The sequence below is a fragment of the Calonectris borealis genome, chromosome Z (assembly GCF_964195595.1).
Source record: "Calonectris borealis chromosome Z, bCalBor7.hap1.2, whole genome shotgun sequence".
Classification (NCBI taxonomy): Eukaryota; Metazoa; Chordata; class Aves; order Procellariiformes; family Procellariidae; genus Calonectris; species Calonectris borealis.
The window spans coordinates 60,950,049-61,204,268 of NC_134352.1; the positions used below are offsets into that span (position 1 = coordinate 60,950,049).

Here is a 254,220-nt window from a genome sequence, read left to right on the forward strand (position 1 = left end):
GATAAATAACTCAAAACTAATTGTGTGTCCACATTTTAGATACATTTTTATTTACTTTAATACATTAAACAATGAAAATAGCCCCTGGCACTTAACTCCTCATTTAAGATCTGTACGAATCTTTGATGCTAATGAGCGAGTGGCTTTTGCACAATATTATACTGTCCCTTCTTGGCCCTTCAACAGCTTAAGATATCTTCTAAAGGAAAGATAAGTAAGAAAGAAATAAAAAGGAATAAAGCAGCAATAGAGATGGTACATCGTTTTTTGAGGGGTTATTCCCATAGAAAATTCAAGACGTGAATGTAAAAAAAATCGCTTCCTATACACAGAACCCTAAATAATACAGACCACATTCTGCATCCAAGGGTTCTCGTGAATTTTCTTTTTCTACTGCTGATTTTTGTTTGTTGCAGTTAAGCTTGCTGCTCTGTTTATGTTAATGAGAAGTCTCTGTGTATAGAAAAATGATCAGGCCTGGTCTTGAGCAATTTAGCTGGAGGCCGAAGAGAAGACGCTTAGGAGAGCAAACATTTTCAAGGTCAACCGGTGAACTGTAACAAGCCAGTGAGATTCATGGCGAGAATTGTATATTTTGACACAACAGCGATTTGATTAAAAGAGAAAGTAATGGGTTTAAACAGTCGCTATGAGGATGTAGCCAGACTTTGTTAGCTTTTCGCAAATTACTTAACAGAGCAGTGATGGAACTGGAAATAGGGCTGTTTTGTGTAAGGTAAAGAAAAGAGGGTTACATTTGAAAAAGGAATAATAAAGGATGCTAATGCTTGGTGTTAAGTGTATTTCCCTTCATTCACCTTGCAATGATTTCTAGGAAGTTTAGAACATTATAAATGTTATAGACAACTATAATAAAGTTGACGGGTTTTAAGTTTTCTGATATTCAAAACACAGTTCCTGTTACTGCATTTATGAAATCCCAGCCCTCTATGAATAAATAATACTCTGCGTGTATAGGACCCTTCTCACAGAGTTATCAACTCACTGCAAAGGCAGGCGATGGGAGCTACTGCTCACTTCATATGCTGCACAGAGAAACTGAGGCAGGGAGGCTTTGACTTGTGCAAAATAAGTGAGTCAGAGAGAAACTGGGAAACAGGGCCTCATTTCCCAGTCTTTAGATTTATGGCCTAATTGCACATGATATTGAAGCATGAGCTTGTAGTCTAGTATCTAGTTACCCCAAAATAAAGTTAGGCACATCTTTCAAAACTTTGCTGTAGCTGTGTCCCAGTTAAAGAGAGACTGGTAACCCAAAAAAGATATATTTATTATATCAACATTGTGCCTCTCTTGCCATCCTGTTTTAAAAGGAGGTTTAGCAGAATTTTGAAACCATTGTCCAAATTTAACACTTATCTCACAACAAAGTGAACTCCAGTTTGCACGTGCCCCAGAAGAGAAGTCTCTTCCGCAGGCAGATTCCACCCCACCTCAAAGCAGAGACTTCCCAGAGTCTGACCCTTTCTCAGAACAGTAAAATTTTATGTGCAAACAGCATTATGAGCATTTCATCAGGCTGGATGTTTTGAAATTGGAGCTGCAGTGTCAGCTGGAGACTCATACTCCAATGAAAAATTTTCCCTTTCCTTTACCTGTTAGGTCTGCATCTACTGTTGCTGACTTTGCTTCTTTGCACACACATGGGTAATGTGATTGCTTGAGTGCAAGTCTGTTTAAAAACAACTCAGTTGCTTTAGAAAAAACAACCAGTAAACAGAAAAATTCCTGTTAATGATGCGAGATTGCTGCCTTACAACAGCAGAGTAGGAGTAGGTGCTGGAATCTTCCCAGGCATACAGGCTGGAAGACAGGACCACAGAAACAGGGAATCAGAACTGATTGAACATGTCCATAAACACCAGAATCATCATCTCTGTGGCCACAGGTTGTATTTCATAAATAATTTGTTTAAAAAAAAATGTTATGTTTTCTTGATTGGTATTGCTTAAGCTCCCAGTATTCAGAGTATATTATCAAGCTGTGAGGTAGAGCTTCATTGTTGGATTAAGCCCATCTCAGGCCACACTGTCATCAAAAAGGGGTAGTCCTGCCTTATTGAGTACCTTGTGCCAGTGCTATCTAGAGTGGGACCACATAGAGAGTCAAACCAGTTCTCTAACCTGGTTGAAATTCAATGTTCTTGATGGTCAGCTGGGTCACCGAGGTGATCCAATTCACCATGTGACATGATCACTAACAGTTACCCTCAGGAAGTGGTGGGAACATGTTGCTGAGGCTTAGACAGGGGGCAGGACTGAAAAGCAGCAGGCTGACCACTGGCGAACATTTCTAAAGTTACCTTTGAGTTTGGTCTGACACTCCAACACAGTTTCAAGATTTAGAATCATAGATTCATAGAATAGTTTGGATTGGAAGGGACATTTAAAGGTCATCTAGTCCAACACTCCTGCTGTGAGCAGGGACATCTTCAACTAGATCAGGTTTCTCAGAGCCCCGTCCAACCTGACCTTGAATGTTTCCAGGGATGGGGCCTCTACCACCTCTCTGGGCATCCTGTTCCAGTGTTTCACCACCCTCATTGTAAAAAATTTCTTCCTTATATCTAGCCTGAATCTATCCTTTTTTAGTTTAAAACCATTCCCCCTTGTCCTGTCACAATAGGCCCTGCTAAAAATTTGTCCTCATCTTTCTTATAAACCCTCTTTAAGTAATGAAAGGCCACAATAAGGTCTCCCTGGAGCCTTCTCCAGGCTGAATAACCCCAACTGTCTCAGTCTTTCCTCATAGGAGAGGCGTTCCATCCCTCTGATCATTTTTGTGGCCCTCCTCTGGACCTGTTCCAACAGGTCCATGTCTTTCCTGTGCTGAGGGTTCCAGCGCTGGACGCAGTCCTCCAGGTGGGGTCTCACCAGAGCAGAGTAGAGGGGCAGAATTACCTCCCTTGACCTGCTGGCCACGCTTCTTTTGATGCAGCCCAGGACACGGTTGGCTTTCTGGGCTGTGAGCGCACATTGTCTGCTTATGTCCAGCTTTTCCTCCACCAGTACCCCCAAGTCCTTCTTGGCAGGGCTGCTCTCAATCCCTTCATCCCCCAGCCTGTATTGATACTGGGAGTTGCCCTAACCCAGGTGCAGGACCCTGCACTTGGCCTTGTTGAACCTCATGAGGTTCACACAGGCCCACTTCTCGAGCTTGTCCAGGTCACTCTGGATGGCATCCCATCCCTCAGGCATGTCAACCGCACCACTCAGCTTGGTGTCATCTGCAAACTTGCTGAGGGTGCACTCAATGCCGATGTCTATGTCATTGATGAAGATATTAAACAGTACCGGTCCCAATACGGACCACTATGGGACACCACTTGTCACCAATTGTTCTCCTTTGTCTTAATGCACAAGAAGAAGATGAGGAAAACCTGCTAAAGATTAAGGCTTGGATGGGAATTAACAAATAATATGGCTTCGGTTTGCTTTAAAACTGTCGGTTTAGAATTAGTGTGATGTTGTAACTGCCCTCAGCAGATAGAATTTGCTAATAAATCCCCTCTGTACTAAGGCTGAATGAGGTTGAACTCATACTCCTTGCAAGGATACTGTAGAGGGAGAAGATGGTTTTTATTTCAAGGAAAATATAAACATTAAATTCCCAATTCTGTGGCATTTATTCAGCCAAAAATTCCACTAAATTGCTCCCAATAAGTAAGAACTTAAGGATATAGCCCTAATTCAGATTTCCTGGGAATATTATAGAATGTAATTCACAAATTAATGCAAAACTGATTTTTAGTCTAAGGAGCGATAATTCTGATTGGAGACTTGGAGGAAAAGGCTGATGGGAAACCATGTTTAAAAATATATAAATATTAAATCACAGCTTATCTCTGGGGGAAAAAATCCAATATGGCAATGAATATCTTTCAAATAACTAGTTAGTTTAACTGGAAAAATATTAACAAGAATAAAACTGAATACCAATAAGAAGTATCCAACGAAGATTCCAGACTATTCCTCTGTGCAAGAGCAAACTATATCTAGCTTCACTTGATCTGCAGAGTCAACCTTTTGCAATTTAATGCCAGCTGAAACATCTTCCAGCTAATAAGTCCTACATCCCAGAATATTCTACCCCTTAGTATATACAGTGGATTCCTTCAGCTGTCACCAGTCTTGAAAAATATTTTCCAGGGGAAGATGTTGGGTTGAGCAGGGTATTTATCAGGAGTCACAATTCCCGATTTCTCAGCTCTTCCACAGACTCCTTGTATGACCTTGAATAAGTCACCACACTTCCGTTTCCATCTCTGAACAAAAGGTATCCTACTTACTTACCTCTCAGGGGCCATGTGTGTCTTAATTAATCAATATTTTTCATGACATTTTGAGATCCACAGATAATTAGAGATTCTATGACAATAAAACATCAGTATTATACACAGCTTATGGGCTGTTTTTTTCCCCCCAGTATCTTGTGATTCCAGTGGGACTGATGAATATCTGTACATGTTTTTAGCACATGTTGAAAGAAAATAACTTACTAAAAAAAAAACCAAACAAGAGTCCCAATCATTTCTCCTGTTTGATTATCCAAGATGTCCTATGAAGGAAGATAGAAATTCTGATGACCTCTAACTCCACCTGTAGAATTACAATAGCAAAAAGTATGTCACTTATCATTTTGAAAAGGGAGCACAGAAATTTTGATCATGCTGTAAGTCTAATGATAAAGTTGATTGAACAGGTTCTCAGGAAAACTGTCAATTATGTTCTCCCAGACAGTAGTATCATACAACATTTCTTTGGGGGGAATACACAGGGAGGGTCCCACTCTGTTTATGTAGTCAGACACTAGGTGTTTCAGTGAGATTTGTAATTAAACAATAAATTATATTGTGGTCTGCTATGTTTCCACTTGCTGTAGTAATAAATCATTGGGACATTGAAATGTCCTAGGTTTTGCTACTACCATGTCTGCTTCTCCTTTTATATATGTGGCAGAACTTTGAACTATGAATTTTCTCATCCGCATCAAATACTTTACATTTCATATGCAAGAAAGAAGGGCAAAGTTTCATATGTGAAATTACCCAAGCACTATTTATTCTGTAGAATTGTGGTTACACACTTTGTACTGTAGGGTCAGCATGGGACAGAGGTCCTGGTCAATTCACAGAGAAAACAAGCAAAATATTTCTGATGAGTCACATATTGCATCATATCATAGTCCCACACTTAATTAGAATTGAAAATATGCATCAGAAAGACAAATCATTATCAGAGTTTTCTCCTTTCTGGAGTCCTACCCATCTACAGACTGCAACAATAATCTTTGTTTCCAAAATAAAAAAGAGTTTGGATCCCAGCTGAGCTGAGATGATAAAAGTCAAATTTTTGTTCTAGCCCTAAGCAAAACTATGTTCTTCATCGTTAACTGGGCAATTTCTCTATTTGGAATAACTGAATTTAATAACAATAACAATGATGATAATAAAGTCATACCTATTATTCCAGACTGAAGACAAAGAAATGACTGCAGATAATGAAAAGTAAGATGCATATTTTTTCTCTATTGGTTTGAAAATTATAGTAATAATGAGCTGTTTAAATTATCAAAGGAAGCTCATCACTTTCTGGATATGCTTCTAGTCACATTTGCAAGCTTCTAAATGTTTAGTAACTAATTGGTCTTTCACATTTCCTAGTAGCACAAGCACTTTAAATTTTTATTTTAAGCTGTTCCTGCTGATATAGACATGGCAGCACTAAGATGAGGCAGTTCACAAATATGCATATCATCCATTCCAAAATGCAAGTGGATAAAATGCACTCCTCTCAGAAAAGTCAATCAGGATAATCAGATGTCAATGGTTAATCGATTTATTCGTTTAAAAATACCAAACATAACCAAACTTGAATGGTTTATAATTTAATTTATTATTTAATGCTCTGATTGTATATCTACAAGTGTGGTCATTTTGCTAGTCCCTTATTTTTTAAAGTAGGGCCTTCGTTCCACTAAACAACTGCTGACAACAGGCACAGACTACAACTATCTCTGCAGCAGATGAGTTGTCTGTTTTCAAATCATGCATACAGCAGAATGCATTTGGCCTGACGGATGCAAATCTTTCAAGATTTCTGTTGAAATCGGACTAAATTTGACTGCTTTGAGAATTTTGTCATAAGTCCAAAACCCAGGCCAAATTTATGGATGTCATAAGTATTAAACTTGAGCCAAAAAAGTGATTTTGAATAGAAAATTCACACCATTAAGTTTTAATCAAAATCACGCTAAACCTTCCAAGGCTGGAAGGTGATTTTGCCAGTCTAAAATCTGGCGAAATCTGTTGGGTTATGGTTGAATTTTATTTTGACATTGTTATTACTCTCTAGAACAGAGATTCAAACCATCCCTAGAACAGAGATTCGAACTATCTAAGGAAATTGAAGTCCTTGCAAACAGAAATGGATAATAAATTAAAAATGTAATGTTTCATGCACCTCTGGTTTTACCTGACAGAGCATAACAATTTCAAAGGAGCATTTATAGTTATTCAACTAAAGATTACAGAGGAAACACTGTTCTTCCCCCTCATGTCTCTTACCACAGCTGGAACTAGTGAGACCCCTAATTATTTCCTCTACACACTGCACAAAACCAACCTTCGTTTCTAAGCTTTCTGAGAGAGGAGTATGTTTTCTTTCAGGGTTAGGCAGCTCTATAGTAAGTTGGAAATGGAGAAGTCAATGAGGAGTACAGATTAGTCTACAGAGTGAAAGTAGCACCTATAGCTCTTCCTTATTCTTGGAGATTTTGTTAATCAAAACCAGAATTTCTATGTGGCACAAATGTAAACATACAGTCCCCACACATCTACTTCATCATGTTAGACTCATCTATTTGTGCGTAGTATATGGAGCTTATCAAAGGACCATGGTTTGCTTCTGTCTTTATTCTTGTTATTTTGATTTCTACAATTCCACTTCAAGTGCATGTTTTGAAGAACCTCAAGTACTGATGAGGGCAAAGGGGGTGGTCACAGGCATGGAATAGCTTCCAAACAAAGACGTTTCAGCTTGGAAAAGAGACAATGAGGGAGGAGATGATGGAGAGAGGTAAAATCAGGAGCTGATGAACTGATGAATACAAAATGACAGCCAGGGCCAGGCAGCTAGAAGATCAGGCAGCAGGTTTAAAACAAAGTGCCTTTTCACGGAGCATGAACATAACTTGCAAACAAGCTCTTGGGGAAGCCCCAAGTATATACGTATTTAAAAGGGCATTAGACACATTGATGACAGGTAGAGCTACCAAAGATGAATAAATACACAGCAGCTTCATCCTTCTATTCTTAAGCCTGGAAATACCAGCAGCGGTTCTGCAGAAACACAGTGATTTCATTCCTGCTTGCAAGTGAAAATGCAAATGTGGTTCCAACACAGCTCAAAGTCCCTAAAGGGCTGATTGCCAAAAAGAAGAGGGATCACAATACTTGCCTTTAAACTTTCCATAAACAGGTGCATCTGGCCACTGTTGGAGAGTAAACTACACCAGACAGATCCTTCATAGAGTTGTTCTCATGTATTTTACATTGGCAAATGCAGTTTGGTATATAAACTGAAAACATCCCTGATCTGAAAAGTTTACCATCCTTGACCAAACCAATTATAAGAGCTCAGAACAAGCCTTTGCAAAATGACAAGTCCTACAAAGTTGCCTTTACAGGGCTATGATCTAATATTCTCCACCAGACTACAGAAGTAAATGGGAGCTGAGACCCCATTCCCATATGGGAGTGCTCTGCTCCCGCTCTTCAGGCAAACATGCTACAGGTGATCACTGTGCTGCTGCATCTTACACACAAAGTTAATGAACAGTGAAGGTAAAATAACTCTGACCTGCATACCAGGACTTGTTTTAGGGCTCTTCTCCCTGTAGCCCTTCTGGATCTGCTGTAAACCTGATTTGCAGCTCTGTGAATGTTGTCCTCCCATCAACCTCAGGACTAACTCTGAGGTCATCCATACCTGCTGCGCTCTGCTGATGTCACGGGAATGGTGAGGATTTCCATGGCATGAAAGTCTGGCCCTGGGTGCTTTTTCAACTCGGTGACCAACCTTGCACTATCAACCTGCGTTTCCCCCTTCTTCACAGGAAGAAACAAAGCGTTGGTCAGAAGGACATCTGTAGAAGTCTGGTTGGAGAATAAAGAGGCCTGAAAGTTACCCTCCCTGAGGGAAATGCTTGTTTCTATGTGCAGTCCTTTTCTTGGCAAAATACTCTTCTACTGCTTAATGCTCTCCTTCTCCTTTTATTGTTATTAATTATCACCCTTAGAGCCGGGTACCCCCAGAAAGGGGGAATGAACTTGACGCAATCATGTGCCCCCTCCCCAAACTGGACCCTGTACCCCTTTCTGGTGGTGCCAGGAAGGCTGAAGGGAAGGGTAACATGGGCATGGTCCCTGCAAGTCAGGGGCATTGTAATGGGGCATGGGCCACAGAGCCCACGGCTCAGTGCTGCTGCTTTCTCCTTATTTATGTTTTTTATCATTACTCAGTTCAGCCACACAAGGCAAATTGTGTTTAATAAATTAGCCTAATGGATTCCGCAAGTGGTTTGTGAGCGGGGTGCTTCCTCCGGTTAAGGAAAACATTTATATTCCCTCTCCCTTTGCTTTTCACAAGCATGAGGGTAAGCAGAGGGCAGGGGACAGTGGGGAGGGGGAGCGAGCCCGCCTGTCATCCCCAGAGGAGGCGCGGGGAGCCCGGGGCGCCGGTGCCCTTTGTCTCCCTGCCGGCGGCCGGGCAGCTCGGGGCTGCGGTACCTACCACAGCTTCCTCGGCAGGCAGCTCCCTCCCCTTCCCCGCGCTGCACATTACACTCTTCCAAAGGGGCCTCTTTAACAGCTCCCCATGAAATAATAATTCATTATGTCACCAGGAGGGAAGAAAGGGAGTGTAAGTGTCTTGATGGGATTAGCGGAAACCCCCGCAGAGATGATTTAGGAGCCGTGATAATTCATTTAATAGGGGCCTGGGGTAAATTGCTAGACAGGGAAATGTAACTGAACCGGCTTAGAAAGGGCGCATTACAGGTCTGTATATGATAACTGGCTTCATTAGCAATATTTAAGAGATTTCATTTAAGAATGAGTCATAAAATGCAGAACTATTTCATCCACCTGGTTTGGTGGCCTTTAGCTTTACTCTGTCTGAATATTAAATTGGAAATGGCACTACAGCAACACATTTTGGAAACTGTTCTTTTGGCTGTTATTTGTATGGTTGGTTTAGCTTCTCGTTTGTTAACCTTTTAAAATGAGTATCATCGAAGCGGCTAACGGTACATCCAGAACTCAGAGAGATGAGGAAGGCTTCAATGGCTGAGAAGAGACTGCTGCAAAACTTAGCAAAAACTCCAGGTTCCCGTTGCTGTACACACACAGGTCCAGAAAGAGTCAGCAAACGGCAAATGATTTCCGCGAAGCTCAGTAAGCTAGCCCCTTTCCCATGGAATAAGTCTGATTATGCAACAGCTTGGATGGGTGGAAAAACAAGCACACATACAGAAATAATCAGCTGGACGTTGAGAAGCCTACCATCCTGTACGGTGGAGCTGAAGTTTGCCTCAGATGTTATTATTAGCAAATGCTGCGTTTGCTTTTGGAACAGGAAAGATATATATGATAGTTTTCTCCAACTTAGCAACATTTTAAAATTGATAATCCTGGAAAAATTCTGCTTTTTCTAAAGAAATGGTCCAAATGATTTTTTTTAAGCATGGCCCAAATAACTGACTAGAGATTCCTACTCAGTATATACGGGTAAATATTTGAATTTATTAGGTGAGGTTAGAGACATAAAGAACCAAGTTCTGTACAGCCTTGCAAAATTTCATTAAGTCCTTCAGGGCTATGAGACGTAAACAATGGGAGAACTTGGCCTGGCACTTGAATGGTTTGGATGTGTGTGTGGTGATGTTCATTATTCATGGAAAAGGAGTTGTTCAGGATAAAAGCTATTACGAAGTCATTTATTCATCCTTAATATTGTGCTTTTATGCTTGTCAGGTAACATTTCAGTAATATTTGTCACCAGTATTTGTGAGTTATGAACTTTGGCTTTTTAAAATCATTATTTAGAACATGATTTTAATCCTTTGTCTCCTTGGATCCATTTTAGGAGACAAGAGGCACTTCAATATTTGGGCAAATGTTTAACAAATACCAAAAAGTGGGTCATAAGCCTATGAGCTTTTTCAACGCCTCCTTCTTATTTATCACTGGTTCCTTTTTTTAATCACTGAAAACAAAAGAAATGCACTCATAAGGAAATGCTGTCAAATAAATTATTAAAGCAATTCTGTCATAAACATGTATGCTGCTTATTCTTCTCCAGAAATATCGAAAAGAAACAGTGATATTTTAACACCACTGTATAGGATTAGAGTAAGATTTGCTGATCATATTTTATCTGGGGATGTTGCCAGCTGAATGGTATTGTAATTCACTGTGCAAGCTACTATCATTGAAAAACAAATAACTGAATTCTTTTCAGCCCTCACATGAAGTGTGGATGCATTAATAAACTCTTCTAATCAAAAAAGAGAAGTAATTATACATAAAATGATGCTATTACACATATAGGGTTGTACAACTAAAGGATGAACCAGATTCTCTTTAAATTATTAAAATTTAGCAAAACCTCCTGTTCTGTTTGTGTACCACATAAAGCCCGGTGATATTACCATCCTTTTTTTTCCAACTTTGAAATCCCACAATAAAGAGGTTGTACTTGATACAATATTGTAAACCATTTTGAAATATGGCAAGCAGTGTCTTTATCAAAGGTAGCTAAAGATATTAATAACCACGACCGTCAATTGTAGGAATAAGACAAGTGTTTTAATAAATCTTCACTAATACTTCATACAAATATAAAAGAATGACTAGCTTTCTCTCTGGCCCTTTCCCTGGTGACCACTGCCCGTTATGACTTTGAATGATTCCCTCTAATGGAAGACAGCCAATACTGTCCATTATTCCAGATGGTCAGCTCGACTGCAAAGTTCTGCTAACGCTTCTCAGCATTCAGACGTATCTCGCCAGCATTTTTTTTTTTTTTTGCTTTCCGTGATAATCCTGTCCAAGATCAGCCATCTAATAGTTGGCAGACAAAATCTGGGCTATCTTGCCGACTAGTTACAAAATCCATTTTGGTATTCGTGTTAGAAAGTGCACAGTGGATTCCTGCTCAGCTCGTATTAAAAGGAAGTCAAAACAGACCAACAGCTCTATAATAGCCAGTAAGTAATACATTAATCACTTGCTGCTGCACAGCTAAGAGGTGACAGGAAAAAATATAAGTAGACTTTGTGGGCACATTCTGAACTGGGGTGTACCTGCACCATAATCCTGCCCGTCACCACAGTTTGCACTAAACACAAACAGGATTTGATCCAGCATCTTCCATGTAGCAGGCATTGCTTTTTCACGTACTGTGGATATTTGACATGCTCTGTCCTGATTTCTGTAAAAGCAATTCAAATCATGCAAATATTTTATGCTCTAATCAGCAGAAAGTAGATAAGTACTGCCCTGTGCATGCAATTTACCAAAGTTCAACTAATTTTTCAGTTAGTAGATAATGGTTGGGTATTATAAAGTAAAGCTCATCCCTTCACACGAGCAGCATTTGCTTATTGCTGTTCTCTGTTAATACAAAGAGGCATTAGCAGACACTTGTAAATTTTCCCATGTACAGCTTACATAAAAACTAATGACAACAACAACAAATGACAACAACCGCTCCCATTTAAAGGCACTGCACCTAGAATAAATATTGTAGGTGTCCTTGGGGACAAATATTTCAAGTGTTTAGATATCTTTCTGATATGCATTCTAGCATCTTGTCATCCGCAAAAGCGTGCTACAAAAAGTGGGCTTACACAATACTTGCATGATTTTCTGTGATGGGAAGCTTACAATGCTGCTTTTCTGTCCTGAAAATTAAAATTATTCGATTAATTTTGCAAACCCAGAATAGTTCTAGTAAAAACAGACGGGTGCTTTTGACACTGAATTACATGGAATTGCTCCAGGTTTTTACCCTTGCACGGGCATGCAAATTGGGCTGATAATTGTGCATTTCACTGCAATAATATCCATTGTTTAATTGATATCTTTTATTTCAGGCAATAAGATATTTCAAAATATTCAAGGAACATTCAGATAGAAGGCACCAGTATTTGATTTTTTAAAATAAAATCATTTTCAAGAGAAAACTAACCCTACATTTGACCTCCCGACTTTTTCAGAAATGATTACCTCTATAGCACTATCAGTACTTTCAATAAAATCAAGTTTAACTTGTGTTTGAAACACACATTACAAATAGATGTATAGATGGACGAGATATTGAGAAAAGGAATAGTACAGATTATGAATATTAAGATTTATATTAATCTATAAGCCTATTAAAGTACAGTAAAACCTGTCCTTCAGACCACCTTTTTAAAGATATCACCTCCCTGATGGGACCACTAAATTTCGGGCCAAATTATTTTCCCATAAAGAACAATGAAAAGAAAATGATTATATTAAGACTACTTCTACTATGGTTTCTTTTCATTGTTCCGCCAAAAATGATTCCAAACAGTAAAATAACATTGATTTTGACCTTGTTAATGAACCTGAAGAACTTCAAGACATACTTGACCATAGATATCCCTTTAAAGAGGAAAAAACTGACATGTAGCCATAATAATTTCATCAATCTTGGCAGAAGATATGTAATTTCACTGATATTTTGGATAGGCAGCTTGTCTTGATATTGTTAACATTCTACAGGGACAGAAGCATGGGCTTTTTCCTCATACCAACACTCTTAAATAATTCTGTAATTTGTATAACATTGATTAAGTCTTCTGAGAGTTAGGAATATTTTAAAAGGCTGTGTTGTACAGATTTATATATTATTATGGGATTAATTTAATTTTTCCAAGATGTCTATCTTCCCTATGATAGGAACTTTCCAGAGGTGTCTCACTGGGACTTCCTCGCCCCCTTTAGGAGGGCTATACCTAGCCAGCGTAAAACGTAGATGATTATAGTTTCTCTCCTGTTAATATGAAGGGTCCCAGAGACTACAAGTCCCAGAGTGCTATGTCCCACCTTGATTTGAGCAGCCTTCCCTAGGCTGGAACCTCGAAACAAAACCCCTCCCTTTAGGAGAGTTCAAAATACAGGTTGACAAAGCATGTTGGCCCACAGCACATTATCACAGATAGCCGCTGTCTTTTTTACTTTTATCTTGCTGTGTCTATGCATAAACAAAATCTCATGGGTTTCCCACACATCTTTACTATATATTTTTGTATATGTTCCTATCATCAGTCAGTGATTTACATCCTTACATTGTTACTTTATGTGGAGGATCAACATCCTAACCACTGCTATCACTGGGAAGATTGTGTTTTGGCCTTTACAGATATTATACTAATAGCTTATTACGTTCTAGTGAAAAAACACAATTAGAAAAGAGACAAGCAACCTATTCCAAACTCAGAGCACCCTAGAATAGTCATTTTTCTTCTGCATATAACCTCAGTTTTCCTGGAACGAAAATAAGCAGTTCTAATGCTAAAAAGCAAACCCAAATTCAGATCATTAGGACTATTATGCTAGCAGTTAGAACACTGGATGTTTTTGTAACTGTTTGGAGTCCCTGTCTTGCTGTAAAGATTCCCAGGGACTTGGTGATGCTCATAGATATAAGCAGACAGGAGAGACCTCACACACATTTAGAGAAGAGCTAGAGTTTGCCTTCATCAGAATTTCTTTGGCCTCTCAGTAGTGGGACATGCTCTTCCCAGGTAGCTACTGCTCTCCTACCCAGAAGGGAACACATGAGTGAATTGTTTGAGACCTGACATGGGATAGTTTAAGATGAAAGGCTCTGTATAGCTCAGCTGTTTCAATGGAATAACCCATTCATCTGAATATAGAGTTCTCAGAGGACCCTATGCTGGTGCCCCCGTTCAGTCAACACTGCCCCACCATGGTTGGCAATACCAAAGAGCAGTGTGGTTTCTACACCTTGACGTATTTTCACTTGTCAACATGAGATTCAATTAAATTATTATTCTGCTAGATGAGGCACAGTCTACCAAGTTGCCACTTATCTTTAATCCAATGCTTTTACTGGACTTCTTGTGCCCTATTGCCTCCAATTCAGAAACTACTCATTGTGAATGCTAATAATATTAGTAGTAACTTTGCATTTGCATTGGTGGTAATGGGGCAGGAACGCTTCAAGTTGGTGTTGTCACCAGACACTTCATACAACAAAATCCAGAGCTGCAGTTGTAGGAGTAGCTGTGCCTATCTCATGGTTTGTTGATTCCCAAAGAGGAAGATCTTGATTCCTCTCCCGCTAGTCCTTTCTTCTCTCCCCCTCCCTTTCTCTCTCATTCTTGGCCACATGGTCCCACCACCTGCCTTGCATCATCTCCTCTGCTCATCAGATCCTCCCTCCTTTTCTTTCAGCTCATTCACCCAGCAGAAAATCACCCCCTTTTAGCTGCATTAGTTTTCTGCCAGGTTGGCAAGCTGAATCAGCTCTCAGAGGAGTCTGGGGAGGGTGGCAAGTGGCAGAATGCCTGGCTGGGAGCAGGGGGGAGAGTGGAAGGGGAAACGGAGTGGGAGCAGGAGCAGGACCTCCCCTTGCTGGTGGCCATGGACTGGGTGATTGATGGGCTCACCCCATTGTGTTGAAGCAGCCCAAAACATCAGGGCACTTTACAGGATGCAGTAATTTAATTGACAGATTTCTCACATTTCTTTAACGGATGTTCAACCTCACAATTCTGCTTCGTAAACTCACATTATTAACCCTTCTAACCACAGCAGCATTGCTTTTGTTATTAAAGAGAATAGTTGCAACTTACAGTTATCAAGCTAGTGCTCAAAAAACAGAGTGGTAAGAAAAACAAAGATTAATAAAAGAGCTGATTCTCTGAAATGAAACTCTGCAATTTAGATCTTCCATGCTGAGACGTTGATTTATGCCATGGAACTTTGTTATGTACAAATGCACAATGCACAACAAGGCCAAGCCTATGTTCTTGCTTCAGCCCACCTTTCCCTACCAGGAGTTTTGGCAGAGTAATTTGGCAGCCCTACAGTACTTGAAAGTCTATTTTTTTCTTGTGCTTTTTACACACCAGTCCCCCTTTTTGTTAAAATGAGATTTTCTTGAAACCTGTCATAATTTAAACCAATCCTCAGCTCATATTCGTCCAAACATATATTTTAATGTGATGTTTAAAATGTTTGTGTAGGCATGTTAACACCCCTCATATATTTGGGCTAAAAGGCAAACCATTATTTTCATTTTGTTTCAGTACTAGTACCTGATGTGTGACACAAATTCATGACTGGTTAATGAGCAAATGTTAGCGTGGCACAACTATGTCTGTTTCAGAGCAATCAGTGTCTCAATAAGGGTTTGTTAAAGCCAGGGTTTTATTGTTTTTCCTTCCTCCACAGTTCAGTGAACTAAATGCAATTTATTGTCTTCTCACTTTTTTCTCATTCCTCCCGAAACTTCCCAGTGTTTTCCTTGCTGCATCTCTATTGGGAGCCATGAGCATCTCTTTATTATTATCATCCCTACAGCACGATAGATGCACTTGGATGATTTATAAGTAAACGAAACAAAAAGTCTTTGCCCAGAGGAGCCTACAATCTAGTGCCTGAATGCTGCAATCACTGTCACGTGGGTGGGATTGCTGTGTCCATGTGTTATCAGCTTGAAAATTATGGCTGAAAGCTTTAATTCTGCAGTCAGAGCTCTGCTAGTGAGGAATAGATTCAGGCCCCAGTCCTGCAGTCGGCTGTGCTGGCCAGGAGCCCGGCGCCTGTGCAGAGCCTGGCAGCAGGCTTCACCAGCAGACAGGACGACGCAGTGAGGTCCTTCACTACTGAATTTAGCTTGTTACCACTGCAAATCAACCTACATTTTTTCTTTTTCTCTTTCCACAGGAAGTGCTCTGAATTCTCACACCTAATGTCCTATTCAGGTTTATGGCGGAGACATGGGCATTTTCTTTTGGGCGACAGTATTCAGAGCTCCTTGATGCAAAACACTCTGACTGGCATGCTTCGCTGCTAATTGTGCAGTCCTTGTTCCGCAAAATTCCTGTTCTCTCCAGTGGGCATTTTGCCCAAGTAAGGAAACAGGCCCCATTTTACAACAGTCTATGTAAACGAGCGTCTTCCAGCTCTTACCTGTTTCAAACAGTCTGTTGGCTACGAATGGACATACATGGATCTATATGGCTGAACAATATTAACTGGATTTTATGCAATTTAAATGTAAAATATCAACATTACATACAGTTAAGAAAAACTATCCCTTGATTTATGAATCTTTGCTGATATATTGAACAGTATGGCCATTTTGTGATATATATCTAAAGTAATTATATATTACAGGGTTGTATAGCTTTTTGAAACAGCAAAATGTAAAATGTATATTTAAAGCCTTTGGTTATCTATTGGGAGCGATGTTAATTATGATTTGTGAATTATTTTCTGCATGAAATCACAATCTTTACAATAACAATATATAGATTATGAACTTCTCAGAAAGCCTAATGCCTGTGGGTGATATTTTGGTTGTTTAAGTACTGTCATTCTGGCAGAGCATTAATTTAGATTTTCATGCTCTAGTCAGCACCTTGGATGTCCTTAGAGTTTTACACTTGGATTAAAAATACATTGAATTCATCAAGCATATTGTTAGTAAAATGAACTTGGGACTTCCCTGTTGCAAACCAAGTTTTATGATTTTCTGACTCTAAATGAACTAAGAGAAAACCAGAAATGTTTGCAATTTTGCAGTATAAACCTTTTCTCCCTACCCTTGCACAGCTTTTAATCTCTGAAATAAACTGTGCGTAAATAGCTATTGGACTGGTTTCAATATTGAAAATTGATCCCATTCCTTCTCCAAATATGCCAATAGCAAGACCACCACTTCCTGGAAATCATTAAGCAGAGTAGATGAGATATGCAGCTGGTTCAATCCCAGAGATGGATATTTGAAACATTTCTAAATGAATCTACAGAAAGTTCAAAACTCACATACCCAAGTACTGTCACACACAAAAAAAATCCTACCTACGAGGCAGGAAAGATCATGATGCAAGAGAAATAAGGAGAATTTGCACCAAAGCACATTATATTGTGGTACAAAAGACATAAATCATATGTGTATGAAAATCATAAGCTTTAAGCTTTGGAGAGAGTTGTGCAATTGACAATCAAATGGAGCTTAAAGGAAATTACGGGTTTTACACTAAAGTCCTGAAATAAAGAAAGTAATATTTTACAGCAAAAAATTGCAAATGTCAAGATTAAATCATAAGACTTTGCACCATTGAGCTACTAGCTAGCTCTATAGCTTCTTCAGTTCTTAACACAGGGAAAGACCAACTTTCATGGTCAATAAAACTTAAGAACTTTAGAAATACATTTAGAGACATAAATCATATATTTGTGACTTTTCCTCCTTCAGTAGCTAATTATGGGGAAAAATGATTGAATATATGAACTCCTTGGCTGCTAACCTATTCTTGCATTTGTTTTTAGGCTCATTTTTAATTGCTTTTGTTTGTTCCAAGGAAATTATGTTAATTTCTCAGCTTAAAAGAAGGTGGCTGATGTAAATGAACAGCACAGTCTGTCTTGCCTCCAAAGAATTTATCAGCCATAGTGAGATCTTGAGTAGAAATACCTTGGAGCAAACAAGCCAAACCAGATTCAGAAGTGGCAAAAAACAGAGCTCAGATGATCAAACTGCTTCCTTTGGTCCAAAGCTGGACAGGTGGTGACCCAGATTGAATCAGTTGTTGTGGGAATGATTTGATTCACAAACAGGGTTATAAAATTTTATATGGAGATGCCAGTGAAAGTCAGAAGATCATAGAATAAAAGACCTTATTCACATAAATTACCTGAATGGCCATGAAGCATAAAGCAAATAAATTGAACAATATTGCCCATACTTAGTTTACAGACATATGGTATGTAGCTTCACATGATACACATGGAAACAACAGGCATATTTGTGAACCCCATGTAATAATAGGGATACACACGTCCTTTAATAATTCAGAGACTGAAACAGTTGCTTGTTCTGAGGCATATGAATTCACACATATGGATTATGTATTTTACTGTATACGGAAGGGTTTCTGAGCTCAGATGCTTGCCCTTCTTTCCTCACGCAGTATCAGCTGGTCTAATAAAATATATTACATTTCCTTACAAGCCTTGCCTCTTTTATTACAGACACAGTCACACACACACACTGGGCATCTTCATAAGGAATTAATTTTCGGGAGTCTGGGGACATTCAAAAGGGGACATGGATTTCTGGAGGGGGACCCTCTGCTGGTACCTGGCAGTACAACACACACTACACACACGGTTCACACCCGGCACGAAACCGAATCTTTTTTTTTGCTTTTTTATAGCTAGCTCTACACCTGTACCGTATGTAAATACATACAACACATACAACGGCTAAATATTTCCAGCCCTGTCTACCAGGCTGATGCATTGATCTCAGCGGATTCTGAGATATAAACTTCAATTTGGCCCCCAGTCACTTAGTGGACACTGCCACCAGCAGCTCTGACACCGGGTTATTTGTTGTTGCTGTTTGCTGTCCCTGTTTGCACATTAATCCAGTGACAATTAGGTGTCAGCGAGCGTTGTTTCTGCTCGCTGATAGCCTTGGGCTCTGCGCTTGAAGCCCTAATCAGGAGTGTAAACTCTGCTATATTTCAATTTGGAGAAGCGCTCTTCCGCTAAGAGGCCCCTGGCACTGCGATAAATAAAACGCCTATTTACTCTATTGCCACACTTAGACATCTAATGCACTTACTACCAGCCCCCTAATCATGGCCCACAGTTAAATCCGCCTATAAATCACTCCATTCTCATCCTGCAGATTAGCGAGGCCATTTTCCCCAAACCCCACAATGAGCACTGTTTCCTTTTCTTGTTAGTCAAAAGCGAGATGATTTTTATTAGGTTAAAGACGAGCTCACAGATGGTAAATCGTGTGGAGGGAAATGAGATGGAGAGTCCTGCGGCCCAGTGGGGGTGGCAGGTGGGACAGGGGGGACAGAGACCCCGGTAGGCCCCCGGCAGTGCATCATCCCATGGCACTGGACCCAGGTGATATCTCCCCGCGCGTTGCACAAAATGGCAGTGGCCCACAGGTGCGATGAATGTGTCTGGCCCCAGCTGCCAGCAGCGCGGGTGGAGGGGAAAAAGGGGTGTGTGGAGAGTATTCCCATTTTGTACCCACTGCTGGGTGGGTTTATCTGCAGAGGCCTCTGGATATGCACAGATGGGGCTGGCACAGAGCGAAGTCTGGAGAAATATCCACGTACCGTCCATACAGTCCCATCAGGAACAGTCCGGCTTTATCCTTGCAGCACTGCTACACTCGGTGGGAGCAAACACACACCGACGTGGAGCGTTTCATACAAGCGCGCTGCAGCTTGGATCTCCTTAAAAATAGGACCCTCTCTCAAACCTTCTTCATATACCTTCAGATAAGTAGCACTACCTTGTATACACCTGTTTTAGCAGAGCCAGGCAAGTAATGTAACTGTAATGAATGATACGACACATTTTGCATTTTTATTCTCAGTGGCTGATAAGGAAGAGATTCTGATTTTTTTTTTAAATCAATTCATTATTCTCAACCATTCACTGAATAATTTCTGTGAACAATTCCCAGTCTTGTTCAGGTGAAGTTTGTTGCAAGTATCCGATATTTTAAATTCTACCTAGGTTAATTGGTTGCGTAGGTCACGCTTTTGTCTGCATATCCTTGATTGAAGGAGCATAGTGCTGAGATATCAGATTTCCTGTGCAATAACTATAATAAATTCAAAATTCATTATCCATAAATATTCTGCAACATTTGCTTAAAATTTTGGCAAAGGTTCCTGCCAGCAGATCCCTGTATTAGGAGGACCATGGAAAGCAAGCATAAAAGAGAAGCAATGCACAGCCTGTTCAAAAGCTTCTAAAGGATTCAAGGAAATCATTGGGGGATCTTTTTATTTTTACAGCATTAGTCTGTTACCGTTGATACGTGGCAGAATTGTGTCCCCTTTCTTGGTAGGGAAGCTTTCACGTTACATATGTAAAAGCCAGTCAGAGGGATGTCAGAGATTTACATCACCCATGGAACATGATTTACATCATATGTGAACATGCACCCATATGGGACATTGAAGGGAAAGCGGCAGCTGTCATCATGGTGTCACGGGAGGCCCACACCACCGTGGCCTCTGCAAATTGACCCTCCGCCATCGAGTCCCTGCTGCATCCTGACAGCCAACGAGGTAAGCTGCAGCCTCTTTTCTCAGCCTCCTCTCCCTTCTCCTTACTTTTCAGCCTCTAAACGGGGTGGATTGCAGTGAACAGCTCCCCGTAATCTCTGTTTAACCATTTCCATATGACAACTGCTTTGAATCCCCGCAGCCCGATGAAAAGGCCAGAAGCCCTGGCTCTGCTGGGGGGGGTCCCTGGGGAAAGATATGTAAACAAAGCCCAGCTCTGTAGCCTTTTGCACCTCACTCTCTTTTCCCATTCTTGCTTGGATCTCAGGTGGAATTAAAGGGATTAAAGCTGAGCGTAAATGAGGCGAGTGTGTAAAATGACTCCTTTCTGAACCAAACGGCATGTTCCGTGCTGAGGAAATGAGATGCCCATTTAAATCTCATCCATCCACCGCCTGTGGCCACCACCACGTACCTGCCTACTTAGCCCAAGGGTTAATTAATTGAGGCTTCAATGCACTATTGCAAGAGCATTATTGCATTTGATACTCTACATCTGTGATTTAAAACTCTTTCAGTCCCTTGTCAGCAAGGGAGGGTTTTAACTAGGAAATTAGCATTCAGATAAGGGTACGCTCTATTTGCTTCTGAAAGGAAGGAAATATTAAGGATGCTAGTGCACAAACCAAGCTGTAATATCCTGTCCCATCCTAGAAAGGGCTCTTGGGCCCCACTTCCCAAGGGGACACTCCGTACAAGCGGAATGGGACATAGAAAAAGGAATTACAGCCTTCAGTGGAAATGCTGTATAGTAGAAACCAGACAACTGAATGTGTTTTATTTTTCAGAAACTTGTTTTTATTCCATGATAATTATAGGTTTCCTGTCTTGACACCTGGCTCATTTTAAATACCTGATCACCCAGCCAGGTTATTTCCATACTGTATTTCAGGCTTCTCATGGAGTTCAAATACTAATATTACTCCCCGTCTAGTTATTGAGATGTTAATAATCACTTTTATTTTCTCTAGATAAGCAGAAAAATAATAATTCCTTACTTTCACATAACGTCCTTGCATTACACTCAATGGCATGTGTGTGTAATCCCCAGTCGCTGAAATGAAACACACATTTTCCAGCAATAAAACACAATAGTTTGGGATATGAAGTGACAAAGGAAGTATCCAACTGAAACGGCAGGAAGAATTAAAGGTAGAAAGAATGTAATTTTTCCAACCTTGAGTCTAGCTACCAAACCTCAAAACTGTGAGAAAAGTGGAAGCCACGCATGAGCTGATCCACATAGTGGGTCACCTTGCTGCAAATCTCTGCTTGTAAAAGGACCACTTAGTTCACATGGAGCTTCACTCCTCTCTGCCTTGGAAAGGGCCACTTGCACAAGAAGAGAATTTCAGAATTATGTCCCAAAGGGCTTTATCTAGAACCATGCCAAAATCGCTGCATGCTCTTGCTCTGCCTCTCCAGTCCAGAGCTAAAAACCTGGGACTGGATTTGGCCAAGTGGGACGTCTGCAGTGGGATGGGCAGCCACAACCACCTACTTCAGGGCATGGTCCCTAAGGCACCGTGCCTTGGACAGGTAGAGTTACTCATGTGGCTCAGCAGGACGTCCCACCAAATAACTGCTACTACCATTTGCTGATGTTGCAACCATTGGTCTATTTTGAAGAATGCATTCCCTCTCCATGTCACATCATTTGATTGGAAACACAGGGTACAACTGTGCCGACTTCCTCCACCCTCCTTGGGGTACCAGTGCGGCTGTACACAGTTTGGTCCCTCTCTACCGGCCGTCACTGGAGCAGGCCCGTCACTGCCCAGGGTGAAGGGCAGCGGCTGTGTGTCCGAGCACAGCAACAGTTGCACGGCTGCCTAAAACAGGAAGTGCAGATTAACTTGTCCAGCTGAAACTACAGAGGGAATTTAGGAAGACAGAATGCAATCAGCCAGGACACTGAGGTTAACACAGTTAATCTTGTGGAAAGTGCAATGGGACCTTTAATAACTGCAACTGGTCAAGGCCTCAGTTTTATGTCTCATCCCAAAGATGGCACTTCCCGGTGAGCGGTGGGGCTGTCGTGGCTGGAGGAGGGTAACAGTGCCACCTACCGCAGCACTGTCACCTCTCCCAACACCTGGGCTCACCTGGAAGGTGTCACCAGCATCCTGGATTGTCTGAAAAATTAGAGTGGTAGGTTTTTTCTCGGTTTTCATGTATAGATGGTTTGTTCTTCCTCAGGACCCTTCCTGTCTATTAGTTATGATGTCTGACCCTGGCACGCAGAGTCATTATTCTGGGGGATGGTCAAGCACTGTCTCTGAGGGCTAATCCGTTATCCCACTGGGTGTGGGGATGGGGGCAACCAGAGCTCTTTTTGACCAAGTCAATGTCACTTGTTTGAGCTTTTTGACAGACAGCTCTTGAGTACTTTGCAGGGCTAATTGTCATTGGCTTAAGAAACTTGTTAGATGTTTGCACAAAGGTTTTTATCCTTTTAAGTATTATTAATCTTTGAACTACAGAGCTTAATAAGGCACTATGAACTCCACCGCAGTATTTTAACAATGCATTCAGATTGCTATATGCAGTTCAGGTTTATGAACAATGACCCAGGACTTTATTTAACAGGAGGCAATCTATCCACTGTAAATCAAATATCTCTAAGCCAGCCTCAGAACAGTGGTGGAGATAAATCAATGTGTTGTCAAGTAGGCCATATCTAGTCTTAAAGACATATGTCTCTTCTGTATCTTTCTTTGGTCCATGGAACATTCATACTGTTTTACTACAAGGAGCACTTCATGAGCCTAAGTCCCTTAGAGTAATCATTGTGTTCCTGGATTAGCTCCTCAAAGTAGGACTACCTTTTAAGCTCTGTAAATACATGCATATTTTCTGATACCCACTGGTCTGATACCCACTGATACCACTGATACCCACTGCAACAGCGCAGAGGGTAGATACACAAAAGCTTTAATGTGAGGAATACTGCAGAAAGCTTAAAACCAACAGGAACATTGTATATTCACTCCCCTCAGATGCCGAGAAGATACCAGCTCCTGTGTGTGCGTCACATATTTATCACAGAGGTTAAAAAGAGGACATCATACTTGAAAAACAGAGGTGTGATTTAAAAAATGAGGAGCTAAGGCCTGGTCCCATATGGGTTTAAATACGCTCTCAATTCCAACTGACAAAGAGAGAAAATTGAGGAAGCTCAGCATGCTATATGATTGGGTCCTTAGTTAGGGTGTAATTAGCAGAGAAGAAAATAATAGAAGTTATCAGATGAAGATCCACATCCTGCGGCTTTATCAAGCATGGGGCACAGTGGAAAGTATCTAATACTCCAGAGATGAAATGGTTTCATGACAGCCACACCCCCAAAGTTGCCTTTTTAGCAAGTGTAATAGGACTTTTTCAGTTTCATAAAATATCTTGATAACTGGAAAGTGCCAGTTAATGGTACAATGTTCCAACTATGAATTTTACAAAGATTAATCTACCCCTTTAGGATCCAAAGGAGCCAATCAAAGGCCGCCCAGTCTTCGATGTTTTACAGTCTCTGTGGGCACAAAGCTCAGCTGAAACTACCATTCAACATCCTAAACTGTCATCTTCATCTTCTTCTAGCATAAAAATACATATTTTTCCCCATAATAAAGATTTTTTATAATAGCAATAAAGTAACTCTAGAGAACATGGTTGTCTTGAGATAGCTTAACTGTGGCTGGTACCTCATAACGCCCTGGGGACCCAGCCACCTCATAATAATCTCTTTCTTTACCATGCCTTGCTTAATTAAGGAGTGAAGCCAAAAGGTCAAGGCAGGATAAAAATGCAAATCTCAAAGTTTTCATCTAGACCCTAACTCCACATCATAAAACATATATAGTGTGCTCATCACAAAGCTTGGTACACTAGCAGATAGGAAGTGGAGTATGCCTTATACGCTCAAAATTTTAGTGTTTTAGTGAGACAACAAATAAAAGCTTTAGCTCCTTATGTACAAAATTATGTCTTTCTCCTCCAAAGGATAATTACTAAGTTATTAATTTATTCTCTATGTAAGGAATCTTCTTTAGCCTTGTTCTTCTTTTTTATAAATATTATATATATGAAAAATATGATAGTTTTTGAATATTTGGGTGGACCTAACATTTCTTTTATTTTGCCTACGTATACTGAATATTGTGCGTGCTACTCTAGAGAGACGGACAATCTGGTATTACAGTCTTCTCATTGTTATTCCAGGTCTCCAATGAAAGCAAACATAATTTTAATTCCAAATCTTATTACTGCATTGGAATATTGATGTCATAATGGGCAACATGTTTTGGCAGCTGTTTATCTTGTTGGTTCCTCAATGATTTGCCCTGCTGCTTTCCAATCACCGTCTGATGTTAAAAATACACCTGCATTCAAACTGTACATATTTCTGACAGAGTTAGATATACATTTAAACTCAAGTCTCAGCTCCTAACCTGTTTTTATCACAAGTGATGGTTGTAGAACCGTAAATATTTATTTAGCTTTGAGTAACGGAGCATTCAGATTTCATTCATGGCTTCAATAATCAATCTAACGGTGTGATTCTGTTAGGGAAGCAATTATGTGTTTTCCCCCTTCTCTGATTCTAGGTAAATAAGTGGACAAGACATATGTTGTCCTGACTGACATTTGATCAGTTGATCTGGATTTAGATCAGATGGACAATATAAGAAATACAATGATTTTTCCCCTCAGTAGAAATGAGGCTCTTAATCTCCCTTCTCCTTTAGAATAGCAACACTATTCTAACAAAGCTTATTTACTCTCGCAACACATGTACATGCTTTTTTGGCTGGATATTCAATTGTGAACCATTCGTTATTTTTATTTTTGTGTGGAATCATTGCTGTCAGTGACACACTTACAAATCTGTACCAAGACCCAGGCATTTCATTAGGCAGTATATTGAAGTATGTATAACTGTAGCTGTTTCATGGATTGGCTCTAAAATAAGAGAATGTACTTTCCCTTTTGGTTCAGTTCCCTTTTAGGGACTAAACAGCTACATTTACAGTTTTTATACAGGTTTTCCTAGCAGCCAGAGTTAAGTGAATGTAGCACTCTGGCTGGATGTCTATATGCTTGTTTCATCTATTATTCAGATACATCACTCATATAATGCTTTCCATAACAAGCTGCGGTGGAGATGTTTGTACACCTCTTTTGTACAATCAGTCAAAGTCAAAGATAATAAGGAGACTAAAGGGACAGAGAACTGTTTTTTATTTACTTATTATTAAATCTTTCTCTCCTGTTTGGCCTGCAGTAGATTACTTCCTGGACACCCCAAGGTTGGAAGGTTTGCCGTCCGCAGTTTTTAGTGTTGATTTCACTGTGAGAATTACTACAAGGTCCATGAAGTCCAGAGCATCTCCCTGCTATGTGAGGTGCTGCTGAGATACCCAGGAAGACTTTATGGGTTATGAGGTTACCAGATGTGCTCAGGTGAGTGCAAACTGATTTCTATTTTAAGGTATATTTAACACTTTCTGGCATTGTCAAATCCATCCTTTTGAGATGCAGACCGTATATTAAGCAATGAAAAATATTCTAGTGAGCATCAGAATGGGCAGTTCAAGAATCTACTCCCTAAATGTTAGCTGCCTTGCCATTACCTGTCTGAAAATTCTTTCAATTCAAAATTTTTAGATCCTTCATGATCAAATTCCTATTTGTATTCACAAGCAGAGCAGACTGCAATCACGTAAGCGCCCTTAATGGACCTCAGCTCTGAACTGAAGGAGGCCACATTCTGTTCAGTCACCCCGTCTCCATATCTATTCAGTATCTTCTCTAAATTGCTATGCAGTGTGATAATTGTTTCTTACAGACTGGACAATTGCTCCACTGGAAATTGAAGCGATAACTTCAAATGGTTTGGAAGGGGCCACTAAGCTGCGGGGTTGGTAGCAACACAGAAGGCTAGCAATACCCTAGAAGGCTGGGAACTCCCCAGACTCTTTGGAGCTCTCCATTCAACCCACAGAGGATTTCAACCCACAGAGGATTTCAGCCCTTGCCTGCAGTTTTATAGTCAAGAAATTTTGAAACTGTAAATTGTGTACACTCTGTTCTGCTGGCTTTGCATTCTGATGTGCAAAAAATTCTAGCAGAAATATTCTAGCAAAGCTAGGAAAAGGTTAAGAAAGATATCAATAATTAAAGCAAGCCCATAGAAGGTGGCTGGAAGGAAGAATTCCTTCTGTTCCCCAAACAGCAAAAAACAATAATGGTGCTGGAAAAATAAAGCATCTAAAAATCTATCACAAAAAAACTCAAGCTACTTCAAACACACATGCACATCCGCATGCATTTCTTGAAAGAATATTTGAAACTGGTGTGAACATCCCCCTGGATTTCAGGTCAGGGCAAACTGTTCCAGAAGTTGACAAGATATTAGCCCACTAAATTATTTTCTTGTCATTTTATACTCATCTCTTCTTCTAGAAAGACCAAAATCAACCAATAAAATTGTAAAGCAAAGCAGAAACAAATGAAAGAAAACCCCACACCAACACCAACATCCCTCCTCCCGACTCTGTTTTCAGGTATTAAAAAAATTTATTTTCATCATGCTTTAACTAAGCAGATAAAAATGTAACAGAGAGATCAAAATGTAACAGAGGTATTCTTAGTGTGTTTTTGCTTACCTATACAAGACTGAGAATTCCTGATGCATTAGGACCCGTTGGTCTGGTACTAGCAGGGTTACGACAGCACTTTTTCTAATGGTGGATTTTACTTTTTTGATACCTGTTGAGGTGATGGTCCATCTATGCCTCAAGTTTGCCATATTGTCCCTGAAGAAAAGCAAAGCCGAGCAAAACTTGAACTCCAAACAATTCCTAATGGTTCAGTGCATCTCCAAAAGAGACAACACACTGTTGCACAGTTTTATTTGTTCCCTCCTTTTTAAGAGACGCACCTTTGAAATGAATCCATTATATTCACAACCCAAAGTATAAAGCCTATCAGATATTTACAGTATGGTGGCAGGTCATGTTCCTCACTCTAGCCAACAGTGGCTTGTTAAACATTGTTTCCCAGAAGTTAATTAATCTTAGGTGTGGTTGAGAAATTAGGATTCCAGTTGCATTTCATGGGCAATGGGAACAGTGTCTCTTGGCTAATTAAAATCCTTTTTTGTAATGCTGAGTACAAGAAGCAAATAGGCCTCTGATTTGATTTGAAGGCCACTGATTTCTTGTGTGAGGACCTGATAGGGAGTTGTTGTATGTTTAGTAGCATATTCATCAGGTACAGCAGATGAATTTGTGTAAAACTTGCTTAAATTAAATGTGTGCGCTCTGGGGCACCTACATGTTTGAGAACAAAGAGCTGAAAGAAAGTGAAAATATCCTATTAAACCCCATTTAAGAACTGCTTTAGCATTTGTAAAGTGTAGGGCCTCATTAAAGCTGCCATTCCTGGAATCCAGGCAAAACACTTTGCACAATTCAATTGTTGTTTCTACAACTAATTATTTTTATTTTCTAATAAATGCCCTGTGCCATGAGCAAAGAGCAGATTTTTTTTTCCCTTCCATTTAGCACAGCTTCAAATGCTTACAATAAACGTGAGTGCATTTTACTGCTCTTTGGCTTCAGCTAATTTTGTTCTATAACAAAATCAATTAGACTGGTGTAGTCCCAATTTTTTCCCCCTCATTTCCAGCTGCTGAACTTGAATCTCTCTCAAAAGTACTTTCTCCCTTAGCCACAATATTTTTTTAATGTCATAATAAATTGATTGTTGTTTGGTTTAAATAGAAGAGATGAGAAAGCAACCAAACAGGCAGCTTCAGAACAAAAATTGGAACATGAAGAGACACTTCAAGCCTTTGCTTTTCTACTGATGAGGCATTCCCTATTTATGAAAAATAAATTAATTCCCTGCTTACGTTTGCTGTTTTCCTAGTTATATGTATTTTCACCATTAATTAATGGAGAGATGAGAGACTGCAGCACAACAAGCCCTAAGCAATATGAATGGATGCTTGGGCTGACTGAATAGCTTTTCTCCTTCAAGCATTGTTTTAGGTGGTGGCTGCATCAAGGAAAAGACTCTTTCTCCCTTTTTGTGATGCATCCTGAGCAGCCGCTAGAGATCTGGCCATGCGTCTGAATAAAGGGTAGCAGGGCAGATAATATAATGTTCTGCATGGAAAAAGATAACAAATCCTCTTTTTGCTTATTTTAATAAAAAAAATTCTCTATGGAGACTGTGGGAAAGAGGCAAGTCCTTTCTAGCTGTCCAGCTCCAATATGCATTTACTGCAAATGGTTATGTTTGAGTACTGGCCTGGATTATGTCTTGAAAGTCCTCCTCTGTCAGGCTTTTGTCTGGTTTAGATGTTCATTTCTTATTAAAAACAGGTGCTGAGACTTCGTCTCATGTTAAAAGTGCAAGAGGTCAGAGAGACAGCAACTAGGCTTTTACCATCCATGTGCACATTGCATGCTAGTTACTTGTTACAGTATTAAACTATATTTTTGGTAGATACCAAGCAAACTTCATCCTTCTGTTTGGTTAGGATCTGGCTAAAAGGAGTAAGAAGCTACAGCATCCTCAGATTTTCTGAGAAAACAGAGAAAGGAGAAAATCCTCCATACTGCTATACCTCATGCTCTCTGTCCTAAAGACTTGTCAGGTTTTGAACAGTGTTCCACATGATGAGGCCTAAAACACAATTGAGAGCTTTAAGAATGACAGCAGTATGTCTAAAAAACTAATATTAATAATGATAAGAATATATTCACGCAGTAGAACAAAGGGAGTTGCAAGCTGCTAGAAAACGTTCCTTAAAAATGTGAGACTGCTTTGATCCACACAAGCTTGTCACGGAGCTATGTAATAAAGCTAAGTCATGTGAATTTGTAGTTAAAAGATGAACCAATTAGAGACTGAATAATTTGTGATATAACTGATAACAGGTCAAAGCAAGGTTATTGCAGGAAATGGACTTGACTTTGCAAAGAACATTGGATATTTGCGGGGCTAGTTAAAACTGCTTCTCAAATTAAAGTGTTAGTAAGCAGTGAAAGAACAGAAGTGCATCTCATTAAAAATAAATAACAGGGCATACAGTCAGAATACTAGACTACAGAAAACAGTCAGTGAAACAAAACCAATACAATGAGGAGTGCAATATTACATATATGATCTGAAAGAAACCGTATGTTTAGTTTGCATTCAAATGTGGACTTTTCTTAAACAAAGGAAGATGTTTTCACATACCTTTAGTAATTAATTAATGCAAAAAACCAGCAGAAATAGGCCAAAATTGTGGCTCACTTATTCACAAAACATTCAGAGCTGTCAATGATATGAGATAAGAAGTAATATTAAATCACCTGCAGCACAACAAGAGCAATCTCCCCTGGTGGGCTTCCAGAAGAATAGTCCTCCCTGTGACAAGACAAAATTAAAATCTGTGGGGTTTTCTTTGTTTGTTTTTTACAAGAATTGAGCAGCAAAGCAGCTCCAAAAATTATATAGACGAAATGGTGGGTGGGTCAAAGCTTTCCCAGTCCCAAAGCAACTCTCTGTATGTGTCTGCCATAAGGAATGTGTGTCCATAAAAAAGGACCTCCACCTTCTTATGGAACTGATCTTCCACACACGTAGGGAAAAACCCCCACCACATTTCCCCCTGCCTGTACATTTTACACACAGTTCAGAACACAAACCCTACTGCCCGTGAGATGACACAAGGAAGGTATAATGTAAAAGGACCCTATGCCACATGCATAAGGCATGATACTTTTTATTTAGAATTCCACAAAAGCACTGTCAAAACCTAATATATACATGTATATTCAAATATGTCAAAGCACACTTAACATCTTGGCTGTAAATACAAATAGAGAAAAACCTTCCTTTCCCACAGGTAGGGCTGTGTAATATGAGAAGCACAGAGGGCTGTAAATACACCACAGAGATCTAAATAACACATTACTATTTTTCCTTTAAAAAATAGAGGCAGTGAAGGCATTTCATTTCTGATTTAGGTTTGTTTAGTGATCACTGATCATTTTTCTCACACTTTTGAGCCATTGATCCTAGAGCTGCCTATTTTCTTTGCCATGTTTGGGTACTGTGCCATCACAATATCACCTTGGTCTGTTTGGCTCTCCCATACCTGCACTAGCATGAATGCAGTCAAAATAACAGTTATTTCACATAGGAGAAAGCAAAGAAAACACACGAATCTACAGGGGGTGTGCAGGAGCATGAGAAAAAGCAACAGCTTGTCAGCCAAACTGTATTGGGTTTGCATGGCAAGGGTTTGGTAGTGGGGGGCTACAGGGGTGGCTTCTGTGAGAAGATGCCAGAAGCTTCCTCCATGTCTGACAGAGCCAATGCCAGCCAGCTCCAAGGTGGACCCGCTGATGGCCAAGGTCAAGTCCATCAGCCATGGTGATAGCACCTCTGGGATAACATATTTAAGAAGGGGAAAAAAACTGCTGCACAACAGCAACTGGGGGAAAGGAGTGAGAATATGTGGGAGAAACAACTCTGCAGACAGCAAGGTCAGTGGAGAAGGAGGGGAGAGCAGGAGCTGGAGCAGAGATTCCCCTGTAGCCGGTGAAGACCATGGTGAAGCAGGTTGTCCCCCGGCAGCCCATGGAGGTCCATGGTGGAGCAGATATCCACCTGCAGCCCAGGTAGGCCAGAGCAGGTGGATGCACCCAAAGGAGGCTGTGACCCCGTGGAGAGCCCACACTGGAGCAAGCTCCTGGCAGGACCTGTGACCCTGCAGGGGACCCATGCTGGAGCAGTCCATTCCTGAAGGACTGCACCTCGTTGAAAGGACTTATGCTGGAGTAGTTTGTGAAGAACTGCAGACCGTGGGAAGGACCCAGGTTGGAGAAGTTCATGGAGGACTCCTATGGGAGGGACCCCACGCTGGAGCAAGGGAAGAGAGTGAGGAGTAAGGGATGGCAAAGATAACATGTGATGGACTGACGGCAACTCCCATTCCTCATCCCCCTGTGCTGCTCAGGGGAAGGAGGCAGAGAAAATCAGGAGTAAAGGAGAGCCCAGGAATAAGGGAGGGGTCGGGGGAAAGTGTTTTAAGATTTGGTTTTATTTCTCATTATCTTACACTGATTTGATTGGTAGTAAATTAATTTTCCCCAAGTTGAGTCTGTTTTGCCCGTGACGGTAATTGATGAGTGATATTGTGACCCATGAGACTCTTGTTATATTTTCTCCCCCCTGTCCAGCTGAGGAGAGGGAGTTGTAGAGCAACTGGGTGGGTACCTGGTGTCCAGCCAAGGTCAACCCACGTCGTAAACCCACTAACTAACTGCAGCTGAAAAAAAGCACCAAATGGGAAGGACCATACAGCAACTTCCACTTCAAAGCACGTGCAGAAAAAGAAGGACATCTTTCAATAACGCAACTGCACCACCCCCTTAGGAGCTGAACCCAGGTACCGCAGCACCCTACCAGCCGCACCAGTGCTTACTATGGTTTTTACGTTCAGATACTGGGAAGCACCACATTTCCAGTCAGAAGGCTGCTGGAAGCATTGCGCTGGCAATAGCTTTTCTCTTTCCCTTGTGCTCTGCAACTCAGTCAGAGGAGTCCCCTTCAGAAGTGGAGCAATGAACTGAGACTTCCTTGAAAACTCTGCTTACAGCTATTAGAACTCCAGAAGGAAAAAATGGTAAGAGAAGATGGATGAATGTGCTCCACACATTATGAAAACTGAAGACAAGCATGAAGTCTTGGAGGAAAATATGCAATAAAAACCCAATAACTTTAAAGGGACACTGGAAATTCAGCCCTAAACTTTCTGCACGGTTGGCTTTGAAAAAGCCAACGTAAATGATAATGTCTGCTTGACTCTTTAAAAAGAACAGGTTTTTACTTATTGTTTACTTCAAGCATACCAAATCTAGTACTTGGAAAACAAACTGTAACTTTTTGAATGGAAAGATGCACAGAAAAACTGAACAATCAAAATGGGTGCCAAGCTATAAAGAACTTCTTTGCCAACAGGGCCCTGGGAAAGGAAGATGGCACAGAGATGTTGTTGAGAAAGATATGGTGGAATGTAGCAACACTGAAATATAGGTGTGTTGGGAAAATTAGTAGTAGAGACTGTGTTATGCTACTGCTTAACTGTTCATTACAAAGCTTTCCCACGTCCTGAGAAGCATATACTGCGGCCAGCAAAACAGGCACATATTATGTCTAGAGATCCACTACAGAATCACTTTGTTCCTCTGAAAAGGCAGGAGCTGACAGCACTTAGTGGTATAAAAATCAGTAGCTGGTGGCTACCACCTAGTAGCAACTATCTGAGGGCAGGAAAGTAGGTAATCTTAATTCAAAATACATGCTATTCCACATCTTCATAATTGTGTGTTTGACAACTTCACAGACCAGAGAAAAAGAAAGGCAGAAACTTGGCCAGAAGGTGGAAGCATGGGAAAGAGCAAAGCAGAAAGCAACCAAGCAAAACAGTTTTTTGTTCCATAGTTACATTGTCCAAGTACATAAACCAAAGCAAGGAGTACGTAGGATGAAAAGTCAACCAGATTTTAATTATTCCTTACACAGAAAAAAAAGGACGGGAAATCATCTCATCTGTGTGCTAAAGCTGGATCAGCCGTACTGTATGTCATTCCTGACAGATTATTTGCTTAACTTGTAACGATTTCTAGTTCTGGAGCCTCCATAACATCTCCAGCCAGCCTGCTCTGTGGCTGCACTCTCTCTACTGTCAGATAGCTTTCCTGAGCCTAAACCGAACCTTGCTACATTACTTCCTATCCATCACAGGCATGAGGAACAAGCTATTCCTTCATCTTCCCAAGGGTCTTTTAGGTATTGCAACAACTGTTTGCATGTAACCTAAAGTCTCTTATATTATCCTCCCTGTAGGAACGATTATAGCCTCTGTATCACAAAGCTGGACTTGCAGGATGGTTGCCACATAAAATGCTCTTACAGTGATATCGAAGACAGTGACATTTTGGATTCTAGAACACAATGTTTCCATATATTGGTTTTGAAAATTTTCCACTTTTTCTAGGTAAGCTACTTGCCCCCTGTTTTGGTTTGGATGTTGCTTGTGGCTGTGACCAAGAAAGAGGGTACTTGACTTGTCATAATACCACAGTCGGCTTTAATTTTAAAGTTATCAGCATATACTTAGATGTATTTCTGGTGAAGGAAGACCAGCCTTTTGTTGCTTGCCTTAAAGCAACTAAACAATGGAAAGGCTTTTTTTTTTTTTTTAATTTGAGCTAAAGGCAGCCTGATAAAATGCAGTTTCTGCAATCTGTTGAATTATTAAAGTATGCAGAAATTATTAATAATTGTAAACATGAGAAATAACTCATGGGTTTCTTCTCTTGGTCTCACTCAAATTCAACTGCCCTCTTTGAATTAATCCCCGAAGACAATTATTATTTATATTACAGCAACACCTAGAGGCTCCTACTGAAATCAGAGCGCCATTGCACAAAGTACTGTACACACCCACGGAAAGGCATGATCCTGCCTTACATTCTGTAGTCCAAATTGGTCAGCAAAAGAACGATGAGCAGAGGAAGCAGAAGGAGCTGAGGAAAGAGGATGCATCCACACTCACACAAGTCATAGCACTGGGACGCACCTTTGGCACCTAAATGTGAACCCAACCATTTCACCATCCTGCTCTCAGAAATCATAGCCAAAACCAGATGGACGTCACGGCTGTCTGATGCCAGGAGCCCAAGCTTTGGGAAACAGTGCTGGGGCAGTCCCCATGGTCACCAGTGGAAGAAAAGCGCCTATTAGGGCAAATGTACCCAAGACCCAACACTATCACATCCCAGGAAGATTTCCGAGTCCAGAGCAGTGGTTGGAAGGAGTGTGAGGAAGGACAGTGGTTTTACTTACCAAAATGTATTGCAACAGCTCTGCTTCTGCTATTTAGTCCTGTGGTATCTGTTTTGGAACTGACCAATGGAAAATCTCTGGGCTCGCTTTCTCCCACACCGCTTGGGGTTAAAGAGGGCTACAAAATGTAACGAAGTTTGGAAATCACCCAGCAGCGTTCATTCGTTTTTGACTCCAGCTCTTATTAGTGGAGAGAGCTTCAGATTTGAGGCTAAATCACTGCTTGGAGAGGACAGAAGCAGACAAAAGGCAAGGGGTACCACATCCGACCTGCAAGTTGGATGTGTAACAAGAACTATTTGGAAATACTGCAAAGAGCAAACTGATCCTGGTGATAGTGTCAATAGCCTCCCTGTGAGCACTAATTATATTATTACGAAAACAGACTAACACAAAACTAAAGCACAAAAACATACGTTTAAGATCTGGCTGGATGCCAGTGTGCTCAAGGCACATCCTTCATACCAGCTGAATTATGATACTGTGTTATTTGTTTTGCTGGAGTGCTCAGGAGCACTAATCATCAACCCGCATCCTGCCGTGGTCCATGCCATAAAAATACAGAAAGCCAACGCACCACCCGCCCCCAAAGAGCTCACACTGCACATGCGAGGTCAGAGGGGTACAGACAGCCTAAGATGGTGTAGCCCAGCAAGATGAGTATTTGTCTCCAGGTATCCATGGTCCAGCTATTGTCAAGGCAGACGATTTTGAAAGAGGGTTTTGAGGGAGAACAGCATGACTTTACTGATGTTTCCAGTGAGATTGTCATTAAGGAGGAATATAGATTTTTTAGTTATTTCCTGTTCTGCCTGCAATCCTCTTACTCCATACCTACCAGGTGAAATGTTCCAAAACAAATATATTGCAATCTATTATAAAGAAACAGGTCACCCAAACAGGCATCAATAGTTGCTTGGGAGCAAATAAGAACATTACAAAAAATACATTAGGCCCTTGCTTGATGCTTCAAGTTTAAATAATAGCACCTTCCATTTCCTGGGTTGCAAATAGCAAGTATTTGCTAATGATACCTTAGCAATTCACAAAACAGGGAGGAAGGGGAGAACCCCCATTTTATTTTTGGCAGATCAGATGATGCTGAAGAACATGTTTGTGCATGTGAAGGGAGTGGGGGGCATGGGGCCAGAGCTACATGGTGAGGATTTGCGTGCAATGGGAATAAATCTGTGAAAATGTGTAAGTGGAGCTGCAGAAGGAAATCTGCAGCCGCCTGAGCCAAGCGGTTGAATGGCAGAAAGGATGGAGGCTATTTGAATACTGATGTGGCCCTCACTTTCTTCCATTTCCATTAATGACATGCTCATCAAGGGCAAACAATGGGACCGGCTGCCTGCGCCTGTCACACTGTGTGGGTGCTGGGAATGCCAGGCTGTCATCCTGGGGCTGCATTTAGAGACCCGCACGCTAATAAGAAGTGCTCTGTGCCGTCAATGCAGACAGGTGCTTCCGAGGCTGGGACATGCTCCATTCCCTTCCCCTGAAACCCTCCTCTCCCGGCCCCCTGACAGACACCATGAAATGCACAAATTAACAGCCCCATCATGTTGGGCTGCTGCTGCCTGCGGTGAAAGCAGAAAATCAAGTTGTCACCCAGGGTGCAGTGATAAAGCCACAGCCTCATTTCTCTGTTGGTGCCCTATAATAGCAAATGCCAGACAGCTGGATGGATTGGGAGGTTTTAGATTAGGGTCCTGATGCACTTTGGCCACTGAATTAGCAGTTGCTGTTTTCATGCAGATTATTTGTGTACAAAGCAAACATCTGGAGAAAGCAAAGGCTCCAGGGTCAGATATTCGATGCTTCTTTCATCTAATGAAGCAGAAATAACAGAAATTTTACAGTGCCTTTGACAAAAATTCCCCCCCATCAATGAAAAAGCAAAACCCTTCCTGGATTTGCCCTTAGAGACCTTCCCAGCAAATGCACAAGACTCCATTTGCAAGCATTTCCCCACGACCAAACTGAACAAGACTGTCAAACCAAGACAAGCTCGTGATTTTACAATAAAGATGGCTGGAGAAAGGTCACAGCAAGTCTTTCGGGGAAGGCAAAAGGGAGAGTGAACTCTCCAAAGGCATTTTATATCCATAGTGCAGCATTCCTCTTTGGCAGCGGGCTCTTCCCACAGCTATGCAAGATCCACTGCAATAAGAGGGTTTAGCTGTTTTCACGCATGCGTACCTCAGCCACAGGCGAGAACTGATGTCCAGAGCTCAGAATCCAAAGCGGGGCCAAAATCACCCTAAAACTCCCATTGCCTCCTCACAAAGGCAGGTACCTGGGCTTCTGAATGAAAAACAAAGACAAAATGGAATTGAAGAGAGTCATCGACAAGGAAGGTGATGGTGACAGAGACTGACCACACAGACATTTGCCCCGCAGCAGACGCCGCACCAGCAATAAGGAACGGAGGGGCCTGAGCCCTTCAGACTCCAAGGAGTTTAATGACATAACGGCCTGAGAACTTCAATATAAAACAGGAAGAGCAACTAACGAAACTTACAACATAAAACCCCCCTCCTGTCATTTTTATAGTAATAGTAAAACACTTTATTGAATTTATGAGCTACATAATGACTATGAAGAATGTAACTTGAATTAGAACCAACTCAGAAGTATAATATCAACTATAAACCCTTTTCTATTACCCCATCCCTTTATCATCATCCTATCCGGCTCTTTTTAAACCAAGGAATATTGCGTTCTTCAAAATTTAGTCTGAAATCCATCTCCTAACTTCCCAATAAATCAAGTAAACCCCAAGCGTCCGTAATAGACACGGGGCCAAAAAATCAAGGCATGGCCAGGAACAGATTTTATAGCTAGAGTTAAGAAATCATTGAAAAACCAAAAAAACAAACAACATTTCTGTGAAGGTTGCGCCTGGGAAGGCGTGGTGGAATATCCTGAGGGTTTTGTTGTGAAGCCGCATAGCAAGATGCAGCATGGCGTTATTAGGCAGTTCAGAGCCCAAAATGAAAGTGATCAGCGCAGACCTTCAAAACTAAAGCACAACCCCATGACGCACCCCTGTGCAGGTGGGAAGTCCATTTAGGAGCAGATGCATTAGCAGGACTTTGAAGCACCCTCTCTGGAGCCCTTTCAGTCCCAGGGTTTTGACATGAGCGATAAAATCTGCGCAAAGCCAGAGAATGCATTGAGGGGCTGTTTATAACCAGATCCATTATTTTTGCGGAGGAGTTTGTAAATGAATGATTGCAGGGGAGGGAAATGTACATAACACAGCTAAAGCAGCATGTTTTACTGTGTTTTCTGATTCCATTTTACTCCTTTAGTCTCCCTGGTCCCCAAGGATTTTTCTGAAGGGGCGATAAAATAAAATGGGTGAAACAAAGCCATAAGCCAGTTAAGTCTGAAAGACATGTCATCTCATCTAAAAAGAAGAAACGGACCATTTCCATGCCTAGGGCTGACAGCAACGCCTGAGCTAGCAATAGTGCTATTCCATTTGATTTATAGAATAATGGGGTGACAAATGATGACAAAAATAAACTTTTACTGCACTGAACTGCTCCTTTATTTATGAAATTTGGCCAAGTAGTGAAATCTTTTATCTGCAAGTTGTAACATGGAGTGGAAACGAGCAATTATGGTGTGGTAATAGTAATCCAGTGATGGAGGCCGAGTCAGTTGGAAATGGATTGAGGTAAAATAACTACCGCACCATGATAAATGTGAACAGCGCTTTGCTGACAGATGATCTAACAGGTGTTCATAACAACTATATAAGAGGATTTATTTATGACTAGCCACAGCCGCAGCACTGTAAATCAACTCCAGCAGCTGCACACCGCTGAAACCAAGTCCCTGATGGAGAAACAGTGCAAGAACCCAAAAGAACACAATTCACTCCAGAATCTTAATCATCAGATAACGTGGTTTTTTAAGCAATTACACCACAGTGCAGAAATCAGAATGACTTTCAATTATGTGAAGCTGAACCACCAACTAACTTTGCCCAAACCCAGGCACTGGTAGAGGCCCGCAGATCCAGCTGGAGCAGAACAGTTACCTTTGGACCCGGTGTCAAAGAGGGCCCCCCTTTTTTTTTTCCTGATAAAAGAAGCCACTTTGGTGCTGTTCTGGTGTGATGCAAAGACAGTAAGGGCAAGAGGAACAGAAGGAGTTCTTCTCTCTGCCTCACCAGATGTGCTGAATCCAAATGTCTGGAGGGCTGCGCTCCAAGCTCTGTCAGTGAAACGATCGGATCACCAAAACCAACCTCAAATTCCACCAAAACACTGCAGCCTCATAGAAAAGGTTACGAGGTCTTTAAAGCCAACTCATCCTGCTGGTTTGCTTTACAGCATGGATCTGCAAACATTTGAAGAAAGACAGCTGAGGGAGGAATCAATGGTACTAAGTGGGTTGAATACCTGTTTTTGCCAGAATTGGAAAAAACAGCCTAAAAAAATAACTGAATTGGTAATTCTTTCATCCCTTCTACCTCCCTCACAACTGACGTTTTAGAGTTGTACGGAATACCATTTACTTTCCAAACACAATTCAGCAAGTCCTGGTAAGCAGTGCATTGCTGGTGCAGACACAGAGTGCAGCTAAATGCCTAAACATCCTCACACAAACATACAAAATCAGGGGAAATCAAAATTAAAATGATAGGAAATAATAAATACTGCGGGATCAAATTATTCTGTGTGTGAAACTATCCGCAAAGAGAGGGAAGCAGTAAGGTACGTTATAGACAAGCCTCCAGGAGAGGATGAGGGGGCCTGCAGTGCCCCAGGGCAGAGCCAGCCACCCCTTGCGAAGCTGCAGCCCCGGTGCACTCACACAGGTCTGCTCAGGGTCACCAGGAGTGGAGCCTGCCACGACAGTGAGGCCTCACACCCAGGCAAAGCCTCCTGGGGGTGGCAGTAGGCCACTCAGCCCACACCTCCCCTCTGCTTGGGATTTAATTACAAACCTCCATTAAAGTTGCAGCCTTTTCTGGAGGCCAGTACCCCACGTGACTCCCGCCTTCGTGGTTCGGGAGAGGGGGCTTGCTGCCTCTCCTCTGGCCCGCCTGCCTTCCTCCTTCACCCAGGCAGGCTGCCGGCACCTGGGGGCCTCTCTGGCATCCCAGCCAGGCCGGGTGTGCATGGGCGGCTGCAGGGTGGGCAGAGGCTGCTCCGCCTGCCCTGTGAAGCCACAGCTACCAGGCCTCAGCTCGAGAGGTGCCTGTAGCTTCCGCTGCCTGCCAGCCTTCCTGGCAGCCTCGGCCTCAAAGCCCTGTGAACACGGTCGGCCTGTGGCTGCTGGTGGTGCTTGGAAGTGATGAGGGGCAGCTGTTTTGGTCAGATGAGATGTGATGTTTGCAGAAGGAGAAGAGCCGATGCTACCGCTCCCAAGGCTCCTGCCCTCCCTGCGCCTCCCTCGCCCGCTCTGCTCCAGCTGCCGGACTTGGGTGCTGCTGTGAGCCCCTCAGGGTACTGCTGTAAGCCCAAGCTGGTGGGTATCCCACAGCCCAAAACAAGTCTGAAGCTGTGCAGGGCGGCTGGAAGCACCATGGTGCTCCCTCACTTTTACCGGCCATCTCCCTCAAGCACCTGCCATGGCTAGTAGCTGAATGGCTGCCAGTCATGGCTGGTACAAAATGAGGCCTTTCACCACCTTTCCACCGCCCGTCCAGAGCCCACCAGCATTTTTACAGGGCGGGAGGGGGAGAAGGACCCGAGCACACCAACAACTCTTGCTCTTTCTTGAAGGAGCAGGGCGACTTGTCAGCTGTTTTTGCAAGGCTTAGTCTAATTCCTTCCCATCAAGGAGTAAAACCAGGTCTGGGTTGAGCCAGAGGGGGGCATGGAGGTGTGGATGGTGACTCACAACATATACGCTCCATTAGATGGTGCTAAGGGCAGAGTTGCTGTCCCCTTCCCTCTCCCCGAAAGCCCTACCTGGGAAGGAGGGCAAAGGAGGAGGCAAGTCGCCAGGAGTGGGATGAGAGCAGGCTAGGGTCTGGGGAGGACTGGAAAACCATCCGTGGAAGCCAGCAAAACTCATTTTTGCCCTCTCTCTTATACGTGCACAATGGGAAAAAGTTTAGAATAACGCTACTTGTAAAGATATGTGTATACGCACTAGAATGTACACAGGGATTTAAGTGGATCAGGATTTGGGGCAGCACGGTCATACCATGGGCTCAGTTACCAGCCACTGAAGAGTAGTTCACCTTGTACCTTCTGAAGCAAAACCAATTAGTTGTGGGACTGGAAACGCAGTGGTGTTCACCATCTTTTTCCCTTCCAAACAGGTTCACTGTACTGTGCTACATAAAGCACAAGTATACCAGGTAAGAGAAAATAACCTGAACAGAAGCATTGTTTTTATCAGGGTTGTGCACAAAGGCTCCTATCAGCAATGAAACCACACTATGCAAGCACAGCAAAGCCTGGTGCCTGCACCACAAAACATTTAATATAACATGTTAAGTGTTATAAAAACACACACTTTACGATAAAACAAACAAAAATATGGGGAAGGGGAGGAAAATAACTGACAGAAAATGAAGAGAACAGAGTCCAATTCTCATATGCTTGTTTCAGGCACACACTGAAAGTCAGATGAAGGCTTGGGAGGATTAAACTTACCTGTACATTGCTTACCAGAATCCTTGTTAGGGCATTTAAGTGCCACGTTAAAATTAATTCAAGCACGTAAGATATTGTATGCAAAACTAGAGGGTTCAGTAATTGAATACTTTTAAAAAAAGAATTAATTCTAATTACAGTAATGGACCATTGCAAAACAAAGTGTGCAAAAGGATTTAATCCTATCACCAAATATCAGTAATTAGCCTAAGCCTCAGATCAAGAGGATTTAGAGCCCTCATGGTTTTTTGTATCCTATCCAATACATATCTGTATATTCCTTTGCTAATGAATGTACATTTCCAGTTTTGTTCCACTTTTAGTAAACATATTATCTTGTGACAGCGGATGACCAGAGCTTAAGTACATGTTGTGTTTAAAAACAGGGGGAAAAAAGTTAGTTCCTTCCTCCAATTTACATACATTGCTTTAGAAATGTTACAGAATGCCAACTTGTTCCTGAGTTAGTAGAAAAGATCATCAGGAAAGCCCAATTTCTCTTTTCTATGCCATTCGTTATTTCATATACTGAATCATGTCCCTGTTCTAAAAACACTTCCATTATTTCCACTATCCTTTCACACGGTGTTCTATTTATATCTTCCATTATTTTGTTCCTAGCTCTAGACCCATTTCTATTTCTGCTATTTTTCTTTAGAAATTAGTTACTAGAATTAAAGCAGGGTATGCAGGGAAAAAAAAAATTATCCTTTTATACAACATCATAAAATGTGAAAGGAAAATAAGAGGAAAAAAATTGTTCTTTTGACTGTCCTGCATCAAACCTATGTTTATATTCTGCCATCCACAGTAATAGAACAACTTTTCCCCATACACTATTCTTTCCAAATGGTTTGAGTTATTTTGGAATAACTGAATTTGAAAATTCAGTTATTTAAAAAAAAAAAAAGAAGAAAAAAACCCCTTCCTTTTCACAAGAAAGAATATGTGCGTATGCAGAAAAAAACAGGAAGCAAAGAGGTAAACTGTTGGTCTCTCACTACGCAGAAACTTTCTCATCTGTTTATCCCTTGCTCTTGTTGCATGATTCTTCAATCCATAATCACTAGCATCAGTTTTAAAGCTTGGACTAGATCACAATAATCTTGGAGTGTCTTTGAGTTTTACTTACTTTGGGAATGAGTGAATTAAGCAGTTAATAAAATTATACCCTATTTATTTCCTATTTATGATAATATATATTCACTGGTTTTCCTATGTTTCTGCAGGTTCTGTTGCACCTGAACCCTTCATAATTTAATTAACCCTCACCTCCCGCTCCCTAAACTAGACCTCGATACAATTCCCTAACCATTTTAGCAAAATCCACCTCACCAGTCCTGCAATACTATGCTTTAGCCTTGCTTCTGCATCCGAAGTCGCACATGCAGGTGTGTTATAAAGCTGCCCAGGTCTAGATTCTTGCTGAAACCGGGTGGTTCTCAGTGCAGCTCCTGACTGAAAAGCCTGCCTACAGAGGTAGGAGCTGCTGCTACCTGGTACAATTCTAGATTGCAATTTAGACTAGTCATCTACTTCACATCCTAATAACCTCTATAAATGATGAAAAGTATGGAAGAAAGTGAATAAAAATGATATATAGCAAAACCAAGAAACTATTGTTAACTACTGCTAACTGGCTGAATTATGACTGAGTGCAACTTCCACTATTAATGTAAGACATGTACGTGTGCTCATGCTTAGGTTCCTGAAGAGCTGAGCGTTACTGCATGCAGAGATATTTTACTATTTAAATATCTGTCTTTAAAGAAAGTTTCTCCCCAAATTACTATTTGGGGAAGTCAACATAAATTTTCAAATCACACCATCAGTCCAGATACCTGTATCAAGAGTTATTGAACCACTGGACCAAGTCACAAAGTGTTGAAAAATGTAAATTAATAACAGAAACTCCGCAAATATCCTTATTATACACGTTTCTGGGCTTTGCTATTAAAGTACTCTAGGGAAGCAGAAATTACTCAGCAACGTCTGAGACTTACACAGCATTAATATGCTTTCCTTTGATTTATACTGTGGTACAGGAAACAACTCTTTTGTTTTCTCCTTGACAAACATGTCTGAAGGTTTTGCAGTTCAGTCTTTTCTCAGGAAGCATGGTTCTGCACCTTTCCCTCACCACCTTCTCACTGAGTCTTAATATCAAATACCATCTAGACCAATCTGCACTTTCTCTGAGATGATGGTATTTTTCATCTGTTTGAATAACTTTTATATCACACTTGAAACCTGTAATTAAAAAAACCTTATTGCAGGATTAGGACTTCAGAAAATAATGTATATGTTGATTAAAAACATGTACATTTGTGTTGAGGGCATAAGATTCTTCTTTGTCTGAGAAGTACCAGTATATTTTGGGTGCTAGTGAAACCTAGAACCACATTTGTTACCGAAGTGCAACTTAAATACCTAAAAATCCCAACCCCTCTTTAGAATTTGCCAATAAACTCTGCTACACGTTGGAGCTACCTTTTAGTTCTACCAAATTTTAGTTGAAAATTTTAGAATAATTTTCCAGTGTGCAGTAATGCAACATTTCTGATGAAGCAGTATTTCCTATCATCCAGAAAGCAAAGCTAAGCACCACTTAGTCAGCATCAAAGGACCATGCAAGGGTCCTGGTGACAGAGCAAGGGTACAGTTATTCAAATATCTTTTCCGCGTCATGAAAACATCTGTAGCAGAGCCATGAGCTACTAGGAAAAGCCATGTTGGAAGTGAGGAGAGCTGATATGAAATGACAAAACTCAGCATCTTCAGTCCTACCATGTAACCAGAATGTGAAGGGAAGGTCAAAATCTGTGACACCCAGGCTACGGGCAGAAAACTGGGTGCAACAAAGGTTGCACGGCTGTTGGTCTTCTCAGCCCTAGTTCAGAAGACACGGTTATGAATTTCTCTTTGCCTCGAGCCCTGGTTTATGCACAGGTGGGAGACATTTTAATCTCAGTTCACAACAGAAATTTGAAGCAAAGATCTGAATAATTTATTAAGCTAGATTACAGTATTTGCCACAATAGTCTAATAATCAGTATTTCATACAATACTGATTTCTAATAATTCAATCAGTATTTTATGAATGGGCCAAATTGAAAATAGGCAGTTACTAGCTTTGTTTATTAACAAAAATGTAACCGCATAGCAGAAAATTACAATAGGAGCACAAACACTGGCTGCTTTCACAAGAATGGTTTGCTGATGCATATGTAGTGTCCAACCTTGTTAGTATTTACTTTAATTAACTAGTTATACACAATACTGGCGATCATCATTACCAGTTCTCTACCAAAATAAGAAAGAGGGTGCCTCTGCTCATAGCACTACTTTATTGGCATCTTAACAGAAATATTTGAGAAAATGGCAGTAGGTGGGAACAATGTTCTTAATAGACGAGTTCAGGTTTACAAGCATTTCCAGAAAGCAAACACCATTTTGCTGTACCTATTGTATTTTTACATTTATGCAACAAAACGTCTCTGAACCACGTAGTTGTTGTATATGTTGCTGGAACCTACCCGCCATTTTAACTCACTTTTCAAGCAATGTGATTTCCCTTGAACTTTATTATCTACTATTTGTCCACTACAGTGGGGAAAACCGATGGAGAAGAAAGGTAGCGGGGGAAGGGAGCAGAGAGGGAAGGACCAGGGTAGAACAAATGGGAAATACATTTCAAAGCGCAGATAACTGACAGTAAAATATATGTTCTTTGGTTAGCAAGCAGAAAAAAAGGAAAGGACTTGCATACATGATAGATACGCACTAGCATTCTAAAGCAGAAGACAAGAATGTCAAGAGTGTATTCTTCCCCCACTGCCAGATGGAAGGGCTATTATTATAAATGAAAGGCAGCAGTAGTGGATGCCAGGCACTTTTGTTGTGTGCCAGATTCTGAAGTCCAGATGTAAGCAGGTTACCCCTGGGACAGGACAGGCTTCAGCTCCCGCAGCAGAACAGAACCAATCACGGTTTTCTCGGTGTTTATGATGAGCTGTGCTGTAGAGCTCTCCTTCAGCTCCACTGTGACTAGCATCAGTGACCCACTGTGCACAGTCTTAGCTGCAAACCTGAAGGAGGAAGGAAAAATAAAAAATAAAAAAGAAAAATCACTGAGGATCTTAAGGTCAAAGACTGCTAATATTTCTTTGTGCAAAAGTTAAACGAGCTCAAATATAATAAAATGCCTCCAATATCATTAACGCATTTCAGGGGATAAATCATAAAAACCTCCATAAATTCTTCAGAAAGAATTTGTTCAGCATTGTGTAAATATTTTTGCATTTAAGAAGGACAAAAAGTATCACGCAAAATTGTGTATTTAATAGTGCAGACAACAAAATCCATTTAAATAAAGTCTTATGTAAATTCTGATTCTTCAGTTCATCTACAATACTCAAGAAATATTTTAGTGCACACTGGCAACTAATTCAGCTGTATGGAGTATTCCATGGATAACTATCATTATTTGGTGCCCCAAAGAAAAAGCAACTATGCTAAACGTAGTAGAACACTTCCAAAAAGCCAAATTGTTGTACTTTCAAAAAAGTGCATCCTCCTGCCATCTTGGGAATCAATTCAAATAAAAATATTCAAAGTTGTAAACATCCAACATGATCATTTGAAATGATGTTAACAGCAAGACACCAAATCATTCCATCTGTGAATTTATCTTCAGAATATTTAATCATAAAAATGTGGCCAATATTTCTAAATATTTTATAATTATTAAAAACCCTACAAAGCAAATATTTCTAAATATAATTATTAAAAACCCTACAAAACACATAATGCCCCCCCCCCCACCCCAGATAAACAAAAGTTAGGACTAATGCACCATTACTAAATTCCAAGACATGAAGAACCCACTAATTACATGGAATTAAAAGCAAAACTAGCCTTTTAAGCACCACAATTGACTGAAAAGCCATTTTGGGCACAGTGAACTTCTGTCAATCCTGTTAATTCATTCTGCATGCACAGCCAGGCCCAAGAGACGGGATGGAAGTGGATGGCAACAGAAGAGGATGGCAACAGCCTCCGTCTTCCATCTTCCACAAGGAGCACACCATGATTTTTTTTTGCCTTCCCCTCCTTCCCCCACCTTGGTCACTTGACAACAACAAAGTTGCTGCACATGAGCTTTTGAAAACACTAACAATTGTAGAGCGGGTCTGTGACCCAGTCTGACCCCACTTTGCAGGGCCAATCTCCTCTCCTCTTTCTGAATGACACGTGTCTGAATCACAGCCATCTGCCTCAATTTGTGCAACATCTTCAGCCACAATAGGACCCAGTTAGCCCTGACAACAGCTCACAATACAGAAAAATCAAACTGCTGGGCTGACAGCACGCTGTCGGCTATTCAAGAGCAAACCAACTGGTCAGTGTCTCATGTCTGACAATTAGCAAAGCGCCTACCCAAGCCCTTGGGGATCTGTTTAATTACCATCAACATAAAGGAGGGAGTTTATCAGTAGATACTCAAAAAACTTCACTCCAGACTTAATTAAAATATTAGCCACTTAAGCAGGAAGCAGGTTCTCTTTAAACGAGAAGTAATTTCTGTCTTTTTTCTTTTTAAACTAAGCATATCAAAATCTCATAACACATTATACTAATTAAGGAAACATGGGGCACTTCTCTAATGCCACCCATCACAGGTCAATCTATTTCTTTTGTCCAGATTATATATTCAAAGACCTCTCCCTTTAATAGAGAGGTTCTAAAACAAGGTTACCACTATAAAAATTAGCTACTTAACTAGTTATATCAATGATTTCATCTATTTGCACTGCGATGTAGCAGATCACTATTTCTCTTGTTGATTTTGACAGGGGGCTAATTATAGAAACAATGGTCTTATTAGTCACTTTATTTACTTAACAGTTGTGTCTTGGGACAACACAGAAGCAGATTATGTCTCAGTATGCACATAAATAGTTGGTAGTTGGCACTCCTGCTGTGCTTCATAGCCCCAAGGCTTGATTTTACCCTGTTTTATTAAAACCTGAAAGTGATACAAAGCCAGTTCTGCGAAAACCAAGGTGGCCCAAAGCATCAGCGATGAGGTTTGTGCTGTTATTTTTACACGTGGATTTGCAAAATCACATAGGGGATCAATAGTACTTTTCCGTATCTCTGAACAAAATATGTAAAATCAATAAAATGTGAGTTTGTATGTGGTTTACAAGACGCAAAGGGTCTGATACTCGGATAATTTTACACAAAGTGTTAGTATGCATAACTAGCAGTGGTTAATCGGTTTGTATCAATGGTCACTGATATGGAATCGGTTAGTGAAAAAAGAACTGGAACAGAACAGGATGACTTATTTCACCATTAAAAAAGGTGTATAGAAGAACAACCACACTATGGGTTTACCACTGCCTTTGAACTGCGGAAATCGAAATCTGATCCTTAAAGTAGGGAAGATAATTTTGTTTCTAAAGAGAGTTATAACATAAATATGCTGGTATGATCTTTGAAACTGAATACAGTTACAGAAGGATAAAGCAGTTGACTTTTGGTTAGAAGACACTATCAGTAAAACTGATTTGCTAATTATTTAGATGTTTTAAATATACTGTCATTGAAGGATTTGGGTAATAGCTGTTTTTTCAACTAAGCACATATTATTCCATTTATATGTTTCCCCTTATCATAAGCACACATGGATTTTCAAAAACGTGTGTAGTGCTCAACTAAATACTTAGACCAGAAAGCCATTAAAAAAATATTTCAGCAGAAAAAATTAATCACTCTCTAAAGTATGTATTTATTTTTTGCGAGAAACTTTTATTTTCCCCACAAGGTCAGTAATTATTTTTTACTTTTTCTGAAAGTTGATACTGCCTTAAAGGTTAAAATTTGAATACAAAAAAATTGAAAAAAAGATATTAAAACCAATCAGAATTCATAGACTGAAATAAGTCTTGGCAACTGCACTATAGTACATTAAAACTTAGCTTGTAAATTGGTTGTCTGTAGGTCCAAAATAAAGAATTTGTCCTATGGACAACTCTTAACATAAGACATTATATTATTAGCATGGCTGTGTTGCAACAAAGGATGCATCAGAGAATATGAAAATAAAGAAAGTAAACGAGAATACCATTCAGAAAACAGAACCAAATCTTTACTAATAGTTTCAAGATGGCTGTTTCTGCTATATTGCAGTTATTTTCTAGTTTTCTTCCTGTGATAATATTAATTCTAAAGCTGGTTTCACATCATTAAAAATATTCAGGAAGATTTGCAGTTGTTAGTACTTTTCCCATTTAAAAAAATCAAGACAGATTAGAAACATAACAATGTGAGATATATTTGCATATTCTGAGTTTTTCCAAATTTTTTTTTTCTTTAAGAAGAATGTTAAATATTCTGAGGCTATGTGACATAGGAAAAAAGAGAAGGAGTTTATAGATTATTTTTAGATAAATATAGTACCTGTCAGTAGGTAAGGAAATACATATTAAGAATCAAATTCTAAATCAACATCAATAAAGTACTGTAGTTTTTTAGAAAGTCATTCAGTCTTTCAAGAGTTAAAAATCAAGTACATATTCTTGGTTACTTTCCATGAAAATAAGATTTTTTAATGATTATCACACAAAAATATTTGATTTATTGTCAACATAAAGGGAAAACACAGAGTATCCAACACTACAATGTGACAGCATTTGCCAAACACTGGCTTTGTAATGATGATCAGCCTAACTACAGACTAGCAGTTATTTTTCCTTTATTTGTAGAGAGAAGATAGCTACAATATACAGGAGAGGCATTTTATGGGGAAAGGTGGTGAAAATTCCATGCCAGTGAATAGACAGCAACAGAGTAACTCACTCAAAATCTGCTCTTTAAAATTCAACATTTGAGAAAATAAATTTACACTTGAACACTTACTATCAGGACATTTGTTTACAGCACAGCAGGGTTTGTTACGCATAATTCAACAGCACTAAAACATACGTTCTCTCCTGTCGGGCGCTCTTCTTCCTCTTTGATTTTTCTGTTCAAGCTAGATTTTCTTTTTTTTCTGTTCTACTGTTTACCAGAAACAGTGACAATAGCCCATGACGGCTAAAACTTTTTTTTCCTCCGCCCTTTCTTTAAACCTTGTACATGAAGCCTTCAATTACTGCCTGCTGAAGCAGACAGAATCCTATTAGTAAGAAAGACGATCAGAAGATGCAATGCCCTGCCCTAGCTGTAGAAAAATAATTAGTCCAAAGTTGACAAATGTGTAATCAAGTTATGCAATGAATATATTCAAAGGGGAAAAAAAACACTGCTGTGAATTAGTCTTCAATTTATAAATATAAGAATGAACAACTATCAAGTACCTTTCAGTGTATCACTTGGACAACAAAAATATTTATCGTTTCAGTACTCTCAATCTTCACCTTACTCTGATAAATTCTATGTATGTACAGGTTTGACTTTACAATTAACATTTCATCTAAAAATTGGCTAAATTACTAATTACTTGTGTTCGTTCTGACCTGGGAATAGACTAAGCTTAATACTAAAACATAAGCAGAAATATACTTACAAAAAGAAGGATCTTCTTCTTAACTTGGTGATTTTAACCTCTCAAAAAAAACCCTTGTTTAACATTGGTTATTAATCATAAAATGTGATTAATATTTACCTTAAAAATCATATTATGATAATTTGATGTTTTCTTTTTTCCAGTACATTTCATGCTATTTTAACACTGTCTTAGAATAAATTGTGCAAAATACCTAATTCATTACTATAATGTAATTATTTCCAATATTAACTATTTTGCGTTTTAATAAAATAATAAAACTGTAAAATAAATTGCAATCAAATCTGTACTATATTTTTACTATTTTTAGTTCTATTGCCAAAATAGATTTTGAGTTTGTCCTCAGTTGCCAGTGAGCAGTTGCACTGTACCTCTAACAAAAACGCAGGAATGCAAGTGAGTCTTCTGAACTTATTGTCCAATACATAGCACTACTCCACACGTTCAAAAAGATGCTGCATGAACTTTTTATCATCCTCCAAATTTACCTTTAGTTCAAAAATGTCAGCATTTTCATATGTAGGTATTTATACCTCCTCCCCAAAACTTCAATAAGCTAAAAGCTTAAATCAAAATACTTGGTCCTCACACCTAGAAAATTATAATTGTAATATTCGATCTATTTTGTTTTCTCATCTAATCTATTATTTTTATTTTTCTTAAAGAATCAGGCATTTAATATGGTAAGTATTTGAGAATTACATACAGTCCATTTTTAAAACAGGCTATAAATTTTAATTTGCAGAAAAATTATTTAATTCCAAGAAAGTAAATTACCTTACAGAAATATATTAAAACATCAAACTTGCTCAGAGATCTTTCAAATCAAAGATATTCTTCTGTTCGGTTAGTTTTTTAAGTGTTAAATGTTTTCTGTTTAAACAACTGGCTCAGAAGATTCCTGTTTGTTTTTCAAAGAAAATGCTGCACATATTTTTCACTTCACAGCATTCAGATACAAAAGCAGTGCTGTCCTCTAGTGGACAGCAAATAAGCTAGGCTAGAACAATCTGTTTTGATTAACCTCCTATCTAAAATGACTCACTCATATACTTTTAATGTTAAGCTCAAATTTAATTTCTTCAAGTTATTTTTAAATTTTGCAAACCACATGCAAGCTGCTTAAATACAATAATATCTTTAAAATGTTAAGGGCCTTAAAACGATGTTGTAGAAAGCCATTCTCTTGATAAGTATTTTGTACCAGTTAATCAAAATCTTCATATGCTGATAATACATGAAAACTGTATTAATACATACAGGGCCCTTTTCTTAGCAGGGAGAAAATGTCAAGGTTTTGGAACATTACGATTTGATTAAGAAATTAAGAAATATCCCGTAGAAACTACTAAATGAGTACTTTCATATTTTAAAATTTCAGTTTTCATTTTCTCTAGGAATAAAAATATTACCTAAGAATAGTAACTAACCAGAAAGACTTTTAGTCCTGGCTCACAAAAGAAATATAAATGGTTAGCCTAGCTGGGTTTTTTTTTTTTAAATGCTATAATTTCTTCTATCATACATCAAGAAAACATTAAGAGTTTACAACTTCTGGCTAATACGAAGGCTGAAATACTGTGGACATGGATATACTGTTCCATTTAAAATTCTGTCTCCTACAGGTAAAGGCTACCAGGGAAACTGCTTTGCCTAGGATATTTAGCTCTCTAATTCCTACTTGAGAAATTAGGAAGCAAAATCAAGGCTGCATGTCTATTACAAGTTTATTTACTCAGCTATCCATTGCAGCTCCCTAGAAGAGTAGAAAAAGATGACTGAGCCCCACAGCTAAGGAACCACAGAAGCAGAACAGGCCACATAACTGTGTCAAAGGAACTACTGCCAGAGGTAGATTTCACTTCATTTAAGCTCTCCGACAGGCCAATTGCTTAGTAAAAAATCTTAGGAAAGATTTCTGTGTGCACACAGAGCAGAAAAGGTGTTTAAAAAAGTCTTCCTGGATTTATAAGACCTGTTTGTCAGCTACTGAGAACATATGTTTGGATTCAAATTGAATAACTATGAACAATTTATATTTCTCAGGAATTTCTACCCTGTGTTTATCCACAGTAGACAGGTGATAGCCCTTACTTTCTGACATGCTGGAAGCAGATGCAGTTGTTAGTTACGGTAAGCTGATGGGGTCTGATCACCAACTTTCTGCCTGAAAATTTTTCCAAATTTAGTACAAATTGGAAGATGACATACACAGAGAAATTTTCCATGTGGACCCCTTTAAATGGGGTTTTGTTCAATACAAATAATCGCACCCCTTTTCTCCCCACATTAAGTTTTGCTGGATTAAAAAGATGTGGGGAGGATAACTGATTACTAAGCACACCATTCTCTGATAATCAAAATTGTCTGTAAACAAACCCCTCTTTCCTTTGAGAATCAGTCTGCCAATATACTATAAATGGGACATGACAGGTTGCAAAATGATAAAAAGGGGTGAATACAAGCAGACTGTCAGGCTGATGCATGGGGTGGGGAATAAAGGCTAGTGAAAAACAAGTGTTGATCCTTGGATTTCTGTTTTTTAAGCATTTTATGCAAGTTTCTACATTGGATCTAGTTGCTTTCATGTTCTTCAGGATTTCAATCCTCTTCCATTGCAGTGTGCTTACTGTCATATTGTCATATGTGCTTACTGTCATATGATTTACACAGTATGGTTTTGATTTTGTTAAAGGATAATAATGCAAGCCTGCAAAAGCCAGGTGGAAGATACTTTGCATCTTGTTCAATACTTGCTTGTTCACAAAATCACAGAGGTCATGGATACGCTAAACAATGATGTACTACATGCAGCAAGGTCCGAACAAACTGGCATATTCATATGGTGCAGTCAAGTGTCCTTAAAAATACAGGTCCCAGAAGCAGCATAGTCAATGCATGCAATGCTGTGCTTAAGCTAGTTAGACCTGCCCCAGCAATAAGCAGAAGTGCTGTTTTGTGCTTCTTGTTTAAAGGCTAGCTTGTTTGCTGCTAATTCAGGTGTCTACTATGACAACACGCTAAGAGATGAGAATCCTCCCTCTGCAAGTTCTGGTGATCTCTTTCTCATCTCTTAGAAAGAAGAGATGGCTATTAGAATGAGCACTTTCATGACTGTAACAGAGAAGGATATTAAACACATTATTTCAACATGTGAAATGGCTGTTCTGAAGCAGATTAAGGCTTCAGTGTTGAAAGAAGCTGAGGTTTGATTTTCTCCAAAACCTCAGATTGTCCCATATTGGGTTGTTGAAATTACAGACTTGACCATCTCAAATTAAAGGATTGAAATGAATGCTGTCATGTGTCTCAGAATGCTGGTCGATGATTAAGGCCATCCTGATGAACTGCAGAATAGAGATATGTAGATGACGCCCTGCTCACTTTCTAACCCAACTATTTCCTGTTGCTCATTGTGGATTCCTTCCAAAATACAACAGCAGCAACAGACTAGTTCAATGGACTATTAAATGAGTTGAGGTTGACTAAAATTTGTTCTTCATATCCACGCTGATGGGTTTAGACTTTTATCTCACTGACTGATGGGGCAACATGCAAGTAAAGTCTTCAAGAATGAAAAACGTGGAAAAGGTGCTCTACCTTGCATCATTTTGTAGAGCCACAGTCATTGAGGGAAATAATCTACTAGACTACAATGCATCCCGTTTAAGAAATGCTTCAGGAAGTGGAAGGCAAAGAGGTAGGCAGTTCAAGACGGCCTCATTCTCCATCCCATTACACATTATATTCTGATGTCAACGGAATCACACAAGCATAAAACAAAGTGAAAGAGTGAAGAAGCAAATCCAGTTTGTGACCCCAGCTCTGAATGGACTTTTCTGCTGTATGCTACTGCCAACACATTAAAAGCTTTTGCACCATATTTTGTAGGTAGTGGAAAAAAATGCTTTCTATGTGTACTTCCATTATTTTCTTTCTAAGCCAGTTTACCCTGAAACACCTCTCCTTCACGCAGCGGGCCTTATGTAATAGTAGTCAATATTTTGACACGTTCAAAAGGGTCACAAGAGCATTCACATCTTTCTAAGATTAACGTGAAGTCTGCAACTAGTCTTTTCATTCTATCACCATCTGTTGTCTTTTGCTATATTCAAAGTGAAGAAAATGAAGATTACCTATCCTGGTAGGAGGTTATGGAGCTGAAAATGAATTAAGGAGGAAAAGACCTGAGGAACTTTTAAAATATTCGGTTGAGAGGAATAAGCAACACATCTTGAAAGTAACACTAGCATGAAGGGCACTTCTGGGTAAATAAGGCTTATGTTGGTTAAAAAGAAAATGACTGAAAATCTTGAGTTGAATAATGTCTTCATCTCATCACATTTGGAAATAGAAGAGAACAGCCTAGAATTTATTTTTGATATATAAAGCAATGAATGTTATTGTCCAAGTAGAGACAGGGAGCTGAAATGACAGTCCATAGAAGAATCAACTTTGAGGGAATAAATGTCCTCAATTCTGTATCCTCTTATCTTGAAGTTGGAAAAATTCCTGGTAGGCTTTCCCCACTGACAACAAACAGCAGACTTTCTTCAACTGAAAAGTACTTGATCCCTAAATGTAGTTATTCAGACTGATTTAATTCCCTGCAGGAACAAATACTTTTCTTTTAATGTCTTTGTCTTTAGATATTCAAATGGTGCCCACAGATGTGGTCTGAATCACAAGACAGAAGCTTGGTGGCTTAGCTGATTCTTTTTGAAATCACTTTGTCAACATCTATGCACTCCTCAACCCACTTCCAATCCTTCATTTCTTAAAATATTTTTAATAAACAACAGTTCTCAGAACATTGAAAGAGCTATGTACATTGCAACAGTTACCCTAATCAACTCTTGTGAAATAGTATTTTAAGAAAAATATTACACATTTTTTCTGAAGTTTTCACGTTTAAGGAGACAGTGTTTTTCCTGCTCAAAAAAATACCCTTTTGAAATACATTTCACAATCTTTTTTTAGTAGAAGCCTTTAAAATTGAAATAATATTTCCCCTTGATAACAAAAGCAAGAGAGATCAATACACAAAATAGCTAAATCCTATTAAGAACATGAGAATGCACAGTATGCAACCTTACAAGGCCCAGTAATCTAATAGCTTGTATAAACTCATTTGAAGAGCAGGTAACTACACTTAAGGAAGTAAAATAGTAAGCAAATTTATTTTGCAAATATATGAATATAAATCTGCACCTTTGTGTTCTGATATACATATTGGCTATTGAGTTCAAAATTTTTGTAGCTATCACTTCAAATAAAACAGGTCAGAAAAGAGAGTTTAAAATAGAATCAGCTGTATTATCTGGCATTTTGTTCTACACTTAGTTAACAGTTAAATTATTACATTTCAATAAATATAAAAATTCAGTAGCCATATGGTAAAGAGAGAAAAAAAAATGCATGTAAGAAAGTGTTGCTATACTGTGATACGGACTGATATATAGCTGATGTATTTGACAGGTTTACGTTTATTTCATTTTTCATTGGTGACTGCATGCTATTCTGTTGATATTTGTTTCAAGTATTTATTTTCAAATCTTCATTTGAAAGTGTTTTTACTTGGTGCAAAAATACAATCCTAAATAGGGTTATCAATTTAAGGAGCAGTAACTGGGTCCCACCAGCAAGACAACATCTTCATAACGAGTGCAAATATGTTTAGACTGAAAAAAAACAAGAAACACACATCTGTTCATGTCCATTAGATACACTTGTATTAAACTATACAATTTCATTTTGAATGAGTATATTGCATTACCAGGCAATAAAAATTTCTTGGCATTAGTCGTCATTAAGTAGTAATACTCAAGTTGGGGATGACCAACTAAAAGGTTAATATAATTCATGCTGCACAGTGCAGAACGTCAGTTTAAAAACAGTACTTCTTTTCCTGTGTAAAAGGGTATGTACTAAGCAATTCCAAGAAATGAACTCAAGTAGTCCTCACAGAATAGCATGACAACTGAAACAAGTTCTTGTATATAATTTTTTTCCCCAACTACCACTTGCAATAAAACAAACACGACAAATGACAATACTATATAAAAAGAAAAAAAATCACTTTTAACATATTTTTATTGAATCCATAACTGCTTTGTCAAGGTAAAAGATGGCTGTTTATTTTATCATCCTGAAAAGGTGTACATGTCACATAAATAAAACATGGCACACTTCTTGCATCCATGAGATTTTGCAAGAGGAGACTCCATTTTTGTTTACTCTCAAGGCAGAGTTGATTTAATCCAAATATATGTATATATTTTTTATAGATATATAAAAAAAAAATTTAGTCTTTGGTTTCAGAGTTTTGAAAGTATTCATTCTCTAATCTCTATCTCAAATATTCATTCATCTAATCTAGGATTTACTTTAATGATAATGTAGTGCTATTTAAAAGATGAGCAGGTTCATCACAGTATCAATTAGTTAATGTTCCCATTCCTATTCTCAGTAAAAACTAGGTGCAATTATGACTACCTAGTATCTGTGAACTCCAGTTACTTATGGTGAAGCTATCTTCACCAGAAGAAATGAAGGGCTATCTTCTAAATGCTTATCATTGCTGGGCACTTCTGGTAGGCCATTTAAGTTGTTATAAACAATTTTTTTTTGCCTGATGGACGTTATAAATGCAAACTATTCTGTAACTACTGTGGCAGACTGAATACATTCTATTTTGAATCAAAAAAAGGAAAGGAAGATTTCAGGATGCTCTAAAGGGCTCTGAATACTTCAGCCCGACCAGAACATGCCTTCAACCATTGTCTCTGAAGGGGTGTACCAACAGGAAGTACATCTTCAATTTATTTACTATTGGTCATAGACACTGTTTTGTGGAAAGCCTCCTTTAGAAAAAGAAAAAAAAAGAGCAAGAGAAAGCAAATTAGAAACTTATCTACAATCAGGAAACCTGTGGCTGAGCTAGGAACTAAGTTGTTATTTTAGGGAGCCTTTTTGAGACTCAAGTCACAAAACAATCCATCCTTATGTGACAAGTCTCATGTGATTGGATAAGGTAAAGATGGAGAACACCTGTATGCTGCAGACACTTCAGTCTCTCTTGATTGACACTCTCACCTAGTCTTTGAATTGATGTTGAGAATACAGGCTGTATAGATCCCTCAGGGATTCAACAAATGAGGACTCCTTCATGGAGGAGCAGGTGTCAATAGTGACAATCATTTCAGTGCAATCGCACTAGCTGTACCATGTTTTTATGGTGAAACAGAATTTTATCATTGACCGTATCAAATACATAGGAAAATCCAGCTGGGTTAATGTTAATGCAATGCAGTGCAAATGCCCAGCGATGCAAAAAACACTAAATCCAACAAAGAGAAATATTAGTCCTGTGTAGGCTACAGGATTCTCACCATTCCCAACAGCCATCTCGGTCAGCAAAATTGCGAAGAAAAACATTGTTATTTGCTTTAGAAGAAGATAGTTTGCTCTTATTGAAATAGCAAAATTCAAGGGGCTGAGATAATTCACACTCTGGAACAGTTTTAGTAGAAGCTAGAAGAGATGTATGCATTTTCTTATTCCAACACCAGGTTAAAAGCTTCCAATTACGCCTTGCTGTTGTTATTTGTGTCCACTCAGTTTTCCACACGGGAATTTTTCTGTTTTGTTCCTGTCACAAGCGAGAAGCCATACAGATTCACGGGACTAAGTATTTTGAGTCAATCACATTAAAAGCTGTCATTAACCAACAATCATATCAATTCCACTGACATTCTGTATCACAGCTTTCGGGTGAAATGGATTGATCTACAAATAACATCTGGAATTTAGACAGGGCCAATGGCTTCCTTGACGGATCATTGTTTTTCCTTGCATATATATAGGAAGGACAAGGAAATGTTCCATTTAATGTTCAACTGCATTTAAAAGATCTTCATCCAACTGAAAAAAAAAATTGGGTTCTAAGTTTAGCTAGCTGGATATCATAGGTCAAAAATTAATGTGGGAAAAACAAGCTGCTTCTCACAGATTACAAACCTGAATAAGGCCACTTACTTTTGGAAACAGAAACAAAAGTCAAAAAAACCATATAGAGGCTCTTAAAAGTATTGGGCTTTAAAAGACGACCTTTTTCCTTTGAAACAAAACCAGGAAAGGACCACTCCCCCTAACTGTGTACAGTAAAGTCTAGATATTTGATTGTTCTATAGACATTCAAATACAGAACTGAGGACTACTTAGGATCAAGTTAATATCTGCTTAGGATTCTATGTTACAGTATAATTGGGTACCTTATCTGTTAAAGGTGTGGATAATAAAATTTTCCCTGATATTATCAAATGTTGACGAATTTTGAACTAACAAATTCATATTAAAAGATGGTTCCACTATTAATGACATGTAATCTTACCTGTGTATGTTATCTTGACCAGAAGGGACGATACCCAGGTTTGCTGCTTTCACTACCCTCTCAATTATTACCAGTCTAGTAGAGTTCTGCGGAGCAACAGCTATTGTAGCAGATGTCTCATTCATTCCTGTCAGCAGCCCTGAAACATTAAGTATTTCATTATGAATATTTTAAGATTTGCTCGGTTATTAAGCATAAAACCAAAATAAGAGACTTCTAAACAAAAATCCACATTTGCATTAAAAGTTAAATCATTCATCAAGAAAACAATTTTATAAGAAATTACATAATTACATTAAAGTATTACTTGCAATGCCCTATTATTAGAAACAAATTACCAATAATTGAACAATGATATGTGTGATACTAATGCAACTGTGAAACCAAGATGGTTCTTTTTCACACAAAGCATAACTTAAAAGAATAATGTATACACAGAAATGAAATATTAATTAAGACTGATTTGGAAAAGTCCAGCTTAAGTAAGCCCATATACAAAGACACCTTCTAATCTTTCAATCATAAACCCACCACATTTAATTATAATTTCATATCTAAATGCTAAAAATAATCTTGAAAGTCAGATAGTAGTCATGAAGATAAAGTCATCACATTAGAAACTCAGTTAGTATTCCATCTCTCTAAAATGTCACGATAAACAATTTGATTAAAATAACTTGAATATCACCACAAAATGGAAATTTCAAGATTATATCCAAACACATGACAAAAAACAATTAGAAGGAAATGTTTTTCAAGGACATTTTAACAAAAACCCCCACTTTTCTCTTCTATCAACATCCATTGTTTAGAAGAATGATTTGCCAGACGCTCGTGTTGATTAAAATCCAACAGTAACTACAACTTAACATTGGTGTGTATTTTTACACTATGTTCAGAAGCTGAAAATGCAAACAATGGAGCACAGAACTTTAGGCAGAAACATGAAGCATCTGAAATCCATGATAACACTAACAATAAAAACAATGCAAAAGTCTCAAAAGGCTAATATTTTAGGGCTCCACATACAGTTCTAACCCAGAGCAAATAGCACTAAGATGCTTAATAGAGCAATTAAAAAAATAAATCAAACATTTTAATGCACTAGAATGTGCATTAGCTGCTGTCACAAAATAAGAAATATCAAAGTAAAAATGGAACAGCTCATAAGTAAATAACGGGATATTTTTGAACATGATCTGCTCTTGAAGAGAACAGAAATAAGCATACAACTTCTATAAAGATCAGCTTTATCTTGGGAACAGAACATTCTGTTTCAAATTGTTTAACTTCACTATTAGGCAAAAGCTTTAAAAACCACATACGCAGACTAAAACTGCTTTTAAGCAGAGCACAGGGACTAACATAACACTGCTGAGAGATGTGTGTACTCATTTAGGATTTAAACCTTCTCCATTAAGCTCTATTGAAGAGCAAATGCTGAATAAATGAATGCAACTATGTTTATGTTAAAAGCCTGTTTCCCGCAGCATGTAATTAAAGGAAATGTTGTACAAAGCCAGTACTTTTGTCAAGCTCCTGTAAATGGAAAGATGGATAGCACTCAGAGAAGTGAATGCATTGCTTCATATTTAACCTTAACACTCTTGTCATTAATGGTTTGTCTAACTTGTTCTATAAAAGACAAGGTACTGCTCCATTGAAGTAAAATTAAAAAAATCAACTAAACCATGCTTTTCAGAACAGAAGATTCATTATCGTCGACTAATGTATTGGCATAAAGCAAAGTAACATCCTATGAAGTAAGGCACACATTCAATCTGCCTTTTCACCCCCCTTTATTTTTAACTCATGCTGTTTTATTGTTATAGGCAATTTGTACCACTCAGCATGACAGTGTAAACTGAATCAAGATTAATTTACATGCAAAAGAACACTTAGGAGAGCAGCATGGTAAGCAAATGTATTGTCTCGATTGCTGAGGTGGAAAAGAACCTGGAAAGAAAAAAGGGTGCTCTAATTAAGGGGCATCAAATATGATTGCTCGTGGTAGTCAAGGGCCAGAAAATAGTAAATGTCCAACCATTTAAAGAATTAGCATCTTGTTTGTTAGGAAGACAAGTTGGATGTATAAATCTTAATAAGATTAGGTAAACAATTTGTTTACTTAATGAAGGTGGTGCTGGTTTTTTTGTTTGGTGGGTTTTTGGTTTTTTTTAATGTGAATCAGGTATACACTTTTTAAAAAAATTTGACAAAATTATTTTAAAACATGTCCGTAGTGGAAAAAAAAAACCAGTCTTTATACTTAAAGTAGTTTTAACTGGCTATTTTAAAAACATCTTCATAAAAATTCTGATTGATATCCAGCTATAACAATTACGTGCCACCTTTAATATTGCTTGAAACATGAGAATCAAACAGCAGACAAGTAAAAATTTGGATACAGAGACCCCAGCAGTACATGTCTCACTCATGCAGAATTCCTGCTACAGATATTGGACTTTTCATGGGGAAGTGATGCAAAACAGGGTATAAAATCCTGAAGCCTGAAGATCAGTAAAAATGTTTAACAAGAAAGGTAAAAGAGTAGTTTGGCAATACCATTTTTATCCACTGCTTCCAAATTGTCAATCACAACATCAACTGCTAACTCAGCTGCTGCTCTGGGGAATTACCTCACTGGAGGATTCCCCAGCTCAGGAGGAAAGGGAAAGGAAGACGGTGTAGCAAGGCTAACCGTATCATGTGCAGCATGTGGATAAATCCCGCTTTTGAGGTTCTGCTGCTACCACTAGATAACCTTCACAGCCATGAATATTCAATAACCTGTGTGTTTTCCTCTCCTTATGCCATCAGGAAGAAAATGGACATATACAAACGTAACAGACAATGCAACACAGCAGAATGTAATTGAGTAAAGATGTGTAACAATGAATTGTCTTCTACGTAGCAGTATAATACTGGCTATTTCCTCTTTAGCATTCTTATTAGGTTACATGTGCAATTTAGATGTAAAAATCCTTAAAACCCATACATATTCTCATTCTCCCCCAATAGAATCTTGCATTTCTAATATTCTCCTCACTCCTTCACTATTTTTTACCTATTTGTTTTGGTTGCAAATAAAATAAGGCATCTCCAGGTACAAGACTTGAAACATCTCATGTCCAAAAATGAAAAAAAAAAAAAGGAAAAAGAAAAAGCATGATAAATGAAAAACAAGTTATATAAATCAAATTCATTTGGAGAATACAGACAAATCGAAGTTAAACACAAAATAGAATAATATATACCAACTTCTAAATTGCCCTGCATTTATTATTGTAATTTGGATTTTTCATTTAGCAAGATCACATAGTAATTCTCCCCAAATGTTAGCTGCTCTTAGATCTTTGTAATAAATACTTATGTAAAATTTAGAACTGAAACCTCTATTACCACGAATATTCTGAAACAGCTGATATCTATAAGAAAAAAGATGCAATAGAAAAGGTTTTTAAACCTGTGGTAAATTTGCCAGCATCAAGTCCTGCATCAACGAATGAATTCAGGAAGACAGAGAGAGCGATACAGAAATGCCAAGAGACCTTCATGGATTTACAAATACTTCATATAAACAAATTTTCAAATAGCTTTATTCAGAGTAGCCTTTCTGCTCTATTAAACATAGCAAACAGCTGCCAGATTTATTCAGACAAATAATCAACAACCATAGAAGTAAAATGGCAGAAGAAAAAGGAATTTTGGCAACAACTCCACAGAGGACCACAGCTATTCTCCAAGTACACTTCTTCTATGTGCTCGTGGTTCTGTATGGGCAGTCAGGAGGAAAAAAAGCCCTCAGTCACAGTAAAACATACAAAAACTCTATCAAAATATCACAAAGCAAGCAAATATAACAACGGGGGAGGGGGTGAGGAAGCACAGTAACCTGCTTTCCTTTCACTACAACCTCAGCTACAATTTTTAGAAGGGAACAGTTTAAAATAAATGTGCCACAGCCTCGTTCAATCACTCACCTTGGTTTGCTGAGCAGGTATAAAGCAGAGAGGCAGGCTTTAGCCAGCAAAGGGTAAGAACAGCAAATAAGTATCAATTGGTTAAGAAAACAAAGCACAATCCTAACTTTTCACTGCAGCCGTAAGCTTAACTGAAAATGATCTAGGCAATATCTAAACTACTTTCTTAATCATTCAAAAATACAAAAGCAATAATTAATAATATGTAGCATTACTCATTGGTGTTCTTGACTGTTTGATGGATATACTGAGTTTCTGAGCCTTCCACAGCAATGAGACAGGATCCCATGGGTATATTGTCATCTCAGTGTGAAGAGATTTACACATGTAAAGCCCCATACATTGAGATACATGAGTAAACACTATTACATTTGAATGCATCCAAAATGTAATCATTTATATTTTAAAATACCCAAGAATCATATCCAAATTAAGGGTAGCAGTATGGACTGTTCCATTTAACACAGGTCAAAGCTAAGTACAATTTTCTCTAATTATTTTGTATAAAATATTCAAGTCACTAAAAGCTCTTGGAGAGGTTTCTGTTCAGACTAGCATCAGAAACTTACATTCTTTGAAGATGCAACATTAGAAGAATGCAGAAGTATATAAAAGATGTCACCTTTCTAAAACAGTATTCCAACAAGAATTTTTTTTTTATATGAAATGTTTGAAAGGAAAAAGATTAAAATCATCTTCAAAGTAGCTGAGGAACAGGTACATTAATAGTACTTAAAAGTAGCCTTGGAATAAAGACAGACAGCATATCAATGTATATTTGGTTTATCTCCTTGAGCTAGGGTTCCAACTTTCTGCTTTACTGCTAGTAGGAAAGACATTCACACTTCAGGATAGGAAGCTAAAACTCTCTGAGCCAAAAGACTGTTTCAGGGTAAAGGGTGGGCTTTGTGATTTTAAAGGCACACTGAAAAGCTGTCAAATACCACTGCACATCCTTTTAAAGATATTTTTAAATTAAATCATTAGTATCAGACTGAATACTAACAGAGACGAACACAAACAGCTACACTGGAAGCACCTGCTGTAGGCTTGGAAATTGAAAGGCACACAGCCCTCTTCTCATCCAAACACATTTATTGAAGCTGCTGAAATATTTCTCACCTTGCTCCTTCTTAAAATCTTTCTCTGACATAGTGACAGGCAAAAGCAGTTCTCCAACAGGGGGCTGAATGTTAACATTGAAATGATCATCCTTTGTGCTGGGAAAAGAAAAATTACAGAGAATCAACCAAGGGCTTCAACATAGATTAATATATACATATCAGCTCCAAATTTACTATGGAATCTATAAACAGTGTAAGAACTACCTGCGTGATTTCTACCTTGCTAATCCAAAAGCCTGCTAATTTCTTACATCAGTAAAGCTGATCCATTTTCTCCAGTACAAATGTAGTATTAATATAGTATGCATGCTCTTGTATTTCTGAAATGTAAAATATTAATGTTTATTTGTAATCTATAAGGCATCATACTCACACTATATGCTTGCAAAGGACAAATTATTATGCATTTTACAATTCCTTTAAAAGAACTGTTATTCACAAATTCTGCCATCAGCAACAGCTATGCCAGAAATAGGGCTAAGCCTAAGAAAGGTGTAATTTCAGACAGAAAGGATTATTATTGTCTGAAAAAACTCCAAACAAACCAAACAATAAATTTGGGAGTAAAAAAGAAATATCTTTGATCACTTCAATTTCGCAACATTTTGCATATTTAAACAAAAACACACAGCATACTGGTTGATGTAAAAGCATACTGGGAAATCGCAGAATTTGAGGCAGTTTTCATAATGGCAGAGTTAAAAAAATTACTCTCAGTAGTAGCATACTATGATCAAATGCTTTAGATTCCTCCTTCAGAAATTAATACCATACAGTGAACTTGCTCTCCCTATCCATTCAATTCTCTGAGTTTCCAACTATCTTGTCTTGGAGTTCTCCAAGAACTCTACAGAAACTCAAGATATGTTCACTCTGCTATGTTTGATTGACTAACTGTACTGTAAGGGATTTGGCTACTAATTCAGGATCAGTACATCCAGTCAGAATCTTTGTTAATACTTTGAGGCATGAGAAATTTTTAGAAAAGAACACTTTTTTTTGCTGATGTACCAAATACTTGATACATATTGATTGCTGATATGCCTCAGATATCTTACTTAATATAATGATACAATCATTACAATGGAAAATATATTTCATCAATTAATATCCATGGTATTTAAATTAACTTCAAACGTGTTACTGATTTTTTATAACTCTGCAACTTCAAAATTCTGAAATAAGATAGACTGATGGAAAAAACAGCACTAGATCAATAATACAGAAAACATATGTGCCTCCCTCCTAAAGATGCAAGATAAGTCACCTGAAAACAGGAAAGCATTTTATGGTCCTATTACTTAAAATTTTAATACTTACCATAATTACGCATTTTCACAAGCACATGCTTAGGAACTAGAACATTCTTACTTTCTGACTTCTGATGTGTTACAATTATGCTTATGGATGCAATCTCAAGTATGGGCTTTTCAAATAAAATTCAGCATTAATGCTAACTTTGGTGAAAATTATTATTTAGTAAACATACAGTGAAACAATCTCTTCAAACCTGGCTAGTATTTCCTTTACAATGAATCATTTAAGAAGTGCTGCTTTTAAAAATTTGATTAGCTAACAATTCTCTCTTTTTTCCCCCTATACTACTTTAAACACCATCCATCTCTAAAGTCATTAGCATACTAAAAGAGCAAGGATTGTTTGACTGGCTGGTCTGACCAAGTGCACTGTAAAATAAAAAAGTAGTATTTTTTCCTTTAATTTTTCCTTTGAAAACTGATCAAGAACTCCATCAGCTTAAGAACTGAAGGAAGGGTCTTTATTCAAATGCCTCATAACTTTTTGCTGTTTATATATACTACTTGGACTATATGACTAAAACTTTTAATAATACCTTCATTGGTATTGTTCAACTGATCATTCAACCAATGTTATCTTTCATGTTTAAGAAAGTTGTGCACTACATAATTCAGCATAAAACAGATAAACAGTTTAGTATACAATGATTCATGTCCTAAATTGACTGGACATGCCATTTGTACATAAACTTGACTTATAACATCAATGATTGGATTGCTTTGACATGCTTATAACAATCTTTTCACAATAAGAAGGAATAAAAGCTTGAGCATAGCTTGGCTTTTATATGGCTGTAACTGCTCGAGAGGACCACTCGACACTTCTACTGTTAACATTCCACTTCTCTTCCCCCTAGTGATTAAAAAGCTAGTAGATATTCTTTGATAAACCATGAACTCTTCGTAGTCTGCAAGCAGAAATTCTGATTGCTAATTGTTCTTCAAAACCACCTTGTTCTTAATTTCACTTTATCCAGCATCTGGTTTACTTTGCATTACTTTAATTTCAGCGTACTTCAGTAAATTTATTTTTCAGCCAGAGAAAATAATCCTCCCTTTTATCATTCTCTTTATCACACACTTTACAGGCTAAATATACAGCTTTTGTTTATTGATCTGCATCTCTTATTACATCTTTATATTAGAGGTCTAGTAATATCTAATTTAACAAAAGTAATTTCATAGTTCCATAGAACAACTCAGGTCAGAAAGTGTGTCTGGAAAGCACCTGGTCCTACCTCCTGCTCAACCCAGGGACACCTTAGTTCACATAGCTCAGGGCCTTGTCCATATGAGCTCTGAGTATCTCCAAAGATGGATATTTCATCAGATACCTGATGGATAGGTTTAATAATAAAATTGAGTCTTGCAGTACAACTGTAATTTCCCCCAATACCTAGTAAACTAAATCCCAATGTATTTAACTTATTTATTTATACTTTGAATACTATAATTAGTATAAATGATGTTTAAACAAAAAACTGCGTAAGCGGTTTGATGCTTGAACATTAACATTTAAGAATCTGGCAGACAGTTCGTTCAAGCTGCACTCAAACGTTTCTCAGGTGGTGTTGCTCTAACTTTCCTGGAAGACGAAGCTGAAGAAGCTTATCAGAAAAAAAGCAAAGTTTCTCAAGCCAACAAAACATAACTGGTTTTAGATTTCAAAAATTAAAGATTGCATTTTGTGGTACTAGGCAAGTGCAACTGACAAGTTACATTCTTAGTGGAACATGTATGCTTAATGAGAAGTCTGCAGAAGGAAACTCTTAAAAGAATCAAACAAATAGGGATGTCCGAGAACAGGACCTCACCACTAGTTCACAGAATCTGTTTTGTATTTAATTGTGAACTTAGGAGCAAATAATGTTAGACATCAGTACTCTTACTGTTGCCTTAATAACTGTTAAACTGTACATACTGTATTTTTAAAAGACTTACACCACTTTCATGACGTAATTCCAAGGATCACATGAATTTATCTTCTGATGTACCCAATTAAGATGAACAAATGAGAGATGATAATGCTCCCACAGGAACACAGGAAGACTTACCATCTCTGTGATAAACGACACTGCAAGACTAACATTCAATCCTTTAGAAGATGCACAGTTTTAACTTTTCTTCAGATGGCTGCAGTGGGAGCAGCTAGCACCTGTCATTTGAAAACAGTGTCCATTTTCCTTATTCCCTCTCTCTTCCCTCTTTTTTTTTTCCCAAGAATTGGCTGCAAAGGGTTGCTGGGAAAGAAGTTCTCTGCCATAACAAAAGACTTGAGGACAATGATGGCAACATGTTCTTTAAAACTAATACAAATAATATTATCACTTATAAGATTCCACAATGGCAGTCTTTAAAGTCTTAATTTTCAAAGCTTTTTAAAAATTATTAGTCTAATAAGAGGCTGAGGAACATTCTTCTTGCTATTTATATTGTTTCACTCCTAGTAGCGGCTTGACCCAGAATACACCTAACCAAAAGCAGCTCACTATTTTTGTCTTGTATTCAAAAAATCTCCACAGATGATAAAAAAAAAAAATCGAAGAGGAAGAGCAACACAACACTAAGTTCCCACAAAACACGGAATGGAGAACTCTAGGTGTTGTGGTTTAACCTGGCCGGCAGCCAAATACCACGCAGCTGCTCGCTCACTCCCCCCTCCCCCTCCCCCAAGTGGGACAGGGAGAGAATCGGAAGGGTAAGAGTAAGTAAAACTCATGGGTTGAGATAAAGACAGTTTAATAGAACAGAAAAGGGAAAATAATAATGATAATGATAGAATATACAAAATGAGTGATGCACAATGCAATTGCTCACCACCTGCACTGACCGATAACCAAGTGGCGATCGCTACTTCCTGGTACACGCCTACCATTCATATACTGAGCATGACGTCACGTGGTATGGAATCCCCGTCGGCCAACTGGGCTAGCTGTCCTGGCTGTGCTCCCTCGCAATGCTTGTTTTGGTTTGGTTTTTTTTTCTTAAGCTGAATGTCCTTGACTAGCAGGGTACTTAGCAACAACTGAAAACATCAGTGTGTTATCAACATTCTTCTCATACTAAATCCAAAACACAGCACTTGGAAGAAATTTAACTCTATCCCAGCTGAAACCAGGACACTAGGAGACTTTGCTCATAGTCTTGCTGAAGAAAGGAAAAGACAGCATCCTGCTTTTACACGAAAAAAGCCTAGGGCGATAGAATAAATTAGATTAGTTTTCATGCCCAGCCTTGCTTTTTCCAGGTCAGTTATCTATCCTGATATAATTGCTTTCTGGAACTGGGCCAACTGACTACTTTAGAGTACTGAAGTACAGAGAAGAGTACCAGATTGCTTGTCTTAATATCCAACATCTGTAAACAACTTAGTGATCTGCTGACAAAGCACTAAGGAAGGAAACAGTGAGAAACAAGTGAAAATGCAAGTGACTGATTTAAAGACAGTCCCGCATGTCTAACATTAGCTTTTAATATATTCCATAACATATTCTACTACATAATTTTAATCAGATGCTTTTGTGCAAGCATCTACGCTTGTATGCATGCTTGCACCCAACAGAAATACTGACTGCTACCCAACTGATCCTCTTCATTTACTCCTCTTTGCCGGCAGAAGTTCTGCTTGGGAAGATTCCTACATCAACACAGAGTAAGGTAAGAGAATTTCATGCTGCAAAAAATCTCCTCCCAGGAAAACAAAATTTAGAGCAAAAGCTTTTATGATAAGGTAGAACCTGCAGACAGCAGATTGAACAAGGTTTTCGAATCTCATTCATGGAATTTACTTCATTTAAGAAAATGTTAGATTCTTCCTGCTTCACTAACCTCTTCTGGAGTAAACAGCAAAATGCTCTCTTTATACAGTCCAGGGCAGATGAGGTGAACAGAGAGCTTTCTTTTCTATTAGCATAACAACAGTAAAAGAGTATGTACACGGTCCCAGCTCTTCTAATTACACTGGGACATAGGAAATGCCAATATAAGGTAACCAGCCCATGCTTGTAAAAACCTGTGTCACATCACACTGTTTTCCCATTATCTCATTATTCTGAGTAAGAACGGAAGGCACAGAAGTTGTTGCTTTCATTCCATTTCTCTTTCTTCTTGGGAGCTCTGATTATACTCTTTGCACTTAAGCCTTGAGAAAACTAGGGGAAGAGATGCATGGCATGGACATGTTACCCATGCCAAGTTGTTTCAAAGACAGCTAAACAACATCCTGCATACTTTTCAAAAGAATGGGGAGAAGAAACCAGGTTCTCTGTAAACTAATTTTATCTTCAAAGCTGTGGTTCCTTCAAAGCTTTGGGAACAGCTAAGAGAATTTGGAAAGGGGGATGAAAAGAATAGGGAAGAAGAGGTAAGGACAAGCTTCCTCCTCCAGCTCTCAATGTTGTAAAAAGGACATCTCCCCTTCACCTTTAGTCAGTCACCAGACACCTATAAGAAGCTGGAGATTTGCCTATTGGGTTTTACAAATGCAGACAGGAATCCGAAATGCTAAATACACGTACACAACATAGGACAAGGGCATGTATATGCTTTAACCCTCTGTCTCTGTAACCTTCCTTGCCTTTCTTCTCTAGGAATTCAAATGTCTTCATTCCAAGGATCCAAGCCAAATTCTGACGTGACAAAGCTCTGAAATCTTTGTTCAGACATCTAAGGAAACTAGTAAGCCGTGAGAAAGACCTGAGAATATCTCAAAAGTAGAGACTTGCAAGATAATAAAGGTAAAACAAGAGGCAGTGGTAGGATTGTTAAGATGGTGATTACTCGGAGCTCAAGGATTCAACAGAAAACACACCGATGTGGAAATATGTAAAATCTGACAAGGAAAAAAAATAAAATTCCATAGTCAGTGGAGTACTGCAGTCAGTCTGTAACATCAATGATCTGTTCCAACCTTTGCTCTGCTCACTGATGCCTACCTGCCTTGCAAAGACTGAGGTCTTTTACTGGGATGGTGAATATACTAACGCTTAACCAGGATTAAACAACCTTCCAGACTACCTTGCATGTGAGTTAACCAATAATAAATTGCTTTATACTTCTAAGTTCTGCGTATCTTGCTTGCAGAATCTGAACAAAGTAACCCAAAAAGAAACAGTAATGCTCACAAAAATCTTTTAAAAGACTAAGTTCCTCCGTTCACTCCTCTTTAACTTTCTGTTTGAGAGGCATTATTGTGCAGAACACCAGTGTGGCTGAACTAGCGTGCCTCTGCAAGGAGATGCACAAGAAAAGTAGCAATGAAGAGATGTTCTCCTTACAAGTATATAGTGTGAGCATAAACGCATTAGGCACAGTTTCAAGTTAAGGCGTTTCATCTCTTTTTAATTAGATGTGTGATCTTGGTAAGCTTTGCTTAATAAAAATAGTATTTACGAGGGAGGTCTTTCAAAGCTCAGCCCTTCGAACCTCTCTCTGTAATGCAGCTTCTCCTTCATTGTCCTTGATTTGTACAAATTCAGAGAGAGATCTAAATATTTTATTACTCGTTAGTTTTTTTCTTTATACAGTTTTTATTTATTGAACCACTAGTACAACAGCACATCCCCAAGCAGAAAGGTATTGTTTGCTATGCAAAACACACAGTCCATGATTGGCATCTAAGACCAATTGATCTACCCATTACCACTATCTCCCCACCCCCACAAGTTTTACTACAAAGGTATTGATTTAAACACTGCCGATCGGTTTCCATTTTCTGATTTTGGGCAGGCCAATTAAGAAAGTGAGTAATTGTGATTACACTGCTTCAGGATCAATTACATTTGATGGAAGACAAAGTGCTCCTCTTAGAACAATGTAAAGAAAATGATTATGATCAGGAACACTTTACTGCTGAACATGCTGCCAACAAAAATGCAAAATAACTGACAATGTCTTTCATAAAGATATGTTATCAGGAAATACAAGAATATCGACACCTTTGTGTGCACAGTATTTCAACTACATTTTGACAAACTTCAAGTCACTCATCCTTTTGGATAAAAGCTTTTTAAGAAGTATGACAAGTTAAAAAGGCTGCAGCTGAGTTCTCTGAGACACCGCCCCCAAAACATCACACTGCACAATTTCTTCAATGATATTGAACATCAGTAGGATTTTGAACAATACGTGTTTTAACAGCAGAATAGCAAATTTAATGCAAAGAACATTTTACCTATTTCTATACTATTTTCTAAGAACTAGTATCAAAGACAAAAGGCCTTATCAATTAGCAAAGGAACAAACTAAGCAATTTCTAGTCTTAATTTAATTTTAAACTTAGCTTGAGCTTTGTCATTGGACTCACATTGTCCAAATCATTAAAATGAATACACCGCTGAGGTCTGAGGCAAATCTATTTACAGTGATGTTACTCATAGTCTGGTCGGTGTTCAGGAATATTGATCTGTCTTGTTTGTCTAATAGGAAAATAATAAACAATTACTAGGCAATGTTGGAGAAAGTAATCAGTTTTTATATATCACTAATACAGCAGACCTCCCAAAATATAAAGGTGGTGATCTGCATAAAATCAATGTGTTATGCTACATTGCTTATCCTCATCACTACTAAGATTCTTAGCAATAAATGATATAAGTTTGGAATCAAATCATTAGTATACTGAAAATATGTACTTGAAAGAAAAATATTTGCTCTATTTAAAAAAGAATGTTCCTGCTTGATAAAGGAGCATATTTTATTTAAAAAACCCCAAAATATATTTAGGTAAAGAGAGCCTATCATTTTGAAGTAATTATGAAATTGCATTGCCTAGAAGGGAACTTCCTTTCCCAAACAAACCTAGCATCAGGCAACAGTCCAAAGCTGTTTCCAAATTCCTGCAAACAGCATACAGACTAGCTACAACAATGTGATGTGCATAAACTACATGCTGCAGACATCTTGCTGGAGGTACAAATATCTTTAAAATGACTATGCATGAGCATCCATTGTACAGGAAAAGGTTTGAGGGGAAAAAAAAAAAATCAATAGTAAAAACTCCTTGCCCCTAGAACAAGAAATTTTATTTTAGCAGGGTTCTTTTGGAGTCACTTGGGTACATCTCTATTATTAAGATTTTTCTGCTATCTTTAATAACCTGTAAGTTGCGCAAGCTGTGGTTAGTAGTAGTACACTAAAATTTCTACAGTGTTCAAGAAAGGGGTACAGAACTTTCTCAAAGGGCTTCCCCTAAACGGGAATGCGGCAATGTGAATGTCTATTCAACATCCTTTTTTGCGCAGAATATAGAAAGTAGCGCATCTTGCAACAAAATATGCCAAAAAACATTATTTCAAAATATGTAAAAAAAAAAGTCATGCAGATTTATTTAGTGCCTTTGCATAGTTTCAAAGACTATGTAAGCTTGAACAGCTCTTAAAAGAAGGTGTCTAGCTTTCCCCCATCTGTTTGTTCACTCCTGATGTTTGGACATTGCTACTATAAATTTTCCCTGGTTTGAACACTAGTTAATAACAGAGTTCTCACTAGGTGAACAGGTTCCCTGCAAGGCTAGAATGCAATAGGAACTCATACAAAGGAGGATCTTGAATGTGCCAATAATTAGCATAAAAAGCATAAATCAAGTATATAAGACAAAATCTAGTTGGCCAGCCAGTTACTTGTTTTCATTATCTCTCCAATCATTTAAAAGAATCTACAGCATAAGGAATAAGCTTCTTTGACCAGCAAATTTTGGGGTTGGTTTCACACAGTCATTTACATAGATCACAAACAGCCATAATAAGCACTTGAGGTAGTACAATTGCTCACACTATGTGCTTTTTTCATTTGCGATTTCGTACAAGGAAGAATACACACAAAACACGCCAGCAGATTAGTCGGACCTGACTGCTCCCTTCAAGGTGGTGTTATTAAGAAGAATCCTGAGAATATGGGGAAAAATAAAAATAAAGCTCAGGAACAGACAAATAATTCTAAATCAGAAGAGGAGTTCATGCTTCTACTTGGTATCATTTACACCAAAGGAAAAACAGGACCTCCCAAACACAACCTGTCAAAGACTTTTTGAACTTAGACATGTGATGTCAAACCTAGATTTGAGCTTACCATCAAATCTGTGTTTTTAGAAGCAAGTGCTAAAAAAATTTAGAAGACTGATAATCCTGGTAAAACCGAACACTAATTAGGTCTTATTTCTCTAAAAACATGTTGGGTATACATCATGTTGTGAACTGTTGGTCGATTCTTTAAATACTTAATAAACAGCACGTCTACTACTGCCAAGTAAACTTCTAATATACGCTACTTTTCCTTCCCTCCCTCCCCAAGAACTCACCATAACTGGAAACTGGCCGTCTGAGTAGAATCACAGAAGTCAATACCCATTGAAACTGTAATGGATCCTGCAGGTTCAAGGCACTCTACATGAAAACATTTTGAACAAGTGAAGTACACATGCAAAGCAACAGAAGACCCCAGATGCAAACCCCCAAACTTCACATAATTAGAAAGCCTACACAAAAAAAAAAAGAGTCCATAAAAAAAAGCCAATACTTGCAGTTTTATTTCAAATAAGCATCACCCAAATGTCACACTTGCATGTTTAAGTGTCTTGGATCCCACCTCCCCACAATTAGTGCACATGAAACATTGCCATTTCAATCTAACAGCCCTGCCATCAACAGAGTAATGATTTGCATTAGAAAAGCTAGGAAAATTATTTACAGAAAAAAATATACTGCAGTTACATCTTTTTCCTTGTGTACAGATCCAGCACCGAGATTCCATTTTCAGTAACACCAATTTGCAAATTTAGTTAATATATAGTAAACCACAACAAATATTAATAAAATTTGCATTACTACACATAGTAATGGAAAAAGAGCAGAAACTTAAAATATTTCATGATTAGTGTGGTTTACTTACTTCTCAATATTCCGCTTGCATTAGTTATGGAAGGGAGTGGAAAGATTATGAACCCAAAATGGAAGATAATTTTGTGCTTTACAAGCACTGCAGACTGAGGCACTTCTCAAATTAAGGTATCAAGAGACATGTTCATTCTTAGTTTCTTGGCTATATCACTATACAGTTTCCTCAATGTTGTAGAGATAAGGTTTTGTTTCAGTAGGAAGAAAAGCTCCTTCTTTACATAAGTAGGAGGTATTAGAAGCAAGCATTGGAGCAGAGTTTGACTTCTCAAGATTACAAGAAAGAAAACCTAAAAGCACAGTTAAAAGAGAGGAATTCAAATAAAAATGATCGGGCAGGCAGAAAAATGTCTAATTTCCAGTTTGTTCATTAACGTATCTGATGCTTTTCAGGAACTGAAGAGTAGGCAGCTGCTCTGTGACAAAAGGAAACAAAATTTAATTATACCAAGATTAAGTTCTGAAAAATATGGAAAACACGGAGGTGATGCAGTTAGGCAAAGACTAAACTAATGCTAGGGAATGAATAGAAAACAAAGTATTTTAAGAAAAAAAGTCTGTGTAAAGCATCAGAAAATTACAGGCTCCAGCTCAAATTCAGACTAAATTTTACCAAAGTCTTAGACCTTAATGTTTTCAAACGGGGTTTCAAAGGCACCTAGCCAACAAGAAAATACTGTGCACAGGGACTTAGGTGAAATAATTTGGCCCATTTCTACTGGCAAAATCAGGACAATTGTCAACAGTAATTGCAGTGATGGAGGCAAAACTAGACTTATACTCCAGTAGGAATGGAGTCTTGTCTACACTGACACTTCTTCTGTTGGTTCTGCTGGGGAAATTATAGGGTCTGTTTTCCAAATGCTGGAAACACAAAACGTAGTAAGAAGAACAAGGCATATAAACTGAGTTCTAGATAGTGTGAGAAAGAATACAGAAAATTTGCATTCAAACAAGAAAAGCAACATTTTTGGAAGGAACTACAGATGATACACAGCTTATTTTCTGAAGAAGAAGCCAAAAGCTTCACAGGACAGGAAGACAATAATGTCTTTCTTGAGGAAATAAATACTTTAAAGGATAGGATTGTGTTGCGGAACTCAAGAAACCTGAACTGGGTAACTTATTAACTTTCATGTTTTTTAAGTGGAAGAAGCGAATACTACTGTTCACTCACTGTATTGTGAGTACAGTATCTCCGGATCTGATTTATAGTTTATAGATCTGATTACTATTTTTGTACTTGTAAGCCTTTGTGACTTTTATTCTTTGAATGTTTAAAGGGAAGGATATAAAATTAGGCTGATGGTTGAAAATAACTTGAAATCAGAACTCTGCACTGGACTTCTTATCTTGAGGAATAAACACTAAACAGTTCACTTAACACAAAAATTAGTATCTTTCCTAAAAGTAACTGTCTTGATCAAGTATCTATCATTATCAAAATGCAAATGCTTCCAAAATTTTAACTCTGAAATAAACTGTAGCATTGTATAATTGCTTTTGTAGCTATTTGGTGTAAATCTGCATAGCCTTTCAAATGTTAAAAAAAAAAAAGTATTTCAATAGCATACAGCAATTTAATAACAAACATCTTTTTAATTACTGAAATCTTTACTTCACTGTTGTCCTTTAAGAACTTGTTTCTGTATTCTTCTAACGTGATATGGATTCACATAGTAATGTAGCTCATTACAAGAGAAGAAACACATCTAAAGTACAGGAGCTTGTGTCAAAAAGAAGCATGTCTGTCCTTTCCATTTCATATTATGAAACAGAGACACTTTTTTCCTTCTGACTATACCACAATGTCCTAAAACAAAGAACTGCTGAGAAAAGAAAGCAGGTTGTGTGTACAAGTACTACCTTTGAATAAAAGTTGCTATGATCTGTGTTCTTCTTTCTCAGGTTTTCTACTCTTTTCCACTAACAGAAACTTAGCAAAAAAACATCTCTATCAGAAAGTACAAAGTAAAACAGTTTAGGTTAGGATGGGCTAAGCATTGCTTTCTACCTAGTCTAAGCAGCCACACTTTGTAGAAGTATGGTAGACACAAACTAGACTAAAACACACACTTCCATTCCACTGCCAAAAGCTCACAAGGGAAACAATGAGAAAGCTGAACCACCAAATTAAATAATACATCTACAAATGTTCTTTAAAGCTCGGAAAGAAAATATTTGTGAATATATAAATCAAAACCTCATTCTTAATAGTAGCCTGTTATAGCCATTCTGGACTAAGGCTGTAAGAGAATTAAAGTCTGTGGGGAGACAGAAAAAAATTATTATATCGACTGGAATTGATATAATATAATTGATATTTGAACATTTTAGGCATGGAAGTTCTGTTCTAAGGAGTTATTTTGAAAGTCAAATACAAGTAGAGGAAAGCTGACTTAAATTTTTGTTAAAATCTGATTATCTAAGAAAAGATAGTTGCATGAATGTGTGTGTGTATGTATACGTACATATGAGTATACGTATGACTATGCAAAACCACTTTCCTATATTTGAAACTTTGCAAAAGACTAAGATTCCATATTTTTAAAGATAGGATATGATTACCTATTAGGTTAAACTCATGCATCCTCATGCCTGGAGGTAATTTCTTCTCCCCAATGTGAATATTCTCTATCTTCTGATCAGTTGTATTTGTTACTGTCACTTGCACAGATACCATACGATCACCAAAAATGCATGGCTGTCTTGAAAAGTGATAATGAGCTGCTAATCCTTTTCCACTCATTCGATGAAGCAGTTCATGTGTTTTTGTTGGCACAGAGACTTGGGTAGTGACCTGTTAAGTACAAAACAACAGTTTGTGAATGGAGTAAGCAAAGAACAGATAAAATGACAATTAAATATTGCACTTTTCACTCAGCTAGAGCACCTGCTTTCTAGTCAGAATTTTAGTGAACTAGAAACATACAAGGACATATTCAAATTCATAAACAAATTGCAGTAATAGATACCAGATAACAGAGCCTGAAAATAACATCGCTGGTGCTGAGAAACAGCAGCTTTAACTTTGTTGTATTTGCCTCACTTTTCATTATAAATCTGTTTTCCATATTTTAACTCTACAGCTACCCATCAAATTACTGGAGTTTTTTTTAAGAGTTACAGTTAAAATCATAGAATAGTTTGGATTGGAAGGGACCTTTAAAGGTCCCATCTAGTCCAACACCCCTGCCATGGGCAGGGACATCTTCCACTAGATCAGGTTTCTCAGAGCCCTGACCTTGAATGTTTCCAGGGATGGGGCATCTACCACCTCTCTGGGCAACCTGTTCCAGTGTTTCACCACGCCCATCGTAAAAAATTTCTTCCTTATATCTAGTCTAAATCTACCCTCTTTTAGTTTAAAACCATTCCCCCTTGTCCTGTCGCAACAGGCCCTGCTAAAAAGTCTGTCCCCATCTTTCTTATAAGCCCCCTTTAAGTACTAAAAGGCCGCAATAAGGTCTCCCTGGAGCCTTCTCTTATCCAGGCTGAATAAACCCAACTCTCAGCCTTTCCTCACAGGAGAAGTGTTCCATCCCTCTGATCATTTTTGTGGCCCTCCTCTGGACCTGCTCCAACAGGTCCATGTCTTTCTTGTGCTGAGGGCTCCAGAGCTGGACGCAGTCCTCCAGGTGGGGTCTCACCAGAGCAGGGTAGAGGGGCAGAATCACCTCCCTCGACCTGCTGGCCACGCTTCTTTTGATGCAGCCCAGGATACGGTTGGCTTTCTGGGCTGCGCGCGCACATTGCTGGCTCATGTCCAGCTTTTCATCCGCCAGTACCCCCAAGTCCTTCTCGGCAGGGCTGCTCTCAATCCCTTCATCCCCCAGCCTGTATTGATACTGGGGGTTGCCCAGACCCAGGTGCAGGACCCTTGTTGAACTCATGAGGTTCACATGAGCCCACTTCTCAAGCTTGTCCAGGTCCCTCTGGATGGCCAGATTTAATTCTATCAGGGCTTTAGCTTTCCTAACCTGATCCCTGGCTGCTTGGACAATTTCTCTGCATTCCTCCCAGGCTACCGGTCCTTGCTTCCACTCTCTGTAGGCTTTCTTTTTGTGTTTGAGTTTGTCCAGGAGCTCCTTGTTTATCCATGCAGGCCTCCTGCTGTTTTTACCTGACTTCCCCCTTGTTGGGATGCATTGCTCCTGAACTTGGAGGAGGTGATCCTTGAATACTAACCAGCTTTCTTGAGGCCCTCTTCCCTCCAAGGCTTTATCCCATGGTACTCTACCAAACAGATGCCTGAAAGTCTGCTCCCCTGAAGTCCAGGGTAGGGAGCTTGCTGTGCACCCTCCTCAGTATACTAAGGATCTTCAATTCCACCATTTCATGGTCAAATAATTATGTTGTTTCCAACAAGAAGTCTCTCTCCATTCTATGCATCAGAACTCAATGGTCACCCAAAGCTCACTGTGTACTGTGAAAGTATACTGAGAAATTCTCTTCTCCTTCTCTTGTTAAAACCACAAAAAATGTTGCCTAACAATTACACCAGTCAAGTACTAAAAATACTGTTGTATAAAGCAGAAGGATGTTGTCACTTCTTTAAGTCTTGCTGCCCTAAGCAGTAAGAGAAACCCCAAGGACATTTGGGTCCATTCTATCCTGAAGAAGTAGCATGAATAAAAGACATCCAGTTGCAAACAAATTCCCAGAAGATACTGCTGATAAGGAAATCCATAATCATGAGCTCAAAAGTGCAAAAGTAAGGAATATGCAGAAAACTGCGGAAAAGTGAATTTGAATTCTTTCAACAAGTTTTAAGGAAAGGCTAGGAAATTACATGAAAACTAACACCACACAAACAGAACACGGAGGTTGAAAAAGTCAAATGTTCAGCACGAAAATCCCATTTGTCTGATCAATGTACTATGAGCTACTGAACTTTATAGTATATCTGTTAGATATATCTGCTTATCTGTTTCCACTGATGAGTGTCCATCTTCTCTTGCCCTACCCATAGCCCTGAATGCACAACTAAATGAACGAGACAACTGCAAATAGCAGGATGTTCAAGACTCCAAGCAGCTAAGCAAGGAGAATGGGCTTTTATTTTGCCTTCCCTACAAAACTCTTACCTGCTGCTACATTTTCCTGACCATGACATTCAACATCAAGGGCCTGATCTGAAGACTTAGTGAACACTTGCAGAAATACGAGAAGCTCATAAGAGCTGGGATTTAAACCCATAGCATGTAACAGAAATGGGAGAGTATCTGGAAAACATAAGGCTGTAAAGAATCCTGTTGAAAAACTTCAGAAGTTAACGAGCACATAACAAACTTAATCTTGATCTCTGAGCACCAGTTTCTGAACTGGAAACCCAGGCTAGTAATATCCATCACCTCAAACGAGTATGTGTAAAGATCAACTAATGTTTGGAAGCATGAACTACATTGATGAAAGCTGAAGAAAACTACATGAGGAACTGAGTGAGTTTGTATTCAGAGGTGACTTTGGAAGGTGCATTAAGTTTCACACATACCATACTGAATGAAGAACAAATAATAAAGGAAAAAAGTCAGAAAGACTTCCCATTCCCTCAAAACTCAACCACTATGTGACTAATTAGAACACCACATACAGGATGTGATCGAGCAAACACCTCTGCAAAAACTTCCACAGATTTCACTTTCAACTTTTCACCCAGTATTTCTTTCTCTAATACACAAAAAATCTGGTATCAGTTCTTTTAGAAACAAACTAATGATCTACCAGTAACCTTCAGTGTGAAGACTAAAGGCAGTTTCAGAATACGTCTGAACTGAGGAAACTCCACAACCCCAACTTCGAATCTGTACAATTTGGTGAAGTTCAGACATTTTCTTCTCCTTAAAAAGATAATGTAATGTTCTCAGGGACATTTTTAGTTTTCCTATATGATCAGAAGAAAATACAGCTGTTCACAATAGAAGGCATAGCCAAATATTTAAATTTCTGACCCTCTTCAAGTAATAGTAGTAATATGACTTGAAGAATACAGGCACCATATTTTTAAATGGAGTAATTTTTTTTCAGTCCAATTACTGATCTCTGACAAGCATGAAAATATCTAATACTTTTGTCCAAGAACACAATTCAGTGAAATTTTACAAAATTGTTCCGGTTTTGGCTGGGATAGGGTTAAATTTCTTCCTAGTGCTGTGTTTTGGATTTAGTATGAGGAGAATGTTGATAACACACTGATGTTTTCAGTTGTTGCTAAGAGCCCTCCTAGTCCAAGGACAGCTCCCGTGCCTACTGACTGAGCTAGGTACACAAGATGGGAGGGAACATAATCAGGACAGCCAGCCCAGCTGGCCAACGGGGTGTTCCATACCATGTGACGTCATGCTCAGTAGATGAAGGGTAGGCGTGATCCAGGAAGTACCGATCGCTACTTGGTTATCGGTCAGCGCGGGTGGTGAGCAATCGCATTGTGCTTCACTCATTTTGTATATTCTATCATTATTTATTATTATTATTTTCCCTTCCTTTTCTGTTCTATTAAACTGTCTTTATCTCAACCCACAAGTTTTTCTCACTCTTACCCTTCCGATTCTCTCCCCGTCCCACTGGGGGGCAGGGGGAGTGAGCGAGTGGCTGCGTGGTATTTGGCTGCCTGCCAGGTTAAACCACGACAAAAATCCATAATGACCAGGTATCTTTTTACTCCAATGCCATTTTACGTGCATAAATACATGGTAAGATTAGGGTTACTTTTATGTAGCTTATCTTTAAATTATATTTATAAAATAATGACTCCTGTGGCATCAGATGACCAGATTTCTGGCTAATGTAAAATGAATGGAAAAAGTATGAATTGTATGGACCTTCACAGCTCCTCAAAATTCAAAACACCTGTGAATACTAAAACCAAACTTGCATAGATTAATACTCTGCATAGATTTCTAGAAATAATTGACAAGGCCAAACTCAAAAAAATCCCCCTCAGTTGTCAAGAAATAAGAAAGGAGGTACTTCAAATAATAAATACCTTATTGGTACATAGAAAGAGACAACAGCAGTAAGAGGTTATTAGCTGAGTCACACTAGCACCTGTTACTTAAATCATTACTGAAATAATGAATAAAACTTAAGTTTTAAGATATAACTTAAATCTTACTTCTAAGTTTAAGCTTAGTCTTTAACTTTTAACATTTAATTCAATTTGAGCTGGACATGCACAATAGAAAAGTTATTTCATAAAATGGTTCACCCATTTTTCACTGACAAGCTTAGGAAATACATTTTATTCATGTTAAAACAAGTATTTTCAAGTACGGTAGCTTCTCTGTTTTAACATACAGCTGGTTTTATTAATACTATTTATTAATAGGAATGAAAACATTAGAAGTTAGTAGTCAAAAGTCCAACATATAGATACATATGCATACACATACAGCAAAAATCCCTCACTATACTAAAATTGTAACACTGACTCAAATTTTACTGAAACCTTCCTGTGATTTTTAGAGATTTTAATCTATGTCCCTTTCAGCATTACTTCTCATGTTTCTGTCATAATTTCACTCATGAGTCCATTCACTTTTGTTTTCAATACATTATACAGAGCAACAGACATGCAAAGGACGGCCAGAATAATGGCATTATGTTTTAACAATCTTCCTTCCTGTAGAACACTAATTTTCAGTTGCATTTAACATGGCAGTACTATAAATAAATAAAATGCATATATGCTGAACAAAGGAATTTAGTTCTGGAAAATGAGAATTCTCAGGCCCTCTACTTGCTAGCAAGAGTTTTGAGCTGGCAAAGGTTGGTGTGACTGTAATGCAGTCTATTTAACAGTTGCATCAGTCTGGTAAACAGAGTTTTTTGTTTTAATTCTAAAATTTTTAACGCATACAACTGCAATACTTAAAGAAACTCACACGGCAGATACCTGCAATCACTCTGGAGTTAAAATAATCCTCCAAAGAGTTAATAGAACAAGAAGCATCTAGTAACCAGGAGATAATCCCCTACAAATCTTACACAGCATATGTTTAAATAATAGAAGTCGTTTGTGTACCTTTGGATGGTTTATGAAAATAACCAATCAATTCTGCAGACACAACATTATTTCTAAAGGAAATCTATGTGACTCATGATGCCTGCAGATACACAGAGACAAACCACACATATTTTATCAGTTTATTACAGTAAGCAAATAAGCGTGGAATGAGAGTGCACATAACTGTCTACTTAACACTTACTGAAACATTTATAAGAGCTGTTATCTCCCTAATAACAGACAGACAGTGTGCAATTTTAGAGAGGAGAAAAGCTTCATATTTTTTAACACTTCACTAAAAAGTAACTGAAGAGTGTAAAATGAAAAATACTCTGTGCAGTTAGCTGGTAATGGACCATATTATCAACTCAATTTAGATTTATAGGATACAAACTAGTCACTAATAGTTATTTTATGACAGAGCGTGTCTGCTTTTTTTGGGTGAAGATTATTAAGATTAAACTTGCAAAACTTTTTTTTTATACAGCTATTTAGAATGACAGAAGTAAAAAAAAAAATATACAGACTGTCCTCCCACCCCATTTTGACTGAAAGCCACCACAAATTAAAAGTCAGCGTAGGGACTCCACAGTGATATTGTATGGGAACACTATATTGGTACGAGTCAGACTGCTCCCACGCTAACTGCGTACGTTCAAAGATGATCTATCGCCCTCAAAGAAGCTGCAAATATTTTTAAACTACCTTATATAAGAACAAGAAGGGCAACATTATGATTTGCCTTAGAAGTCCCCCACTCATCTAACCACGTGAAGGGAAAATTGTAAGATCACTGTCAGTAGTTTTGGCTTTCTTTATCACAACAGAGCTGACTAGTTACAAACCACTGAATACTCTGCATGTGAACATGCTCTTTTTGCCAGTTCAATAAGTCCTTAATAACTAAGTTTAACTTAATACAAAAAACTATTTTCCATAATTATTTAAAACAAAAAGCACTACAGGGTTTATCAAACCTACTACAGAAAACAGAGCTGTTCAGACTTTCCTGTATGAAGTATAATTATTATTACTATTATTGTTAAGCACAAAATTATGTCGGTTGTCTTTTTTCTTTTGTATTTGTTCCTTAGCTTAATAATGTTGTAATAATAAACATAGATTAGTTTTTGATCGTGATTCAGAAATGTATGTATTTCTGGATAAAACATGCAATTTTGCAAAAAAAATAGTTGCTTCCAAGAATGATGATAATTATAGTTCTATTCCTCTAAATTACATTCTGTTAAAGCAGTGGACTGAATCATTTAATCTAAGTAGCCCTTCTACTGCCCTCCTATTGGCAATATCCATGACATAATCCAAGAATGACCTACTGAGCTGTGAGAGCTATATCCTCTCTTACACTCACTGTAAAGTTATGCTCCAGTAACTCTGCAACAGCTAAGAGGAGAAGGGCTATCACATAGCCCAGCCACATTTACATGATCTTTCAACTGAAGCTATAAGAACAACTTAACTATAATTTTATAGTATTAGGAGAAAGATAGAAAACCAGGCAAACAAAGGAAAAACAACTACTGGCAGGAAACAGTATATTCATGATCTTTTCCTCCATTACCAGTTACATATTACTCACAGTCACAAGGAAATGTCTTCCTTATACAGCTCTTACGAAAATAAAGAATTAATAATTCATAAAAAGATACAATAAAAAGCAAACAAAGAATTGCAGAAAGAATGTCAACATCCTACTCTGCATTGTTTCAAGAGGCTGTAACAAATCCCAACATTAGAGCATACTCAAGTCACGCTAATATGGATTGCCAAACTAAGGACAGCATCCCTCTGATGAGGGATGGGGAAACAAAACAAACAAGCTCATGTTTTCTGCAGTCTAGAAAAGTAACAGGATACCATGATTCAATTTGGGCTAATTTATCTAGACATACAGACACTTGAGGACATCATGTCAAATACTGGAAAATACTTAAAATAGCATTTCACTGCTCTACATCTACTGAACACCTTCCAAAATCCATGTCTGCTATGAAATCTTTCAATTTCCGATACATCCTAACTCCGTTCTTTTTGCATTGTCACCAACTTTTAGGCTCTACACTTCCCTAAATGATTAATATGTCAATGAGACTAATTGAAAATTAGCATATCAATGCTCATATCTTTAAACCAGTATTGGTTTCAGACAATTTCAGACATTAGAAAGTGAGTTTCAAAAATTCTTACTGAATTCCAACATTAATAGAAAAATACTTTTGTCTCTAAAAACTTGCAAGGAAAATAAAAATTAAAAAAACCCAAATAACTCCTATTGATTTTTAAATCACAAGGAGATGAATCTCAAACAAAAGAGCACTTTTATTATACTGTCCATAGTCTGCCTGTGTAAGGCTGCCAAAATTAATCCTTTTCTCTGCCCTTTTTTTTACTCTAATATTTGTATGATCTCAAATAGGAATAAAATCATGCTTTCAAACAGTAGTGTGTTCAAGGTAATCTGTGAATCTAGAGATGATCAAAATCTTTCAGAATATTAAATTATCCTTTTTCTAATATTTTTATGTCCCTTAGATTTTTCAATGGTTCTCTTAAATATAACCAACAAGACAGATTTCCAGTAACTCTATATCAATAAAAAGTATTGCTCTTAGAGCATAAAAATGACTACATGATACAAAGGAACCAGAATTAGACCTTAATCTGGTCTTCATGACAGTAGAAAACTCTATTAATCCCATACCAGATCAATCGAGCACTTTTAAAACTGAGTGTGCACTTGTTTTGTATTCTATGTAACTGGGGGCCAGTGAGATATATTGCATTTCACATGTATAATAGAACTTAAAGCTTTATATTACAACAACATATAGTTTTGTTTGAGATTTGGCATCTTTGCCTTTTCCTTCTGCTGAGCATAATGAACCACATGAATAATCCAATGAAAATAATAGTGAAATCCTTTAAACAGTTATGCAAGAAAGAATTTCAGTAGCAACAAAATGGGAATATTCTCATGATTAAGTCAGGGTTATTATACAATCATGAAGGAAAGGACTGAACTCAGTGTCATAATTATGGGCCACAATCCTTGGTATAAATTCACAAGTGCACAGTCCTCCCCATAGGGTACTCTGGGATCACCAATGGATTAGAAAAGGGCTTAAACAAATACTAAAGGAGAATTTGCTTTTAACTGCATTTGCAGAAAATTCCTACGCTCAAGCGCTTAAACTGTATCCCAATCCAGGTTTCAATTTCTAAAATAACAGTGACCAAATCAAATGGTGAAATTCATATCTGTGCATGGGAAACCTCAAGATTTACTATCATTTTGTCCTACGTACACTTCTACGAAGCAAAAAACAGATGGTCTGGTGGCTGATGCATGTGTGTGACTTTCATCAAGCAGCATAGTATTTTAAATTTCTTTGCAATAGTCATCAGGTGTTTCAAGGAAAAGGCATTCTCCCAATATACAAACAAGTAATTTGCCTCAGTTTAGTGATTCGACTCTTCCACTGACCACCTAACTGGAAAGTCTGAGGATTATCTGTAGTTTAAGAGTTAGAAAAACAGAATAAGGTGGCAGCCTCACCTTGCGTCCTAACTACGAATTTGCAATAGCGGATGCTGCTGAAAGGGGTTAATATAGGTTTTGGCATTGAGTCTAAATGACTTCAAAGAAGTTCCTACAAATGGTTTCTAATATATTATTTTGATTTTGGCAATCAGCCAGTACTCTAGAGACCTCTAAAGTGAAAACATACTGAACCCTACTGGCTATAACATATAATTTTACAGTTAGGGTTATACTATAACAACTCCTGCATATTGATTTCTTCCAACAGACGCACCTAGTTCAAACTTTCCCCCAGAAAAAGGCCTCTTGTGTCAGGATAAGTGTATAATATGAGTGTATAAGTTGAAACACTTACTACACAGTATTACCTACAATCTAAAGTGAACTCAGCCTATAATACGGTATATTTGAAAGCTAGCACAGCTATTTATGAATGCTAAAATGTAAATTACGTCTTTGCCAGCTTAATACAACTATATTTGAATCTTAGTCACTGTATTTTTGTTGAAGAATTCAACATGTTATTTTGGCTTCTATCAGGATGAACTTAATGCACAGCAACCCACCTGAAAGGACAAAAATCTGAAATCAGCACTGAACCCCCTGCACATACACATCTATATTAGCACTGCCTCAATGTGGGTGTAAAATCTCTGCATGTACTGGAATACATCTCTTACACACAATATTGATGTGCCAATTTTTCCCAAGTTTTATTTCATTTTACAGACAATGTTTTAACCTGAAAAAATCCATATTCCTCAGTTTGCAAAAATTACGGTTGACCTAACTGAGACCATTGCTAAAATACAGCTTTTTGATGTTTTGTTTTCCTTAAGCTTCACTTTTTGGCCTTAAAAAGAAAGAAAAAAAAATCATCTGATACACACCAACCAAAACTAATTCAGGAAGATTCTAGAACTGCTTTTTTTAGTCTTAATGTGTCAAGGCACTGTTCACCAAATCATTAGGAGAAAAGCAGGCTAAAATAAGGTGAAAGTCTGCCACTAAAGTGAGCTTTTTAAAACCCATCTCTCTGATGATACTATATTTAATCACAGCGTCGTTCAACAGCCTTTGAAAGAGTCATGTGTCTCTGCAGTATCCTCTAGAGTGTATGGCATAAGATGACTGAAAACATTTCTAAATGATGCTGGTGTGAGAAAACAGTGGCACATACTTACCAACTTTTTAAAAAACAACCTTAACATGGGTTTGGAGGGGGGCAATGGAGGGTATCCCACCTTCCTGCAACTGTTAGAAAGAACTTTTAAAGTACATTAAAATACGTCTGTATTGACATAATTTAAAAGACTTCAAGTCACCTTACTTTAACAACCACAATGTCCTTGCCTTTCACTTGTTTTGTACTCCTACAAGTCATGTGGCAACATACACTGGTCCATGGCAGGAATGATATGCCCTAACAGCAGCAACACCTCTTAACAGGTTGAGTTAGCCCCATGCATAGCTTTTACTTTCAATGTCAAAATATTTATTTTCCCGACAAGTTTGAAGTTAATCTTAACATTTTGGGACAAAATCTTAATATTATAGTGCGAATATCAGGTGTTTCTTTCCATGTGATGATGACTCTTCAAGTAAAAGCGACAAGACATTGTCTTACATGCATCAACCAAGACTTGGTTATTTACTTTTTCAAACATGCCCAGCTAAAAAACCATCACTAACAAAGGTTCAGAAATCAAGACATTATGTTAGTTATAATGCATTTACACCTATTTTCATCTATATTTAAAAAGCATTTAATTTCAAGGCTTACAGACTCTCAGGATGGTTAGATTTATTTGGAACTGTATTTAAGTAAGTTATAGGCCAAATTTTGATCCTGATCAGCAAAGTATCTTCCTGTAAAATCTTAGGCTTCCCTTTATATTGCTCTGAAGTTCTGCTTTTTGTGCAATCCAAGCTTCAGTTAAGCTCAGACCAACGAAGAAAAAAGGTGAACAAAAGCAACTTATGCCCATTGTAACATCCTTAAATGTGAAATAAATAGCTATATTCACAAGCAGTGATTCATACTCTTAGAAGAGCTTTGAGACCTCATCATCACCGCATATTGAAATCCATAAGCTGTCCCCCTCTGAGAGAGAAGGGGAGCTTCAATAAGGAGTTTTCAGCAGATTCTCTATAAATTCTAAGTTCTGAGTGAAGAAATAAAAAAATCTGTTTCTTCATTTGGGATTAGCAGAATATGTCAATAAACATGCTGATGAAGATATGGAATGACATAATTTAAAATTGTAGAGGACCTCTATGGTTTTTGAATGTCATTCCTCAGTACAAAAATACAAAACCCCAAAACTATAATTACTCATACAAAAAAAACCCATGCACAATCTGTAGATGTAGCTGAAGGAAGGAGGCTTCTAAAAATACATGCTACAATAGCATGAATCTTTGAATGCAGAGAATATTGAAAAGTTGTATTTTTATTAATTTCTAGCTAAGAACTCAAAATTTTTCTTCCTACTCTGAGGTATAGTCCTCAGAATATTCACCATAGTCTCACAATGCTGTGCTGCAGATGACAAATGCAAAAGTCTTAACATTAGGAAACTCAGTTTGCTACTTTATCAGTTTTATATACAATACTGGGCAAATAAATATGAAATATTATAACATGTTAAACTGCTATCTCATAGATAGGTTTTAAAAAAAAAATTCTTGCTGCACCCTAAAAAAAGTAAGGTATTAGATATACAGTTGTAATGAAGTTGAACTGACTTATGTATAGTTAACACGTTACGCAAGAAAATGATATCAACAGCCTTCTCAGTGATGTATAAATTCACATTCTATTTCTATTATAATTCTGCTTTTGCAGTTAAACAAACTTTGTCATAGGATCATCATTTACTGTGACCCTCTGCAAATAAAGTGAACACTGATTAGCACATTTTCTGGCACACATCGTGTCTCTGTCACTAAACAATGTCTTAATTTTACATTCTTGTTCGGAATCACTGCTTTGACAACTACTGTCACTGTTCAAGGTCTGCACGAAGCTTCAAACTGCATATTATCACCCATTGACAAAATAGACATTTTATGAAGAGCCCCTTCTCACACTGACTTATCCTCCTTAGCCTGTGTAAATAAGTAACAATTCATTTTATAACCTTGACTTTAAAGTCCAGCCCTTCCACCCTCTTTTTTCTTCTTCCTAAACAAGTGACAAAGAACAAGGAAGCTGATTGAAGGGGTCCATTATGTATCAACTTAAAGAAAGGTGAAGTGATTGATGAAACTAGCAGTCACCTTCACTGCTAGCTACTGCACCTGTATCCTTTTTGTCAAATGACCTGAAAATCCTGCTGACAGTTTAACATTCACTACAAGGATACACACTCTAGTACTGTGGTTTTGAATATTTTTATTTGCTCAGAAATTCATGGGAACATTTTTTTAACATGGAAACACACATTTAAAATTAATAGCAATTTGTATTTTCTTTCCACGCATCTTGTGCTTCCTAACAGTTTACTTGGCAAAACTATTAAATAATACTTGCCAGTAAGCTGGCAAACCAGAGCTCCTCTGCAGGTGTCACACAGTTAAATCGTTCATATTATGATCACCATTTCAGTAAAATTTGCCAACAGCAATAAGAGAATCTCAGTTGATTTCCTTATCACAGAAGAAAACCAGTTTCCAGGTTTCAGATAATCGTTTAAAAACAAAAAACACACTTTTTTTTTTATTTTCAGGTTTTAAATAATATCCGGCTACTTTAATACAATTCTTGGTTAGCAGATGAAGTAAAACTTCCTTTTAGGCTCAAAAAGATGATTAAAAATGCCAACCCCAACCCGTTCCTATGGTACTGGAGCTGGTCTACTACTCTTTGTATGAAATAAAATTTTCACTGGGAGAGTGACAATTGAGAGGCAGGAAAATCTCAAAAATAATAAAAAAAAAGCTGCTTTACTCTGTGTGGGACACAGCACCATTTCCTTTGGGCATTTATTACCTGTTAAAAACCAATCTTTTGGTGAGTGGCAGTTCAGGGTTTTTGAGAGCAAGCTGCAATATTTCTTCGGGTCTGCAGAGTCATAATTAAAGCTGAACTGAGTGGAATTGGAGAGGGAAGGTCAGTGAGGTGCCGTATGAGAGATGAGGCTGGGCTGATGGGCACCAAATGAACAAATTATGATGGGCCCCACTCAATGTGATGAGGTCAAATGCTTGTTTCTACCCACTGACAGTTCAATTTCCCTGAAATGTCTCTCGGTTCTCTATGAGCTAATTATGAATGAAAAGTTATCAACTGCCCTCACCAAAAAGAGCTTTCTTGGAGCTTTTAATGTAAAAATATTGTTAGAAACGCATGCTGGCCCAGCTTTTTAGCCAAACAATACCCAGAATAATCTAAATACCAGTCTTATACTGTATAGTTTTTACCTGCAGTATAGACGTAAAACATTCCTCAACTGCTATTAGATAAAACATGTAAGGAAGTTTTATAAAGCAAACCCATATTAATATTATCATTTATTATCAAAAGGTACTGTGCTTACAGCTTTGTATAACATAAACCATATAACTTTCAAATATTTCCATATAACTACTAATTTCCAAGAAAATATTGCTAGATTTTTAGTTTTAAGGTACCAAGGCTCAGCTGTATTCCAGCATCCAGATGATATTTCAGCACAACTCTAAAGTGACTGATAAAAATGCATAGTTCTTTCATGGAGTCTCAGTTTTCAGAGTAGTCTCCTGATTGCCTTTGTGAAATACTATCCTTTGAAAATTCAAGCACATATGGTTGCATATACTTCCAAAGTTTTAGGTAAGTAGTAAACATAGAAATTTTTAAATAGACTATTACAGAAGTTGGATCTTTGAAGTTAAAAGAGAACAGAGAAGTGAATGGACTTTAAAACTAGCAATTGAGAACAGGAGTGTCTGAGAAATTCCAGACTACTTATTTGCATAGAGAGATAATTTTGAAGACTTTTTTGGCCAGAATTACTCACGACTTCAAAGATAAGAAGTGACAGTGGTCTAATGCTTCAATTTAGAATGTTACCTGGCTTCCTTTTATTACAAAGCTGTTTCTGTTTGATATGTTTACTTACAAGTCAGAAATTTTAAAGGAAACTCCTAAGAAGAGATAATCAGAACTTAGCTTTGCAATGTATTTTTACGTTTACACATGTACTACCCATGTAGTTGGTGCTGCACAAGACGGGACTGTGTGAAAGCATTAATTATATCAACTTTTAAATTGTATCAAGATAATGCAACTGCAGCACACATATAGTTACAATAGGACATTAAAGTCAGAGTGTATCTAATATATATAGATTTATAAACTAAAACTATTTTTCAGATCTTAAGAATATCACATAAAATGAGTGGGGATAATGTAAAGGGAAACTCTAAAACAGTGTTTTCTAAAAATTCAATGTAATTTTAAGGTTGTTTAAAGAAACTGGCTAAAATAAGCAACTGCAAAAGAGTAAAAAAATAAATCTTTCATCACAAAGTTCGAAGCAGTCATCTGTGTGGCTAGCATATATAACTCTAATATAAAAGTAAACCTGAAGGTTTTCAATACAGCACAGTATTAAATTTATCAATATAACAGTTGCTGTCATTGTAGTTACCATACTATGTTATTAGACACACTGTTGATCAAGTGTTATTACAACAACAACAAAAAAACTATGCTGCACAGAGTCTTCGTGTTTAAGTACTACAATTAAGAACAGAGAAATGCAGTTCATTCATTACAGAACCTTTTCAGGAAGTTGATTTTTTCTAATTCTTATTGTAATTGCATTGTTCTAATCCTGTATTATAAAGGCAGCTGCTTGCCTATCATTTGTACTTTCCTCGTTAATCCTGACTCAGTGAATTAACCTTTAATTACAGCCGTTAAAATTGAAATGAGCCTCTTGTCTGGCTGGGGCTGCCCCCTTCCAGTGCATAAGACTGATGAAAATTTTTAGGGTCAATGAATATGTCCCATGTCATGTCTGATAGATGCTAAAGATGTGAGGAGGTAAATGTTACCTTAGAAAGATGTGGTTGAAATTTTTAAGAGCTAGGTTTTATTGACAAAATAAAACAAAAATATGGCTTAGGTTACCACTCTCTTCTGTCTGAGTTACATAGCATAACACACACACACAGACACACTCTGTTTTACATACATTACCACACGCTATATTTAAAGAATAACTTATGGAATCATCATCATGCATTACACATGCATGTTTATAAACACCTAGCACCAACTCTGTTTACAGCAGTCCTATTTTAAGGAGCATAATATATGTATTTTTCATGTTGGAAACAAAAAGACACATTACTTTAAATCCTCTCATAGATCTAGGCATTTAATTCTCAAAAAAGTTGGATTAGTTTTAAGGACAATACTGACTTTTAACAGAAGGCAAAAAAAGATCAGGGGTCTCCTCACAGTAACTTATCTAAAGGAGTTTCTTTTTTGCAGTAACCCCCCCGAATTTAATTTTTATTTTATAAATAGGATTTTAATATTGTAATTGCACTTTACTCTGCAATTTCAGCACTTTCATTTTTAAATACAATATTTGAATATTGGTTTAATCTTTTTCACTCCAAGATAACAAAACAGCAAAATAGCATTGAATCAGGAGCATTACTGTTAATCAAAGACCTGGTTACTCAGAATACAATCTAATTAATATACAAGTTGCTAACTAATTATACATTATATTTATATAATTTTACATTGTATATAATTTAATATAATTTATATAATGTATACATTATATATAAAAGCATAAATGAAAGACCCAATCTGACAATATCTAGTAATAAACCACACAGCAATCAACTAAATCAATGAGATTATACATATAATATACCTCTCAGACTAGTCATACTATTATTTGGGCCAGTGTCTTGTATCAGAAACCTGTTTCTGACTCAGAAGAAAGATCATGTTTGAACTTCCAAATTAAATTCTCTAATTTATTTAAAAGAAAAGAAGTTGAAGGTTCTTAATTCTCAAGTGTAGAGCTTGTTAAGTATTAGTGCATTTAATAAATATAAGACATGTATTTTTAAGGCTTGAACACTAATAAACATCACAAATATTGATAAATGGATTACTAATTAAAGAATAAAGGTGAAATGACACTTTAAAAAATAGTGTCATAGCAGGTGGTTTTTTTTTTTCAAGCTATCATTTCTAAAAGTAGGTGGAAGCAGTTTCGGAAAGGACATTATAACTTTCAAATATTTGATGTGACACATATACTATGTTACCAATTTAAGAACACCCTCTTATACAGCAAATTTATATAAACACAGAAAAATAAGATTAAGCATGCAAGAGGTCTTTGTTTCATTCCTTCTTCTGCCTTGGCAATGGTTAATATCTTCTGATGAGCAGCTACATTCATTTGTAGATCTCGAAGTGCCTTCCCAAGGTGAGTAAGCATCATTATCCTCATTTTTCAGATGAAAAACTAAAAGATTAAGTTACTCCCTCTAGATCACACAGCAAGCGGTAAGCCAAAAATAGAACTCATTTTCCATATGTAACACCCAGTTCTGTACCTACTGGACCACGCTGCCTTCCCACAAGCATCAGTCACACCTAATCAGCTGCTTAGCTGAATTTTGGGCGGCACTAAGAGAAAGTTGCTTTTTAACTCTTAAATTTAAGACTACACCTTTTCACTTGCTTCATAGGTACAAACTTTCTCAGGCACCCTACTAACATATGATATTTGTAAAAAGTGGTTTCAATTAAGCCTTACACTAGTTACAAATCTTGTAGAGCACAGAGTAGAGGAAAATGGAGACAATGCAGATACTTTAAACTGTTCCACATGAAAAACGCACCACCTTAAGAAACAAAGCTGGAAATAAAACTATGCAGAACTACAAGAACATCTCTGTTCAATGTGCAAATGTGGTCAACAATGCAAACAAGTTATAAGCACGCACAGGGATAGGATACATGTAGACTACCTTGTGGCACACTTCCCCCTTCACTTCCCCAATTTCAATCTTCATATAAAAAGGTGGGCTTCAGAAGAAGTATAATGAAAACATTTAATGCACAGGAAAAAGCTCTCTTGTGTTAAGACACCAAAAGGATAAGACATTTCTTACAGGAAGCTGATAAACAAGAGGGCAAATGGTAAACTATAAAAAATAATAAAATGATATCAAGGATACCATAAGCCTATGTTATCCTAATACAAAACCACAAAAACGTCTGATAAAAGAGAAGATGCAGCTAACATTGAAAAACTGATTTAAAAGAAACATCTTTTGTCTGAGTAAAAAGTTTTAGCGTCCTAGGACGGACTGGATATACTTACAGAAATATAAAACTAGCTACTTAAAAAACAATGGTAGTTGATCAAAATCTCTCTGAGACGGGGCAAAAGAGTAGCAAGATTCTAGTCGAACCACTGCATGCAGTCCGCTGCTATCACAACTGATTGCACTACATCTCTTTCATGACATTAACAAGTTAATGCTTCTTCTGATACAGCCATTCCTGAGGTTAAGAATTTGGACGAGAGCTTATATGAATGATAAATGTATCTCGTTATAGAATAATTACTGCTAACAAAGCTCTGAAAAAATAAAACTCACAAAGTTGAGTCACGCCAATAACTATTTAGAAGAACTACTATTCATTTCTCTACTGCAGGATTTTGCAAATTCTTAAGCACCTCATGCTGACCTTTCCTGCAAGCTGCAAACCAGAGATACAGAGCCATGATATAATCCATTATTGCAATCCCTGCGTTCCCAGTACTTCTAAGAAGAGATACTTCACACAGGAAAAGAATATACTTCAGTGTCAGTCTTAATACTTGCTGTAGTGGAATTAGAAACGGCCTAAACGGACAAAGCAACCTAAATGATAAAGTTTTCCCCTGTAAAGACTACCTCAACAATTAAGAAATTAAAATACCATTTAAGGTGTTCTCCTATTCTGAAAATATCTCTAGTTGAATATTGAGGGAGTTCATGTTTACTATTTCTCAAGGAATTCTGTAAGTGTGCTCAATTTGAAATTAAATGTATTTATCACCTGGTTTGACAGGTCTGCAGCTCGACCTTGACTTTTGCCAAAAGCTATTATTTCTGCTCTACGCATCACCACTCTAAAGAAGTTTTCAAAGTGGATCTCAGTCAAAAGTTCTGTAGAAGACATGAGACAGAAAACAAGATGATTTACTCCTCCCTCCCTAAACAGTTTCTGTGGAACTCCGAGTAGTACAAAACAATAAAAACGTATCCATTGGTAATAACCACTATCAAGAGAATACACTGAACATGCCAAATAAAACCTTAATAAGTAAAGCAGTACCACTTCTACAATTATACCATAATTCCATATGCACAATAATTAATGGCAATACTAAATTTTTGCATCAAATATCTTTATAAGTAACTCCTCACTACAACAAGAGTTTTTGCCTCTTTTGCTACATGCTTTTATCATGAACTTCTTTTATTCGCCCTTGACTTTTTCCCCAAATTTATCTCTATTTGGGGCAGGGGAAACAATCTTCTCCTCTGAAATCCTACTCAACTCAGCCCAAACTTCCACACACTTTTTGACCCATCCAACTACTGCGACCTTCAGAGCTCATATCCAGCTGTCAGTTCTCCTTTGCACTAACACTGTTCTGAATCATAACAGATTTCTTTCTACCAAAGTAGTATTTCCTTCTCACTAATTTTATTTTTAAAAGTATGTGTGATTTTTACCAGTTAATTATCATATACAGCATACTCAGGGCTCTACACATTTAGGAGAGCAGTTGCTTGTATATTTTTACCATCTAAAATCCTAATGAGAAAAGAACAGGTGGTTTAGCTTTTTTTCTCATCAGCTGTGTGATGGGTAGGAACAGATGATCACTCCCTTCTTCAGCTTCTTTCCAATACCGTAGCTCTCCTCTTCTTCCTCTCACCGTTCCTGCTCAAAATATTATTTCCTGCAGCAGGTTATAACCCTCTCTGTCCTTATGTCATTCATCAGTTTTGCCTTCAATTCCCTCTTGTCTCACTTTATAACCCCCTTTTAGGGGACAACACCCATTTCCAGTGTTTTCAGATAACTGCTTTACGTTGACAGCTCGCGGCTTTCTCTCGCCTCCTATTTTTCATTGGCACTGCATCTTCAAGTATCTTTCAAGCCTGCAAATGTATCCATCTAATACTCAATCGACTTCAAATGCAGAGTTTCCCCAAGCACTTAGGTCTGACTTCTCTTGTCCACACACCTGGACTACATGTACCAGGGCAGAAGCATGCACAAGGATTTACTATGTTTTGCATCCAGTTGGAAGAAAGTTATCCGTGAATTACCAGAGAATTTTGTTTTTCCTGGAACAAACTACAATATGCATGCGTTTATATGAGGGGAAAATGTGCTATATGTAAACACAATTCATAAAACCAAATGAGCTGCAGCACAAAGCATCAGGTTGTGCACTGTAGTTTCTATTCAAGGACATTTTGGTTTTGTACGTTTAAAGAGACCCATACCGTTGTTGTAAAACCATTCTTGTATTTATGCTTTCTATAATGTTCAGCAGCTATGAATTTGGAGTTATAAGTTTTCTAAAAGCTGTATCCAATTACAGTGCTGAATGATTTGAATAATAGTCTGCCTGACATATTCCAAGATAAGTGGCTGCTACATTTCTTTGATATTAGGGTCATATACTGTACTTATCTATTTTTACTCCATGCTCTCCATTGCCTAGTAATAAATTAATTTCTTACTGTTAGTTTGGCATGTGCCCTACAGTTAAATTAATTTTCTTTCCCATTGAAGGAAGAAAAAGTTTTCTGAAGTATGACAACTATCCTCCTTATTTTTAGAATTAGTCATCACAGATTAAATTCAAAACACTATTTTAAGAGGGACATTCCCATATAAAGTCTTAAAAACTGTTTTTATATTTTCATTTTTAGAAAATTATCTGATGGTGCTGAACAACATGTGACAATAGTTATTTAACTACTTGCATGCAAGACTTTTTACAATATATGGATATCATTTGAAAGAACAGTTTTTAACCTTAGCGTTTAATTCTTATTGATTCCTGGTGCAAAAAACTTAGCAAAGGACCTCGTGTACACCTGCAATTATCATCAATGGCAATGAGAGTTGAACTTAGATCTGAAAACAGAATACAGCCCAAAACATGTAATCACTATCCAGGCAGCAAGAATTAGTTCTTATGTGATTTGCATTGTCTCCAGAGCAGGGAGTATGAGGAAATGTTCCAGCTTCTTTCCTGGTAACATGCTTTACCAGGAACTCAGCAGTAGCAAGAAAGGCATTTTGCAGAATCAACCCTTTCATTCAGAACTACTACTGCTGTTTAGCCTACACCTTCTAGTTCTTTCTAACACCTCTATTTCATTGCAGCTACTTTCTGAAGAATGGGGAGAAGCAATTTAGCAAACGAATAGTGGCAATCATGAGGAAAGCAAGCATGAATGTGGGAGTGGAATATGTGTTCATGTACTGTAGATGATGAAAGTACTAAAGACATTGGCAAATAGGGGGTGTTTTCAAGCATCTGACATTACCGATTGCCATCTTTAACTTACCCTCAAAGATGATAATTCTGAAGTAAAACAAAGACACCAGAGTCATTCTTAAGCTAACCCAGAGTCAGGAAAACAGATGACTGCCTGTGTTTTGAGCTGTCAAAGCCATAAAGGTTGGCAAAGAAGCAATCGTGGGATTGCAATCACAGGAATAACGACACAGTTGTAGTTAAACTCAGCCTTGCCACCTAATGCTGCATACTGCACTGCAAAATAACACGGAAGAGAATTTCTGGCATTTTCAGACTGTGTGGCAGGTGAATGACGACGCATCAGGTAAAGTGACTGCATGTCCACAGATTGTTACCGCTTTGCTTGAAATTTAAATTGCATGACAATTTTCTTAGATAAGGCTAATATCCAACACATTATCTGAAAGTCTACCTTTTCAACACCAAATTTTAAAGCCTGTAAAAATGAAACTGAATCATCAGCTAAGACCTTTTATTTCTTAAGTCAAATCATTCATGCACCTTCTTTATGTAAGAAGTATTTGATTTTGCAAACGTGTTGCTCCAGCACAACGTACTTTACCAGCAATTATTGAAGTTGTAGTGTAGGTTCTATATACCAGCCTCATTAGAAACATGGCTACGCTAAAAAACACCTGTGCCTCTGGTATTTTTTCTGGTCACTCCCATCCACTTTCACAAGGATAAGTATCCTATGTTGTACTGCTGAAATTCCTTATTAAATTACAAATTTATATTGGACACACAAAATGACTTAAAAAAACCAACCAAAAAAGAAGAACACAATCTACTATCCTTTCCCCCACAAAGGAATGCCCTCTACCTCCATGACTTTGCTAACCTTAATTATATCTATAGTTTTGAGATTCCCTAATGGAAAGTGCTACAAAGCAGAAAGCACTAACAGAATAAATCATGACACATACTGATACACCACTGATTGTAAATCTATACCCTTTTCATTTGCACCCAGGGGTTATGCTTCGTATACTCATGAAAAATTACTTCCAAGTAGCCAAATATCATAATTGGAGGCACATATGGTAAACAAACAGGCTGAGGATTAACAGGTATGTGATTTTCTTGTAGTCTGTTCTTGATAGTATAGCAACTAGGTGATTTGAAAGCTTTGTTTATTTTGGATACTTAATTTGTGAATTAAAGTTTCCCTGAGGCAGAGAAAGACAGATTGAAAGAGAAGGTTAAAAATCCTTGAAGGCATCTTTCTCAGACATGCAATATTCATACTTTTCTCCATGTTTCAGAATGTAGTTATTACAGATCAAAAAAAGCAGCCAGACTTGCATGTGAACCAGAATTTCATACAAGACCTTTATAGGTGAAAGTAACTTAAAAAAAATCACTTTAACGACTGCCTCAAAAACACGCGAGATGCTTAAATTAAGACACACCCCTCCCCTCCCCACCCCACCCACTTTTTAAAGGCTACTTACGTCAATGACTGATGAACTCGACAGACTTAATCCCTCGAGGTCTGCTGTTAAACTTGGGGACAAAACAGCTGCTGTAGGAACTGCCACAGGAGTTGTCACAGAACAGACTAGAAGTAAAAAAGCAATTGATACTTTACTTCAAAATAATATAAAATACTGGGAAGGACAATGAGCTATTTTCATTAACTGTAAAAATGTTTTTCATCTTGATCTAATTATTTTATCCTTGTATATATGTTTCTTAATAGCAGAAGATTATTTTTTTCCAGACATACAGCCCCAACACTCAAATGAAAATATAAAAAAACCTGATATATGTATAGACCATGTTATTTACATTTAAAATATCTTGTCCTCTTTCCCATTTTTTCCTCTATTTTATCCTTCAGTCTGATCCATACTGTGCAGCACATTTGCATTTACAAGTTATGTGCAAAGTACATATTAACGCAATTCTAACTGTGTTGCACCTATAGAAGTAAACCTGAAGAACGACACTACAAAGCATAGCTAAAAACCAGTGCCAGCTCTACCCTACCCTTCCAAGACTACATTTTAATCTGTTCTTCAAAACTGTGATTTTTAGTGTCTTATTATAGTACCACAATTGGTTCATAGATTGCACAGATGTTGTATTAGTTACATCCATTGGCACATTAGAAAACAAGCCCACCTTAACAGAAAAGAAGTCCAGACATACAAAAATTCCCAAAATAAATTTTTTACATGCCAATACATTCTAAATTTGGAAACTATTTCTCAGTTCTAAAACAAACAAAATCACGTTTTGTAATAATTATGCTTAAAAATAAGTCTAATAGTTTGCTGATAGTCTAAGCAGGTTTTTTTTCTTCAGGAAGCTGGTACGATAAATGAACAGAATCAATGTTTCAGACGCTTAAAATTCATTGAATTAACTGAATTGAATTTATGCCATGGGAAAAATGAGGCTTTAATCAAGATACTTACAATCATCTAGATCTAAGAGAAACACGTCTTGTTTATTTGGAGCTTTTCTATCTTGTACTGGTTTTTCTTCTTTCTGTCAAAATACATGAATATTTCATCTTTTACCATATCAGCAAAAGAAAAGTCTTTAGTACTTTTATAAAGCAAAGTGTATTTTCGCTGTTGTAAAAGAAAAATGCATCCATTTTCAGGGCTCGGCATTCAGAGAATTCACCTAGTGAGAAAGATTTCTTTGTACAGGTAAGCTGAACCTAAACTCCCTATTTGAGTAACATTTACTCCTTTGAAGCCCATGTTTTCGTTTAATATTAATAATAGTTGCTACTCAAAGAAAATTTTTGGTGACAGATCAGGCGCTTCTATTGAGACCACTAAAATAGACATAGAAGCATTTTTTTTGAAGACAAAAGACTTGGGTACTAACATTTCTGTTTCCACACGAAAAACAGGACAAAATCCATTCAATAAAAAAGTAGTGTTATTTGCACTTATCTAGGTGTATGGAATCCTGTCCCATCATCTACCGGGATTTTACTTAAATGCTGGACAAATAACAAAAAGCTGAAACCAAAAATGTTTCAGTTTTAAGCCTTAAGATGAGTTTAACAATAAGGATTGGCAGTACTTTAAGAGTAGAGCAGTAATAAAGTAATCTCTGTGACTTGGCAAACAGAGTATTTCAACAAAATTTGTTTCAGTACAGCTAAATCAAAAGTTCTAAACAAATCTAGTAAGAGTGAGTGTTGGTCATACCTACAGAACATATCTAGACAGTGATGATTCAGGACAGAATTTAGTGTGCCACAGCTCAACATGGACTCCCAATAGGATGGTTTAGTAAAAAGGATTAATCTTTGGACGTAGCCAGAACCTGGACATGTTACCCTCTGGATGCTCATCAGGCTGTTTGTCATCATGCTATTGCTACCCACTCTTAAGCATGTTTCGGCTGGATCAGCTGAAGAACTCCTTCTGCCTTTCCCCTCTCCGGTTCACTCACCAGACAGAAGGCTTTGTCATTCTTTCAGAGAATTTGTCAACTGCCTTTAGACCTTAAGACATTGCTCACTACCCAAGGTATTGCAAGTAATTTAAATGTAGTCTTTCCAGGAGTCATATTTCTGTGAACCTTCTAGCTTACCAGTTTCCTCTTCAACAGCACATGACAGCTAAATGCATGTACACGTATTATTCTTTTACCTTTTCTAATAAATGAACAGGTCTAAATAAATCAGTAAAACCCTGTATGCCCATCTGGGCCTCCATTTCTTGAGCATTACTTGCAAGCTGTCACTGTCTCTTCAGGCACTCACATACAAATTCCTACAGAAGCCTGGAGTCCTCTCAGAAACTCAGCAGCTAGAATCACTTTCTTTGACTATCACCACAGAATAAAATGACGCCTCTTTTCGAAAGGCGCACTCTCTTTCTTCTAGTCTCTCAAGCCTCATGGTCAGTTGCAAACTAACAATAATGCTGAGTCTATTTTTTTCTGATTTTGGGAGAAATTCCACAGTTCCATCCAAAGAACATGGAAGAAACTAGCTAATGTTTTCGCTATTTGAAGCCGTTGATGTTAATGACTATCAGGCTTGACCTGAGCCAAAATGACATTGCTCATCATTTTCTTCCAATAAACCCATGGCTCAAATAGAAGTAGTCACTTATGTGATCATTACAGATCATTTAGATGTTCTGGGAGGAGAAGAGTCTTGTGGACAGGGAAGAATGGAAGCCACCATTTTAAAAATTATTTTAAAATCAACATACTTCAATGGTCCTTATCACTATGGTATTTGAGTGTTCTATTATTGCTGATTTATCTGAAACACAAAACTTCTCTGGACAAAGGAAGTATTACAAAATATCTTTTAAATGGTGCTAATGTTATTCCATTCCTTACACGCCGCATCCAGAATTAGTGAGGGACTCTGCTGCAGAACCCGCTCTCTTGAGTTCCATTCTGGTCACAACTACCAGACTTCATTTTTCTCTTCCAGTGTGATTATTGGCAAGTCACTAAGCTTTTCTTTTGGCTACTTTTTTTAAAATCTGTGAAAAAAGGATAAATAGTATACTTCATAAGCTACAGGTTCTACTTGAATGTCTATGAAGTGTCAGAGAAACAATCCCATGACAATTCTTTTAATGAATTCCAAGTCTTTTTATAGCACCATTTGGTGAATATTTAGCCCTAATCAGGGCTTTAGTTGTTATCTACAGCACTTTTACTACAAACTATGTATCACAACTTTTTTGCTAAACTCCAAACTCTTCAGACATCAGAACATACTAAAAGAGACCATGCTTAAAAAAATGCAAATATATTTAAAAAAAAAATCCTCAATTTCTGAACTCTTTCACTCCCTACACCCACTTATCCACAAGATACAGTTCTATCTTCAACTATGATTAAGGTTCAAAGGTTATTTTTAGCCAGAGTGCTACATTTGCTAATTATTCCAGTAGAGATGGGATTTCTCCATTCCCTTGTATTATGCAGCCAAGTAAAGTCTGTAAGAAGTGGCTCACCCACATTAGAGGCTATAGCACAAGGATGAGTATTTTGAATATGCTTCAGTTCTGCCAATAGCAGCATTGCTAGGTCACACGTTTAAAAAAATTAGGAGTCAGAGTCAAGAAATCCTCTTACTGCTAAACTGTTTACTGAAGACAATTAAGATAGGACATTCTATGTCACAAATGAAACCAATAGTATGCTTTAGTTTGTTTTTTCTGTTAGTTATTTTGCCACTCTAAAGTAGGTACTAAGTACATATCACAAAGCTTGATATATAATTTTATAAGACAAAATGCATTTTGCACTGATATTATTTTGAATCTACTACGTAATTCATCTTTAAAAATGGAGAAAAAAATCCATCAAGAGAATTTATTTCTTATACTTCAAAATAAAATAAAATGGTCCTAACAAGGCACAAGTACAGAATCATTACATCAAGGTAATGCATGGTAAGAAAAACTTCCACTGCACATTTTATCAGAATACTGTACTTAAGTACATCAGTTTACTGTAAAAACAAACAAACAAAACCCACAAACAAAAAAAAACCCAAACAAACAAAAAACAACCCTACCATCTGGGAAATGCAAAATCAGAAGCTAACTAAATCAAGATAAAGCTGATGTTAAAGTATGATCATGTTTTATTTTCCACTTCAGTCAAGTGTGTCAAGCTTAAGTAAATACTCAGCCACTTGTATGTGTGCGTATGCATGCTATATATGCATATACATATTTGCACACAAATATTTTCATATTTAAACATATATTTCCATAAATGGGTATATATACAAATTGTGTGCAATTCTGTACAAAACACCAAGGAAATCTATTTACATTGGTCTTGCCTATTACAAACATGATTATTTTTCAATTTGTTTTTTCCAAGAAAAGAAAATTGATTGGCTTTCTAGGAATAATAAATAGCCAATGACTGCAACAAACACTACCAACAGATATTTCTACTGAATGAAAATCAAGACAATAAAAAGGCTCTGACGTGTCTGGCATTTCTCTGTAATGTAATTTTTCATCTTTTTTTTTTTAAAACTACGTCTACAATATAACCCAAACAGTTTCCTACCAAGAGAGCCCACTATGGGAAAAGCAGAATACTAAACAAAGAAGTTAAGCTATATTCCATCAAACATTTCTCCATTTGCAATTCATCTTGGTAATAGAGATAGAACCTGGTAAATGCATATAGGACTTGAAGCAGGAGATTTCTCTTGCTCAATGCATAATTCATGTGCTCCGCCTGCAAAGTGTGTAAAATGAGAATTTCACACCGCCGCATGAGCCATGGAGCTGCAGAGAAAAGGCAGATGAAATCATATTTTGCTGTGCGAATTTTATTTCTTATCCTCCCAATATTTATACAAAACCATCATTGACAATCCAAATGCATTGACAGATCACCCACTGTTTCCATTGTGTTAGCACTTGAAAAGAGATCAGGCAGAAAGATAGACAATTTGTTTTTGTATATTTTTTAAATAGTGGATCAGGTTTTTAACAGCTGAGTGACTGTATTATACTTGTATAAGGAGGTCAACAGTAGCTGATTTTAAAATCTCACTGTAGAGACACCTACTTATACATGCATCATCCTCAAATATGCATTTTAGCTCTACAGTATTTATGCTTAGAGTATAATATGTATCTGAACACATCAAACTATCCATATTTCGAAATGATATAAAACACTGCAGTACAAGAGAGTGACTTTTCTATTCACTGCAGCTCAATTACAGTGAACACAACAGCTTTTTCAAAATGATTCTTCAAGAGAAAAAATATGAAAGCATTAATAATATATTCAGGAAAAAGAATCTGAAGTTTTTGTAACATATTTTAAATGCCAGTAAATGCCTGGATGTATGCACAAATTAAGCCCCCATGCAAGTGTAACTGAACCTTTTTTATTATGAAAATTCTGCTGAACATGGCAATGGTACCCAACAAAACACATAGAATGGTAAACACCACCCAAAACATCAGCTATGTAACATAGTTCATAATGTGTGGCAAACTGACAAACTATAAAAATAGAGCCTACTAACTACACCTCTTATCACTATATATTTCTGAAAATCTTTTCAGTTTTATTTAGAAGGAAAGGAAATCCTAACGAATCATCTCATCTCATATACACTGACAAAATTAAGAATACCCTATCGCAGAGTAATACAAGCAATGGCTTTTCCAATAAAAATCTATCAGAATAAAAACATGCATTTCTGAGAGGCTGGCTGAAACTGTCTGCTCCTGGGTAGCCTGAAAAGAAGTCAGGTAGGAAGCAAAAAAATTCCAAGATTTTCCTGGAAATAAAATAAACATGGGTGATTCTTGTAAAATGTACCTTGACACAAGGGCTTTATATAAGACTTTCTCTATAATGTTCTTTAAAGTTTGTTAACAATTGCTTTTCTTTCCAGCTTGGAAGGGTTTGGAAGGGCTTATCTAGGTTATCATCAGTTAGCTCCACCTATCAACACAGGGGTCAAGACAGTCTCTCTCCAAAAAACCTATTAAGCTAGTTAGCATAACAATCACCTTTGACACAAAATACTTGCGATTCTCCCCCCCATACCCTAATCCAATTACACTTCTGAATATAACCAAGTTACCAGAAACACCTGAAGTATCAATGTAGGCATCCAACATGGCTTAAATGGAAACTAACTTCATGGTCCTAGAGACTAATATAGTACACTGAAACAGTCCTCTATGTTCAAGAGCATTAAATTAACTTCCCCCCCACCCCCTTCATATATGATCATTGCTGTTTACAGTCCATCAGCCATAGCTTGCTGCCCTTACATTAAACGTACTAATTTCTTAATGAAAAAGAATTTAAGGAACATTTAGCTTTTGCATAGTGAGCTCTATGCAATCTTTTCTTTTCAATAATCTCCTTGCTTCTTTTCTTGCTGCCATGCATATAAACCCATTGCTATTTGTTCTAATATTTTTTGTGATGTTTAAAAGCTTTGCAGTTTTTCAGTTCTACCCTTTGAGTCTGATCAAGTCTTCTGTCAATTACTTATAAATACTTTTTGTTCCTAACACATTTCTTTTCAGGTGCTTCTTAATCAAGTAAGACTTCAAGACTACTGCTACATTCTTTCTCTTCTCTTAAAATCCAAGGGCTTGACAATTTTCCATTGACTTCAGCAAAACAATCCCAAGCTTCTTGGACATTCCGGTTCTCATATTATTCAGTATATTTGACTTCACACATTCTTGACTGCTGTTTTAAAATACAAAAAGTTTCTTTATGCTAGTAGTCCTCGCATATCCTGAGAAAGAACCAGAACAGTTTAGATATCTGTAGTGGAAGAAATATGAACAATGGCATTGATATCCTGAGAAAAATGGACAAATGCAGCAAAAAGAAGACACTTTTGTTTGAATATGGTTTTGCGGTGGCTGCTCAGAACTAAGCAGGTCAGAGTACCTATTACTTTCTGGTGAAAAAATACTATGCTAATATGAGAAGCTGCAAACTGTTAGAATTAATTCATGTCTCATCTAGCATCAAAGGAATTTATTCTGAGAGGATTTAGGTTACATTTGTTGTGCTACCATTTTTTGGCAAGATCCAGTTTGGCTTCTCTACTAGAAAAAACTTTGTCATAGGTGCGCTACCCGGTGTGGTATTTGGGCAGAAAACAATGATCAAACCATGGCAACGCACGTCTGTTTCTCAAATGCTACAGTCTCACCTCATCTTTTGTTCTACTTGGTAGAAAAAGGGAATAGATTAAAAGTTGTTAACTCAGAGTTCCTATGCAGACCTATAAACTTACAAAACAAAACCCTTGTACAAGATTTAGAGGAATAGAGAGCCTTCCCTCCTCAATTAAAGGAAACGCACACTGAAAGAGCTTAATAAAGTTAGAGCCTTCCCTCCTAACTGTTCAAAACACACAGCTTCTACAACTGCATCAAATGCAACAAACGACGTCTGTTTTGACTATTCAGCAATCTATACAGAAGTCCTGATCGAAATGTCTTGGCTTAATTTAAAATGCATCAGAATATCACTTAATTTTCAAAACCATATATCAGTATTAAAATGGAAACTTCAGAGCTACAATTCTACCCTTCAAATTTTTATAAAATATATAAAAAGAAATGCACAGGAAAGTTTCAGAAATTCTTTTACTTTCTACCTTAACAGATTAAGCGTAAGGTTCCTCATTTATTTATTTTTTAAATGAAAGATAGGTAGAGAAACAGAAGCCAATTCATGCTACTAGCTTTAGCTCTATAAAGCTACCTTGAGTATAATGAACTTTTAACCTCTTTGTCTTCACTAAGGTAAGCGATTAAAACTTATCTGACACATGAATGGTTCTGTTGAACACTTTTGCATCTCACACATTTCTGAATCCAATTTAAAAAAGACGTATTTGAAAGTTTGCTACTTCATAAATGTTGTAAGAAAGCTAATACAATTTGAAGTTACAGAACCCTTTATAAGCTTTATTCCTATCAAACACAGCGAGAAATAAGAAGTTGATTACTCATTTAAGAATATTAATTCTGCTAATCTATGTATACACCTCAAGTATAGATGCATTAACTGCGCTATTCTCAATTTTAACAGGAAATTTAAAAACAAAGCTAGTGGTTCTACTAGAATGTGTCAAACTCTTAAGAAACATTGTACTAACATTTGTTTCTTGGTTTTACTTCCTGTTGGACCCACGTCCTATAGTAGTTATACTTTAAGATCCCATTCTAATATAATAATCATCCCAAATCAGGATATTATTTTTGCGAACTACCCATGTACTATGCTTTCATCAGTTCACCAGTAATCTAAAAAAATAATTACGTTCTATTATTCTTCATCTATCTGGAGTAAAAATATAACAGAATTAAAATCCTTTTCGTTATAAAATATTCTTACTTGCTTAAACTATCAAACTAGTTTGGGATTGGTCTTTTTATGAAAGGTCCAAAATTTTTTCCAGAAATTCTAGTTTTTTAGATATCCATAAAACCACTACCCATCTCCATTCCTGTAGAAAGAAACATGTATAGATGGTTAGGTGCATCCTTTCATATTTTATAGGGCTTTTTAAAAAAAAAAATTTTACCTTACTAGAGGTAGCACTTCTAGATTTTCCAGACTCAGAGTCACTTTTAGAGTCTGATTCTGATTTGGAGTCTGAAGAACTTTCTTCTGATGAAGTGGACTCTCTATCAGAGGAACTGGATGTGCTTCTCTTTTTGGAGATCCCCTTTGGTTTCTTTTTAATGTCTTCTGAATCACTACAGTTTGAAAAAAAATTTAAGAGGCATGTAAAACTACCAAAGGAATCTGTTGAGGCAATATCCTACGTTAACATTTCACAGTTTTATTAAATGAGTTTTAAGTCAGCATTTCTTCATGATAAAAAACTCAGCTAAGATGGCAGAAGTAGTAGCTTATTTCAAGGTACACAAAATTGTTCTATCACCTTACACAATAAAACATCACATTATAACCTAAACCAGTGAAACAGCCAAACAAAAATTTGAACATATTAAAATATTATTTGCCTGCACCAAGCTTGTGACATTTCAGAAAGAAGTGCAGACACCCTTTTATATAAAGAAACTTTCAGACTATTCCACCTATGATTAACAGAATCTTGATGGGTTAGAAGATGTTTTTGCAAAGTAATATTGTTTAAAAAAAAAAAAAGGAGCAATGCATTGAATTTATTCCTCCGTTAATTCTTCTAAATCAAACTACCTAGAAATAAGACTTAAAATATCTACAAATATTTCAACCCATTAAAGAGTTTAAACATAAGAGCTATTGCATTCTGACCCCTTTGGTCATACTGAGTACCTTACAGCTAATGGACTTCAGAGACACTATTCTTCACATAGTAAAGTTCTGTTCACGCTGGCAATGTTGGATTATGTTGCTCTATGCTAACAGCTACTGAACATTATTAAAATCTGCGTTGTTCACTTCCAATAGTACTATAACTACCAATTAGGAGATTACCCTTTTGTCTCAGGGGAAGTTACTACCCAGAAATATCGCAGGAAATGAAAATTGTTTTCTAATAGTTATTATGGAGCAGATAAATTAATATTGCATATAGAAAAAACGCTCTGTTCTTGGATCTACAGGAACCATTTTATACTTCCAAATCAGGTGTTTCATACACCACCTGATTCAGCTTCCTTCCCAAGACAATAAATTGGTTACTAAAGTGCTTGAAGGGTAACCAGATCAACAATAATTAAACAAATCCAGACCACTCAACTAGAGTCCCTCTGGATTCAAACTAAGTTGTTGCACATTTTTCCTTAGCTTTAGGAGCAGTACAAAATAATGTACTATACTGCATTACTATTTGAGATAGCAATGTTTTTAGAAGGGAAAAATACAGAGAAGGGGAATTGAAAAAATCTAACGTGACAGAATGGACAATAGTTAGGGCAATGCCTTCCCCCTCCCAAGAACTTCCCAGGACTGAATTGCCTAAATCAAATTTAATCAAAATTATTAAAAATCAATATTAACATTTAAGCCATGCTAATAATGCCTACCCATGTAACTGAAGTTGAAATCAACCCCCAAAATTTTAGTCAAAAGCATTTTTTTCTGAAAGCAGCAAACTTGGAAGCTTGCAAAGCTAAAAATGAAACAAGAGTACACTTCACAAAAACAGTCTAATGTAGCATATCTGATCGTTAAAATCATGGTGAAAAAACAGGTACTATCAAAATTACGTTTCAATATGATAACATCTAAAAACTTGTTTGAGGTCAAAGAGCTAAACATAAAAATTCACTAGTGTATACTGTTTAAAGTTTCTTCGTATAACATAGGTACTGACAAAATTATCTGCACTTCCTTCATTGCCATTGAACAGAAGCTGTAGCTGCATCAATAAGTTATTGTGAACCCATTATATAAATGAAGTAAGTTGTTTTTCAACAATTTATCTTCAGCCTATCTTTAAAACTAGATTTGAAGATTAAAAATGTTACTTTATTGTACATCAGCCAGTTTTGATGGGTAATCATTGTTTACCTTACTGCTTAAAATTTCAGATGTTATTCTAATGAAAAGAATTTACTGGTAACTAGCTTTTTAACTTTGCGATGATGAAAAGCCTGTATTAATTTAACCTACAGATTTCATTTGTTCTGAACAGGAAAAACAATATAAATCACTTTTAAAATCATTAAATCCTGACTTAAATTAATAAAGTCATAATTAGGGCATTATGCTGTGTTTGTTATGGAAGTGGCAAGGCGAGCTGCTTTAATTACTGTCTGTAATAAAAGGAGCAGAGTGCGTACTGTGCCCCAATAAGCGCTGTCAGCCACGACTGAGCTGAGCTGCAAACTCATCAAGTGAGCTGGCAGCAGACTACAGAGTAAAGGGCGATCATGTCTGCAGAGGCCACTTGCTGACAGCAGTGGAAGAAACAGATTCATACAATCCAAGGTATTAGCCCCAATTACTCAAAATTTTAATGATACTTTAATACATGATAATGCTGTTGATAATGGGTAATCTTAAAAAGCGCTAACACTTAAATATCTTATGACCGTTTCCCTTCACAGCCCTTGCCTTTAATATTTGGATCATAATCTTTTTAATATAACATTATTTAGAAAAATCAATTGTCTTAGTTACATAATGGCAAAGTGTTGAAGGACTTAATTTTAGCTCTCAGCAAAATTGCTGCAAAAGGTAATTAAGTGTTTCACACAACTGTTTGATCATTTATTCAGCCTCCCAAGGTTACATCAATTTTCAAAAAGCCATACAAGATTTTACTGAAGTCAGAAATTAATTCCAAACATAAGAGTAGTCTGATTAATGAAAATATGAACCCGGTTCATACACTGAAAGAGGAAACATCACTCCTTGGCCAACACACCCCAAAAAAAGCCTAATTAAATGCTTAGCAGACTGTTTACAGGAAGAGTGCTTTAACAGCTAGTATCACAAAAAATTAAAGCCATACAAATCTATACCTACCTTTCATCAGCAGCTCTAGGTGTTTCCTTTGCAGTACTTTCTTTGCTATCTGATTCACTGTCAGTTGATTCTTCACTGGAAGAGGAACTCCCACTACTCTCATCACTGCTGCCTTCCTCCTTATCTTCCTTCTCAGTTTCATTGCCAGACTCGCTCTCTGAAATAAAAACAACTCTTACAATTTTTCTCGAAATATCTTGTGTAATTAGTATTTCAGGAATCCAAGTTTATTTTAAATAAAACAATGTTTTAGTATTTTAAGATCCAATTGCAAGCTTCAGCATTATTTACCCTGTGTGAAAAGCAGGCAAAAAAATCACTTTCCCCTAATGTTTACAAAATGTTGTTGGTTAAAGACCTGTCCTCTTCAGCATACAGTATTATACTTTACCAAATTAGAAAGCCCAATAATAAATTAATTGCATGTGGATTCTTCAAAATTACATAACCCTATCAGGAGTTGGAGATGACCTCAAATTCTCTAATCTATATATTCACTTAACTGAAAGATTATCTTTTCAACCAACTGCTTAATTAGATAATCTGTTCTTGAACACTGATAGTGACAATGATTGAATCACTGATTCAAAACAAATTATTTATCCTCTAATTAGTCATATAGTTACCAAATATTCCAATATCTGAAGTGAATATATTCTTTTCTTACTTCTTACTTCATTAATTTCAGTGATACAATTCTTAAGCACTTCTTCTGAATATTTCCTCAGTTTAAGAATGAGAGGAAAGAAGCTCCATATTCAGATTTTGAAGTGCCCCCTCTTCCATTCCATTAGATGTTAATAATTCTTTTAAGTCTCTAATGCTAAACATTTTCTGTGTCTGAAGTCTAGACCTGGGAGATATTCTTCCCTACATCCGAACTACATTAACATCTACAGAAACGGCTGTGTTGGGGAACTGCCTATCTGGCATTAAGTGGGAGACTGGTCAAAAGAACTTTTGCTCACTGAACTTGATAGGCAGCTGTCAGTTATCTTCTCCATCATCATCATTCCCATTGTAATAAATAGAAAATGTCATGTTGAACTTGAGAGCAATACTATAACACAATTTACTGAATAAACCCCACGAAAGACTACATAGTTAAATAAGTTCGGCCATTTATCAACACAGCAGCTATCAAAATAGTAGTTCATCAACAATCAATTCCAAAAAACTTTCAGAGTTAATGGTTCCCAACAACCAAGCATATGGGCATTCTTCCCGAAAAAGTTAGGTGCCTTTAGTTTTAGTTGGAGTTACAAACTCTCACTACTCTTACTAGACTCAAAGCAGGATGAAAATAGCATGCCAGCTTTTTTAACTGGGAAACAAAGCAAAGTCTAACTCATTTAATAAACACACAAGCCATACCTGTAAAATTAGCAGTTAATGCTCAGCTACAGTGAACGTAAATTTTTCCCCCTGATTTCCTGATTTTATACCTAGCTCTGGCTTTTTTAGAAATTTTTTCTGATTCTTTTTAAGTAGGGGCCAGTTCTGAAGATACAGTTCTCCAGCAGAGATGCAAGTTGCTTTCCAAACACCTACCTGATGCACTGGTACTGGTAGACTCATCTTCCTCCTCTTCTGACTCGGAGTAGAACTTTTCAGTAGGTTTCTCTTTCTTTGTCTTACCTAGAATTCCAGTCCATTCCTTTGCCTGTAAATAAATTTCAACTTAAGTTTACTTTTACAACCAGCAATACAAAAATATACACACAACACAGCAAAGAAAAGCACTTGCAGTAGTAGTATTAAGTAGTTTCTAAATAAATCCTCTAAGCAAGTCAAGAGAAACTATTAAATTTCTCTTACTTTACACAATTAGGAGAACTAAAAGTTTTGTACATACCTATAAAAGGTGAGATATGTCTATTCGAGAGTCTAGAAAAAGATTTACTAAGGCAGATTAAAAGCATCAGTAACCATAAATAAATTTCTAAGCCAAAAGAACCTGAAGTCTGAGAGTTTTATCTCTAGATCCAGCTGAGTTTAGCCTATGACTAGAATGAAGGGTAAATATGGCTAGTCACCACTTTTATCATCCCAAGTTTTAGGGGGAAAAAGAGATATGGACCCAGTAGGCAGCAGAAGTTCCACAGAGGAATTATATTTCACTTCCTTTGCAATTCTCCAAATAAAAATAATTCTTACCACCATGAGACACCAGAACGTGGCAATATTTTGGCCAGACTTTTTTTCTTTCCATATCCCTCTACTAGAGGAGCAGAATAAACTCAGGCCAGGAAAAAAACGAGTAGGCAGACAACTATATCAACAGAGTGATACAGTCTGCCTCAGTGAACAGTCTGATCTGGAATAAGGCTAACTTTTGAAAGAGTTCTAACAGTGACCTGCAATGGTGTACAGCTCTAGAGACACACTGGCTTCCTCTTAAACACCAAAAGATGCTAAAGCTTTGTAATGCTCCACCCAGCAATTGGTATTTTAAAAAGCCATTTCTTTTGGATATAAATGACAATTTAATTGTGGATTGCAGCTTATCAAGTCAGCCTCACTCACATACATTATGTAGGCACATGCAGTACTAGAGGAACCACAAAATTAATGACAATGAGACACTCTCCAAAGAAAATACTTGCAAAAACACACGGGGAAAGGATTTTCATGTTTGTTTTGAGGTTTAAATGGTTGGAGGGAGATATTTTCTATTATGTTGTAGATAGATGTTACTCCATTTGATCAATTTCCTGCAATACTTTTTGTTTCTATGGACCAAGGCGCCTCCACACATTCTTTCATGCCAACCCTATCATTTATAATCCCCTGCTTCAGCTGATTGCCTTTAGATTCTCCCCATAAAAGCTTTCAGAAGTTTGTATACAAATACCTCTTTTCCTGAAATGCATATAAGAAGGTAGACAAATTAAAGCATTAAGGAGAAATGCTTGTTCTACCACATTGCTGTTCACGGGTTTCTGCCAATCATATCTATTTTTTAGAATTTTCTCTACCCATTGTATGCCTAACATCTTATACGCAAATTAATTCATGTGCAATTTACTGTAAAAGTTGGCTCCTGACAAGGACCAAATGCTTTTCTGGGTGTACCTGTTACAACAGCATACCTCCAGGAGCACCATCAGCACACTATATTCCAATACATTTATATTTCTGTTACTGTTCAATAGCTTTCACTCACATCTAGTAGGACTGTGGTACCTGACACATAAATCACAACTCCAGTACCAGAACATGACTTTGCCTCAGAGTTTACAATCCAGTAACAAAAAGCTATTGGTAGTAGAAGACCAGCCCTGTAATGTCAACAAATTACTAGTGCACTAATAGATGACATTTTCCTATTATAAACTTTCCTAATTCTCTCCAGATGATCTGAAATGTAAACCCTGGTCTCTTCCAACTTGACATGTTATGTAAATAATTTTTCCCTTGCCACTGCATTTTGTTTATGTTACCTATGTTTTTCTGTTTAGACTTGGATTTGTACACGAACAAACCTCTGCTCACCTCCTACTTCGGTAGTCCAGCTACACTCATCGTTAACAGCAATTAACATATGGCAGCACAGCAAAGAGGCATGAAATCAAAAGTGAGACAGAGGGGAAAAAAGCCCATTTAACCCACGAGTGAAGCAGAAGCGGCCTACAGTGACCCACTTCTCTCATTGAAAACAAAAGAGCAAGCATTGTGCTTGCAAGCATTTCCAAACGTTCCACTTCGAAGCTAAAATAAGCAACACGGATGTTTACATGCATCACCGTTTTTCAGTACAGCATACAGATAGTATTTAAATATTTGTATTTTGGGCTAATATTCTGCATTGACGAGTGCCTTCAGCGAAGTTACTTTTAATGATGCTGACGTACCGCCTCCGCTACGTCAACATTTCGGACAGAGGGATCAGGCGCCACCTCTGGCCAGTCGGACAGCTCCAGGTAGCCAGTGGCTCGGCTGTTCAGCGTGTGAGACAAGGTGCCAAGCTGGAAATGATCCCGATCTATTAAAAAAAAGGGGGGAAGGGAGAAATACACAAACACCATGAGCTCTACCACAAAGAGCAATCTTAATCAGGGCTAAAGGTAATTGCCATTATATTACCTCAAATGTCATGGAATAAATATAAACTAGGAAGCTCTTCATAGGTCAAAAAACTGATTTCAGTCCATAGATTACAATAATCTCCCCCATAATGGTCAATAAAAAAGCTAATCAGTCAGTGTGTTTAGAGGTGTTGCTCTGAAATGTAGCTTCTCTAAAAATTACTTTACTGTGAATATTAAGAATGACAGCACAGTTAAACAATCCATATACATGTCTTGGCACAAACACATCCAGAATTTTAATAGTTTTTCTTCAAAATGGAGTTCCTTTTAGAGCTTCAAAACTGGGACTAAGTAAGTACGAAAATTAAAATTGTAAATCATCACAATAACAGAGCCTTTTTAATTAAGATAACCTGATAACCTTTTAATTTGAGAAGACAGACAATGGTTCTTACCTGTAAAAAGACAGGGAAAACGCAAAGGGAAAATTATGACTTTGGAGAAAAATAATAAAAACCTAATCTATTGAGATTCAATTTATTTCAGATTCATCAAACATTTGCAATACTCACACTAACAATCTTCTATTAAAGTCTAGATAAAAGACTAGAGCTATTTTCCTAAACTGAAGAATAGTCTTCCTCAAAAGACACACCTTCTATTATTTAAATCAAATTTTAAATCCACATGAATAGAAATGGATCAGTTTGTCAGGTTTATCATCAGAGAAATGCACTGTGTTTGCATCATGCAAACCTTGCTTGCTGAAAAGCAAGTAAGCAGAGCGAGTACTCTTGCATATTAATCATTTGTATTTGCTAAGTGACACAATTTGTGAGCATATTTGAAATAGAATAGGCTGCCACATTCCTTTACACAATGAACATTTACCAAATGATTTTGGCAGTTATACCTTTAAAAGGAGACTCAAGCAATGGGGCAGGTTTCTGTGCCAGAAATATTTTTTTGGCATATTTGCTTAAAGCTCCACTCTTCTCATTCGGAACAATAAGCTGCCTAATAAATCTTGTACGGTCTCTGATGTCGTAGCTTTGATCATACTTGCCGAGATTTAATACGTACTGGGTAAGCAATTTTGTCTGTGGAAAAAAACAGGACAAGAACAGAATACAAGTTATTTATGATTATTGATAACTCTGGATAAACATATTTAAAGAGGTAATAAAAATGAATGGTTATGTCAAACAAATGTTGTTCCACAGGGAATATGCATTTCTAAAGCTGCAAATGGAATTCTGAAGCCAAAGCACATGTCCTCTTCTGTATTGGGGAGGTGAATGCTGAGTACTGAGAAGCAGCCATGTGCTAGATTATTAAACTGCTGAAGTGGAAAGAAAGGCATCATTAAAAAAATAATCATATATGGCAAACCCGCTGAAGGGTCTACGTGAGGATAATGAATGTGGAAATACAACTAAAAACATGGCACTCAAAACTTAATCGGAAAAATATGCAGGACATCAAAACATCAGAGGGTATTAGGGGGCTGGCAAACTGCTTCTGCTGAGGTGTGTTTTATGAAGAGATACTGTCCCTGGCATAAGCAGTGTCTGCACTCTGACTGCACTCAGTTACTTTATCCTGAATTATGACCCATTAAAGCAGACACATGAATCACTGAACTGGATTACTGCAAATTATTTGCAGTGCATTTAGCTGTTACTTTTTCATAAAAGCAAGCTGCTGATGCCCTCTAAAAACCAGGATAAAAGACTTCTTCCATTTTTTTCTTGAAGCTTAAAGCCTCCAGTAATATCGGTCATTTATTTATTTATGTAAGAGAGCAACTTATATTATCACAGCTTTTTACAGCATAATAGGACTTCCTAATTTGACGTCTGAGAATATTAACATGTATTAAATAATTTTAATAATTCAGTTAAATTTATAAAACTGAAAAAAGAATATAAAAAATCAGGGAGACTTTCCCCGTATCTCAGAAGAAATAACATAGTGTAACCAGAACAATAGTGCTGAACAGACTTGTATCCCTACATTTGAAAGAAGTATGCCACTTTCTTTATATACAAGCAAACAGGAAAAAGAGCAAAAATAATATACCATCATATGGAAGTAAATTTTTAGTATTTCAACTCAGAATGGATGAATAACATAGGGTTAAAAATGTATTGTCAAGGAGGATTTCTTTTCTTTATACAAAGAAACAACCTTGCATATATATCTTGTTTATCATGCTACTGTTATAACAATAACACAGTTTCAATCATGTGAGCAGAAAAATATGTAAAAAAACCCCAAACCCAGTCCATTTTGTTATGTGCAATTTCCTAAGAAAAATTCAGTTTAATAATTTCCACCTTGAGAAGGTGCAAGTTGAAATTTTTTCTAGAGATGTAAAAATACTTTTTCAGAATATTGCTTAACTCCTGTAAGTGAAATACACAGTAAACAAGAAATGGTTTTATTTTAACCACATACAATGCAATGTATGCAAGCATTTCACAAAATACCCTATGGTATCAAAGATTTGAAGAAATCAGTCATATTATATTAAAATAATAGTAAAAGCATAGTTAAAAAAAACCTTTCATTTTTCATTTCTTTTTTCTCTCTGATACCCAAGAATGGTTCTGTGAAAAGATATTTTTTCCCCCAAGGTATTGTCTTAGCTCTGGGAAAGGTAAAACTTTCCCAAATGTATTTCACAGCTTATTGGCAGCTATTTCTGTATCAAGGTATAAAATTTTAAACAACTGCATCAGACAGAACATACGTAATCTGCACTCATGAAGGACTTATGCTGTTCAATCTAAATGGAATTGGAAGGGAGGGTTCCCAGGTAGCATGAATTAAACTAAATGAGGGATACCTCCTGCAGCTTTTGCCATCACTTCTCTGTAAAACAAAACAAGACTCCTCGCTGTCATGGCAGAAAGCTCTGTAGAACGGATCATAAAACACAGTGATCTTTGCTTGTGAATTGCTATAGGGATGGGAAAAGTTGAGGGCCTTGCTATCATGGTGGGCACTTTTTCAGTGAGCTTTGATGGAATTAGATAAAGAGTTGATCCTGAAAGTCTGCATTTTTTTAATGGGATCATTTTCTCCATGATCCTTTCCCTTTTCCTCCTCCCTTTCTTCTCCCCTAAAATATCTGCAAGAAGTCTCCTTGCAAGCTTCATATATAGTAAAAATAGTTTTCATGAAAACAGCGAGAAAACACTATTTTTTCTTCTTGTCTTACAGCAATGCAGCCAAAAAAGTAGCAAAGCTTTTCTACATGGAGGTAGCTAATAGAAACAATTCATTATAATTAAAAACAAAAAATAAACTAATGAATACACATCAGTTTTTCCAACAAAGGAATATCCATAAGAAGCTGAAAATTATTTGAGCAAGCACGTTAATTTGGTGAAATATGACAGAATCTGCACACCATGGCTTCAAATGGTAAGACAAAGTATTCTGATATATGATATAATACGTTTATTATCATATGTCAACATTGCCTGTTATCTGGACATACTCAATACACAGGCATAATATCATTTCTTTTATCCCCACACTGTTAGAATCTATTACTATTTGTTGTACATTTTGGTTTGGCTAATATGAGAAGTATACTTCAAGTCATCCTTCAGCAACATTTCTAGAATTTTCTAGTGGCAATAGTTCTATTTAAGAATTTAATGCCTATCGTATATTAGCAGCAATTAACCTTTTGGCAGATCCGCACTTGAAAAATTTTATAATACAAGTATGACCAACTTGTGATAGATGAGGCTCTACAATGGGAGGGATACAGCTATCCACTCTTTGATATGATTATCTTGCAGTAACTTGATTCTTTAGATACGTAAGATAAGGTTATTGGGCTAAAACACATTTGACAAATCTATTTACACATTAGGACTACTCGGGATTTTTTCTGGTGGGACTCCTACTGTGTTACACAACAGAAACACATCAAAATCTCTTTATTCTTCCTGCTATATGCAAGAAACAGCTATGTCAATTAGATGAGATATCTTCTGCATAACACTTTCTCTTATATGACCTCCATTTAGACAGCTATCTAGCACATTCATAAGGATTTTTATGTCCCTAAGTGATAAAAAAAGGATGCAAGTTTACCAAACAACATAGACAACCAGAGGAAAGTCTGTTCTTATTACATATTTTCCAGATAGGATTGAACCTGAAACTCTTCCTTAAATTATAAACAGCCTTTGAAAATTCATGGGGTGATCACAAGATTTAAAGGATATTGGAAATTATAAAAAATCCTGAATCTTATAAAACATTCCTGAGAACGTGCTGCATTAAGTGTTTGAACATATGCCAAAGGAAATTATCAGCAAATAAAATAATATATTTACAAAAAGGAAAAAAATAAGTGTGTCTTATTTCCTCCAGAATTTTGTACTTTTCTCCTAACAAGACTTAACAGATGAGTTTTACCTGCCTTTCCCTCACCTGGGGAAAGAGCTCTTTTCGTCTGTTTGGTTGGTGTTTAGTCTCTCTTGGCTATCCTACCACTACTTTTCAATAAAGTGACATTGTATCTTTGAGATTTTCACAAATCTGAAACTGACAAAGGATTCAAAAAAGTATTACGTGGTGGGGTAGGATATGGAGGAAGAAAACATGGGGATGAGGAGAGATGGACAGATTGACAACTGAGCAGTCAAGTGTACAAGATTTGCCTTCAAGTATGAAAAATTAGACTGAAAAATGGCTAGACGTTTTAGGAACTGCAATCAGTCCAGAAAGAAATGTTTTAATACTGAGTGAGTAAAGAAGAGTTACTCCTGGAAATAAGGATGGAGGTACAGGAAGAGCATTGCCAGCTCCTAAAGATAAAACCATAATATTCTAGTTTGGAAGGAGCTTTGAATCAAACCAAGTCATCAACCTACTCTGTTAGAATTTTGTATATGAATAGCTTGACCACTTGAGAAATCAACTTGTTTTTCCACAACCGAAAACTAAAAGAGGAAAACACTCTTTGATTAAATTCATCATTTAATAGGCATCTCAGGAGACAGCTTCTTCTGCTTTATCATCATTACCATATTTGAATAAAGGGTTATGCAACAGTTATAATGACAGTTTAAAACGTATTAACATGTGAAATTGGAAAAAAAGCATCACAGAAATCATCACCTCCTTGTAGGCAAAGGATTTTTGGCCAAATATGGTGTGGAAAAATCAGTGTAAAATGAGAAAAATTATACGAAAACTAGTAAATATTATGTAATAGGCCAAAAGGAGACAGTTTAGATAACCAAACCAATCTTTCCTTACCTCAGTCAGCATTTTCATTAAGATGAGCACTGACAGAAAAAAGTCACCTTTTGTTACTGCCCCATTTTAGACTGCATAAGCAAAGGACAAGCATTCATTCTTATCTGAATGCATGGCAAGACAGTTCATCTCCCACATGCCCTACAGAATAAAGTCTGAGACAGATCAAGCCTGGAACTGGATGTAACTATCAAGGAATGAGAAGACACCACAGTTGTAGAGGTACGAGATCCTCTGCTGTCTAAGCTGTTGTAAAACAAAGAGGTCCAGCATCCCAGGAAAGTGTATACATCTCAGACAATATATTTCTTCTACACTTGGAAAAAAAAAAAAATCTTTGATTCTACAACCTTTTACAGCAGTAGTTGGAATTACACTGAAAAATTAGTATCAGGGTGCTATATTCCATAGCCAGAGAGTGACGAAGTCCACAATGCTGTCATTGAGAAGAATGAGGCAACTGGCACCTCTCATAGTTATTGTTTTCAGCTTCCTGGAGATCTAAGTTCACCTTTTTGTACTATCTGACATTTTCTAATTATCGTTATTACTACAGATGATCAAAACCCATCCTCTCCACAAGGTAAAATGAAATAGTAAGAAATACAAAAAAAGAGAAAGCAGTTACTATCGTTAAGATGAGCACTAACGGAAAGACATAACGAGGCCTTTTGCTGGCATCTCCTTTTAGATACCCTGAACAAAAAATGAACAGATTCCTGTTCAAATTGACTCCCTTGAAAATTCCAGGCTTACATCCAGAAAACAGCAAATCACATCTGGAAAATCTCTTATCTGATATTAGTAATACAATTTACAAATCTTTCCTACTTATGTGAATTAAAAAATCCACACTTTCCCCAAGAAAGAAAGAGGAAAAAAAGAGTGATCTCATGATTACATTCATATTTACAATTCAGCACATACTCAAAGACTTATGGTTAGATTTAGTCTGTTAGATTTCTTGAAAACTGATGTTCAGCTTTTCTTCATAGAATAATATGGACTAGTTTTGGTTACTTATATAAAAGAAATCACCACTGATCTATATAGACTGTACAAACTCTACTGTAACTCTAAATACATACGCTTCTGAGTTTAAGCTTACCTGCTTTGAGTTTGTTAAATAGAGTTTTGCACCCAAATTTAAGATCTGCAACTTTACAAGGTCGTCTTCATTAGTGAAGCTCTTGGCTGTCTTTCTCAAAACATCAGGTGCGATCTTCGGAACCCGTTCACAGTACTCGCCGATGAGCCAGAGAATGCTGGCTCTGGCTACCGGAACCTGAGAAAACATTGCGCACTCTAAGTTAATACATCCACAAAGACCACTTGTGTACTCGTATGTGTCTGTGTTCAGTCAGAAGTTAAACAAAATACTGTTTAAAGACAATTGCCATGCAAGAAATACAGACCCAAATTAAATACTGTTCAATACAGCCACTGCGGTAGACTGAATATTCATACAAATGTAAGATACAGATCCTCCCCCAAAAACCATGCGTTATGAGTTGACAAGACAAACAGAGCAGGAATGGAAACAGAGGCACACAGAAGTGACGTGTTCATGTTCACAGTACAAGCTGGTGGCAGTTGGGAAGAGAATCCAGGCCTTCAAGGTGTGGTTGGGAGTTCTTGCCACCAGGTTACGCTAAACACCATGTTGAAACAAAACGGTGCTTTTTTGTGACTATATTCATATAGTTATGGTTTCCAACAATACAGCTTCCTCAAATCCTGCCTATCTACTTTAAAAGTACAAGAATTTCTTTAAGACTATTGCTATCTTTCCTACATTTTTATTTAAAATGTTATGACAGTAAGATTCATATTTTTGAAAATGTCCAAGGCCAGCTGAACACAGAATTTTGGAGAGACAGGAGTTCAAAATTAGGGTTCTCAATTTCTGAATAGGCTCTGACCCCTAAGTGGTTAAGGGGCTCTAACCCCTTAACCCTAACCTTCCCCTAACTGAAAACACTCTGACCAGAAACGTCACTCAGGTTGTATTGTTTTGGAGCTACTTGACCGTTTCACTGAAATAACTCACAGTAGCAGTTTTTAGATGAACTCCCAGCATATGGCACTGACTTCAAAAGCACAGTACTGTCACAGACGGAGGGGAAGCAAAATAGAAAAGCATAGAAGGAAACAGAAGCTCATGGTCCATGCAGAGTTTAGCTAGAAGTACTTAAGAGTTAAATGAAATAATATACACAACTCCTCTCAAAGGTGAGCTAGCCTATATTACCTAGTGGTCAAATTAAAAATTGCATCTGTGTTACATACCTCCCTGAAAACATTGTTCTCCTTCCTTGAGAGGAAGGAAGTAAGTACATGATGAGAAAATTCTTCTAGGCAGAAGCATGTCTTGCATAGTGTCTACAGACTGTGGTGCTCTCGCATTCTGTACAGACTCTTGGTCAACAGACGTTGAAGTATTAGGGAAAAAACCATCACCGTTCTATCCTATCAAATGACTGACCGTAATTTAGAAAAAAGGAAAGCTTCCAACTGTAACTGCAATTTCAGCTAATTTTGTTGCTTTTTCTAAAAAAAGTAAAAAACACTTTCCATTACTCCCTACACTATACAGTGATCTTTTTTAATAAGCTTACACTTAAGCTAGCGAGAGTTCTGCCTTAGGTAAGATTCACAGGAGAAACAAGCTTCAGAAATTCAGCATTGTGGTTCTCAAAGCACTAATTCTTAGCATCTTTTATAGATTTTTAGTTACTTTTCCAGCATATATCAGTTTTTTATATATGAATATCTATTTCTGAGAATTACAATGGGAACCAACTATTAAATATCCTACCCTTTATATACACATAAAGTTTGAAAGTACTGCTTTCCAGTTACATTCATAAAAGGTAAAAAACGCAAGTAAACTACCACGGTTCAGGATAGCAATTCCCAAACTATGGTCCACAGTCCCTAATAAATGGCCCACTAAGCCATACTAAAGAAATACTAATTAAGTTCATAAGAAATTTTACTGCTCCAAAAGGTTTGGGAACAGCTTTGAATAAAGTCAATCTGACAATATCTGCCTCTATACTTCACATTGTTGCAAATACACATGCCAACAAAAATATAAATAGGCATGTTATGGGGAAAACAGAGGACTGCCACTTCTGAAAGAGAAAGCAACCAGATCATAGAAAGACAGAATACAGAAAGCAACAACAACAACAAAAAAATCCCCTCAAGAGATAAATGCCAATTCTAAACATGGAAAATATGTTTAAGGTGGAGGTAACATAATGTATTGAGAGTGGTATAACACAATGATTTAACATACATAAATATAACGTCAATACTGATTGAGATACAGATGAATTTTTTTTAGTGAATTGACAAAAAATTTAAATGGTCTTGGAACTTATAGTGTGAGAGAGGGGAACAAGATACGGAACAACTGCGAAGTATAAAAACTTTAAATGCAGTCCGAATATGTTCACCTGTGAAACGGTAAGACTGATGCCATTATTGTACACTGATTTCAGAAGGCAAAGAGGTTATTTCTAATGTTCCAAAGGTTACACTGCATTAAGACCTCACTCCCAATCTATTATTTTAAATTGGGCTAAAGAATAGTAATTGAGTGGTACATTAAATTTTCCAGTATTGGAGCAGTTCAAGTTGCCTGCTGTACAGATAGATACCTCTAAATAAGAATATATAGGCAACTTCAGGTTTCAGTTATGCTAGATTTATTTTTCTAAAATATTTCATTACAGACTTGTTAAAGTATTAGAATTCTACAAGAGATCACCAAGTACTGTAGTTTGGGCAGCAGCCTATTAGAAACATCCCTTTTCCTATTATTGTCTTTTAATAATGCAAAAATAGCTCACAGAGCAGACCAATTTCAGTAATAGTGTTAATTATGAAAGACAAACATCAATATTGTACTTTCCCTAGTCAAACCCAGGACTACATCTTAAAACCACAACGAAATATATTTAAATATATTTAAACAGTGTGCATTTAAGCACAGTGTTTTACTCTTTAAAGTTTTTTCCCAGTTTGTAAAATGTAATTATTAGAGTAATAAACTGGTTTTAGAATGTAAAAAATATAGGCTAAACAAAGCCTAATTTGAACAATAGCGACAATGGAAGACAGACGAAATTTCTCATGAGACACTGCCTTTTAACCAGGCGGTTAGCTTACTATGTAAATACTGTATATATTAAATACAATTTTGTGCAACAAGAATCAATATCAATTAGACACTTTTTGAATCAAACCCTGAGTGGAAACCATTTTAATGAAAAGTGTATGTCGAACTGATGAACCCAATGTTTCTGTGTCACTGGATTCATTTGGGGTCAAAATCACACAATATTTTCAGATTCTTTTTCCCTGTTCAAGTTTTCCAAGTCCTCAACCATGTAATATCAAGTGCATGATCCTGCAGCCGTTGTTTCCAGGGCATTCAAAACAGCAAATAAGAAACGAAGCCACTTCTAGACCTTCATTGCCTTTTCCAGTATAGCTTAAGTAGGGACCTTGAATTGACAAAAATGCAGGAAATAATACTTTCATTATTCAGCCCTGCTCTGCATTATCCTCAAAGGCAAACAGGATTGTAAATTACTTTGCCTGATGTTTTATTTCATATGCCCTGAGCAAGTGGTTAAGTGCACTTTTTAAGCCTTAATATCAGAAGGCAGTTTCTACCGCCATTTTAACCCATTACGTGTCTAGAAGGAAATAAATAAATGGTTAAAAAATAAAAAATAAAAACCAGCCAGACCCTCTCCCTCAAAGCAAGACTCTGGTTACTTAGAGCAGTTAGAGAAAGACTAGGCTAAAGACAACTTAAAATTGCTAATTCAGGTTATCCTCACTTGTCACAAAATGAGAAGATATTCAAATTGCAAATGAGGTCTAATTCTCTGCATCCAGAAGAAAATTTGCATAGCTAGCAATTTTTAAAATTTTACTTGGAACCAGAAATGGAAAGAGGGATGAAGTTGATCTGAAATGTCAGCCTGGCAGCAAGAAGAAAAGGTACACAGGAAAGAACAGGAGTAAAAGACAAGTGGTGGTTTTTTGTTTTCAAATGGTAGACCTTCAAGGACTCCTCCATTATTTGAATCCCTACACATAAAACTATTTTAAAAAAGGATCTCCACTGTTGACTGCCACCTCTTATATAGTGTACAGGTTTTGTTTAAATTGTGTTTTATTCAAGTGGAATATTTGTTTCAAGTTCAGTGTACAGTGTCCCTGGATGCAATGTCCCAAAAGCCACATATTCCTCTCAAATTCTAAAACATGACATAGATATTAGAGCAAGTAAAAAAATGATCAAATTATGAGAATTGTTTATTAAGGCTACTTACATAAAGGTCTAAAAATACATTACTAAAGTGTATCCTAGGGAAAAGAATATGGCTAGAATCCGAAGCTTGCAGAACTGGAATACATATGAACATATGAATGTCATACCATTCCCAACACTGAGGGAAAGGAGAACTTAATTAAAGCAAGCGAGTCACCTCTGCTGTGAAGCCGTATCAGAAACATAGCAATAAGCAGTATTTACATAGGAATACTGCAGAGAAAGTTTGTTATTGTTGGATGAATAGACAGAGCAGTGTCAAAAACTCCCAGTCACCTACTCTAGTAATACGAATCCCAACCCAAACCAGTAATTAGCAACTCTTAATTGCTTCCTTAAGTGACATGTTTTTCCCCACAGTGTAAGCTCTTCGAAGTTACATACATCTATCTAATTTTTCCTCTAAATTTGCAACTGCTTATCCTGTCTTTATCCTAACAAGAAGTGTTCCTCCTCATCTCTAGATTATAAAACACTTCAGACTTCTCCCATATTCTCACTCATATTCTAGAAGGAACTAGGAATAAGTGTGTAATGAAAACAAAGGATGTCAAAATTCACCAGCTATCAAAAGAAAAAAAACCTGCCTTGGTAGTGCTATAAGAGAAAGTCTGGAGAAGAATCACCAGAACAAGATTCCCATCACTCAGAAAGCAATCTCTACTGAGTAAAATGTACCATCACAAATTATTTTTCTAAAAAGAAAAAGGCAGAAACTAATTTGGAGACTACTGCAGCTTGTTTATATGAGAAAATACACAAATGTAGAACACCATCGAGACATTCTTACTCTGAGGTAATTCTTGCTAGGTTGATTTACATTCATTCATTGCTAAAATGAATTAAGATAAATGAAAAGAGGCATACTTTGGATATAAACAAGAGTGTCTCGTGTTAATCCAGTTTAATCAATGCAGTCTAACCAATCCACTTTAAAACTTAATTCAGATTAAACCTGCAGGTACTTGTACTTAGACAAATTTTGGACCATAGGTGTTCTGAAGGAAAGATTTTCTAAAAGAGTAGACTGTATGACTATATGACACGTTTGACAAGAGAATATTCTAAAAGCTTTTCAGAAAGCCCCTCAACAACATCTTTGAAAATGTCAGCCTTTACAGGGTGGAAAGGCACTCTCATGAATAAAAAAGGACTGGATAATAGAAAAGACATAAATCCAGTTACAATGGAAGGCAATCATCAGATGTCCCACAGGGACATATAGGGAAAAACATGCTGTTCAACAGATTTGCAAGTAACCTAGAAGAGGGCTATCTAGTGAGGAGACAGTCTGCTGACTGGTAATCTAAACTAAAACAGAGCCTGACCAGTTGAAGATGACTTATTAGCGATACTTAAAAATCGGGCAGAAGTAATGCAGCTGGCCTTGAAACATTAATAACAGGACTTAAAAAAAAAAAAATTCTACACATACTGATGGATTCCAAACTATTTCTAGGGACAAAAAATCTTGGAATCATGAATATTTTCAGAGAATTGTAGAATTGTTAAGTCAATGTTCTGCAGAAGTCAAAAGGCAGACAATCCCAGGAAACTGAGATAAAAAATATAAAACAAGTAATATCATTATGTCACTGCATAAAATTTCTCCTTCATACTCTGATTACAGTGCGCACTTCTGGTCACTCCACTTTAAAAACCACACAAGTAACAGGAAAAACAAAAAGAAGAGGGAAAGGCTGATCAGAGATATGGAATATGAGGGCAGATTTGAATTTTTAGATTAGCATGATGATGTGGGGAGCAAACTCAAGCTTCCAGTAAGCGGCTGAGAAAGTACATTGGAGGTGCATCACAATGAACTTGCTCTTACCTTTAAATCCCTGTCCCTAATGGACCAGTTTTTGGTTCTCTGAAGATGAGACTACTCTATTAAGAGCAGTATTGAGTCCAAAATTTGGACTCAACCAGTATCATCCTTCTTTAAATGGCCTTTTCCCACATGCATATTTTTTTAAACTCTTGTCACTCTCAAAACTATACACACAACAAAGTAGTTCACTACCTCAGAGTGAACATCGAGCACAAACTAGCACTGCTTAGATCTCTGGTCCACAGCTTACTAAGTCATTAAATTGTAAAGCATGATGACGTTATTATCACATTAACAGCCAAATGGAAACATTTTTATGATTTTAGAAAATGGAAGTTTAAAGAGATCCAATTATTGTCTGGTTTAATATCTTCAGAACACCATCAGACATGCATTTCTCAGTTACAACTTTTGAAGTGCGTGGAGGAAAGGAGCTGGAATACAGCTAGATCAAGCTGTACCATGCACACGTCTAGGTACTCAACAAATGTCAGTAACAAAATAGACCTCACAGATCTTTGCCTGGGCACACCCGAGATAAAAGTTTAAGGCACAAACGATAACATACAAAAGCAAAGGAAGAAAAACAAGCTCTCTTTTCAGATATGTAAGAAACAATCAATTAAAGAGCAAACTGAAATGGACCTAGTCCTTAGCTTTACTGTAAATGAGGCAGTGGTCTACATGAGCACAGCAGTTTTTAATTGAACTTCCTAATATTTGTTATAGTTGGTCAGATATATTTAGCTTACTATCCACCCTATCACTTTCTAAATGGCTTCTGTAGATGAAGATGATGAAGACACGAAGGAAGACCAAGACACGAAGGAAGACCAAGACACGAAGGAAGACCAAGACACGAAGGAAGACCAAGACACGAAGGAAGACCAAGACACGAAGGAAGACCAAGACACGAAGGAAGACCAAGACACGAAGGAAGACCAAGACACGAGTAAATTTCAGATTGGATGACCTGAAAGAAACATTGCTACGAAAGATTTTTAGGCACCTCATTATTGACACTCACAATCTCAGGCTAACACAAGTGAAATTTTTAACAACATGAATGAAATAAATTCAGGCACCAACCCAAAAATGTATTCCTGATACACTGATTTTATTTATTTTAGTGGCTAAGTGTTCACGATTTATCTAAACTAAATCATGAGAAGTTTATGAACTTGAACAATGAAAAGTTTTTTTACTTATTTTTACATTAAGTGCTTTTCTATTCAATTGTATTTAATTGTGTTCATGCTTCCAGTTGTGTTTTACATAGTATTAAATTAATTTCAACTCTAACAAGCACCAAAGAATTTCTTTGCCCATACTGCCCCACCCTCCAGTTACTGTCAAGTTAATTCAAGACCATATCCTTTGGCTGCTTCTCCTATGTCTAAATACAAGAGTCCTTTAAAGACAGTGGTATGCTCTTGCATGGAGGAATAGGGTAGGTCCCTTAAGTTTCAATCCCAATTTAAAAATAAGCCCAGAAATACTTTCCCCAACAGAAGACATAAAAAAAAAACCCCAAACCCTGTGTAAAATATGTGTGTACAAAAGAGTGTGTGTATGTGTGTATATTGTATGTCAATGTAACAAGGGTCAGGAATCCTTGCTTTGTGTCTCTATGTCTTACAGCAGACAAAAACCAAGGCTACTGTGTTATGTCAACTCACAACCACTCTTGCCATATTAAGATCAATGTTTACAATACACGTGCAGATCTCAGGTATTCTAGTAATGCTTTATTAAATGTCGAAATTTCAAACTCAGATCCTCCGTAATTATATAATCCAAATACCACCTTCCTAAACATGTAAAAACACACCTCCTTTTCAGAAGTGTCTGAAGGGGTTGGGGGATTGGACTACATGACCTTTAAAGGTCCCTTCCAACCCAAACCATTCTGTGATTCTGTGAAGGAATACATCTATTTTCAAACATAACAGGTGCAAGTTATTTCAGGATAATGATATGGCATTCAAATTATAAATATGAACTTCTTCCAAATTTATTCTTTAATCCAAAGTCCTAAACATATTGAGGAAGACAAATTTCTGGAAGTTATTATTAAAAAATTACAGGGAAAAATGTAAAACAAGATATACAACAATCATCCTGGAGAGCCTACAGCATCACTATCACTGCTTCTTTCTTGAATAAGAAGCATGATTCAAATTCAGATTTTGATTTTTAGTTTGTTCCTGTGACTGCTCTGTTCCACAGACTGTTCTACTACTTACCATTTTCTGATATTCTGTACAACCTCATTATTGGAGAACATGAGTAGGTCAAAGTAGTTCAAGTACTGCATGTCTTTTTTTTTCCCCCTTATTCAACTTAAAAAAGGATTTTCTTTTCCAAAAAAAATTCCCTGTATTTAAAACTTGAAATATTCACTCAGAAGTATTAATTGTATAAAATCGCTACAAAAGTCTTCTAAGTGTTAAACAGAATATTTAGAAAACAACTATTTTTTCTTGTACAGTATGTGGAAATAAGATGACAAACTCATTTGGAGAAGTGCCAGAAGATGTGTATAGTAAGATTATACACTTCATGAGATTGTAATTATCAATCAAAATATTGCACAAATTTTCTGAAAACACAGGTGATTATTATAAAATAGGAATACTTATTTGATATGTAATTAGCAGCAGTATCTTATAGCTCCTTGTGATTCTGGATGAGCAACCCAGTAGAATTATATTTTCTTTACATCAGTTACAAAGTTTGATCATCAGTTCTTAGCGGCCAAAGATTTATTTGTTTAATCTGTTCAGTAAGCATGAACCGAGAAGACCACGTTTCCTTTTCCTTAATATTCCAAACTTCGCCAAATTCAACTATGGAAAATAGAAGATTCACTGATTTAGAAACTATTTTTACTGCTCCATCATCAATAAATGTGTAATTATATGAAACTGAACAGTCCTATTTACAGTATCTACAGAAAAAAAGTTATGACAGATCAAAATCTGTCACCTTTGGGGTATGATGCAATAGGCAGCTAATGGTCTTCACCCCTACACTATAATTTAGGGTAGACCACTAAATGTTTTATCAATAACTGGGACTGTGAGGAGAATTTGGGAAGTAAATATTGACATACCTAAACGTCAATTTAATCTAAGGATAGATAATAGGCAATAATGCAAATTTTACTGTTAAATGCCACAGAATCTTAAATACCCAGAAGATAAAAATGCGACTTCAAGAAACATTGCAACACACTCACAGCAGCAAGTCTGGTACCACGGAAAGGTCAGGTGATTTGGGGGTAGGAAAAAAGATTTAGAATAAATTTTTTAAACTCCACCCCAGATCCGTAAGACAATAGGCTGAAAATCCTCAAGTTGAGAGGTGCTTTGCCCTTATTTTCATTTCAACTTATTTCAACTTTATTACTCACTCCACGTTCTAAACCTGCTATTCATCTTGGCCTAATGGTACTAGCAATACTCAACATTTCCACGGATCTCTTTCAAAATAACTTCCCAGATCTAAGGCACAAATTGATGCCATCTGATAGCTTCTATTTCCTCTTCCTTAAGATCATGAAAAATGATACTTTACGTCAAAAATAAAATATTATATTGTATTTCTCTAATATATCTATTTCCACTTATGGCCCAAATGCAAAGGAGATGGTGTGATTTTTATCAGTCAACAAGGAAAATAAGACACCGTGCACAAATACTCACTGTAATGTTATCCAAGAGTTTAGCCATATGCTTAATAATTTCACCATGGTGTGCTGGCTGGGTTTGCAGCAGTTTCTTAATGACAACAACACTTTCAGCAACTACAATTTCTGTTTAAGACAAAACAAATTATTAATTTTAAAAGCACTTATGCAAAAGATAAAGCCATAAATAATTGAATGTAAAAGATGTTAACACCTTTCAAAATATGCTTTGCAGAACTGAATTCTATTTACTTGGTAACAAAGACGTAAACCACTCTACTAAGTAATACAAATTCAGCTTCCAGAATCAAGTTATAAGCAGCAAAAAGAGGACAGAAAAATGTTCTAAATGTAAAAATATCATCCTATTACATACTTTTTTTGAAATTGCCTTTTAGTAAAGCTGTACTTTGTATTTTTCCTTTACAAATTGAGGAACAGCATGAAAAAACATCTGTTTTTCATTGAAATTACACATATTCATAAGTAATTTGCTGTCTGCATTAAAAACACAAACACTTGCTTAATTTTCAAAGAAATACACAACGTTAAAAGTAACAGCTCATTCATAAACAAGAGAAATATCTAAACATTTTCCTTTGCACTTTTTCACCTTCTAAACCACTTCTCTCAGGTCTGCAACCTGATGTCTAGTACATTCAAATGAAGCTTCTAAATAGCAAGCTGGTGTAAGATTTATGCCCAAGTCATGCATTGGAGTGCTTAACTACTGTAACAAGTAACATTCATAGCCTGATCAACTTGTATGAAATGTACAATTTTTGAAGCTGAAAAAAACCCACTGGTGCAGAGGTAAGCTTCTATGCAAGAGTAAACTCATGCTGTAAGGAAAAATGAAGGAGAGTCAAACATGGCCAAAGCTGAAAACAAAATAAATACTATTGTAAGAGTTCAACATAATTCTAATTTTCATTTCTACTACAAAAAGGGAGTAACTATTTCTCCTAAACAATCAATGTTTAAAACAAAGGAAAAGCCTAACTACCATTCGTTAAACATCACAGAGCTATTCCTACATTTCAAGAGTTAACCGGACACATGGACCATTCACTCAGCAATCAAGCAAGCTGAAGTTTCAAAAGGACGGAAGAGATCTCTAAATTTTTTATAATTTTTTTTTTTTCAGAGTGCAAACTTCTTTACGGAGAAAGGCTTTTCAAAAGCTCTGAGTAGACATCATTATGCCATAACCCTCTGAAATGCTTAAATTTTAGCTTGCAGCTTTTTGTGTCATTCTTTATTTGACATGACATCTCCGTCATTTTTCTAGACTAATTTCTTGAAGCAAGGTTAACATGTCTACTTCACATATCTCAAGATCTTGCACAATCCTACAGATCAATTTAATTTAGATTGTGTTTTGCCAGATATTAAAATAAGATGACAATTCTCAAAATTTTAAAATTACAATCTGGAATATTTAGAGTGGGGGATATTGTAATGGCAACCTTCATCAAGTGTTTTGTGATACTACCTAACAAGGAGAATGGTTAAGCAAAATAAAACTGAACCCAAAAAACTGAGTGGACATGAAGTCATTATTAAAAACACTTGTTGACAATGTAGAACTGATCATGATAAAATGAAGTGCACTGGATGAAGTGTCACCATAGGAACTACTTTAATGCAATCTGTGGGAGCAAATTTAAAGAACTGAACCAGGATTGTAAGCAAGTAAACTAGTCTGGTTCCTTTTACAATGAGTCTAGGTACCAAAAAAGAAAAAGAAAGTACAAAAAAAAGCAAAATGAATAAATGAATTTGTATTAGAATAAGGACTGACATAGTCCAGAAAAAAAGAGAGACTCTTTGAGGCTTGCTTTGTGCACATGAAGAATCCCAAAACTGAGCATGAAATAAACAACAAACATTTAGGTTCAAAGACAAAAAAAAAAAAAACAAAACGGAGAGATAAAATTGGCGTTCTGAATGAGCAGTAAGAAAATTTAAAAATATAACTCTGCCAGAATTATCAAAGAAAAAGTCCGTACAAGGCAACGATAAATGAATGCAACAATTTCAAAACAGAGTGTAAATTATATTATATCTAAAGGATCATAAAAAGTAAATCAAATTCTTCAAATAAAGACTAAGTATCACAGAAAATCTGATCAGGAATGCCTTTATCAATAAAGGAGACTACAAGAGATATCAGCAACTTCAATTTTCACTAAGTAAAAATCTTAATATAATGTTCACTGCTGGTTTTCTTCAAACAATTTTGAAGCAATATGGGAATGACTATTCTGAGTAGGATAATCTCTGAAGACCCTGGAGCATGACAACTTCTCAAAAACTTATAACATATTCAGTCACACAATGTTCCATTTTGACAAATAATGATGTGTATAAAAAAATTAACAATGTAGTGGACAGTAACTTGTGGGGACTGAATTACAGACTTTTCCATAATTGAGAATTTGGCCACATTATGACAGAAACTCAGAAAAAGACCTTAGCAAGGAGTGTATTACCAGAGAATATTCAAAAGCTGCATTCTGAAATACTACATTTGATACCACTGATGTTGAGAAAATTTTCTTCCATTTACATTAACTGATACTTGTGGAAACTAAAACACACAACTGAAGACTAATTTATCCAGAGTCTATAATTCGTATAATCACTATTTCTAAAAGCAGCAAACCAGCATCAACTGTTTTTGGAAGGAATATACCAATTGAATCTCATAGCAAGGCTGTACAAGTGCACCCTCAGCAAATCTGCAGATAAGCTGAGTGGTGCAGTTGACATGCCTGAGGGACAGGATGTCATTCAGAGGGACCTGGACAAGCACGAGAAGTGGTCCCATGTGAACCTCATGTGAACCTCATGAGGTTCAACAAGGCCAAGTGTGAGGTCCTGCACCTGGGTCAGAGCAATCCCCAGTATCAATACAGGCTGGGGGATGAAGGGATTGAGAGCAACCTTGCTGAGAAGGACTTGGGGTGGAAGAAAGACTGGATGTGAGCCAGCAATGTGCGTGCGCAGCCCAGAAAGCCAACCGTATCCTGGGCTGCATCAAAAGAAGCATGGCCAGCAGGTCGAGGGAGGTGATTCTGCCCCTCTACTGTGCTCTGGTGAGACCCCACCTGGAGGACTGCGTCCAGCTCTGGAGCCCTCAGCACAAGAAAGACAGCACAAGCAATGAGCAGGTCCAGAGGAGGGTCACAAAAATGATCAGAGGGATGGAACACCTCTCCTATGAAGAAAGGCTGAGAGAGTTGGGGTTTTTCAGCCTGGAGAAGAGAAGGCTCCGAGGAGACCTTATTGCGGCCTTTCAATACTTAAAGGGGGCTTATAAGAAAGATGGGGACAGACTTTTTCCTAGGGACTGCAGCGATAGGACAAAGGGTGAATGGTTTTAAACTAAAGGAAGGTAGATTCAGACTAGATATAAGGAAGAAATTTTTTACGATAAAGATGGTGAAACACTGGAACCAGTTGCCCAGAGGGGTGGTAGATGCCCCATCCCTAGCAACATTCAAGGTCAGGTTGGATGGGGCTCTGAGCAACCTGATCTAGTTGAAGATGTCCCTGCTCATTGCAGGAAGGTTGGACTAGATGACCTTTAAAGGTCCCTTCCAACCCAAACCATTTTATGATTCTATGATTATTTGGGCTATTAGAAGGTTATGCAAATGGTTAAAACTAAAGTTAAAAGGTAATTATTAGAGCTAAGTATCCAGACAAACATCAAGTTTCTGCTTTTCAGAACTGCCTGAAGTCTAAGCATTTACCTGGTTAATTTTTCCACCCTTATAACATAAATAACAGAACTCTGAAACCACATTAAGACATATAAATGGAACGCTACAAGGAGTTGGTTTCCTTTTATGTCATTCTAACAGTAATTCCAACAGATAGGTAGTAGTTACCTGACGTATTAACAGTTTCAGTGATTTTACGACTTGCCTGTTCAAATTTGTACAAATTGGTAGAAAAAAGAAATTGTTTTAGCTATACATCCTACAATTGTGTTTATATTCTCTACTATCCTGCAACTTTCAACAGAAAATGAAAGCCACCCGTCTGCAGGATCTCTAGTACAGACAGAGTACAGACAGACAGAAGAGACTTCCTATAATCCCATCTGTCTCTTACATTTAAAATGACTTTTATGTCATTGTGAGGCCAGCGGTCAGTTGAAATTATCAAGGCAGTTGCTTAAAGGAAATGTAACAGTCAAATGCCAAATGTCACACTGAAGAGCCAAAATAACTTTTCTTTGTGTACTTCCTTCAGCAGATGAGGATGGAAAATAATTCTTAGCCCTCAACATGGCTTCCAGAAATAAGGCTCTGGGGAAGATGAGAACTGCTCTTGAAATTTTCTTTGCTTATTTATGAGTGCTCTGTTTAAAGTCAAATTTCCCCTACTCTGGGAAGCTGGGAGCTATGATAAAAAAATCCATTTGAATCACAGAGGCACATACAGAAACTAGAAAGTTCAATGATGAGGCACTCAAAGAGCTCTGTGAAGAGTTACCCCAGCTGGACCTGACTGACTCTTGAAGAGACTGTTTTATGTAACGACACTCCGCCTCTCAGCACCCAAGTTCCAGAATGATTAATGGCACAGCTCCTGTGCCAGATACAGCCAAGATATGTACTGTATATACAACCCAACAGCCAAAAGGCCTTTCTAGAACAAGAGCATAGAATTAGAAGGCAGTTTCGCCACAAGCTCATTCTTCAGGTTTCTATTTTGATTTGATAGAATTAATTTGGTCACCTCTCTACCACACTCAAGTGAATTCCCCATAATAAGAAAACTGTGCAGAGAAAGCAGAGACGCCTCTGCTTTCAGGGACCTCAGAACCTGCTGGACTTACCAGCCTGGGCTTCATGCTATGCAAAGCCAGCAGAACTGCTTCCAGGCTTCAAACAATCATGGAAGAAGTACCACAGCAAACAGATTGCTTGCACATTTTAAGGGTGAAAGTTGGAGGAAAGCAAGATTAACCAAGACTCTTAAATCTATTCTCCTACACATGCTAAATCTCTTTTTTTCTCCCTCACCATGCCCAAAACTCTTATGTTCAGTGAACTGTGACTATCAGTAATCTCCTGCCACCTGAGGAAAGGTACCATGTAAATTATGCTATTCTATTCATTCTTTGAAAGAAGGAACAAAGACATTGCACCTATGGTAAAGCAATTTGCCAGCTACCGGATTTAAAAGATCCTCAATATGTCCTCTGCAGTCTTTCAGAACAGTAAGCACAAGAAGACAATTTTATTTGCTGGACAGCTACTTAGTTAAGAAAACTAATCTTGTTGAGACAGACCTTTGTATACATGCACATGCATATGTGTATGTGCGTGTATATATATGGAATTACTTTGGAGAAAACATTAAATTGAGAATCTGTGATAAAAGAAAAAAAGCCTTTTCCTGTTATCTTGGTTCCTTCTTAGCAAAAAGAAAAATAAGGCAAGAAAAAGGAAAGAAGGATTATTAAGTAACAAGCTCAGTATTCTGCAGTGATAGTTTTATTATTTTATTTAAGACAGAAAAAAAAATGGGGATTTGTACATGCTGAAAGGAGCCTACTGACCTAGAAGAAGATTGCTGGTAGAATTAAGCAGAATCAAGACCAAGATTTGAAGCTTGTATTTTTAATATGGTCATTGCTGAATGTAATACAAAAAGGTGCACTGTGCAGACACGGCCTTGTAACAGAACATGGGAAGATATTTTAAACACAGTTGATAACCAGCAAAGCATAAAGGGACATAAAGTCTGAAGCACTAGGAAATTAAAGTTACATATATTAAAACTATCAAGCCATACACTGAGGCCTCTCAGGAATTTCTGATGGTGAAGTGGGAGAGAAGGAGGAGAGAAGGAAAGAGAAGTGGGAGAGAAGGAGGACTTGTAGTTCATGAACCAAATAAGAGAAAGCTCTGAGTGTATCAATGGGTCACAGGATGACTATGTGCTGCCAAAGTGATGTCCTAATAAAGGCCTTCTTAGGATCACCATGAAAAAATATATGCAGTAGATATGAAGACAAATTAATGCCACTTTTCAAAGCTTAGAGTAGTTCTCAGCTGTGTTCTCTGAACAACTCTAATTACTCCACGCCACCCCAAAACCACGCTTTTCCTCCTTCCTGACAATAATATTTTTAACTACATCTTTCTTAACTCCAATTTCCAATATTTAACCATATTCATGTAGACTGCACATTATATAATAATCTTCTGATTCTCTTCTGTGCAATATTCATTGGTAACAGGTAAGAATATACAATATTATCGGGTATTGATTTACAGTGCTGCTATATCCTATTTGACTTTATCTGCTCCTTTTCGTGTTCCTTGCAACTCCGTTTCACTGTGTAAAAATAACAGAAGGCTAGATTACAAAATCAAGCCAAGTTTGGGGCTGTTTATCCTAAAACTATTTAATGTTTTTTCAGTTAGGCATTGATGCACTCAAAAAAAAATTCCAAGCTTTCAGCACCCTCTACAGGCTAACTGTTTTGATGCAACTAAACATATAACAGTAAAACTACTGTCTCCTATATGATAATCACAACAGCACACTTTAATAATTATGCCGTTTCGAGAAAAAACAGGTAAACATGTAATTGCAGGCCACAAGAAATTAATTTCACTAACAAAAGAGAAAATAAGTACCCAGAGATTATGAAAGCCTTTTGAAATGCTTCAAACAAGAAGTGCCAGAATCACTATTTTTATCCAGTCATGTCAGCTAAATTCTTACAAAAGTCAACTCCTATATATACTTTTTAACATGATCTGCTCTCTGTGGTTCTCATTAAGAGCAGGTTTCATGCCATCAGCTACTCAGAAAACAAACAGAACATTTAGCTTACCATCCCTGTTGGAGAGCAAACATACAAGGCCGTTAAGGCATGTGTCAGTCACTTCAGTGATGTTAGTTGCGCATCTGCCTATAGCCTGAATTGTAGCTGCAGCAAACTGTTTATCTTGGCTTTTCACGTAAGTCTAAGGAAACAGGATTTTCATTAGTCAATACATAAGTCTTGTTAACCGAAGACTTACCATATTACCCTCATAAGACAGACATAGTGTATAATAAATTCAGTCTAGAAAGCTACATTGCACATTAGAAGTTATACTTTTTTCACCTCATTGTCACTTTTAAAAGACGTTTTGTTGCCAGCTTTCGTCACCCATGGCCATGCAAACCTCTGATTTCAAGAAAGCTTGGGGCAGGGGGCAATTACCCAAAACCAGCAATTAGTTTGTGTGCAAGGTTGGAGGTGTTGACGAGCTCTCTCTTCAGAGAGGTTTTGGTTCATTTAACCAAGAGCATCTGTGAAACTACGAATAGCCTACCTGCCTGAGAACCAGTACCTTTCAGAGAAATCCAGCCAGAGAACTGAAGCAATGAAAATAGATGTCATAAGCAAAGAGGAAAGAAAGAAGGACAGACACTGTTTCACAATATAGGCAGAACATCTTGCTGATACATGTATAGATATTGGAGATAATACTATTTCATCAAATGACTTACAGAAATGAGGTTTGGCAATAAATGCTAATGGCCAAATACTGCTAAAATTAAGACCCTTACAGTGCCAGTCAGGTTGGTAGAATTTGTTTTAAAGACTTTGAAATGATTGAGTTTTTCTCATCAGTTTTTTTTTTTTTGGTAGCTGGAAGGAGAGTGAGAAGCAAAACATTGAAACTCCTTTCCACATATAAAAAGCTCCATTATCCATTATGATACAAGACAGTTTCATTTCCATTCCGAGAACATTTTACCCTGGAAAAGACTTCAACTTGAAAAATTTAAGACTAAGAATCTAGATGAAACATCCAATAATGGCAATTGGCCAACAGAGAGCATTTCGTATAAAAAGAATACACTTTTGCACAAACCTGAAATTCTCGAAGTAGAGTTGATATGTTGGCTTCATTTGCTAAATTTGTCAAGATTTCAAGCTGCGAGAAAAAATAGATATTTTATCAAAAGCTAAAATAAAATATTATAAACAGTACCACATATACACTATACTTTTATTGCATATAAATAAAAGATAATACTACTAAAAATACCATTTAGAATTCAATAGAGTACACCAGATTTCAGTATAAACTGGTAGTAGCATTGCACTCAGGAGGAATATTCTCCTTGCAAGTACACACAAGATTTTCAGAGCAGAACTCTAGGGTTCAGGGATGCATCTTCTACGAGCTCTAGCTTTAGTGCTGCATTGCATACCAAATAGGATTGACATACTTCTGGCAGCATGGTTTTCAAAGTTATACAAAGGCCTTAGCATATATGAACCATGTGACACTGTAAGAAGAAATAATGGAAATCACAACTGCAGCTGGGGAGAAATAAAGTGTCCATTATATTCAGATGAACTACAATAAAAGACCTTTTAAACTCAGGAAAGAGAGAGTTGCATCTAGAAGACCCCTCAGATCTTAACATCAGCAACATCAGACTCTGAAAGGCTTCTTCTTTGTTCCTAGTGAACAAGAGGACGATATACAACACTTGGCATATATTGTTAAGATGCTGTGCTTCCAGGTTGTTTTAACTTTGAAGAAGAAAGAATTCCAATACAATCTGAATGAGGTAAACTGAAGAAAAAGACAACTCTGTCTCTGTAAAGGGAAGTCATGCCTCAGAAATCTGTTGGTATTTTTTGAGTTGGATGCACACAGACAAAGACACTTAATTGATACAGTCCACCTGTACTTCAGAAGCAATTTGATAAGACCTGTCACCAAAGGCTCTTAGATACATATCTAGCACAGCGTACAAAGCAAGTGCACAAATGAAAGAGAGGAATAGGCAGGGGAAAAAAGAGACTATTTTACAGTACAGGAAGGCTATCAATGGAATCCTGCTAATATCTTTGTTGGTTTTTGCTTTTCAACATATTCATATATGAACTATGAAAGTAATGAGAAGACAGGTGATAAAGTTTTCAGCTGATGCTACAGTTTTCAGAGAAATGAAGATAAAGGCTGACTAAAAAAAACTGCATAAAAACTTCTAATATTAGGTGACTGGTTGATAAAATGGCAAAAAAATTTCAACACATTAATGTAAAGTAATGTTCTTAATTGGGAAAAAATCTTAACTTTACAGAAAATGATAGGCACTGAGCTGATTAGTACTAATTAGAACTGAGAATTTGTGGTTAAAATAGAGAACTCCATGAAAATACAAGCTCAATGCTAAGCAGTGATGAAAAAAGCAAACTTGATGTTGGGAAAGAAACAAGAGAACAAAACAGAAATCTAAACAGTGCAGAAGCTGAATTCCAGGGTGCTCCTACATCTTAAATGGTGCCATAGGTCTTGTCCTCCTATCTTAAAGCAGATAGGATGGAACAATGGGGGTAGGGTGTGTAGAAAATCACAAGATTTTCTTATGTATGTAACAGTGTAGGTTGTCCTAAATTTTTCAGCCACCAAGAAAGAACTGAGACAATGAAAGGAAAAATCACAGTTTCTACCTCTCCACCTCTTCACCATCAATTAATATGGGAATTTAAATAAACAACTTTCCATTATTTCAGGAGTGACTTTTCCTGGATAACACTAAGTCTTACTAGTATTCCCAACAGTTTTCAAAATCATTAAATGCAGGGAAGATAGATCTTTTTGCCTCCAACTGCCTCAAATTTACTTAGATTTAGAGTTAGACTAATAAAAATATGATGGGTTGGGCATAGCCATCTTGGACTGCACCACTCTGCACATGTAATGAGGGCACAACATGGATGTAAAATGAAACTAAGGAAAAAATAATGTTTCTTTAAGAAACCTGTACACTCCTAAACACAAGTGCCTATGACAATCTAAAGCGAAACAAGAGAAAAGGCACATAATAGAAGACAATTTTTTAGCTATTGTTTTGTCAAGGATTTCACGTCCATTAAAGACTAAGAATAGAGAAAACAAGAAAACAGCCTAAAACATGCATTGACATGTGGCCTTGAGGAAAGTCTGAAGTACTTCTCATGTTGAATGCTGACTTCAAAGGGAATTTGGGACTCTAAGTGTCCCATTTTGTTCAGGGAAACAGATTTAAACTCTGTTGAAGCTAACAGTATCAAAGACTGTGTGATTTCATTTCTCTTCATTTGAGAAGATTTTTCCTCCCATAAAAACAGCCAAACTCTAAACGTTTGAATGGCTAGTTAGATAAAAATAGTAACGCTCTGTATCACTGAAAAGTACCAAAAGCTGTAGGGGAAAACATAGCCCATCTGCCATCTGCAGCATGGTAACAAGAGAACTTTCAGATAGCCTAACAAGCCTGAAGGACACTTGTGGACTTAAATAAAAGCCACAACTCTACACTTCTTAGTGAAAAAAAGGTACAGCACAGAATCATGTGTGTCATATCAGTGCAAGAAAATTTTACCTTCCTGTTGCAAACAGATTTGTCCAGCAGTATATAGATTAATTTAGTTTTAAACTCACCTTCAGTGTTTTGATCATTGTTGGATCAGTGGATCGAACGTAGAAACTCTTCAGATAAGGTTCAAACATGCCCTGAAAAGCAGAACATGTTTAAGTAGCTCACCTGTGTTTCATATAAAATTGAGAAAATTCAGAAAATTCTAAATAGGGTATACCTTTCTCTGAATTGACATAGTGGCAATATTTTGCAGAACAATATACTGCACCTCCCTAGAATTTGAAAAGAAAAACGAGTTATTCTGCAAAATTACAGCTACATAAAATAATGCAACATGGCAAAGAAAGTCCAATTCTATTTGAATCCAAAGTTAGTTATACATTTGACTTGGCACAAACACAGAAGGAAAAAGCTTATTGCCAACTGCTACAAGTTCATCATCTGCTTCACAGGAAGATGCATGATGAAACTAGGCTCTCGTTTTTAAAAACTTCAATATGCAAAAAGATCAGTGACACCAGTGCAATGATGCAATGCTTCTTGTAGGTCTTGGGTCTTTGTTTAAACCAAAAATTTGTTTAAAACATGCCATTCTGGCATCTCCAGAAATAGGTCACAAAACCTTACATTTTGTCCACCATCTTGAAACTTGAATATTTCAGGATGACAGCTGAGAACAAAAACACATGGGCTTTACCTGTAGTGTGGAAATGACTGCATTAGTTACAAGAACAGCTAATCCTTTGCACAATCTAGCAAGAATTGCTATTACATTTTTGGTCTTAAAAAAATTTCCTAATAATTCTCAAAAAGGGCCAGGGTCTCCTGTGACTTAAGAGTATATACTGGCAGGCATACACATCTATCAAAAAGCAGCACTTTAATATAATAGACTTTGTCAAGATACAGACAACACAAAAACATTAAACATGTTTGGAGGATATTCTCATCATTAATGTATAGTTTAAAAGCCTCAGCAGGAGTGAGCAAAAAGAAATCTAGGTTCTAGTCTAAAGCTTTCAAACTGCAGAGGTTCTGCCACCAATTGCTTAAAAACTAAGTAATAATTTACATGCAATTTTTCTGAACCATGAGCGCTCAAATTCTTTCATGATGCAAATCATATCCTAACAGAGAAATCATCCATCCATTATCTCCTCTTATTCAAAACTGCCTAATAGCCCTGTGGTAATTACAGCTGTTGCTTACAAAGAAAAGTAATAATAGAGAAGTACTTAATATCTTTTAAACCTATTTTTATGTAATTCTTACATAGGTACATGGAAATAGTCAGCTGCACATGATGAACCAACACTGGAAATTGCTATGAAATGCTCTTCCTGGCACTCTCACCCTAACTAGATTATAGCGTATTTGACATTAATTTAAAGGCCATAGGCACATAACTTCAAGGGCAAACAGCAAAAGCTTATTTCAAAGTGGCTCTAATAGCAAAAGTGTTTCACATAGACTGGTAACAGAGAACTGAGAAATCATTCAGTATATGAAAATCAGAAGACTAGCGCCATTTTAGGCACTAGTTGAGGTACAGGAAAGATGTGACTTCTCTTTTGATGAAATTTGAGTATAAATGAGCAATAAACAACATGCAAAAATAATCCTTTCAACCTGTGAGTATGAGTTGAGTTCTGTACATTAACTGTACACATGCCAAACTGCTTTAGCCATTTTACTTATCTTTGTGTAAAGAGAATGGAAAGCATACTATACTATAAAACCAAACACAAAAATAACAGTGATTCATTTTTATCTGAAATAAAAGCATGAATACTCCACCAATCCCAATTTTACTTCTTTACTAACTTTTAAATGATAGAGACATCAGCTATGGGTGAGCTGCAGAAGTTTACAGAGGAAGAGCTCTATGATGACTGGGCTTACAAAAGTTAAAGCCCATCTAAGATGAGTAATCCTGTCAGACAACAAAAGTGATTTTTTTTTTTAAAAGCTTTTTGTCTGTTTGAGTTGACCAACTTTTCACAGCAAAGTTCTAGCCAAAAATACCGTATTTAGTTAGAAAGTTATTCTGACAACATCTTAATATTGTGTTGCCTATTATCCCTTCACAGCTTTTTATACAGATACATGGAAGTTCAAAATCTAAGAAGTGAGGGGGAAAAAAAACCACTTTATGCAGCAAATATTGGCATAGAAAAAAGAAAAGAAAAAAAGAGTATTATCAATCTTATGAAACATGTGGCCAGTGACACCCTTCATAGGAAATCAGACAAGATCACATTGAAGACGATACAGTCAAAATTAGATGTCCTGAAAGAAATATAAACTTGTTCTTTAAAAACAGTTCAAGGATTAAGGAAACACAGGGGATTCAGCAGCCCAGAGACAGTTGTCTCTGTTAACAAGAAGTCTTCAATATAAAGTGCAGGAAAAGAAAATACACATCTGAAGACTTCTTTAGTGCCTAGCAAGACAGGAAGGGACTCCAGTATAATTACATTTCCAATAGCTTCCAATAATTTAAAAAATTAAGAAACTAAGCAAACTAGTTAGTACTGCCTCTATTTGTATGCTGACTAGGTAACCATGATTCTTCTCAGAATGAAAGTCATAATTAAGAATGAAACACTTACAATATTGAACGATCACTGGATGTGATACTGAAAATAATGGAATTGCTTTTAATGAGCCTCATTTGCTGAGTAAAAATTAATATTACAGGACAATTTTAAAATTAAACTCTAATAGTGCAATAATTATATTCTTATAACTACGGCTGAACAAGTATGTATGAAAAACTCTCACAAAAAAGTAGACATAGCAGTGTAAAGTACGGACTTGACCCACCTATTACTACGGAGTAAACGCACCAGTGACTTAGAAACAATACCAGCTTCAGATTTTGGTGCCAAATGCCAGTAAAGCTGTGCAACTGCCATTACCACCTAAAAGAAGAACATTCAGAACAGCGTGTTAACTTCAAATCATCATACACACGTATCACATTTGCTTCAGATCTGCCGAACTACCAACTCGCTCTTCTTCAGAAAGCAAAGTGCATACCCACATTCTTGGAAATCAACAAAGAAGGTCGGGGGGAAAACATCAGAAAAAAAGACACTTTTATTTCTCACATCAAAGCTAATAAAGTACCCCTCATTCCTCCTAATATTTATTGTACGCTATAATATATGGAAAGACAGAGGAAGAGGGACAAAGTGAAAAAATGTAGGTAATTCAAATTGTAAACATACTGATATCCTTAATAAGTCAGTGTTGCTAACATCAGCTGTACAAATTAATGAGGAAATACTGTTTAAAACTTCTGCAAATTTTGTGCTTTTATTATTAAATATAGATTCAATATTACCTATTATTTAGTCTCCACTTAAAGTCTTTCATTCCATTATTCTATTATGCAATTTACAAAATGACAGCTGCCTTTACTGGCAACTTCTAAAGTCTCAAATCCAACAGAAAGTAAAAACTACAGAGTTGTATACCAACATCCTGGCTAGCAAAAAGCAGAAGATTGAGATATAAGCAAGTTAAAACCTGTACTTTTTTTTTCTTTTCAAGTTTTCTCATAAGTAAAACACAAATGATGAAATTTATGCTAATGAATAAGTCACGTGACAACCTTCCCTATAACACTGTCACGGTCAACTTTCTATTCAAAATGAAAAAAATCATAGAAAGGAGACTCCAAGTAAAGCCATCATTACGACACTTGACTTGGTATCTTAAATCTTAGTACCAATGAAACAAAAATTATTATTAAACAATAAAAAGTGATTAAAAACATCCGAAAAGAGGAAATAACTGGAAGATTTTCAGCAATATACTACAGGGATCTTTTATTACTGACAAAAATCTAAGGTCAAAGAGAAAGCAATTAATTTAATTGCTGGTAACTTCTGTGAATGGTACAAAAACTGGTGTAATAGCAATTCAAAGCAGCATGATTTCACTTGACAAACTGCACTTAAACATCTCGGTTAACTTTAATATCAGAAAGTTAAAGATCATAAATGTGAGAATCAATACCATATTTAACAGGTGTAAAGAAAATTATTTATGGAATGTGGAACATAAGCAACTGAATCTGTTTTCAGTGCAGTGTGATGGCAAACATATCTAACATACTTGTTCTTTGCGTAAGATGAGGAAATATCCTATAGACGTTGAATAGTGATGTTAGCAAAAGGTTGTGCTATTACAGAATTATTACTGTAAAACTGTATTCAATTTGTTTCCAAAGTCTGTTGGCAGATTATAAGCGGTTTTGAAAAGAGTTAGACGTTATCAGAATCTAGAAGTAGGTTCCAGGGGAAAAACAAAAACCTGATCTGTTTAGCTTATCAAGAACAGATTGGGAGGTGACTTAGTCATGGTGCAGTAATTGTTTTTGCAATGATATGAATATTCATTATCACTGGAAGTCTTTTCTTGCAGACATCTAGTCTTGATTAATAGGACAAATTGAGATTAGAAATAAAGTTCTGTGATCTGAGTAATGTCACAATGATTCACGATCAGCATGGCTTTTTCCGATTCTAAAAATTTACCTGCACCTTAAAACCTCATGGAAATATTGCAGAGCATACTATACTTATGATGTCCTATCTACCCTGGAACCCTGCCAAGGCACCAACATTAAGAATCTGGCTTGGACTGACAAAGAATTTAGGCATATAATGGTCTACTTTTCAAATGGAAGACTCAAAGGAAAGCATAACTGAACAAGTCAGTAACAACTACGATTTTCTTTGTGAATCTGTACCACCAAAACTGACAGTTTGTGCCATCCTAGTTGCTGAGAACTTGAGCATTAAAAGCTAGCTACGGTATAGGCATCACATGCCATAGAAGCTGGATTCAAATGTTCTCCTATTTCTCTACTATTTTGCTTGTCTTTAATATTTGGAGCATATATCACATTCAGTTCAGGTGTTTTACTTAGAAGCGAAGTTAATTTCAAAAAAGAAAGAACCACCATACTTCTCCTGTAACTTACTAGAAAGTATTATTACCACTTTTAAAGAGGAGTAGATTTTACTTTTTAATCTTTTAAATTTCCTAATAGCATAGATATTTAGTAGTTTAACATTTTAAGCAAAAAGGAATTTATCATACAGCAGCATTTCGGCTTTGAAGCAAGGGCTTTGTATTTCGTAACAGCAGCCTGTGATCTGGGTCCATAGTATACGTGTTTTTCACTTTCCGATCCTTTTCTTTCTGTTCTTCATCAGATTCATAGAAATTATTTTCACTATATTCTTCCACCACCTCATCATCCTACCAAAAGACAAAATGACAAAACCATACACAGAATATTTGAATCAACTGGTTTTATTCATTAAGGAAGTAACATACAACACCACAATTTCATGCAAGATTTACACACTTTAAAAATAGCTATCGGCTCTCCTACCTCACTTTGCTCAAAACAGTAAATGTACCAACATGAAAAAAAGCTTAAAAATATATGCAAAATTTTCTTAGAAATACGATGAACGGCTAAATGAAACATCTTCATTAATATTCTATACACTGGATTAGATATGAATATTGGTCTTTTTTAGACTTAAAGCCTATGATCTGAAATTGACATCTCTGAAAACAGTCAGTTGTTTAAAATTCTCTCTTTTTTGAAAACTTAATGCAAATCATGTGCATTCTTCCTTCTCTAGCATTATATAAATTATCCATAAAACCAGCAAATTTTAAAATAAGGGACAGGTTTTTTTCTTAAGAAATTAGATGGGAAAAAGGTTATGTATCCTGAGCCTGGCGTTCTCTGATGAAGTACAAATCCTTGAGCTGTTTAAATAAAGTTGTGGGTTATCAGCATAATGTCACTTAAAAAACCAACACAACACACTGAAATAATTCATTAAAGTTTGAGATATTAGTAAATTAGGTCTTTCTTATACTCCAGAAAGCTAAATGAAAGAATATAAAGGAATATATCTGATTACGTAAACATGATAAATTAAAACAAATTTTAAGATTTTTGATGCAGATCAAAAATGGATAAAGAATAGATTTAAAGTATTTCATTATGCTTATATTTATTTAGCATTAAAAAGTCCACAAACTTAAAGAAAAATAAGATGGAAACCATCAGGATTATATCAAAACAGAATTCAGATCCCAGAAGCTGTGGTCTGGATTATCAATATTGAGAGTAGTCAACATTACAAAACTTCTTTTAAAGAATAAGCTACTGATTTCTGCAACTTTTATATACAAGTGTGTGTCCTGTCTCCTAAATTCTTCCATCTCACTTTGTCACGAGAACACCCAACTAAGACAAAGAGCATTACTTTGGCTAGCTGGAGCTATTCACATTACAATGGGCTGGCAGGTACCAAACATCAACCGTAGCAATAGCTCTGCTTGTCTTTCTCTCAAGTCTGTCCAACTATTTTAAGTAATATCTAACTCCACACAATGGTTTTAAGACAATTATTTAAATCATATACCCAATTATTGATTTTTTAAAAGACATAATTACTTTTGAGACAAATGTATCTTTTTAATTCTAGCTGGCAGTAGCAAAGCGATCAAAAGTGAATGAAAGAATAGCTAGAAATGAAAATAAAGAATTATTTAAAAGGTCTTCAAAAAACTAGGCAAGGGTAACTTCAAACCTTTGTTGCATGCCTTGGTCAAAACTCATGTGTAGTGAAAGAGCCCATAAAAGTGTCTTCAATAGAGGCAGGGAGGCAAGAAGTGACAATAAATGAAATTTGTCATTTTATTCCGGTTTTTATTACAATTTGAAAGGACACCAAAAATAAAACTTCGCTTCACATTTCTTCTCATTTTTATTACTTGATGCCAACATGGCTCTCAGTATTTTACAGAATCCCTAGCAAGCTCTTAGATTTCTTATGCAACAGCAACCGAAGTGATTTAGTTTGTTTACTTCTCTACATCTTTATGGCAGTCATCCTTCTAAACTAAAAGCTCAGGATGCTAAATCAAGAGTACTGGTAACTGAATTCCTCCCCTTGTCTACAGGGCAGGCAACCTGAAAGCAAAATTCCTGATCCCAGTGCATATCAACCCTGCACTGAAGAAGCTTCCTCTAACAGAGGAAGGAGAATAATTCAAGCTTCATTGATTCAGTCTTCAATATCCCTGCCTTGACTGCTAACAGGCACGCACATCAGTACTATTGAACTCAACAGGAATACAGAGTTGGAAATTGTATTTAACTCATTAATCACTCTTGTAAAGAAACAGCTTGAGTTCTCACATCTGTGACTTTTTTTTTTAAAGAATTGTTGGTTAGAAACACACTTTGAGCAGAGTTCCAAATAATTATAAAGCAACTTATGCCTCTTAGGAAAAGATTTTTAAGTTAAAACCCATTAGATTCTTTGTATTGAATCACATATCATACCCCTCCAGTAGAAGTATTAACGTAGTCTTTTCCCATAGTCATGTACTTTATTGCAACCTTAGAATATTTGTCTTCTCTCAAATCTGTTGAGATCTGGTATAAAATAATTATATTCCAGACAAAGGCTGATGATGAGACACAGGGAAATAAGTTTAATGAACTGAAATTCATTCAAATCAAATTGATGAAGTCCAAATTAGTCAGAATTTGTAGTCACAAGGACCTTACTAAGACAAAGAGAATATGTAATACTGCAAGATTTGCACATTACCATGGAAAGGAAAGCAAAGTATTATGTAAAAGAGTCAGATAAAAACCTGCAGGCTTCTTGGTGTGCAAGAACTGTTGTCTCAAATTCTATTAATCACCCTGAACATGGAGAGCAGTTACCAGGAAATATGAAAACATTCAACCACTTGCAATCCCTCAAGCCTCAACCTGAACTGCTGACTATACTCACTGCCAAAAAGAGACAACAGTACCTTTAGAATCATAGAATCATTTAGATTGGAAAAGACCCTTAAGATCATCAAGTTCAACCGTTTACCTAACACTGCCAAGTCCATGACTAAACCATGTCTTAAGCACCACATCTACACCTCTTTTAAATACCTCCAGGGATGGTGACTCAACTGCTTCCCTGGGCAGTCAGTTCGACTGCTTCACAACCCTTTCATTGAAGAAATTTTTCCTAACAGCCAGTCTAAACTTCCCCTGGCGCAACCTGAGGTTGTTTCTCTCATCCTATCACTTGACACTCGCCTTGCTACAACCTCCTTTCAGGTAATTGTAGAGAGCGATAAAGTCTCCCCTCAGCCTCCTTTTCTCCAGGCTAAACCACCTCAGTTCCCCAACTGCTCCTCATAAGACTTGTGCTCCAGACCCTTCAGCAGTTTCGTTGCCCTTTTTTAGACACACTCCAGCACGTCAACGTCTTTCTTGCAGTGAGGGGCCCAAAAATGAACACAGTATTTGAGGTGTGGCCTCATCAGTGCCAAGTCCAGGGGGACAATCACTTCCCTAGTCCTGCTGGCCACACTAATTCTGACACCAGTCAGGATGTTATTGGCCTTGGCATGCTGCCGGCTCATATTCAGCTACCTGTTGACCAACACTCCCAGGTCCTTTTCCTCTGGGCAGCTTTCCAGCCACTCTTCCCCAAGCCTGTAGCGTTGCATGGGGTTGTTGTGACTCAAGTGCAGGACCCAGCACATGGCCTTGTCGAACATCATGCAGTTGGCCTCAGCCCATTGATCCAGCCTGTCCAGGTCCCTCTGCAGAGCCTTCCTGCCCTCCAGCAGATCAACACTCCCGCCCAGCTTGGTGTCATCTGCAAACTTACTGAGGTGCACTCAATCCCCTCGTCCAGATCATTGATAAAGATGTTAAACAGAACTGGCCTCAATACTGAGCCCTGGGGAACACTGCTTGTGACCGGCCACCAACTGGATTTAACTCCATTCACCACAACTCTTGGGGCCTGGCCATCCTGCCAGTTTTTTACCCAGCCAAGGGTACGCCCATCCAAGCCATGAGCAGCCAGTTTCTCTAGGAGAATGCTGTGGGAAACAGTGTCAAAGGCTTTACTAAAGTCCAAGTAAACAACATTCACAGCCTTTCCCTCATCCACTAAGCAGGTCATCTTGTCATAGAAGGAGATCAGGTTGGTCTACCAGGACCTGCCTTTCATAAACCCATGCTGACTGGGCCAGATCACCTGGTTGTCCTGTACGTGCCGTGTGATGGCACTCCAGATGATCTGCTCCATATCCTTCCCCAGCACCGAGGTCAGACTGACAGACCTGTAGTTCCCTGGATCCTCCTTCTGGCCCTTCTTGGATGGGTTCACATTTACTAATCTCCAGTCAACTGGGACCTCCCCAGTTAGCCAGGACTGCTGATAAATAATTGAAAGTGGCTTGGTAATTGCTTCTGCCAGCTCCCTCAGTTCCCTTGCGTGGATCCCATCCGGCCCTACAGACTTGTGTGTGACTAAGTGGTGTAGCAGGTTGCTAACCATTTCCCCTTAGATTATGGGGGTTTCATTCTGCTCCCTGTCCCTGTCTTCCAGCTCAGGGGGCTGGATGCCCGGAGAACAACTGGTCTTACTATTAAAGACTGAGGCAAAGAAGGCATTAAGTACCTCAGTCTCTTCCTCATCCTTTGTCACTATGTTTCACGCCACGTCCAATGAAGGATGGAGATTCTCCTTAGCTCTTTTGTTGATAATATATTTATAGAAACATTTTTTATTGTCTTTTATGGCAGTAGCCAGATTAAATTCTAGCTGGGCTTTGGCCCTTCTATTTTCCTCCCTGCATAACTTCATGACATCTTTGTAGTCCTCCTGAGTTGTCTGCCCCTTCTTCCAAAGGTCATAAACTCTTTTTCTTTCCCCCCCCCGGAGTTCCAACCAAAGCTCTGTTCAGTCAGGCTGGTCGTCTTCCCCACCGGCTCGTCTTCCGACACATGGGACAGCCTGCTTCTGTACCTGACTTCCTTGTTGAAGAATGTCCAGCTTTCCCGGACTCCTTTGCCCTTCAGGACTACATCCCAAGGGACTCTGTCAACCAAGCTCCTAAACAGGCCAAAGTCTGCCCTCTGGAAGTCCAACGTAGCAGTTCTGCTGACCCTGCTCCTTACTTCTCCAAGAATCAAAAACTCTATCATTTCATGCTTGCTATGCCCAGGACAGCCTCCAACAATCACATCACCTACAAGTCCTTCTCTATTTGCAAACAACAGGTCCAGCCGGGCACCTTCACTAGTTGGCTCACTCACCAGCTGTGTCAGGAAGTTATCTTCCAGGAACCTCCAGTTCTAGGAACCTCCTAGACTGTCTCCTCTCTGCTGTATTGTATTTCCAGCAGACATCGGTTAAGTTGAAGTCCCCCATGAGAACAAGGGCTAGTGATCGTGAGACTTCTCCCAGCTGCTTATAGAATATTTCATCTGATTCTTCAGTATTTCATCTGTTTCTTCAGACTTTTTCGTAAATCTGTATTTACCTGAGTAACCAGGTCTGTTTTGGCATGCACCAAGTTACTTTTATAATTTCTGCTATGAAGTTACTTTTATAATTTCTGCTATCACAGACAAGCCTTATTTCTTGATAGGAGGGAGTACCAATATTCTGTTAAGTAATTTGGGGCCTACACAGAAAACCTGAAACTGAGCCTTTCAAGCTGACTGAGGCACAATAAATTACAATCAAGAATTCAAACCACCAAGCCAAAACCTAATCTGAGAGACCTGGCTGAATTGTTGCTCTGTCACCAGATAAACTTTGTAGTGCAAGTATTGAAGCTTGTACAAAAGGAAGAGATTCTAATTCTCCTCTGAAGTGGCACAGAGCTAGCTTCAAGGTGGCAAGCACAACTGAAGCCTCTTGGTATTGTAACAAAGGGGGAAAGCCTTGTGCAGAGATCTAAGCAAGAGCCTCCATGCTCAGCAACAGTCCTAGTGGTGTCCAGGATAAGAATAGCAACCAGAACAGCATGCCCCTACATCTTGGGCTCCAACCAGGAAAGAAAGTATGAATGGGGTATAACGGAGAAAGCAGCACTACTAACACTCTAATATTATTAATGCCAGCACAGGACTGAAAATAAGACTCTTGCCTTTGGGAGATGAAAGTCTTCCTGTTTTAACTATTAATGTTGAATCAACAACTGCCAGCTTCCACAGATAATTTCCTGCACACTTACTCTCCAATCCTCAGTATCTATATTGCACCTACACAAGCTGTGGGAGATGCTTCTTCACACGTCCTTGAAGAAATGCCAGATATTGGTAGCAGTCAAACTTTACTTTCCCAGATTTCTAATTAGAGCTCAAACTGATGATAACAGTAAATATTAGCCGCTCTATCGGAAAAAAAAACAATATTCTGATCTTTTTTGACAGGTGAGAGATAGCATGAGAGTTCAGGGAGCAGCTTCAAATGTTCCCATGCTTTCCCTTGTCCTTTCAATCACTTTAGATGCAGTTTCACAGCTGATTTAAGACTATTCTTCATACCATTAAAAGTTTGTTGTTATTTTGTTTGTTTGTTTTTTTAAAAGGCTGTTTTATTTTCACCACGATCAGTAAAATGATCTGGCTCACTTTGTGGTTATAGGATCACTAGAACTGCTGAATTTTCAAAAGCAGTAGATGGTAAAGAGAGAATGATAGAACAGAAGCATTCCCTTTCAGTGGCAGTCTTTAGTTAAACTGCTTGAAGTACACTCAACAGTTTGTAGTAGCACATGATTTAATTGTGCAGTTAATAGCTTTTCTAAATGGCAAAATCACTAAAAAGTTCAGAACCCTAGGAGAATGAAGTGATGAAAAACAGAGAGACCACTAGCATTCCAGGCTAGAAATTGCAAATGGACTCTGTGCATTCCCCATCTTCCGTGATGTATTCAATCGAGTAAAGAAGTGAGTATTTTAGTGTGAAAGAACATGTGTAATTCTTTTTTACGTTATTCCAGACATACAGTTTAGGGACATCTTCATAAAGTATTAAAAGCTTAAATGAAGAAACTGCCAGATAACAAGTTCCATTAGTCTGTTTTTAAAGTCACTAAGTAAATGAGCTAACATTTAACGGAGATCTTGCTTGAAATTACATTTAAATATGGCATTAAAGTTGAGAATGTGCTTTCCATTTAGGGTAAAGCACATTATGTGAATGCTACAATTACCTCCAAACAGAGCTTCACACATCCACAAACTCATAAGTAAAACTTCACTGAAATCTGAAGCATGAACACATACTATTTGCCCACTCTATCAGCCTTAACTCCACCTTCTATTCAAAAGTGATTCAAATATTTGTATTCCTAGGTTAGGTATAACTGATTTTAAAGCTATAGACTTCAGTTTATCTCCTCAGATTCATAAGGAAATACACTCACAGCTTCTTTGATTCCTGCAGCAGAACTTTCGGCAGATAAGATTTTAGCTATCTTCCAGAGGCCTTTCTAATATTTCTAAAAACTGCTCTCAAAAGAGTTTTGGATAAACTAAGTTTTGAAGGTAAGAAGAGTTTTGGGGAGTATTCACTAGTCGGTGAATCTGATTGCAATACCAAAACCACCTTAGCCAACCAAGATCAGCAGTCCACTTCCTGTATCATGAACAGTATCCTTGGAAAAGGGAAATGGTAGAAAATGTATAGAATAGTTTCCTACTTAAAGAATTAATGATGTATCCAAGATAGAGCTCAAATTTTGATGTTGTGTGTGAAGGTGCCTACCTAAATCCTTCCACATGCTTCACAGATGGATTTCAGAACACTAGAATAGACCCATCTTTGGTCTATCAGAGGAAACCAAAAACTATCCTCAAGACTGCTCAAAAAGCCAAGGAGATGAGCTGGGACAAGTTTCTGACAAATGAACAGACCTTAACCAATCACACTTGCTAATAACCACATGCTGGCAGAAGTATCCATCCTCTCCACAATAGGAAGTCCTTGAATAAGATACACGTATGTCAGTATAGGTAAAGCTTGACATGAGGAATTGCTAGTGGTCTAAATAAAAGGCACAATCTCACATGGTAAAAATATTTGAGAAATGGAAGTGTAATCGACATAATCTGCAGCCTGGCTGGAAAAAGGCCTTAGAAGGCACAAAGCCAAGTTTGCCACAGAGATCTTCAGGTACTAACTGAATGAGAGCAATTTATAACTTTTGTCTTATTAAGCCAAAGGGAGTTGAAGAGTCAAAAGAATAAAGGGACCAGATCATCCACTCCAGAAATAATGGCTTCCTTTCAAGTACTAACCAGCCATCAAAGTATACTCACTCTTTCTTAGGTAGGCTGCCATGATAACCAGTTGTGTGATAAAGACTTGTGCTACTGTGAACGGACTAACGGGACCTAGTAATGATCTGATGAGATGCTCTGATGGCCATATGAAAGTAGGGGAGTATTTCAAGTGTCTAAGTATAAGTATCTAGTGCCATTTTATACTCCTCCAAGTATGAGAAATATCTGCATGGGTCTGGGAGATCCTGAAGGTATGGAATCTACAGGAGATCCGTAACAACTGAAGACTAGGCAGGGCATCTTGTGGCATTTAGAACAACACTAGACCCTCAGATAAATGAATCATATCCCAGTTTCTCTAAAGGTTAAAAGCTTCAGATACTTCCCCTTCTGTAGGACAAAATTAACAAAGCAAATCATCAAACTCTTTTCCTTTTTAAAAACAGCTATTGAATCTTTTATTGTTACATTGAAGGAAAACAAGTTTCCAGCACCTAACAAACTCCTGCTGATGCTTTTGTGTGCAGTCATTGGAAAGGAACAGGCTGGGGAGTACAAGAGAGGTGAGAAACAAACCGGATCACCGGTACCAGGATGCATGTTACAGTAATGGTTACAAACTGTAACTATTCCTGAATGGACAGAAAACAGGAGGTGACTCTGCTGTCACCAGACCAGAACAGCATGTTCTGTGTGGTCTCAGACACAACGCGTTTACAGCTTTCAGGAACAAAGTTACTTAAAAATGAATGAGAATTTTAGAAACTTAATTTCTCCCTTCTACCACAAATAGAATATAAAAAGATTCTGGTAATGAAGTAGTGGTCTGGGATATAACCTGTATTCTACCAAGAAAGAATTTATAAGGAGGCTTCCTGAAGAAATGTGCAGTGATAGAACCAGAAGGCATATGTCCATTACTGCCTTCTAAATTAAGTCAAAATAGACTGAACACTTTCAGTCCAAAAGTCAGCAAATACAGAATGCAATGATTAGGTAGTGTGATATATAAATAATAACATAGAGCCTGTATTACTTGTATAAAATATTCATACAAAATTATCACGCTACCAAACATCACATTCTATCACTCCACCAGGGACCAGACCTGATGCTCCTACACAAATCAAAAAGTACATACACATTTTTACTTAAGTGAACCACAATGGAATGAAGAACCAATAAAGATCGCAAGATCATCATGATATTACTCTGATATGTTTGAATATTGTAATTTTTACTTCAATTATAATCACAGTCTATTCATTACCATTGGGATAGAGAGCTCAGAAAGAAAACCTGAAGTTTTGGTTGTATTTGTAGAACTATGCAGATCTGAAGCCACTGAAACAGACTTGAACTCCTACAGTGCCCTCTTCTGAGGATCATTTTTTCAGATTAAAACTCTATTCAAATGAGTCTGCTGGAATTATACTGAAAATGTAATAGACTAATACAGTTATATAAAAGATATTCTATAATTCCAATAAATTACAATGGAAACTGGTACTTTAGTTTTAAGTTTTAGATAAAAGCCATCATGTTCTGGTCAAATGAGATTTCATGGTTCCTTGCACACAATTATATTCGTGGGTTTTTAAAGTTTATTTATGTAAAGAGACAAACATGCTTTCAGCTAATAGAAACTGAAGTGAGTATTAATGGAAATGGCAGTTGTGACAAACTGAAGAAATATTTGCGTCACACGGTGAATTATATTTTCTGATTCTAACCCTCACTCTATAACCTTCATATTGGGCTAGCACGTCACATGATGTTGAAAACCAATCTATTTTTCAAATGCAAACATCTGCCAGAAAATGATACAACCTGAAAAAGAGTTTACAATGTGAGTGCCATTGAAATTTCTTACCAGACTTTCTATAATTCAGTGGCCAATACTGTCTCAACCACCTATTAATACAAAAAGCCAAGAGACACAAGAAAGAGGCAGGTTGAGAATCCATGATCTAAAAATGCAGGAAAAGAATGGGATAAAAAGCTTTCAAAGGAGAAAACTCCTCCCTTCTTTTCTGCCTTCACTGTGTTCATGCAAGTAGACACTCTTTCCTGTTTTCAGGATATTGACCAAGAACCGGGCATTTTCACACAAGAAGTATCGCACTCAGGAATAACTGTTTTCCCACAGATTTCATCTCACTGGGACACAGAAGTTCTGAGGTGTTTTTGAGCTCAATTAATCCCTTTGCTAAAAAGGCTTTGAATTTTCTTTTATCACCAGGTTGTTTCAAAGAAGTTCAACAGTTGAGGGAAGGGAGGAGTACAACTTCTAGAGTTGGATTTCATAAGGGCTCAAGATTGTGGCAATGGTCTCATGGTCTAAAGATCAGTTGCACAGTTCTGTGACTTAAATCATTTGGAGTTTAATATCATCCAAACCCAGGTAACATCATGACAATTATGCATTACCAGTAAGAAAGGACTGCATCAGCATGTGACAATAGTTCAAAAGTGCAAGAAGTAAGATGCAAATTAGGTGAGATTATCAACAGTTTCTATTCTTTGGCTTTAAAACACTAACTTTAGTCTCAGTTCAGTTCCAACAAACAAGAAAGCCATTGCACAAAATCCTCCGGTATCTTCTTGGTACTCCCAGCAGTTTACTGACTATGATGTTGTAACATCCCTGTAAACAGTTATCCTAGGGCAACTTTGAGACATTATTCTGTAAAAGGATTGTCTTCCAAGTCAGCTTACCTTGTGGTATCAATAGCTTCTGGAGTTGCATGTTTCATACTCACCAAAACACTTTCACATTTCTTTAGAAAAGCTAAATTTTAATGTGGACAAGGAATCCACAGTAAAATTCTGCTAGTTTGGGGAGATTTTATACACAATTCAAAAAAGCATACTACATAAAAAGCTTCCAATTTGCAAATATAGTGAGCTTGATACCTAAGTTACACAAGGGTACTAAGACACCTACTCAAGATGAGAATCAGACTGTGGGAAGTGAAATTTAACATTAAGGCATTTTCAGTCACAACACCGTCCTTAGCTTAACTTCTGGCATATATAAAAGTTACACAATAAACTGTAAATAAAACAAGCTTCATTTGTAGTTTACTACATCTTTTCCTCTCATATACATATTCTAAAACTACATTCCTGCATATTCTCATTTATACAATACCCTCTATAATCCCAGTGCAGATGTACATGTTTATTTCATTCTTGAATTAAAAAAAAAATTTCCCACATAGTATGAGTATGTAAATCCATTTGTTACACAAAAAATTCTTCAAAAACTCTTCAATCCAGCCTTACAGCAGCTTTTAAACTCACTTAACCAATAACACAGTTTTGAATACAAACACAAAAATTTAATGAATTAAAAGACTTAGTGAAAAACTTAAAAATAAAATCCCAAAATGTCCTTCAGAAAGCCTGTATCATAGAAGTTTTATACTACAGCTCTGAGACAAGAGCATCGCACAAATGGAAGTATGGGTTTGAAGACCACCGAACATTAAATTTTTCCCAATGTATCACAATTACAGGAACATCTGTGCTAAATAACTTCATACCAAACTAACGTGAAAACTCAAGAAGTGTTCAAAAGCTCATTCTCACTTCTATAAGAAGCAGCAACTAAGTATAGGACTGCTGTCTAAAAATAGGGGCTAAGAGTTAAATATGCTGCAGTAATTAACATCTTTCTGCAACAACCCCAAATTCCCAATTATTTTTGTAACAAAGTCTCACAATACTTGCAGCTAGAATTAAACCACTCAATTATGATCTTTGGATCACTTTCATTTATTCAAAACAGTTCCATTCCTCTCAAAATGGAAGTGAGGCATAAAACAGCTTTCTCTTACCACAAGAACACCCTCATTTCAATAGTATGTGGAAAAGGTATGATAATGAGAGTGCAAAGACAGACAGAAGAAATGTTTAGAGCCTAAGAAGAGAGGAAGAACAGAAAATACAAGGAAGAACAAGAAGGGATAAAATAAACGTTGCAAAAATAAAGTGCAGAAGGAGCAAGGTGAAGGGATAAATTAAAGAGAATTTTTTTTCCCCCTCAGGTCCAAAAATTGAAGTGGAATTTGGAACTTGTATTCAGAGGTTTGGTTAAATGCTTGAACAGTTTTTAGGATTTTTACGATAGTTAAGGTTTAATCTCAGTTTAAGTATCTAAAGAGGCAGTATAAGCCATCCCATCAAGATAGCAAGCACTTATGAACCAACTGCCAAGCAAAAGTATTCTTCCACAGGGTTGCACAATAAGTGAACCATGAAGAAAAACAGGTAATTATTAGTTACTTTGGGGCTGCAACCAAAAGAAGGGTACTACATGCTCTAGAAGTAGCAGTCACCACCTGTCATGAATTATAAACAAGGTATGGAGGAACAGGGATCTCACAGATCTTCAGCTTGTACAGAACTGTAACGGTTCACAGTGCCCCTCCTTTTCTAATGTTCCTAATATACCCTCTAGTTACACCAAATCATGCATACTTACTCCTTAAAACAACTTAACTCCTTTCTCTCTGGAAAAAATATAGATTATTTTAAAAGTAAAGTCAAAGAGAACAAAGGGATCTTCCCCATTTCCCACACATGCAAACACACTCATATCTTTATTTTTAATTTTTGTTTATGTAGCTTTAGGATTGTTTACAGTTACTAAAATGTTTATCCAACATTTAAACCATATTTGGACTACAGCCCTAGGTCTAGATGTTAGTTAGGAGCCTCAAATTTTCAAGTCACAAAATGACCTAAAATCTTAGAAGAATGCTAATGGTACCTCTACTTAGATTGGCAGTCTTAAAGATTAAAGTCTGCTATCCTCACCAGAAAGTCTGCCCTACTAATCTAAACATCATCAATGGACATTAAATCCTGTATTACAGGATTTTTTTCCTTCATCCTAATGCGTAGGTAGGCAAAGGAGCTGAAAGCATCTTAAAACATCTGTTGATTCGCTTCAGTGATATTCTCACACCAACAACTGGTGGTATATTTATTCTGATAGTAAAAGCCATGATGGAAAAGCACGTGTTGTCACCATTCAGGCCTAAGTTACTCCCAGCCTTCTTGTCTGACATTTTTCCAACCATAAACTGGAACAAACTTGTGGATAAACTGTCAAAGAGATGGATGATCCAAGATAATTTGTGATTTTTTATATTTACTCTTCCCCATGGTCCTTCAGAGATATGCAATAACCAATCAAGAATTCTACCTGATATTACAAACAGAAGAAGTGTACAGGCTCAGATGCAGGAGACTAAAGCTTCCACTGAGCTGAGGTCTGACCTCACACAGGTCTTCCTCAAACCAAGAAGAAATTAAACAAAGATTTACTTTTGCAAAGAAGGAGCCAAGGAAGCTTATTTTGCAACTCTTCTAATTATCCAGAGAAAATGCTGGTATAACAGTGGAAAGACCACAGAATTTTCTAGACAGAGAATAATATCCCACAGATAGATGCCCAGAACAGAATTTATGAATGTTTTGGCATCTAGGAAGGCCCCGAAGTATTCTAAGACAGTATTCATTTCATATTGCTCACACAATTTTCTATGATTAAAAATCATTGAAATGGCCAAAATTAAAGTTAGAAACTTTGGTGGCTCATGGGCTGATGAGGGTCTGGTACATCTGATATTTAAATTAAAAATGATTAGCAGTTAGACAGTTGATATTTAGATTTCTATAAAAATATTTCAGTGTTTCCCTCCAAGTAATTTTCATCTCTAAGTCAATGAACTAGACAGTGATAAAACCAATTTAAACAACTCATTTGCAACAGATGGCTAAAATGCCTTTTATCCTATATATAAGTAATAAAAAACCCCTCATCCCGAGTCAAAAAGGTAAGACCACAACACTGGATAGAGTACATAGAAACTTTGCCGGTCAAATTTATGGGAAAAGCAGGCGTTGCTTTCTTAATTTGAGTTGATATAGATGTCCTAGAGAACTTGCCTGCCCAGATTCTACCCACTGCTGCTATTCCACTGCAAGTCTGTCATGGGACTAATAGAAACCACTGCAATACACTTTGCTGCAAAGATAAATGGCATTTTTATCTAGAGATTGTACTTCTCTTTTGCCAGCACTAAGCACTTGGCAGCCACAAAGCAAACCAAATCAGGAAATTCATGTGGCTGAAATTTAACCCTCCCTGCCCTTTCAGTTATTCTTCTGCTGGATCAATTCCTTTATCCAGATTGCCTTAGAAACACTACCCCTAACACAAGGGCAGGGAGTGAGAAGATGGAGGGAAGGTAGAAAGACAATAATGCTCCCTTTCAGTGACAGAAGAGACTATTATACAGTGATCGTGAAAATAGTCTCAGATTAGATCCATAAAGACCAGAAAGTTTTGTTTAGAATTTCAAGTAATCAACTTTCCACAACTAACTTGAGCCCATTTTTTATTATAAATCTATGCTCTAAGTTATTATCATCTTATTACGTACCAGTACACCTAGTAGGGAAAAATAAAACTGGTATTCCAGTAAAATAGCTACCCAGTCCATTTTATGCCCCAAATGCTTCACCAAATATCTTCAAATAAGTGAATTTGACATTAAACATTAACCCCTCCTCATGTATATCTAAAAGAACCTGGTCAGAGAGTATTGCACTCTGACAAAAAGGGAAAGAGTAACTAAATCCAGAATCCTCCAATTCAGACTGAGGATTCTGATGGTTATACTAAGAATCGAAGAAGTAAGTAGCATAACACATAACTTCACTGTACACTAGTTTTCCTAAATTTCACCTTTTGATCTTGTCAGCCAAATCAGGCTCAAGTAAATCTACTTATCTATGTGGTTTCACACTTGCATCTGAAGAGGACAGCTTAATAGAAGTTGATAATGAGATGACTGCTTTTGATCTCTGTGGAAGAAAATTCTCTGGCCTCATAATCTTTTAGGGCAGGGGAAAAAATAAAAATAAAAAAAATCAGCAAAACTATCATCTGGTAGAAGAACACAGCACAAATATCTACAATGAAACTTCAGTAAGGTCTACAATGTACTAATACATAACATATCTTGATTAATTTTATCCTAAAAGATTGAATGCTATTCTCAATATTCCTTAAATGTGTCCAACTATCTATGTCTCCTTACTCATCATCTTATTGCAGGAGAGCATAATAAAACTTCTAAATCCTCTACTGAGAGGCTGAGAACAGAAGAAGGGAAAAGTGTATTCAGGCTGATTCACTATTAAATGAATGATTTACATACAGAATATTTTTGAAGTACTTTAGCTTGTTTCATTTTTACCACTTTATCAAGAAATTCACCTAGTTAACAGGAGGCTATCAACCTGAATACACCTTTCCCTTCTTCTGTTCTCAGCCTCTCAGTATAGGCTTTAGAAGTTTTATTACGCTCTCCTGCAATAAACCAGCAGAGCTGATTCAAAACACTCTTTACAGAGTTAACAAGTTCTAGAAAAGTTAAGGATAGACAGAATTCCCTGCATGCTGTGCTTGAAGCTTTACCATTTACAACTACCATTCACTCAAGGCGCACCCCAACACAGGAACAAAAAATAAATATTTAGAGCAGTACTAGATACTGCTGAGCCTTCTTAACTAGCCATTAGACACTTGATTCCATCACACATAACCATGACCTTTATGGAATACGTTAAGAATTCGTAACTATAAGATACTAAGAGAACACTACAAGAGCAGGAACCATTTTAAAGCATTTATCAAAAGACTAGAGATCACAGAACAGTTGAGGTCAGAAGGGATCTCAATATTTTGTCAGAGCTAGCAATCAAAATAAGTATTTTCAATGTGTTTCTTCCTGTAATTCCTTGAGAGCCAGGCTACTTTCCATGATTCATGGTTTTAGGTATATACATTCAAAGACTTGCTATTTTTCTCCTAAAAGTCCTTATTCTTTTAGATAATTTTCTTCAGGCTTAATTTTTGCCCCCCCATCAGTTACATCAAAATCCCAAGCACTTTAATTTGAGCAATACTTCAATAGTTATTCCTAAAAGTGTAAGCTTGAGACATGCTTCTCGTAAGTACTTGTTTACAAATAACTTTGTTATGACTGAACTCCATGATCAATCTGAATTCACCATTTTTTTTTTTATCTTAATTGAACACCAAGGAAGTTTACTTCTGTAACCTGCAATTGTCTGAAACGAAGCTGAGCAGCCCCAAGAGTCGCTGGTTTTTTACAAGACTACAGCTCCCAGCTCCATTTTGCTCTCTACAATGGCCGTCAAAATTTCTGACCAAGTCAGCTATTTTTAGAAGACACCCTCCCAGACGGCACACACATTTGGTGGTGGATCTATATACCAGGACAGTTGAAGCAGTCACTACCTCCTGTGACCCTCATCTCCTTGCAGAAACAGGGATAGCTGAACAGCTTGAAAATCAGTTCCTGAACTGCTAAACTGCAACTGAATGCATTCATGGAAACCAACAACAATTTTATTTTAAACATCTTCATGTATTAGGCTGCAAGCTGTAATGGTTCAGGAGTTGTTCACAAACAACTTGGCAGTCCCGACAACTCCTGCGACAATTGCAGGGCAAAACATTTAAGCTGGGATGCATTACAGTGTTATCTGCCATCAAATATGTCACTTCCCAGAAAACTGTTGAAATTGTTCTTCTCAGTTAGTCCCGAGCAGGTATTTTCACTCCAGAATATGAGTGTCTTGCTCTCATTCCAGTTAACGTTAAAGCTGAATACAGTTCATATGGAAAAAAGGTTATTCCGAAACTGCTATTCACGCGTAACTACTTAAAAAACACCCTGTAAGTATTTCAAGACAAATAGGATAACCCAAGGACATTCTTCCTCACCGCACTCACGGTCAGAATTAAAAATTCTACCCTTCAAAGAAGCTAAAAATAGGAATATAAAACTAAGTATTCTTGGCTAATGGGTAATTGGATTAAAGTTTTGCAACAATTTTAAACATATTGCTCAAAAAAGGGTTTTTCTCTATAACTGGTAAATATTCCAAATTTTTCTTTAGGTTTCTAAATGCACAAGAAATCAGTTCAAAACATTACACCATTACTTGTTGGGAATTAGCTCAATGCACAAGAAATCAGTTCAAAACATTACACCATTACTTGTTGGGAATTAGCTCAACTTGAACAAAAGCAGCATACGTTTGTCAAAAGGTAAGGTAAATTTTAGTGAATAAAAATGCAAATATGCATTTTAGCAGCCTTGAATTTATTAATCTGATAGGTTTAATTTCCATTTTCCTGCATCAGCTTTATTTATAAAGTGTCGTGCCCTATAAATATGCTGTTATTTTCTATAGTCAAGCACCCTCTTAACAAATCTTCTCATTAATATGTAAATTTAAAGTCAATCGGTCTTCTCCCTGACAGCGCCATGAATTCCTAGTGCACTGTATAATCGGCTTTGACTTGGCATCCACTATTTATCATCAAAGATGTCAGTTAGAAAAATTACGGAAAATGCACTGCAATTGATATGACTGCAATCTACTTTGTCAACATTTAATTGTTCCTCAAATCATACATTTACATATAAACAGCCTAAATACTGATCCATAATGATGCAAATAAACTAAATTAAAAATCTTTTCTACTGCACAAGATGCCCTGTTGTATGATGAGTTCATTTAAGAACCTATTGACAAAGGCATGCATTTCAACTAGCCCCAGAAAAAAATTCTGCTAATTTAATTGCTGAGTAGGTAGACAAACTAAATTTTGCACTGAAGCTCATGAAAGCGGAAACAAAGTGTTATTAACACTATACCACTGATGACCAATTTTAGGTTGACACAGGCAGTATTGTTACGCAAACATTTCACATTCCTAGAGCAGAAGCCACAGCAACAACTGCCATCCATCTGGTTTCAGTGAAAAAATATATTAATCTTAAAGAAACCTAATCCCATCAAGACCTCCAACCTCTCAGTCCAAGACAGGAGGTCATCCTCCTCTTCTACTCTTAGCCAGACTAAAACTGGCTTAAACCAATTGTGAAACTGTAGCTTTAGGCAAAGCAAATTATCCATTTTGATTCCTTCTAAAGGCCAGAGAGAAGAATGTAAGTTACTTTCTTCCAATAAGCAACATGTAATAAACACTCTGGAGGAAGACATGAGGAAAACATATTACTTAAATGTCTCATGATCTAAAAATACTTTCCTTATTTTAAGCAATTTTCTGGAAAGATGTGTTCTTAAAAACAATTTAATTTTCATCCGAAATGAAAAAGGGAGTTCCAGAACCCAACTGGTAGTGCAAAAACATGATTCTACTTCAACATTTTTGCTATGTTTCTAGTTTTCTAATCATTATAAACCCTGCTTATTTAAGAAGAAGTGAATATAACTGTAAACTAAATCAGGCTGAAATTAGCTGTTTCTCCAGATACATCTCCTTGTAATTATTTTCATATAATAAATTACACATATAAACATAAAATGCCACTGCATTTCAGCGATTCCCAGGCAAAGGGTATTAAAAGACAGAGTTTGAAACAACTTAGTGATAGCTGGTGTCATTCTGTATTCCAACGCTGAAAAAAAGAAACCTTTAAAAAATTGTTAATATGCTAATTACAAACCACAATCATCTGTGCTGAAATAACAATGCCTGAACAAAAGTGTTAAGGCACATTAGCTGAGCTATAGCAGAACTACTTCAGTCTAAAGAAATACAGAGGCAAGAGGGGGGCGGAAATTAGATGATGAAACTTTCTCAAAGGTTCTGGGATCACCTTACATTCATTACAAGTCGGTACCCCGAACATCCTTTTATGCAACTGTAGAAAGTCCATCTCCAACTACTGCTGTAAACCAGTATATATATCAACAAATACTTATATCTTTAAACATGAATTAGTTTCAAATTAAATGGTAACACTTAACAGTAGTAACACCCCCAAGCCTGTAATAAACGCAAACAAGCGGCGCTGTGGAGCAATTTTATACAGTTGTTTCCAGAAGTAGTCTGTCTTCCAATTTAAATTGTCATTCAGCATTAAATCCCTATTGAAACCAATGTTACTAGCATAATTTCTTGAGCTGTCTACTTTTTTGTTGTTAGAAGTGATAGGATTTGTATTTTGAATATTCCTTTTTATAAATTTTACGTAACAGTATACTCATATTTACATAATATAAATGAAAATACCACAACATTTTTTTACGTTGCACATTTCAAAAACATATATTCAAGTCTCCCTCAGCACATTAACAAAGCCTAGACAAGTAACGTAATGTTCACCATGCCATGATACTGGGTATTCATACCTACAAAGAAAGTAGATTCTACCCAGTTTCAGGACACAATGGCAAGCCTTTCTAGCTCTGACTCATATAAAATGTCCTAGAGCAAAGAGCCACGTTGCTCAAAGAACCACAGAAAAAGGACTCTGCTGCCCATGGGATGTGCCCAGGCTAAATCTAGAACAGGTTATAGCCTAGAAGGAGAATTCTCATGCTCTGAAGAAGGGTGCCTTCTTCAGGCATGAGAGTGAAGCCTTAGAGAGCTAAGACTTATGCATTTGAGTTCTGTTTTTATTAAAGTCTGCATAAAAAAGCATCTTAAAAGACTCAGTATACCCAACAATGGAAATAATTCAGAACACAAGCACACAACAGTAATTTAAAAAGTCACAAACTTACCTTCCATGGGCTTACAAACTGTGTACGTGCATATCGAGTTAACATGTGGATTATAACAACTTGACCCCACTCTTCCACGTCAACCAACAAGTTACAGAGCTTTCGGTAGTTCTTGTGAATCAGATCTATTCTATCTGGACACACTTCCTCAAATGCCATCACAACGCTCCCAGCTACTAGCTAGAAAACAAAATATAAACCAGAAGGTCAGTGTTCCTTCTACAGTTCATCCACAAGTGAGAATCAGAATTAATACTAGCAATTCTCAGCAATTTCAGATTGTTTCTATTCAGTGAAAGGAAACAGCAGCAACAACAAAAAAACCACCTAAGCCCACAGAAACGGTATCTTATTTAAAATAGAATTGGGGTAAGTTTATTAGAAGGGAGAAAACATTTGCTGTTTCTATTACACACATAAATCTTAGCTCCCAGCCCTGAAGACACAGTGCAATGTAAGCATAAATTTTTTTTCTTACAGTTATGGTTTCCAAATAAATTATCAGAGAACTTGCAATTAACTCAGAAATAACAGGAAACAACAAGAAATATAATACAGCAATATGCCCGACAAGGTCTATCAGGATTCTCTTATCAACACTGGTATGATCAAACTAAAGAGGAGCTAGGGTAAGTCTCCCAGCACTACTGGGATCCAAACTTCTCTTTTGATATGGGCAAATTAACTGTCACATGAAATTTTATATTTAGAGTTTCATGAATACACTTTGCAAAAAAAGATGTAAGACTCAGCAATACAATACAGAGAGATATTAATACTTTTCCTCAAAGAACAGAACCAGAATTTCTGCATGTTGTTCAGCACTTCCCTACCGGTTCCAAAATTACAGGAATGAGTCATTTATGCCCTGCTATGTTCTCACACCATTTTTTGCCTCCATAAGAAATAAATCTTTATATATACACAAATATCCTCATATTGACTATGATTATAAGAACAGCTTTGTTTTCATGAGAAAATTAAATATATTCTAATACCTCAAGGCCTATTGATAGGTTATTTTCTTTTAAAAATAAAGAAAGGAAATATATATTGGGGTTCCTATGAAAAATCTAGCAGCAGGTTACTTTAACTGTGGGAAAACCTCAAAAGCTGACGATGCATTATAAGGACACGTCATTGTGTGCCTGGAATTACTGTTCTTTCTCTTTAATTGCTTTAATTAAGATTTGTTTTGTGTCAGAGTACATGTTAAGTCAAATAACTAAAATGATGAGACTTTATATGAAGCAGCTGATATGTATGCCGTTAGCATGCATGCAGTATAGCCTTCCGGCAGCAAATTAATGTCATATTCTATCTGAGCACTGGGGATCTGCATTTCAGCCTCTAAAATTTCCCCAATGACTTAAAGTAAGCAATTAAATAGAAGTGCAGTTTATTGAAATGGTACTTTTTGAGAAATATTAAATACAATGATATTCATATGTTACATTTTTCTCCCTGTATTTGGCTGACATTTGGTTTATTAGTATGCGCCCAACATTACAACTGAAAGAAAACAGCTCAGAATATAGTCTTGCTATTATGCTAAACAAGTTTCAGGCTCTGTGGGGATTTTATGAATTACCGTAAGAATAAACGTGAAGTTGCATTTATTGTCTCCAGCCCCGTCTACATACTGGTACCTGCTGGTCCCAGCAAGTATACAACTCATTCTAGGGAGCAAAATTTGATTATTTGATAGAGCTAAATGAAACACATTTTACATCTAAAATAATTTCCTATTTTTTGCTGTATCACAAAAACAGTAACTCTTTTTTTTTTTTAATGTTGTTGTACTAAACTTTCTTCTTAATAACGTGCTGCAGTAAGCTATTCTGTAATTAAAAACTGCTGCGAGTTGATGCTTAGGTGTGGGTTCAAAGCTCAGCAGAAGACAGTGGTTAACTCCAGGCAAATCACTATCAGTCCTGAGTAGGCATTCCATTAGGCCAGATAAGCTGAGGATGGAAGAGAGAAAGGATGGGAAGAGTTATATGTAAGAACTCGCTTGCAGCAAAGCAATTTTCTCAGGATGCAAAACTCTGAACTACAGTTAAGGCCAACTTGCAGAGGACAGTGTGATGGACCTGAAGTTTTAGAAGAAAGAGATGACACTTTTAGACCACACAGACTTTTTTTTAGGTCACTGTTCCATAGACTTTATTAAGGGTATTCTACTCCTCCACACTGCAAGACAGTATAGGGTCTCTTGACAGGTTTGACATACAAGGGGAGAAAAGGAGGGAGGGAAGGAGAAAGAGAGAGCGACTGACACACAGATCGATTTATGACTGTAAGAATAGTTGCAGCCTGATATTTAAAAATATCCTTTTAGGTTCATAGGTGAAGGATGACACAGATGCTGGTGTCCCAACTAGTTCTGGAGCGGATACCCTTGCCTTTTACTGCTACTAGTAATCCACACACATTTTGGTGTATTCCTCTTTTATTTGGATATGATATAGTTTGAAAGCTGACATAAAATAATACATAAAACACTAGTTTAGATCTTTTAAAACTAAGCACATGTCCTAAGAACAGTGCTGGCTTTTTAAAAGTTTGGTTACTGTGAGTAGAACACAACAATCTGATACAAAGAAACAGTCATACTGAAATACAGGAATTCCAAATAGTTACTTATTTCAATTCACATCAGTCACCTACTCAAGTTTACAATGAGAATGCTGTCACTTGTGAACGCTTAAACATATTAATAAAACTTTAAACATACTAATAAAACTTTAAACATACACTACGAAATGCAAGAGGTGCACTGAATGAACAAGCATTTTACTCCTGTGGCGAATCCCTGGATTTACAAGTTAATACAGGAATTGTCATAGATCATGACACTATTTAAGGTCATGCCCCTCTCCCCATTATTGCATTTTCCAAAATTAGGCTTTTCATTTGAAAGGGGAAATAAAAAAGTGGGAATGTACGATAGATTGAAAATGCAATGGTAACAAGAGGATTTATCTGAGAAAATTTCCTAATGCTTTCTTAATCAGAGATTATTTTCTGGTTGACAGTTTCCCCTATAGTATGATCCTACTATACATCTAAACATCAGAGGAACAGCTAATAATCTTTGTTTATTAAATGTTCAACATTCCATAAAAATATTTAGAATTAAAACAAAATGATCCAATCAGAATATAAAACCAAAAAATATCGGTTTCCAAAAAACAGTCAGTTAATTTCCATCTCACTGTGTCAATAGTAGCTTTTTGTATAAGGAGAAAATATAAATCACTCCAACAAAACTAGCAACGAGCTCATCAAATTCAAATGCTGCTTTCCATTTATGTATTTTTTATATTAAAGCAATAAACATGGTTCATTTGCCTTCCACTGGTTGCCATGTTTTTCTATGCTGTTGCTATGAACTTCAGCCATTAGCTGTGCTCCAAGGTAAACTACATGAACCATCAACAAAAGTGACACCCAATCTATGGAGTTCATATTTTCTCCAGATTATCTATGCTAGTTGACAAGCTGGTAATGAAAAAAATCACACTAAGCAAATGGTTCCTCTAATAACAATAAATTTTCTATAAAATTATGAAGGGTACAAAACGTTTCCTTGCATCTATTTTGTCATGAATTCTAATTAACGCTGCGAAAACCTGAGAGTGCTGGGTCATCACAAGAAGTGCATCGAGGTTTGATTGATAATACAGTGCAAGTTGGCCTATGCTGCCAAGATTCCTCTCTCTTAAATTAATGGCCACCCCACCTGCCCTAATCATACAGCTCAAATGATATTCCCCTTCTTATTTCAATTTTCTGGAGGCAAGGAAACTGGAAAAGATCAGTCATTTATCTTCTAATAGCTGGATAATAGATCTATCACAATAAAATATCTGCACAAACTCAGTAATTTTTTTCCACAAAAGTGAAGCTTTTACCAACATTAAATCATTAAGTTAAGAAAACATTGTCTTATCCACAGATTTGGGTTCTAAACTAAAACATTAACTTATTAGCAGAAACCTACCATTGAAAAGTAGAGAGCCCAGCTTTCTTTCCCCAAATGTTATCCCCAAATACACTGCTTTAGTTTAAAAGATCAAGATCTTCATTGCAAAGCCATCACCAATTCCTACAATCATTTTTTAATCTAAAGGGTCTCACTTCACAAGAACCTGTGCTTCATGTAGTAACCATGCAGTCTGCAGAAGAAATCTCAGTACTCACACATTTATATAAAGTCTCTTCACCCCCAAAATAGAATTCATACTAAGTTGCATCTGTTATATTTAGGAATAAATTATCACACCAGAACAGAAGAATAAATTTAACTATTAGAAGCAGTTGAATGTGATTAAAATATTCTCATTCAAAGAAAAAATATTATTTAAACAGAGGCTAAAGGAAAATTTAGCCTTTAGAAAAGAGTGTAAATCTTAATTACCAATAAACAGATTCCATGCAATAAGCTAATTTAATGTCAGTCTTCACCCAAAATATGCCTCTGTCCCTCCCCATATTATTTCACAACAGAGGTTTCTGGGGACACTTCATCAGGAGTACATACTTGGGAATCAATGAGCATCTGCAAGTCTGGCCAACATGTTTTGAAATTTTTCTCTAGCATTCTTCTGTCTTAGAAGAGTTCAAAAGCAGTGCTGCACTCTATACTATCTGGTCCCAGAACAGGAGCTATAATAGTAACAGCTATGCTATAGCACAAAATATATGTGGCCACATACTAAGCCAGTTCTCTGGATGGGGCTGAAAAAAATTCATTTTATCATGCAGCACATGCATTTATATTTCCACACAAACATCATAAACCTTCCTTATAAAAGACATATCTGCCCAAACAAAATAAAATAAGATCAAAGTTAAATACAGAAACCTGCAATAAATTTGGACATTTTTAGTATGTCCAGCATCCATACAATTACATCCCAGCTACAGGTCTACATTCTGCCTTTTCTTTTTAGATGCAGCTTTAGATACACTTTGGGATACTGTAGTTTGGACTGAAGAATGAAAGTCACAAGTTCTTTTCGCTTTACAGGTTTGGACAACAGACATAATTCCTTTTCAATATCAACATGGATTTTTTTTTTATCTGCTGTAACTCAGGTATCATTAATGAACTTTATTTTTATTGTTGTTTACAAAATCAGAGTTGTAAAATACACAGGCTACAAACACAATGCAGTTCTACAGTCCTTCACAGTACGCCAAAAGCAACTTAGGCTACAAATCCTGCCTTAAACCCTATGCCCCAAAGCTAGATCATCAGCCTTGTTAAGTGAATGGAAAAAATAGAATTAGAGTGAAGTGACAGAATCAACCAAAAAGAAAACGGGAACTAGCTTCCTCTAAAATACCCAATTACACCTTCACACACGACTATGTGAATAGCTGTATTACTTTCTAAGAAAACCGTTTTAGCATAAAATACACACATGCTCTTATCTTAATTTCTACATAAAATCATGTCAGCTGTTCAATTATCTAGAATTACTAGAAAAATAAAAGGAACAGGCATTCATGCTCTTGTACCTGCTTATCAAAGTCTGAGGTACTTTTTTTTGTAAAGCAAGAGTAAAAAAATAACTAGGAGTTTCTTAAGTCTCTATAATAATAGCATGTTCTCTCTGAAAAAAAAAATCTGGTTTACATAAATTTAGAGGCATCTATGTTTAGCAGCTATTCTATCTTACTTTAATGTAAAGATTATGTCAATGTCTCAAAACCCTGCTTGAGGTCAAATGGTTACCGAAAATAAACAAATTATGAGTAAAAATTTACTTTTTATTAAAGCGAAGTCTCAAACATCACTTGAACAACATTCAACACTCTCCCTCCAAACATGTCTAAAACAAATGGAATAAGAACAAAAAAAAACAAACAAAAAAACCCACATGGTAGTTTTTCCCGCATCCAGTTATTATATACAATGCATTATGGCTTGTCTTAGGACTATCAGCCGTTAAGTACACAGCAATGCCAAAAGTAACCTGACATTTCCATTGAAGGAAAAAAAGGTGGAGAAGCACTAATGTTCAACAATTCCCAAAGTCACTAAGATTCTCCCACTCCGGTAAAGATGCTATTTAATGAAAACACCATGACTTTCCCAACAAACTGATCTGCTGACATTAGATTAAAACTAATGATGGAGAGGCTATGACAACTAATGTTGATGTAAGGGAACAGCTTCTGTGCATTTAAATTGAAGGAATCCAAAGATTAGTGTCAAGTAAACACCTGTGGTCTGAGTTCCATATTATCACCCTACATATTTCATGCCATCTGATGTCAAACAGGCAACGGAAGCTGCAAAAACATGAGAAATACCATTAATCAAACACAGGCACTTCATAAGACTATGACGAAATGCTGTTGTTCTACAGCTCAGATCCATTTCTAGAATTCCTGTGACAACATACCCAACTTAACTTTCTTCACAAAGACTGCAAAATATTTTCTAAAAGTTTTTGTCTTTATCTATGTAGACGGAGCTTTTTCTTTTATGCTAAGTGTATGAAATTCAGCTTCCCTTAAACAATACAAAAAGATGGTTCAAATTAATACAAATTTCCCAAGAGGAGCTTAAATAAGACTTAAAAAATAGCCAACCTAAGGCTATATAGGCTACATAAGTACACACTTGTATATAAGGACCACTCCCTCAATAAGTTTGCAGACGACACCAAGCTGGGCAGGAGTGTTGATCTGCTCGAGGGTAGGAAGGCTCTGCAGAAGGACCTGGACAGGCTGGATCGATGGGCTGAGGCCAACTGCATGAGGTTCAACAAGGCCAAGGGCCGGGTCCTGCACTTCGGCCACAACAACCCCAGACAACGCTACAGGCTTGGGGAAGAGTGGCTGGAAAGCTGCCCAGAGGAAAAGGACCTGGGGGTGCTGATTGACAGCTGGCTGAATATGAGCTGGCAGTGTGCCCAGGTGGCCAAGAAGGCCAATGGCAACCTGGCCTGTATCAGAAATAGTATGGCCAGCAGGAGTAGGGAGGTGATCGTGCCCCTGTACTCGGCACTGGTGAGGCCGCACCTTGAATACCGTGTTCAGTTTTGGGCCCCTCACTACAAGGAGGAGCATGTCCAGAGAAGGGCAACGAAGCTGGTGAAGGGCCTGGAGCACAAGTCTTATGAGGAGCGGCTGAGGGAACTGGGGTTGTTTAGTCTGGAGAAGAGGAGACTCAGGGGATACCTCATCACACTCTACAACTACCTGAAGGGAGGTTGTAGCGAGGTGGGTGTTGGTCTCTTCTCCCAAGTAACTAGTGATAGGACGAAAGGAAATGGCCTCAAGTTGCACCAAGGGAGGTTTAGATTGAACATTAGAAAAAATTTCTTTACTGAAAGAGTGATCAGGCCTTGGAACAGGCTGCCCAGGGAAGTGGTGGAGTCACCATCCCTGGAAGTATTTAAAAGATGTGTAGATGAGGCGCTTAGGGACATGGTGTAGTGGGCATGGTGGTGTTGGGTTGATGGTTGGACTCGATGATCTTAGAGGTCTTTTCCAACCTTAATGATTCTGTCATTCTACCCATAAGTAGCTGCATCTCTCCAGTTTTAAAAGCTAAAAGTAGCTACAAGTGGCACTCCATTTCCTCCGCTGTGAGCAAATTGCTATGTTCTCCAACTCGAGGCAAAGAACAAGCCTATTCAGATTGGAGTTACCTGCTGATAAAACATTTGTGCACTACATGCTTTCTGTTAGCAAATGTGGAGGCTTTCTGGGAACATTCAGTGGAATATGACAAAAGATAACTACTTAAGGTGAAGCTTTTCCGTGCTAGACTGGTCTTCCCAAAGCTATCAAGGATTAAAGAGAGACCGATCCACTTCAGATCACAACAAGCTGTGGAGTCTGGGATGAAAGAGCTCATATTAATACTTGGTTTTGATTCAGAGAGTCCTGAAGAGAGATTTGTACGGTTCCTTTTGGAATAATAATTCTTCATATCGCTTCCTGAAAAAGTAAAACTTCTGAAGCTGAGATATCTCAGCCCAGGCTGGAATCAGGTCTTGCTAGGGAACAGACCAACAGTAATCAGAGGGAGGAAAAAGTTGGGGCAGTTTACCATACTACGCCTCCAAAGAGGTCCAGAAGACCCAATTCTAGACCATCATTCTTAGCTTCTTGAATGTGCTGACAAAATAGCATAACTTTGACTATTGCTTCAGCTAGTATCTTCATAAATACAGTGTCCATTATTCAATCTCACAGAGGCACCAGAATTGTGGCACATACTAAGCAATGAGCGTTAATCCCCTTGTAAGTAACTCCAAGCGCCTGGATCAGTGTGCTGGGGAAAAAGAAGATCCAAACCTACTCTATAATTTTTTCCTCTAACATTTTATTAAAATTAAATGTGTAAACGACTAGTTGTTGGATAACTTGCCATTTACCATAAGCAATAGGGACTAGGAAACAGAGTGAAAACTCAGGGATTTTATTTTCCTGCCATCAGCCGTAAAAAGAAACAAAGATGGCTTCTCAGCCCTTTACGCCTCCACAGATATAAAGAATCTAATCTCACATTCACAGATTGCATGCACACCAAGAGCATGAACCACAAAAAGAAAATACACAAAGAACCACTGGGGGGGGAACTCCACAGAAGCACAAAGGCCTCTGACAAATGAATATAGGTCAAGCATAGATGCAGCCAGGAGAACTAACTGATTTACTGTCTGCTGAGCCATTAAGCTCTGACACTCTCCTTCAGTAACCCTCCAGTGGAAGTTGCAAGATGGCTTTTAGAGAACAGCACCATTTATGTCCTGAACACCCGGACTGTGCTAGAACAACAGACGATATATTCCTGTGTGTTACAAAAACACATGGCAAATGGGCGATTAAGCAACACACTCTCTGGCACCTAGTAATGCTTTCATTTACTCAAAAAGGATTACATTCACTAAATTAGTAATCTGAACACGAAGAACAAGAGAGTATTTTAATTTACAACTCTGTTTTCTATTTGAAATCTATCTTTAACTCCTTGCTCAATTACCTTTCTGGCTTAGACTTGGGAAACTTATTTGTAGCGTACAGGAAGAAAAATAAAGTGTGTGTGACCATTGTGAGACATCCAGGAGTTCACACAGAAAACCTGTACCTACACAGGGCAGGCAAAATATAACAAGAGTATTAAATTTACAGAAATTGTCCCAGGACTTCGGTTTTACTTACCAGATTGGAAGTGGGGATATTTGCAAGAACAAAGAAGTGCACAGCAAGTATCATTGTTTAACAGTTGTACACACTACCAGGCTGACTGACGTCAACAGGCATACTGTGCATTGTACAGAAGTAATTTATTTTTACAGTATCACAAACAAATGACCCCGCTAATTTCCCAATGAAAAAGTGTTTATACGCGACACTTGTACACTGATTCATCTCATTATGTAACTTTCATTTTTAAAATTAAGTTTAAAGAAGCATACATAAAAAACATATTAACAAAAACAGATTAAGAATACCATGATGCAAGTAAAATTACCAGTCTTATTAAAGGAGATGGTCACTAATCCAGTCATAGTACAATGCATAAATACACAATGATACTTCTACCTAAAAACATACAAAACCACAACAGCAAGGGTTAGGAAATGTATTATGTGCTGCTGAATGACAGTCTCAGAAGTAAACTTTTTAAAAATATATGCATATGTAATAGCATACTGTTTCTTACCGTACTTCTATCCTTCAAAAGCTTTTCTATCACTTCAATTAACATTTCCTTTTGCTCTGGATCAAGACTAGAAGAAAAAAATAAAAATTCTTTTTACTCATTTCGCCAGACATATCAGAAATTAAAAGAGGTTAGGTTTGTTGACCTTTAGACACAAGCTGGGAACCAAGAGCATTGAAGAAACCACTTCCAGAAAAATCAAGTATTCCAAAGAACAGACTGTAAAAGAACTTGACTGAAAATAAAGTTAATCATGGAATATAGAATTGAATTGAAGGAGTATAAAACAAAATTACAAAGATTACCTTTATGTTATACCATTTAGGTGTGTTTTATAAGAATCTTAATATTTAAACTCATAAAAATTTTAGGATTTAAGAAACATTAAGACAGGCCAACCCATTACAGAGAACTTCACTCAGCCTTAGATGTTAAGTCACAAGGATCTCACTGCTTTTGCAGAAGGCAATTTCAGCATGAATGAGTTCAGCAGTGAATGAGCATCAGGACAAAGCAGAATCATACCTTTATTATCTAATTATCAATATAATGCTTCAAGGAAGACACTTTGTTAACTTCACTAATTTTAGTCAGAAGTATTGGAACTCAAAAATTTGGACATTGTATTCAAGTGTACTTATACAGAGTTGGTGTGCAAGCTGATGAAAAATAAGACTCCTTTAAGTCCTATATAAATAGTACAAACAGAGGAAAAACAAAAGTTGCAAACAACAATCTTCATATTGTCCTTTTCATATTCAAAGACAGAGAAAAATTTGCCAGAAACATCCATTATTGTTAAAGTTGCTTCTTAAGTAGGAAAGGACCCACTTTTCATTCCAGCTGTTTCTTCATCATGGATCTATAGAGCATGGAAGAATTCAAAGCCAAGGCAGAATTAAATACAAAGAGAAAGTAGGTACAAAGAGCCATACAGATGTGTAGTTCTATGCCTTTGAAAAGTCATTTCAATGTGGATACGGTTACAGGTAAGTAAGGAAGTATTTGGTCATTGTTGTACACTTCAGTTTTAACGCCGAGTGATGAACTGCCCTAATGCACAGTATATCCTGTCCAGCTACAGATTCACAAAGTGAGTATCTAGCTGCATACCTACTCTAATACCTAGCAATACTAAAACATGCTAAATGGATAACAAAACTTTGTAAGAAGTCACCATCAGCATAAGCAAAGCAACAGCACATTGTTCCATAAACTCTTTTCCGATCACCTTTTGTTCCAACTTCTATTTTTGTCAAAAAAGATTTACTGGATCTTCTGCCAACGACCAAAATCTTCAGTGGAAAAGCCAGAAGTCTTTCTAATAGGCCTTATTTCAAATTTTCAAATTTGGTATAAAATTTAAAGAGAGAAAGAAGTGAGTACTTATTACTAAGAAACTTTGAAAAATACCAATTTTGTTATGTGATCAAGATAATCTTCAGTAAGGGCTCTGATAACTGAATTCACATTCCTCCCCCTCTACTGAATTCACATTCCTCCCCCTCTTCTTTCCTGATGTTTTAGATACGGAAGGCAGCATTCTTGGAGAGAAAACAAGAGAACAGGCTAAAGAGCTCAGAATGATCTGCTCCCATTATGGTATCTACTAGTAATAGTATGGAATCTATTAATACTAGTGATGGGACTTTTTAATAAAAAGTCCTTTTCCAAATCTCGGTGCAAGTAGGTGCAAGTACATGGTAGAGTTTTCTATTGATAGACAGAAGATACTAATAGCTTTGAAATACACTCTAAGTGAAATAAGCAAGAGGTCTGACATTTTCAATGATAAAAATTACTCCAATGTACCTGGCAACGTTGATTGTATTGGGCACAAATGTTGCTGTTCACGCTATGCCTGAAATCTTTTCTGTTTGATATGTAAGCTTCCTGCTGTTAGGATTGATTGAACACCTAATGAACAAGCTCTTCTAGGTCAGACATCCATCCAAACACCATGACACTAAGTGTAAGGAAGATCGGAATATCGAACCTGCATCCAGAAGTCTGACTGGAGCACTAACTGAACTACAAGACTATCAAATAGGTAGAGAAGTCATGGAAACCAAAAAGTAAATGGAGCAAGCAGGCACTATTAGAATGAACTGCTACTTCTTCTTAACTCAAATGCTCACAGAAGATGGAGTAATTGGATGTAGGAGAGTATATAAACTGTTGACTGATCTTCACATCAAAAATCCATCCTCTCCAGAATTCTGATTTTGACCAACTTCAGAGCGAGTCTTCTGAAATTACTTGCTCATTACAAATAGGCCAAAAGACAGCTTTGCCACCAGTATATATCTGTATTGATGAATTGTGGAGTTACCAGTCGTGATCCTTATTGAAACATCTGCTGAGACTGCCTGTTAAAGACTCTTATTTGCAGGCAAGCCAACTGGGCATGCTGTGGACAGGTTAATTTGATAGCCTCTTCACCAGTTCCCAGTACTGCTGATTCTTCAAGTGACCCAGAAAACTATACTCTCTTCCTTGGTCCTGCGGTAAACCAGTGCTATCAAGTATTGCATTTGTACAAGTAAATTTTGAAAATGTGGCAATAAAAGTTCCTATGCTTTCTATAAGCAGTTCCCAAATCCTACTACCAAGGACACAATTGTTAGTTACAACTCCACTCACAAGTAACCATGAAGCTTATTCTAGTCCAGGTAAGGTGGAATTTGCAGCTACAGCTTGCATTATGATGCCTAGGATGTTTGCATGAAGTGAAAACTTGTGAAGGATGTACAGGCCCTCTAAACCATTAAGGAAACCTTTACAGAACATTAGTTTCATTAGTTTTCCTTTGCTATGTGAGTTAGACCTCAATTTTACTACCAGTCAGGAATTCATGGAGACTAGAAGGGAGTGAGGCCAGTATCTCCAGATTGTGCTGCTGTATTTTTTACCATAAAAAATACCTTTTCATGGTATTTGCAAGAATGACTTCAAAATCTTAGCAGTGACATCATTTAAGCATAGGATACCATATGAACCAGAGATAAGAAAAAATACAAGTTATAGTTGAAGTTGTATATCATATCCGGAGATTGCATGAAAGATGGATAAAAGTAATCAAGTTAGATTTCAACATCTTCCAGTTTTGCACGAATCACCAATAAGCTCTTTAATCTGGACTAGTAAAACAAACTTTGCCTGTCATGAAGAGAAGAAATGGAAGCATCGATTTAAGTTAAAATTACATGGAATAGCCTGCTGTCTGGATACTGCTGTGCCTTGCTGGCACTAACAGACCATTACTGCCAAACTCCTCCAAATAGTTTTGATACTATCAGGAAATCAAAGGACATTCTGTGTATGGAGAATAATTCAGGCCAAGAACTCTTGTGTGCTGGAACCAGATGCTAACAAAAAATAAACTACTCCAATAGCAGGAAGGGACTTAAAATCCATTCCCTCTTGTGATAAAAGGCTTGCCTGCACACAGAGGAGTACAGAGGTGGGGGAAACTCCAGTAACGTCCTGACCCAGCTACTCCCAAAGCCATCACATGGGAGCACTCAGCTCAATTAAAAAAAAAAAAGTCACCAGAAGGAAGGAACCCTGCCGAGGTTCTTCGGAGAGCTGCCACAGAAAAGCCATCAGCCTTATGGCCCTGAAATGAACCTATCATGATTTAGAGTGGCTCTCCAGAGCACCTTTCAGACTTAGGAGTGTTACCAGCTACAGGGCTATGAAACTTACTATGCGATGCCAAAAAAGCATTTTGGGATTGTACAAGACTTACTAGGGGATGTTTATGGGAGAAATGAAAGGCAGGGAAAGAGAGGGATCTAGATTATTTCGGGAAGAACAAGCATAGGAAAACAGAGGGATAGGTGCATAAAAGAAGCCAGTTGTATGTAAACACTTCGCTGTTCAGCAAGCTTGTCTGGCCATGCTCTGCACCACAGTCTGTTCTGTCTTCTCATTAAACTATATTTCTAACTATTTTCCTGGCTGAGGCAGTCTCTATTCTGTATGCATATGTGATACGGATAAGCTCCAGCAACTGGAGTCAGGCCATGGATTATAGGGACCCATATAACTGCATTACCAGCAACCAGAGCAAGTATGCATGTCAGTGTGTGATGGCTAGAGAGTATCAAGCCAGGCTGGGTGGCTTGGGAAGCCAGGTATTAACATGAGGCCAGAGGTCTGGGCTGGACGTGTGTGTGTGTCTCTGAGTAAGACAACTGGAGATTTTGGCTACCAGAGGGACCAGGGCATCCAGGCTAACTATTGGAGAGACTGTAAGGTCTGAGGTTGACCGAGATACCCATTTGCACGTCTCAGTCTCTGTTTCTCTCCCCTCCTTCTCTCCACTCAGTGGGAGACAATTGGAGACGAGGGGATATAAGGGCCAGTTACTGCATAGCCTGAGTGTCTCAATCCAGCTACTGTGGGATTCATAGTGTTTGAGTGAAAGGGTAGGGGCATGCATGTGTCTGACTGAGGGGGTCTGTAACAGCAAGTGCAGTGGGGTTGCAAGCATTGTGCACTTGCATGTGCCAGTGCCAGCGACTGGGGATCCAGTTACTGGAAAGACTGAGCATCTAGGATCATTTCTGGGGGATCCATATTGTACATATGTAAGTCCACTAATGAGCCTGCATCCTGATCAGCCAGCAACTGCAACAGGATAAGGCTGTTGGTGCTGGTTTTGTCTACATGAGTGCTGTTTTCTGTCTGTGCTGATCTGTATAGCTGGCTGTGTGTATGTGTGTTGTATATGTGTGTGTATGTGGCCATTAGGAGTACACGCTCAGCCTCGCTACTGGGTGGTCTGAGGGGGCGTGGAACTGCAGCAGCCTCAGGCTACCTGATTCAGAACCCCTAACACCGCTCACCCTCCTCTTTTTGGTATAGGTGAAATAAAGGGAAATAAGCAGTAGAATAAATGCCTGCCTTCGTTTTGGAAAGGTGTAAGTTCTGTTGCCCCCTCCTGTGTAAACCAGTACCCACCCTCTGTGTAAGACCTCTTCCACAACAAGAATTTCTGAAGAGGGAAAAGGAAGATTTGGATTTGCATAGATAAAATTTCTACGAGTTAGTGTTCATTCATCATCTGGACTGCAAACTACAGCAAATGCCTTCAGGATGAAAGATACAGATGCTAAACACAGAAATCTTCGATTCCGAGAATACCCATCAAAATAGTTGCTACACAGATGACAATAACTGCTATATTAAAAACAAAAGATAGTGTATCAGTTTCTTTTTGCATCTCTTCATAGTTATCCTGTTAGTCCAGCAAGCAAGAGACTTGCCTGAATTCCAAGCAAACCAGTCGAGTGACGGAATGTCTACACACACTTTATACTTTTTAAGAAACAGATCTGATGTATCTGAGACACAGCAACCCCCCCAGTAGTCTTAATAAACATAGCCCACAACTATCTTAAAATTGCTTTCCAGTATTTGTCAGAATCACTTACCTGTACAGTTTTTGGATTGCATGGGCTGCATTCTTCCTCACATAAGGAGATAAATCAGAAGAGGCTTCCTTAATAGCAAGCATCATAATAGGAACAATAATTGGGACACGGATACTGGATAAAACTCTTAGAGCACTTGCACGGATTAACTGATTAGGATCCTAAAGAATGGGAGAGAAAGGGAGAAATAAAATAAGGTAGAGCAGAAATGCATCATTAAATTCTCTGCAATGTTTATACTAATTAGTGACTGCACATTAGAACATGTAAATCTATCAGTCAGGCTTGCAAGCCAAGGCCACACTAAAAAGAAAACAACCAAACAAAGCAAAAGAAAGTAAGAAAGGAAACATTGAAACATTATGAAAATCTGGAAATCTGGCAAAGGAAAACATAAACATAATTCACTTTCCCAAGCAAAATATGGGAATGAGGGTAAAAAAGACTAGTATTTTATTTAATGATCTGAAACATTTTCTGCAATCCAAGTGGAATTCAGATATTCTGAGAAACACACGTAGCTCAGTTTTATTACTTAAATATAAGAACTGTCAAATAAAAATGTGGTTCTCAGTTGTGAACTCCACTCAAGTTCTTGACAACACAACCACTTTATGCTTTACTGCAAGATATAAACTGAAGCCAGTAACAAAATGAATTTTCTTAGGAACATGTCAAAATATTAAACTAAATGTTTTGAGACTTCCCTCTATTCTCTACCCTCCCTTCTTCCATCCAAGTACTTACTCCCCTTTTATAATGGTAGGGTTAGCTTGGAGATCCAACAATAGCACAAAACATCTGTATTTGGAGGAACTGTTATGTAAACCTCATCCATTAATCATGGGCTTGGGACACATGAGAAAAATGTTGCTTAATCAAGTACTAAATCCTCTGAAATCTAGCAAACTGAAATTGCAGCAGCATTAATTCAGTGTACTGTCTGCCAGAAGGGCACTTCCCAAAGAACACTTCCCCAAGAACTGAGAGTTGGCAACATGGGTTTTCAACCTGGTATTACTTAATGATCAGTTCATCTATGCTTTCAAAATTCCTACATCTTAGCAGCTTCTGAGTAATAAATATCTGGATGGTGAAAGCACTTAATCTGACAGTTTTTGGAAAAACAACTTGTTCTTAGAGTTTGCAAAGCTCATCTCCAATCACACAAGTTTAAAATGCCCCCAAAAGTTCTTTACGTGTAGATTTCTCCTCCCTCTTTAGAAAGCCAAATTACAATCTTCATTACAAAACCAGAAACAAAATGTTACAAAAAACGAACAGAGAGAATTAATTACATTTCCCTATCTTCCACAGCAGGCTTAGTAATTTCCTCAGTTGCTGCAAATTTCCGCTAGCTTGGAGTCTACCTCCTTGCCACAAGTTATTCACAGCCACAACATTTGAGTTATCCCCTCTCCTTCTGTTCCAACTATCCACTGCTTTTTAAAAAGTTATGCCATGAGAAGTGTTCACTGTATACATATCTCATTAAAAACATAGGATTCAAAGTAATTTGAATTTTAGCTTTTCATGGCAGTCACAAATAGTAAAGGTAGCACACATGACATTGAGATAAAAGCTGGAAGGAAAGGGGCCAAAAGCTCTCTAGTTAGTTGTGGGATGCTCCTACAGTTGCACACCTGGTGCTCCGATTGCAACATTTTCCAACGAGATGCAAAGTCTGGTCAGTGACACGAAATTAATTATGAACCTAGAGTAGCCTTACAAGAGTACAAGAAAAAAGAAAAAAAATTTTCCTATTATAAAAACTGGCTAAAGTTAAGGACAGAGACTTAATAAATCTTTCTTTTCTCCACGGTCACACTTCAAAGGCAATCCTAATCTTTGTTCTCTAATCCCATTCTCCATTGTGATCTGAATTTGAAACGAAACAGTACAAAATGCTATTTCTTCAGTGTTTTTAATAAAAAAGTAGCATGTACGACACATTGAATATTTTAATTTAGGTACTATCATCTTCCTTATGTTCCAATTCTCTGTTGTACACAAGGATCTTTTACACAAACTAAAAGGAACACAGGTGGTTCAGGGTAATAACAGGGTCTTCTTCCTACATACATAAGCTACCTTGGAAAGAGAAAAGGCATTCCAGAAATTAAATGTTGAGCATGTGAATTTGAGAGCACCATTCTGCTGCTTTTCTTTAGTGAAGTAATTTTACTTCATGCATGCTTAGCTGCTTCACGAGCTTTGAGGTAGCAGAAAAAATTCTGTCAACAACATAACTTGAAACTACTTTATCAGATGCAGATATTTACATGCTTTAGTTTACCAGACTACATTTACACAGTTATTTTTATTTTTGTGATACCAGCTCAGAATTCTCTATGAAATGTTGTTTAGGAGTCACTCACTTTTAAAGCACGCTGGAAAGTACTGATGGACAATAATGCTAGATCTTGCTGCTCCTCTGCGTAACGCATCAGATAAACATATACAAGCTTCTTTATCTGAAAAGAAAAACACAATAAACATCATTATCAGAAAGTTTTAGAATTCTGTAAAACTAAGTCCTAGATTGCGCATTTTCATCAACATTTTCTTCTTTGAGGGAAGAGTTAATATATCACTGGAGTACTCACATGCTTCTCAAATGTCTTATGATTTACTGTAATTCTTTTAATAGAAACTCCCTGAGGTGCTGCAATATTACCTAATTAATGATACCGTCAGATGAAGGCTAATAACACAAAGTACTGCTTTATATTATCAACTAGTAAATAGAGACTTGAATAATCTAAGAAGTTGACATATGGCAACTGACCACCTGAGCACTCATGGTTTTTTCTTATGGAAAATAGGTTAAACTGCAATAGTCAAGGATTTCAACAAGCCCATTTTACTTCACCCTGAAACTCAAAATCAATTACTTTAACACATTTGAAAGAGAATATAACTTCCAGCTGAAGTGTGGTAACTTACACTATTTACATCTGATTAAAAGACCACTTCTATGCTTCAATGCAACTACGTCTTGGACAAAAACAAACGGTATTAGATCCACCTTTGCCTGACTACAAGCACTCAAAAGATGTAGCCAATATAAGCATACTACAAAGGATGCAATGTTCAAAGATTAAGAAAACCTCTGTATGATTTTGGGAGAGGAGGGTATTCAATTTAGTTCATTTTACCCCCTCATGGCCACTGTATGCCCAGGAAGCAGTGAAAACATTTTTTACATTCGAGTCATAAACCAACTATTGGAGTTTATAATGGAAAATTCTGAAAGACCCTCAACTACAGCTGAGCTATAATTACTGTCACTATCAGAAAATGTATCTTTGTGCTAATTCTGGCAAAAAGCATAATACTAAATCACAGAAGGTTACACCATACTAAATTATTTGTTGTTCAGCTTTAGACAAGCAGCAATCAACATTGACCACAAGAGGCCTATGCACTGAATGACTGCAGGTGTGTGAAGAAAGCCTCCCTTCCTTGAAACCACTCTGTGACTAGAAATGGAAGCACTTAGAGCTTCGTGACTACACTATTCTTTTACCATTTACCTTCATTCAATGTTAAAATGCTCCTTTCTATAAAACTAATCATAACAGGGGCACATTAGGCTTGAGGAACACAGGCAGATTTGTTTAATTAGTTTATCAATATAAGCACATCAAACTCCATGAGTTATTGACCAAGACTTATTTTTGTTCTATACCACCAATTGTTTATTAGGTCACTTTTTCTACCCTTACCATCCATGACATGATGCACATAATCAAGTTGAGGTCAGCGTGTACTTATAAAAACAAAAATCACAAGATACTTCTGTAAACAATAAGATGCCCTTTGCTTCTCTTAAAACAAATGAACGTGTTCTACCGCTTCTTCACCTCCATTTCCCTGTACCAGAGCATTCAGCCCTGATAAAAAAAAAACAGCAGCCATTTCTGGGCAGGAAAGTCACTCGGATACAAAGTCACTCCGAAGAACTGATGTATTTCATGCTACCTCATTGTAGCAATTTGTATGGACAGGTCTGTGTAAGAATTCTTAAGGACAGGGAAAAATTTGGCAAAACATTTTCAGAAAACAGTATCACGATCAATGTACTAAGAATCTGACTTAACCCAGTAATTGCTCATCATTTCAAAAGCATCCTAAAAACTGAACCATGATAAAGGTTTCTGAGACCCAGAAGTGCGAACTAGATGTCTGTAAGTATAGCTACATTATGAACTAAACTTGTCATCTAACTAACCTTGATAAAGAACAGAAATTAGTCAGTTGGCTTTATTGAATCCCCTGATCTTTTTTCAGTTTAAACAGCCTCTTCCCACACAAATACGTTAGCACTAAATGGTGGAAAAATAAGTTATGAGGGAACTTTAACCCCAGCATAGAGGAAGACATGTGAATTCACATAACTGTCTGTTTGTTTCAAAATATAAGGAAAGGCCCATAAAATATAAACAGTGAAAGGCTTCTGCTAATTAATGTCAGGTTATGTGATAAAACCTTGTCTGCACACCCACAAAGGGGAACAGAGAGACAAAGGTGGTGGAGGGGTTTTTGCAAGTAATACCCTGCCCTAGCTTCTCCCAAGTCCATGACAGGAACCATCAGACCAGAGGTGCAGAGAGACACAGTAGTAGGAGGGAACCCAAATTTAGGATGCAGAGGAAAGGACACCCTGTCAGGCCCCTCCCAGGATCACCTCAGGAGAGCCTCAGCTCCGCATCCAGGTGTCAAACCCGTCAAGAGTCAACACCAGATCATCTTTCAGGCTGAGGGGCTTTTCTGCATACAGGTATGGGACACAGATGAAGAGTATTCTAGGATTGCACAAGACTTGTCATGGGATGTTTTGGGGAGGAACCAAAGTGAAGGAGAAGCAGGGGAATTCTATGTGATCTGGGGAGGAACAAGTGAGGGAAAACAGAGGGATAAACAGAAAAAAATGGCTGGACACATCTAAACAGTCTGCTGGTTGGTACATCTACCCTTCTGTGCCCTGCATCTGACCAGCACAGTCTGTTGTGTTTTCTCATTAATTCCATTTTTAACTATTTTCCTTGGTGAGGTACTCTCTATTCAGTGTGAAGGTGCATGTATGTGCCAGCAACTACAGTCAGGCCACAGGCTGGAGGACCCATGTGTCCATGGGCACCAGCAACTAGAGACACCAGAGTGAGGGGATTTAAGTGCGACTCCAGCCACTGGAATGGGACCTCAAGTCATAGAGGCCCCTATGTCCATGGTGGCCAGCACCTGGAACAAGTGAAGGTCTGGTTGCCAGCACCTGGGCTGGGACCACAGACCAGAGGGCCCATGAGTATGGGTGCAAGCAACTGAAGAGACTGGAGTATGTGAAACCAAGCACAAACCCATGTGTCTGTGGTGCCAGTGACTGGAATGGGTGCAGGTGTACCGGTGAATCAAGCTGCACTAGCTAGCAAGTGGGTGAAGTGGGAAGGAGGTAGGTAAGGGTGTGGGCATCTAAGGGTGAGACCACAGGAAGAGTTGGCTATGGCATAGACCAGGGGAGTCTCATCCAGCTGCCAGAGAAACCAGATGGTCTGCAGGTCTCTAGGGGCAAGAATCACCTGTTTGTGTGCACCTCTCTAAGGGCATAACCATGGGGGGTTGGCTAGTAAAGGACCAGGGGAGTTCTGGCCAGGCCCAGTTGTGTGTGCGCACGTGTGCACACACCTGTGCGTCTAAGGGCAAGACCATGAGGGGGCAGCTACTGGGGGACCCGGGGAGTCCTGGTTTACATGTGTTCATATGTGTACAGCAGTTTGTACCAGCAACTGAAACACAGCTGCAGCCTCAGGCTCATGCGTCCAGGTGCCAGCAACAGGGGAGACTAGGATCCAAGGGCCAGCTACCATGCAGACCGCATCTGAGCCCAGCGGTTGGATGGATCCACACTATACATATGTATGTATACATACATTTCTGCTAGCATCTTGAATTGCCAAGCTGCTGGTGCTGTTTGTGTTCATGCGAGTACCCTGTGTCAATTTATGTGGCTGCCTCTGTATATATAGGTATTTCTTGTGTGTTTATATACACAAAACATGTGTGTGTGCACCTACCAGTAATACACTCCCAGCCTCACTACTGGAAGCCTGGAGCTGGGGCGATCTTGCCTCTGTTGGGCTAGCAGTTCTAGCCCTAACAGTTAAAAGCACTCAAGATGAATAATACTGTTCAAGGCACTCCTCTTTGGTGTAAGGTATCTCTGTTCAAAACTGGACATTGAGTACTCATAACTTACAAACAGAAGTTAAAGAGGAAGAGAATATTTAACTAGTCTAAGAATGATTCCTTTCCCCATTTCCTTTTATCTCCTATTATTAAAAGTACAGTTACAATTTCTAAATTATTTTAATACAGTAAATTCTGAAAGACTCTGAATTGTCATCTTTGCACACTTACGCCTCCTTGGCTTACCAGAGCTCAGTATTTGGCCTCAGCCAGTTATATGTATTCTTCCAAAGAATGGAAAAAACAAAGTTTTAAAGTAGTAGCTAAATAAGAATAACTTCTTTAAAGCTAAATTAGACTCAAACTTGACTATTACATCCATCCGTGTAAAATAAGGAAGAAAACAGATGTATCTGTGACCTGCTATAACACAGCACATTAGAGAGAGACAGGAGTTTGCTGAAGTCGTTATTGTAGGAAATACAATCTTCACTGCCATAAGCCAGGGAAAAAGCAACTTTTTCTTCCCATTAATAATAGAGGCTGAAGTAGATATTTCCCGGAGAGGAGGGAAGAACTGGAGCACGCATTCAATTGAATTATCTTCTTAAAACCCAGTGCTTCAAACCACTATTTCCTCATTTTTCCAAAATTATGATCCTGTGCAGTAGGAAGTAACTAATATCATTGGATGTTCGCTTCGCTCTCCTCAAACTGGTATTTGTTGGTCACTATGCGGTCTGGAACAGCAAACTTACGATGTTATTTTCATCCAAATCTCATTTGTCAAGTCAACTATAACTCTTGACACCTCTGCACTGGAGCTGACAGTGTATGCATAGCACTGGTAGTGAGCGTCAGAGTAACATTTTCTTTATAAAACCTCTGGTTGTATAACTTTCTAATGCAGATACTGCTTCAGATTTCTTCAAGCCACATAGTAGGCCTGTGCATTTAAACACATCATAGTTGAATGCAATCTCTCTCCATTTTTTAAACTTTCTGGAAATTTGAATTTTCACTAGCCCAAGATGGATTTTTTTTTTCCTTGCTTTCTTATGAGAAAAAAAAAGATACAGAAGCAAGCTACTTTGTGTGTCTAACACCTCATATTGGGGCAAGAACAGACACATATGCTGCTAAAATAAAATGGATGGTAAACAACCTGAAAGAAAAACTTCTATTTCTGATATTGTTTTTATCCTCAGAAATCCTGAAAGCAATTATTAAATACATTTCCTTTTAATTAAAAGTCACACAATTTAGTGCAATAAATTTAGTCAAGCAATTTGTCTTAAGAAATTAACTCCTGTCGCAGATGATTCTGACTCAGGTTTTTCATTAGCTGCTTTTATAGGAAGTTTAAATTGTTCTAGTCTGCCCCTTCATATACTCCTTTCATAGTTCTTCATATAAAATAAATGAGCAAGGGCATATTCTCAAGATGTGTGTATGACTTTGCTTTAAAGTCTTACAAAATATAAAAGTAACCCAAAGATTTGAGATTACACTGCACATTAGCAAAAATTCCTTCTCTGCTCAAGTTGGGACCTATCCCCCACCCCCCCTTCCCAAATAGTCACATCTCTCCAAAAGATTCTGAGATTTGAAAGCTACTTTTCTGTAATCTTCTGGAATCACAGGCATTCCCATTAATAAAGCATTAAACAAATTCTCTAAACTAAATTATCAAAAGAATCAAGATTTAAGTATTATGAAACAAAAAATTATTTTAAAACCCCCACTTCATTAGTAACATCACATTTTGTCTAACCATGAATTCACACAAAGATTTGTTTAACTGAGTTACAGTGATCTCACTCTGCAATCCTAATACTGAGACACTCCTTTTATAAATATACTACATGATTAGAACAGTGAAAACTTTTTTACCCAACCCTTACCTCTCAGCCTTGATCTGCAATAGATGCTTTCAAATACCATGTAGCACAACCCCTACTCAAACTTTGCAAGTAGCACCACACCTCAAATAAACTATAGTACCTTTTCTCAGAATTACCACCACACACTTCAACAAACTTTCTCTAATCAATCAATTTTTTAAATGTAAGTAGTTATTATTCCTCCCTCCAAATCACCCAGTAGGTTTCCTTTATTTACACATAATGCTGTCATTGAAATTAACCCCTGAGAAATTCTATTAAAAAAATACTAGAGATTTTACGGTTTAAGTTGAAGTCAGACACAATTAGATAAAATTTTCATAAACAGATCTTCCATAACAGTATGCTTAATGAGCTATAGGAATACCTCAATATTTTTACTGGCAACATTCTTGACAACAGCAGGAAACAGCTCAGAAGCATTTTTTCCCTTTGCAATCATCTGGGGAAAAAAAAAAAGAGGGACAAATCTTAGTAATGTAATAATATAATTTATGAGACTGTTTTTTTGTTGTTTTTTGTTTGGTGGGTTTTTTTGTTTTGTTGTTGTGGTTTTTTTTTTTAAAGAGACAGATATTTATTCCAGATCTGTATTTCAAACCTGATTTCTATGAAGTTGAGGATAAAGTCTGATTTTTTTGTTAACTATTAGACTTTACAGGATACTATCCATACAACAAAACCCCAGCATGCTGGCTGGCTACAAGTTTGGCGGGGTGGAATCAATGAACTGGACTTTACCATATCAGACTGAAAATAATTTTTAATGCTTTAAAAATTACTTAAAACAAAGATCTTGCTAATCTGAACAGCTTTACAGAATTACCACCTGGGAGCTGCTATCTAAAAAAGCAGAAAAAAAACCCACCACAACCACCACCACCAAAAAAACATCAAGAGAAGTTATACAAGTTTAAGTCCTGTTTCTTTTCCCTGGAACAATCTTGGCATGCAACAGACCCAAGGGGGGGGGGGGGGCGGAAATAGACATCACACTTTAAAAACAAAGCAAGATTGTTTTCCATAGCAAGTTAAGCACAAAAGGCCTTAAAGTTTTTATACAGAACAAAAAAGTAAGGTAAAAGCAAGATCAGTCAACCCACTGTGATTTTTTTTTTTTAAAGGAAGAAAGTTTTCATATTTGATCTCAGACAAATCTGAAACTAGGGCAGTTAGTAAACAATAAAATTGTCTCAAAGAGCAAACAACAAAACCCCATTTAGCTTCAGCCCTTGTATGAACAGCTTAAGGAGGAAGTTATTTATAAGAAACCAAGTACATTAGAAGGAACAAAATACTTCAATATACACTACAGCTGCACAAGTCTGTCATTTCTTAGACCTAATTCCAGCAGAATGTCTGCCCGTACTTCATGTCCAAGCTGCAAACCCTGGGATTTCATGAACGTGTTTTATCAAGTTACAGCACTGCTGAATACAGACTCGGAGCACCCCCAGCTATGGTCAAGGGCAGGATCCAGCCAGCCAAACATCAAGCTAATCAGAAAGGACAAGAGCTCACTAAGACAAGCAAATATGCAGGGATCCAACACAGGAATGTGAGTTTTGCAATTGCAGTTACTACTGTTCATAACCATCTCAGATTCCCACCATTACACAACGTTATACAGCTGATTAAACTTCAGATTCCTAACTCACAGGTCTGTCTGCGTATTTCATTGATAAAACATGTTAAGGGCATAAAGAACTAGGACCTCACGCAAAAAAAGCAAGAAAACACAAAACCAGGCAATACCTTGACAAACTGTATATTCAGAGAAGGTTAGAAGAAAGACACTAGGAGAAGAAAGAAGGTAGTTGTAGTTCAAGCTATTACCGAGTGAGCCTTTCAAAAGGGTTTAGAGCAGCTGTCAGCTGCATTTCAATTTAACCAACTTAACATCTTAAACTATTTCTTGCAGCTGAATTAAAGCACAGGAAGTGACAAACCAAGCAGCAAGCTCACTGTATGAGTTTCAAGGGGTTTTAACTAAGAACCTGAATTAAACCACTGCTGTCAGGACTGGGGGTTCTTGGTAATAAACGCCAGATTCTGAATGACCGGTCAAGTAGAACTTTGTAGCAAGATGCACTGCAGAGAAGTATCACAGAATAAAATATTATCAATCATCTCATCTTGATGCAACAGAATTTATGATATACAAAAATAGGGATGATCCTGAGACTTCCCTGATAGGCCGTTAACAGTATGACTCTATGCATTACTTGCATTATTTAACTGATCAACCATAATGGCTCCAGTGTAGCATGTAAATATGTATTTAGGGTCTTTCAAAAGAGTGTATTTTGACTCATTAAGTCATAACAATTAGTGTAAATCCTCCTTAGCCCATGGATCATTAACCTGAAAGAACTTAATGGTTCTTTCCAAGACTAAGGTCTATCATGTCATTTTTGTTACTGTGCCTAGACATTCTCCAATTGAGAAGTTCAGACAGGTTTCAAGACCTGGTAACAAGAATATCTTGGTTATTGTAATATCAGTGTATGTTTTAAAAGAAATATCAGCTATTGTGTTTACATGCATGTAGTAGAATAAACTTGGTTCTGTATACACTTCAAATTTACTTCTAAACCAGCAGCGTTGCTCATAATCTTCCAAAGATCGCAATTATTTTATGGCATGCATGTAAGGAAGAAAAAAAATAACATACTGACTGAAGGAAAAAAAAAAGATGTCACTGATCATTAAAGTCACACATACATATTTTAGCTGAGGGTAGGCTTAGACACCTTCACACAGAGGGGGAGTGGGAAGATCAAAACTGGACTACTCCTATGCTTGAAATTACATTGTTAAAAGTCACTCTCTGCAAGACAGATTTGTTTTTATTTGTAATGAATCTCCTTCTCCCCAGGAGAGAGTTCACAAACCACATTAAAGGAGGAAAAAGCAGCAAAAGGAGCCACAAGCAGTGTTCTCCTGGTACTTTTCCGTCACACCTATGTGGAGAAATGAAGGTTCAGCATCTTGAAGTCTACTAAAAGAATACAAAAACTATTGGTATGCACAGCTTTTTCCCCTGCCTAAAATTAGTGACAATGAGCATTCCAGTGAGACACGTTAAACAATACTCTGACAATGGAGTTCCTTTTTCCTCTAATAATAAGGCTAGAGGAAGCCTTTCATCTCTGGAAAACACATCTCATCCCTGAGAACTCTCTAAATGTAAGCACACAACTGGTAACACACAAGCACCTTTGTGCCCAGCAAGAACATTATCATCACTGCTACAAGGCCTTATGCTAATTGCGCAAGGTCCCAGTCCTGGCCTGTAAAGCTCATTGTTTCAGTTTGTTACATGAACCACAGGTTGGTACCAGGTATCTGTTATCAAACACAGTTTAAACACAGGATAACAGCAAATACCTTGAAAATACGAAGAGACTGAAAACAGAGGATCCAGTAATTCAAACAACTCGCAGTCAAGTAATGGTCAACGTTACAAGCTAGAAGGCTGTTTCTGCTTTAAGAAAAGAAGCAGCAGCTGAGCAAGGAAAAAATATCCAAGAAACAGAAGGTACCTGCTGCCATCTGAGAAAGTAGTACTCTTCCAGCATTGTGCAGTACTTCCTACAGGGACAGAAACCAAGGACTAGGAACTTACAAAAGGACAAAAATCTGGAATTGGGAAACGGGGGAGCAGAAGAAAGAATGTGCTCAATTCAGTGCCTTCCCTTGCTGAAGGGCTCTTGAGCCTGACCACCTCAGCCTAAGACCATCAGTGCTAACCACATGTCTCCAGCTTCATGGTATCATATACTTCTGGGAAATTAAAGAAACACTTGTTAAGAACTGCTTTGAATATGTAGCAGCAGCAGGTATTTATAATGAGTGCATTTGCTCATTACGCACTCATTTATAATGAGACCATTGTTTGTAGAAAAAAATGAGAAAAAAAAAATCAATCTAGTAAAGCCTTGGTTAAAATTTAAAGCTGACCCAATTTAATAGTTTCTAATTCACCCATATACATACACACACACACACACATTCAGTTGCAACAGTCTCCAAATACAGATAAAGATCTGGCCACCTTTTTGAAAAAGAAAACCAAGGAAATAACAGGCAACTCTCCCCAAACCTCCTGCCCACAGTAATAGCCAGAAGAAAGATCTTTTCTGAGGGAAGCAGAAGAATGTAAGTTACCATAGGTTGAAACCATGGCACTTCTAAAGGCCATGATTTCTTGCAACAGCACCTCTGTATGCCAGAGTCTCACTGGTCAAACCCTGAGGAATCCCTCATCGTGTTGGAGAAGATGAATCAAGAAAGCTTTCACCAAAAAAAAAAAAAAAAAAAAAAGGAAATGTTATGAAACAGCAGTTGACAGGTTACCCAGATCTAATAGATAATTGATGCCTTTGGCAGGACTACGATCAAAGGTAAAAGCTGAAGACAACCAGCTTGAGTAAAATCTTCACTACTAGAGGATAACGAAGGGAGAAATCCCTAGCTCTAGAGTCAGAGGAAAGAACACAATCGCAGTATACAACCTGTACCTACTCACTTCAGTACATGCTTGGATAGGATTCACCCACATGAAAAACAAGCAAACCAAAAAAGCACATCCAGAGGAGTGGGAAGGAAAAATGAGAGAAAGCAAACGCAGATGTCCCAAAAAAAGAAGTCAAGTGGACACTGAACAGCTTTCCATAGCACATTCTTCTAATACTTTTAAGAAGAAATAAAGGGACTTTATCAATTTCACGATGTTTAGTTTATAGGGTTTAAATACACAATGGTGTTAAACATTATTTAATCACCTCTATGGGTACACAGTTCACCTGAAATACTTACTCAAACATATAGGCAACACGCCCAATCAAAAAAAAATCCTTATATAATCTAAAAAAGTAAAAATAATGAACACAATTTCATAGAATCATAGAATCATTAAGGTTGGAAAAGACCTCTAAGATCATAGAGTCCAACCGTCAACCCAACACACCATGTCCACTACACCATGTCCCTAAGGGCCTCATCTACACGTCTTTTAAATACCTCCAGGGATGGTGACTCCACCACTTCCCTGGGCAGCCTGTTCCAAGGCCTGATCACTCTTTCAGTAAAGAAATTTTTTCTAATGTCCAATCTAAACCTCCCCGGCACAACTTGAGGCCATTTCCTCTCGTCCTATCACTGGTTACTTGGGAGAAGAGACCAACACCCACCTCGCTACAACCTCCTTCCAGGTAGTTGTAGAGCGCGATGAGGTCTCCCCTCAGTCTCCTCTTCTCCAGACTAAACAACCCCAGTTCCCTCAGCCGCTCCTCATAAGACTTGTGCTCCAGGCCCTTCACCAGCTTCGTTGCCCTCCTCTGGACACGCTCCAGCACCTCCATGTCCTTCTTGTAGTGAGGGGCCCAAAACTGAACACAGTATTTGAGGTGCGGCCTCACCAGTGCCGAGTACAGGGGCACGATCACCTCCCTACTCCTGCTGGCCACACTATTTCTGATACACGCCAGGATGCCATTGGCCTTCTTGGCCACCTGAGCACACTGCTGGCTCATGTTCAGCCAGCTGTCAATCAGCACCCCCAGGTCCTTTTCCTCCGGGCAGCTTTCCAGCCACTCTTCCCAAGCCTGTAGCATTGCCTGGGGTTGTTGTGACCCAAGTGCAGGAGCCGGCACTTGGCCTTGTTGAACCTCATACAGTTGGCCTCAGCCCATCGATCCAGCCTGTCCAGGTCCCTCTGCAGAGCCTTCCTACCCTTCCTACCTTAAAATTTGTCATTTTAGCCCTGCAAATTTCTGTTGTTTCCTGTCTACTGAATTAAGACAGCAATTGAAGCTTCACTGAAGGAACCATTTCCTATTAAAATCTCACCTCCCTACTGAAAATAGTTATATACAGGCATATTGGCACTGTTACATAAATATTTTAAAAGTATGTGACTGCATATATTTTGATATAGCAATTTCTACACAAAATTTCAAATTAAGGACTTCACAGTAGCTTTTAAACACCATTTAGAGATTCAAATGCTGACTTGGTACAGGATCTGTAACGAGAAAACAGTATTCACATCCAAGACATAAAAATAATAATAAAAAACCAGATATCCTAACAAAAATAATAATTAAAAAAAAATCACATACCCCAACAATCCTTTTCATAGCATCCAGCTTTGCAGAATCTTTACTGCTTTCCAACATTTGTTTTAGGTCTTCATTTCTATGGTAGAAACACAGCAAAGCATCAATTAGAAAAAGTAAAGAATAAAACCAGAATACCATTCACTCCCCCCTTTTCCCCCAGTGAGGGCCAGATGTAATAGCCTAAGGTTGACATGTTTGTGTCAAAATATAATACCAGCTTACGTAAATCACTGAAAAGCCCAATAGCAGACTTCAGCATGGTCTGAATTTCAATGAGAATCAAGCATATAATCTTATATTTTCACTTGCTTTTCTGGATTGCAAATTGGTATCCCCCGTCCTCAGGATTCAAAGCCTCAGATCTGTAGTACATCTATTCTACATGCCATAAGATTAAGATAGCCTGATGATTAGACACGTATAGGGTCCAAGCACTTTTTACAACTGAAATAAAATTATCACACAAAAATATTAAGTCAGTAAGGATTTTCTCTCACAGATACAGCCTCACATTAGCCATCACTAATAAGAAACCTCACCCTGCTTGGCTTTTTAGATGCAAAGAGATCACAGTCTAACTGCATTTATAGACTCTGAAAGTTTACAAAAAAGATTCTTTGAAGAAATAGCCTTTTGTAATGCCTAGATTGGTCGAGTACTAAAAAACAGGAAGCAAACAATGGCGCAAGAAGAGATACCAGCAATATTCCAAAGAACTCTGAAAACCTTCCAAGTTTATAAACCCTGTGAGTTTTCACATAGTGAAGGGCAACATAGAAATCCAGACAGGATTTCAAAAGTGAATGCGAAACCCTAGATATATTCTGATTTATCACTATCCTCAGAATTTCAGATGGGGAGGAAAGAGAGGTTTAAGCCAAAGCCATAATTAGTTACAATCAGACAAAATGATGTCATCTATTCCTTCATAAACCTTTAAATAGCATTTTTGCTACTTGCAAGGGACAGAGTCACTCTAATAGAGAAGATTTGCCTTGTATTTTCAGACTCAGTACTGCATCTGTTCTGTGCCCCTACATGAGAAATCCACATTGCCCACACACTTCAGTATACATCCACAAAATTAAGAATCACAACCAGATGGAGAAAAAAACCCAGCATTTTTTCCTAATAAGCAGAAGAAAAACATGCAAAATACAGGATGCAGATGTCTGCATGCAACTTCCAATTGAAGTCTAACAGCTTTTTCAAAATCAAGTGTTTCATGAAATACTGGAGCAACCTAATACAAGATGGCCTGTTGTAAATATTGGCTTCACTTGACAGCTTAATATTTAAGTATTATCTTTAAAAGAAAAAAGTGGAAGCATTCGATTCCCTCGCCTCCTTCAGCACGATTTCCCAAATATCACTGGGAACTCCTTATTTTGTCTGCATCACACTCAAAGGTTTTTACTGTTCTTAGTTACTCCTGGAAGTGTTCCTGAACTATATGGTCAGTCTTCTATTGCTACGTTTATTTAGTCGTTTGTTTCAGTCCTTTAAATTATACTTCCCATTCAACTTTGTTCTGTAGTTTTGCATACTGTTGAGAGCAGTCTAATACGTCTATAGTTGGCCACCTTCTCTATGGCAAGTGGTAACACACAGTGTACCTTCTTCTTCTACCACCACCCCAAGTTGACAGATCTGTTAAAAATAACTAATGCTGTGATTTCACAGACCTTTTCCTGTTGCCCTCCTCCCAACTCCCTGGGATAAAGGCACACCTCCCTCCGCATTAAGCTCTCTGGTTTTCTGATTTCACTTCAAGCATGCTTGTGTTCACCTTTATATCCTCACACTCTTTTTAGCCACTCCTTATTTTTCCCTCAGCTCTATACCCTTATTTTTGATATCAGAAATCAAATATTTGTTGGTTTAGGGCTGTACCTAAAATACCTTTAATAATTTGCCTTTTTTACCTTTTAATATCTGTGTAGTTTCGTTTGTAATTAACTTTTTAGGAAGGCTAGCTTGATTTAACTTTTGGCAGCTCTCTTTATTCCCATCGTTCTTGGCCATAGAGATAGCTTATTTTGCTGACCATTCTTCATAGGATACTGAGTAAGTCTCAGTTCTTTTAGATCAGCTTGAAGCACCTTGCCTGAGACATTGCTCTAGTCGGATACAGAAATTTCAGAGACTTCTAATTCCTCCTGCTTAAGTCTTAATCCTTACCTTTTAAGCTTAGCTTGTGAAAGAATCTACACAACACAGTTATCAAAGTTACATAGCAGAAGACTGGACTTCATTTAGAAAGTTGCTTCTAATCCTATGCTCCTGCTTCCAGTTTCCTACTGCTATTTCACATAATGATGGTCAAATTGAGATAGAGACATCAGTAAAAGCTAAAGCACAGGATAATATTAATGAATTGTAATCACCTAGTTCTCATAATTGGTAGGAAGATGCTTTGGTTCCTTGGCACAACAAATGAAGCAACTACTTTTCAAAAAAATTATGATCTGACTAAAGAATCAAAAACTATTTCATGAATAAGACATTGTAGCAACTGCTTAAGATTCAAGTCTGGGAATACATTTACCTAATAAAAAAAATTAACAAAAAAGTTAACATGAAAAAGGTCAACAAAATTTGCAAGTGAGAAAATAGAAAATGTGGAAATAATAATTTGAACTTGAGGATCAAGTAGCAAAAATGGAGGAAGTTACACAGCACAAGATTCAAGTACAAGCTGAAGACTACCTCCCAGAAGTTGGGAATGACAAAAGCAGACAGTAATCACAGGATGAGTATGAGTTACCAGTGTAACAAATACAAAGAAAAAATGCAAAAGGTGAATTTAAGACACAAAGACAGAAGAAAGAAGTCTTTAATGATTAAGTGTACTTCTAACTGCTTATAGAAAATATTTTATCATACATTAAAATTAAAACATTTTGAAATGTTAACAGGGAAGATATAAACCAGAGAAATCAAGACATGAAGACCGGCTTACAGCCAGCCTTGCTGTCCTAAGAGAAATGCAGCAGGGGGAAAGAAAAAATAAAAATGGAAAAAACCACAAGTTCTTGATTAATCCATTTGGAAATTAATTGCTACATGAACTGATGTATTTTTTTTCATCTTTTCTAACAAATTATAATCCAGGATCAGCAAGCATTAGATACTTACAGAGTAAAATATTGCTCCATATATCCATATGGATCAGCAGCAGCAAGCCTTTTTTCTTCTACAGTTAGATATGGTTTCAGTGTAACCTCAAAGTTTCGTCCTTTAAGAGCGGATTTAACAGTGCAAGACACCTCGATTATCTTACCCAGCATTGTAGAATTTTGTTCCATTCTTTTAAGGACAATAATTTAAAAAAAAAAAAAAAAGAAGACAACTGCTCTCAACCAAACTTGCCTGCCGAGACTGCGGTCTAATCAAAAAAAGAAAATCTTATTAAGTAACAGGATACCCACTCCCTTGCTGTTTTAACTTCTAGAAACAAATATCCTACGCAGATTTCAAAGGTCATTTCCCTCCAAAAACAACTCTTATCAGCAGCCTCAATGAACAATGGGAAAGGCAAATGCATTTCAGTCTTTCATAATATAGTTTGTTGTACAGTACAAAAGTATTTTCATCTTCTAAGCATTAAGAAGATTTAAGGGAATTTCAATCCTTAAGTAAAATCATAGAATCATAGAATCATACAGGTTGGAAAAGACCTCTAAGATCATTGTGTCCAACCATCAACCCAACACACCATGTCCACTAAACCATGTCCCTAAGGGCCTTATCTACACGTCTTTTAAATACCTCCAGGGATGGTGACTCCACCACTTCCCTGGGCAGCCTGTTCCAAGGCCTGACCACTCTTTCAGTAAAGAAATTTCTCCTAATGTCCAATCTAAACCTCCCTTGGTGCAACTTGAGGCCATTTCCCTCAAAGCAGAGAGCATAAATGCAAGTCTTGCACTGTTGTTCATGTTTCTATACTCAGTAGTTATTCTGAAGTGACAGTTCTTCAGTACACAATGTTAGACAAATAATTTATCACTTATGTCCACCTGCCAGCAGCTCAGGAAAACGCAAGCAACTCTCCAGCTGCATCAACACCTTTGCCTCTCCCTGCTAAAGCTTTGAGAGTAATTCTAGCCTTGCAGAGTTAGGTATATATTACAGATGACTGAAATATAAACTCTATTACTTCAGCAGCAAAACCATGTTTAAAGAAGCCTAATCTTACAGTTTACAAATAATATGGAGCTATATGAAGCAGGACAGTAATGGTCCCAACAACAGTAGGTGCAAAAAAACCTTTGTAAGAGTAAATATATTGTCTCTGAGCCCATTTTCCCTAACAGTAAGAAAAGGTAAAATAACTTTGAGAGGGGAAAAAGAAAAAACAAAAAAACTCCCACCTGCCTGCCCAATGCCATATCTAAGAACGCAATGAGATTTCCCTGAATTCCCGAGCTGTAGTCTAGTGTCTTAATCTCTGTATAATACAGCCCCACTGTCCTAAAAAGTTGCCAGTTGAAAGCACTGGTATGGACTATAAATAGAAATATTATACCCATATACAACACGAACAGGCTACGAAATACAATCTTTATTATTTGCACAGCATCTACCAAAAAAGGCAATGAGCCAATTATTAATATATTAAGGAATCAGTACTCAGCTGCCTTCGCAATCTTTACCACCACAGGCTTGTATTCCTCAATATAAGAATTTGAAAGCTAAGGGAACATAAGTTAGAAATGCAAATTTATTGCCTAACTTTCTCTCATAGCAACCATCCCACATGACAGACCTGCGATGATACAACATGATGGACATCGCAAAAAACATTCAGAATAATACATTCTCTTTAAATCACTGGTCAAATGTTAAGCAGAGGAAAACAATTTCTAACTTTCTTCTATGTTTTCGTATTTTATGATTGTAGCCTTTAAGATAGATACTACTTTTGTCTTTCTACCTCAAAGCACTGCTTTCTTCATATGCCTTTGCACTATTTTGATATGACAGAGGTACGGATATGATAGGAGCTATGGTAGACCTACCAGTTAGGATGAATCCTATAGATGTTACTGTAAGAAAGTAAACAAAAAACACCACTTAGATTTTTCTAGTTCTCATTCTCTTTCATGCTCCCTCTACTCCCCTGCCATTAAAAAGAAAAAACACCAAACCTTACAAAAACTCCATCCCACTGCCCCAAAATAAGAGAAGAAGAAAAAAAAAAGTCTAGACAATCTGAAAATCTGACAATCAAGAGAACATACTACCAAACTATTTTAACAGTCTGGAGTCTTATGCCAGGAAGGACCCTGACCATTACTCCCCATGCTGATTACAGCAAACAGCAACTAAAGAACAACTCTGAATATGCCGTACTCTTGTTGGACACACTTGGTCACTAAAACTGGCATCTTGCTCAGATTAAGACTAGGATTTCAGAGTCCATTGAGCAACATTGCTTACTTTTACAGGAAACAAAAGAGGGTAGGCATAATTGTACGTCACTGAGGCTTAAACCAGCTATGTCAGTGATAAATCTGGGCCCCTCTCTCAGTTCCTACGAGAGGACAAAGTAACTATTACAAACCTTTTATAGCACTAAAATACTAACCCATAATCTGTGGCATGTCATTTGCCACTGCACCTACATATTCTGAACAACTGTCGTTAAGAGAACACTTACTCCACTCAGATAAGATATACATTTATTGTATCTCAGATTCTTTTTAGCAACACCATAAGATGAAACCCATAAATTGTCAGCATTTGCTACAGTTCTAATGTACCCAGTTACTGAAAGAAGTCACCCACTAATCATAAGGCTTTCTTTGTAAAAAGCAGAAGTTTCTTAAGTATCAAAACCACAACTGAAGCCCAGCTGGCAACGCAACAATAATTCTTTAGCTACAAAATCTTACTCCTGGAAGTTTATCAGCCTGCTGTTTTATGAAATAAGAATTTAATTATGATTCCCCATGCCATCCATATGTCACAAAACCTAGGAACAGTTTTAATCATCTTTAAGAAAGGGGAAATAATTTTAAGCAAACAAACTCATGTTGAGACAGAGGCTCTTCATATACAAGGACAGCACTGTGTAACTGCAAGGTAAGATATAGGAAACGGCAAACAAATCCACTGCAGGGAAGGAAGCAGGCTTCACCAGTTCTGATATTATGGAACCACTTGTTATAGAACAGGAACAAAAGTTACAGAAGTCCCATGCAACACAGTTTTAATAATGCATTTCTTGTTTTAAGTTCTCCATTCTTTCATACTTTGCATACTTTGCATACTTTCAGTTACACGATGTCAACTGCATTGTTCTTGCGTTCAAAGTCTTTAGGAGACTTCAGTCAGGATGACATACTTTCAACCAGAGCATACCAACATTTTTTTTTTGCCTGCAGCACAGCAAAATGTTCCAACGTAAAGTTCGAAATACTGTGAATGTTACCAGGTTTGAAGCACAAAATCCACAGTGACAGAGCAGCTTAACATTTGGTCTCGGCACCCAAGTAGTAATGAAGTCCTATGGAGGTCCCATGCTCCCCCCCCAAAATTAAAAAAAAAAAAATTAAAGCAACTTTTTAAAAATTGGTTTTTTACATTTTACTGGCACTGCAAAATCCTTAAAATAAATTGGCCTATTCTAGCTCAGCCTATTGTGCAAACTATAAACAAGTTTGGATTTAACACTTGTAAATTGATTTCAGAGCCATGTAACATTGAAGCTAAAATGGCAGCAAATACATGCTGCAATTTGAGTTTATTTTGCTGTTGATTTAGGGTCTTCCTCTAGCAGGAAATTAAAAAAAAAAAATCTGAGTTTCATCGTGTTTCATTCTAAAGCACAAACTGTTTGAATGACATCTTGTGGTGCTATTCAGTATTGCCATCCTCTTCCCTTATAACACTATATTTATTGCCAATTCACAACACCAATGCAGAATTCAACTATTATTTCAAGGGAGACTCAAATCTATGAGTGTAGCTGTACTGTGGTTTAAAGATAAATTGAGATAAGAAAATAATCTATTTCCTTTTCAGCCACCCCTAATTTTTCAATCTAAAAAACAAACATACTAGTTAAAAAGCAAACTTGATAGTTTTAAAGGATAGACAGCAGAGATGCGAGGAAAACCAGGATAACTATAGTATCTGGGAAGCCTGAGAGCCACAGAGAAGAACAAAACTGGTTATAGTCTGATCAGCAATATAATTTAATTCATTTAATGATTGCTTTGCCACTAGTTTCTCAAAGCATTTGCCATCTGAATGGTTTAGGTACAGTCTCATCCTTCTCAGCGAGGAAACATATAGAAAAGTGTAAAGTTAAAACCAAATAAAGCATCTTCCCAGTTCCCTGTCGTGAAATTATAGTACCTGAACAATGCTTTAGCAACTCAGTGCATGAACACCTGCAAGTTGCTGCTACCACCAACATCAATGCAGATATGAGAACAATCTACATTTCAAAAGCTGTAACCAGATGGCAGTTAGTATGACAAAGCAGTTTGAAACCCTTTCTGGAGAGGACTGTGATTTAATCTAAGATTATCTGTTGTCAGTAGAGACACTACTTCACCCAGCATCAAGAAAGGTGGTCTGAAAGGATGAAAAGTACCAATCTTGCAAGCCCACTGCATACAACCTCTTCTGGTAGGGCCCACACCTCCGATGCTGCAGAGAAGCTTCTGCAAGAGAAAAATCTTCCTTGGTAGCAAAGATCAGTTTCCTGAAGGCTGAAAAAGTGACATCTGAGGTGGTGCTGCCACTTAAGTAGTTGTATCAATTTACAGCCTGTCCTGAGGCCACTGATCAGAATTTGCAGACATCTGCAGATCACTTTGCAGCATCTGATAGTTGTGAAGGGATTATAGGAGAGTGAGAAGCACTCCAGAAGTATTTCCAGATTTCCTGAAAATGGTGGGAAGAGGCTTCTTTTAAAGATGCTACCATAAAGGTGGTGCTGTCACTACCTACAGTGAACGTACAGAACCTACAACAGTGTTAGTATATTTACATATATGCCCACAACATTTCAGAAACACTGTTAAAGAGCATTACAATGCTGTTCATCTTCTAGCAGGATGCCAAAAAAATCTTTATATGCCAAAAGAATTCTGGGTTTCTCAAGTAAGAAAACTACCGCAGGGTGGCATAGACAAGGATAGTCTTCAGAAAAGCAGAACTAAGAAAATCTGGAATTTATTGCAAGTGTCAGCCTTATTTTATAACAGTGTTACAGAAATGTATTTTTAATGCCATTCAGGATGCAGATCATAGCAAGTGTCTAAGGCAAATATATGACAACATAATAACTATGCAGAAACCACAGTGAAGACCTTAAACTATAAAACTTGTCTTTCTGAGGAAATAAAAAAGCCTCAAAAAATTCTTAATGACTACATTACAGAGAATCACAGCAAATCAACAGTTCATTGCTTGCATCCTCATATGTGCCAAGTGCACGGCAATAAGAATATATTCACTGTGTGTCACTTCCCATCAGATCTGACTGATTTCAGCTGGAGAAGTGCTCTGCAATAGTATGCCCATGTTCATATACTGCATTTAGTTCCTACCCTGGTAATGACTACTACTAGGGTTCAAATTTTATCTTGTAGAGTCATCAGTTTACCCAAACCATTCATCTTTGCTGGCTTGTACATCCTACCAAAACTGGCATATCACTATCTTAGTGGGCATAGCGCCATTGTAACAGATGGGGAAAGAAAGTAGTTGTGCCAATGAGCTAGCGGATGCATCAAGTTTGAATACGAGGGCTGGAGTCTCCTCCAAGAATTTCACAAATGGCAGTCTATGTACAAGCTTTCCATGACTGGTTGAACAGGATATGCCAAGGCAAAACTAGATCAATTTAAGACTCCAAGAACATCTCTGGCAGCTGTTGAAAGCAAGTTTTTAGCTCTGATGAATTTGGAAAAGTCTTCTGCACAGAGAATCGGGGAATGAGTATCTTAATGAAATCACCACCTTAGATCAGCTCTCTGCAAAACAGGCTTGCAAATCTCAGCAAAAAAAAAAAAAAAAAAAAGGGTTTGCAGCCCTGCCGAGTTTTCTGATGAATGGCTCAACAGAATGCATAAGCCAGATCTGCAGGAAAGAAGTCTAATAAATTACAAATGTATTTTGCTTGGCAGGAATACAGTTTAAAGATGCAAAACAGTAAAGTTGAAAATGCGTGTTATAAGTTTTGCCATCTGGTTTAATACTATACTTACCAATTGATATCTACTGACGTCACTCATGTGGTTCACCTGTAAATTTTTACATTTGTTCTAGATACAACAATAGCTAGTTTTATTGCTGAAATTGTCTCATTTCCAAGCACCAAACATTATTATAATGTAAGATTATATGCAGGTAAATTTTGTTTAAAATGCAATTAATATAGATGAAAATCCTCTGTCCACCTGTGATTAACTGTAGGTAGTAACAGCTGCACCCTAATATATGCAATTAATATGGATTCTGTGTTACTAATTATCTCTCCAGTTTTCTTAAAAGTTGGAAGGTGGTTAGACATAGAGCCATAGTACATAGTGTAACTATAAAAATACGCTATTAACTTAGATGATGTGCATCAAACAGTATCTCTCTACACTATACAGATGATTTTGACAGTCTCCCAAGTAGGCAGTGCTTATTTCATGGATTCCATCAATCTAGACCACAAAGAAATGGCTTGAGGTCTACAGGCTGGATTCACCTTGTCCATCAGATTTACATGACCCCTTGGCTCTTACCAATTTTATGCTGAAAATACCTGTTATGGGCAAAGACTCATCTGCAGACCATTTCCATTATTCTGGTAGCCCACAACCTCACCCTTTTTTCTTCTTTTTCAAACATGTGGGGCATATGAATGACGTACATGCGGAGCACCTAGAGGGACCTATGTCTGGAATACAACCAGTTCACAGACAAGTGTCAGACTACCTATCTGGACACATGAATAAATTCCTAAAGTGTAACTATACAAGTTGTATAAAGGAATACCATACATGTCAGCTCATGTGACAAGCATGGAAGAGGGGAAGGAGAGGAACAGGCATCTCCAGCCATGCAATGGGGCCCACTACACAGAAGAAGGTTTAGACTGACTCATCTCAGGTACAAAGATCTTTTAATTATTCAGTTATTGAGGTATTTAACAGAATGAACACAAAGTTTCCATCTTCTGAACACGAGATCCACCTCTGATGTATTTGAAGTGATATAACTAAACAAAGGGCTTTTTAAAAGCAATACATACTGAATAGGCAAGTTATATTTGCCTTTTTAGTCAGGATTCAATACTGACAGAAAAAGTTAGCCCAATATCATATATTTGTTGTGAAATCTCGTCTTCAAGAACAGTTCCAGTTTAGTCAAAAATGGTAAGAAAACAGGTTCTTACGCACATGTTGTATTTAATAATATTCATATAATAGTTTAGAAAAACCTCCTCCTTTCCTCACTTCTTTTGTCCTGAACATTTACACAGTTACTTGATAGAAGCAGACCAAAGTTGTATTTTTATAACCTCTATTTTTTTTTCCACTGCATTTGATACATATATTATCTTAACGAATGAGAAACATACTATTTGCACATGGTGCATGCAACCTGTTGCACCTCGTTTATATTAACATAACCATTTATTTCAATTAATATTTCATCTTTATTGATCTTCTAACAGTCAAACTTTCCACTTACTCAGGTTTAAGATATCACCATGACAGAAGTTTCGAGGCACTGAGATACTTCCAATACTGATAGCATGTGTCTCAACCAAACCACAACACTAACATGTCAAGAAAATACTATGTTCCTTAACTGAACTATTTGTAGCTGAAAGTTAATGAATAAATCATAGAATTGCTAAAGGTAAAAAAGGCAGGTTTAGCAGGAAAATAAGACACATGAGCTTTTGACACCAAGGGATGCTCAGAACTTTTAGATAAGTACTTCAGCTGAGTATTTCTACTGAAATGCTAAAATGAAAACAGTTAGGACAAATAGCTTATATTAGGTCAACTTTAGACTTCAGATTTAAGTCTTCTGATACTCATTTGTGCCTCTGTGTGCAACTTGTCATCGGCTGTTCTATATAACAAATGCTGCAAGATCAAAGACAGTCTGTTCTAATAAACAATTTGTTTACTTCAGAAGCATTTTGGCTTACTTCCTCTTCATGACAAACAGGACAACATAAAGAAAAGAGACTAGGATTTTTTAAAGAAAGTGTTTACAGTAATATCTTGATATTTGTACTTTAACCATATGATATTGTTTCAGATTAACTGGCAACAGGCAAGTGCAGGCCTCTAGTCCAACAGTTACTGCAACAACATTCTGGGCTGTATATTATATATCAGCCCTTCTGCTGAGAAGGACTACTGAGAAGTCTTGTATCATCGATAGGTCTAAGGAAGAATCCCGCTTCCTTAGCAACAAAAAAAGTTTGCCAAGCACTGAAACACCACAATGATATGGGACATAAACATATCTAAGATCATATTCAGCAGTGTTGAGTGACAATCAAGAGAGATCAGCAAACTCCGAAAAGCCATAAGAGTAATTTTATTTTCACCAGTAGAATACCCCGCTATCCCCACACTTTCATATGCAAGACGCAGAGACACATCTTGTACTTCTCTGTATGCCCAGTAGGGAGAGATCAGGTCTGCCCGGTTTAAACAACATAAAACCAAACCACCAAAAGATTCGATGTTCTCCATCTGGGCTACAGTCCCTGTTGTCCGAAGATTTCCATTTCAGTTCTAAGGACAGGAAATTTTGTTTGCTTCTCACTGAGGAGTTTTTGGGCTATTACCAGTGTGGACTATATGACATACATGGTATATGCTTGATAAATGACTACTGCATTTTCCAAACAGACTGCATTGCAGTCTGCTTTTCTAACAATTACCCTTACTTGCAGACCAGTGGCTTTTTCACACTACATAAATTTCATAATCTTCCCTGCACAGCGTCTGTTCCTCAACTATCCAATCCATACTCAGAACTTCCCCACACAAGTTTGAATCATGGATAACTTCCTATTTCAACAAGAACTTGTTTGTCAGCTACAAACGACCACAGAGATCAATGCTTGCTTTCCTCTCAAGCCCTTCTTTTAGAGAATGGATCTTCTCTCCCCTCCTGTAAGTGTAAGTGCAAGCCTGGAGGAGCAATTAATTAATAAGGCATGCATACATATCACAAGCTATTCTGGTTCTCCATATTGAAAGACGATCATATAGATACATGTGTACAAAACATCTCCAGAGCTATAATTCCCCCTGACCATTGGGCAGCCTCAGGTAGAATTAGTCACTTCAGCTTCTGCATCAGATAAAACAGAGAGCTGTATTTCACTTGCAAAACAGTCTAAAGTCTAGGATTAAGTGAGTTACATAGAGAATTACGGCCATGATCAGGGTACCCCGCTCTGTGGAAAAGAAGCAGCAAAACAATGGTTAAGAAATAAAGTGCAAAGTTGTTTTTACGGAAGGGGACAGGAAAAGAAGGGTGCAAACAACATAAATCAGCTACAACACACAATTCAGCAGAGGGGAATCTATGCTACAGCAGTGAAAATTTTAACTGGAACAGAATGCAAAAGCAAAGTATTTAGTGGAATAGCAGGGGAAGAGAAATGCGACTTGTCTGGCAAACTGAGGAGGCCTATCACTATTGTCTCACTGAGCTAAGCATCACAGTGACAGCGGCTTCATGTTGTTGTGATTTACTTTGGTGTGGCACAAAAATAAACACATCAGTCGCGGTTTCTAGAGCATGGATGTTCCCTTTGTGCAGAACAATCAAGCTGAAGAAGAAGTGATTGATTTTCTAATGTACATGAGACCTTAGTTTATGCTGCTTTTTATTGGTTGCTCTGGAAATAGATTTCCAATTTGTAGGACACAATTCCAACTTAGCAAACCTCTTGATGCTTCCATTTCAACATATTTTTTTTCCTCTCCAATTCACTTTTCCTTTAAGGAGCTGAAGGCTTTCTGTGCCAGTGCACTTCAGCTTTTTTTTTTTCCTCCTCCATTTCCTCATTTTGACATCTGACCAAGACACAATAGTGTTAACACCCACTCCAAGCCGGCCACCTCGGCATGATCAACTACATTTCCAACTATAACTCCCACAAATATTTCTAAGCACTTTTTGGTTTTTTAAATACATTTGAAGGCAAAATTAAACTAAGACCGGTGTGGTTACCTATCAAAGCAGAGGAAAAACGAAAGCAGTTTTTCAAACAAACCAACAAAATAACTTTACAGACTACCCATTCCACTATGAACACCTTAAGCAAGCGAACTTTTCCATGGAGTCACGACGGGGGTAAAAGCGGGCAACCGAGGCTCCCCGCCTCTGGGCCCCCTGGAGCTGCCCCTGTCTGGGAGAAGCCCTGAGGCCGCACTCCTCCCCCCGCCACCGGGCCCCCGCGCCTGAGGGCAGGGTCCCGTCAGCTCAGCACCGCCCTAAGGCCCACGGAATCTGCCACGGCTCACCCGCCCAACAACGCCGAGCGGGGCCCGGGTGGGACAGACCCCCCCCGCCGCCGCCGCCCCGGCCCGCCCCCCCCTTACTTCTTGGTGTCGCTGCTGAAGAGCCCGAAGGCCGCGGGAGCCGAAGGGGTCGTGGTGGGCGCCGCCTCCTGGGCCAGCTCGGGCGCCGCCTCTCCCCCCTGCTCGCTGTAGCTGAGCCCGTTACCGGACATGCCGCCGCCGCTCCCCGCCCGCTCCGCCAAACTTACCGGCGCGGCACACCCGAGCCCTCCCCCCGGAAGCGGCGGGCACGCGCCACCACGGCGGGGCGGGCAGATCACGTGGCGGGAGGCGGGGCTAACCGGCGGGGGCGGAACTCGCCCTGCCCCGACGTGCTGCAGTTGCTACGGCAACGCAGCCCGGCGGTGACGCGAGACGGGCGCGAGCAGCCGGCAGGGCCCGGCCGTTGCCGCTGCCCTCTCGGCCCTTGGCGGGGCCCGGGCCGGTGTCGCCGTGCAGCGAGCTTTGCGGTCCGGCCCCGGGGCGAGGGGAGCCGCGGCGCCTGCAGGAGGCAGGCGGCTGCCTCCCCGCAGCAGAGGCTCGGGACTGCTGCTGCCGTTTCCAGCCTCGTCTCTTACCGGCCCCGTTCTCCCTCCCCTCCCATCCAGCGGCGCCGCAGACCCCGAGACGGGGCGAGCGGGCCTCGCGGAGCCCAGCCTCGCTCGGCGTCCCTCCGCGGGAGCTCCGGGAGAAGCTGTGTCTCCGTGCCCCCTGTCAGCGCTCGGCTGCAGCGGCCAGGCTGCCTCAGGAGTCCCCTGTCTTGCCTGACTTGCCCTGAGGTAGAGATACCCAGGCTGCTTGGGAGGCAAGATTTGCTTCCCAGCCCTCCGCTGTGCATTGGGCACAGCCGTTTAAAATACAAAGTATGGCCTATAGCATCATCTCGTTTATTGCTTCTAGTAATCCATACTACACATTTACCTGTTTCCCAGCAAATGTCAGTACCTCACGCTGACCTTCGCGCTCACTATTGTAGCAGTAGGGGGGTAGCCTAGACTAACAGCAGCAGTTTACATATGGGAGGCCATAAAATGTAAAAGGATAATTAGAAGTTGTCTGAGGAAAGTTTCTCCTAATTTCTTTTTTGCAATCCTATTTTCCTATGTGCATCTTTGTCCCCTCCCTCCAGTGCCTGAGGAATAATCTGTGTTCATTAAAATGCCCTTCCATTCATCTCCTGACATAACTTATATTAGCGTAGTCCAACCTTTTCATCCTGAGAACTGAACTCATTTCCAAAAGGTTAGAGCTCACAATCAATACTTTTTATCTTGCAGAGAAAAAAAAAAGGGAAAAAAACAGATTAACATTTTTCTGAAGCAGCTTTTTGACTTGCTCGTCTTTCCGCAACTTCTATGTTTCTGATTGAAACTGAGTCATTACCAAGCAAATAAACGTGACAAAAGGAGTTACCACTAGAGGATTTATTAGGAGTGCGGGGCTGCTATATAGGCAGTTGTCCTCAGTAGTTGCCTTCTGTGGATGCCAACATTTCGGTTTTCTTTTATGATCTCTCACAGCTTTTTTCTTTGTAGCACTGTCTCTCAAACGTCATGGCTTCGAGTGTGAAAGTCCCAGTGTGAATATTCTTGACCATCACCATTTTACCTGTTGGTTCTTTAGGCTTCCATTTCTGTCCTACCCTTTGCATTGTTTACGATAGCAGCCATCATAGTTTTCTTTCCCTGTAGATGGAAATATCTTGTTACAACTATCATGAACAGTTGCAGTAACTGTTGATACTATTCCAATAATGTGACTTGAGACAGACACCTCTCAATCATACCAAGTCAGACGGCATCCTACATCCTGAGTTTTAAAGGATCAAAAACCGGAGTCGACTGCTGGAGAATCAGGTCCGAAACAGATAAAAATGGACAGTTACTTCTCTCCTAAAAGTTGCTCCGCTCTACAGAGAGATTTGAGAATTCATATCAGTAGTCTTTAGAAATCGTCTGTGTCTGTCTTTCAAACCATATATTCAAAATGTAACGGTGAGAGCACTTGAACTTTGGTCCCAAACATGGTTATGCTTACATGAAGGGGCCCCTGACTTACATCTTTTATTTGTGTATAAGGCACATATAGTGCAGGAAGGGGTAACCTATACTAGGCGAAGTCCGTAGTTTGACAGGTAGATCTATTGTAGTTTCTTTCAAGACTTCCTGCCCGTTCTCTGAAGCAAGAGGTTTAAACTGCTTCCTTCTTTGTATAAATCTATAAAATAAGTATTTATTGTTAGCAATAAGAAACAGCTTAAGTACAACAAACTAGTTCTTTTATTGTTATGTATATCACTTAAAAAGTAATCTTAGAGGAAGGACTAACAGAAAAAGACAACTAGATTTGTAGAACATTTCAGAGAAATTTGTGGGAGTACAAACATGGGAAAAAGCAGACAAATGGGTTATTGAGGTAGATGATCATGGGACTGTGGTATGAGAAGAGGAGCAGATAATAACAGTGAAGCAGAGTTGGAAGGGCCTTGAAACTGAGAACAGAAAGCAAATATCATATGAAGATATATTAAATATCATTAAACAGTCCTATCAGGGAGGCTGGCTATAAGCTCTTGCTATCAGTTCTTGCTATCTAGTTTTAGCCTGAAATATGCCACAACTGTTCAACGAATAGCCTTTTGCAGGCTATATTAACTCTTCAAAATCACCATGCAGTGACAATGTATTTGCACATTGAATTTATACCTGTACAAAATTATGTCAAAATTACTGAATTATGAAACACAAAATACTACCAAATCTAACTTCTCCACTTACATTCATTGATTACAGTATTCCATATTTCAATTTTTTGTGGAGCATAAGAAAAGTAACAGATAAGGCTTAAAACGGGGAACATGGAAGGCTTTTGCTTCTCAGTTTTTCCACTCAGCATCTTTCTTTCTGAAACCATTTCACCTCCATGATTCATACCATCTTCACAACTACTACTTCTATAGTATCTGGTAAATTGCACAGTTTCTTACTCTTACATTGACAGATATAAACAACTACATAATATGTGATGTATGGACATAGCTTTTAAAAATTAATTGCACTGAGCAATAACTTCCAAGGCTCTGTGGAAGGGAAGATGTATTTATATGGATAAATACATATGCATTTTCATCAAAACTCATATATTATGTATCATAAGCATTTAAGGGGAAAAAAGATTCAGGTTACTCAACAAATTGTAATTTTGTAATTCAAACAAACATTGAATTACAGATGATATTTTGCAATGTTTTTTATAAAGTTATGTCCATTTTGTGCCTTTTTTAAGCTGAGCTGGACTGCCGTATGCTTATTTGGTGCCCTCTTGTGGCTCAGTTTATTAATATGTTAATTATCATGAAAAAGACAGGAGATGCATTGGTAAGTAAACTCATTTTTAATTGAATTCAAGCTCTGTATAATAGAAATGTCAAGATATTAAATGCTTTGCTCATATTTTCTATATTGCTGATAGTTTCTGATATACCTAAAATGTGCTGGTATTGTAGATCCTACACAAATGTGTAAGAGTTTTGACTTACAGGTTTTTTTAGTAAATGTCATTGATGAAGATACGTAATGATACAATACAAACTTCTGAATATTAAAATTTTTCATTCAGTAATGATTTAGAAATCTGATGTATAATCAGTTACTTTAAAATTAAGCATCAAGAACTCATTCCCTGACCTCGAATAATGGGTTTTCAGTCTGAGGCATGAAATCAGCTGCTAGTATTCCTGAGAAGTTCAGGAAAACTCTTACGCAAGTGAGAAAACTAATGGGTCTGAAAAAACTTTGATCTGCCTCGCTTCAGTTGAATCTAGATTTGGGACTGTAATAAAAGCAAACCAGCGTTCTTTCAAAAGTACCTGTTCTTGATTCCATCTTGGCAGAACTGGCTGCCGTATTATCCACGCGAGCTGCTCATATATGTGCTTGTTGAAGCCAGGAGACTCCAGATTCTCTTTTGTTCCTACAGCTCTTCTGTAAACTCTAAAATTACACAGTATGTGTCTTCTGGCTTCATCAATTAATATTCCTTTGAGAGGTTATGAAGATTTTGGTTAAATGATGAATAGGAAAAATAGAAAGCAAAAAGCAAAAAAGTAGAATGCAAAAAAGAAAATGTTTGAAAAATAAAACTATTCTTCAGTTATATGAGTTCTTTGTAATTTCTTCAAGCATAAACCTGCAAAATAGGTATTGCTAGAATTAGAATTATAACTTTCATGGATATATAAAATTAGATTTTACTTTTAGATAGAGAATTTCTTGGAATTAAAAAGATTAAGATTATATTCAAAACTATTACAGAAATACAAAAATTTCCAACTATAAATAAAACCAATGGAATAAGTACTCTTATACTCTTGTACTGATATCATACCTGGTATGTTTAATGATAATTAAAATCCATGTAAGATCCAAGGTGAATTAGTCTTCAAAACTTCCACTATAATTGATAAGATTATTTGTTAATTCTTCATTATTTAATCTTCCCAGATATTTAAATATGATACCATCAAATACCATATCAAAGTAGGAAACCTAAATTAACTTGCAACCAATTCCCAGTCATATGTAATGCTCACAGAACACAACTAATGAGTTTAAAATGTTCAAAACGATGTTCAAATGTTTACTGCACTGTATCCTAATTAAAAAAAATACATACTCCTATACAATGAGAAAAATTCTTGTATCTCAGAGGATTTATCTTAACTAGGAGAATAAATTCAGGGTGTGGTCAATTCTCTCAAATACTCCAGCTAGCCACAACTCCCTTTTTAATGCAGTTGCAAGTTACAGATTTTATCTTGATCTGCCTTGTTCACATCAATTCTAGGTTTCCCCCTAGATCTATTGGCATACCAACTATAGGCAAGGGTTTGCCAATTTATCTTTTGCTTTTCTTAATCTAGACAAGCACAGGGTCCAGCAAGTTAGAACAAAATATTTAACTGTTTTAAGTAATGCAGCTTAAATAGCTTTTTAAAACCTTGTGCCTATGTAAGCAATTTATACTGTAACGTAGCTGGCTGGATAAGGTTACTGGATTGAGGTCAGCTCCAGACTTCTTTGGGGATTTGCCTTAATTGACAGAGTAAAGCAGAGGTTTTTCTGCCTTTATTAGTATCTCACAGTTTGCTAGTTAAAGTTTGTACGCTAGCACATTTATTTAAAGATTTTTTTAAGCTAGTTTGGATTAAAGGCTTTAAGAAGGACGTACATGTACACAGTTCATGTGTTTATTATAACATCTCTCCTTTATCGTGCTGTCTCTGAGCCATTATCTAGAAACTCTACTGACTTAGGCTGTCTTTGAAATACATGCTTTGGGTACTGGGTTCTGAGTTTTAAAAGAAAATCAAGCTGCATCTGCTAAGGACTTAAGCCTTCACGTTTCTTGTGTATCTGCATATCCTCCATGTTCTACCTTCAAACGGTACTAGAACACGTTTGTGTTTGCTTTCTACTGGTACTGCAAGTGAGTTGTTTGGGAGAAATAAAGGGACAAATACTCATAGAAAGAATGGCAGGATAATTACATCTTCTTGGAGTACATCTATATCTTCCAGTCAGTGCACAGAAATTTACATCTGTCCTAAAGAACCTCTATTCAGTTCTTGAGTTTTGAATTCAGTTGACTGCTGAGTAAACAGTAATTACAGTACATAAAACAACAAAAAGAGAAATTAGGCAGTTTTGAGCAACTGGTCCATAAGCAGGGAGGCGGCTAGATGTAAGCACATTGTAACTTCCTTGGCATGGGGTCAACTATGCATCAGTCCTGGTATAGGTTACAGCAGTATGGGAACAGGTTTTACTGATGTTGAGTGAATATAGCATCCAAATACTTTCCACTGTAGCTGGAGCACAATGTCCTTCAAACATACCACTTTCTTACTTCTGCAGCATTCAGCTTGTATCCTGTCCCATCGGGTAAGAAAAGAGTGTGTCAAAAAAGTCCCGGTCCAAGGAGATTTAACCTCTTTTCTAGCATTTTTGTGCAATTAGAGGACATAAACTGATCAGACTGTAACAGAAGCAGACCCATAATGTAAAAAGAAAATACAAAGTGGAGCCTGGAATTAAATAATAGAGAAAAGAAGAAAGTTCTTTTTAGAAACGAGAATGAACAAAAATGAGAAATGAAGGCTCGGAAAAACACAATGGCTCTTTCACGTGGTAGTGATCACAGAAGATAAAATTCTTCATCAGAATGTAATAGGATTTGGGAGAGAAATATTGGAGAGTCTTCTACTGAGGAGTAACAAAATGAGAAAATAAAGGCGTGATGCCAAGAAATGGTTACTCACATTTTCCTAACACTTACATTACTTATCCTACTGGATTTTTTTTAACGTATGATAATTTATAGATGGTTTCTGGAAAGAACATAATGAACTGGCTGAGAATAAGGTCTGTAAGAAATTGCTACACTCAAGTGCACTTGTATATTAAAGAGGTGAAAAGGCCAATAAATGATTTTTCTGGCAGTTGAAAGATTTACCTTGGAAATAACCCTAGATACACAGAAGATAATTTTAGACAAGGTGTCCTGGTTTCGGCTGGGATAGGGTTAGATTTCTTCCTAGTGCTGTGTTTTGGATTTAGTATGAGGAGAATGTTGATAACACACGGATGTTTTCAGTTGTTGCTAAGTGCCCTCCTAGTCCAAGGACAGCTCCCGTGCCTACTGACTGAGCTAGGTACACAAGATGGGAGGGAACATAATCAGGACAGCCAGCCCAGCTGGCCAATGGGGTATTCCATACCATGTGACGTCATGCTCAGTATATGAATGGTAGGCGTGATCCAGGAAGTACTGATCGCTACTTGGTTATCGGTCAGTGCGGGTGGTGAGCAATTGCATTGTGCATCACTTATTTTGTATATTCTATCATTATTATTATTATTATTATTATTATTATTATTATTATTATTATTATTATTATTATTATTATTATTTTCCCTTCCTTTTCTGTTCTATTAAACTGTCTTTATCTCCACCCATGAGTTTTTCTCACTCTTACACTTCTGATTCTCTCCCCATCCCACCGGGGTGGGGGGGTGGGGGAGAGTGAGCAAGCAGCTGCGTGGGGTTTGGCTGCCTGCCAGGTTAAACCACGACACAAGGGAAAAAAAACGCAGCCTTGTTTTGTCAGACACTCCCCTTGCAGTCATGTCTGAAGAGTGACCATTCCTAACATGGAACTCCAAAGGCCATGGAAATGTGTGTTCTTGTTGAACAATATCTCTGGCTTGTCTTGGAATGAAGTAAGGGTTTCTCAGCACCCTACAACTGCAATTTTAAAGCTAGTTCACTTATTTAGTTAATTAAATCTGAAGTTTTTTCCTATAATTAACTGTTATCTCTCAGACAAGATGTATGTCCCGTTTCTTAAAAAAATGTAGGGAATCCAAAGTAAAGAGAATTTATGTGAAAAATCTCCTTTTAAAATAAATTTATTTTTATGAATTTTATAATATAAAATTATATTTACATTTTTATTTCTTTGAATTACATTAATTTAGTATTAGAATGTAATTGTATTTATAGGTATGGTCATATAATTATATTAAATTTAAATTATGCATTTCTAAATTAAAATTTTTTTAAAATAATTTTACATGAAAATTTTTGTGAAAATATCAGACTGTGTTTCTGATATTTATTCTTTTTACTGATTAGGCACCTTATTCCACTTATTCAGTGCTACTGAATCACTGTAAAATACGTCTTTTTTTCATACTTCTAAAAAGGAACTTCCTTAAAAGTTATGTGAAGAAAAGTAGATTTCTCTCATTTATTATTTTAAAGACTAAAATAAAGGAAATATTTATAAACTTATATTGTTGAAACTATTTTGCATGTGAATTCACAACCCTTTTTTATAATGTAGGCTGCATTTAAATACAGAATATTTGTAGTCAGTCCTGGTCAGTACATCTCATGATGTGCTTAACAAAACTTGAAATGATACAGAGAGATCGAGATAAAGAATGACTTACACATGAGAAAAAAAACTAAACTTACTAAACTAGACTTAAACTCTGTGGCCTCAAAAAAAGACATTTGATAGAGACCTGTCTGTTTTATGATAGAGATCTATAAAGTCATGAATTGCACAGAGAACATGACTCATTTTCTCATCTACTAGGAGGCATCAAATGAAACTGGCAGATTGTAGATCCAAAATAAAGGGATCTTTTTTCCTACAGCACAAATGAAATGTGGATTTTAATAGTTGCCATGGGATATTGTTGATGCCAAAAGTGTTCATGAGTTCAAAGAAGAAGACAAATCCATGGAAGAAAAGGTTATTAAATACAAAGATAACATCTCTGGCCTCAGAAAGTTCCTGAACCACAAGTTTATTACAGAGAAGTACCATTACATACTCTCCTTGTTCTGATACTCTTCCATAAGAATCTGGTACTAGTCATACTTAAATATAAGTATTTGGGGCTAGACGGACCTTTGCAGATGCAGCTGTTCTTATGTGATATATCTCAGTTCACTATTCCTATTGCAGCTACGTAAATGTGCAGCTATCCTGCTGTCTTCTAACATAGTTCAGCAACTGAAAAATAAGAAATGTAAGTGATAAGCCAAGATTGTACAAACCACTCAGAAGTGGCTCTGTGGAGCACCAACAGCCCATACACTGTAACTAGGAATTTCAATGCAGTATGAAAGAAATAATAAGAATAATGAAAGAAATTAGCACATATTATCTAATGGCATGGTTCAACTTCTGCCAAAGACTTGTAGTCCAGTAGAATGGGAATTAAAGTCATGTTACCTTTCTGTTTCTGTTTCCTCTTCTAAAAAACAGGAACACACCAGTCTACCCCATCTGTAGTTGAAGAATGCCACGTATAAGGCAAGTCAGTCTACGCGTCCTATTCTGATCACAAAAGCTGAAACTTTAGTGAGGCTTCCTGTTTTATTTGAGAGAAAAACAGAAACATCCTTTGTTTTCAGTCTTATTTATCCCCTCAGGTCTTGTTTGCCATTTCTGCCTTTGAAGTTGTGAAAGAAAATTTGTGTTCACTCCTGCCAAACCACTGTGATCAGTCTTCAAAAATGCTAAATGTTCATAGGGCTATTATGGCTATCTTTAAGATGTACTTGAGATGTTATATCTAGGATGACCCATCTGTTCTGCTCTCAGGGACACCAAGTCTCAGCTTGCTGGTTGTCTAATCCTTCAATTGTAACGCTTTGGTGCTGCACAGTTATTAGATCCAGTGCTCCACAAAGCGGTTCACTCCTTCTAATCGCTTCAGTCAAAACAGCCAATATGACTTACACATAAATTTTTTTTTCTCTGTAGCAGTAAACTACGATCCAGGTTTTTGTTTCTAGATTGCAAGCTACTTTAGTCATTCATTTTCCTATGAAAGAAATATGAAATGAGATGATGATGCTGAAGAGGCAAAATCATATTTTGCCTTTTATACCTCTTTGTTCCATAACTGAACTCAAAAGAGAAAAGTTTACTTACAAAAGTTCATTGGAAATGAAATAGTATCTTTGGAGATAGGAGTATTACTCAAACATCAGACAAGCAACTAGCAACTAAGAAGAGCAGAGGTCCTAGACATAATGTACTTACTTTCAAACCTTGATAAAGTGTTTAAAGATTTGCCAATATGTCATGCAAACCTTCTGACGCCATTCTCATCAGAAAATTCTGCTTCTATGGCCTTTGATGTCTGCATTTCTTCCTTCTTTTTATCATTAGAAGATCATGGAGCGGTTGGTTTTGAGGGTGCTCACGAGCCATGTCCGGGACAACCAGGGGATCAGGCCCACCCAGCATGGGTTCATGGAAGGCAGGTCCTGCTTCACCAACCTGATCTCCTTCTATGACCAGGTGACCCGCCTGGTGGATGAGGGAAAGGCTGTGGATGTGGTCTACCTGGACTTCAGTAAAGCCTTTGACACTGTCTCCCACAGCATTCTCCTAGAGAAGCTGGCGGCTCACGGCCTAGACAGGTGCACTCTTCGCTGGGTAAAAAACTGGCTGGACGGCCGAGCCCAGAGAGTTGTGGTCAACGGAGTTAAATCTGGTTGGCGGCCGGTCACGAGCGGTGTTCCCCAGGGCTCAGTACTGGGGCCGGTCTTGTTCAATATCTTTATCAACAATCTGGACGAGGGGATCGAGTGCTCCCTCAGTAAGTTTGCAGATGACACCAAGTTGGGCGGGAGTGTTGATCTGCTGGAGGGTAGGAAGGCTCTGCAGAGGGACCTGGACAGGCTGGATCGATGGGCCGAGGCCAACTGTATGAGGTTCAACAAGGCCAAGGGCCAGGTCCTGCACTTGGGCCACAACAACCCCGGCAACGCTACAGGCTTGGGGAAGAGTGGCTGGAAAGCTGCCCAGAGGAAAAGGACCTGGGGGTGCTGATTGACAGCCGGCTGAACATGAGCCGGCAGTGTGCTCAGGTGGCCAAGAAGGCCAACGGCATCCTGGCCTGTATTAGGATTAGTGTGGCCAGCAGGAGTAGGGAGGTGATTGTGCCCCTGTACTCGGCACTGGTGAGGCCGCACCTCGAATCCTGTGTTCAGTTTTGGGCCCCCCACTACAAGAAGGACATGGAGGTGCTGGAGCGTGTCCAGAGGAGGGCAACGAAGCTGGTGAAGGGCCTGGAGCACAAGCCTTATGAGGAGCGGCTGAGGGAACTGGGGTTGTTTAGCCTGGAGAAGAGGAGGCTGAGGGGAGACCTCATCGCGCTCTACAACTACCTGAAAGGAGGCTGTAGCGAGGTGGGTGTTGGTCTCTTCTCCCAAGTAACTGGTGATAGGACGAGAGGAAATGGCCTCAAGTTGCACCAAGGGAGGTTTAGACTGGACATTAGGAGAAATTTCTTTACTGAAAGAGTGATCAGGCCTTGGAACAGGCTGCCCAGGGAAGTGGTGGAGTCACCATCCCTGGAGGTATTTAAAAGACGTGTAGATGAGGCCCTTAGGGACATGGTGTAGTGGGCATGGTGTGTTGGGTTGACGGTTGGACACGATGATCTTAGAGGTCTTTTCCAACCTTAATGATTCTATGATTCTATGATTCTATGATTAGTGACTGAGTCATGAAATGCTAGTGAAAGAAGACAGCTGCATTTCCATTACCCCCTTTTACTGGTTGTTCATCAGGGAAAGATAGTTGCTTGTTACTTGTCTAAGTTGTTACCCAATAATCAAGGCTTTTCATGCTTATTTTATTGGAAGAAATTGATGGGGTAAGCAAAGTCAAAGTAATGGCCAGTGTGGTAAAAAAGGAGCAGCTCTACAGCGATACTCAAAAGGAGTGTCAACTATACTGAAACTGCAAAACTGAGCACGCAGCATAGATGAACTTGGCACACTAGTCCCAGTAGTGGGAGTATGGGAGTGGGATGAGGAATGCAGTTGGGACAACAGGGAATACCACACCTATGCAATGGCCAGGGTGGTCTGCATCTGGTTGTCCTCAGCAGAGCTTTGTGTATTGGGCTTTGCTTTTGGCCAGAAGACAACACTGAGCATTAGAGAGCACTACCCACCCATGCACATGTTCACTTAGATGTGGGGTTGGGGGAAGTGGGGAAGATGAAAGGACCAGAGATTTCACTCTTGATATCAAACAGCCTTCATTCTGCTTTGAGAAAAGCATTTCTTTGATGCAGCTTTGTATACAATGCCCTATCCCCTGAAAACAGAGAGACAAAGACCAAATAGCAGTTTTCTTCTGCACAGTTTCCAAGTCACTTTTTCAGGAAATCTGGAGTCCTAGAAGTCCTCTTTCTATATTCTCTCAGGCTCCCATTCACACTTGCTTCTTCTGATGGCTGACAGCTTTCTGCTTGCATTTTACCAATCTAGTTGCTTAAGTGCTTGACTTTCAAAAAAGATGAGGATTTACATCTTTTTCAGCAAAAATGAATGTAAGTAGAATTAGTACCTTTAAAAGCAGGCTACTTTTACCCAAGCCCTTGCTAATGAACTAAGGTGTTTAAATTCTCATTTTAAGGGGTAGGCAGTTACAAGCACCGGAACAGAGTACACCAGCAAAACACTTCTAAACGTAGATGAACCTTCCAGCTTCCTGAAACAGCAATAGGTTTAAGCTTTAAGCTACATAGGAACTGAATAGTTTGGCTCGCTAAGGACATCCCTTCTCCCATACTTCAGGCTTTCATCAATACTGCTCTTAATTTCTTTCTGTACATTATTTGCTGTTTTTTATTTGCCTCTCTCTGAGTGGCACTCAACTTCCCATATGACAGAAATGCAGAGAAAATTTGATACCAAACACTGAGAAAACCTGGGGGAGCTCTCAAAAGTATTATAAATTTTTTCTCTACTCTTACTCTCCTTTGGAGAAAGGAGACTAAGAGATGACCACTTGTTCTGACCTACTATGGCCTTTCTTACATTCTTGTAATTGAGATTGTGACAGGGAAGTAGTACGTGAAAATCTCTTCTACAGCAATAAGGGGGAAAAGTTGTAGGAAAGCTACATGCTACAGAAAATGGGAAGTCAGAAATAAAATTACCTAGAAAACACGGTTTTAGAAGAAACGTTGGAGGAATACATAATAGAAAACTCTATTCTCTCCACAACATGTAAGTTAAAGACACCAAATCTGATTCTCTAAAGATTTTGATATTGTTTACTCATTTCTACTCATATAAAGTAAATTAAAATTCTAAGTTTCCAAGAAGCAAAATAAAAACTTATATTCATCAGGCACTTTTTTTTTCTGCACCTGAAGTTACTTTGAGATTTTTGAAGTAAACTTAGCTTGGGCATCTAATTTAACTTAGTTGCATTAGAAATCAGTGCTTTTGAAACTTCTTTTACATAGACTGATTTCCTGGCCTGGCCTTGTCCCCTGGGAGCCCCCAACCCTCGCTGTGCCCTGATTTGTAAATCCATAGACAGAAAAGGGCTGTCCATAGATCCACATTCCCTTTACAGTATAAAGAGTTATATATAAGGAGTTAGTATGAATTAGCATCGAAAGGAAATAATATATATTCAGTTTTATTGTAGATCAGTTAATGAAAATTAGCCTTGTCTGTGGCAGTTCCAACTTTGGGCACAAGAGGTAGATGTTTTCACATGAAACTTCCAGCAAATATTCAACATTACTGAACAACTCCCTGTTACGCTCCAAGATAAGCGATGATCAGGAACTGTTTGTTTCCTCTTCTATGTCTTATGTAGGAATACACTTACAAAAAGTGAGATTAATTGTAAAGATGTAATGTGGAGAACGGGGGTAGCCATGAATTGAGTTACAATGGGCTACATGGGTTATTTATATTTGCCCAGGGGATCTTAAGGCTTCAGAGGGGACGCAGTGTCTTGTTAATATTTTGTTCTCCGGACAAAATATTATTATATGTACTTACATGCACTTACGAGACCAGAGTACAAACAGTGAAGCTGATTTTGTGGGAGATGGAGAGTACATGTCACTGGCATTCACCTGCCCTGCACTGAATCTAGTGATTTTCTACGTGGGTTGAAACTGCTTTGTGAGTTATTTCTTGCTCTCTGCAAGCTAAGCAATTAATGATTAAAAGCCAAGAGTAGCTGTACCCTCAGACACTATTAAGTTTTAAACAGTGTTCTGTTTACATTATGTTGTTGATTTTTTTTTAATAAAAAGTCATAGGGAAGAAATACTCCAGTCTATTAAAATATTTGCATTTTTAAGATTCTGAAACTTTTTCCATTCCTAAATATCATGGAGAAAAAGCGATACATTATCTGTATTTATTTTCCATAGGGACCCACACACACATTGCTTGATTAACTGCCACTTAGCAGAAGGATTATCAATGACTATCAATTTAAAGAGGACTATGAAACATTTTTATATTAACGCGAACATGAGCATTGCTTTACATATGGACCTAAATCAGATGATTATGTTCAAACTATTATCTGTATTTTAATCTTCCAATAGTTACCTAAACATTATTTTTGATTTTTTAAAAGGCAGCAGTGTAGGCTTTAAACATACTTTGATTTCACAGACCTGTGTGTTACACAGACTCACAGTATCCAATGTAAAAACTAACCTTTTTCATTCTACATCTCTTTTTATCACCTGAGATGACCGATATAGTGGGGTCTGGCTTTGCATGTATGTTCATTAGTAGACTCATTAACTTTAATGTAGTTATTTATGTGAGTGAGGATTGACTGCACGAATAAAACTTTCAGAAGGGGAACTTACTTTATCTTATGTTGTGGCTTAGAAAGCTTTTGCAAGAACTGCAGTCAATAACAGACTTCACGTCTTTTCAAATCGCCATTTCTCCATGTTATCTGAAAGTTATATTTGTGTTGTCAGTAAGAAAATTACTGTATGGAGAATAATATTTACTTCAAAGGAGTCTGAAATTTTAAGTAATTACTTGCCATTAATTTTCTAGAATCCTATGATCAAGTTCTTTTGTTCTATTTCATTTATGTGACGAACCTAACTTTTCTGTGATGGAGTCTTCCAATATTTAGAGCATCAGTTTATGCAGTTATTTTGTGATAATCCGTATTCACTGTGAAAATTGACCAGAGCAGATTCCTGTATCCACTACGCTCACTTTCTTCAGGGTTTTCATACTGAATTGTATCAGCTCAGTTTTGCTCACAAGTTTGATGCTGTAAGTACGTAATCCGTGCGACAGCAGATGATCTGTAATTGCAATCTCACACACTGCAAAATACCGAACAAAATAAAATTAGCCTTTTGTTGGTCCTTGTACCATTCATTAGCTTGTCAGCCATTCACTGTATTCCAACAGGTGTTCAGATTGTTACAGTTGAAAGTGAAGAAGAATTGATTTGAAGTAGTGTATTTGGCAATACTCTCAGAAATCTCTGAGATTTTGTCCTACTATCTCACATCAGTAAGAGCACGAAGACAGTAGGTAATAAAAGTGTAAATTCTGTGTGAGGAAGATAACATTAGTTCAGGTTTTTTTGCTTGAAAATTTTCACTACATGTATTATAATACTAGGTATTTAGGTTATGCTAATTTAGTAACTTTCTTCACACACTTATAGCATTTCCCATGTAAAAGAATCACACAAATATTAAATCAGTTGTGGAACACTAACTGAAGAGAACCCCAGTTAATGCAGTTTCGTGCTTCCAAATTAACTTCTGTCTTAAGAAATCCTTAAGATGAACAACCCAAATAGATCCGATTAATGCAATGTTAATAATTCAGGAATTTAAGCAGAGAGAACAGAATGAGGCTTGTGCAGTAAAGCACTATCACTGATTGCCTTGGAGTGTTTCTAGAAACTTCTGTCACCACAGACTAATTACAGACTTGGTAGGTAAAGAGTCCATACTAAGTAAAATCAGTCCAGCCTGCAAGAGCTGAATGTGACTTCAAATGAACTGCCTTTCCCATCAGCCAAAAATGGCTGTTTAATGCAGAGACACCACAGACATACCCTATCCTGCCACTCAGGCAGCAAGAAGCCAGAAGCAGCGGGTCTGCAGTGCTACAGTGATATGTATTTCAGGTCGCAGGCTGCTTCTGTGAGCACAGATCAGCTACCACAAAACAGTTTTGCAGTGGTTCCTTTTTTTGGCTTCGCATCCTGACTGACCCACTTGACACATTTTAGTAACAAGGTTCAGAGTGCCACTGGCATCCTGGTTCTTTACTACATAGAGCAAGAGCAACCTAATGGAAGGCTCAGTCATAGGTCATAATACAGTAGTACATAGAGCAATACATAAACTACAGCTCATGAATATATAAACTAGCTTATGAATACATAAGCTTGCTTATGATGTGTGATTAGTTTTTGTGAATGTCCTGGTTTTGGCTGGGATAGAGTTAATTTTCTTCCCATTAACTGGTATAGGGCTGTGTTTTGGATTTAATACAAGAATAACGTTGATAACACAGCAATGTTTTAGTTGTTGCTAAGTAGCGCTTACGCCAGCCAAGGATTTTCAGCTTCCCATGCTCTGCCAGGTGTGCAAGAAGCTGGGAGGGAGCATAGCCAGGACAGCTGATCCAACTGGCCAACGGGGTATTCCATACCATATGACATCATGCTCAGCACATAAAGCTGGGGGAAGAAGAAGGAAGGGGAGGACATTCAGAATGATGGCGTTTGTCTTCCCAAGTAACTGCTACACGTGATGGAGCCCTGCTTTCCTGGGAGTGGCTGAACACCTGCCTGCCGATGGGAAGTAGTGAACAAATTCCTTGGTTTGCTTTGCTTGTGTGCGCGGCTTTTGCTTTCCCTATTAAATTGTCTTTATCTCAACCCACGAGTTTTCTCACTTTTACCCTTCCGATTCTCTCCCCCTTCCCACCAGGGGGGAGTGAGCGAGCAGCTGTGTGGTGCTTGGTTGCTGGCTGGATTAAACCACAACAGTGAAGCGAACAGTCGCAATATACTTATGTGATAAATGCCAAATATAATGAGTTGCACCAGGAAACTGAAGCACAATGAAGTTACAAAACCAGGCAAGTTTGGACTTTGAGCTGGATTGGATTTCCTGTTTGCGTACCCAAAATGTACCAGACAAGAAGGTAAATGAAGCTTGCAGAACCAGTGGGAAATAATGGGATGATGAATTGTGATCGCTAGTTCAAATTCAACATCTGCTACCTTAAAATAAGGTGTGGATATTTAATGCTATGCACTTTACAGTTTTTAATGTTTTAGAATAACAATGTATGGAAAAAAGCTAAACATAGCAGAACTTAGTTGAGACATTGGACATTGTTTGAGAAATATTACAGAAGAGTGCTAACCTTGAAAAATAATTCCAACTATTAGTAAAATGTGGATGTTTTACAAATTTACTTTTTAACTATATTCTTCATATTTTTCAGAAATTTAATCTCATTAAGTGAGGGTTTAAAATAGGACATTAGTAGTGAAAATGTAATTTAATAGTGGAGTACTGCTAACAGTAGCTCCCCAGTGACTATGTAGACGGCTGTGAAAACTTAATAAAACAGTAATTCCTCATATACATTGCTATTTTAGAACCATGTAGACTCAGATGTTTAATTAAAAGTATTGCTTATATGGCTCCAGTTAGTCTTTTTATTATGAAATGGAGATTTTACATGGACTTCTACTACTCGTTAGTTTAATTAAGCTGACCTGTAAACCTATTTTTGCTTTTTTGTTTTCATTGTTGGTTCCATTTAAGCTATTGTCTTTCCTCCCCCCCAGAGTAATTATATTATAGGTATCCCCGTCATTGTTCAACAACCTGGTCTTACCAGTATGGCCAGAGTACCATATACATGATTTAGAGATTTTTAGAATGAGTTAATTCCAGAAAGAACCCGTGTTTCCCGCTCATAGACCAAGTTATAGAATATGCATTGACTCCTATTTCAAATGAAAAGTATTCTGTACTGTGACTACCGTTTAGGAGAACAGTGTATCTTCACTGTATTGATAAACGAGCCATTAATTTGACACAGTATCTGATTAGTCTTGTTAAAATTCAGTGTATTTGAACTTGTTTTCATGTAATTCAGCCTTAGCCTCCATTTTTCTATCTTTATTTGATAGACTTAGCAATCGTGTTCCCTGTGCATATATTATTAAGCAAAGGTTTGGGACTAGAGTTTGTCATAGTTTTCTTAAAGAAGCCTATGTGGACAGCATGGAATAAGTAACATTTTATGCCTCATAAATACATCTGGATATATACATCCTTATTTGAATTTTGTACTTTCCTATGAGATTTTCAAGGGAAGTAAGAGTAACGCGATGGTCTACTTCACTGAAAGGCAGAGGGCCTGAAAACCTCCTGGCTTGTGTTTATCAGATCCAACTGGGAAGTGCACAAGGCTTTTTATATAGAACTGGAGAGGATTAATTAAACCGCAGCTTTCATTTGAGGAAAGGTGATGGATACTTGGATATGGGAAAAATACCAATAGAATAATTTAGGCCATTTTGCACAGGGAGAATCAAACTGTTGTCAAAATGGGGCTTTTGAAGATTTTTCGTCAACAGCCCCTACTGCTCATAGTGTTGGTAATTCTGTGCAGAGCTAAGTTTCCACAAATTTCTTATAGATTACTAGACATCTCTTTCTGATATTAAAATGGTAACTAAATTGACGTTAGAACTAATGAACCTGCAGCGAAAAGAAACACCTCTCAGTTAATATCACAAATTCAGATTATCCCAGAAACATGATTATGAAAGTGTGGAATAAGCTAGCTAAACTATTTTAGCAGCTTTATCTGGGAGACTAAAAATCACTCAGAAGTTTTGGCTATTGATTTAAATACACGGCCTCCAAACATATGAGTGAAATGAACATTGCTCTCTTTGCTGTCACAAAATGCAAAATTCAAGGAGCTGGTTATATTTTGCAAGAACTTAAGTGGCCATGTGCCACATATTTAAATTTGTCTGTCTCTTTCATCCTACCATTTGACTTGCACTAATCTAAAATTTTCAGATGTGTTTCTTGGAGGATGAAGCTCATTGCTTCTTGTTGTGGTTTAACCCAGCAGGCAGCTAAACACCACACAGTGGTGTGAGCAGTGGGATGGGGGAAGAATCAGGAAAAAAAAAGTAAAATTCGTGGACTGAGATATAGACAGCGTAACAGAACAGAAATAATAATAATAATAAAAATAATAATAAAAAAAATAATAATAATAGAATATACAAAGTGAGTGATGCACAATGCAATAGCTCAGCACCTGCTGACCGATAACCAAGTAGCGATCGCTACTTCCTGGACCACGCCTCTTATTTATATACTGAGCATGACGTCATATGGTATGGAATACCCCATTGGCCAGCTGGACCAGCTCTCCTGGCTATGCTCCCTCCCAGCCACTGAAGAGTCCTTGACTAGCAAGGTACTTAGCAACAAGTAAAAACATCAGTGTGTTATCAACATTCTTCTCATATTAAATACAAAACACAGCACTAGGAAGAAATTTAACTCTATCCCAGCCGAAACCAGGACCAGGGGTATCCACCCCTTATTCTACACCATCTACGTCATGCATAGGTCTCACATTTTCCAGTACATTCCAATTAATCACCACCACCTTTCTTGTCTTTTGATATATACACACAGATATCATTCCCTTAGTCTATGGGCCGTTCCTCTAAAATGTCAATTGAGTTCATTCAGTCCATGACTTTGAGCTCCATCTGTCATAACAGTCTTTCAGGGCAGGAGAGATGGTGTGTGGTGTTGGATTGTTGCATCCTGAAGCCAGTTCTGATTCCATTACCGCTGTACTCGTCTGGTTCTATCATCATTGCACTTTGTTCGGTTGGGTGATTTTTACTGCAATACTGTTGATAGCAACCATAGAAGTGATGATATACAATGTCCTGGTTTTGGCTGGGATGGAGTTGATTTTCTTCCTCTTAACTGGTATTGTGCTGTGTTTTGGATGTAGTATGAGAATAATGGTGATAACACACTGATGTTTTAGTTGTTGCTAAGTAATGTTTATGCTAGTCAAGGACTTTTCCTCTTCCCGTGCCCTGCCAGGTGCACGGGGGGCTGGGAGGGAGCGTGGCCGGGATGGCTGGTCCAGCTGGCCAATGGGCTATTTCATACCATATGATGTCATGCTCAACATATAAAGCTGTGCGAAGAAGAAGAAGGGGGGATGTTCAAGTCACGGCGTTTGTCTTCCCAAGTAACCGTTACGTATGATGGAGCCCTGCTTTCCTGGAGATGGCTGAACACCTGCCTGCTGATGGGAAGTAGTGAATGAATTCCTTGTTTTGCTTTGCTTGTGCGCACAGCTTTTGCTTTCCCTATTAAACTGTCTTTATCTCAACCCATGAGTTTTCTCACTTTTACCCTTCTGATTCTCTTCCCCATCCCATTGTGGGGAGTGAGTGAGCAGCTGCGTGGTACTCAGTAGCCGGCTGGATTAAACCACGACAGTCCTATAGCAATTAACATAATACAATTCAGTTCATTGGCTATTTTCACCCAAAATCAAATCCCCTTGAGGTACACATTGGACTTCCCATCCTTTTGCATTACTCACCAAGTGCACCCAAGTCCTTGAGCAGAAGCAATCCCACGGATGGGTTTTCCCTTGCCAGAGGCAGGAGTAACCCAGACTGACTTCCCCACCATATTTCTTATGTGCACCACAGGGACTTTATCTCCATCTACAGTATGTAAGGGTTTGGATTGGGCAGGGCCAGCTCGATCCCCTGGTGTTGACTAACCAGGTGGCTTTTGCTAAATGTGTATCCCAATGCTTGAATGTCCCACCACCCATTGCCCACAGTGTAGTCTTTAGCAGTCCATTGTATCGTTCCATTTTCCCAGAGGCTGGGATGGTAGGGACTGTGATATACCCACTCAATGCCATGCTCTTTGGCCCAGGTGTCTAGGAGGGTGTTTCAGAAATGAGTCCTGTTGTCTGACTCAACTCTTTCTGGGGTGCCATGTCGCCATAGGACTTGCTTTTCAAGGCCCAGGATGGTGTTCTGGGCAGTGGCATGTGGCACGGGCTATGTTTCCAACCAGCCGGTGGTTGCATCCACCACGCTGAGCACACAGCACTTGCCTTGGCAGGTTTGTGGGAGGGTGATATAATCAGCCTGCCAAGTCTCCCCATATCTGTATTTCAACCATCGTCCTCCATACCAAAGAGGCTTTACTCGCTTGGCTTGCTTGATTGCAGTGCATGTTTCACATTCATGGATAACCTGTGCAATAGCGTCCATGGTCAAGTCCACCCCTCGATCACGAGCCCATCTATATGTTGCATCTCTTCCCTGATGGCCTGAGGTGTCATGGGCCCACCGAGCTATAAATAATTCACCCTTATGTTGCCAATCCAGATCCACCTAAGCCACTTCAATCTTAGCAGCCTGGTCCACCTGCTGGTTGTTTTGATGTTCTTCAGTGGCCCGACTCTTGGGTACGTGAGCATCTACGTGACGTACTTTTACAACCAGGTTTTCTAGCCGGGCAGCAATATCTTGCCACAATGCGGCAGCCCAGATGGGTTTACCTCTGCGCTGCCAGTTTTTCTGCTTCCACTGCTGCAACCACCCCCACGGGGCATTTGCCACCATCCATGAGTCAGTATAGAGATAAAGCACTGGCCATTTTTCTCGTTCAGCAATGTCCAAGGCCAGCTGCATGGCTTTCACCTCTGCAAACTGGCTCGACTCACCTTCTCCTTCAGCAGTTTCTGCAACTTGGCGTATAGGACTCCGTACAGCAGCTTTCCACCTCCGATGCTTTTCCACAAGACAACAGGATCCATCAGTGAACAGGGCATATTGCTTCTCATTTTCTGCTAGTTTATTATACAGTGGGGCCTCTTCAGCATGTGTCATCTCCTCCTCTGGGGATATTCCAAAATCTTTGCCTTCTGGCCAGTTCGTGATCACCTCCAAGATTCCTGAGCGACTGGGGTTTCCTATTTGGGCCCGTTGTGTGATCAGCGCGACCCACTTACTCCACATAGCATCGGTTGCATGATGTGCAGAGGGGACCCTCCCTTTGAACATCCAGCCCAGCACTGGCAGTCGGGGTGCCAGGAGGAGCTGTGCTTCAGTACCAACCACTTCCGAAGCAGCTCGAATCCCTTCATATGCTGCCAATATCTCCTTCTCAGTTGGAGTGTAGCGGGCCTCGGATCCTCTGTATCCCCGACTCCAGAACCCTAAGGGTCGACCTCGAGTCTCCCCTGGTGCTTTGTGCCAGAGGCTCCAGGTAGGGCCATTCTCCCCGGCTGCGGTGTAGAGCACATTCTTCACATCTTGTCCTGCCCGGACTGGCCCAAGGGCTACTGCCTGAACCATCTCCCATTTAATTTGTTCAAAGGCTTGTTGTTGCTCAGGGCCCCATTTGAAATTGTTCTTCTTCCGGGTCACTTGATAGAGAGGGCTTACAATTTGACTGTAATTTGGAATATGCATTCCCCAAAAACCTACAACGCCTAAGAAAGCTTGTGTTTCCTTTTTGCTAGTTGGTGGGGACATGGCTGTTATTTTATTGATCACATCTGTTGGGATCTGACGACGTCCATCTTGCCATTTTATTCCTAAAAACTGGATCTCCTGTGCAGGTCTCTTGACCTTACTTTGTTTTATGGCAAAGCCGGCCTTCAGAACGATTTGAATTATTCTCTCCCCTTTCTCGAAAACTTCCTCTGCTGTGTTGCCCCACACAATGATGTCATCAATGTATTGCAGGTGTTCCGGAGCCTCACCCTGTTCCAGTGTGGTGTGGATCAGTCCATGGCAAATGGCAGGGCTGTGTTTCCACCCCTGGGGCAGGCGGTTCCAGGTGTACTGGACGCCCCTGCAAGTGAAAGCAAACTGTGGCCTGCACTCCGCCGCCAAAGGGATGGAGAAGAACGCATTAGCGATATCAATGGTGGCGTACCACTTGGCTGCCTTTGACTCCAGTTCGTATTGAAGTTCCAGCATGTCCGGCACGGCAGCACTCAGTGGTGGTGTGACTTCGTTCAGGCCACGGTAGTCTACTGTTAGCCTCCACTCTCCATTGGACTTTCGCACTGGCCATATGGGACTGTTAAAGGGTGAGCGAGTCTTGCTGATCACTCCTTGGCTCTCCAGTCGACGAATCAGCTCATGGATGGGGATCAGGGAGTCTCAGTTGGTGCGGTATTGCCGCCGGTGCACTGTTGTGGTAGCGATTGGTACCTGTTGTTCTTGGACCTTCAACAACCCCACAACAGAAGGGTCCTCTGAGAGACCGGGCAAGGTGGACAGCTGTTTAATTTCCTCTGTCTCCAGGGCAGCTATACCAAAAGCCCACCGGTACCCTTTTGGGTCTTTGAAATACCCTCTCCTGAGGTAGCCTATGCCAAGGATGCACGGAGCCCCTGGGCCAGTCACAATGGGGTGCTTCTGCCACTCATTCCCGGTTAGGCTCACTTCGACCTCCAATACAGTTAACTCTTGGGATCCCCCCTGTCACTCCAGAAATACAAAGGGGTTCTGCCCCTTTATAGCTTGATGGCATCAGGGTACACTGTGCACCAGTGTCTATGAGAGCCTTATACTCCTGTGGGTCTGATGTGCCAGGCCATCGAATCCACACAGTCCAGTAAACCCGGTTGTCCCTTTTCTCCACCTGGCTGGAGGCAGGGCTCCTCTAGTCCTGGTCATCGTATTTGTTACTTGCTTCTTGTAAATATGAGTCAAGAATTTCTTCATTACAATTCAAAGTAAGATCAGCCCTTCTACTCTGTCTGGGGAACTGGAAACTGGACCGTTGTGAGACAGGTTTTTCCTGAAAACTGGAGCAGCATTTTTCCTGGGAGAACCCCCTCGTGTGATTGTTTTTCCTTGCAACTCATGTACCCGTGCCTCTAGGGTCAAGGTAGGTTTTCCATCCCACTGCCTCATGTCCTCTCCGTGGTCACACAGATAAAACCACAGGGTGCCCCGTGGTGTGTACCTTCTATATCCTCTCTCCTGAGCAGAACAACACTGACTCCTAATGGCTGAGATACTGGTCCGTACAGGTAGAGAATAGGACATATCCTCTTTTTATTGCCTGACCTTCCAGTTTCTCCACAGCCAAGACAAGTGAAGAAGAGACACTGTCTTCGTATTCCCGGAGTTTGCTAACCACGTCATCCACTGCTGCTGCTTCTTCCTCTTTCCAGCACAGTACTGTCAACGAATTGGCATATGACACTGGTGCGCTCCGCACTAACTTCCTCCACATGGGTCGCGTACACTGGACTTCATCTGGATCTTTGGGTACTTGTTCGTTATCCAGGTCACTATAAACCACCTCCAGCACAGCTAATTCTCTCAGGTACTGGATACCTCTCTCCATGGTGGTCCACTTGCCTAGGCGATATATATAACATCTTCCTTGAAGGGATACCTTTCCTTCACACCTGACAGGAGTCGTCTCCAAAGGCTGAGGGCTTGTGCCCCTTTTCCAATTGCTTTGTCAATACCCCCTTCTCTAGAAAGGGATCCCAGCTGTTTGGCTTCCCTACCCTCTAATTCCAGGCTACTGTCCCCATTATCCCAGCATCGGAGCAGCCAGGTAACAATATGCTCACCTGGACGATGGCTGAAATCTTTTCGCATATCTTGCAGCTCACTCAGGGATAGGGATCGGGTGGTTTCTGTCTTGTTTACGAGTTCTTCCTCTTCCTCCTCCCCTCCTCGTGATGGCCCTGCTTTTCCATCATCCCTTTCTAAACGACCTGACTTTTGCCTCCAAGATTTCCTCTTATGTACAGGGGCAACTGATACCAGCAAGGGTTGGTCCTCTGGTTCAGCTGTAGTGCCTGTTGCTGGGGTTGGAGTAGCCGCAGTGCTCATCACGGGGGTTGGAGTAGCTGCAGTGCTCATCGTTTTGTCATCAGATCTGGAGACCTTCCTGTTGAACAGGGCTCGGTAGGTATGGGCTAAAAAAAATTTTAACTCTATCCCAGCTGAAACCAGGACACTGCTCTTTCAGGACTCCCCTTCTGCAATTCACTTCCGCCAAATTATGCTTAAGCATAATTTTGTCCTACTTAATGTCCTGATTTTGGCTGGGATAGAGTTAATTTTCTTCCCATTAACTGGTATAGGGCTGTGTTTTGGATTTAGTACGAGAATGACGTTGATAACACAGCAATGTTTTAGTTGTTGCTAAGTAGCGCTTACGCCAGCCAAGGACATTTCAGCTTCCCATGCTCTGCCAGGTGTGCAAGAAGTTGGGAGGGAGCATAGTCAGGACAGCTGACTCAACTGGCCAACGGGGTATTCCATACCATATGACATCATGCTCAGCATATAAGGCTGGGGGAAGAAGAAGGAAGGGGGGACGTTCGGAGTCATGATGTTTGTCTTCCCAAGTAACTGCTACACGTGATGGAGCCCTGCTTTCCTGGAGATGGCTGAACACCTGCCTGCCGATGGGAAGTAGTGAATGAATTCCTTGGTTTGCTGTGCATGCGCACGCAGCTTTTGCTTTCCCTATTAAACTGTCTTTGTCTCAACCCACGAGTTTTCTCACTTTTACCTTTCCAATTCCCTTCCCCATCCCACCAGGGGGGAGTGAGCAAGCAGCTGTGTGGTGCTTAGTTGCTGGTTGGGTTAAACCATGACACTTAAAAAAAGGTGAAAGTTAAATCCTATTGTCCAAACTTTTACAACTAATTGTACATGGTTCAGTAAGTGGCAGGATCCCATTTAGGCTGTTGCCTAAAAGGAGATATAGGAGGATATTTTCTCTTCCTACATAATTGAATAATTCTGTCATGCAGATTCTGTGGTAAATTGTTTCTTTGATTCTTGTTTTAATTTATCTTAAAATTATCAGAGATACTGCAGTAATTTGCTTCATATAAATGCATGTAATAACAATGACTAATCTCTTTATGAACAAAAGCTAGCTTTGGAAAAATATATTTCTATTTAATGAGGAGAATATTGCTACTTCTGCCACCCTAACTTGAATCTCCTTATTGCAAATCCTGAAAAACGGTAGGCACTATATAATTCAGAAATTAAAAATGCATGAATGCTTTCACTGATAAGACTATATGAACATAATTTTCATATAGCAAGGGACTAAACAAACAGATATTCTTTGCTCAGCCTGGCTAAACTTTTGGAAGTATACCACCTAGTTTGAAAATACCCTTCAGAAAGATGCTGAAGGCACAGAAGTGTGTGCCAAATGATTATGCTTTTGGAAACAGTTTTGCAACAACTCAGACAGCTACCAAATAAGAAAATATTAAAAAGAAAAGCTATTTCTGAGACAGCAGTAATTTTGGTTTTAGTGGTTATGGAACAGACCTTAGCACCAGCAAAAGGACATAAAAATTGAAGAGAGATATTATTCTTAAAATTAAGGCAGATTTGCACATTTCCATTGCTACCCCAGAAGATTTGTAAACTGTTCTAGAAAAAGCCTGGCAACCATCACCGATTGTTTCTTATTAGGAAGAATAGCAGAGAAAGCAAAGGTATCAATGGCCCTTAAGATGGAAAAAAACCACAAGGAATAGGACTTATTACTGGAGATCAAGGAATTTCATTCTAAAGTAGACATCTATGCTTGGTGAGATCTATCACACCCTATTTCTATCTATTTCTATTTCTATTTCTATTTCTATTTCTATTTCTATTTCTATTTCTATTTCTATTTCTATTTCTATTTCTATTTCTATTTCTATTTCTATTTCTATTTCTATTTCTATTATTTCTATTTCTATATTTCTATTTCTATTTCTATTTCTTTCTATTTCTTGCTATTAACTGTAAATGGTGTGTTTGATAAGTAGATCAGATGTAGAGGGATACATTGTAAAAGACAGGTTCATTTGTTAAATGAATCCCACCCAAGAAGAAATGAAAAACTGGGCAAGGTTTTGGAGCTGTAAGGCAAGTTTCTGCTTATGATATGTATTTGACCTGTTGGAATAATCAAGTCATTGCAGACTTCAGGAATCTTGAAAACAAGACGAAGAAAGGCAGGTAAATTTACTGGAAAGCATTCTAGTCCCATGACCAAGGGAAAACAGAGAACAGAGAAGGCAAATATTTGTTATATAACTAGTATGAAAATTATAGTTCTGTGGAGCCCTAGGCTACATTCCAAGAAAGTAATTAAAAGAAGTAGTAGTAGTTACAGGACTATAATGTTCAGTTCTGCTATCATTATGAAAAAATATTGATTAACAAGAAAGGGTATGAAAGAAACTGAAAAAACCTTTTTCACAACTTGAAAAAAAAGAAAACCTTATAGAAACTTATAACTTTGTCAGTTCAATTTGACTGGTTTATCAAAAGAAAGATGAAAGATGACTTTATTAGAATGTACTTGTATCTCATAGGGGGAAAATAAAAGATAACAAAGAATGAAGTCATCCAAGATAAGCACAATAGCAATGATTTGAAATTAAATCCATAAAAATACAAAATAAGCTACTTATCCATAAAAATTAAAGTGGCTAGTTAGTGGAACAAACGGCATATTCAGATGAGGACTAAATGTTTATTTCCACCAACAGACTCCACTTGTTTGGCACAAACCTGGATTAACCAGATAAAGCTTTACGGCCCATGTTACACGGGAAGTCTAAATCAATGAACTCATGATTATACCTGACCTTTAACAACTGTGATTCTGTGATTTTCAGGTTTTAGAAAACTCATATTTAGTATAAGTGACATAGAAGAATTTGAAGAAACCATTTGAAGAAGAATTTTGTCCTGTTCTACCTGTTCTCCATCCCAAAACAAACACTGCAAAATAAAATTAATCTGAATCTAACTTAAATCTGAAGCTGAATACGGAGCTTGTAGACCTATATGCAAGGTGAGTAAAGCAGTTGTACATACAAATCACCATTACAATAACCTAACATTTTATTACTCTACCAGCCAAGTAAATACCTTTATCCTTCATAACACTAAAAATTACCTATCCTCAGATTTTTGAGTAGTTATCACTATCCTTTCGCTTCTCTCCATTATCATCAGTTACTGTATGTAAAGAACTTAACCCTAGTCCTGGAAAGGAGTCACTGTATGGTCTGCCTGAGCAATTAATGTGGGTGGCTAATACGTAATAATGAAGATACTGAAAGACAATTTAGTAAGCTGATAAATGTGATGGACTGCTACTTAATTGCACAGGAGAAAGTTAATTCGCTACTGAAGTGTCATTATTTAAATAATGCTTGTCTGTTCAACAGGCATCTACTTAATAGAGACGTTATTAAAACTAAATTACAGCAAAGCTCTGAGACATCTCCATCTAAACAAGACAGGCAAGTCAAAATGAGTGATGAGATACTTATTTTAGTAATTTTCAGTTTAGCCATTTATTGTAATTACTATTGGATGCTATATCTTTCATTGCTTCATTTGTCACTTCATGTTTGGAGCCACCTGATTTGTATTTTTATTGTTCTAAGTACATAAGCAATATAAAGTAATATAGAACTTTTTTTTTTTTTAATTTAAACAGTTTTTTAGTTGAAGAAGTGATATGAAAACAGGATGAGATATGAAGCAACAGAAATTAGGATTTAATATGAACTAAAATAACCTCAACTGCTAGACGAAAATGGGCATGTGGGAATATCAACTTCAGATTTTCAGTCTTTTATGGTTGCAACAGAAAAGCTTTAAAATGTAGTAAAAGTGTTACATGCAAGATATAAAATTAGAATAGATATTAAAAACCCTCTGTTGCTATTATTTAAAACTGACTGGTTTTAAGGCAAGCTTTTGTTCTGGAGCAAAGAGAGAAGCTAAATATTAATACAAACAATAGACCACAGTAATACAGATCTTGATTACTAAACTTGTATCAAAACAATACTTAATCCAACCAAAGCCTGAAAAACATGGATCAAAGAAATTTAGGGGAGAGACAATTTCTTTGAAGCACTCTTGTGCATTTATTTTTATCTTCATATTTTTAGTACCCCAAAAAATACCAAAGGCTTTCCCTGCCAATCAGCAGTAGAAGCTAAACACAATAGCTACCCACATTCCTGTGATATTTGGATGATAATACAAAATAGAAACTCTTTTCTTTTCTACTTTTATATCAAGAGATCAATAATATGGGAGTAGCCTCACAAATTCTGTTATTGTTAGAAGTTATTCTGCACTAACATAGATGAGGATGCAATCCAAAAATAGACTCTTCAAATTTCATAAAGGCATACTATGTTTGTTTTCCTAATAATCTTGAGAGTCTTTGTACAGAATTGTCTCTGTTTAGAGCAGGTGGAATGGGAAAACTGAAATTATTTATATTTAGTATATTTTTTTATTTCAATACATAGTAAAATTTGTATATTTAGTTGGTTCTTGAAATTTAATTCAACCCAGACAATTGTCTTTTACATTAATGGGTTCATCTGGTTTGCCTCCTTGGTTCTCAAGGTACATCACAGTGGTGTGATAACTTGTATACAACAAAAAAGACCACTGATGTTTAAACAAGTTCTTTTGACTGTGTTTTGCATTTACACATTTTCTTTTAATGTTAGTTTGTAAAATGGTTTAATTCACAGTTTGTTCATGTATAACATTTGCCTTTGAAATTGCTTAGTGCATTTATTCTCTTAAAATATTAATCCTTTTAGTAATGCCAAGTATTATTTAGTAATACTTAGTAATATTTAAAATATAATGACTACTGATACAACGTTTGTTCATTTAATTGATTAAGATTTGGCATTGAAAAACCTTGTTTTCTCTACCTTCAAAGCATGCATAAACAATAAAGGATGTTTGTTTACTCATGGGTCACATCATGGTTTTACATTAGATTTTAATGTATTTTGTTGCCTAATCCACCTTTCTTAAAATACGGAAAAGAGATCTGCATTGTGATTTCCCTTTTTCTGCTAGATGACTAAAGGTTCAGACTAAGGGCCTGACTTGTCATCCCTTATTTGTGTGAGTACTTTTTCATCATTTGAGTAGTTTTCCTGTCTTGGTTGATTATTCCTATAAATAAAGGATGTTTCAGTTAAGCACAAAGTGTGTCATTCAGCTTTAATCACTTATGCTTGGATTATTTTCATTTTCACTTATGAATATTTGAGATATCAACATTTTTTTCCTTTGATCAATCAATTTCAGAAGTTGTAGCTTCATTTCTTTTTTCAAAAGATCTGGAGGAAATGTTGCTGAATATATAGCTTAATATTGCACAACTTCAGTGCAGTATTAAAGGAAATTGCTAAAAAGTCAAGTTTAATTATTCCAATCTGTCACTGAAGACAAAGAGAGTTTTGTTTGCACAGGTCTGACCTCTAAAGCATGCCAGATGTTGTGGAATGAGCTATATGAGAACTGAAATAGAGGTTTACTCTTCACAAAGTTAGGCGTGTTCCTCAGAAAAGAGGTCCTTTAACCAATTAGTCTCATCTGTCCATTTCTACATGAATTGGCTTTTTATTATTATTATATTGAGTGCCTTTTTTCCTCCCTGGCAAGTAGGAAAAAGGCTTTATTACTCAGATCATGAAGTAAATACTCCATATAATTCTCCCTGCTTCAAAAATAATAACTTAAGAGTAAGTTACAGGCAACATATGGTTTCGCTTACAGAAGGCATCACCTGATACAGTGGAGAAAGTCTCAGTAATTCTTTATCTCTTCCCAGTATTTTATGGCATCTTTGAAAACTTTGTTTAACTGTGTCCTTTTATTTATTGATAAACCTCCCATTCAAATTAGGACAGTTTAGTAACTTTCTCAGTTGGCTGTTTTGGAATGTGTTTGCTCTTGGACTTAAACAGCTAGTCAGAACTCTTTTCCAATATCGCCTTGCTCGTTAGGCTTAGAAAGTGCGTTTCTTATTAACCAGCACTGGTTTGACCTCTTTTTGCCAACACTTTACAATATTCTGTCAACATTTTAAAATATACTGAAAATGGGACAACTTTCCAAAGCAAGCCTTGTGGGAATCAGTGCTTACTTGTGAGAATCAATTTGGCGAGAAGTCAGGCTGAGAAATCTATGGAGCCGCCTTCTACACTCGCCAGCTCACCTCTTCATAAGGTCGTCTTTGTTGTATACTTATCCAGACTCAGAGTTCTTACTGGTCAGCACTGACAAATACTGTAACTTGCCCATAGTTATGGAACAGAGGTACAATACTGAGAGCCATGAGCCCTAGCATCATTTCTAATGGTGATCTCTAATGATTAGTCCACTTCGTAGTCTTTATGTCTTCTAGAAAGTACTAACATACCTTCAAATAAAAACCAGTAAACTTGCAGAGGAACATTCTAGGAAGAAGTGATGTTATTTTATTACTGTATTTCCAGCGTGGCAAACCAAAATTTTGTCAGCTGAGTAGAAAGGCCTTTCAAATTCATAGGTATCCAGCATATACACTTATCTGTACCTGCAACATAATTCCTTTCTTATGTGCTTGCTCTATCAGGCAGTACTTACTGGATGCTGTTACAGAGCAGAAAAGTGTATGAAAATGCTACCCTTCAGTTGTTCCACATTCGATGTATCAATTCAGTGGCACGTTATTTCTGTTGACCAATACGACGGACGTGACAACCAGATCGACTGATACAAGCAATTACATATACTGCATTTAATAAATTACATCAATGCAGAATATCACTGTTTCTGTGTTGTTTTGGGTTTTTTCCCAGCTGTTAGTGTGTAACAGCTTTAATATTTCCAATATATGATACTTGGATTCAACTTAGAAGGAATGAAAATAGACATTTAGGAAACAGCGAAGAGATGTTTCTCTTGCTGTATTGTGTTGTGTAAATGTATTTTAAAACTCTCAAAATATTTTCTAGCTTGTATCAGGCATCAACCAAACAGTTTTTATTGTTTTGAATGGAAATAATATGATTATACTTTGGAAACTTTGAAAATTGACATGATACATAAATATACATCATATGAGATTTAAACTATTGCTTATCTGTCTCAGACCAGTTGTTTTTCATTTTAAAACTCATTTAAAAATCAAGGGATTTCTATACTGATATTATATATTACACATTATATTTTAAATACTAATAATATAATGTGTATTTTTATTATATAATGTTTTTGATGTATACAATGTAATATAATAATATTGTATAGTAGTGTTATATAATATTAATGCTTTGGTATGATAAATAATTTGATATATTTTATACAGTATACATTGCACATTATATATTACATCTTAGCATATATTCTGAGTATGTGACACACAGCTGTATTTGAAATCAGAAGGGAAATGCACAGGTCACACACAGAACTAAAAATTATCTATTTCTTCATGACTGGAATTCTGAAGTAATAATTCTGTTTCAGCCACACATTCTCACCCCATTTACTTCCAAGCTGTGCAAGTGCCACTCTTCAACAGTTTCTCTTGTCTTAGCTTTAGGATCCATTTGGATAATCCAGAATATTTACCCTAAAGTCTAATATTCTTTAATAAAGGGAAAAAGTATAATGCTTTCCTGGCATTTAAGTCATAGAATCATAGAATCATAGAATCATACAGGTTGGAAAAGACCTCTAAGATCATTGAGTCCAACCGTCAACCCAACACCACCATGCCCACTAAACCATGTCCCTAAGCGCCTCATCTACACGTCTTTTAAATACCTCCAGGGATGGTGACTCCACCACTTCCCTGGGCAGCCTGTTCCAAGGCCTGACCACTCTTTCAGTAAAGAAATTTTTCCTAATGTTCAATCTAAACCTCCCTTGGTGCAACTTGAGGCCATTTCCTCTTGTCCTATCGCCAGTTACTTGGCAGAAGAGACCAACACCCACCTCGCTACAACCTCCTTTCAGGTAGTTGTAGAGCGCGATGAGGTCTCCCCTCAGCCTCCTCTTCTCCAGGCTAAACAACCCCAGTTCCCTCAGCCGCTCCTCATAAGACTTGTCCTCCAGGCCCTTCACCAGCTTCGTTGCCCTCCTCTGGACACGCTCCAGCACCTCCATGTCCTTCTTGTCGTGAGGGGCCCAAAACTGAACACAGGATTCGAGGTGCGGCCTCACCAGTGCCGAGTACAGGGGCACGATCACCTCCCTACTCCTGCTGGCCACACTATTTCTGATACAGGCCAGGATGCCGTTGGCCTTCTTGGCCACCTGAGCACACTGCCGGCTCATGTTCAGCCGGCTGTCAACCAGTACCCCCAGGTCCTTTTCCTCTGGGCAGCTTTCCAGCCACTCTTCCCCAAGCCTGTAGCGTTGCCTGGGGTTGTTGTGGCCCAAGTGCAAGACCCGGCCCTTGGCCTTGTTGAACCTCATACAGTTGGCCTCGGCCCATCGATCCAGCCTGTCCAGGTCCCTCTGCAGAGCCTTCCTACCCTCCAGCAGATCAACACTCCCGCCCAACTTGGTGTCGTCTGCAAACTTACTGAGGGAGCACTCGATCCCCTCGTCCAGATCATTGATGAAGATATTGAACAGGACCGGCCCCAGTACTGAGCCCTGGGGAACACCGCTCGTGACCGGCCGCCAACTGGATTTAACTCCGTTGACCACAACTCTCTGGGCTCGGCTGTCCAGCCAGTTTTTTACCCAGCCAAGAGTGCACCTGTCTAGGCCGTGAGCCGCCAGCTTCTCTAGGAGAATGCTGTGGGAGACAGTGTCAAAGGCCTTACTGAAGTCCAAGTAGACCACATCCACTGCCTTTCCCTCATCCACTAGGCGGGTCACCTGGTCATAGAAGGAGATCAGGTTGGTCAAGCAGGACCTGCCTTCCATGAACCCGTGCTGGGTGGGCCTGATCCCCTGGTTGTCCCGGACATGGCTCGTGAGCACCCTCAAAACCAACAGCTCCATGATCTTCCTCGGCACCGAGGTCAGGCTGACCGGTCTGTAGTTCCCCGGATCCTCCCTCCGGCCCTTCTTGTAGATGGGAGTCACATTGGCGAGCCTCCAGTCGTCCGGGACCTCCCCAGTTAACCAGGACTGCTGGTAAACGATGGAGAGTGGCTTGGCAAGCTCCTCCGCCAGCTCCCTCAGTACCCTCGGGTGGATCCCATCCGGCCCCATAGACTTGTGAACGTCCAGGTGGCATAGCAGGTCATGAACTTCATCCTCTTGAATTATGGGGGGTTTATCCTGCTCGTCGTCCCTGTCTTCCAGCTCAGTCTTGCAAATGTAAATTCTACAGGACAAATAACAATACCAGTAAGAATATAATAATTTAGGTAGATTGCTCACGAAGCCACTGGGTGTAATGAGAGACACATGGATTCACAGAACACTAATAGGACATAGGAGCTTCCATGCATGGCCTCCCAAGTGCCTTGACTGTTATGTGTCCCATTGCTTTTGAATTTTTCTTTCTCTCTCATCGTTTATCCAGTGTGCTCTCCCTCTTTTTAACTTTTTTTCCATTTTCCTTTTTATGTCTCCATTTATCTAGTTCCCTGGCCCATTTTTTCTACTTCTATTTTTTCTTCTACTCCAAGCTTGTATCACTTGGGAGATGTCCCCATAAGAAGTGTCCTCTAAACACAGAAGTAGGTAGGACCAAAGCTGTAGTGGAATGGATGCTTTGGCCAGAGTTGTGCATCTGTGGTGGAAAGTAGTCTTGGTCTTCAGAGCATCCCGCTTCTGTTATACAAAAATACCCCTTACGTGGGCAGTAGCTGCTACAAGAGCTGAAGACGACTAGTAAGAGGGCAACACCAGGAAGATACTAGCCAACAGGGGAAAGAAGTGCAGGGAAGGCTGTATGTCTTCTCTGTAGTTCTCTGTTAGATGTGTTCAGATGAAAATGCATAGGATCCTGACTTGGACAAAGAGGCGATACCACATTATCTTAACTGGAGAACTAGAAGAACTCATGCAGCTATACGTCCTTTGGCTTTGAGATTAGCAATAGATTTCAAGTTGTTTAATGAAGAATGAACTCCAAAACTTTCTCTATAATTGGAGGCATTCATAATGCTCCTTTTATAAATTTTCTGGTGCCTAATAATGTAGCTTAGTTAATTTTGCAAGTTTTCCTTCATTTCGGGCTCTAATATGGTCTCGCACCTAAAAACTTATTCCTTGAAACTTGGAGGAACATTATATTTTTAGAGGGTATTGATGCACACACACGCACACACATGGACAGAATAACAGCAATTCCTTGGGAAACAATTCATGCAGAATTCCTATGTCTTTTTGCCAGCTCCCTCTAAGAAGCTAGATGATCCTCTAACAAAATTATGAGATTCATCTAAGAATCATAGAATCATAGAATCATACAGGTTGGAAAAGACCTCTAAGATCATCGTGTCCAACCGTCAACCCAACACCACCATGCCCACTACACCATGTCCCTAAGGGCCTCATCTACACGTCTTTTAAATACCTCCAGGGATGGTGACTCCACCACTTCCCTGGGCAGCCTGTTCCAAGGCCTGACCACTCTTTCAGTAAAAAAATTTTTCCTAATGTTCAATCTAAACCTCCCTTGGCACAACTTGAGGCCATTTCCTCTTGTCCTATCGCTAGTTACTTGGGAGAAGAGACCAACACCCACCTCGCTACACCCTCCTTTCAGGTAGTTGTAGAGCGCGATGAGGTCTCCCCTCAGCCTCCTCTTCTCCAGGCTAAAAGAGACTAACACTAAGAGAATTACTTTTCAGCACTAATAGTTTTAAAATTAGTTTTATTATTTATGTTCCAAATATGCCAAAACCAGCATGTTATACTGCTTTCTTGCCTAATATTAGACAAACAAATCTCACTTCATTCCCAACCTGCTTGTTGCACACTATAGCAAACTAATGTGGTTATATTTCTTAAACAGGTCGTACTACAAAGTAAATACTTTGTATACTTTGCAAGTCTAAAGTTTTACTTAAAGCAATAAATAGCTAGAAAAGCAACATCCCTTTATATAATGCAAACCACAGAGCCACATGAGGAGCTGAGAACCTTGAAGCGATGAAATGGCCTTTTTATTTCTTATATGAGAGATTTTCAGACGAGGGTTATCCCAAAAACTTACACGTGAAACTGACATTTTCTGCCTAATAATTTTAGTGACACTATTAAGATACTAATAGGCTACCTTTAGAGTATATCTGTATTTTAATTGCAATTTACTTAAAATGTCACAATGCACCAAACTTCTGCCCAGCATTCAAACACGTTCAATATCCAAACATTTTAGTATGTGCAAGAAGAGCCAGACCTTCCCTGACCTCTCAATATCTCCCAAGCCTTAAGCCCCTGCCCCAAGATACACAGGAATTAACATAGTTTAATGGCATTTTTCAAATACATCCCTGCAGAGACTAGAGGCTTGAAAGCCAGCATACTTCAGAGTCTGGAAATGCCTGTTTTCATATGTAATAAAAGAGAGGGAATAGAGGATCCAATAACACAAAAGGAATAGAAGAATCTCATAATTAAAAAAGACAGAAGTATCTGCAATCAGATGGTTACATCTTTACATACTATCTTTCCGTGTAGGTAAATATATGCACTCTGGTCTTGAAATGCAACAATGAGCTTATTAGGCTTCCTTCATCAGACAAACAGGTTTGGTATACAAATCAGGTGATGACTTCTTAGATACAACAATCTGTAAGCCTTTTTTCTTCAAGTAATACTTTTAAAGAAACATTTTCATCAAAATGCTGGCATTCAAATAAAAAAAAAGATTATAACTAAAGTTTACTAAAAGTAAACCAGCTTTAGAAAAGAAAGAAGGCCCATGTGCAAGATAAAATATTTACATGAGATACAGAATTCTAGAAGTACTAACAGAGAGACCTACTACTTTAACTAAGAAGAAGGGAAAGTATCTGAAATCACCAGGATGTCCTCTTTTATTCAGAATATAGAAGAAAGCTGTTTTGGGGAACACTTTCAGAAATGAACTTAAAATAATGACTCTTCAGTTGTTTGGAAAACAGTAGCAAAACCCAGAAACAATAACATTATACAGAAGAAAAAGACATGGACATTTCTTATCATACTTACCACTTGTTTTAATTATAAAGCCATTTAGGACAGTTGAGTGGGGACACAGAAGAAGGTGGAGGGATTTACGCATTGGAAGCAGAAATTAAGATTTAATTATACGCTTATGACTTTATGTTCTTCATACAATATACATAATAAAGTTGGGAAGTATTATAGGAAATAAAGCTTTTTTTCAGCCATGAGGATATGAATTGAAATACTGTAAGTCAGATACAGCTTAAAACAGTAAAGGATGACAGATGACTTCTAAAATGTATAGATAATAAATTTAGATATTTTGGCATGAATGTTATGAAGAAAGAGGACCTGTTTAAATGAAATATGGAATGGCAATTACCTACTCTGATGTAAATGCAAAAATATAATTACCAGTGAAATCACCTGGTGAACTCCAGGGCTTTAAAGGAATAGTTGGACTTTAGTATCTCTTTTTCCTGAATCTCTCTTAATCCACAGAAGAATCTTGAAGAACTCTATAAAAATAATTTTAAAACTCCTAGAAGTTAAATTGTAAATTAATATGCAAAATAGAACAACTGAAACAATGCTGCGGCAGGACAAACCAGGGCAGTGCTACCCAGAATTCCTGGAGGAAACGTTTCTTCAGAAACACTGACAGAACAGAACTTACTGACCTCGATCCTGTAATGTAGTTCAGCCCAAAACCTTCAGTATAAAAATTCTGGCAAGCGTGAAACAGTCGCTGGAATTTAAAAGCACGAGTGGCAGTTTACTGCACTTTGGGCAATATGGAATTAGCCAATATAAATATAATACATAGATACAGACACACACACGTTTATGTATACAGAGAAAGAGGGAGAGGAGAGAGATGTTTTCACCCAGACTCAAATTAAAAATTGCACAAGTCTTGAAACAAGGGGAAATATTTATTCATGGCATACAACCTTAGATAATATTATATTTATAATAGATGTATTACAGATAGATAACTATCTGTGATAGGAATTTTTAAAAGCAGTCCTTTATAAAAAATCTCTTAGAAAGCGAACTGATAAAGCTATTTACCTTATGAAATTTCATCAGGAATCTGAAATGTGCAAAGGCAATGGAAATTGTTTTGTAATGTATTATTTCAAGGCTATGCTTTTAAAAGACAAAATTCAAAGTCTATAAATTTATGAAGTGTGGATTGCAAATATGAACCAACAGCAAAAGATTAGAATGAGCTAACGCAGATCACAACTGTTATCTCAAAATTAACCAGATAGCACATGTTCAGTACTATCTGTTTCATGAAACATTTTAATCTTTATATAATTAGATAGTAGTGGTGTCCCAGATATCAATGTGAAATGTAAAATTACACAGGCCCTATTTTATACAGGACATGATGGAGAAGGGAGAGCTCATGTTGGGCGGCAAAACTGACATGGAAATGAATTTTGCAACTGCATTCTGGGAAGATATAAGCAGTGAAAAATTAATTAGTTGGGGAAAGGTTGTTACAGTAAATGAGATACGAGATGATGAAAGCCTTACTGAGGGTTTTTAGCTGTTGGGGCAGATAAGAAAGGGGGCCACTATGACTGCGTATTGCTAAGATTTTTACTTCACTTTAATTTATGTTTCATTGCAAATGCTTGACAGAACCACTGACCAAGCTTATCTTTTGGATGGGACATCTAGGTGAAATTGCATCATTTTTTAACATTTCTCAGATAGTCACTAAGTGGATGGAGTACTTATTCTCGTGTTGCACTTTTCACGTAAATGTTCATCTGAATTAAATACCAAATATGTTATTTTGCTGACTGCATTTTCTCGGCATTTCTACAATACTCCAATAGGTGCCCTTTCACAAAAATAGGAACCGTATTGTTTAGTTGCTAAATATTTCTCAAATGTTAAGTGTATCTCACAGCAAGAACATGGGCATGAAGCAGAAAGTATACAGCTTCTTTATTATGTTTCCATGAATATGGCAAATTGAAGAAGAAATACTTTACAATGCAATTACTCTTTTGAATAGAAAGTTTGCAAAATCAGTGTTCTTCGTTCAAAATTTTGCTCTTTGTGTTCTCTAACACATTTGGGTTCTACATTATTCAAATTTTCACTGATTGTAAATATGGATTTCTTCTTATTCATACAGCATGAAAAAACTAAACAATTTTGAGTTATAGTCATAGTTTGTATCAAAAAATAGAAACTCCTTTGAGTCTAAGAATATACTTCTCTATACATTTTCTAAAAGCTAAAAACACAGCAACTAAGTAAGTTTGGAAAGCAGAAAAGCAATAAATATGGAACCCTTTTATTACTGCTTTTTCAGAGTCACATTTCACAGCAGGTCCAGACTTTACAGTGCCACTACCAAATGTTTTAAATATCCTGTAGGATGGTACATTTGTACGGTGTGAATGGAAGTCTGTTTCTAAAGGAATGGAGTTGCACACCCATCAGCACCAGTAAAAAATTTAATTCTTTCCTTTGCTATTTATTTCTGTGGACAGAATTGGAAGGAAGAGAGGGAGTAAACACTAAGAAAAGTGTTGAAGACAATATATTTGACAGACATGTTGGAATAACTACTTGGACAAAAACTGAAAGAACATTTGCTTATTTACAAAAACCTCACAGAACTAGTCCGTGTGTGAAACTGGTTATTAACCAGTTCTTCTTTAATGTAACATATGCAAGGGCCATTCTTCTCAGTGAAAGCAAGCATTTAATTTCACAAAGTCTTGTTTAGGTAATGAGTCTCATCTATACTGTTAAATTAATGTTCAGCATATAACCATACTTTTTCCTTGGAGTCAAGGTGCTAGGAATTCAGCTCTCACCTGCTATTTTTTGAACAGTATTTCCTCTCAGGCATTTGATGAACCCCAGCAGCGTTTGTTGCTTACATATTTAGGTCTTAATTACATAATTTTTCCCAACAGTACTTTCTGACTGATGACTAACATCTATCTTCTTTCTCAGGTCTCTACAGAGTTATTGCACCATGAAAACCAGAAAAATTAGAGTCTTTTTGAGAAAAAAAAACCAACACACACCTGCTTGAGGGAACCAAGGAAATTCAATAAATACCGATTACGATTATTAAACATTGTGAAAAACAGGTGTCAAGGTTGTCTGCTATCAGGCTTCCTTTTCTAAAATCTCCCTGAACCCAAGATAGCTCAAAACATACTGCTACAACTGAGACTGAGATGTCTCTTCTGGGTTCTTTTTGCTCCTTCTTTGGAAGGTATTTTAACAATTTTAAACATGCCTCAAATGACCCGGCAAGATCTAGCTGTGCTGAAAGCATGACACCAATAGCTTATACTGGAAGCAAAGATGCCTGGCCAGCTGGGATAGTGCTGGAAGCCTGGGCTAGGTGATGGGGTCACTGGGCTGATCGATTGCTGACCTGTCCCCAAGTGTTGTCAGCAGGGCTGGGGACACGGACAGCTAGTTCCACTCCAGAGGGGATCCTGGTGCTCAGGCAGCATGTAGCACCCTGGCTGGGGTGGAAAAAGGATGAAGCAAAGCAACAGTAACAGGTATCCCAATTGTCACTTAAGTATCAAAGCCAGAACATCCATTATGAAAATAACAAGCTCATCAATGCTTAGCAAGCACTATGCAGTAATATAATCATCAAGTTTGTTTAACTGGCTGGTACCATGTTTCAAAGTGAGCTGCTCTACACCGATGGGATCATATACCTTCTGGTGACTTTTTTGTATTGAGCTTAGTGAAAGTGACATCTCATCTATCAAACCAGACACACCTATGAAATGCTAACATAAAAAAATGGAAGAGGGTTTTCAAGGCAAATGTGCTTTGAGAACTAAAAGAATAGTTTATTATCCCATCTTTTGCTGCCACTTAGAGTACTTAAACCATGCTGCTAGTCTAAGATATTGATAGTCTACAGGATATTGATAGTACACCAGCAGATGAAAAATTAATTCTTCATTTCTGCTAAAAATGCCCATGAGACTTATCAAAGGGTAATATCTACCACTTTGTAATACCTGGTTACAAGCTGCACTCCAGCCCTTTCAGTGTCTGGAGAGGTTTACATTTATTTCAGGGTTCTATTACAGATTCATAAATTAGTCTTTACTAAAGGACAGATCGAATTTTCTAAGGGGAAAAACTTGATGTGCATTGATTCACACTATTCTAATGGTACATACATACCTCTAAATTTTTTTCTTTCAATCAGCACACAATATTTGGCTGCAGCAGAGCACTTTGTATGCACTGCAGCGCTACCACACAGTAATAATGATACCATATGATATTCGAAATGGTTTGGCAACCCAGTTTAATAGATCTGCACTAAATATATACTCTATCCATCACACTCTATTCCACATAAATGTTAACAGTATTCTCTGCTTCATCTGCAATGCTTATGGAAAGACTGAAGCAAGAATATCCTTGGCAAAACATTAACTTTGTCAGTGGCCAATCTCTTTTACCAAGGACCTGCATGTTTTCTCCCCGATACTTCAGATCTCCATTTACTGGAATGATGATTTGACATTTACAACTTCTAGGTTATTCTGAACTTTGAATTTTCAATTACTGCATACAGCTTGCTGCACGCCCGTACTCAGGTATTTCAAACGGAATATTGGTTTGACGTTAGCATGCTTACCGTTAGCAGTTCAGAGTTGGTATCACTGTCTTTAAAGCCAAGCATTTTTATGAAGTCCTGGATTTCCTTAGCTATTCATTTTTAGATAATGTTAAAGTTTATCAGTATATAAAACTATTTTGTGATGTAATTTTTAGTTATCTTATCATCCACATAAAAGGCTACATGGTCAAGAAAGGCAATGGGTCAGAACGGAGATTAATGGACATTCTTGGCTAATTCTGCAATTTAATTTAAAGAGCTACTTTTGAAAATATAGAAAAAGCAGTTCTCTTTTTTAAATGGGGGACAAGGGGATGTGACCCTAATAAGAAATTTCTTCCTTATGAATTGCAGACTTTCTTAGTATATAAGCTCCTGAATAAGTTTAAACAAGATACGTGTTTTTTCCACCACTTTCGATATGTTTCCAGTGAGGCTTGATTCAACCATTGAATGAACTTTAATGAATGTTAACTTTTGGTAACTGTTAACATTTTAGAGATTATAATTACAACACTTTTGTAAATAACAGATCGGGGTCACAATAAAATGACTAATCTGGTTCCCTTGATGTATTTCTTCCCAGCAGTTAGATTTAGTGATATCCCTGCTTTCTTTTCTTTTCTTTTCTTTCCCCTTTTATTTAAAATAAATCTGTCCTACTAAGGAATCAGTACAAAATGGAATCAGTGTTGAAAACCTTTCCTCCAGAGATCTGTAGTGCTTTAAAGAAACAATACTTTTTGTCTTGAAAGCAGGCACTAAGCTACTGTTATTAAAAAAGAGAGAGCAATTACTGCATTTTTAAGATAAAATATTGTTCTTTTCTAATTGACTTTAAATCTGAAGAGGCACAAGTTTAACAAACATTTCATTTATGTTTCTTCTTCTTCAGAGGAAGCTTAATCTGCACGCTGAAATCTGTCATTTTTCATATCCATAATATGCCCCTTCTGAAAATAAGCTTCTCAAAATAACGAGTGGGCTGTTTTCATGGTTTAACCCTGGCCGGCAACTAAGCCCCACACAGCCGCTCGCTCACTCCCCCCGGTGGGACGGGGGAGAGAATCAGAAGGGTAAAAGTGAGAAAACTCGTGGGTTGAGATAAAGACAGTTTAATAGGGAAAGCAAAAGCCACGCACACAAGCAAAGCAAAACAAGGAATTCATTCACTACTTCCCATCAGCAGGCAGGTGTTCAGCCATCTCCAGGAAAGCAGGGCTCCATCACACGTAATGGTTACTTGGGAAGGCAAAACGCCATCATTCCGAATGCCCCCCCTTCCTTCTTCTCCCCCCAGCTTTATATGCTGAGCATGACATCATATGGTATGGAATATCCCTTTGGTCAGTGGGGGTCAGCTGTCCCAGCTGTGTCCCCTCCGAGCTTCTTGTGCACCCCCAGCCTGCTCGCTGGTGGGGTGGGGTGAGAAGCAGAAAAGGCCTTGACTCTGTGTAAGCACTGCTCGGCAGTAACTAAAACATCCCTGTGTTACCAACACTGTTTCCAGCACAAATCCAAAACACATCCCCGTACTAGCTACTCTGAAGAAAGTTAACTCTATTCCAGCCAAAACCAGCACAGCATTTTTTAGTTTTGCCAAGATTTTTTTCCTTTTAAGGATGTTACGAATGTCAAAGGGCAAATTCAAAGGGAAGAGTTATTTATTAATAAAATGGAAAGTTCTTTTTAATATGAATCCTTGTGCAATAAATGTCTCTCATTTCAAACTATGTTGTCTCTACACCTGTGTGCATGAGCTGTGTCCATCCTCTCTGCTTGCTCAGTTCCCTCCCCTTTCCTGCACACCTTTTTAAGTATGCAAGTAAGATGCAAAAGATTTTTCAAAAGTCAGCCCTTAAATGGATGTGCTTTCCTAAACCCTACATAAAACTCCCATGAGAACATAAACTCCTGAAAAGGAGACCACAAACTCCACATTATATATGCCGATAGCAATAGTCCACCATGAGATTTTTTGTTGTTTTTATTCACAAAAGGAAGGTTTCCAGAGGTTCCTGAAAACTGCTGTTCTTATGGATTATTTTATAAAGGGATGCCATATAATAGAACATATATCCTCTGCTTTAGGTCATGTGCCTACTACATGTGATAGGCCACTGTTTCTGGTTCTGTCATTGCCCTAAAAAAATTCCCAGGAATAAAGTTTGAGGAGAGAAAAACAAGAAAAATCCCGCATGCCATTAAAAAAACATAGCCCTACACAAACTGGGAATATCTGGTTACCTAACTTATGGTTTACTGTCATCTCTGCTCCTTCCAGTTGCTGACGCTTCTGGGAATCACTCCTTTTTCTTCTTTATGTAAAAAGCAGACATCAACACATAAGAATGATGCCTATCCAAATTAAACCAAAACCTGCCTTATTTTCCTTCAACACTGTATCTTTCCTATTTAATGTTTAAACCATACAGATATGAATCCTTCTGTCAGCTTCACTTCATGTCTGCTACTGCAACCTTCAGAATATCTCCACCACACCGTATCTCCTCAGCAGTGTGTTAATCTGCAAGACTAATTTCACCAGCTGATCCTTAGATTTAATCTTGGAATTATCTTTTTTTATATCCGAGATTGAGCTTCAGACTGCAGGTGACTGCCTTAAATTTCCCTTGTTGTCTAAAGCTATGGTTCCATGTTTGCAATTGTGCATTGTGATATTATCTTGGACTACCTTGGAGGCTTGAGTCAGTTCAGACACAAGGGCACTTTTCCAACACTGCTGTCCACGTAGCGAGAGGTAATGGCAGAGGTTTTTGGGTGGTGAGAAGCCTGATGCTCTGACTGCGGTGTGTGCAGCTGTTCACTTGTCCATTCTCTTTCCCTGTGGGGCTCCCTGTGGACTGGCCTCTTTGGAAGAGCTGGCCTTCTGTTCATAATATCAGACTTCCCCTACGTTGCTGCCCAGAAACAACTGTCCTTAAAGCACCTCTTCACTGCTAGGACACCATTCAGGATTGCAAAAGCAATACACAATTTTTGCTTTCAACTGAGCAGTGACTGCAGCAGATGCATGGATTCTTGCCTGATGACAGCTGTACATGTCCTGATGCAGCTGTACCGAGACCCTCTGTGCCAGGCATGAGCCTTCTTGTCTACTAATGGTCACATACAGGGAGAATAGGTACATGTAGAGATGGAATGACACCAGGCCAGGCTGCTCCAAGCCTAAAAATTCTCGATATATTATTGGGCTTTGTGTGAAGATTAGTAACTACTTGCACCTGCGCATCAGAATCAGGAGAGCCAAACTGTGAAGGATACAAAATCCCACATTTGTTCTACAAAACTGTGTGTAGTTGAATTCAAACCAAGAAACCATCATTCCCCACACCTTTTATTCTCAATCTTTTTTCCTTATCCTATTTGTTGCAGAACAGAACTCCAGACATTTGAGGACCACAATTTTGAATCACTCACTCCTTACACGTATACAGATTCCTCCCTAAATTGTTTTCCAGATCCCAGAATTGCAATCCAATTGCTTTCTAATTGGAATTTAATTGCTTAATAATTACAACTTAACAATCACTCAGTGAAGAAAATATGAGTGATTAAAAAGCAATGCAAAATGTAAAATAATCAAAATGCAGACAACTATTTACTCTCAACTATTTACATACAGTTTTAAATTGGAAAGAATGAGAGATGCTGAAAAGTTATTTGCCAGAATCATTTGGCTGGAAGGGATCATAGCATAAGTCCTGCTACTGTCTAGACAATTCCCAATGAAGTTCACCAGTGTACCTCTTTTTGAGGGGTATGGATATGAGAAGAGGTTGGGAAGGTATAAGAAAAGGGCTGCAGAAGCCAGGCATCTGTGGTATAATACAGCAAGAGATAATACAGTGGGAGGAGAAGACAGGTGAGACTGACGTCTGCTCACTGCCTGAACTAGCTCTTTTATCACCTGCCTTAGCTTCTGCTCTTCCTCCCACTCTTGAGTCGGTGCAGGAACATATGCAAGCAGCACAGATTGCTAGTGCCGCTTGGCTTCACTCCACAGCTGCCTGGAATGCTCTCCCCACTCCCAAATAGCATGTGTTCACTTTGCTGTATCTTCCCTCATGACTGTAGCTTACTATTCATTGCTCCCACGTGCTGGCTTCCTTGGTAGGTTAGCCATCCTCTTAAAGGCAGCGTTTGTGGCAGTGTGTGGCTTCATCCACATGTTTCACAACTCTTTAGACAAGAGGGGGAAAATTGCTACTGTTCTGTCCCCAGCTAGATGCATATATAAGTCTTCTTCCAGCAGGAATAACTCTTCTTACATGATTACATCTTGCTGTCTTAGCCAGTGCTAATGATTGCTGGGCTCTATAAGCATGCTTATGCTTATCTTTGCTGCCTGTGGGATGGGAAGATGGGCAGACAAGTTCAGTCTGGGAGAAAAATGAAGACACCTTGCTGGTGATAGCTATGCTGTGCCTGCATGTTCCTAAAATACAGGCATCCCCTGCTGTGGGAGAAGGGCTCTACTCCTTGGAGAAAGACCAGCAACTGGTCCACAGGGAAAAGAAGCAGAGGGAAGGATGGTTTGCTGATGATCTACTCTTTGTAGAGTCGCAGAACAGATGGAGCGGAACAGGACCAAGGGGAATATGAAGATTAGCAGAGACTAATGGCTCCACTGGGGACAGCTTTTACTTTTCATATCTAACTTCCATTTTGAATGACATGACATTCACTAATGTCATTCTAGGTCAGCACAAATGATTCTTTGCTCAAGCCGAGAATGACCCAATTTTGTTATTACACAGCATGCCCTTAGAGCATCCGGACATTAGCGAAATCAGTTGCTCCAAGTAGCAAATATGAGATGTTGGTTCTCTGCTGTGAACTAAAGTTCAGTTGTGATTCCCCTGCGGGGAATGAGGGGATGGCTGGACGCACATGTCCTTACGTCAGTGCGGGTCTGGGGTAGAGCATACAGGCCAGGGTCTGTCATAGCAAGAGAGTGGGGTAGAGCACAGGCATGCAGGGCACGAGATCACTGGCAGTACTACAATGACCTTTGGGAAAATGCCACAACCACATCAGTTACCTGTTCCTTGCTGCAATTCAGCTATTGCCCTGGGAATCCTTATCCTACCTCCGAAGAGGTGAGCCATCCATAGAGAAGAATTCCAAATATCCTGCTACAGTTCTGGAACACAACGGGAAAACCTAAGTGTGGGGCTTCAGAAAGTAGTCAGGGTTCTCATAAAAAGGGCAAGACGCTCACCAGCTTGTCAGTATTCACCGTTGCACTTGTTAGGTGACCGCAGAGGTTTGGCTTGGTCATGTACTGCCTCCTGTAAGCTGGCTGAGCTGGTTCTACTCAGAAAAGGGAGCAAGTGCACCTTCTGACAGTAGAACTGGCAAAGCTGCCCCACTCCTAGAAAAAGACTAAAGCTACCTCTTCAGACTATTTAAAACAAGTTTATATTAGCTCAA

General features: G+C 37.9%; 1 protein-coding gene across 8 annotated transcripts; it reads right to left on the reverse strand.

Moving 5' to 3' along the window:
• Positions 1-44,077: 44,077 nt before the first annotated feature.
• Positions 44,078-207,958, reverse strand: AP3B1 (adaptor related protein complex 3 subunit beta 1). Of its 8 annotated transcripts, XR_012670878.1 has the most exons (28): positions 207,728-207,958; positions 194,130-194,205; positions 188,372-188,446; positions 182,293-182,388; positions 179,915-180,075; positions 174,474-174,540; positions 164,777-164,956; positions 145,084-145,245; positions 142,795-142,892; positions 140,186-140,240; positions 140,031-140,102; positions 137,460-137,522; positions 136,427-136,559; positions 129,575-129,684; positions 119,786-119,962; positions 114,302-114,488; positions 113,212-113,342; positions 110,909-111,020; positions 109,358-109,514; positions 106,458-106,632; positions 98,824-98,896; positions 97,855-97,961; positions 75,808-76,039; positions 72,645-72,729; positions 63,031-63,128; positions 61,909-61,945; positions 57,926-58,064; positions 44,078-45,046 (listed from the first exon to the last, which is right to left on the reverse strand). XR_012670878.1 is itself a non-coding variant. In XM_075136702.1 (27 exons), exons 1-27 carry the CDS (start codon positions 207,856-207,858, stop codon positions 44,893-44,895), a joined length of 3,306 nt encoding a protein of 1,101 aa, XP_074992803.1. In that variant the 5' UTR covers positions 207,859-207,958; the 3' UTR covers positions 44,078-44,892. The 8 variants fall into 8 exon arrangements, 7 of the variants coding, with proteins under 7 accessions (XP_074992803.1, XP_074992805.1, XP_074992804.1 ...); XM_075136702.1 differs by lacking the exon at positions 61,909-61,945; XM_075136703.1 differs by lacking the exons at positions 44,078-45,046; positions 61,909-61,945 and adding an exon at positions 54,368-57,456.
• Positions 207,959-254,220: the final 46,262 nt, after the last annotated feature.

Bases quoted from the DNA above. Each gene is read 5' to 3' on its own strand.
- AP3B1 (XM_075136702.1), bottom strand. From the start codon at position 207,858: ATGTCCGGTAACGGGCTCAGCTACAGCGAGCAGGGGGGAGAGGCGGCG. The intron at 111,021-113,211 runs GTACGTCAGCAT...ATTTATTTACAG, and splicing joins ATGTTGACGTAGCGGAGGCG to GCAAAGGAATGGACTGGAAT. The intron at 72,730-75,807 runs GTAATCATATCC...GTTTTCATGTAG, and splicing joins GCATGAGTTTAACCTAATAG to AGTGCCTTGAACCTGCAGGA.